The 216,083-nt window shown below is 45.6% G+C and overlaps 1 protein-coding gene and 2 long non-coding RNA genes across 4 annotated transcripts; 2 read left to right on the top strand and 1 right to left on the bottom strand.

The window, feature by feature from the left end:
- Positions 1–22,917: 22,917 nt before the first annotated feature.
- On the top strand, positions 22,918–41,198 carry LOC122455750. Its single transcript, XR_006274202.1, has 4 exons — positions 22,918–23,015; positions 35,532–35,697; positions 38,539–38,787; positions 40,393–41,198. It is a non-coding gene; the product is annotated as an uncharacterized LOC122455750 (long non-coding RNA).
- A 6,042-nt stretch (positions 41,199–47,240) lies between these two features.
- Positions 47,241–181,251, bottom strand: GABRA3 (gamma-aminobutyric acid type A receptor subunit alpha3). 2 transcript variants are annotated; one of them, XM_043492271.1, is made up of 10 exons: positions 181,094–181,251; positions 166,930–167,061; positions 154,176–154,297; positions 95,080–95,147; positions 89,324–89,544; positions 76,821–76,903; positions 67,617–67,760; positions 65,096–65,248; positions 60,215–60,430; positions 47,241–49,948 (listed from the first exon to the last, which is right to left on the bottom strand). In XM_043492271.1, the coding sequence occupies exons 1-10, from the start codon at positions 181,108–181,110 to the stop codon at positions 49,512–49,514; spliced, it is 1,593 nt and encodes a 530-aa protein (XP_043348206.1). In that variant the 5' UTR covers positions 181,111–181,251; the 3' UTR covers positions 47,241–49,511. The 2 variants fall into 2 exon arrangements, with proteins under 2 accessions (XP_043348206.1, XP_038273368.1); XM_038417440.2 differs by having other exon boundaries at positions 60,219–60,430.
- On the top strand, positions 144,346–153,529 carry LOC122455751. The gene is made up of 3 exons (XR_006274203.1): positions 144,346–145,145; positions 152,537–152,542; positions 153,518–153,529. It is a non-coding gene; the product is annotated as an uncharacterized LOC122455751 (long non-coding RNA).
- Positions 181,252–216,083: the final 34,832 nt, after the last annotated feature.

Raw genomic sequence — 216,083 nt, 5'->3', positions numbered from 1 at the left:
GAAACCCAGCTTTTTGCCCTGTGCATCCCAGAGCAGACCAGGCAACTGGGTATCATATCACATCCCTCCTTAAAACTCTCCTTTGCCAGGATGCTAACAAAAACTTGACCACAGTTAGACGGCTGGTGTGCTGAGACCACTCCCTTGCACGCTGACCAATGCTGTCTCATTGTTTCCCTATACACCTCTCTCCCCGGGCTGTTTTTCTGCTTGTGTCTGTGGTCTCTTTTCTTATAATTAAGGTCTGTCTCCACTTTGAGCTGTTTCCCAGTGTGTTAAAACTACAGGCGTAGCCACTGCGGTGCAAGCAGCAGGGGCTAGCTGCTCCGAGTTTGATCCCGTCCAAGACCCAAGGTATGTATTCGGGGTGGTTAGCCTCTCCCACTGCTCACGCCACCATGGCTACGCTTCTATTTTTAACACACTAGCTCAATCAGAGCTAGCACAGGTATGTCTCTTGGAGCTGGGAATTACACCTCCAGTTTGAAGCACAGATGTACCCTTAGATTGTAAACTCTCTGGGGCAGGGATCATCTTTTGTTCTGTGTTTGTCCAGTTTGTCCAGTCTAGCACAGTGGGGTCCTGTCCATTGCAGGGAGTCCTAGGCACTAGAATAATAATAATAAATAATAACTGACTTGTGCACTATTGCCAATGCTGTTCTGTTGCCATACAGGGAGATAGTGCTGCTTCGTGCAGGCATCAGAAGACCTGTGGGCTGATTCCAGCTTTGCCACTGATTCACTGTGAGACCTTGGGCAAGCCATTTCACTCTGTGCTCGGTGGCCCCATCTCTTAAATGGGGATAATACGTGTTCACCTTTCAAAGCGCTTTGAGATCTTTCACTGAGAGACACTGAGAGGATTATTCAAGAGCAGTCATTACATCCTGTCTCTGGGAGTGGTTCGTTCTGCTGAGCCAAAGGTGAAAAGGCCATAACACAGCTTGTATGGGGAAAGGAAAGTTGGTCGTGTGGCTAGGACACCGGTGTAGGCCTCAGGAGTTCTGGGCTTAATTCCTGGCTCTGCCACTGATTCACTGGGTGACCCTCGCCACATCACTTCATTTCTCAGTGAATCACTCCCCCCTGTGTTAAGTGCTGATAACGCTTCCTTTGTTTAGCTTGCAAGGAGGAGAGTCTTACATCTCAGTGCAGCCCCTGGCCCAATGGGGCCCTAATCTCAGATGAGACTTCAGGGTGCTACCATAACACAAACAATAAATAATAGTAACACACCTGGCCAATTTTGCAAGGCTGGTCAGTAGCAAGGCAGCTATCGCTGACTCTTGCCACGATCACCTTATGCTGTGAAGCGTGATATTTGGCTACCCATTATAAACCACAGGAGCGCAGCTGGTCTCACAGGAACTCCAAGATGGAATGTCCTTATATTAAGTGGCTGTGTACATGGTTGTTACATTCACAGCAGCCTGCGACGAGCTAGTGGGGCCTCTTGGAAGGTAATGTCAGAAAGAGTAAATAATGCAGATCAAAGCTGCAAGGAGTCAGGGGTAAAAAGGGCTCTTCACACTCCAGAGAAGGTCTCGGGGCTAAAACATGCTGGGAACATTGTCTCCTTCATTCAGTCTGGCCCCCATTATGAGTCGTACTGAGCCTCCTGCTTGGCCAAAACAGCACTGGAATAATCCCAGCAAGCAGGTGAACAGGAAGGCTTGTTTTCGGTGTATGTAAGAAGCACTGAACCCTGGGGATCCAGCTGACTACAGGAGATGTGGGCTTTAATCGCACAGAGCTTGCTCAGATACAGACCCCCATTGCCTGCCAGGGGAATTTTGCTGGAGTAAGAGTGCAGGATCTGGCCCTGGGGTATTATTCCTGGCTAGGCCCCAGGAACCCCACAGCCTGACTCCCAGCACAGCCCAGAGTCTGAAGGCATGGGCAAGTCTCTACTCCACTTTTCCCCTTCACAGGGCTGTTCACAGGCGCATTCATGAATGTCTGCAAAGTGCTTTGACATCCCTGGCTGGAAGGGACTAGGGAAGGACAAAGCATTATTAGTGTATTGCTCCACCAGGTCTCCTGGGAGAAGTTTCCTAGCCAGCCTCTTGTGTCTTGTATTCTTTATATTAAACCAGAAGGTACCTCTTGCTTCAACTTCCATGCTGCTCAGGTCTCATCCAGGCCAGTAACAGGCAATGTCACTGGGCATGGATACTAGGGCCCTCCAGACAGAACAACGTTACCCAGTGATAGGCTTACAGCCTCCCATCCATGTGCACAGCCATTTTAAATGCATGGTGCTGGTTCTTACACTTGGCTGAGGTGATGGTGCATGATGCCCCCTCTTCCACATTTATAATAGCAGGCTAATGCTGAAGGTGAAGGCTGAGGTTAATACACCTTTGACTCTTATCTGCCTATCGCTCGCACTAAGGGGCGGTGGAGAGCTGGTGCCCTGGTCACTCATGCAGTGGCTTCCTTCTCTAGCTCGTCAGTAAAACTCAGCTGATTATTCTCTTGCCTGCAAAGGGTTTGAATGGAGTCTGAGCTTATGCTAATATTAATCAGAAGTAACTCTGCTAATTCAATGGGGGGGAAACTGGTGTGAGAGAGGGCCTAGGCCTTAGGTGCCTACTCTCCAGGAGAGAGCAGGCCCCTGGCACTGGCAGATTTGTGAGGTGTGGAAGCCCACAGGTGGAATACACGTGGATGTTGCAAGTCATGGTTAAAGTGCACTGGCAGAGCTGTATGGAGGCTGCCAGGCCCAGAAGAGCAGGGTGGGACTCGGATGCACTACAGAGCGGAATGGGGATTCTGGGTCTAGAATGACTGGGGATGTCTGCAGGTCAGGACGGCGGGGCAGCGGCAGAGCAGGGTTGTGTCCCAGAAGTGGAATGGTAGAGGGTGCCGATGCTCTGGATTGAGGTGAATTTGTAGTGTTGCTTGGGGAAAACTGGCACCGGGCCTGCCCACCCTCTCTCTGGTGCTGCTCTGTGTTACCAGTCTGGCAGCACGGCTAGGGGCGCTTAGGGTCTCTGGCTTTGGTTGGCAGCCTAGGAAGTTGAGTGGCCTCTGGCACATTTGGCAAAGAACTGGGGACAGTTCTGGCATCCTGGTGGGAGTTCCCTGTTGGAGCAAACCAGGTTCTAATGGCCTAGGTCCGTATGCTGCAAAGCTGCAGCGGTTCTTAGGGTAACCGCTGCACTTTCAGCCCCCAAGCCTCCTCTTACACCAGTGCAAATTGGGGCCAAGCCCATTCAAGTGACTGGGGTAAAGATGGTGTAAACCAGAGGTGAATCAGGCTCCCAGTGTCTCCTTGTAAAGCCCTCTGGGAGACACTGAGCAGGGTACCCTCCTCAAGCACCAACCTCTTCTCTACAGTGCAAAGTGGCCTGTTTTGTTCACCCCATCAGGACATTTGTTCGCCATCGCAGGGTGTTTGTACCTCTCACACTCACTAGAAAGCCCCTGCATGGTGGCAGATGCTGCATCCTGGCTTACGCATAACCTCTCCAGCTGGGCTCCGGCTTCACAATCATTATGGCTGGCGATGATGTAGGAAGCAAAGAGGACACAGCTTGATTTTCAGGTGCCAGGTTGAGCTTGCTATGCTGACAGGTAGAAAGATTTTGTTTTGATTTGTAAGCTGAACAAACGTGACAGGGGAAAGTCACTGCAGGAGAATAACAGGTTTCAGAGTAGCAGCCATGTTAGTCTGTATTCGCAAAAAAGAAAAGGAGGACTTGTGGCACCTTAGAGACTAACAAATTTATTTGAGCATAAGCTTTCGTGAGCTACAGCTTACTTCATCATTCCACCGAATGCATCCGATGAAGTGAGCTGTAGCTCATGAAAGCTTATGCTCAAATAAATTTGTTAGTCTCTAAGGTGCCACGAGTACTCCTTTTCTTTTTTGCAGGAGAATGAAGAGGGACAGGACAGCAAGGCACCGTTGTTTGCAGATTTGCTTTTCTGGCTCCTCCCCTGCTCAGATTTTAAGGGGTTAAACATCTGATGGGGTCAATGTGTTAAAGGAAGGGACCTGTGATGGACATGAACATATCAGACAGGAGACACTTGAAAGAAAAAACATTGTAGGGCTTATATAGGGATGGGTGAAGTCAGGGCAGTTTGAAGGCCTGAATATCTCCTTGAGATGCTAATTTATTTTGAACTGGGAGTCATTATTATATATACATATAGGATTGCAGATATAATATCTTATCTGGAAAATATTGTAAATATACACACTATAGAAAAACACATGCATCCACACCCACACACGCAATGTGTTTTTCTAACTAAAGGTGTAAGGGACTGCGGAAGACTTTGTTACGGCCTAGCTAGGGAACTTTCGCTTTCTCGAGCCGAGAGGTTACTGTGGGACATAGATAGCTGCTTTGTTATTGTAGGAGATAGTTCTTGAAGGACACAGCTGCTTTGCATGGCCCTTCGCCAGGTAGTAGAAAGCCCCACTTTAAGAAGCACCTAATTCTATATTCATGAGCTGTTTTTGTGTAGTGCTTATTAACGCTGACTGTCCGCCCCTCCGTTGGACTCCGTCCCAGGCAGAGCTCTGGTGTGCTGGGTTCCCCGCCTTCACGACTGTAACGCTTGGAGTCCCCATTGCGGGTGGGTCACTAACCTTCAGTAAAGCCAATAACTCACAGCTGTGTGTAAGCCTCGTTTTTCTCAGAGTACGTCTGCCAGGCCTGTGGTGCTTCGAGCACCTTGGCCCAGAACAAAAGGGAAACCTGTGATTTGTATTAAGGATAGAAGAACCCACCAAAATCTGGACTGACATAAGCGAGGGCCTATATACAGCAGGGCATTTACCTCATCATGGGAACACATCTCATTCCTCTTTGCTCCTTTTGTCCCAGCCTTTTTATTTGTTTTCCTCCATTCCCTCGCTACTCACCTTATTAACCCACCCAGCACAGCCAAAGGCAGCGTAAGCGTCCTCCTCAGGGCCCTGCCAGCGTGTCTCCACCTTGCTCCAGAGGGATCCTTTCTTAGGCTGAGAAGGAAGTGCAGTTTCCATGGCCCATTCAGTCTGGGTCTTCTGCTGAGGCTGCTAACAAGACTGCTGCCAGCTGCATCCAGTTGTGGTAGTGATTTTATGCAGTGGACATTTGCGTACTAGCTGGTCTAAGAATACTAGCTCGTTTCTCTGTCTCTCTCTTATTATATCATACAGGCCATTGAACAGCCATTAGATGCTGAAACTATATTAATAATGCTACAGAACATTCATGTGATAGCTTTAGCCCCTGAAGAATTCCAAAGCACTGCTTTGGATATACAAACTGCAGTGGAGAAAGCGAACCCTTCAGCTGTCATTGAAATGCAGCTCTCTCTGGGGTGAAACACTTCCACTTTGTAGCTGCATACAGCCTATGTCAAACTGAACCTTCAGGGGGAATTGAGGTCAAAAGCTTGTCTCTCTCACCAACAGAAGTTGGTTCAATAAAAGATATTACCTCACCTGCCTTGTCTCAGTTGAAAAACCTGGCATTCGGCTAGGATTTAGGATCACCACGGCACCTCTTATGAGGGTTCTTTAATGACTGTGAAAATTCAGGATTTAGATCTTTCAGACGAAGGCACCTGCAACCAGGAGCACTGGAACAGAGGGTCCCAGGAGCCCATAGCCCCATCACTTTTAAAAGCGGGAGGGCTATGGCATCCCACTTTTTACTGGCTGTAAAGATGAGCGACAGGGATGGGAGGTAAAGGGGGGAGGGAGGAATGAACAGGGGGTGGGGTAATGGGGGGAAGAGGCAGCATGGGAGTGGGGCCTTGGGGAAGAGGTGGTGCGGGGCCACAGTTCTGGGGCTGTTGGCCCCCCCACTTTTAGGGAGCTTCCATTGTCCCTGCCTGCAGCAGAATAATCTCCCTGTCCCCATGTTGGTGCAGTAGTTCAGCATTGACTCAGAGAGCAGAGAGCCACTTACCGATTCACCAACACAAGATTCCTTGCGTGTCTCCTATCTAAGCACTAACCCAGCGAGAGCCTGTTTAGCTTGTGAGATCTAACAGGCTCTGGGCTCCAGGCACTCTATTGCTACTGACCTGGGCAGGATTTGACATAGCGAGCTAGTGAGGCATTGCTTCTCTCTCATTATTAATCCCCAGAGGCATTTCTGTCCTGAGATGTGAGAATTTCAATGACTTTTTCATATACGTGCTCTGTAATGTTTATTCTGTAGTAAGCAACCTTACTGCTCATGTGTGCCTGACTTCAGCTTAGGGCGACCAGAAAGCAAGTGTGAAAAATCAGGTCGGGGCAGGAGGTGGTGTACTAGTTGCCTATATAAGACAAAGCCCCTAATATTGGGACAGCTAGTCACCCTAGGTTAGCTCTTGCTTTCACAATGTGATTACCAGCTACCTGCTCTGGTGTTCCTATCTGGGTACTGAGCACTGCTCTCTGTCCTGGACTGGGTCTTTGGCCGCAGCATATTTGCAAGCCTCAAGAGCTATGGCATTTTAATGTAGCGACCAAAGGTTTAACTCAAGGAGGTCTGTATAAGGAGGAACAAAAAGGTAAGATAGTTCTGCTCACCTTAGTGCAGGCAGGACACGCTTCCTGTTCCAGCTACAGAGGTCTGGAGGAACCTGGGAAATCCAATAGTCCCAAATTCTAATCCTGGCTCTAGCACGGTGAGGCCAAATCACTTTGCCTTTCCATCTCAACTTCCCATCTGTAAAATGGGGATAATATGACATACCCACCTGCTTCACAGGGGTGTTATGTGGGTTAATTAGTTGGGCTTTAGACCTTCAGGCGGTGTCAATCAGTATCATTCCAGCGAGGATAGAAACTCCCTGCTTTCCTAGCCTCCAGAAAGCCTTTTGTTTGGGTTGCCAGTGTACTACTATGACACAAAAGCAGGGGTTGAAAATACAGCTGTGGATCAGAGATCTTGTTTTTCCCAGCTTGAGTCTCTCTCAGTAAAGCTGCTCTGCACAGCCCCCCAAAGTGAGCCACCCCACACCGTGCCACTGTTCAAAACCAAGAGATGCCCCTCTGCACGTGATGAGGGATTGACTCTGATTTTCATTTAACCTTTTGGGCCAAATTCTTCCCAGTATTCCATGAGGCCTTTTCCCCTGGGGTATTATTTATTTGAATATTTGCTATGTCTTTTCTGCACCTCTTCATTTTAGTTTGCTCCCTCTGGAGAGCCCTAAGCTTGCTTTGGTTCAGAGAAGGGAATTTTTCTTCTCTTCAAAGAAGTGACAGAAGTTGGGTGTGGGGGCTTAATTTTTCAACATGATTGGTAGGACTTGTGGTGGCTCTAGGAGCAGTCACGGAGCAGGACCTATTGTGCTAGGTGCTGGACAAACAGAACAAAAAGACAGTCCCCGCCCCCCCAGGGCTTACCTTGGGAGCAGAATCTCTTAGGGTATGCCAGAGCTGTGCCATGAATCTGAATTCCCCCTGCCAAAGTGGGGGCCTGTGAGAACTGGCTCTGAAGCCCCCCCCCCCGCTCCTGCTTTGCGGTGGGGTTTTGCAAAAGCAAGTGACCTAGCTTTGCCCAGCCTTAGGTGGAGATATGCATTCTATCCCCACCCACGGCAACTCAGCCATTAGGGTGCTCAGCACAATGCTTTTGGGCAGGGAGTACAGAGCATCCCACTCAGCTGAACCTGCAAGGGGAGTGAATGAAATAAGCCACACTCAGGGTTTAAATAAGGGGGAGGGAATCACAGCTCCCTCCTCTACTCACAGACCCGGGGAGCAGGGCTCCCACACAGCCCTCCTTGGCTGGTGAGATGAGAGCTCCACTTTACCCATAGCCCAGGCTGGGATTTTGCAGGATGCTTTAAAGATCCCAGGTAGTCTTCCAATACCACGCCTCGCCATAGATTTAGGGGAGGAAACACTGCTTTTCTGCTACAGCTTAGAGGTCTCCCATGAAATACTGACCTAGACTGACCCTGCTTAGAGCATGAGCTCCAGGCCAAGTTAGTCTAGCTGCATGCCACTGTAAGCTGCCATGCTCTGATGTCCCTGTGTTTGTCCCCAGGTGGGTCTCCGGAGCTCTACAGGTTGAGATCATTGCTCCAAACCAGCCCATTTCATGGGTGGCAGGAGTGTATACATCTGTACACAGCAGCCTCTTTCCTACACAGCTGGCCCTTCACTCTCACTTTTCTTTCCCCCCTGCCCACCTTCATCAGCAGTTGCTCAAAGCTGCCAGCCTGCGTTTGAAGGAGCTGATGTTGTAAGCTGCATTTCTTCTACACTCGGTGCCCTCTGGCTTTCACACTCAGAAAATAAGAGGTGCCAAAGTGGCTCTCCCTCTAGCACCCTCCCCTAATGAAACAGACATGGCGTTGCTGGGATCTGGTAATTGCCCTCGCCAGCAAAACGAGATCTTCCCCTAATGCTCACTAATCTCCAATCTTAAGCTTGTTCGTCGCTATTAAGGCTGGGGGAAAATCAGGCTGATACGTTTAAAGGAGGTGAAATGAAAAAGATTCAAGAGGAGGCTGAAGTCTCTTCAGGAAACTGAAGGGGAGTAATTTTCAAAGGCTCCACAAACCAGCCTGCCTGAGCCTGGCAGAACTGAATGAGTAACAAGGAGTGTGGTGGTTTGATCCTCACATTATTTTCCTCTTTCTATCACTGGCAGGGAGCGGGAAGAACATGGAAAGATTTTCAAAGGCACCTAAGGGAATTAGGCACCTGGGGCACCTAAATATGTTGGGTTCTTCTGAAAATCCCAGAGATTGGCACGTTGTTCTAAGGAAAACTGCCACATGGGTGAGCCCAGTGCAGATCCCAAGAATGGTCCCTTGTTCCTGGACTAGCAGAGGCTGAGAGATCTGTGGATACGGTGCTTGATCCCTGGAAAGGAGAAGAAACCCCTCATATCACACTCTGGTGGCTCTGCCCAGGTGACTTGTGCCCAGCCTTTCCTGGCAAGAAGGATGTTTGGACTGAATGAGGGGGTGTAGGTACATGGGGTGGAGAGGGGGAGCCCCTTTGAGGAAGAAAGGAATTCCCAGGCATTGTGGTGTAAGCTTCCAGCAGGGTTGGATTAGACACTGGTTTTGGTGTGGGGGCTTCTGACCCCAGCACACTTCTGACAAGCCATGGGTAAGGGGCTCCCTCCATTCCTCTGGGGGAGGAGACAGAGGAGAATCTAGGGGACCGTGGTGCAGGGGATACAACATGGCATCTCGTCCTCTCTTTGGTGGTGGTGAGTCCCGTCCAGCACAGAGACCCTGCCCCATCCTTGAATGCTGGCGGATTCCATGCAGTTCCCACACCCACGTGCTTGTCCTATGCCCAATAAGGGCCTCATCCCACCCACAATATAGGAGTAAATCCCCCATGACTTCAGCAGGCGTATCCCCAGGCAGGAGAGCAGGCCCTGCAGGGCAAGAGTGACACAGAGAGACACAAGGGACCGGGAGAGATAAAGAACAAATGAGAGATCAGAAGCCTGAAACAGAAAAAGGATATGTGCATGTGTGAGGGAGAACAGGAGCGTTCACCTATCTTGAACAGGAAAGGACACACTGCAAATCAGAGGGGGGGTCTCCTCCCGTTCCCAGCTGCTGTGTCATCCCCAGAAGGGAGTGCTGAAGGACTGCTAGCCAAGCTGGGGCGCTGGTGCAGAGAAAGCACACCGTCCGAAGATCCGTGGAGTTTGTAGCCCCGGAGGATGTCAGATCATCTGCCCTCATGGCTCCATGCCCCAACTGCCCCTCCCCAGTCCTGGCAGCATGGACCACTCAGCTGGACCCTGGCTGCTGCACTCTCATGTCCTTGGTGGAGAAAGGCTGTGGAAGGGGACTTATTCCTTCTCAGGAGTATACAAGTATCACATTGCTGGCTACTCTGCCCTGATAGAATATGCCATGTAGAATGGCTGTTCAATGATGCCTGCCCCTGGCTGGCCAAAGCACGGTGCATGGAGCTGCATTTGTGCACAAAGGAAGAAGGTGGCTGCACCTATTAGCTACCTTTCCCCTCGGCCTTCCCCTCCCCCCATTCCGTCTCCCCTCCCCCCCATGTCCTGCAATGGAGCCCCCTGGCCCAGTGAAAGCACCAATGCAGAGCTGTCGGTATAAACAGACAGACGGATGGGTGGATGCAAGGATCTGGCTCAGGTTTATGCTGGACCCTGCTTTGGATTTAAAGTCAGATTAGCAGAGACATGCAGAGACGTCAAGGTAAAGTTGAGGCCCAGCTCTCCCCTTGCACCTAGTTACCCTTCGCTGATGGCAGCACTAGGACAGCGACACCCATATGGTTAATGGGCTCTGACAATGAGTAGGTTTTGGAGCGCAGCTGAGCGGACCTGCCTGCCGGTATTACACATTTGCTCTGATTGGTCGTGCCATTCTGTGGTGACAGCTGCCACTTGGAGGAAGCCGAGGCTGCTGGGTACCCCCATCCGCCCGCTGGATGCATTGATTCTGACAGAGGCTGTCTGCCCCTGCGGGCGAATGCAAAGTGGGGGAGGCAGCTGACATCAGCAGGTTTGTGCTTCCTCCATGTGGGCTGTCAATCAAGCAACCTGGCCTGGGTACGCACTGCAGGCGCCCCGCATGCACTCCATAGCCACTCTCGACATCTTCCATTCTGCCAACAGGGTACACCCACCCCCACGCCAGGCACAGACCAGTTTCCCCACCACACCACATCTCCTAAGATGTCATGTGGCACTTACACAATGCCCGCATGCCTTCAGGCACCCCGCTAGCCCAAGGGAACACCCCAACCCCAGAGGGCTCAGGAGAGATCAGTAGCAGAATACAGAGGCTTCTGGTTCAAACCTGACCCAGTCTAACAGGGAACCACAGTGATTGTCCTCTGATAGCTGCTAGTAGCCTCTGAGAAATGAGTGGACAGTCTGAGCCCAATTCCTAGTGGTCTAGGGTCTGCACGTCCATTGATGCTCTTTGGCCCTCTTGCCAGCTGTCCCAGGAGAGAAGGCAAGAATGAAGCTGCTTGGGAACTGTTGATGACCGCAACACTTTCCAAGGGAGTGCTGTATGGCTACCACTGAGAGCTTCCTCAAATCCAGGATGGAATTTCTGATCAAAACCAGGAAGCCCCATCCCACAATAGCCTGGGGGGTGGGGCACTCCACTAAGATTCAAGGCTTCTCTGAATCAGGCAGAGCAGAGACCTGACATCCCAGGTACACAGCCTGGACACTGGGCTATTGGCCATGCTGGTGACTCGCTCTTGTTTTTCATGAAAAATGTTTGTCCCAGTGCAGAATGGGAAGGCTATTGTGGTTCAGGAACATCTTCTGCCCAGTTCTAGTCAGGAGGTTTGAATCCCTCTGGAACCCCTAGAGGTGGGGTCGAGACACAGCAGCAGAGAATTGTGGGAACTCTTGTCCTGCCATTGCTGATCTTGTAACAGTTCTGGGGACAGAGGACTTCACTCTCCAGGGCTGTCAGGCCGATGCCATCCAACAGCAGTAAAAGTCACTTAAAAACCCCAAACCAAGCAACTAAGCAAGCCATAATTACACCAATGCAACTCTCCACAGTCCGCAAGGCTCGCCATCCCATGCTCTCAAACACCTATGCAGATAGGGCCGAAAACAAAAAAAGTGCAGATCAAGAGAACTTTGCCTTTCCCCACCAGGCAATGGTGAGGTGCCTTTTCATTAGGGACAAAGAGATGCAAATGTCCTGAATCATCACATGCAACTAGCAAGATAGCACCCACCAGAACAGGGATCTACGTTCCTTTGTGAGCAACCCTACAGAGGGTAGAGGCCTTGCATCAGATAAATCTCACTGAGAGGGTGAAAACCATAATAATCGGGGGGGGGACCCCAATCAATCAACAGATAAGAAAACAAACAAGTATGGTTCACTGATAGTGTTGGATGTGATGGCAGGGAGCCTAGAGACCTGGACTCCAATTTTCACTCAGAACTCAAAATGAACCAGAACAGAATCAGCTCAGAGGTTCAAAAAAGCTCAGATAAACTTTGCAAAGGTTTCCACTGTTCCATCTGGAGCTAAGACTGGAGCAGAAGTGCCACAATCCCTTAAGAAAAGCCTTTCTCCAGGTACAGTCAGGAGGAGCAAGTGCAAGAAATCTCACGAGAAAACTCTTTTTGAGGCCCACCAAAGGTTTGCATTGTTCAGATGGGCACTGAGGGCTCAGTACATCCTTGTGCTAAGTAATTCCCCTTTATGCAGCAAAGCTCTTATGTGCTTGCAATTATGCATGTGCTTGAGTAATCCCATTGAAATAAATGGAACTACTTAAAATGTGCTTAAGTGCTTTGGTGGATTGAGGCCAGAGCAATCCGCAGCATGTGGGATCAAGCCCTTGGGTTCTTCTCCAAGCCAACCCCTAAACTTTCTAAGGTTTTTGCATGCCTAATAATGGATGATTTAAGTCTTCCCTGGTAATTAAAAACATCACAAATGCATTTCATTGGCATGTGGGATCCTTACAGATCTTACCTGTCTCATGGTGTGTTTGTTTGCAAAGTGCTTTGAGAGCCTGGATGGTAGTTCCCATGTAAATCCAAAACATTTAGTATTAGTGTCTATTATCACAGTTTAATCTGGTTCAAATGAAACCATGCACAACCATACCCAGAATGAACATGGAGAGGAGAAAGCCACAGAGGGCACAACAGAGGATTTGGGCTGATGAGGGGCAGGAGAAGGTTGGGGAAGAGATCTTGGGGACAGGTAGTGACTTGGACTTTCAGAGAACAGAATGAGAGAACTGCTGTACTTCCCATAAGCAAAAAGCCAAACACCTATTTTTTTTAATCTAAAAAGTCTTCATTTAAGATTCAGGAAAACTAGCAAAGAAAGAACGAATGTAATGCATCCATGAGAGATCATAGTGTTTGTGATTCGCTCTGCAACATTCCGCATCTGAACTGAAACACAAACTGACTGCTGTTTCCCAGCTTCTCCCTTACAGGAGGCAGGAAAATGCCTCCATATTTAAAGGTGTGGTACATAGACAACAGAGAGCCAACATCACCTTCCCAGAAAGCACACGGACCAATGAGACAGCCAGCAACATGTGATAGATAAAGCAAAAGCTTCCTTGGTTTGCCCCCACCCCAAAAGGAATTCCAAGCATTGGAGAAGGAGGAACTGGGACAAACAAAATGAATGGAACAAGTATGAGGAAGTATGGTGAGAGACAACTTCATACCAAGAAGACGGAGAGACATGGCTGCAAATGGAAGGCAGAGTGTGAGGAAAGTGACTGGAATAATAAGTGACGGATGGATGCCTTTGAAGGGGACTCGAGTATCTTAGGTCTCCAGTCCGACCTACTTAAATCTGTCATAATCTGATGCAGAAACATCCTCCAGATTCTAAATATAAACAAATTTCTTTTTTATTGAAATTGCTTCCCTCTGCCACCATGAAATAAAACTCTAATCAATCGCCAGTGCTAACGTACTGCAGATACCCACTGGGCTTTGGGGCATGGCAAAGGGACCTTCCATCCAGGAGGGGGAATGCCAGCAACCCAGGTCCCCATAATCCCATGAAACAAGCAATGCCCAGAACTGGAAACATTGGGTATATCTACAATGCAAGCAGCAGTGGTGCTGCAGCATCTGGAGACATCCCTGGGCTCGCTTTGATCCAGCTAGCTCCAACAACAAACAGCAAAGCTGGAGTAGCACAAACTGCACAAACCCACCCAGGAACCTGTCTATGTACTCCTCAGGGAGTCCATGCTACCACGGCTTCACTGCGATTGTTACTAGAGCTAGCTAGATCAATGTCACCCCTCTGATTGCAGTGTAGGCACACCCTTAATACAAACTGGGCTAAAGCCCTGTCACAACAGTGTCACGGGTTTGTAATATACTGCACTAGCATCCTCTTTCACAGGTGGATGCTTGGCAGTGCATAGCTACTGAGGGTAGGCGGGAACTACTTTTTGCGCTGCCCAGTGGCCGTGTAGTGTTTACTAGCTTTGCGTTTGTGAGCGAGGCCAGGTGACATTGCCCTGCAGTGACCAGTTCATAGAGAGATTATGGGACCTAGTACTGATTATGAAAAGTTATGAATGGGATGATACGACAGGGCTGCCTGTAACAGCAGGGGATTGGACTAGATGTCTCAGAAGGTCCCTTCCAGTCCTGTGTCCTGTCAGCTAAGGGCTTCTCGCTCTTGTCAATTACAATGGGAGACAGACTACACCTCTCTAGATCAGGCCCTATGTAACCTTCCTCTAGAACAAGGACCCTGCCCTGTGTGATGCCAGCGTCCCCTAATCATGTCATTTATTCTACTGCCTTTTCTCCCTGCTGGCTGCCTACTTCCTTAGGATGCCCCTACAAAAACACCACTCCTATCACCTTTTGCAGTGATAATCAAGGTGGGACAAGAACGTCTGAGGAACAGTGGGGCGGGAGTGGGGGGGATAAACATGGGGAAATAGTTTTACTTTGTGTAATGACCCATCCACACCCAGTCTTTATTCAAGCCTAAATTAATTGTATCCAGTTTGCAAATTAATTCCAATTCAGCAATCTCTCATTGGAGTCTGTTTTTGAAGTTTTTTTGTTGAAGAATTGCAACTTTTAGGTCTGTAATCGAGTGACCAAAGAGATTGAAGTATTCTGCGACTGGTTTTTGAATGTTATAATTCTTGACGTCTGATTTGTGTCCATTTATTCTTTTACGTAGAGACTGTCCAGTTTGACCAATGTACATAGCAGAGGGGCATTGCTGGCACATGATGGTATATATCACATTGGTAGATGTGTAGGTGAATGAGCCTCTGATAGTGTGGCTGATGTGATTAAGCCCTATGATGGTGTCCCCTGAATAGATATGTAGACACAGTTGGCAACGGGCTTTGTTGCAAGGATAGGTTCCCGGGTTAGTGGTTCTGTTGTGTGGTTGCTGGTAAGTATTTGCTTCAGGTTGGGAGGCTGTCTGTAAACAAGGACTGGCCTGTCTCCCAAGATCTGTGAGAGTGATGGGTCGTCCTTCAGGATAGGTTGTAGATCCTTGATGATGCGTTGGAGAGGTTTTAGTTAGGGGCTGAAGGTGATGACTAGTGACGTTCTGTTATTTTCTTTGTGGGGGCTTGTCCTTTAGTAGGTGCCTTCTGGGTACTGTTCTGGCTCCGTCAATCTATTTCTTCACTTCAGCAGGTGGGTATTGTAGTTGTAAGAATGCATGATAGAGATCTTGTAGGTGTTTGTCTCTGTCTGAGGGGTTGGAGCAAATGCGGTTGTATCATAGAGCTTGGCTGTAGACAATGGATCATGTGGTGTGATCTGGATGAAAGCTGGAGGCATGTAGGTAGGAATTGTGGTCAGTAGGTTTCCAGTATAGGGTGGAGTTTATGTGACCATCACTTATTAGCACTGTAGTGTCCAGGAAGTGGATCTCTTGTGCGGACTGGTCCAGGCTGAGGTTGATGGTGGGATGGAAATTGTTGAAATCATGGTGGAATTCCTCAAGGGCTTCTTTTCCATGGGTCCAGATGGTGAAGATGTCATCAATGTAGTGCAAGTAGAGTAGGGGCATTAGGGGATGAGAGCTGAGGAAGCGTTGTTCTAAGTCAGCCATAAAAATGTTGGCATACTGTGGGGCCATGCGGGTACCCATCGCAGTGCTGCTGATTTGAAGGTATACATTGACCCCAAATGTGAAATAGGTATGGTGAGGACAAAGTCAAAGTTCAGCCACCAGGTTTGCCGTGACATTATTGGGGATACTGTTCCTGATGGCTTGTAGTCCATCTTTGTGTGGAATGTTGGTGTAGAGGGCTTCTACATCCATAGTGGCCAGGATAGTGTTGTCAGGAAGATCACCGATGGATTGTAGTTTCCTCAGGAAGTCCGTGGTGTTTTGAAGACAGCTTGGAGTGCTGGTAGCATAGGGCCTGAGGAGGGAGTCTACATAGCCAGACAATCCTGCTGTCAGGGTGCCAATGCCTGAGATGATGGGGCATCCAGGATTTCCAGGTTTATGGATCTTGGGTAACAGATAGAATACCCCAGGTTGGGGTTCCAGAGGTGTCTGTGCGGATTTGTTCTTGTGCTTTTTCAGGGAGTTTCTTGAGCAAATGGTGTAGTTTCTTTTGGTAACCCTCAATGGGATCAGAGGATAATGGCTTGTAGAAAGTGGTGTTGGAGAGCTGCCTAGCAGCCTCTTGTTCATATTCCGACCTATTCATGATGACGACAGCACTAGGGCTTCTTGCAATCCTCCTCCTTTTGCAGCCACTGTGGCACTCACATCTATTCTTTGTGGCCAGTGACTTCGAGGACCTCCAGATCATCCCAGACTACAAAGTAGTAAAGCAATCCATTGGCCCGTTGGAGCTGAATTCTGCACCCATGGGAGTTTTGCCATAGTCTTCAGTGGGAGCTGGATGGGGACTCAAGTTGGCATTCATAAAGGGACACTGTCAGGGTAAATATACTATATAGAAACAAAACAAAACCAAAGGGTCGAGTTTTCAAAAGCAGTTAAGCAATTTAGAAGCGGATCCTTATTTTGGAATTTTTATCCAAGCTTCCTTACCTACATTAGAAATAAAAATATGGCTGATTAGAACAGAAAGAGTTGCAGCTGTGTTAGTCTGTATTCGCAAAAAAGAAAAGGAGTACTTGTGGCACCTTAGAGACTAACAAATTTATTTGAGCATAAGCTTTCGTGAGCTACAGCTCACTTCATTGGATGCAGTGAGCTGTAGCTCACGAAAGCTTATGCTCAAATAAATATGTTAGTCTCTAAGATGCCACAAGTACTCCTTTTGTTTTAGGATGGAAAGAAATGTCAAAATCTAATGGAGTTTTCACTAATTTTATGCACTTTTTACATTTGTCTCAGCTACGACAATGACATTAGATTAATTTGTTTCCCCTTTGTTGATAGTCCACTCCCACTCAGTTTCCTTGGCAGGTTTTCATCCACTGGCACAATGCTGCAACTGTTTGAATTGATAAGCATTTTTAAACTTGTGGAATCTTGGAGAGAAAAAAAAAATCAAAGAAACTTTTCACGGGCTTAAATTTTGGGCCAAATTTAAACTGACAAATTTCCTGCAAGCAAGAGGAAGGGCAGAAATTCTTATCTAGCAGAGAGAAAAAGAAAGACCTGATAGGGAAAAAGTATTTAAGCTTTTAGGAAGGCATTAAGCATAATAACCAAACAAAAAGAAAAACCCTGTCAAAACAAAGGCACTTTAAGGTCTGAGCTTTTCGAAAGTGACTTTGAGTACTTCTAAAAACTGGTACCTCAATAGATTTCGAGCTGAAATCCTATCTTTATTTTTCTATTTTTTTTAAATATATCAACATCCGTCAAATAAATTATCTAGGGACCTCTAGTCAGCCCCAAGTTCTTCATTTTGACTACATCGTTGACAATTTACTATTTGTGATACTATTTGGTTGGTCACCTAAGGCACAGGGTCTTGTTTCTGCTCCCTGATTGGATAACTAAAGCTTTTATTAAAAGTAAGAGGAAAATCAGAGCGATTTGAAGATGGCCAAGTGAACACTTTTGGTGTCAAACTTTGCACAGATACATATTTGTACAACTGTTAATGAGATCTTCGTTTTCAGTGAATGTTCTTGTGAACAACAACAACAACATCATCACATGAACAAAAGAAACAGGGTTCCATATGACCATCAGAATAAATAACGGTGTTTATTTGCACCCATGCTGGTGAATATGTCTGTGCAGCATTCACCCTACTGCAGGGGGAGAGTAAAACGGTTCATTTTGGGGGTCTCATCCACCCTTTGGTCTCTCTGCTGCGACTGCCAGAAAAGGCACCCACCAGTGCTATCTGCAGTGGTTACTGTGCAATATTCACACCTTGTCTGTCATCTAGGAACTTAATTGGGACCCACTCTGACCAGCCATCCACTCCTGACCTAGGCTGGATTTGCACTGCTAGAACGAGAAGGCAGCTACTAATTTCCCTGTGCCTTTCAGTGCCTGCACTGGGAATATCTTTCTATTGATGATGATGAAGAATTAATTATTAGTAATACAATAGTGTCCAGAGCCACGATTAAGATCACAGCACCATTATGCCTCATGCAGGACAAACACATAAAACAGTCCCTGCCCCCAAAGACTTTATAATCTACATAGACAAGACAAGCAACAGGTGGGAGAAACGGAGGATTGTTAGAACACTTAACACACTAAGCTTCCCATGCTCTCCCTAGGCAAGGATTAGCTCTTGCAGGCTCCTGCCTTGCTATCATGGTGGAATGCCTGTTCGTAGGTAATAATGTTTACTCCCCACTGATGCCTTTAGTTAACTGAAACATTCTGAAGCCCCTTGTGCCCTGCTGCCCCTTTAAATGCTACCCCAGCTTGGCAGCAAGCCAGCATCCCATTGTCTTGCAATTTGCAGAGAGGCTGTGTCACACTGAGGTGATCAATTTGTGCCTCAGCAGTGCCAGGTCTCCCATGTACGAGTGCAAGTCATTTCATTAAGGCCCGGTCTGCACGGCCAGCGCTGGCCCTCTCTCATCAATTTCGTTCCGGTAATGGCTCTCTCACCGACCCCTGCTCCTGGCTGAGTAGTGCAAAATCTGCTAATTTGATTGCAGTTCAGCATGTTGCCTCTTCCAACAACAGAATTTTATGGGTTGGGGTAAGGGGATTACTTGAAATTATTCCCTTTAGATCCATAAAGGGATGCTAAGTGCTTTTCATAGTTACTCTCCATTAAAGTTAATATCGCTGAACCTGGAAATCAAAATTTCTTTCTCTACCAATTTTCCCTTTTCATTTGGCAAGTAGTTAGATTTTTCATCCACTCCCTCACCTAACTCCCCCACATCCTTGTGCTTCTTGCAGAGTGTAGGGGTCCTGTTCTCCCCCCACAAAATAGAAGTATCTTCCATTGACTTCAATGGCTTGGTTCTACTATCTTTCCATTCATCCCCTCCCTCTGACCATGGTGTCTCTTTCATCAAAGATGTTAGCCAATATTGGGGACCTTGTCAGGAGCAGAAATAATGATATGGGTGAGATATGTTCTTTGATGCAATCCTGTTTCTTTACAAAGAATGTGCCCAACGTCCTGTTTCGCTGAACACACAGCAGGGAGCTTCCTTACTCACAATTTCCCAACCTGCCTTTCCATAGTCCTGCGCACCAAGTAGTGCTGTCCTTCTGCAATCTCTGAGGGCCACACTCAGCCCTGCGTCTTTCGCCATCTACCTCTCTCACGCACAGCTTGCCAAGCAATCCCCTAGCATGTGCATTTTCCAACCAGTCCCAGAGAAATGCCTCAGGCCATGTAGCTTAGCCCTGCTTCACTGTTGGGTTGACTGCCTTGGGCAGTAGCTTCTACAGTCTTTGGCTATCTTAAGGGCAATTGAAATGCACATCAGCTTCAGTGAGGCCTGTGATTGTCTATAGATCAAAGACTCACAGAATGACAACCATTACCACCTTCCAAAAGAACAATATCTATCTGTCTTAGAGCTAGTGTGAATTTTTCACAGAAAGTTTGTCAAAAAAAGACCTCTTTTCAAAAATGAAACTTTGTAAAAATGGTCAATATCATCAACATTTTCCATATTTCACCAAAATTTTTGCTGAAATCGTTAAATTCATTGCAGAAATTTGTCATTGACTGAAAACTTCATTTTCTTACTGAAAGCTTGGGTTTTGATAAACAAAATATTCAAAAGTGAAAAAAAATCAAAGTTTTTTCTCAGTGAAATTGTTTTCCCATTTTCCAGCCAGCTCTACTGTTATCTAGTCACCTGTTTCAAATGTGAGGCCCTGATATTCATGTGTTTAAACATCTTTCTTTTCACCATTTTACTCTACTCTTCCCATAAATACCTATCCACTACTAATAACAACCATATCTCTTTACTACTCCTGAGTAACACAGTTCTCAATAAAACTTTTGTCCTGCTCCATATCATCCTGTGTATATAGTGTTAGATAGTTTCTAGGAAGATGGTGCTCCGTTCTGAATGAGCTTTGAGAAATCAGGATTAGGTTCTGAGTTCAGATTTGACAGCATCAAACTGTTCATTAGATTTTAGTCCAAAGTAGTTGTGATTATTATACATTATTTGCTAAGCACTGAAGACATGCTCTTGCGCTATACAAGACACAAACAGTCCTTGCCCCGAGTACCTTACAGTCTAACAGACAAGCACAGAGAAGAGATGCTATGAGACATCATGATCTTCTTTCCAGGGCTGCTGGAGCAATTTTTATAGTGGAGGTGCTGAGAGCCATCAAACCAAACTGTAAACCCTGTATATAATGGAAACTGCTTCAAGCACCCCCTGCACCGCTAGTTTCCAGCACCTATGCTTCTTTCTGGTGCTGTTGGTGCTGGAGAAGCAGTAAATTGTGTGGGATGTGGGGCTCTTGGAAGCATGTCTGGGGAAAGGAGAGGTATCCTGAAGCATTCTGAAGTCTCTTGTGCCCTGCTGCCCCTTTAAATGCCACCCCAGCCTGGCAACAAGCTGGTATCCCATTGTCTTGCAATTTGCAGAGTGGCTGGGTCACACTGAGGTGATAAATTTCAGAACCAGAAGTAGAAAACAGGTCCCTTCTGGTGTGGTTTTAGTGTCAGGGATTCAAACATGAGTTCGACTCCCTGGAAATTCAGGCTGCTGTTGCAGGGGTTGATCTGAAGTTCTGGTTCAATCACACCCCTACTGTCAGTTTTTCAGGACAGATTCAGCTCTCTGTTACACCCATCCAAAACTCGAGTTAATGGATTTACTCTGGATTTACTTCAACATAGCTGAGGTCAGATTCTTGCCCTTCATGTGTACGTACTATGGGCCAGATCCCTAGCTTGTGCGAATCATCCTAGTTCTATTGGCCTGAAAGGAGCTATGCCACTTTCCAACAGATAAACAGCTGGCTGTGTCTGTTTATAAATATAAACAAACAGGCAGATCCTCTGTGAGTTAAACTGGCACAGTTCCATGAATTTCATGGAACCATGCCGACTGGCATTAGCGGAGGTGGTAGTCAGCCCAAATATGATATTTCTGCCAGTTACTGGCAGTGAAGGGTGAATGGAACATGAAACAGCTCAACTATACACACAGTGGGCCAGACCCTCTGCTGGTGGAAATCACTGAAGTCAATAGAGCAACACTGATTTGCAACAGCTGATTTGGCCCTTGACTGGATAAAGGGCAGCTACCCACATAACAGGAAAAATGTGTGTGTGTGTGTGTGGGGGGGGTGTTGTAAAATGTCCATTACATTTGAAGCACATGGTAATTTTTTCTTAGGGTTCTAGTTCTCAGGAGTGGTTGCAGAGTAGTTTGTGTATCAACATTCAAAACAACCAGCGACAGGTCAGGGGAAAAATTGAAAAATGTCACACAGTGCCAGATACCTGGAACAATTAGATCAACAAACTGCATGTTTGTATCTTTGCAAGTGAGGCCAATATTCTATTTGGGTATTTCTTTTTCCTCCCCGCCACCCCCAAAACCTCTGAGTGCGTTCAGATCTCAAAATAATGGACTTTCTTTTTTTATCCTCCATTGTAGCTCACAGTTTTACTGGGGAGTGAATTACAATCTCGGCTCCTTCTGCCACAAAGTCTGATTTCAGGGGAATAAAATCTCTCCTCCTAGCCCCAGTCAAGGTATCCAAGGCTGCGCTCTGGGAAGAATATAGGAGAGGGAGCTAGATATGCAGTTCTGCCTCCTACTGTGTCCAATCCAGGCACAGATAAAGGTAATGCAATTACGTCAGTCACTTTTTAGCTCCCTTTGCAGACTCTAGGATTCCTATTATCAGGCAGAGTGGCCATTTTCCTGGAGTTTCCCCCATTTCCTGGAATGCCGGCATCTTTCAGCTGTTTATTTTTCTTAATTATTTCTATAATGCCGATTACTACAGTATGGAAGTACTGAACAAATTAAGCTAGACCTTCCTATTGTTAAGGGAAGCAGTTTGGCAGGCTGAAATCGAGGAGACGTGTTTTTGGGCCCTGACACTGGCCTGCTGGGAGATCTTGGGCAAGTCACTTCCCTTTTCTGTGCCCCAGTTTCTCCATCTGTAAAACAGGTAGTAATGCCAACCTCCATTAAAAAGCGATGTATGGATGGATGAAGAAACACTGCACAATGCTGGCTATTGTTATTGTTCATGGAGAGGTTGCTCTTTGCCTTGGTCAGGTTAGAGATTTTCTTTCTAAATATTGTGTGCAGGGGCTCCCTCTCATAATCAGTTTAAAGGATTCTGGGGATCAAATCCTCCATAATCTATGGGGATCTATTATTGCCTTATTTTCCAGATCCCCTAGCCTCTTGCCACTTTTCCAGTGCCTGATATCACCTGCCAGCCTGAGGGTTGTTTTCCACAAGCTATTGCAGCCTAGGGTTTGCAATGCTCATTAAAAAGAAATGGGCCATCCTGCCTCCAGGAATAGCCAATACTACTGGGCAAGGCAACATACGCACTCACACCCCATAATGAGACTAGCTACTTGTACAGTGATCTCACCTGTGGGTCTCATTCATCAGAGCTAGCACACATATGTTTATTCAAGATGGAAATATCACCTCCAGATCAAGAGTAAGCTTTGCAGTCCGGCTGCTCAGAGCTGGGCTAGGCCAATTCAAATGCCAATCACTGGGTTAATTCTGTAGTAAAGACAAACCCTCAGGCTAAATTTGCTCCTGCCACATGAATATATTTTATAGAGAAAAAAAATAAAACCACATACCACATGAAAGCCTATATTTAACAGAGCACCTCAGATGTCATTCTCAAGCCTCTTTGGTTAGCAACTTGCTCATTAACTATTCTGATTTCAACAACTGTCCATGCTATTTTCAACTCTTTGACAAATTGTTTTGCATATTTGCTGTTCATGAACTATTTGAAAGTCACTATTCATGCAGTGTGATTTAGCTGACCAATCACAAGTTATCCTTTCCATACCCTGCTTGGGTGACAAGTGATTTTAAACAGGTGAATAATGGCTGAGACATTAACTGTAGTAGTAAGTTTCAGACTAACATGTATTTGTGCTTATGTGACAGTTTGAGGAAGGCAATATGCTAATGTCAAGTACAGGGTATCTTTCCTTTTCCCTGTACCTCAGTTTACTATGGTTTAGTCTTCTTGTGACTTTGATATATAGATTACAAAGCCAGAAGGGAACAATGTGATTGTGAAATCTGATCACCTGTCTAGTACATGCCATATCAATGTGTTTGAATGAGAAGCTCTTTCAGAAAAAGAGCCAATCTTGATTTAAAAATTGCCAGTGCTAGAAAATCCATCATAACCCTTGGTAAATCATTCCATTGGTTCATCATCAGTTTTAAAACTTTACTCCTTACTTCCAGTCTGAATTTGTCTAGCTTCAACTTCAAGCTATTGGATCTTGTTATATCTATGTCTGCTAAACTGAAGAGCTCATTATCAAATATTCATTCTCCAAGTAGGTAAATCTCTAGATTGTGATCAAGTCACCCCTTCATCTTATCTGTATTAAGCTAAATAGATTGAGTTCCTAGATTCCATCACAAGACACAGTGTATATATTATACACAATTAAATCTCTAATAGGAGAGTGACACAAATCCCTACAAGGAAAACATCTGTAGGAATATAGCAGTTTACTTATAACCGTTGAAACAACTGTGAATATCATCAATGGACTCTTCGGAAGACATCACTTTCAGGGGTTTTTACTGCTTGTTATCCTCATAGTTCAAATGAGAAATATAATTATGCATGCACAAATACACTTCCCTTGGGCTCTTCTCTGGGAGATTTACCCTTCTGAAAAAAGAAAAGGAGTACTTGTGGCACCTTAGAGACTAACAAATTTATTAGAGCATTATGCATAATTAATGCATAATGCTCTAATAAATTTGTTAGTCTCTAAGGTGCCACAAGTACTCCTTTTCTTTTTGCGAATACAGACTAACACGGCTGCTACTCTGTTACCCTTCTGAGTCACTGTGGAATGGTGTCCAATCCATCTGTAGGGCACAGCAACTCCTCAAAGTCTGGGAAACAAGTGATAGTCCCACAGCCTCATTCCAACTCCCGATGAGTCTCTGCAATGGCAGCCTGCAGCTTGCATAGCCTGTAGCAATTCTAGCAATCTTTTTCTCCGGTGAGGTGAGGGATCCTGCAGTCTAAATGTAATACGCTGGCAAGGTCCCTAGAACACAATCTTTACAGCAAATCCTCCTGGTTCCCATGCTGCTTCACTACTCAACCCTGAATCCTCCTTCTCTATTCTGTCCCCCACTCCTCTTCTTTATAAACACCTTCCCTTGAATTCCCATTGGTTCCTTCCTTAGTGGGTAACTCTGGGTACGTCCTGCCAGACTGCCTGCCCACAATGGAAATCATCTGAGTAGCAGCAAGCAGCTAATGTGCATGCTTCGTGGCCACCATATCCAGTTTCTGGGTGACTCTAGCCCACCATTTCACAAATGCAGCCACAGTAGTTTCCTGGGCAGTGCAGGGGAGAGGGGGTTGCATCAGTCCCTCCCTTTTGTCCCTGTTGCTACTGCATGTGCTGCCTCTCTGGAGACACAGGTGGGACAAACAATGTGTAAGGAGCAAGATGAGGTGGTGCGGAAGGGGTGAGAAGGAGAGCGGCAAGACGAGCAGCAGGCGGGGGGCCTGGTGGGGGAGTGTGGAGGGTGAAAGTAAGCCAGTATGCCATGTCGGACTGGACCAGCTTCCCCAAGCTGGCGATTTAAAGGACCCGGGGTTCCCTGTAGTGGGCACGTGGGTGAGGAAGCAAGTGGTGAGGTGAGCGGCGGGTGGGAGGTGAGCGGTGGTCACATGGACAGTGGATGGAGCCCCTCTTTGGGGAGGCTAGGCCCTGACTCCACCTGTTCTGCCCAGGCTCCCCCTCACCCCCAGCAGCTGGAGCACCGAGACCCCCCTGCACCTGGAGCCACAAGCCCCTGCCTGGAGAAGCCCTGTGGCCGGAGGAACCCCAGGCTGGCCAAAGCCCCGAGACCCACGCCCCAGCACCTGCCGGGAGGAGGCCTGGGCTGGCTGCAGCCGTGTGTCTCTTCCTCTCCCCTCCCCTCCCCAGACCCAAGCCACCCAGGTATGTTTTTCATTATTATTTGGACTTCTATTATGTCAAAGCATTTTTAAATATACTTCAGAATCATTATACAGACAACCATTTTTACCAAAAAAGTAAAAGAAACAATAATAAAAAAGACAAGAACATGCAAAGCACCTTAGTTGTGTTTCTATTCTGTTAGGTCCAGTAAAGAATATAAATAACTGGGTATGATTTTTATTATTGAGTCCGCAAAAAAAAAAACCCCAAAAAAACCACCTCAAACCTTACATAAATAAATTACAATGATTTGGATGTATATATGTGCATATTACTTTATTGACTTTACGAAAAATAAATAATTTTAGGAAAAAGTGTCTGTGAGGCCACCAGCACTTGTTGACAACCCCTGCTCTAGACCATCCAGCAGAGTCCTCCTGCTTGGCTCTGGCAAGGTTGCAAGTACTTCGAGCCACCTAAAATAATAACAAGAATTGCATATCCTTCCCTGGTTCCTTCCCATATTTACACCCCAGAATGCTGTGTATTACACTGAGATTTGAGTGCTTTTATTTGTAAAATATTCATGAGTTTGAGTTTTTGCTTTTTAACCTTTTGACCAGCTATTGCATTTACAAGGAAAACCAAAAATAGACAATATGAGCCAGGTGCCATGGAGATAAGTTAACAGTGGGGGGTGAAGGAGGGTGTCAACATATACTGACATTTAAAGTCCTTGATTTCACAATCCGCACCTTGCATTAGACAGATTGTTGGGGAGTTCTTTGTCATTCTGCTGTGTGCAAAAATGTGCTTTGTATCCATGGAGCAATGTGTAGCTTTAACAGTGTGCTTGAGGCACAGCAAGAGCCTCTACACTCATGTCTTGTCCCTGAAGGTTTGTCTTGATCACTAGTAAAAACACGCTCAGAGCTCTGGAGAAACACTTACCTCCATCAGGTTTCAGAGTAGCAGCCGTGTTAGTCTGTATTCGCAAAAAGAAAAGGAGTACTTGTGGCACCTTAGAGACTAACAAATTTATTAGAGCATAAGCTTTCGTGAGCTACAGCTCACTTCATCGGATGCATTTGGTGGAAAAAAAACGAAAGCTTATGCTCTAATAAATTTGTTAGTCTCTAAGGTGCCACAAGTACTCCTTTTCTTTTTACCTCCATCAGTAAAACTACCACTTTGTTTGGCATGACTGGCAGTCTCTGGTCAGAAGAATACCAGGAGTGGCACAGTAAGAGCTTCAAGTCAAGATGGAGGTGAGGTGAGGTGAGGTTAGGTTAGGTTCGGTTCGGTTCGGTTTGGTTCAGTTCTCCCCGCCCCCTTCCAAAACAGTGCAGGGGGAGCTAGGATCAGGATAGCTGAGGTGTTGCTGATGTGGATGTGGGTTCATTTTCTGAACTGGAGGCAGGTTCATTAGCAGCCAGTACCAGAATAGCAGGGAGGCTGTGGGTCAGGACTGAGGTTCATTTTCAGAGCTACACAGAGGAATCTTGCACACCACCTGTCTTTTCCTGCCTCTAGTCCTCACCACTGGACTCTCATTTACATAACCTTGAAAATTTACCTGAGAAAATTGTAAAATAAAAGGGAAATAGAGCAGCAACCTGGCGGTGTTAGCACAAAGAGCTGCAGCAGAACCCCTGACTTGCGAGAAAGGCTCTCCTCCCTCCTTTCCACGGCTTTAGGTGCACTACTCCCACTGAAAGTCACTGCAATTTGCACTCCTAAATCCCATGGGTGTTTCTGAAGATATCCCTCTGGGTAAAAGCAGAGGCTAATGCTTTTCAAACCTTGGTGCCTAAAACTAGACTCCTAAACCCACGTGTCAAGTGGGATTTTCCAAAATGCCCAGTGTTGACCTAACTCTGCTCCCACTTAAATGGCTGCTGCCACTGCCTTCCATGAAAGCCATGCCATGACAGTTAGGCCAAGGCCAAGCAGTTTGGCAAGTGCCACCTGAAGCCATCTTACCAAGGGGCCCGGTTATCAAAGGCGCTGAGTACCCAGCAACTCCCTTTGACTTCGGGGGGTGGCTGTATGCTGAGCAGTTTTGAAGATCAAACAGTTGATATAAAGAAAAGGAGTACTTGTGGCACCTTAGAGACTAACAAATTTATTAGAGCATAAGCTTTCGTGAGCTACAGCTCTTATGCTCTAATAAATTTGTTAGTCTCTAAGGTGCCACAAGTACTCCTTTTCTTTTTGCGAATACAGACTAACACGGCTACTACTCTGAAACCTGTGATTAAACAGTTGATATAGACACCTAACTATGGACAGAAGAATTAAACTTTAGGCACCCAGTTGGGATAAATCTTGGCCAAAAGCTTCAGAACATAAGAATGGCCATACTGGGTCAGACCAATGGTCCATCTACCCTAGTATCCTGTCTTCCCACAGTTCCCAATGCCAGGTGCCCCAGAGGGAACAAACAGAACAGGGCAATTTATTGAGTAATCCATCCCCTCTTGTCCAGTCTCAGCTTCTGGCAGCTGGGAGTTTAGGGACATCCAGAGCAGGGGTTGCGTCCCTGACCATCTTGGCTGATAGCCATTGTTGGCCCTATCCTCCATGAACTTCTCTAATTCTGGATTGAACACAGTTATACTTTTGGCCTTCACAACATCCCCTGGCAAGGAGTTCCACAGGTTGACTGTGGGTTGTGTGAAGAAATGCTTCCTTAGGTTTATTTTAAACCTGCAGACTGTTAGTTTCATTGGGTGACCTCTGGTTCTTGTGTTATGTGAAGGGAAAAATAACACTTCCTTAATCACTCTTTCCACACCAGTCATGATTTTATAGAGCTGTATCATATCCCACCTTAGTTGTCTCTTTTCTAAGCTTCTATTTAGATGCTAAATAGAACTGATAGAATAGTGTACAACTGGAATTCCATCTCTCTCTGTCCTGCTTCAAACACGAGGCGAGCAGGCTGCATTGCCATTCATTCCCCATGTCTTTCTCTTCCCTGTCCCATGGCTATGTTTCCTCAGGCGCCGCACTAATTGCTCTCTGCTGGGTGCCCCAGTGTCCCAGTGCTGTCTGATTATAGGGTTCAACAAATCACCACCTGGTCGGTTTATTTTTACTGTCTCAGCTGGGTTTCCCTTTGTTATTCCCCACCCCACCCCAATGACAGTTGCAGCTGAGCTGAAATAGGCTTCCTTTTATAAGTGCCTTTAAGAAAATAAAGTTTCCTTTATATGAGAAAGTGTTAGGCGCCTCTTTGACTGTGACTGTGAGGAGTCCTTGTGGCACCTTAGAGACTAACAAATTTATTTGGGCATAAACTTTTGTGGGCTATGCCTAAATAAAAGTGCTAGTCTCTAAGGCACCACAAGGACTCCTTGTTGTTAATCTGTATCAGAAAAAACATGGCTACCACTCTGAAATCTTTTACTATGGTAAGAGCTTCCAGAAACTAGTCTCCCAACTGAGGCTAAAGGAAAAGCCAGGATATTTTGGGAAGGCATCATCCCAAAAGGTTGAGCGCAAGGCTCTTGTTCCTACAAAGACTTAAATGTATGCTTAACTTTATGCACAGTGAATAATATCATACCTAGCTCTTTTATAGCACTTTATATCCATAGATCAACCTGTGGAACTCTTTGCCAGAGGATGTTGTGAAGGCCAAGACTATAACAGGGTTAAAAAAAGAACTAGATAAGTTCATGGAGAATAGGTCCATCCATGACTACTACTTCTGTTTTCTAGAAGCTGGGAATGGGCGACAGGGGACTGATCACTTGATGATTGCCTGTTCTGTTCATTCTCTCTGAGGCACCTGGCATTGGCCACTGTCGGAAGACAGGATACTGGGCTAGATGGACCTTTGGTCTGACCCAGTAGGGCCGTTCTTATGTTATGTTCTTAGATCTCAAAGCACTTTACAAAGGAGTTCAGTATCATCATCCTCATTTTACAGATGGCCAAACCGAGACACAGAAAACTGAAATCACTTGCCCAAGGTCACCCGCCTCTGCATTCCAGTCTAGTTCTCTATCCACAAGGCAACTCTGCCTCACACTGACTTAATTAATCCCATTGACTAAAGTCTTTGCAGCATCTGGTTCTTGGGATTGTGTGGAAATCTGCATTTCATTCTGCAGGAGTTTGTGGGAACTTTCTCTTGGGGCTGGGTCTGAATTTCATTTTGGGGTCTGGATTCAAACTGAAATGTAGTTGAAACTGGAGCATTTCATCTGGTTTTTGCATCCAAACTGGGAATCTCAATTCTGCACCTCAGCAATTTTTCATTTTAGAGTGGGGAATGCTCACTTGTGAATCCATAAGGCATGGACCTATCCTTATGATTCCAAGTCAGACTGCAATCCAGAAGGTCTGTATATTCCTCATTCTGGACCAGATGACACAAATTTGGATTTACGTGCCTAACTTTAAAAGTCCACAGCAATAAGGATGGGCCCAAGGTGCAAAAATGTGGCTCTAGATATGAATTTGTGCACAGTCCGGTGTGTTTTGGAGGCAGCATTTGGATAGAATCACACTACCCTTGATAAGCTGCAGCCAATCAGAAAGATGCACATTCACATGCAAGTAGAGTTCTTAGGCTCTTCAGTTAACTTGCTGAATGTTGACTGGCCTTTTTAAAAATGCCTTTTCTCCTTGCTATTTTATGGTTCATTAATTGATACCTTTGTGGGTGGCGGGAGAGAAGGCTTTTTGGTCAATTTTCTAGCAAGCTGACAGAAATTCTCTTTGGTGTGACAGGGATAATGCTGGTGGAATGACCAATATCTCCAGTCGGGAAACCCGATTCTAATCTAAAAGGCAGTATGTATGTGTTTAATTCAGTTTGCCTTGTAAGTGTTTTAGGATACCTTGACTATGAAAAGCTCTCTCTCCATCCAAATTTCATTCCAGCTCCTTCAGGCAAGAAAGCAATTTAGTGTATGAGGTATTTCCACGGGATATTTGAAATTTGATTTGCTGAAATTGTCCTTAAACTTCCCAGGCATTTGAAACCATGCTGAAATATGTCAAATGAAGGCAATTTCAAAACACTTACCTGTCCTCTTTCTGTGAGCCTCAATACCAAGAAGGTTACCATGACAACAATGCCCACTCTCCAACTGGTCGAATTAATTATTTGTTTTCAAATGATGTCACTATTAGCTGTATTTCAACCAAATTGCGCAAACCATCTCCATAGACAACCGAACTACAAAAAGCCCAATGATGCAGGCCAACAATTATGCTCTAAAATTAGCAAAGTAAAATGTCATGAAACAATGATGGTTAACCTATAAAAATATATATAAAAGGCCATTAAATAAAAAAAACAAACTGTAAACTTCTTCATATGTAAAAAAAGAGAATGGGTCTGACTTTGATAAAATTAGGGCTCGCCTAATTAAGACAATTGTAGACAAAAATTAGTCCACTTACCCAATTTGTGTGCACAATCCGAGTGCAAATTAAGCGTGCAATTGTTCTCACGTTAATGGATCCAAAGTTTGTAAACATGACTCTCAACAAGATCTGGTAGCACTTTTTTTGGCATATCTCAGAATCTCACTCTGCTCTTTGTGGATTCTGTGTTGGATCAAAAAGCATTAGGGCAAATGTTCTGTATTGCATCCCACATCATGACATAGTCTCTGCACAGACAGATCAAACATACAGGATGGTCCAGATCCTCATATAATGAACTCTGGTGTATCTTCAATGAATGGCAGAGCTGGTTGGACACTGGAAAATGCTGATTCATCACATTGAAAATGTTTTGCAGGAATTTGCCAAATTAGGTCTGATGGAAGATGGGCAGATTTTGAAACTTGTCTGCCAGTTCACCCACCCAGCTCCTTCGCAATCTGCCTGGCAGACTGCCTCCTTATCGGGGCTCTAGGGTCTTCCAGGGACCGCAGCTCCAGGACGGCCCAGCCATGCAGACTGCCCCAGCATCAAGAACCCCAGGACTTCCAGGATCCTTGCCATAGAACTGAAAGCCTGGAAGCCCTGGCAGCAACAGCTGAGCCTAAAGCCTTAGAACTTAAGCTCCCTGGTGAAATTTTGTTTCAAACTCTTGGATCTGATCCAAACTATCTGAGGTTTGCACAAGAATAGTGGGAAGCTGTTGTGGAGAGGAGAGCCCTGGGGAACCTTTTGCAAAACCAGGAGCCTATACCAAAAGGATGGTCTTCCCCTTAACCAAAAGGTTACCAGGCTGTTGCCAATTGCAATATGCTTAATGCAGTACCAGCTTTCAGATCAGACCTGTGATAGGAACAGAGGGTTTGTGATACCCATCAAGGCCAATATCTGCCTTTAGCAGTGACTACCTCTGGCAGTGAATTCATAATGCTACATGTGATTAGAGAGATGTACAATGACACTTATAATGATCTATATAGTGCTTCTTTGCTACCTATCCCTAAAACATTAATAAATAAACAGCTTCATCTGGTTGGGAGAATTCTAGTCATGATAAAAGGGGTTTGTTAATGGATCCACTTATTCCTCAGAAATAGGGTTGCCAGGCATCTGGTTTTCGACCAGAACGCCCGATTGAAAAGGGACCCTGACGACTCTGGTCGGCACTACCAACTGGGCCATTAAAAGTCCAGTTGGTTGCGCAGCGACGACCCACAGCTAAGGCAGGCTCCCTGCCTGCCTTAGCTCCGTGCATCTCCTGGAAGTGACCAGCATACCCTGGGGCCTCTAGGCACATGGGCAGTCAGGGAGGTTCTGCACACTGCCCCCATCCTGAGTGCCAGCTCCGCAGCTCCCATTGGCTGGGAACTGCGACCAATGGGAGCTGTGGGGGTGGCACCTGTGGGTGGAGGAAAGTGTGTGGAGCCTATCTGGCCTAGGGGCTGCAGGGACCTGGTGGCTGCTTCCTCAGAGATGTGGTAAGTGCCACCAGGATCCCGCATCCCAAACTCTCTCTCGCACCCAACTCCCTGCCCCACCTGGAGTCTCCTCCCACACCCAAACTCCCTCCAGGAGCATGCAGTCCACACACCCCTTCCAACACTGCAACCCCCTGCCCCAGCCTGGTATCCCGTCCTGCACCCCTAACTCCTCATCCCTGGCCCCACCCCAGAGCCCACACCCCCAGCCGGAGCCCTCACCACCACCTGCCCCAACCTGGAACCCCCTGTGGTAGCCCAAACCCCTCATCCCCAGCTCCACCCCAGGGCCCATACCTCCAGTTGGAGCACTCACCCTGCTCCTACACCCCAACCTTCTGCCCCATCCCAGAGCCCTCTCCTGCACCCTGACCCCCTCATTTCTGGTCCCACCTGGAGCCTGTACCCAGAGCCCATATCCCCCACACCCCACCTCCCTGCCCCAGTCCACTGAAAGTGAGTGAGGGTGGAGGAGAGTGAGTGATGGAGTGAGCGGGGGTGGGGCCTTAGAGAAGGGGCCAGGCAGGGATTAGAAAGTTGGCAAACCTACTCAGAAGAAGGAGTTCTTCATTTTCCCATGAAACATCAGGTATTGACAATGCTGGAAGCCACATTGGATGGAGGAGTGATTTTTGTCATGCCCAGCAAATCCTGTGCTTGTATATTTGCCTATGAGAAAATTGTCTCTCTTTCTTTCTTTCATGCTGGCTAGACCTCCCTGAGGATGTCAGTGCTCCATCCACCAAACAGGTGCGGCAAATTGAGGACAATTTCCAACACTGCCCCATCAGTCTGACTCCTGATCTGCAGCAAGCAGTTAAGGCTGAGAGGAGAGTTCAGACTCTAAACCTATTCAATCCTCTGTGTGGAAACTGCTAGGAAAGGGACTGAGACAGCCGCTTGGGCCATCACACACTATCAGATGAGAAAAGAATTCTGGGCATGACCAAAACAGACCTGGATTGACCGGGTCCACGCTGGGAGGAGAGTGGTCTATGCTTACTTTAGTCTGTACTAAACTGGGCAGACACTGAGGCTGAGTCTTGCTTACTCCATTCCTACTCTTGTGGTAGAGACCAGGGCGTGTGTAGAGAAAATAAAGGTGGCTTTAAGTCTTTGCATTCCCTATATCGTAGGACCATGTAGTGGTCTAACCAGGCTCCAGTGTAAGTTTCCTATGAGCCCTGGAAAGCAGAGAATAGCCATAGTGCAGTGCAATCCAACCACATCTTTGGCATACCTGTGATCCACTCCCTATCCTGGAGCCTGAGAGTAGGTCCTTCTGCCTATTCTACACTTAGCAGGTAGGTTCTCCGCACAGGATTATTTCTTAGGAAACCATTTCTGCCTACAGTCAGGCCATATCACACTGCCTAAGTGGTGTCAACAGGACTAATCATAGCTGGGAATCCAGCCTACTGTCTCACATTGCTAAATTCCCGGAGCCCCTATGTTGTACCACTTGTCTCTCCCCGCCCCCCACATCCTGCCATGGAGAATGGAGAGGAGAACATGTTTCTCTACATGGAGGTGTAAAGCACTGAGAGCCAGGGGCAGTCTAGAGAAACTAAGTTTTGTAGGAGGAGAATCTGCCCTGCTTCCTATTCTTCTCAGGATTTACAAAGGGGGGTGGGGATTTACCACCTTAATTTTAGCTAAGTGTGAAAATGGGGGAGGGGAGGGGTCATAAGTTTTTTCTGACACATCCAGTTTAAATGAACAATATTTGTTTCTTGTTGAAAAGCATGAAATTCCCCACTGGGTTTCAATAAAGACCACAATGTGCCATCCATGAAATTATGAAGAATTAATAAAAAATAAGTCCCATAACAATTAATTTAAGTGGGCTTCATGAGACACACTAGCAAATTAAAATAACAACAAAAAAAAATCCAGCTGCCACGTTCCCTTAAAAGCAATCTCTCTCTCTTTGTCTCTCAAAGCAGACATGGAAACGGAGAGGTTGACTTATCTGCAGCCAGTGACACACAGTGGGTCACTTTTGCAAAACGGCTATCGGTCACAGCAGGCTCAGTAATGCTGATTATAATCAAGGTCTTATTTCTGAACACAACTGACAATTCACAGAGTCTGTGATTTGAAATGCTGGTCCCGATGGGAGCATTGAGAATGCAGCACTGATCAGTCCAGATGCAATCTTCTTTTACATTCTAGCAAACAACATCCCAGAGCCCAGTGCATTCTTGTGGCTACTGTTTGTGATGAGCTGTGTGCATTTTTTGGTACTCATGAAAGCGAAGGGGCTGATACTGATTGGAATCAAGCATATTGCAGGCAATGCTCTATACCTCCTGAGAGTTGCTCAGCACCTTCCAAAATGTGCCAAGCTAGCTTTTCCGCTTAGCTCTGCCAACACAACTTAGTCTCAAATCGCCAATACTTCAGGATCGTCTCATAAAATTCATTACACCCAGTTCCTTTTCTGCTACTCCCTCTGCCATTCCAATCAATAAATCAGGCCAACATAAGTAAGATTTAAATTGCAACATACCCACCACTCCAATTTAATGTTCTTCCCACATCTCCCTCTGTGTTCCTTTCTCCTACCCTTTGTCTGGCTTGTCTAGTTGGACTGTAAATTCTTTGGGGCTAAGTCAGCTCACTACACAATGGGGTCTTGTCATAGTCTGTAGCCCTTCAGCTGGCTTCTCTCAGCAGGCTCCTTTAAATTGCCCTCACCTGGTTCCACTCAGACTGACAGCAAAGTCGTGTGAAACAAACAGAACACCAAACAAAACCTTCATAACAAAAGTCCTTCCCTGCCGCCCGCCCGCCCGCCCAGGGCATAGTCTTCCAGCCTTCCTCCACCACTTGATGGTCAAGTCAAGCCATCTCAGTCCTTTCTCCCCTGGGCAAGGGGAAGTCAGCAAGCAATCAGTCCTTCTGCTAATGGCTCCCTCCTATAAGGGAAGAGGCAGATTTATAGACTGCCCTCTTTCCCAGAGCTTGTCCTGGTTTGCTGGGAGAGATGGGAGCCATGTTCCACTCTTCACTATATGGGTCCTCTGCCTGAACCCTTAAAGAAACAGTAGTCTGGGGTTTATCCTCAGACACTAACTATTACCCTGGAACCACCTCCAGCATCTGTCCCTGCAATTCAGTAGGTCCTCATCTGCGCCAGAATTCCTGATTTGCCTCTCTGGCCTTAAAGGATCAATGTATCCTATTACATGCCTCCATCTTGACTGGAGTCTCTTGGCATTCCTATAATACAAATAAGTAATAACGTTATCTGTTGTTTCTAATAAGCCTGTATCTTATTATCTGCTCTACCAGTGCAATAAACACTCTCTTCTGCTATGCCTCTCCTACTGAATTCTCCTGGCTCTATGTATTTCCATTAGTACTTCACTTCTTTGGACAATATCATCTGTCCCTCTCTATTCCGTCTTCCCCAAATTCAGATAAATAAGCAGCACTATAGTGAATCTCTTTTCATCACTGTATTTTTGCCTTCAGAATCAGAAAGATCTTTCCATACTAAGCCCAACCCTGTGGAGTTTTGACTATGTAAAAGCTGAGTAACAAATGAATAAGGACTTCAAGTTCCAGCAGCCTAATCTTGTTCTTTCTTTCTTTCTTTCTTTCTTTCTTTCTTTCTTTCTTTCTTTCTTTCTTTCTTTCTTTCTTCAGGAATAAACATATGAGCCCCCAAATCCAAAGCCCACGGTCACCATCCATCTGCCACAGCAGCTGTGAGCCTGACCATCCCTTATACTCCTATGTCATCTGAATTTTGGAGCAAGAGGGTGGATTGAGCTGAATACTGCAAATTCTAATGCATCACTTTTTGTTCAAGGTTGCTATATGTTTGGAGACATTGTCCCGCCAGCAAGACCCCAGTGCAGCATCCAGATAGCATGCAGGGAAATCCAGGGAGGGAGAACGATGTTTCACTCCTCTCTCTACAGAGCCTCTACAGTAGAGCTGGTTAAAATGATTTTGCACACTAATTTTTTTCCTAAAAAATATTGGCTCCTCCCCCACCCTAAAACAAAACTTTTTGAGAACAATTGCCAGCATTATTGTCATTTCCATGCTGTATTTTATTACTGAAAACAGTATTTTCTTAGTGAAAACCCCTGTGCCATTTATCACTAGCTGCATGCTGAGGGAAAAGTATCCGTCGTGAGGGCCAGACTCTCTGGGGTGGGTGATTTCATCTTACCTAATCTAGCTAGCTGAAGACTTTTAAATATTTTAACCATAATAATTTTATTCATGCCCTAAGGAATTTAGTCGGATAGAAATAATGCTTTGTTATTAAAGATTTATAGGTTGCCACACTTTAAAAAATGTGTTTTATGCAGACTAAAGATATCATCACATTTAGCTTGTAAAGCAGTTAATAGCATGTTCCCAGCTATCGTGCCAGTTAATATTCTCCAGTGTAGTCAACCTTCTATGCAGTGCTGGGTTTGGTGCAATACAATTCGGTCCCTTCTTTCTTCTGTTCTGGCACTGCCTAGCAAGAAATAGGTTGGATTTTATACATTTTTGAGGCAGAAAGGACCATTATGAATATCTAGTCTGACCTTTGCATAGCATGGCCCATTGAATTTCACCTGGAGATTTCTGTATTGAGTATGTAGCTTGTAATTGAATGAAGGCTTTTACTGTAGTCATACCTGTGATTTTTACATCATAACACTACAGTGCCTGTTAAAAAAATCCTGCAGTGGTTTCAAGATATTTTATTTTCCATGGAATGTTTCTTTTTAAATGGGTAATATATTTAATACGCTCTGTCAATGGGACTACTTCTTGCATGCAGCAGATGCATCATCCAGGCTCCAAGAACCACCTCCCTGCTCACCATTCCCTAACACATCAACTCCCCTTTGGAATTCAGCACATTCTGCTTGAAGAAAATAAGTGCTCAGAATTTGTTAAAATATGAATTTTTATTTATTTTTTTCAGTTGGAGTTTGAGAAAGTATGGAGAGCAGATGACGGGATGATGTAATTCAGTGAAGAGACTGTACAGTCCCGTCTGGTGTAATATAGCAGGAGATTAATTCTTGGGTTGGAAGAATCTTCCTCATCCACTCAGATCATTGGTCTCCGTCATCCAGTTTCTGTTTCAAATCTCTCCTCAGAAGTTTGTAGTGTTTTATTTATTTGCTTAACATTTTCCCTTGCTTTAACTTATCAAAAAAGCTAAAAGCTGCAAAAAATCACAGGACTCTGAGCCCCACCTATTAAAACCAGGCGCATTAGGTTTCCAGCAAAGGTTGAAAATTACACTTCAGAAATACAAACAGCATTAAACATTGCACCAAAAAGCATTCGAAACACACATCTCAGAGACCGAGAGACAGAGAGATCACAGTTTCCATAAGAAATCCTTTAAGAAGTTTGCTAATAGCCAGTCAAGAAAGAAAATAAAGTCAACAATTTTTTTTAAAAAAAAATCTCTATTTCTCAAGTCGTTAATTATTTACAGCTGCGCTCTTAGGAGTAATAAGAGGATTGTCATGCATTAAACTGCTGCTCACTAAGTTCTTTCCCATAGTGGAGTAAAGACAGTCTTTCAAGATGGGACACAAAACAGAAGAGGCAACACGGGAGCAGATTCAACCTGAGGCAGCAGAACGAAGCTGTCTCTGGTGTTTTGTTGCAGGGTGTTTTTCATTGTGATGGACTGCCTTGGCATTTTGCTCATGAAACGTTACCAACATCTGTGATCAGACACCAACACTGCGGCTAAAGAAATGGCTGGTGCTGCCATCTTGAAGTCAGATATTGTCCTATAGAGCTCAAAAGGCCAATGGGCAGTGAGAGTCTAAATGATTTGTTGTCACATGACAGGACAATAGTGTGATTACAAAATACTACCTCATCTGTTTAATTAAAGGGACACCTTCAACTTGAAATCTAGTCCATTAAAAGAAATGTGATGAAAATTATCCCCGTTCCACGATCCTACTCCCAAGTTTTGGGTTGTTACAATCAAATTGTTATTATTTGTAATGTCCTCCCCCTTCCTTGTTGCTGCATGAAAAGCAACGGGGAAAACTGGCTGACTATAGAAGGGAATGCAGAAAGTTGCAGATCCTACAGTATTTAGGCACCTAACTCCTATTGAAATCAAAGGGAGTTTGGTGCCTAAATACCTTGGAGGATTTGGACCAAAGGGCCAAATATACAAAATAAGCCAATATTCAGACAGAAATGGGGTTGTCAAGTTGATGGTCCCTTTAAACAGCATTGAGTAAAGGCTGTAGCCAATACCCTTTGAAGTCAATGGGAGTCTTTCTGGTGATGTCAATACATATTGGATCGAGCGCTGTGCTCGCTCACTCTACTCGGTAGAAGGGATCCTTAGATCCAGGTACAAAAGTTTCTCTGCATCGGTAGGTAACAAGTGCTAAGTGGTACTTAAAAAGTTGTTTGACAGAGAACATCTCTTCCCTTAGGTTTGTGTGAAATTCCCACTTCACCAATATTGGCTTTCATGGTATTTCTGGTGATGAAATATCAGCACCAGTGCAGGATCCAGCCCTTATTCATGAAGGCTTTAGACTTTCTATATCAGGACATGCACCATTACTATTGACTTCAAGGGACGTTGCACATGTGTTTGAAGACAGAACTAAACCTGATTTGTTTGTGATTGGTGGTATTCTTGGCTTTCTAGATATATCATACAGTGACTCCCCACAATAACTAGTTGTAGTATAAAATGTCCTGCTGTCCTGTGATGGAATGTGAGAAGCCATGGCAGCTGATGATGCAACTGAAGCGTGGTGTGTAATCATTCTTGGTGCCCAACAGAGAAGCCAGAGAAAAGAAGGTAAGGGAGTTAAACCAGGCCACCACTGCAAGAGGATCCACTGTTGTTAATGCACACTGGAACAGCTACGTGTTGTCCATCTTATACGTTCAGGTGGGTATCAACAGGTGGGTATTCTCTTTGGCTTATACTGTATGATAGTCTTGCTCCACAAGACCCCAAGTGCCTAACCTGCAATGGCCCCAGTTATAATTAGTATGCAGGTTCAGTTTGGAGAACCAGACAAATAAGCATCAGCCCACTTGGCCAGAAGCTGTCTGGTGAAAGGACCAGTGTGCTTTCACCTCCGGCTACAGGGTGGTGGCTGTACTGAACTTTTGCATAGCAGCACCCCATTTTGGCCACAGCCAGGAACTGCTCCCACCCCAGCTCTTTGATGGTGCCGGAAGCTTGATTTGCTCCTTGCACTGTCTGCTGCAGCAGCTTGGGGTGCTCTGTCCCACCCCACTGCAGAAGCATCTTCTCCTCAGGCCTCCAGGCCCTCTCCCATGCTTCCCTCAGCAGTCAGGTTGCAAGACCAGTTTGTCTCCAGGGATACAGAGAAGCCTGGGTGACTGAATGTGAGGCTGGGTGACTGGCCTACTGGGTATGTGGCTGGCTGGGTGGAGATGACTGGGTGTGGGTGAGGAAGAGAATGAATGAATGAGTGGGAAGATAGGAGCAGAGGGACTGAATGGAGTTGGAGAGCAAGAGAAGGAACAAGTAGGAAATGAGGAAAAGAAGAAGCCAAGAAGATGGAGAATAGGAAGCTTGAGAGGCAGAAAGGGATCGGAAATAAGGTAAACATGAAGCAGGGCAGATTTCAAAAACAATAATAGAACTGAAAGCAGCTGAGCCTGCAGACTGGGGTTGACTCCTACAGTAAAGAGGCCACATGCTGGGTTTGGTGGTCTGTCCTATCTAGTGGCACCGAGACCACTTAAAGAGAGAGATAAAATTAGTCTGTTCTACAGCCTTAGCTAACAGCCAGTTGGCTTTTTAGCTCATGCGGTAGAGGTTCATGCACTAAGCTTCAGAGATCCCAGGTTTGATCCTGCCTGCCAATGACTGGGGTCTGTCGGCATTACAAGTGGGGGCTCGTCCGGGATTCCAACTGGGAAATCTCTGAAGCTCAGGATGTGCTTCCTCAGCTAGCACTAGGGGAAGTATGTAACCCACACACCTCCTGGGTGTGGTGTTCTGTCCCATCTAGTGGCACCGAGACCACTTAGAAAGAGAGATAAAATGAGTCTGCTCAATAGTCAGTTGGCTTTTAGCTCATGCTCTAGAGGCTCATGCACTAAGCTCCAGAGGTCCCAGGTTCGATCCTGCCCATCTACAACTGGGGTCTGTCAGCATTACACATGCACACTCATGGTCTCTAGAGAGAATACCTGGTGGTATGGGCGGCTTTGCCTGTCTCGCTCATCGCTCTTGAGTCATGCTGGTCAGCCCGAAAAAACCTTTACACCACTGACACCATACTGTGCTATCATGTTACCCTAATCTCTGTGTGCATGTGGCTATAGAGCAAGGCATATATATGTGTCTATTTCTGGTCACATGCAATATTTCTGAGGCCTGCTCTAACTATCGCTTCACATATTGCTCCTATCTATCTGGCTGTACTAGGTGTTTGTATGTCCCCTGCCACTGCAGAGTCTGAAAAACTCCCAAGTATTTAGCAATCACTCTCTCTCTCTCTTTCTTCCTTCCTAGCCTCCAGAAGAAAGCTTGATTAGTTCATGGAGATAACTTTGTTTTTGCTTGTGTTGTTTGTGCCCACCTGGCATGGACGCTGTGCAAAGCCACGGGAAGAAGAACATAAATGACTTCCTGTGCCCAGCTGCAACAGACCCTGCCGTCAGGCCCCAGGAAGAGAAGAAACACAAGTGAATCTCTGTGTCTCGCTGGAACAGGGCCTGGGGACAATCCCCCCGCTGCAGAAGAGAAGAATCGGAACAGGATTGCTGTAGTTAGCTGGAACGGACTCTGGTTACAGCCCACATGAAGAGAAGCAATTAAGCCAAGATTTCTGTTCTCCCCTGGGCATAGATGCCAACAGGAGAAGGGTTTGTGGCTTTGTGTGGCCACCCAAGCATTTTCTGAACTGCTAGCTGGCATTACTGGATAGTTCAGCTCTGCATACCATTTGGCTAACTGCATTTTTGAGGGAATAACTGCATTCAGTGAGCTGGGCATTTGAAAGTCATGCTGCCTTCCTGACAACATCCTACTGTCCCTGTCAGTAATGAATGGGCAGAGTCAGTAAAAGTTGTGCCCTGCGTCGGTACATTTTCTTGACAGGTGCTTGGAGCCCTTCCGGCAGTGTCCTTGGTACCAGGCAACAATCCATTACCGCGCCCCGAATACAGATAGGATTCGTTCTCTCTCATCCCCACGCTTCCTGCTGCCCTCGGGCAATTTGGGGAGGATCTGAGAGGGACTCGGATCTCTCTTAGCCCTGTTTTTATGCAGATGTAGCAGAGAAAGAAAGAATTTAATAAAAATGGACATTTCCCTTGCTCTAGAGAGGAAGTGTTTTTACTTTTAAATACACCGAGCTTGTGAGCCACAACTCTTCCCCCGCCCCCCCAAGCACTTGGCTGACTGAATAATAACAAGGCCAAATACTAAATATTTCTGCCTTGAAGCCATCAGTATCATACAGAGCCATGGCCTCTTTGCAAACCGCCTTCAGGAGCAGTTTAGCTTGACACAAGGAGAAGATTGTTTTTACTTTGGCATTAATAAAGTGTTTAAGTTTTCATGAATGCTCAGCCCTCCCCCACTTGCTGGAAACCACAAAAGACCCTGAAAACTGTAGATTGAGAGAGAGAGAGATGGGAGGGCATTTGATCTAGGGGCAGGTGACACCTCGCAGTCACATGAGAGATGGGACCAAAGTGGGGAGGACCCCATCCAGGTACTTCTGGCTTGTGGCTGTACCATCCATTGATCTGCTCCGGGATAGCATGAGAAATTCTTGACTTGTCAAGTACCCAAATTCAGAACAGCATAAGCCGATTCAACAGCTCATGCCAACACATGAAGTAATGGACTACTTTAAGATGCCGCTTCCTTAAACAGTGCTAACTGTGCTAGCCCTTAGATAGGCATATGCCTTTAAGAAACATTTTCCTTTAACAGCTCTTTCTCTTTAACAGCATTACCTCTTAAGAACACCTGTCCCCTTAACACTGTTGTCTCTTAAGCAGGTTTATCCTTTTAAAGTGTCTCTGCATTTAACAGCATGAATATTAAACCACTCTGTCCTTTTAACAATCTTATCCCATAAGCACGTCTCTCTCTGTAAAAAGACAATTTCTAGAGCAGCTTCATGCTTTTCACAGCTCTGTCCCTTGAATAGGTTTATCCCTTTGGCAGGTCTATCCCCAGTAAAGCCATTTGCTCAGTAATGTCCCTTTAACAGGACCCCTCTCTCTTTAGGCCTTGCTCCCTCTGTGAGATAATGCCATGAGTGTTAGATTAAGGTGTCAGCTCCACTTGGTTTCAGAGTAGCAGCCGTGTTAGTCTGTATTTGCAAAGAGAAAAGGAGTACTAGTGGCACCTTGGAGACTAACAAATTTATTTGAGCATAAGCTTTCGTGAGCTACAGCTCATTTCATTGGATGCATGCAAGTGAGCTGTAGCTCACGAAAGCTTATGCTCAAATAAATTTGTTAGTCTCTAAGGTGCCACAAGTACTCCTTTTCTTTTTGTGAATACAGACTAACACGGTTGCTACTCTGAAACCTCTGCACTGTGACATCATTCCCTGATTCCTATTCATTCCTTTAGAAGAGGAGCATTATCAAGGATCCATTACTATTGTCTCTCCTATCCTCAGCTGTGTGGTCTGGGAAACTGCAGGGGGGAGCCGGCCAAAGACTGATTCCTGCACAACAGCTGCAGAAGCAGCCAAAGCAGGAACTGCTGGACACATGATAATTCGTACAGTTTGACTGGGCTTTCCCTGCCCTTGTTTGCTTCAGTCCCCTCCCACCCCACCACACAATCTTTTCACTGCAGACTCACTCCACCTCAGACCTTCTTCCCTGCCCTCTTTTCACTAGCTCTGTCCCCCTCCTGCTTCTCCCTTCCCTTGTCTTTCTGTTGGCTAATCCCTCCCTAACTAAACTCCCACCCTCCAAAAAATCATAGCACTGGCATAGTGTCTGCCACCATCACATTGATCACTCTGCTTGCATGTTATATTTCGAGATGGTCAGAAACACTTTGACAGAACCGTTTTCCATCAGAGGGTGCAGTTCTGTCGAAAGTGAAGCACTTCATGAAATTGTCAACTTTGCCAAAATTTCATTTAGCAGAAAATGAGGGGGAAAATGTTCTAACAATGTTCTGTTTTGACATTTTCCAAATAAAATATTTAGATTTTTCCTTTCATTTTGATTTTTTAAAATTGTGGCTTATATATATTATATAATATAAACTAAAAGAGGCCAAAGTCAACACAAAACATTGAGATGTACCTGAAACAAGATGGTGGGTTTTAAAATTTCTTTCACGGAGAATTTTGAAATGTTGGGGTTTCATTTCTAAACAGAACAAAATCAAATGACCGAATATTAAATTGCTCCATGAGAAAAAATTTCCCTTTTCTGCCCAGGTCTAGTAGTTCCTGTATCTGCCTTGTTGATTTAGAGTGTAAGCTCTTCAAAGCAAGTCTCTACTCCTCTGTGCTTGCTCAGTGCCTAGCACAATGGTGACCCAAACTTGGTTGTTCCTTAAGCACTACCATAATAAACATGACTGCTAATAATCTATAAGCTAGTGTTAAGCACAGGCCTTCTCTGGGGTTCCTTTAGCAAGGTAAATTGATGAACAATCTAGTGTTAACTGGAAGGACAAGTCCTAATCTCAGCCTCCAATAGAAAAGAACATTCTCTGTTCCCTGATATCAGCTGGCAGGGAGTGTTAAACCATTTATTTGTAACTATTTATTTATTTGTTTATTTATAACTATCTTTCCAAAACGCTTCCTCGCTTGGAAGCAAAACTACAAATCCTATTTGTTTTGTTGTTTTTTTAACCAAAGGATGCCAGTCTCTCTGCCTCCAGCTGGCATTCTGCAGCGCACATCAGTGCCAAGTTTTGGTGGGAACATACTTGGCTTTTGCTCAGTGTTAACACACACTTGGGAAGTGAGCAATTTATCAGGCAGACACCTAAAATCTAAAAGTAACATGGTGGGGTGACCCAATATCACCTCACCATCACTAGCCGCCTTTGTAGGAATAACCGTCCTGGATTCAGAAAACAAGGGGTTGAAAGGCTTCGTGCTAGATATGGGCATGAAACGCACTCTGAAGGCTGAGGGTGAGACAGATAACATCCATGTTGAATGAGAGTTTCCAAAAGTCACCTTAAGAAAACATGCCCTGACACTCACTCAGAGAGACATCAACCAAGGCCTTGTGGATAGAAGAGTTCCGGGGAATAGTCAGACGGTGGCCCTGATAACTCAGTAGGTAGCACACTTCCTTGTGTGTCAGTTCAGAATCAGTGTCCCAGTTAGGGGTAGGGGAGGCGAGGGCTCAATCTACTGCTGGCCGTGGCATTTTTCAGATGCCATGTAGTGGCTAATGAGAGCTGCTGGCAGTTTTCAGTTGGTTTAATCTAGATGTTTGCTTTGTAAATAATTTAGCGAGAGTTATAATAAACAGACATCAAAGAACATTTCCAGGAAGCAGGACTGTCAGCAGCAAGAACGTGCCTAGTGAGACATTGGACAAAGGGATCTGTGCTTCCCATGGCAGAACGGCTGAAGGGGATGAACACGCATATCCAGCTGGAACATGTTGCTTATCACTGCCGAGGTAATTGTGACATTGCAGGGCCCATGTTTAAGTTTGCATTCAATAGAATACCTTTTGTAAACACTTGATATTCTTTAGTTACCATTTTATTGTATTTGCTTTCATAGGGTTTCTATTTCACTCACTTAGGCTTGACTATGATAGCAACTCGTCTGTTTTATGACATTCCCTTTGTCTTGGCTAGTTAAGAAAATGACCTGGAAATACTTTCCAAAACACCCAACCGACCCTTGGCAAAAGGCTGCCCCCTGGTGGCCATGAAAGAGCCCGTTAGCAGTTAGCCCCTGTGGTGTTAGTCCTGGAGTTTGTGGCAGGGATAATGTTAGCTCCAGGGGTGTTAAAATAGCAGTGCTTGGAATACTTAACGGTGTTAGTGCCTGGAGGGTTAGAGTAGCCCGTTTGCCGCCTGGCTGGCTTTAGTGGGATATGGTAATTTAGAGAAAAGATGTTTGTGACAGCAATGGTGTTAGAACCCAGTGGTGTCAGAGTAGAGGAGAAAAGGAATACTTGTGGCACCTTAGAGACTATCAAATTTATTAGAGCATAAGCTTTTGTGAGCTACAGCTCACTTCATCGGATGCATTTGGTGGAAAAAACAGAGGGGAGATTGATATACACACACAGAGAACATGAAACAATGGGTTTATCATACACACTGTAAGGAGAGTGATCACTTAAGATAAGCCATCACCAGCGGGGGGGGGGGGGGGGAGGAAAACCTTTCATGGTGACAAGCAAGGTAGGCTATTTCCAGCAGTTAACAAGAATATCTGAGGAACAGTGGGGGGTGGGGTGGGGGGGAGAAATAACATGGGGAAATACTTTTACTTTGTGTAATGACTCATCCATTCCCAGTCTCTATTCAAGCCTAAGTTAATTGTATCCAGTTTGCAAATTAATTCCAATTAAGCAGTCTCTCCTTGGAGTCTGTTTTTGAAGCTTTTTTGTTGAAGGATAGCCACTCTCACGTCTGTAATCGAGTGACCCGAGAGATCGAAGTGTTCTCCAACTGGTTTTTGAATGTTATAATTCTTGACATCTGATTTGTGTCCATTCATTCTTTTATGTAGAGACTGTCCAGTTTGACCAATGTACATGGCAGAGGGGCATTGCTGGCACATGATGGCATATATCACATTGGTAGATGCGCAGGTGAACGAGCCTCTGATAGTGTGGCTGATGTGATTAGGCCCTTTGATGGTGTCCCCTGAATAGATATGTGGACAGAGTTGGCAACGGGCTTTATTGCAAGGATAGGTTCCTGGGTTAGTGGTTCTGTTGTGTGGTGTGTGGTTGCTGGTGAGTATTTGCTTCAGATTGGGGGGCTGTCTGTAAGCAAGGACTGGCCTGTCTCCCAAGATCTGTGAGAGTGATGGGTCGTCCTTCAGGATAGGTTGTAGATCCTTGATGATGCGTTGGAGAAGTTTTAGTTGGGGGCTGAAGGTGATGGCTAGTGGCGTTCTGTTATTTTCTTTGTTGGGCCTGTCCTGTAGTAGGTGACTTCTGGGTACTCTTCTGGCTCTGTCAATCTGTTTCTTCACTTCAGCAGGTGGGTATTGTAGTTGTAGGACACTACAGTGCTAATAAGCAATGGTCACATAAACACCACCCTATATCGGAAACCCACTGACCGCTATTCCTACCTACATGCCTCTAGCTTTCATCGAGATCATACCACACGATCCATTGTCTACAGCCAAGCTCTACGATATAACCGCATTTGCTCCAACCCCTCAGACAGAGACAAACACCTACAAGATCTCTATCATGCATTCCTACAACTACAATACCCACCTGCTGAAGTGAAGAAACAGATTGACAGAGCCAGAAGAGTACCCGAAGTCACCTACTACAGGACAGGCCCAACAAAGAGAATAACAGAATGCCACTAGCCATCACCTTCAGCCCCCAACTAAAACCTCTCCAACGCATCATTAAGGATCTACAACCTAGCCTGATGGACGACCCATCACATCATAGGGCCTAATCACATCAGCCACACTATCAGAGGCTCGTTCACCTGCGCATCTACCAATGCGATATATGCCATCATGTGCCAGCAATGCCCCTCTGCCATGTACATTGGTCAAACTGGACAGTCTCTACGTAAAAGAATGAATGGACACAAATCAGATGTCAAGAATTATAACATTCAAAAACCAGTTGGAGAACACTTCAATCTCTCTGGTCACTCGATTACAGACGTGAGAGTGGCTATCCTTCAACAAAAAAGCTTCAAAAACAGACTCCAACGAGAGACTGCTGAATTGGAATTAATTTGCAAACTGGATACAATTAACTTAGGCTTGAATAGAGACTGGGAATGGATGAGTCATTACACAAAGTAAAACTATTTCCCCATGTTATTTCTCCCCCCCACCCCACCCCCCACTGTTCCTCTGATATTCTTGTTAACTGCTGGAATTAGCCTACCTTTCTTGTCACCATGAAAGGTTTTCCTCCTTTCCCACCCCCTGCTGCTGGTGATGGCTTATCTTAAGTGATCACTCTCCTTACAGTGTGTATGATAAACCCATTGTTTCATGTTCTCTGGGTGTGTATATCAATCTCCCCACTGTATTTTCCACCAAATGCATCCGATGAAGTGAGCTGTAGCTCACGAAAGCTTATGCTCTAATAAATTTGTTAGTCTCTAAGGTGCCACAAGTACTCCTTTTCTTTTTGCGAATACAGACTAACACGGTTGCTACTCTGAAAAGAGTAGAGGAGGTGGCAAAAACTGTGGGGTTAACTCCTAAATCCTGGCAAATTCTCACACTTGAAGGTCCTCTGCAGCCTCCTTGATGTACCCTATTTGTCATCACCTTTTCGTTGTCTTTCACTGATATAAACTGACACAGCTGCCGTACCCCACCCCAGCGTCACTTCCTGCAGTGGCAGGTGAGGCAAGCCCTTGCTGGAAGCTGAGTCAGCTCTCTGGCATGACAGGCACTGAGGAAATGTCTGATGCATTCGGGGTCTGTATGCTCCTCACTTGCCCTTGAGCAGAGGGGAGTGCAAGCCTTTGGATGTCAGATTATCCCACATCTGCCTATTGTGGGGTTCTCGCACCTTTCTCCAGGGCTGGGAACAGTCAGAGAGAGGATAGTACACCAGATGGAGCATGGGTTTGATGTAGTCTGGCCATTCCTAGGCTCCTGTCGCAGTGGCTGTGAGAGGACAGCCAGCTCAGTAGCATGTGTCCTTCCCTTCCCCCTGTTGTAGCAATGCTGCCATTGAGACAGTGGAGGGACAAGAAGCTGTGGAAGCATGTCTATGTAATAAAAGCTCATCCACATGAGCAACGGTTGCACAGACTATCCCTAAATTCCCCGTGCTTCCCTGCTCTGGTCCTGTAGTCACCATGAATATTGCAGGAGGGCATGTACTGTTCTTAATAATCAATTAAGCCGTTGCCCACCAAGCTTCCTCGCAGAGGCCACATGACTGCCTGGGGGCAGATGAAGGTGACACTGAAGAATCAGCACTGGCTGGGGGCAGGAGGGTGTACCAGATGCAGCATGTAATTCCTGATGGTTGGGCAATGTGTCCGTATGTCCAGATTAGTGGGGAAGGGGACGGGAGGAGGAAAGGACAGTTGGGATCCCAGCGTATCGGCACAGCTGTTGGGGAAGGTATGGATGCCCCCGGCTGGTGGGAGGGGGTAAGAGCCTCTCTCAAAGGGAGCAGCCTGGGGATTCAGGTCTGGTTCTGATCTCGCTGGCCAGACTCCATTGGCTTCAATAGAGTCACTCCTGATTTACATGGGTCACAACTCCTTGTCACCCCTGCCCCCAAGTCAGGACCTCCTTTCCCCCCTGTCAGGAGAGAGTCTTATTCTTTCATAGCCAAGGGCCAACATTGCCACAGCACTAGGGCTCCACCCTATCGGAGCAAAGATGCTTCCTGGGCTGGGCTCCAGTGGGACTGCATATCTCAGTGCCATGCTGCTGCTAACAGTGAGGTCTGTAAAAGCTTGTAGCTGGTGGCAGGAGAAAGGATGATTTTGGAGGAATGGGAGTGGGGAGGCAAAAAGTTAAGAGGAGGAGGAGATGGAGGTAAGGGGATTGGAACAACAGGAAAATATAAAGCCACCCATCAGCCCACACATTCCCTTCCAGCTTATAACTTTCTAAGGCTTTGGAAACCTCTCCTCTGCTTCTGGTGCTCCTCAGGGAGGTCAATCATTGATTCACCCTGAGAACACTTACGTATCTCTCTGTCTAATGGAAAGCACCATATGAGGTGCCCACTGAGGCACAAATAACCAACATCCTGCTTGTTTTCACTCCATTAGGAGAGTGTGGTAGAACTGCAATGGAAGAGGATACTCTGACAGGGGTGCTCGGTTCTGCCCGGAGAGAGGGAAGGAGGATGGAAGACAGATGGTTGGGTGAAGATGGAGAATTGGCAGCCCTGAAGATGTCTACATGACTCTACAGCCAGTTACACCACAGCTACGGCCTCACCCATTGCGTTCAAATATGAACGCTACATGGTTGTCCCCTAATGGCAGCTAACTATGCTAATGCAGAGGTTGCCTTGCAGTGGAGGCTATGCAGCTCCCTGAACAGCTCACAAACCAGTCGCTGCTCTAAGAATAAAGCTACTGCAAAGAATAACACAGTAAGTCAGCCCAACTGGCAGGATGTCCACAGAGATCATTGCATCCTTGAAGTCCCTGTGTTGCCAGGAGTCTCTAAGCAATAGGGATCCACAAAACCAGAGCAGTTTATCACAGGATGGGAGTGAGGTTGAAAAACATACCAGCTTAGCATGGAATGAAAACAGCATGCAAGCAGCTTTCATTTCACAGGGAGTGGAGAGGGAGAGACATGGGCGGGGGAGACATCAGACCCATGATGTTAGAGGCACACTTTTTTTCGGATCCTTTTTTATCATCAACAGCAAAAATAAACTAAAATAAACCGAAAAGGGGTTAAATAAATATCACAGTTTTGTTTACATGAAAAAAGTTCTAATAATAATCAAAATAAGTCAAATTAATATTATTAATAATAATAAAAAATCAAACAAAGAAGAAGATGAAAGCCCCAGAGAATTCCTGCCTGCATGGCATTCATAGATGGAAGGTTTGTGTGGCTGGGTTATTGTTTGGGGATCATGCCCTTGATGGCTGACTCCCGGTTTACATACGTGGCCCAGTAGACCAGGTTGAAAATGGCAAAGAGGACAGGAAAGACAATGCGCGACATCTTGTCCACCTTGCTGACGCTGTTGTAGGTCTTCTTGCTTTCTGGGGGCTTCTCCTCTACGCGGGGGCCCTTGGGGGACATGGTGGCAGTGGCAGTGGCGGCAGCGCTCTTGGAGATGGTGGGCAGGCTGGGGTCCTTGGCGATGTTGAGGGCGTACGTTGTGCCCACGATGTTGTAGGTGTTGTTGGCTTTCTTGGCCAGCACCACCGGCTCTTTTTTCTAGGGGAGGGGGAAAAATCTGTATCAGACCATGTAAACGTGTAAGGAAAATGTTCCCCCTCTCAGTTGGCAGCTGTGTGGGTGGCAGCCGTACTGCGACCCAAAGGAAAAGACGGTGGGGGGAGAAGACTAGTGTTCAGAAGCCTTGTCATCCCTGCTGTACTTGGATTGCTGGACATGGGGAAGATAGCAAGGTGGATTCTCCTCTTGCTTACACCAGTTGGAAATGGGAATCATTCCCTGGAAGTACAGCACACAGTGCCTAGCACAGCGGGATCATGGGACTCTTACATGCTACCACTATACAAATAACCACCAAAGGTCAGGTGCTCAGCCCATTGGTATCCCCTTCGCATTGCTCCAGTGGCACAATGGACACATAGCCAGCATGCTGGCTCTGCTCCAATCCCTCCCTCTTCCACGTAGGTAAAACCTGATGATACAGGGAGGCACTTTTGTCTCCATCTCATCTGGGCTGAATCTTGCTCTGGCACATGTGAGGAGTCAGACAGTAACCGTGGTGTATATGGGAGGAGATTCAGACCCAATGAGCTCAGAGTCCTGGGAAAGAGCTCAAACAAACTATCTAGCCCTGCTTCCTGGCTCATGTTGTGGTGAGGAGCATTACTGATACGGATTAGGGCTTGCCACATGTTTGTATTTGTCCAGTGGGACAAAGTGAATTACCTTGAGATACCGGGTTATATCATCGCGACCTTTGTGTCTTGATGTCAGGATACTTGTAACCATGCATGATGACACTGGATTGTGGTGCCACGATGCAACACCATGCGCTGCCTCCATGCCTCAAGGGCAGGTCAGCCACCCTTTGCACTGCTGCGCTGCATAATATGATGTCATGAGGATCCAAATATGTCCAAGGGACCTTTTAAAGTGCCTCATGAGCTAGGTTGGCAGGATGAAGGACAGACCCTGGCAATCAGGCCTGCCCATGGATTTTGGGATGGTGAGCACGGCAGTCCCAGCACTGAGAGAAGTTTCCATCTAACCCTCCCGTCTAGGGAGTGCTGCTATTAGGTGAAACAAATCTAGGGAGATATATGCACCTTCCCCACACATATCCCCTTTTACCAGTCATTGGGCTTATATGACAACCAAACTGCTAGCAGAGTGAGCTGATGGGAAGGGAACTTTCTGCAGCATGTGAAGAAGCTAAATTGGCTGTGGGTTGGTCACGCTGCATAAAGCAGAGATGCAAAATGCACAACGTTGATGGCAGATGGATGACAGGCTCAAGTTTACCAATGGTGGAAATGAAGCATGTGTGTGTGTGGGATTTGGGCTAGGAAAGGGGATAGAAGAGGAGATTGGATCAAGGCTGTCCTGAGGATAAGACCAGACCCAGTGAAGGAAATCTGGTATGTATTACACAAGCTGACCTCATTCATGTAATGAAAAGCTCAGGGAGACTCCGACAGATTGCCCATACATCCCACTCTACGCTCATGGCAGTTGCCATAGAGCAGATCCAGGTGCCGGAGGTGCAAGATGTGGCATCCTACGAATTTATTCTGACAATGACACATAAGTGCAATGAGTGTTTGCAGCCTCAATGTCAACAACAGTTGCTAGAAGCAACTGCTTTACAAGGGGGAAAGCACTTCACAGATGTACCCACTATACCATATAGACAGCACTGCTGAACGTTCTCTGGCTATGGCTGGAACAGACCAGCTGGAACTGCTGGGACAAGAGCCACAAGAGAGGCACTAACCCACTGCGTAATCCCAGATCAAACCACTCTAGTTGTTTGTGACTCGGTCACACCCGGCATGAAAGTCTATAAAAGCAGAAACGTCATTGCAATCCCTATGCTGCACCAGTGCTGAGTAAACAGCCTGCCCAGTGCAAAGTCAGCCTTTGTGCCCAGTGGGAAGCCTGTAGGATTCTATTCAGCTCCAGCCTCCAGCCTGGTGAATTCGTATCAATCACTATCTTTAGGTAACACAGGGAGCTATTAGGTGATGGGAGCCCAATTCATCACCTGCATCCTCCATTGACTTCACTAGAGTTCCACCAGGGACACAGCTGGCTCTCTTACTGTATATTCCTGTCAAACGCAGACATAATCACTAGAGTGCTGACTGAATAATGTGATGCCATCAGAGCTCTGAACATCACATTGCATCACCCACCTTTTCCAAGCGCCTGGACTTGGAAGTGCCTGTCAGCAGAGCTGGCCCACCTGTTCATTGTGAATAGCACTAGTACAAACTTTTTCCTTTTTCAGTTCACAAATTATTCACTGAGCCAATCCAGCTTATCGCCTGGATGTTTTTCTATTTCCTTTGACTGCTCACCATCCATTGTCCATGATTTGTTAGCTAAATCACATGGCATTGTTCCTGCTCATAGGCTGGATGACTGCAAGTTTTTAAACTGAAGGAGTCTCAACAAACCCACTGCACTTTCTGCTATGAATGTTCAAGACACATATTAACCTTTTGCTAAAGTGTGTGAAACCTTCAGGATGCATGAATACTTCCAGGAAGATACTGCCACCTTCAAAATACATGTCAACAACAAATATTAAGACCCCAAGCGTCAGGGCGAACCTGACTCAGTGATTATATTTGCAAAGGTTTTTTTTTTCCCAATTGCTTGTGCTTCAAAGGCTGCACAGTCCAGCCAATCAAGCCCCCTTCACTCCCATTCGTACCTGGCTATGGCCATTAACCATGTGTCTCCCTCTCCTGCTGAGGGAAGATTCAGCAGTGTTCTTGCAATCTTCCATACTAAAATGTGCCATTAATTATGTAGGGTGAAATAAAGCCCCAGTGGCTGGGTTTTGTGAAGGTCACTTAGCAGAGGCTGGGACAGGCCACCATGCAACAGCAACACAGTCCCTCTCTAGCCGCTCTTCAACCTATAGACTGCAATGGCGGCAGCTGCTCTTGTGCAACACCTAGACAGGGGGATAGGGCGAGGTCCATATCCCATCCTCTGCATGCAAATTCCTCTGCATGCAAACTTAGTTGCAGGCACCCTCCTGCAGTACCTTGGGCATAGAGACTCCCCCACCTGTCTACTCTCTCTGCAGCCTCACAGTGCTGCTGACGCACATCACAGGTTAATTTCACCTCATGTCAGTTACATCAGGAAAATTTGACAGTCCACAATGCATGTTCAGTGGGATGCTACAGGCAGCAGCTGATCATTCTTTAAACCCATATCCAAACAACACATTAAGTGATCGCAGTTCCAGTAATAACTCCTGCAATTACACAAATAAAACTGCAAGTGGCAAAGTGCAAAGACTGATTAGACTAATGATCAGGCCATGATTGTAGTATTTTATTGAGAAGGTGGTAAGGATTGCTATTGTCTTCAGTGGTTAACTGAGCAACTGATTAATGATCAATTAATTTGATCAGAGGAGCCACAGTTAATTGTACATCCTCAAAGAAGGTGAGTTGTGTGAGCATGTTGCTAGCCATCAAATGATACATAAAGGTTTGAAAATGTTTTACCATTTAAACACTACATATACAATGATTATTTCTTATCCTAGCTTCAGGTTGTGGTAAGATTATTAATATGTAATAATAGATTGAAAGAATGATCAATTACTGCTTGCAGAATTATACTGAAGGTGCACGGTGGTTTATTTTATTGTTAAACAGCTATGTTACTGACTGGAGATGAATGAGAGACTGCAACTGACATGACATTTCTCAGCCTGGACAGTGTTTCCCTCCAAGAGGTGACCTTGCCAGCCTGGTGTAAGCATGTGAAAAACTTCTTGGCAGCTTTTACTACTGGCACTTGCTATAACAAAGACATTGTATCTTGTGAACTCACTGAAGTGAGTGCCTTCCCATTGGTTTCAATGGGCTTTGGGTCAGGCCCTTCAGCCCTAAGGAAGGCAGGAAGTGCAGGAATGCTTAAAGCCTAATAGCCTTTGACTTTCAACTGCTTGGGAGTGTGGTGTGTGATGACGCTTAGAGCGGTAAGGCTGCGCACACATTGTAAAGAGTTTCCGAGGGTACCCTGGTAACAGAGGCTCAGAAGCTCAAGAAATCAGACACTTGAGTGATTGGCACACGTGGTCTGTCCTTACGTTCCCTGGGTTGTGTTTTATATAGTTGATGACTCACGAAAGATTTTAACAAGGAAAAACATGTTTATTACAATCAGATACAAACCAGTCCTCTGACCTCCCGGCGTGTTTATTTGGGATTCCCTTTGCTAGCGAAACAGAAAGGAAAACTGGAAAATCAAAAAGAGCAGAAAAACAACCCAGGTCCTTTAAAACCAGAACAGGTCTCACCATTGGGAGAGAATGTGCGGTCACCCTCCTTCATTCATCACAAAGCTGATTTTACACACTGCATTCCTAATGGAGGAAATGCTGGGAAAGCTAGTGTGACAAGACATACATTTCTAGTGCATTATAGATCTCTCATCACATCATGTTCCTGAGACAAGCTTTCCACTTCCCCCTGCCGTACACACACACACACACTGGTTGGCAATGAGATTTTTGCTGAATCTGATTCTGTCTATATATAGCTGAGCCTTCTCCTTTGAAAGACTAAAGCCACAACCCAGAAGAGGTGGGTTCCATCCCCCACTCTGCAATTGACTTTCACTTACCTTCTCTGTGTTCCAGTTTCCCAGTCAGATAGTGATATCTACCTACCTCATAGAGGGCTGGGAGGATTAGTTCATTGCCATTTGTAAAGCATGTTTGGATCTTGGGCTGTGCTAAAGAAATGCAAAGGATCTGTCCTTTGCCATTAGTTATAGATAGGGTATTTGTGTGTCGTAGAATGTGGTTTGATTGCTCCCTGAAACATTTTCAGTTCAGGAAATGTTCAATCTTAGGTTTTGAAGGGCACAGTGGACTCTACTGCTTCAGCTATGCAGTGGGAAGAGGGTTGGAGGAGGGACTACAGAGTTGGCAGGACGAGTGGAGCAGAAGGGAAAGTGATTTCTGGAACAGTGGCTGGTGTGTTTCAAATGATAGGGCTCGCACACATTGGAGACTGGATCCTACACAATGTGGGTGCTGCATGTAGCACAGCCAGGGGGCCAGGTAGCAAGCGCTGAACAGAACAGGGAGAACAGAGAAATGCAACCTTGCATTAATGAGAATGACGCATGGCCACCAAGGGACTCCTGCCTATTAACAATAATGAGGCCAAAGAGGGAGCATGTAGCTAAGCACCTCATTAGTATGATGAGGATCATATTTATGACCATGTGGCCTCTGACATGCTTATTCTTCATCGTCATCCATCCCACTCTTTCTTCACCCTGCATACCTGCAGGGGAGCAGATAGACCAGGGGCCTCCAGCTTGCTTTTGCTCAAGGCAGAAGGCTTAACCTCACTTGTGCCCATGTGTAGCCTCTCCTTTTGTTTGTGCTGGATGGAGCGCAAAACCTTTGTGGGATCAAGGCCCGAAAGCAGCAGGGCTGAGAGAAGGATGCAGCTAACCATACAGATGGAGAAGGGAGAGGGAGGAGGCATGGCCAAGGAACGGCAAGTGGGCTATATCAATGGGCCTTTGAAGTGATGCCAATTTTAGGGCTAAAAGGAGCCAATGGGCAACAATGACTCCCAAGGTACAAGATAATGGAGACTTGGGCATGCGGACAGCAAGTAGGTAAGGGTGAGAGAACTCAGCAAGCTCTTGTTTGCTCTCGTGGGGGATGGGGGAAAGCAACTAGTAGAGATGGGCCCGAGCCATTAAGTTTGGATCTGGAGCATAACTTTCCCAAGGTTTGGCAGTGATCCGATTGGGGATTTGGTACCAGTCCATCTCCTCTGGTGAGGGTGAGAACAAAACAGATGCACTGTGTACAGTAACAAAGGGGAAAGAGGAAGCCATTCCAATATAAACAGGTTTCAATATCTGAGTTTGCAGGCTTGCTTTATGTAATGTTCACTGGTGAGCAGATGAGGTACACAAATCCCGCGTCGTTCACTCACTCACTCACTCACTCACTCACTCACTCACTCACTGTCCATACCATTGGTCTCACAAAGACAAGGGAGGGAACCAAGATCAGAGACCGAGTGAAAGAGTTTTGCTTATTTTTTGGGACTGTTCTTTGGTGCCATTCACCCAGAGAAGACAAGAAGGAGAAGAAGCTGCCTGAGCTCAAGCTCACAAGTGATTGGAACCATGGCCTGAGGTCCAGACGAGAAAGGAGCGATATCTTTCGCCGCCTGACATGGGGACTTTACAAAGCTGTGTTTCCAGGTGTCCGGTTGCAGCTACTCCAGTTGGGAGCTGTTTTGCTCCCAGACGTTCAGGTGAGTGCAGAGCAGGCAAGGAGACAGAACTCAGCGGTGATGCTTGTACAGACAATGATGCCACTACAGGGAAGTAGCAGGTAGGCAGGCCCAGAGGAGGGACATTGTTTCTGGGTGGGACAATCATTGGCAATTTTCATTCTCACAGGTTTGGCGGCCTTTCCAGAGTCCGGTGACAAAGACCCGTTAGAAGTGATCTCTCTGGATGCCAGTTGCAAAGATCACCATAAAGGTGGCCTGCATAGATTCCAGTGGTGACAATCCCACTGCAGTTGGTCCCTTGGGATTACAGTGTGGTCAGAATCCTCTCTAAGGCAGCCAATCTACCCATGAGTGGTGTGGAATCCGCTCAGACTTGGCACCTCCCTTCAGAGGGTGCATCATCAGAGTCCAGTAGCAAGACTCCCCTTAGAGGAAGCCATCTCCTTTCCAGCAATGAGGCTCTATTGCCATAGAGGCAGTCCCTCCAGGTTCCATTCGGGGGGATCTCCTTAGTGGGACCACTCTGGGGATTCCTGTGGTAAGGTGGATTGTCATGAAACCATTCATCTTTCATGGGCACCTCAGCCTTTTCTCCTCTCTGATTTATTGCTGGTTCCAACATACCACTGGAGATTGCTCTTCAGAACTGATCCCCTGCCCTCAAACAAAATAATTTCACTGGGCACCAGAGACCATTCTCCAATTTGATCTATAGCCCCAGGTCTGCGGCAGCAGCTTTAACCTTGTGAAATAGAACTACTGCAAGAAATTCTTTGATCTAACAGGGCACAGCACACACCCCTCTCTCTTAGAGAGCAACTAGCGACAGCGAGACACAAAAGGCTTATAGGAGCTTCGGTTCCAAGAAGCATTAGTCGAACCATATCAGAATGTGGGCTGGGGCTGGGTGACTTTCTCATGAGATCTGTGGTGCTTCCTGATTTTGCTTGGATGAGAATTGCAAATAATGCAGCATTTCTTGTGGTATTTCGGCATTTCCCAGCTAAGGCCCAACACAGATACAGCCCTGTAGCTGGGCTGTAAATTACTGGACAGATGAAGGGTGAGAGAAAGGGGAAATAACACACCAGCGGAATGTACCACAATGTGCCTGGTCCTCTAGGCCTCTGGTGACTGTAGTGATAGGGCAGATGTCTAGGTGGGGGAGGTCAGCAAGTTAGCAGATTCTACTGAAGTCCTGAAAAAGCAGGATAACTCCACAAAGTCAAGACACCCAGTCACCCTAATTGATGGGTTGTGTGGGAGAAGTTGCTGCTGTCCATAGATAAAGAGAGGATTTTAACCTCAAGGGCTATTAATCTCGTCCCTTTCACCAGTGCTAACAATTAAATCTTCTTCTTCTTCTTCTTCTTCTTCTTCCCCCTCATCATGGGCTGGGGCATTGGGCAAGCATCCATTGTCTTCACTGGGCCGAAGCAGCTCTAGGGTTCACTTGCTTATCATCTTCTTTGACACAATCCACCCACTACTTCCTCAGCTTTCCTTAGGGTCTCTTTCCTACCCCCACTCCTGCCATGCTGCCTGCACCAGGTTCTCTTCATTCATCTTCTGTATGAGACCAAACTAGCAAAGTCAGGCTTCCTGGATTTTGTCAGCTACTTCAAGGACTCTGACTTCCACCCTAAAGCTTTCGTTTCACAGCCTGTCTCTTCATGTAACTCCTTTTATTGTGCAAAGGCATCTCAGGGTAAACACCTATAGGCGTTGAACCTGCTGCCTCTTTACTGCCCAGGCTTCTGCATCATACAGCACTGTGGATGCACCACTGAGCTATACAACTGGGCTTTTAAGACTACAAATTAAGTGTGGTAGTAATAGTCACAAGGGTGAATAACAAGCCCTCTGGCTTCAGGGACAGCTTTCCAAAGACCAGAGCTCAATTTGGGCATATCACTGTTAGCTTTACTGCTGGTACAAATATTCCTAACATTGCCAACATCCAGTCTGAAGCCAGTGGGGTGTTTTTGTTTTTTGTGGGTATTTTTTTCCAGATTCAACCACCTAACTTGTCATTTGTTTCAAGATCAGTTCACGGAAAGCTGAAACTGAGCCATCGAGGAATCATCACAACACTCTGACTAGAAACATATCAGCAGGATAGAAAAGCAGAACAGACATGGGGATGTAGCTAATTCCCAAGCCCCATGAGCCCACCACTCTTCCTGGAGTGCTCCTTTAATAGTTGGTGTTAGACATGGTGAGAAAAAGAATAGAAAATACATCCAAAATGGAAGGAATCTGGTCAGCTTTCCTGATCTGTAACATGACCAGAAGTGGGTGAAGCTCATAAGATGGATAAGCACCAGGTAGATAAGCACCCACAAACTTGAATGTTTATCTGATTGTCTTGAGTCTTAGGCTGCAAATCTCACAGAAAAAGCTCCCCTTGTAAGATTTTGGGTACTTCACGTATCTGCATTACGTTACTGCAAGGACAAGATTTCTCATGATATCTTCGTGCTATTTTAGTACCTCTGATTCAAAGAGAGCAACTCAGAAATAAAGGCATTTTAAAAAAAGTGAACTGAAGGTTTTTTGTTTTTAACTTCTGGAGTCATTTGTGCTGGGTTTGGTTTAAGTGATGGGTGAAGGGCCACATCCATCCTTATTTTATCCACTCTGTTCTGCCCATTCCTGATCCAACAGCCACTGATGTCGATTGGAGTCATTCCATTGACTTCACTGGGTCTTTAATCTCTATGGGCCAAATTCAGCCCTATGATGTGAGGTTGATATCAATGGCATTGCACCTGCTTCCATCAGGTCTCAACTGGCCTTACAGAACCACTCTGCTAGGCCATCTCTTTTGAAGTGCAGACCAATCTGTAGCATCACACTGGTGTAAAGAAGATCCAAGGACGCAGAAGAGGCAGGGAATCAACATTAGAGGTAAGAGGGCTGGGCTTGCTATGGCAGGGCTGATATTGGCTCTAGTTTTTTAATCTGCCCCCCAATCGCACGTTGCCCCCCTCTTTGACCTTGTTTGCAATGCTGTGGCTCAGTCAAAATCGAAGGACTGAATTACTGAATTCCCTCTCCCCAGATCTTCTTTCAGTGATGCAAGATATTTGCACACGGTCCCTCAACAGTTCCGAGCAGCACATTATCATGCAAAAAAAAAAAAGTGCTCCAGAACCAAGAACAAGGACAAAGCTGATTTTGAAATTGATTCAATAAATATAAACAAGGGAGCAGCGTGCCACAACAAGCGATTTCTCTGAGCAGCACCAATTAGATCAGCGTGGAGGGAGGAGGATGTCAATGAAGGCCAGCAATGGCTGTACAAAGGAAGCTGTCAAAGATGCTGATCCAAAGCCAGAAGAGAAAACCTGGGTGATATCCACTTATTTTCTGCCAGTTGCCGCTTCAGTTTGCTCTCTACCTCCCAGTGTAGCCATCTGCCAATAGCTGAGGGTAACCCCTGTTAAAATCACCCTCCCTCTGATATGCTTGCTCTGCACTGCGGGGAAAGCATGGGGCATCCACCGTGACAGGTGGTGAGGGAGCAAGGTGCGTGAGGCTGGCGGCTTCTCTTCTTCAATGGGGCCAGCATCACACCAAGCACCTGGCTTTGGGGCTTTATGCTGGTGCATCAGGGCAGCATCATGGTGCAAAATGTAGCAGGCAGTGAACAAAGGAAGAGAGAAATTGAACCACACAGAGACGTGCACAGATGCAACCAGAGAGAGACAGACACACATACACTCACGCACACGCACACAGAGGGAGGGACAGATGGAGACATGTGTGTTGTAGGAGTTTTTTCCCAGCTAATAATAAAGACAATACATTACACCAGCCCTTTCTCCTTCCACCCCGAAGAACCACTCCAGTCAAGACCTGAATTGATGACCCCAGTGAATAGCATCCAGCCTACTGGAATGTGTCGGGCTGCATGTTACCCACTCCTGGTCCCAATGCAGCTCTCTCGTGGGGCGTTTCTTTGCCCTCCCATGCTCCCTGGCCTTGCCTACAGGACTCACCTTCATCTCCTGGGCCTCCAGCACCTTCTTGCCATCCCAGGCCCAGCTCCGCTTGGTGAAGTAGTTGACAGTGGCAAACTCGATCAGCGCAGAAAACACAAAGGCGTAACAGACGGCTATGAACCAATCCATGGCCGTCGCGTACGCCACTTTCGGTAAGGAGTTTCTGGCGCTGATGCTCAGTGTGGTCATGGTGAGAACGGTGGTGACACCTGCGGGAACAAAGCAGGAGAGAACGGTGCTGTCAAAGCATGCAACCATGTTTGTGTGCCTGGTCAAGGACTATCTCTTCCCACTCTCTCTTTGTCCTCCCAGATAGAGATGCCATCAGACCCATGGACCAAATGCACCAAAGGTGCAGATAGAGCCAGCCCCATTGATTTAGGCCCACTTATCTCAGCAATGAGTTTGGCCAGATGCGGCATTCAGGAAGCCTGAGCTCCATTCCTGGCTCTGCTACTGGCCTTCTGGGTGACCTTGGGCATGTCACTTCACCTCTCTGTGCTTCAGTTTCCCCTTACACCTCTTGTCTACTTAGGATGGCAAACTTTACGAGTCAGGGCTGATCTCACTATGTGTTTGTACAGAGTCTAGTACACTGGTGCTTCTGGTTGCTACCGTATAAAATAGCAAACAGTGGTAGCAGTGGTAAGGTGCAGCCAGCCAGGCAGATCTAACTGGACATTTGTGAAGGAGATGCTATTAGGACATTTAAAATTGTGTTTTGTGGAGTATTTCCTACATATCTGTCTGTGCTCCCCTCCTTACTTCCTCCCACAAGAAAATAACTAACACTTAAGACTTATACAATCTTTTCCATCTGTTGACCTCAAAGAACCTTACAAAGGTGGGTGAACACAATTAACCCCATTTTACAGATAGGGAAACGAGGCACAGAGAGAGAAAGTGGCTTGCCCAAGATCACACAAAAAGTCTCTGGCAGAGCTGGGAATAGAGTCCAGGTATCTGGACTTACAGGCTGGAGCTCTCACCACTGGACCACGCTATCAAGAATTTTTGCAATTATTCATTGCAAAATGGCCTTTTAAACTATGATATTCTTCATGAAAAATTGTCAAAGCTTTTCAATTCATGTAACAACTTGTGTCTTTTTCAAGTTTAATACAGCATCCTGTATTTCTTTTGTAGACACAGAATATCTCAGAAGTATCCCTAGCATACCATACCTCTTCAACACTACAAATAAATACGTATTTATCTGGTAAGGTGGGGTGGAGTTTAGTGACATGCCTGGAGAGTGGGCTCCTTTCTGCAGCATGCAAGTTAAACATGGTTGGTAATTTGTAATGAAACTTTTTTTTTCCCATCAGAAAACACCGATTCATTGAAACCGACACTGTTCCTGAGAAAGGCTGTGTTCCAACAAACTTTTTGACTCAAAAATTTGTTTTAAAAAAGTTTTGAAATTGTCAGAAGATTTCATTTTGATGTTTTTGAAATGAAAAGCTCTGGTTTTCTGGTTCAAAACAAGATTTCATTTTGAAATGTAAGCCATTTATAGTTTTAAAAAAATGGCAAAATTGAAATGAAATGTTTCAAAATTATTGAAACATGAACCGCAAGGGTTTTGCATTTTCAGTTTTCAAAAATTTTCTAGATTTTGACTTTGTCCTGATTCAGGATGGGGTTTTTTAATTTTTATTTTTCGATCTTGAAACTTTTTATGGGACAGGAAAAACCATTTCCCATTCAGCTCTAATACAAGGCTCCCTCATAGCTCCCTGCCAATCTGCCTCAAGCATGATCTGCAAAGAGGAACCTCTGAAAGAATGAGTCTCCATGGTCTGTTCAATTTTGGCCTCCCTGCTTAGACTGCAAATATGGGTGCCAGTTCTGGCAGTAATGGGACACCTGTCTCTGGGCAACTGGACTGAGATCAACCAATTCATTTCACACAAGCCAGCACACATGGAGATCTGAACCAGCAACTTGAAAGTGAAAGCCTCCAGCTTCCCATACACGTGCAATGCCAGGAAATTAAGCAGGTTTTTTTATTTCACTTTTCTGATATCACCCATCTGGGCAGGAAATTTCTAAATTTCAAAGTCTTCTTTACTTTGGACTCTTATAAATGGACCCACTTTTCTTTTTTTTCTTTTAATTGCCAGCCGTTCACTATTTGATGTTTTTATCAAGAACGTTATTGAAATCCTTCATCTATTAGAAACCTGGTGGGAAGCAAACGAACAAGGTCAAAACCTTGGTTGAAAGGGTTTCTGCTATCACTGATTGTGACAATAGTTTCTGTCTTCCCCACACCTTGCACAATCTAAGGTCACTATCACCTGCCATCATAGGTGGAAGATTAAAATATCATTGGGGAGGCAGGGGGGCTGGACCCAGCTCTATCACAGCCCAGTGCACCGGGGAGATCTGAGGGTGGGAAGTGGGATGCTGGAGAGCGGGCCTGCCCTGAACTCACCCCAGCAGAGATGGGACCACTCCTGTCCCATGGGGCTGGACCCAGCGGATGGAGAGTGAGCCCTCCTACCCTGCATTCACCCCGGCTCCATCCTGTCCCACGGTCTGGGATCCGGGATTGGAGAACGAGCCTGGGCAGCAGCACCTCCGTTCTGACCTTTGGTGCTGGCCTAGGCCAGGCTCCAGCCAGTTGGCTCTCCCCACAAGGGGAAGGCTCAAGGCACCCCCTGCAGCATCACATGGCATGCATCGGCACTGTGACTGCAGAGATGAGCATGTGCATGGGGGCAGCCAGGCAGCTGGTGAAATGGTGAGGTAGATAAGATTTTGGGGGGCTGATCCCCCTCTAGCTCTAGCAGACTGCCACCTACACCTGCCATGCTTAAATGGAGCCCTCTCTGATACTAGCAACTGTTGTAGAGGGAATGAGGAGACCCTGTTCTCAGGCCTTGGCAAGTAACTGAAGGAGGAATTCATTTTAAAATAGTTTGTTAATATATTTGGAACTCTGGCCTTATCTTCCGCCTCTGATAGCGAAGTGAAAAGATAATGTGTAAAGAAATAAAAATAATTACAATCAGTTTAAGGCACAGTCCTATTGACTCAGCCCAGGGATCAGCACATGCACAGATCAGACCAGGAGTGTAATCAGCAAATACAAGCTGTGTATGCAGACCCGTCGCCCTCTTTCCCATATACACCTGTTACATCCCACAGCCACCATGTCAATAGAACCTCGAACAAAGCAGGTGCAGCCAGTTCTGTGTAACTGGCTTATCAATATCTAGATTCTTGTTATTATTCAGGAGAGCTGATCAGGAATTTGTCAACAAACAGGTTTTTGCTGAAGAATACTGATTCTTTGAAACCCAAACTGTTTCCGTGAAACAGGGTCAGTTTCGATGAATGCATTGACTTGAAAATTTTTGGGGAAAAAGTGTCAATATTGACTAAATGGAAAATTTAAGTTTTTTGTGTTGAATTTTTTTTCATTTTTAAAAGAGGGAAATAAAACATCTTGAAATTATCAAAACAAAACATTCTGACTGACCCAAATTGATTTTTTAAAACATTTTTGGTTCATGAAAGTTGTCAGTATTCTGAGTTTTCATCCCCACTGGGACAGGAAAACTTTTTGACATCTTGAAAATCTTCATGGGAGGAGAAAACAGTTTGCTGCCCCGCGCTATGACTCAGCACTGATTTGGCATCACTTGTGGTTTTCTCACTGATTCCAATGGCTGCACAATGGGCTATTCTGAAGAACACTAATTTAGGGTGCTGTGGGAAACACAGGGGAAGGCATGGAGCTCACGATCAGTCATATTTCCAGTAAAAAACACTCCCCACCATGTACAGTAAAATCTATTAAATAGCAGAGACAACAGAATGTTCCATTTACATGAGGGGCCACTGGACAATCAAATTATATTAATTTCTGCTGGGTTCTGCAAACAGGTCAACAACATCCATGATCAGTCAGAGAGCTAACAGTGCTATACAGGGCACCTGAGCTTGGCCCACTGCCCAGAGAAAACCAGCAGCAATGGTGTCTCCACGTTGCACTTAGGCCTCAATCCTGACTAGAGGAAACACAAGGCTGAAGGTAGATTCTGCTAGGATTGTGAACCTTCTCAATGACCTTGCCCATGGAGGGCAGAGTTTAACCCAAGTGCTATCTCCTAGACTCACGGATTTCAGGTAATGACTGGCTTGCTACAGAAGAAAGGCTCTGACACCTGCTCCTTACTCATCCTGACTTCCTTCTTGCCTCTCAGCCATCCTCATCCTGTTCTGAGTTGCCTCCCTCCTTGCCTCTCCTGTTCTCAAGGTGCCTCTTTCCCCCTTGTATTCCATGTGGTGCATAGACATAAGCGGTTAGGCTGATTAGAATCCAGGCTGGCAGCGCTCCGGAGATCATGATTCTGGTTACTTCAACCTTGCTGCTTGCCAACCAGATAGGCATTAATAAGAGGTCTGAGGAAGGATAAAACCCGCCATCATGAACATTACTCTTTAGAAGTTAAAATGAGAGGTGGCAACAGACACCGCATATGCCTGCCTACGCTCCTGGGGCTGGCATGCTTCAGCAGAGCGCAACGGTTCATGTAAATCCAAGGCACCTATCATTAGGTGAGAGAGAATAGATTTCACCGATCCCTAGCACGACTCAGCAGCCCCGCCCAAGAAACTGATCCCCAAGCAGAGGGCTAAGGATACTTCGGAGATAGGTTGTATCCACAAAAGAAATACAAGGTTCACAAATGAGACCTTCAGGTAGCACAGGGAAGAGCACCAGACAGATTAGAAGACACTGGCAGACAGACAAACAGGTGTGGTGCCATTCCCTTCAGTGCTATGGTTACCTAAGCAGCCATGGTTGCTCTTCCACTGAAATCCCTCACCCACCAGCATACTGCATGTCAGAAACTCACCGAATACAGTCCGAGCGGGAACAGACTCCCTGTTAAGCCAGAAGGAAACCTGTGATAGGATGACTGTCATAATGCAGGGCAGGTACGTCTGGATCACAAAGTACCCAATCTTCCGCTTGAGGTGAAAGTGCGTGGTCATGACGACATATTCCCCTGGAGGGATAGCAGGTTAGAGCAGAAAGCAGCAGAACAATTGTTACTTGCCAGGTCTGAACCAATAAAACCTCAGTCCAGATCTCACAGTAGCATTTTTATCCCCAGAGGGCATGATTTGTATGAACGTCCTGGTCCTGTAGGGCTATATCACCTGATATTGCAGCATGTGACTAAGTTACCATCTGACGTATTATGATACCTCATGATAAAGTGGATCATACAATAATGGCATGAAACTGGTATAAGTTTGTTGCAATGCAAAATTGGGGGTCTACGTCACTCTTGTATACAAACATAGAGATTGCTTTGTACAAACAGAGATTGCTTTGCATGTGGGTAGGTGGACGTTGGTGAGAACTGTCACCAGCCAGAGAAGTGATATGAAGCTCCAAGCATTAGAGCCCCTTTCCTCAGGACTTAACAAAATGAAAGCAAACCAACTGAAAACCATTGAGCAACAATCTCCAGTGGTTTTCCCTGCTTCACTAAGCTGGGAGGGGAGAAGACACACCCCTCCCTTTCTTCCTTCCTCCCTCCCACCTGCTTCTCTTCTGAACCAGCTTCTACTCCCTTTTATACTCCCCCCTCCCCTTCCCATGCAGCCATGTGACAGGAAGGCCCCCATAACCCTTTACAGACTGCATCACCTTTACCTTGTCACAGTAGGAGTCTGGTACTCTCTATGTTTTGACAAAAGATGTTATGATCTGTCAATACCCAACTCCTCCCTGTATCATTCATCTGGAAGGTCGGGACAGGATGCTGGTTGTTCAAGGCCTGGGGTGTGAGCCAGTGAATTATGTCTATTTGCCATCTCTATTTTCCTTCCCCTCCCTTTGCCCCAGTGCTCAGGGTAATGGTTGAAGCCTTCAGTTTGGCTTCATCACTGCTTCAATACGGTGTCCTTTTTTTTCGACTCTAGCTCTGTTAAGCCATTATGCATTGGTGTCTTTTGCAGATTTCATATCATTTCAGCCTATTACTTTGTTATTATTTTTACTACAACTTGAGGGCAGAGCTAGATCAAATATTATGACATTTAGTTCTCTGGACTCCCCACATATCCTCAAGGGAGGCGATATGAGCTGTTAAAGACGGATTCAATTAACATCAAGTGCAACAGAGAGGAAATATCCTAGAACTACTGGCGCACACACACAGAAGGAGAAAGTTAGAAGAGACACACATAGGGTAACTGCAGCTCTCTGTACCTGAATTCACAGGGGAAAGGGAGGAGTGGCAGATGGGGAGAGAGAGAGATGATTAGTATTGGTCATTAAACAGAAAACATTTGTTTGGGACACTCTTCTACAACTGATGTAATATTTGCCAAAGAAAATTCAGTAAAAATCAGAGTGAGCAACACCCGCATGGTGGCCTCTCTTCACCCGTGACATTCTTCTGGGACACTGAAAGTTCAGCCCATTCAACTGCACCCCCAGGTGATGAGAAGCAACTGGGCAAGCAGGAGAGTTCCAAAGGCACACGTGGCTGTTAGCTGTCTGAATCCCATTAGTTTTCAATGGGAGTGGGCAGAAAGACACGTGTCTGCCACTTGGGTGCCTAACTGCCATTTGTGCCTATGAAAACCTCCCTGACACTTCCTCTCTTGCTCCATCGCCCAACAGAATATGAGAAGGTGGCTCTGCTGCTGCAGATGCCGTGTGGTACCTCATAGCATGGATATGCTCCATCTATAAACACCCCAGCATAGGGAGATAAGTTCTGCAATGCTGGGGTAGGGTCCTGAAAAACCTGGATATATTCTATTCTCCAGTCTTCCTAGCTAGGCATTTTTATGGCACTCAGCACCATGGTACCTGAGCACCAGCACTGTGTTATGGAGCTCTCCTTCATAGCACGGACATGCCGTGTCCACTTGAACAGCTGAGTGTCACATCAGGTGACCCTGTGCAGCTGGAGATTCCGTCCATCATAACCTAGGAAAGTTCCCTCTCCCACCAGGCCAGCTTGTTCTTAGGGGGTGCCGTGCTCCTTATCCTTCAAAACCTCCCTCTACTCCGTCCAAAAACAAGAACACAGCGTGGTGTTAAGGAATGTTGTGATGCCCATACATAGTGTGGACTGCTAGAATGGCTCCATCTCCCATCACCCCAGCTTGGATCTCAGGCTACTGTGATGCTGGTCATGCTATCCTTGGATATGATCCACTGCCTGCAAGTGTCACTGGGTATCACTAGAAGTTCTGGCTGTTGATTGAGATACCTCCCATGGCTCCCATTTACTTTGCAGACATATTGGATCCAACCATGACAACAATATACATTCAAATCACATGGGAACACCCCACCTGCCAGTGCACACAGCTTTTATGTCCACTTCCAGCCCCACCTCACTTCAGTACCTGTACTGGATCGGACCATCTCTGTTCCGACCACATGGCCCAGGAGGTCATACTGATTCAGGCGAGATCCACCTTTGGCCACTTCCACTGATTTATCCTTCCCCAGCGTCCAGGTGTAGATCACCTCCGTCTTCGTATAGGCATCTGCAGAGGAGGAAGGAGGAAGTCATGCTTCTGACCAGCCTAAAATATACCAAAGATTTGGGGCCACATTCAGTCCTGGTGCGTCTTCAGAGGAGCCACAGCGACTAATATGGCCAGTTATGTCTAACCACCAAGATGACTTTAGAAACAGTTAATTATATAACCAAAGTCAGGGCTGCCTGCCCTATGTTTAGAGTTTAGGGAGGGGTCGAAGGACACCTTAAGGGGCAGCACACTCCCCTTTAACGTTCTGGCCTACCTGGCAGTGACTTGTCATTTCTGAACCCATTAGAACATGGAGAGCTTGCAGCTTCTCTCTGCTCTAGCATCTGCCTCAGATATCGGTTGGGCTGCATCAGAAACAGAATCTGGATCTGGCAGGCAAGGGATTCCTAAACCAAAGAGTGCTAATCACAGCTATTTTGCACACAAAAGCTCCTTTGCTCCTAACTCCCTCCATGCTTTTGAAAATCTGCCCCCTTCATTAAATTGGGCCCATGCCATACAAATAGCATGGACTTTTTCCTTAAAGAGCTTCTGAGATTCCACCCTCTCCTCAGTCCTCCACCTTCCCTCCCCAGGCAGGCAGCTGAGCAATCAACTGAGCTCTACTCTGTCCTCTGCAGTGCTCAGCCTCCATGACACTGCTCCATCGGGGCCCTCTCTAACCCACAGTCACCAGCATGTGGGGCAGGGATAATTAGTCTAATAAGCTGGGGATCTGAAGGGTGCCGGGCTCCAGCCATTGGAGGGGTGTGTTCACTTTCTGCTGAATGTTGGCCGTTTCTTACCAGGGTGAGAAGAAAAAGGCAGAGATCTCCTCACACTCACCAGCCTGCAGCTCTTGACAGCTGCCATTAAGCCCCCCCAGGTGTATGTGAAAAATTGGTTCTGGAGAAAGTTTTCCTTCCCCCATTCTGCCCCCCCTCCCGTTCTCTTCATCTGCATGATCACAGGCTCCCCCACCAGCTTGCCAGTCATCCACCCTAGGAGTCAGCTGCAGGGGCTGGAAACTGGAAGTGACTGCCTGCACGTTGCAGAAGAGGCAGCCAGCAGGAGACTGCTAAATTACCAAGAGAGGTGGCACTGTGCTCAGAACAAAGCGGTGCTCCAGCTACCTGGTTACTGTCTCCATGCAGCCCTTCTCTCCGCCAGGGTCCCCATGTGCTCACAAACACCTTCAACCCTCCCACCCCATTCACAAACATACTCACTTTTACACCATCCCCACCCACTTGCACTCCCCCCTCATACTTGTATGCACAAACACCCCCACTCACACTTATACATACTTACATCTTGCTTTCTCTCTATTACCAAGCCCGCAGCATTCCAAAATCATGAGTTAGGCTCCAAAGAACCATGAATTGTCTTAAAAATCATGAGATTATACACAAAACAATACATTTGGGATACTTTGCATTTGCCCGCTGGGGCAGGAGTATTTAGAGAGTCATATTTTCAAGATTTTTACTGCAATCAGGTGGACTAGAAATGGTCTTATTGTAAAAAAATTATAGCTGAAGTTTTTGCAAAATCACAGGACTCCAGGAACTGGCACTTGAAGAATAACACCAAATATCATGAGATGTGCAATATGCTGGTAACTCCGCTCTCTTTTAACCTGCCACCTCCTTTCCCCCTCCAGTAGGCCAGCGAGTACCTCTGGCTCAGCAGGAGAGCTGCTAGCTATTTCATTGGAGGTTAAAGAGAAGTATGTGCTTCACTGCCACCTGCTCCTCTCCCCCCACTAGAGAAAGAACTTGCAGCTCAAGTCTATCTCAAATCCCTGTCCCCTCAAAAACCCCAACAGCTAATGGGCCTGAGTTCTCCTGGAAGTAGAGCAGGGGTGGGGGTGGGAGGTTGCAGACAATGAGGCACATACCTGCAGACAGCTCCATGGCACAGTCTGTGATGCAAGTTCCCTGACATGGGTGTTCAGAACCGAGGACCTTCTCAGCCAGTCAGAGGCCATTAGCTGTACCATAAGGGCCAGATGGCAAGATTCCTGCTTTAATTCACCCGAATGCAGCTCCCTGCAGTGATCACGTCTACTGCAGAAGCCTGCTCAACAGATCCTGGGAGAGGACACCGACAAGAGATTTTTAACTCTTCCCCTTTCCCTAGGTTTCCCCTACAAGACCCAAAGTGAGACCAGGATATTTTTCTGCAGGATTGACGATGGGTCAAATTCCAGCCTGTGAAGCTTTGTGGGACATTGTAGGTTGAAACTTCACTGATTTGTCTAATTAAAAAAGAAAAGGCCATGATTGCATTTTCGCTTTTGGCAAACCTGTTAAGTGTTGAGGAATAAAAGGTGATTTTGATGAATGGGTGACGTTTCTCTGTGCACAATGGTGCTGTGTAAGCACTTCCAATGCAGCTCGGCTAATGCATCTTCAACCTGACTGGCAGTGCTCTACTTTTCCAAGCCTGCCCTTCTCCCACCTCTGCCAGTGCACTGGCATCCTGGTCTGTAACACCCCCTTTTTATTCCAGTCCTGGATCCCCACAGTCAATGCACCTTAACATTAGACTAGAAACATTAAATTCTGTTATTTCAGTGCTAGACATCCACCCCCATGCCTCCGTGTTATCCTGCATGCAAATGAGGTTGTCAACTCTATACCAGTTGTCCTCTGGGACAAAGGCATTCCTTGTGTCATGTAGCAGTGGCACTGATATTTTGGGTCCGTTTAAAGCCCTGAAGATATTTCTGGGCTGTTTAATGTCGTTTGCACAATGCGGGGCAGCCCAGTCCAAATCAGGATCGTAAGTAGCACAACTCCTGTGGCATCCTCTACTGCCCTAGTCTTGGGCATCCCCGGCATAGATGTCCTACTTTGAGCCAGACTGCATGGTAGTTTTCTGGTGTGTGTGATGCTGGCAGACCAGGTGCCAGCTCATGCCATGTCTCATTGGATCACTGACAAATACATGGCTAAAATTGGCTTGGCTCACCTGTGTGCTAAAGTTGTTAAAATAGGTGTTAGAGTTATAAGAATGTGTTTAGTGTTTAGATTTTATTGAATGCTTGTAAGTTGCTGCACGCATTAATCTCATCTATAACATATGTATCCCCATATTGTAGGGCAATATTTGAGGGGTTGTGTTGTAAGCCTCTCTGACTGTGTAAATCATCAGGCAGGAGAGAGACATTAACCAGTGTGAAGTGCTGATCTCCAACAGAAGGTGTTAAGTCCTGCTCAACAGGGAAGGTCCAGACAGACTATTGTGGAACATTACAGAGGACCAAAGATGTTTGTTTTGCCCTCCCCGCCCCATGAAGATGAGTCATTCAAGTGGATTCCTCCTGTCAACTGCATTTGTCACTAAGAGCACAAATGAGGAGAGGGATAAAAACCTCTAACAAGAAGGAACAGGATCTCTCTGCTACTTGGACTCTTGGGGACAAGGTTTATTAGGCATAAGCTAGAGATACCTAACATTTAGCATGAGTTAGCCCTAAAGGTCACAAAGAGCTTCCTTATTATAGAAGCGTCTATTACATTTTGAAATTTAAGATTGCAACTCATTTGTGTTTATATATTTACCTGCTTTAACCTTGTAAATAACTCTCTTGTTGCCTTTTCCTATTTAATAAATCTTCATATATTGAGAGACAAGGTGGGTGAGGTAATACCTTTCATTGGACAAACTTCTGTTGGGGAGAGTGATAAGCTTTCGAGCTTACACAGAGCTTACACAGCTCTTCTTTAGGTCTGGGAAACATACTCAGAGTGTAGTAGAGCAGGGGTAGGCAAACTTTTTGGCCAGGGCTTTACCTGGGTATGGAAATAGTATGGCAGGCCATGAATGCCCAGTGCGGCAGGGAGACTCTATGGGGTGTAGCGGGGGGGCTCTATAAGGGATGTTACCGAGGTGGAGGGAGGGGACTCACGGGGTGTTGCACGGTGGTGGTGGGGAGCTCAACAGGGGTGTTACCGGGGCCTCTTAGAGGCCCTGCCAGCAGTGACACTAAGACAGCTGCACCAGGCACTGCCACGGGTGGAGGCACCGTAGCTAGGATGTGTGCGGCCCCTGACTGGTTTCGAGGCTCTCAAGGGTGGGGCTGTAGAAGATTGGGAGGGGATTGGGCGTGCTGCCATGTGTGGGAGGCTGCCATGTAGGGGCGGGCTTCCAGTCCTGGAAACAGTGCAGTGAAGTCGTGCCTGCGCAGTGTGGCTCTGCACGCTGGAAGTTGGTTCTCATCAAGGGAATTGTGAGTCGGGGGCTGGGGAACGCCAGGTGGGTGGAGCAGGGCCAGTTCCCAACCCCACTCCCTGGCGGGAGCTCAAAGGCCAGATAAAAACATCTGATGGGCCAGAAGCAGTCCGTAGGCCGTAGTAGTGTGTCCTGTAAGTAAGTTTCTCAGACTTGAAGAAGAGCTTTGAGTAAACTCAAAAGCTTGTTGCTCTCCCCAACAGAAGTTGGTCCAATGAAAGATATCACCTCACCCACCTTGTTTCTACAACAACACTGCATACAACAAATCTTTATACAGTTTATTATAGGATTGGCTATGAGACAGGTTAAGATTTTGTCATGGTTATTTTTAGTAAAAGTCAGGGACAAGTCACAGGCAATAAACAAAAATTCATGGAAGCCCATGACTTGTCCCTGACTTTACTAAAAATAACTGTGACAAAATGGGGCTGACAGGGGGGATAAGAGTTTGAGCCGTGCTGTGGGAGGGGTGGAGGGAGTCCGGCACCTGCCACCACTGCAGCTGACAGCTTCAGGGTCCCCCCGACTGCAGCTGAGAGCTGTAGAACTCACAACCAGTTTGAGGTTTGTGCCCTGGTTCCTAACAGTCTGCCCTGAGCTTGGCACTCATGCTCTCGAGTCACTGCAGGGTGGCGTGACAATGTGCACATACATCTCCTAGGGAGCACAGAGAGACCTTCAAACTCATTTCACTTCTAGTCCCTGGAACAATGTTAACACACAGGTTGGTTGGTTGGTTGGTGGAAAGTGAAAGCTGCTGTGCAAAGCTTGGCTCCCTGCTTTCAAGGGAGTGCTCTGCCCTGCAGCATTGGGAAGGCTGCCACAGCTAAGAAGTGGCATGGGGACAGGAAGTCAGCAATGATCGATCCAGCTTGTCAGGATCCTCAGAAACCTGAGCTGAGTTCTGCTGAGTCTTTAAAGAATATGCCTGGTGAGTTAAAGGGACCCTGCAGAAGCCCTTTAAGCCTCAGATCTGACCAAGCCTAAACTCCTTACAACTATGCGGTGACCAGCTTCCTAGTCTGTGGGGGGATTTGCTGAGGCTGCACTCCTCATGTGGGTATAGATGGGATTTTGATGCCATTCTATTGAACATATGAGCCGTGTGCTCAGACACTGTGCTGATGGGTGCCATATGGATACTGATCATAATCATGGCTAGTTTTACAAACTCTCAGCTTCTTGTTTCAACACTCCCATCGTTCAGATGCTGAAATAATAAAAAAAAAACAAAAATGACACTCTGCCACCACAGGGGCCTGACGAAAACGTGTGCAAGAGTCTCCTTCCTCCGCCCTCTCTCTCCAGGCTGCGATGGGATCTGAGATGGAGAGCGGATTCCAGGCATTGCTAGTGTAGGAGCAGATGCAGGGTTAGATACTCTTGCCCCAGAGTGAGCTGCTCTTCCTCTGAGTCTCTTTTCTCCTGGAATGTCCAACCCCAAATGTCTTACCAAAGAGAGTTATGGTGCCTCCTATCGGCAGCCACTGACATTGCATTATAACTGCTTAAGAAAATAGGTAAATAACACCATTGCCAGTCTCCAAACAAAAACTTTGTGTATGCAATTATAAGAACGAACTTTTTCCCAAATAACTTAACAAGCAGCGGGCTAAGAACAAATCACCGTTCTCAGCCCTGGCATTACTAACGATGCTGGTTTCCACCCAGGAGAGAGAAGGTCAGGTTGACTACTTCTGTATTAGAACCATAGTGCCTGACCCTACAAGAGGCTGAGTGGATCCTGAGACCATGCTGCACACTCTCATCTTAGTGGATCAGAGCAAGAGAGGGGAAATAACAGAAGGGGAAAAATACATTTTCAAGCATCTAGTGGGGTGAGACGCTGCTGTGGTCTGGGAGTACCACAAGATCCTGGCTGCTCCGGATCTGCCGATACACAAAGAGCTCAATTCACTGCCACTCTCCGGACTCAAATCCAGGAAATCTTTCTGGACCCACACATCAACACTATAGGCCAACAGAAAGGATGCCAGCACTTGCTGGCTTGAATCATGGGCAACTTGTGGTGCACCCCCAAAAATACCTTAATGAAGAGCCAAAGAAAGAAGTCCTAGGATTCTGCCTTCCCTGTTGTCAATGATACTGGAGCAGTGCACGGAAGGTGTGGATATCTCCTCCACAAATGGAAAGTCAAAGAATCACCAAACTGTGACTGTGGTGAGGTACAACCATGTGACACATGATGGACAACTGTCCGATTCATGCTTACACTGGTGGTACACAGGGGATCCACCTTGCTACCCCAGACGCATTAGAATGGCTTTCAAATCTCAAGATTCAGTTACAATCCCAGCCTGCTGCTTTACAAATGCCACACGAAAGAAGAAGTGAGGTCAATGAACTGAAATGAAGGCCTCATCAAATCCAGTGGTAGTGGAGGGCCCAGAGAGGACACCAGCCAGCAAATGGCTGTGTACTCCACTAGAGAATCAGACTAATTGTCCCTCTCCCTGCTAGACTGACAGCTCCCTCACACTACCAGGATGTGTTGGAAATATTCCTTGAGTGCTACAAGTACTCCTTTTCTTTTTGCGAATACAGAATAACACGGCTGCTACTCTGAAAACTACCAGGATGTTCCTCCGTCCTCTGTCCCCAGGAAACTTGGCTTCCAGCGAGAATGTGAGCTCACTGATGTCAAGGAGAAGAAGGGAATTCAGCACATGAGGGGAAACAAGCATGTGAGGGAAAGGGCATGGCCAGCCAGTGCTCACCTACCTCGTTCCCAACAACAAATGCAGCCCTTCACCCACTGCCTCAGCAGCCAGCCTCGGATGGAACCAACCGCTAGCAGTCAGAGTGTGAAGTGGAGAGAGTGGGCACAGATAGGACTGGACTTACTGTCAGAATAAGGACAAACTTAGGGTACAATTACTTGCCCCAGGATCAAGGCAGGTCAAATGCAGGCCTACACCTTTGCCAAGTACACCCTGGTGGGCTGAAGAAGATAGGTGGACAGTCAAGGGGACAATGATACAAACTAAAGTGGCAACTCCTTCCTGATCTGAAGGCAGCCACAGGACACCCATCCCACCGCGTGCCTCCACGGCAGTGTTTCCTGGATGTGACGTGTTGAGTCACATGAACACACTTTTCCTATCTGATTAGACCCAGGCTGTCTAGGATCCCAGGATCTCATTAATCAAAGGCTGTCCTGCGAGCGCGTTGTGCTGTCACCTATAGCTGTATTTGATAGCACCATTATTACACAGGAGTTGCCATAGCTGATCACACCCACCATCCATCTAGTCCAGTATTACTCCTCTGACAGTGGCCAGTGCCAGATGCTTCAGATGAAGGTTCAAGAAACCCTTCAGTTGGGCAGAGGTGGGTAATCTGCCCACCCCCCATCTCATCATAATCCCCAATAATTAGAGGTTGGTCTAAAACCTGAAGTATAAGGTTTCATGTCCCTTCCAATACTCTCTTTGTCATCTTGAACTGTTAAAACTATGGATATTCTTGATATCCATATATATATGTCCAAACCCTCTTTGCATCTTGCCCAGTCCTTGGCCTCAGCAGCTTCCTGTGGCAGTGAGTTCCACAGTCTAAATACACATTGTGTGAAAAAGTGTTTCTTTCCTATCAGTTTTATATTTGGCCTTTCTATTTCAGTGGCTGTCCCCTAGTTTCTTGTGTTATGAGACAGAGAGAGCAGAAGCTTCCAATTATAGAAAGGTAATCACAGAATATCAGGGTTGGAAGGGACCTCAGGAGGTCATCTAGTCCAACCCCCTTCTCAAAGCAGGACCAATCCCCAATTTTTGCCCCAGATCCCTAAATGGCCCTCTCAAGATTGAACTCACAACCCTGGGTTTAGCAGGCCAATGCTCAACCTACTGAGCTATCCCTCCTACCCTACTACTCCTACTACTATCATGCTATAACCACATTCCCTTCTGGTAGTTGATTAGATTTATCCAGACTTTGCCCTTGAGTTTTATTACAGGCTGCCACAGGTTCATTGGTTGGACATTTACTGATGGGGGAGGCAGGCTTTAGTAAGCTGGGTGCTTTATTTGATTGTCTTAGAGCACAGGCTGTCGGGGAGGGGGCTCAAACTCTTTTGTTTAGTTGGGAATAGGTAACCCTAAGGGGTTAAAATAGATTGAACCAGAAGGGCAGCTCTCTGCTCACTAGGCAAGGAGGTGGTGGCTCTGTGAAGAGCTGTGCCGAGGAAGGTGATTCTGTTTCATGGAGGATTTAGATATTTCAGAATTTGGTTTTGTTCTGATTGGGAATGAAAACCACCAATTTCAGAATTCTCTGCAAGAGGGAACAGAGCCCCAGCTCCAGGACAACCCAGCTGGTGGGTTCTCTGGAGCTGGGGACCCTGCCCAAGAGCTGCGAGTCTGACAGTTTGGGAGTTCAATAGTTCAATAAATCCTATGGACAAAGGTTTCATCGGAGAAATGCCACCAGCTCCAGTTCTGTGGGACAGAGAGCTGTGGGGGGGACATTGCTTACCCAAGCCAGAGAGAGGTGAGTGAAGCTGTTTGTCCCTGTACTAGCTTGGTAACCTTACAGTAAGACCCAGGGTCACTTACCCATCCCTGGAGTCCAAATTACCTGCAGATGCACACACAGAGCTCCTATGGACCACAGTGGGAACTGTATGCACAGCACAGTTTGATTTTATTATATGGAGCACCTAGCAAATGTGTGGACACTGTATGATTAATAATAATGCTATCTAAAATACCTGACAGAAGGGTTCCATTAAATAAATAAGCTACCAGCATATAGGCACACAAAACTAGACTGTGTGCCCTCCCCCCATTTAAGAAGGTTGAACTAGGCACTTACAGCTCCCAAATTTCAGCGGGCAGGCATGCACGTCCATTGGAAAATCCTCCAGGTGCATGGGGCACTCAGCGTGAATGGTTAACCTACAAGACAAACATAGGCCGTCATTGTAAACGCACATCTGCTAAAGATCCAGCATAGAGCTGCTGCTGCAGCATCTTGTCCCATATCCACCAAAGTCTACATAGTTTCAAAATGCTGACTCCTAGCAGATCTCTTGGCAGCAGGGCCCTGGGTATGGAGAGAACAGGTTGCATTCAATTCTTGCCACCTTCCCCATTTTGCAAACTTAGTCTGACCGACCAAGTTCATCTTTATCCACTAATTGCCATCTAGAAAATCTAGCAAAATCCTATACATTTGTTTGCCTGTGCGTTATGTGCAGAGAGATCATTAACATCTAGTTCTAGCAATGCTAGGGTTTGCATCGTGGACCTTATTGCAAAGCTGATGGATTATACATTCATAGTCTCCACATGCTATATGGCTACTAGGGTTAGACAAAGCATCAAAGCACTTCAGAGAGTTAAAAACCTGGGAAGAATGGGGCACAGCTCTTCATTATCTTCTTGAGCTCCCTGGAATCCAGGGCAATCTGCCTTTTACTGCAGCAGGGTACAACGTACGCCCCTAAGCATGCTGGACAGACGGACTGGCTGATGAAGTAGGGGTATCTTTAGGCCACAGTTCCACTTCTTCCTACTCCCTTATGGCTCCCTTAGAGGGTGCAGAGATACAGACCCTACCCTTTGGGAAGGGCAGGGACTGTGATTGTGTCTTGCTGCTGTGCAGAGGAGGGGATTGTGTGTCAGGGACTCCTTGAGTGCACCCCCCAACACACACACATCCTCGTGAACCCATGGAGCAGCAGGACATAATGTGGTCCTATCATCATGTCACCTCGACATTAACATGCAGCTGATTCAAGGGTGTGGCACAGCAACCTTTATAACAGCACCAGTGACACTAAAGTCCTTGGGGCACACACGGAGGGGACTGATAATAAAAGGTTTCAAGAAAGTATTTTCATTCAGTCTAGAAGCTTATGCTCATTGATGAACTATTGAAATTGTCAGTGAAAGTCTGCAGCTGTTTAATATACACGGAAGGGAGCCAAAACAGAAGGGGCTTTAGAGACACCAAATAACTCTGTTGAGAATTCACATGATCAAGAAACGTTCCTATTGCTTCGCTAGAAGGAGTGGCTGATGGATACTCCAGGTAATAGAGCTAGACCAAGGCTGAAGTTGTCTTAACAAGAACCTAGATCACAAAGACTAGCTGAAAATTTTCCATTGCAATATTTTTTGATGAAGAATGGCTTTCAACAAACTGGAATTTTTCATCAAAACAAATTGTACTTGTTCATTGAAAATGTTCAGGTTTTTGTAAAAAAACAAAACAAAACAAAAACAAACAAAAAACAAAGAACCCTGAAAAGCTTTTGTTCTTCCGATATCAAAAGGCAAAAAAATTAGTTTGGGAGTTTTTGACAAAACCCCAAAAAATTCAAAGAAAATTTCTGATGAAAATAATAAAAAAAAAAGATGTTGTTGAAATTTTTTGGAGGAGAAAAATACACTTCTCTCAAGCAGGTCATTGCTGTGAAGCAAACCAGAAACAATGCACTTGAGAACCACTAGATCCAGTTATCTGGATCTACTAAGGTGGACACAATTGATGAAGTTCTGGTATGACATTCCCTTGGCATCCCCACTAAAATCACTGGGATAGGGTGACCAGATGTCCCGATTTTATAGGGACAATCCCAAAATTCAGGCTTTGTCTTATATAGGCACCAATCACCCCCCCATCCTGATTTTTCACACTTGCTATCTGGTCACCCTACACTGAGATTGCATGGAGTGTATGTTTGTGCAACATCATTGTGAGTCAGTAGATGGAGCTGCTACAGATAGCACTCTTGAGTTCTGTTCAACTGAATATAAAAGCGGATAGCTCTTGCAGAAATGCTTATTGTCAGCTAGCTGTTCATTGAACAAATTTTGTTATAAAATTGCTCTGATGCAACGTGTTGTCATGTTTGTCCTGCTGGGTTGGCAAATAAATCTTGTAGTGTTGGAACTGGATATCACTTCCAGTTAGAGGGGTCTGGTGACTTTATAGTTCTCACAAGTCCTCACACTCCCATCAGCTAGAAACATACACTATAAGAACAATGCATTCTCTAAACGCTTCAGGTCCCTACTTCTGCAATTCTTCTGATTGCCTTTCTTTAGGTTCTTGCAAGGCCCAAGAGGCAAGAGAATTGTAAGCCTGGCACTTTTAACAACATGCCTTTTTGTTTTTATGCCTTTCACAATGCCATGTCTGAATGAAATACAGATTTATATTTTCCTTTTAATTATATCCATAGGACCTAACGGGCCATGCAGAGCTGCCATTCCCAGTTCCTGCTCTACCTCCCATCCCCCATGGTGTAGAGAAAGGGGCAAGAACACAGAGTGGCAGGGAAGGGCTATGGCTCGAGGCCAGGGCACAGTGGGCATACAATCCCCGTAGGACTGCTGCCAGCTGGGCCAGGACTGGTGCAGAGAACCCACTCTTCTGGGCAGGGTAGATCTCAGTGCAGGAGAAAATATGGGCCTTTAACTTGTTACGCAAATGACTGAAGTATAGCGAAGAGTAATTTCCTTCTGTGACAGTTAATGGGAAAGGCAAACAGGACCGCTTGTACCCTACATTGGCCTGCTAGCTTCCCAAAGTCTCTCATCTCCACCCCCGTGTTCCAGTACTACGCCCCTTTCTCTTTGCGTAACAGGAATATGTTTTCACTTGTATGTTTCTTTAGCAGCTACAGATACTGGGGCACTTCTGCCTGTTTCCATGATCCTATTTACATTGTTGATATTAATTTTATATGGAGCGTGGGAGACTTGTTTTTGTGCCCAACACACAGATGGAGCAGGGCTATAAAACACCAGTTCTCTCAATAGGGACAGGTCCTGCATATTTACTGTGCACCAGCCCGAACCCTGTATTCCCAGTAGGGATCAGTTAAATGGAAGTCCATGGCACTAGTCATGTAACAACTTCCCTTTGGGAGTGAGGGGCTCCCAATCCAGGCCACAACTGGTGAGGTGCTTCCTACTCCTGAGCGAGTGTGATCTGCTGCTCAGGCTCCTGCTTTTTGGCCTGATACAGAAACACTGAGTGATTTGAAGTAACATCCCTAAGCAACAAAACCACATGTGCTGCCCCCAGTTTGCTGATGTCCTCTTCACTCCTCCTCATGTGCGGACTGGACAACAGGGCATGTAGGCAGAGGTACCTTTCAGTGCTTGATCCCAAACTCACTGATATCAATGGAAATACATGGGCTTTGCATCAGGTCTGACGTTAGCAGTCCATTTCCTTCGTTGGGTTCACATATCAACACTGCATGCACTGCTCATTCCAGCTTCAATTCCTATGTCTTAATTCTAGATTTCTGATCCCAAATACAAAAGGCAGACAGGCTCCCAAAATGATTGGGGATGAACACTCAGCAAATCAGGTACACTTGCTACTTCTCTTTGGTTTCTTAAGTGAAGCTACAAATTTGTTTGGGGAACTTAGCATTCATTTAGTTAGCTCTTCTGTCAAGTCTGCATAGGTCTTATCGCTCCGTCCTTGAGGGAGACATACATCTTTCTGGGCTGTAAATGTTTCTTCTCCAGCTAGACTGGATTTTTTCTTGTAACACCCTTCAATGTTATTGGCATAAAAATACTGTTGGGACCTTGGTGCATGAACTTCAACTTCCTCACTGTTTTTATCCATGTGGAAATCGCCCATTTTACCACCCATGGCCTGTTTTACCCTTTCTTTTACCCTTCTTCTTCGGTCCAGATCCTTCTTGCTTCACTGATGACCTTATCATTTCATAAGCACCCCAGCGAATTGATTCCAGTCATCCTGCCCAAAGGACACACCCTCGTGGGCTTTTCTAATAAGCCAAATCTGTCTTTTTAATTAACTATACTGCGCTAGATGCTCAGCTGCCATCAGTGTCCCCTGGGAGTGGCTGAGTCACGGAGGGTACAAAGATGCTGGTTACAGACCCCAGACTTTGGGGTGCCTGCCACGAAGGTCCTAGTGTACTTTAGAGCAGCACCAAGGGTGTCTCTCCATAGCTGCACCTTATCATTAGCAATGACAGTATCCGCTTGGCAATCAGCCTCGTACTCCTCAATCTGGCTGCCCATAGATCAGAGCAATCAGTCTTTTTGACTTGGGTCTGAAGGATCCAGCACAAAGTGTTCCACATCTGTAAGTGGAATCAGTATTGTAGGTCTCTGGACACTTCCGATCTGCTTGACCTTGTTTGCATCTGTCTATGTGTATCACAGATGTTTGCATGCCTCTGGGCATTGCTGTAGCCCTGCACAAGCCAGAATGGCCGGAGACGGCTGCCCTTGCCACTTCATGTGAAATTGCAAATGTATGGAAAGGATGGAATTTCAAGCTCAAAGAGAATTTTACTAGCTGATACCAAATCAAAAGAAGCCCACCCCCCCTCCCCTCAAAACAACAGCTTTTCCCCATCCCATAAACTGGGGGAATATGGGGGCCCCTGAAATTATACAGAAAACTAAACGTTGAGGTCTCGAAAAACCACAGAGAATGAAATGGCTAAAATGTTCAGGCAAAATCTCACCTGAAACTTTTCAGCTATTTCAACCATCCAAAAAGTTAGCGCCTCAGATAACATGACCAATGGTAGCATTTTCTCACTGTAGGGAAAAGGGGAACAGGCCTTAGACCTCTCTCTCTCATATGCAAGGGCACACAGGGGCAGGCACATGCTCTCTCTCGCACACACATGCACTCTCACACGTTCTCACACACACATTCTCACATGCAACTGTACATGCTTTCACATACTTTCTCTCACACACGTGCACTTTCATATGCACTCTCTTAAACACACATACACTGTGCTCCTCCACGTACACACAATCCATTCACACGTGATCTCTCTCACGCACACTTCCTCTGTCTTGCACACATGTGAGCAAACTCTCACACATGTGATCTCTAGCTCTCTCATACCACAGCGTGCTCGCTCTCTCATCCTTCTGTGCACCAATTAGCTAAAATATTTAGGTGGACTTTGAAATCAATCACAGCTCAGGAGAGTAGACATCCCTCCCTTTCCCCTCTCCCCCCAGACGGCCTCTCCTGCTGAGCCCTGTTTCTGGCCCAAGGACTCTGCAGGACCATATGCTTTGCCTAATGAAATGTCAAAATGTCAGACTAAGAGGAATATGTCTCATTTCTCAGGCAATTACCACAGCCTCTGCAGCACTTGTTCAAAAAGACTTGTTGCAGAGCTATACATATTTACTGCAACACTACAGCTAGCAGAGAAGACAGTCCTATCTTAGAGGTGCAGTGTCATCTTAGGGCTCAGATAGTTTAGCTGTGAACTATCACTATGAATCCTAGACAGCACATGATGATTGGCTGAGGAACCTCTGACCTGGCTCTGGGCAAATAACTGATTTTTCAGTTCAGTGGCAGAAATGAAAACCCTGGGAAAACATTCATTTTGGGTCAACCTGAAATGAATATTTTTCAATTTTTTTCACCACAATGAAAAAACAGAATTTTTTTTTGTTTAGGGTCAAATAATATGTTTAATTTCACTCAAAACAGGATATTTCATTTCCTTTTTTTAAAATCCTTTGTTTCATTTTAAATAAAATAAACTAGATTTCACAACAAAACCTCATTTCACAACAAAGAGTTGAAACGTTCTGTTTTGAAAAGGTTGCACTGAAACGTTTTGACGTAAAGAAAAAAAATCATCTTTTTTTTCTTGGCTGAAACTATTCACTGAATCCGACCCAAATTCGCAACAGTTTCAATTAACTCAAACCTGCAGTTTTCAGCAAATAAATTATTGGTCCAAAACATTTCACCCAGCTCTAGTTGATCTCATAATCCTACCATTCTACCCTCTAATCAGTAATCTTCTCTGTCCCACCCACCTGCAACACACATTTTGTTTATTGTGGTCTTGAAATCACCCTGCAAGCTCTAAGTTTTCTTCTCTCCTGCTCCACCCCCAGCAGGAACAACCTGACAAAAATTAGACACACGGGAAGAAATTATGTTTTCCTTCATACAATCAGTTAAGTTCCTTTAAACAGCTAAATCCAATGGCAAGAAGTGTGTATCAGGCTAAATACACCTCTCCGGGGCTGTTGGTACTACAAACCACTTCAGCTTCGTTCTCATGGTTACCATGAGATTATCAAAACCTTTGATGTGTCATTATCGCTCATGCAGATACGTATGTAGTGCTAGTGGCTCATTCCAATTTCTTGGAGTTAAATGTGATAATCCTTTGGTCTATATATGGCACAAAAGCAATATAGCAGCCTGTGCAGCACCAGAGACTTTGTTTATGCCAGTTATACCATTTTGGCTTTGTCCTTTCCAAAACTCACTTTGCTGCCCCAGGCTATTCCTTAATAATGACAAAAAGAAAAGGAGTACTTGTGGCACCTTAGAGACTAACAAATTTATTAGAGCATAAGCTTTCGTGAGCTACAGCTCACTTCATCGGATGCATTTGGTGGAAAAAACAGAGGAGAGATTTATATACACACACACAAAGAACATGAAACAATGGGTTTATCATACACCCATTGTTTCATGTTCTCTGTGTTTGTGTATATAAATCTCTCCTCTGTTTTTTCCACCAAATGCATCCGATGAAGTGAGCTGTAGCTCACGAAAGCTTATGCACTAATAAATTTGTTAGTCTCTAAGGTGCCACAAGTACTCCTTTTCTTTTTGCGAATACAGACTAACACGGCTGCTACTCTGAAACCTGTTAATAATGACAGGTAGGCTGAACAGGTGGGATTCAGCTCTGGGTTGGGTTTAGGCTCCAGTCTGGGGTTTGGGTTCGAGGCTGAGTCACTTCTAGGATTCAGACTTTGGATCTGACAGCACCGAAAATTTCATGATTTGTTTTCAGGAAATTTCAGCCCCAAATGGCAGAATTTCAACACAAGATGGGGATCAGCTGGTCTTATAAGATTTCTGCCATCTAAGACTGGTCCTTGCAACAGTTCAGCTGCACAGAAACTGAGCAGGAAAATGGGCCTCTTCTGCTTTTGGATCCAACATGGAAGCTAAATTGTAGAGACAAATTTGGCTCTTGGGACTCAGATCTCAGGCTTAATGTTCCAGCTTTTGGTCCCTCTCTGTTAATAACAACTATGGAATCTGTGACACCTTTACCAAGGGCAGAACTCAGGCTATGTCTATGCTGAGCTTTCTCTGTAACTTCCTCACTGTTCCACCACCATTGGTAGTCACAATAGTTTACTAGTTCTAAGTCAACGTACAAATGCAGTCCTTTTGAAGACAAGGGAACGGCACATATATCACTATGGAGATAATTTGGTCCACAGAACCTTTATTGCTTGAAGATGGTGCCTGGAAACAAAAAAGCCCATCTTGCCTTTCAGGTACTCAGTTGAGTTTGCAGGGCTAGCAATCAAAGAAAACATCTTTTACCCTGTTTATCTGAGCACATATAATTTGGAAATCATAGAAACAATATGTGTGTAAACCCTACAGTGCCTTTTTTGAGTTGCTCTGCAGAGCAGAAGGGCTCTTTAAGGGATAGATTCTCAAAGTGTTGCATGCTCTATGCACAGAATTAGGCATGTGACATTTTCATATATTTTAAGGCCAGGAGGAGGAATCATTATGATCATCTAGGCTGACCTGAATAAAACAGCCCACAGATTTCACCCGGACGTTTCTGTAACAAGCCCATTGCTTCTGGTTGAGCTATTTTCACACCAGATCCACATACACTTGTTAGTCAATCTGGGCTCCAGAGCTACATTTGGACTGTGGGATGCTGAATGTCGCTTTTGTGAACTACATACACCTGAGACTTGCTTCTACAAACTGCGGCTGGCCTCAGACAAGACTGCAGAGGGAGCACTGCGTAACAGGACTAAAGCCCCTGTGTTCTACTGCTGATCCTCCAAGCCGGTGGGAAAGTAGGGAACAGAAACACTGTTCACTATAACTCAGCAGCCAGGAGGAGGGGAACAGAGAGAGGAGATATTTGTGAAGCCCATAAAACAATCCAGGTGCGAGGCCCTGATACCGTGTTCTGATGTCTGCTTTGAGACGCTGCATGAGGAGGTTGCGTTGTGATGCTATGATATCTCTGGATACTGAGCTGCAATTGGTTTGCGCAGTTCAGTGATGAAGAGGCCTCGCTCCAGGAGCTATGAATACTGCCACACAATGCTGGATGCATGTGTCAGAATTGCTGTTCCTGCAGAGCAGCTACAGATGAATGCAAACTCTCGGAGAAGAGAAGTTTGGTTTCCTAACAGCATAAATAGCAGTGGAAATGCCTCTAATTGCTTATTGTAGCATTTGATGCCTCTAGGGGGCTGGACTAGGAGGGACCCACTGAAAGCTTAGGAAGAAGGCAGTATCTCTTGTGTCCAATTGCATACTGCCATACAGAGCTAGACTGAACACGCTGAGTAGAGGGAGTGCAGAGCGACACCTTCCCAAGGGAGCTCAGAGAGGTACAATCACTGCATAAGTCTGGAGATGTGTGCATGCACCACCATGCTATCAGGACTGTGCAGCCCCATCCTCTCTAGTGTGCCTGGGCAGGGCCAATTCTGAAGGGGGGAGGGGATCAGGGCATGGATCTGCCCCCTCACTGCTCCTTTTAGAGACAAAGCTCCATACACCTTAGGGTCATGGAAAGAGCCATCTCTGCACCCCTAAGAGGCAGGATGCATGAGGTGAGGGGAGGCTCCTTACACTGACCCTGCTTCTGAGCACCCCTACAAATCCAGTCTGGTCCACAGAAGGTATTTCCTTTGGGGCCATGGGGAAGAAGCCATGTTAGATACATATGGGACAAAAAGCCATGCTGCATTTCTGGAAAGGGGGCAAACCCCGAGGGGGTAGGCTTGAAATGGGCACTTTCGTACACAGAGCACTGGCCATTTCTTTGTTACTAGAGCTGTGCGGGAAACAGATTTGCTATTTCACAGGAAATTCTGCGATATCGGCCTTTTCGTGTATTATGAAATGGAATCCAAAATATTCTCAAAATGCCCTTGGAAACAAAATTCCATTTCTTCATTTGCTGGGGGTTGATTGCAATGCCTCGTTTTGACAAAATCAAAACATTTCAATCCAATTTTAACTGTGATTAATCATGTTATATTATACAAATTGGAAACAATATGTCATTTTGAAATGAAAAATCAAATCGTTTTGTTCCAGAAGGGACACTGCCCCTAAGAAGTGCAGAGGCTGCTCTTTCACCCTTATCAGGGTGCTTTGTTCTGATTCGTTTTTACAAACGAAATTTAATCAAAACTGACATTTCGATTTCGATGAAATGGCATTGTCAGTTGGAAAATTTTCAACCTGCTGTCTTTGTTACCCTATTCTTTCTAAATTTTTCGACTACACTGTCCAGCGCCATCTCTTACAAGGCTTCTGACTTCAACATGACCCACTGCAGCCAAAGTTCCAAGCCAGATGTTCAAGTAACGCTGCTTTGATAAAGAGTTGGAATGTCTTTGTGGTGACTAACTCAGCTGCGTGTGGAAAGTTTGGATTGCAGCACAGCTACTGGCACCATTTGATATTTTACAAAACGAAAAGCCCTGATTTTGGCTATGGGCTGCTTTTGATATCCAGTGCCGTGCAGTCTCTTGGGAGTAAATCCTGAGAGATGGTGAATCACTGCAGGGGTTGCAAGGATTCAGTATCTCTCAGGATGTGGTGTCCTTGCTTCGGGCCAGATCTGTGGGATCATTCATTGTGGTGACTTGTCGCTCTCTTCTCTTATATCCTTGTAATAGACTATTTGAGGCCAACTATTTTTCAATCTATGGGCTCTGGTGTAACACGGATGACCCTTGGGCTTCATTCTTATGGCGTCTCATTCCACTTTGTCCTCACCCATAACTATTTCACATTTGGGGACAATGTATACCTTCAAATCAGCGGTACTGCGATGGGTACCTGCATGGCCCCGCAGTATGCCAACATTTTTATGGCTGACTTAGAACAACGCTTCCTCAACTCTCGTCCCCTAATGCTCCTACTCTACGTGCGCTACAATAATGACATCTTCATCATCTGGACCCATGGAAAAGAAGCCCTTGAGGAATTCCACCATGATTTCAACAATTTCTATCCCACCAACAACCTCAGCCTGGACCAGTCCACACAAGAGATCTACTTCCTGGACACTACGATGCTAATAAGCGATGGTCACATAAACACCACCCTATACCAGAAACCTACTGACCGCTATTGCGACCTACATGCCTCCAGCTTTCACCCAGATCACACCACATGATCCATTGTCTACAGCCAAGCTCTACGATACAACCGCATTTGCTCCAACTCCTCAGACAGAGACAAACACCTACAAGATCTCTATCAAGCATTCTTACAACTACAATACCCACTTGCTGAAGTGAAGAAACAGATTGACAGAGCCAGAAGAGTACCCAGAAGTCACCTACTACAGGACAGGCCCAACAAAGAAAATAACAGAACGCCACTAGCCATCACCTTCAGCCCGCAACTAAAACCTCTCCAACGCATCATCAAGGATCTACAAACTATCCTGAAGGATGACCCATCACTCTCACAGTTCTTGGGAGACAGGCCAGGGGACACCATCATAGGGCCTAATCACATCAGCCACACTATCAGAGGCTCGTTCACCTGCGCATCTACCAATGTGATATATGCCATCATGTGCCAGCAATGCCCCTCTGCCATGTATTGGTCAAACTGGACAGTCTCTACGTAAAAGAATAAATGGACACAAATCAGACGTCAAGAATTATAACATTCAAAAACCAGTTGGAGAACACTTCAATCTCTTTGGTCACTCGATTACAGACCTAAAAGTTGCAATTCTTCAACAAAAAAACTTCAAAAACAGACTCCAATGAGAGATTGCTGAATTGGAATTAATTTGCAAACTGGATACAATTAACTTAGGCTTGAATAGAGACTGGGAGTGGATGGGTCGTTACACAAAGTAAAATTATTTCCCCATGTTTATTTTCCACCCCCTCCCACTGTTCCTCAGACGTTCTTGTCAACTGCTGGAAATGGCCCACCTTGATGATCACTACAAAAGGACCCCCCCCGCTCTCCTGCTGGTAATAGCTCACCTTAAGTGATCACTCTCCTTACAGTGTGTATGGTAACACCCATAGTTTCATGTTCTCTATGTATATAAATCTCCCCACTGTATTTTCCATTGAATGCATCCGATGAAGTGAGCTGTAGCTCATGAAAGCTTATGCTCAAATAAATTTGTTAGTCTCTAAGGCGCCACAAGTCCTCCTTTTCTTTTTGTGAATACAGACTAACACGGAGGCTACTCTGAAACACTTCCATGTAGATGCTCTACACTCCTTATCAGCATTTTCAGATTCCCTTCATCTCTGTGTTCCATGTCGCCTCATGCCGCCTCAAGCTGGTTGTGAGCTAACCTTTAAGTAATGCAGAAAAAACCCAGATATGATTTTGTGGGGGTCCTATTACTCATTCTCTTAGGTATTGTCTTTGTGGTGATTTATCTTTGGGGTCTGATCACACTACCCTGCCTCCCAGAGACAACAAATGCATTCAAAATAGCTAGGCACTCAGATACTTATGATAATGGAGGCCAGATAAATACCTAAGACAGACAGATATGATCCCTTCTGACCTTCAAGTCTATGAGATTGATACTTCTCTCACTTGCGTTCATTTAAAACCAGTGTAACTCCTCTGACTACAATGGAATCAATTACACCACGATTTGAGGACTTCAATAGCTCAGACATAGGTGAGGTTTTTCGTAGGAGTGGGTGGGTGAGATTCTGTGGCCTGCACTGTGCAGGAGGTCGGACTAGAATGGTCCCCTTCTGACCTTAGTATCTATGAATCTATGAATCACTCCTGGTTTAAATGAGTGAAGTATAGTGTAAATGCTACTTCCATCCTGATGCAGCAACATTTTATACCCACTTTTCACAGGTTTAAATGAGTCCACAGTGGTGTGAGGCAGTGGAGCATCAAGCCCAGCATTTTCACCTTTTCTTTACTCAGGGACACCCTGTCATTTAGCCTCTGTGCCTCAGTTTCCTCATTGGAAACAGGAGCATATTGATTCTGAGAGACCTACATCCCAGGACCACAGTGAGGATTAATGAATGTTTGAAACGTGCTAACGAAATGTTAAGCATTGTTTGTCAGTTGTAGGAGCGATGGCTTGTTGACACTATGCAGATTAATCTGCAGCTCAACTGTCAAGAGATTAAACTCATTTTGGACCTTAAAAAGTGGGAAGCTTGCACAGCCATAGCATGCCATAGGATCACCTCAGCCTAGGGCCTCTTCACAGGGCCTAGGGCTTTCGTAGAACCATGGGCTCAGGTTCTGTCCATGCCCAGGAGAGGCACACCTACCTCATGGTGTACAGAAGGGTGCCATTGTCCACCAGGCGCAGCAGCTTGTTAGGTGTGGTCATGTTGTGGGCCACTGATTTCTTGCCATTGTGAAAGAAGGTGTCAGGAGTCCAGATCTTACTGGCCAGCAGGTTGTTAAGGGGGAGGACCTTCATGGGGCCATCAAACTTAAGCCGCTCGTCTCTCCAGGACTGCCGGAAAAAGACATCAATGGTGTATTCCTAGGGGGAGAGAGGAGAGCACATCAAACCTGATTTTATCTAGTTCTTCATTGCAAGCCACCCTGTAAATTCCAGAGAATGAAAACGGCTCCCTTCGTTGAGTGCAATGGGGTTTTGGGAGCACTGCACTCATGACTGTGGACCGGAGTGGCATTTCCATCACTGGAGTGGGAACAAGAGGTATTTAGCAGGGCAGCATTCTCCAGGATTGATAAGACCCTAAGGCAAGCTGGAATTGCTACCTCTGGTATAATGACTTTGCATGAATATCCTGTAGTATTCATCTACATCTTTCATCTCAAAGTGCCCTATACACTGTACGTATGCCATTGGGATCATACACCAACCAATGAAATGCAGTCACCCCTAGGGTGCCGCTCCTCAGCCATTCTGTATCAGAAACATTGCACAGCAGTTTCAGGATAACAGGAAGCAGAGGATGCAACTGACACCACAGGCAGATCCTAATGATTTCAGTTCATGTGCTTAAATATGGATTCAAATGCCTAACTTTATGCAACCATGTTTGAAACATCAGGACTATACTCTAAGCTACTTTCAGTCCTAAATTGTTGTGCAATGCTGCCAAGCACCATCAAACAGCTACCACTTTTCATGCCAGAGATGGCTGCATTTCAGTGATGTCTATAATGGTTCCCACATATGAAAGGTCAGGACTCGGGGATCCTGCGGGCATGCCATTAGCACCGGATTAATAATATAGAAATCAATTTTATTCACTGGGAGAACAGAAATGAACTTTACCAAGAACGAGGAACCCAGAAATGCAGGAGATATGTTTAAACCTGGATAAAATTAGAATTAGGACAGGACACATGGTGCTAAATTAATTTGAGTGTAACTCTTTTTGAAACCAGTGGGGTTACACTAAGACTGAATTTGGGCCTTTAGAGGCTTGGCTCAGGTCTTCAGCTGAAGTAAATTGATTATAGCTTAGTGAAATTTGTCACACACTTTTTTGGTGAAAAATTCAGATTTGGTGACACCAAAATGTTTCATGAATTCATGTTGGTTTTGCCAAATGTTTCATTTGTGGAAAAATGTTCTGAAAAAAACCAAAATGTTTCATTTTGACATTTTCAAAATGCAACTTTCTAATTTTTTCAGGTTAAATTACTTTTCATCCTTTAATTTTTAAAATAAAGTTCAAAAACATTTTAAAATGGTGGAAGCAAAACATTTCATTCACACAAAAACAATTATTTTTCAACTTTTCACTTCACCTGTAATTTTCAGTCCAACCTGAAATTATTTTTTTTCTGACTTTTTGAAATTGCCAACAAAGTGAAAAATTTATTTGTCCAGCTCTAAAATGGATGTTATTCCATTACAATCAATGGAATGATGCGGATCTACTAGAGGTATAGATCTATGCCTTCATTTTTTTCTTATGCTGAATCAAACAGAATTCTGACACATGACATCTTCATCCAGATGCTGCTGACCACAAGGTATAAATGCCTAGCATCAGATTCTGCCCTGCTGTATGAGGCATGCAATCCTAGCTAAACAAACAGGAACACAAGAGTGTGCCAGGCCAGGGGCATTTGTTCCCATGATTTCTCCTCTCTGAAATCCCCTGTATATTTTAACCTGCAGTTTGTAGTTTCAACCATGGTCCCTTTGGGAGCCTGGAAGCAACCATCTTTAACAGAGAGTGCAGCAATCTCTCTTCAAGGCCCCCTGAATGATTCTTTGACAGCGTGGGGACAAGAGGCTTAGCAACAAGTACAGTGAAACAAAGCCTTCTGCTCCTTTCCGTGTCAGGAGAGAAAGAGTCCTTCTCAGAGGGAGAAGAGAAATCTAGTTCAGGACCTTCACTCTGATGAACAATTCCCAAACTATACCACAGAGAACACAATCGCAGCTCCTCCTTTTCTCCTTCTGTACTAAGAGTCTTGCATAATGACAGGTTTCAGAGTAGCAGCCGTGTTAGTCTGTATTCGCAAAAAGAAAAGGAGTACTAGTCTCTAAGGTGCCACAAGTACTCCTTTTCTTTGTACTAAGAGTCTAATCCTCAGAAGAAGAGAAACCATGGTCAGGGTCTCTTTCCTCTGCCCCCCAGTGCCCTTCCCATGTGAGTGGAGACCCCCAGTTCAGATTCGCCTCCTCGCAGTTCCTGCACCTACACACCATTCCAGGTGAGCCAAAAATTATAGGTCACATTCTTCTCCATCCAAGGTTGTGACTAAAATCCATGCCAGAAACCTGGCTCAGGTTCTTCTCCTCTGCAGGGCCCCTCTCCAGAGTCCATTCCACAGAAACTTTTTCGATTCTCATCTGTGTTCTAGTTAACAAGCTGAGGGACAGCTGGAACACCTAATATCTGACATTAGTGTGGACTTATCAGCCAATGCTTTTCATGTTGAATAGCTCGTGAGGCTGGAGTCCCTCCCACTCCATGTCAGACAGAAGCAGACAACATTCCTCTGTAGTTAGTAATCAGCTGCTCTCCGCTCTCAACAGCAAATATTATTTGCCTCACCACCCAGGCCCCTCATCATCATTATAATCTGTCTGAATCTGGATGCACAAGGCAGACTTTCAATCGCAGCTAATGATGGCTGTGGTACGCACAGGGGCATGATCATCAGACAGATGCCAGTGTGGTAGGAGTGACTTCCTCACTTTTCTATCTAAGATAGGAAAACAATCCTGAGAAAGGTGCAAGTTAATCCTCCTTTCCCTGTGCAGTTCTCTCTTGAGCACCCATTTCAAAGTGTGCTCAGCACCAGAGCTGCACGCAGTAGCACATCTGCTATGCATGGGCAAAATCTATGGAACTAAAGCATGCAAGAGGAGAGAAAATTTATTATTCTTTAACTGTCTTTCTAATTTTAAATTCATTTTGTCAAATCACACAGTGGAGAATAGTTTCCTCTTTTCAATACCTCATATTTCTTCTTCACGGTTCATTATACATGCTCCCTTAATCAAATATGCTCCACCTTGAAAGTAATTATCAGATACTCCCTAAGGGCTGGGATTGCTGAATATATTATTAGTCTTTGCTGTGGTGTGAAAGAGAACAAGATGGATAGAGAGAACTCAGATGAGATTAATACTCTCAGCTAGAGTGACATTAACTTAACTTTTAACCCTGCAGGGAGTGGTCCTTCCAAAGCAAAACAGACTCCTCTGATGAGGGGAGGCATCAGAATGAAATTCAGAGATTTAATTCTCCTCTAATTCCTCTGATCACCAGTGCTAATAGTCTGAGTGAGGGCCCATTGGTAGAGCAGCAGGAGAGGTGTCCGTGGCTGAATGAACATAGAGAATGAAATCTTCTAGGGTCTAGAGGTTTGGAGGAAGGTTGTTTTAGGACACTGATCCTGCCCAAGCCTGCTTGGATTCAATTCTTGTCCCCCTGCTAGGGAGAACCTTCAAGCCAAAAAGGCATCCAGTAGCATGGGGAAATCCTAGATGAAATGACACTCAGAGATGAGGCAACCACCAGGGTGTCAGTCCCCACTAATGATGCCAGCATGTAATTAAAGTAAACACAAACTACCAAATCCTCTTTTTGTGCAATACAAGCTGCAAGAAATGCTTTTGAGAAAGCTCACTAATAATTATGCTCTACAGTTCTGTTTTAATTAGAAGACAAACTGTTGGGGGAATACAAACCTAGATTCAGTCCTCAGGCCTTTTCATTAATAATTTTCCTTAAACATGTCAGAATATGCCAGTCAGTTCACTTGTTTTCTCTCTCTCTCTCTCACCCTGGATATTTGCCTCAGGCATTTAGGGCAGTTTGGTGAAGGAAGGGGGATGGTCCGCCTCACTTACATAGGGTCAGAATCTGACACTCTTACCGCGTAACTTACTCCATGAGTAGTCACAATGAAGAAAACGGGGCTGGTTATGAAGAAAGATGATACTCAAGATGAGTAAGGGAGGCAGAATCATGCTGTAGGAAGCTCTTGCTCTTTTGGTGGTACCCCCCAATTTGCTTCCCGGTGTTTGCACTCACTGAAAAAACCCCAAAAACACCCTAGCTTCATCAGGCAGGAAAAAAAGGATTAAAAGACAAGATTCGTGCTCCTCTAAATCAAAAGAACAAGCAGGCCTCTAAGTCACGCAGCCTCTTTTTGATGGGAAACGGCACAACATGTCCCAGCAATTGGAGATACAATGAGGTGTCATTGGACCACATTAGAAAATGCTTTTGGCTTCCATGGACGTCCTTCTGGTGATTAAACATGTCTCTCCTCCCCTCTCCCTTCCATGCACCTGGACGTCCCAAATGGCTGCGCTGAGCAATGAAACATAGGGAGAGATCCTGCCCCCCCCCCCCGCGATGTCAATGAAAAATACCCATCAAGGTCAACAGGGCCAGGATTTCACCTTTTGGCCCATGTCTACACAGGGATAAAAAACCTGCTGCATGGCCACAGCTGTCCAAGCCAGGACCAGCTGGCAAAGCCTCCAGCCCAAGCCCAAAAGTCTACGTCATTATTTTTAGCCCTGCAACCCGAGCCCCACTAGCCTAAGACAACTGACCTGGGCCAACTGCGGCTGTGCTGAGTTTCTTTTAGCCCTGTATAGAAGTACTCTTAGCGTGCAAAATAGAGCTGTGTGAATAAGTGATTTTTTTTGTTTTGCTAGCAGTTCTGAAAAACAATAATAATAATAAAAAAATAATTTTGGGTCTACACAAAATGAAAAATTTTCAAGTGTTTTTGTTGAACCAAGAAGTTGAAAATAATTCATTTCAGGGCGAATGAAATGTTTAGTTTGACCCAAATCAAAATGTTCTGTTCCAGTTTGAGTATTTTTTAAAATACTTCTAAATTTTGGAAATTTTGAACAAAAAGTTGTTCTGAATTGATACATTGAAATGATTCATTTTCAAAATGTTGAAATCTTTCGACATTTGTAGAATGTTTTTTGTTGGTGCTTTTTTCTCAGCATGAACAATTCAGCAAAACTGACATGAATCTGCAAAACGTTTTGGTGTTAACAAATCTGCATTTGTCACTGAAAAAGAGCTTTGATTGAAAACCTTCACCCAGTTCTAGTCCAAAGGATACTGACAGAAATTCCTTCACAGATTATTGTACCTAGATTTAAAGTAATGCCAGTGATTATGTTTGGTGGATTTCCAAAAACCAAAATGGAATTGAGAAGGAGATGAACTTCTATTGCAACTGCTTTCTGCACTAAGCTCCCACCAAAAGTAACAGAATGGGATTTCTTGATATTTGTTACTGAGGAATGAGACCTCATCTAGTTCTGTGATTTATGCTGTACGAATTTATGCTTCTTGAATTACTGTGACTGTTGCCCTCTTCAAGATATCTCCAGCTCCATATCTGCTGGCTGCCACTATTGCAAATGACAAATAACAATGCACACTACCCAGATTTTATGATTGAGCAGAAATTTCACAGGCAATTTGGATAGATTTCTTGTCACATTGTTTTCATAGTTCATACTTTTGTCCAATTAACCCAGTACAAGAAGAACAATGCACATTCCCAGAGTCAGACCTCTATGATCTACAGCACCTACCATGTCTGTGTCTGAGACAGGGCCAAAACTCGTCACATAAATGTCTGTCTTGACTTCAGTTACGCTGTCTGGGAAAAACAAGAGAGAAAAGTAATTAGAGAAGTATTTTCATTTGCACAGAAAAGATTTTAGCATTTCATTGTGCTTTGTTTTTTCATACCAGATGCCTCCTTGCTGTAGTGCTGAATTGTCATCACCATCATGTTGTGAACAATGGCCAATTTTATAATTCATAATGGGGCAAATTTACCTCTGGGACAGCTCCATTGACTTCCACAGAGTTACACCAAGGATGGATATATCCTAGTACATTCAGACAGTGCATATTTACATAATATACACAGTCACACAATGCACAATTTTCTATGGTTCTATCCATCTTAAGTATAGAGGTAAACCCTGATGTTGTGAAACTCTAATCCAAAATCCCTTTGTATTTGCCAGCCTGATCAGTAGGCCATTGAATTTCCCCCCAGTTTTAAGAAACCCTGGTTTGGTTAAAGTTTTGGGTTTCTCTGAATGTGCAAGAATCAATATTTGGATTGCCTTTTACTCTCATTGCATTTGCTGTTTTCTTACTTGTCTCTTTCATGAAAAATGATAGCTCTCGAAAAGCTAGTATTGACCTGTCTGCTATAATCTCCTAGCTGCCAGACTTTACTACCTGTATTGATGCCAAGTAACATTTCAGGAAAAGCCCTAATCATTGGGAGGTCCCAACTCAGGAAAGCACTTTGGGACGTTCTTATCTTGAAGCACTTGCTTAAATCCCATTGTCTTCAATGGGAGTAAAGAATGTGTTTAAAGTTAAGCATGTGCTAAAGTGCTTCAAGCCAGGTCAGAGTTAAGTACTGCTCAATGTGAATAATAACAATAGTAGCTAGCTCTTATATAGCACTTTCCATCAGTAGATCTCCAAGCGCTTTACAAAGGTGGTCAGTATCATTATTCCTGTTTTATAGATGGGGAAACTGAGGCACAGAATGAAGATGTGACTTGCCCAAGATCACCCAGCATGTCAGTATCACAGCCAGGCCTCTTGGGTCCTAGTTCAGTGCTCTACTCACTAGGTATCTCACAGAAATGCGACCAAATCTGGCCCTTAGAATGGAAAACTTCCATTAACAGATGTTAATCAGTTTAGGACTAGACTATGTGCTCTCACTTCCTTTGAATGAGACTAGAATGGTACCTCCTGATGGAATTGTCCATTTGAAGCCAGTAAGAGAGATTCCTGGCTTCATCTAAATACCTAGCATTGGCCACTGTTATAGATGTGATCCTGGACTAGAAGATGGCCCACTGATCAATTCAGTTATGGAAATTCCTCTGTTCTCAGAGGGATATTTTGTCACGTTTCAATTTATTTTGCAGCATCATGAGCATTCATTCTGCAATTCAAAGTTTTGCAACTGAAGTAAGATAATGCATTCTGGCAGGGTCTTCTCCATATAGTGGCTAAAATATAGTATACATGTGTTTAGTTATTATGATTGGAGAGCTTCCGAGGCAGCCTGTGGCTGATATTGTTGTGCTATATATGTAACCCTTGATCTTGTCTTGATGCCGTAAAAGGTTAAAGAGAAATATATGTGCAGTATACTTTCTGAAGTACACAGTAGTCAATTAGGCATTTTTCTAAGCAAAGCAAATTACTTTTGTAATTCTTAGGGACTCAGGGTATCTCTCCGTGTCCTTCCAAGCAGGACCCAAAATGAGACACATAGCAGAGAAAAAAGTTCTAATGAGGTGAGAACATGCACTACTTTTTCTCCCTCTTCCCTTTCAGCATTCCTGACATCCATAATTTACAGCACTAATCACCACACTGAGATCCAGCTCCAGCCATGGTCCTTCCTTGTGGTCTGCAGAATGGAATATTTTGAGGCTTAGACAGAAAGGGGTTGAGATGTTGCAAGGGATGGTGGGTCAGCGAGAGGATCTGTATTTTACAAAGCAACCTGCAGGATTCAAGTTTTGGAGAACTGGAAAAGGAATTGATGAGCAGATGTTAGCAGGCTTGTGGGAGGAAGAGAGAACTTTGGGACATGCTCTTGAGTGATCCTGGTGGCTTTATTTCTAAGCTCGCGTTAAGCACAATCCCAAGGAAGATGACAGCACACGTGTTTAATTAAAAATAGGTGTATTTTTTGCAGACCCTTCTTAGTAACATTAGTTTCAGCATAGCTGAAACTCCCACTGCCTCCATACCAAGCTTAGCAATGAGGCCTCTGTAACAGAAATAGCTGAAGAAGAGTGGCTGGGCTTAGGAAGTTGTGAGGGAAAAAACAAACAAACAAAACAAACCTGGATGGATCTGATCTGATCCAGGGTCCCAGTGAATGCAGCCTATTGTAAACTGTCCAGTCCCTAGACTCTACGGTCCCTTTGCTCCTGCAGGATATGGCCCAGGATTTTCCACATCTGGACATTGGCATGTACTTATCCGGTGAGACCTGCATACCTAGGGTGACCAGATGTCCTGTTTTTATAGGAACAGTCCCATTTTTCTGGGACTTTTTCTTATATAGGCGCTTATTACCCCCCACCCGCTGTCCCGTTTTTTCACAGTTGCTATCTGGTCACCCTATGCAAACCTAGGATGAAAGTGCACATCCAGTAACAAACTTGCCAGGTTAGTAAGAGGAGGACAGACAGAACAGCTCACCTCCCTACCCTGCGGCTGACTCATTCACACTCTCTGATAGAGAGCACAAGTAAGGACTGTCGCATGACAGGACCTCACTGTGCAGTGCAAAATAAAGCCATGTATATGATGTACTGGGACAGAGGCTGTTGGATCCAAGTGGATGGGACCATTTGGTAATATCAGCTCCCAAGGGCAATGGGTTTTCCCTGGTCTAGTATGTACTTATTCCTTCCCGTCTCCTTGCAGAAATGATACTTCTTAATATAATATATAGACAGCTGCAATCACAGTGTGACAATGTATTGGACAGTCAGTAACTAAATTAGGTCAAAGTGAATAATAATCAGTGAATAATGATCGAGAAAGCCAGTGTCAGCCATCAGGATGTCCAGCCGTCACCATCCATCAAAGAGTCCATTTAATTAAAACAGTTATAGTCATAGGGATGTTCTGGAAACCACAGGTCAAATGGCCTCAAGAAAAGCATTGGGCAATGGCCTCAAGCTGTAGCCAAGGCTTGCTTGGTGCAGTTGAGGAGGGGAGAGGACAAAGGTGGCTGTAAATATTGCCACCTTTATGTCCCCCTGTTCCTGGGACTGAATGGGGACCAGACCAATTACCAAGGCTACCTCTAAACTAGACCCAGTTGCCTGTAGCCCCAAGGGGATGTGGTAGCAACTGGGGTCATCAGGGCAGAGGGACACCATAGCCATTCAACCACTCTCTCAGGAACGCACCCTGCACATCCTGGCCAAATCCTCTTCCAGTCTTTTTGTCTGTTACAGGCCAGCATTGCATTACCTTCAACACAGAGCACGGTGACTGCACCTTCCATTGTCCGTGCTTCCATCTTGGTCCAAAGATCACAATAGGTCACATCTTACCACCCACACAGAGCTCAGGGGCAGCACCTTGCTTCATCCACTGTGCCCCCTGAGTGAGAGAAACCAATTTATCCTGTAGATCCTCTACATCTAGACTAAGTCACCACTCTGTATCTTGGCCATTCACCCTCATGACATGGCCCTGAGAGCCCCGACTCCTCCACCCCTTTCTAGAAAAGCCAGACACACCCCTCTGCTCCAACAGATTTGGGCACAAATTCCACTCTGCTTGATGTAAACGCCACTGAATTCAATGGAGTCACACCACACCAACACTTCTTGCATCTCAGCAAGGGGTTGGACTTGATGACCCTTGCAGTCCCGCAAACAGTGCTCTGTAGGGGAAAAGGGGACTTCAGTCAATGGATCCCAGAGTCATAGAATTGCCAGCCTCACTGTTGCTCCTTCCCTGGGCCATTCATCATCCAAGCCTCCTCTGTGTGACAGCACCCAGAGAGACCCCATGCAGCTGAGCTTACAGGCATGCTGGCTTCCACAAACACTGCCCCCATGAACTCACATGCAGCTGAACTGCTCCAGTTAAACTGTGCCTGGGGGACATTACTGGCCATATAGGAGAGGCAGAATCAGACTCTCCTTTGAATTAGAGGGATTTCCACAAAAAATAGCTGCCGCCTACGTACAAATTCCAGTTGAGCTGTGAAAGTTGGAACTAACAAAAGCACAAGCAGATCACAGCAAACTACAGTCTTTGGGATTAATGTCATTCATGATCCTAGCAATATTATGCAACCCAAAGACTTCTGCAATGCATTGCTTTTAGCACTGTATGAGTTCACTGGCTCTGTGGTAATGATACATTCTCTCCCTAGCAGAATCTTACAGATATTTAGGTTGGAAAAGCAAATATCAGGAACACATTGCACCTGTTTTTATCTGGGCAGAAAGCAAAGAGCAGCCTTTTCTATTACAGTCCAAAATACAATGCAGAACAGCCTTGCTAATTCTCCCCTTCCTAATCTGCAAACCTAATCATTTGCCCATGGAAATCTGGCTATCTCGCCACACATTCCAGCAAATATTTAATAGCTGAGTGCTGGATCACGGACACTTCAGCACTTTCACCAAATCTGCTGCAGAACATTAAATAACACTTGGTCCTTCTCTAACATCTTCCCGCCGAGCCTCTCAAAGCTGGTTGTACACATTCATGAATGAAGCCTTGCAGTCCTCTTGGAGGCAGGTTAGTGTTATGATCCCTATTTTACAGACAGGGAAACAGAGAAAAAGAGACTTGTACAAGGTCATTTAGGAAGCTGGCAGTTGACCGGAGAATAGAACTCATGAGAGCCAAGTCCTTAGCCCACCTTTCTCCAGTGTATGACGTACGGTGCACTGTGATGCATTGCCAGAAATAATCAAAACTAAACACCACTTGCTGTTGTCTCTTGTCTTCTGTGTAGTTTGTAAGCCTCTTGGGGCAAGGACCATCTTGTGTATGTATACACCTATCACAAGGGCTCCTGGGCCTTGACTTCAGGGCTACAGGGCTACAAATAATAAATAATAATAAAACGAACACGGTGCATGTTGTGATGTCACATCCCTGATTTCCCTATTGTGTTTGCAAGTGGCTATTGTATTTGTTAAATGTTAACATTCTCTAATCCACCAGTGGGCTACTTTCCCAACTGCCAGTGCAATTTATTAATTATCACTAGTATTGATACTGCAGTAGCACCTAGAGGCTCCAATCAGGGATCTGGGCTTTGTAGTGCTAGGCGCTGTACAGACACAAAATAAAGACACAGTCCCTTTCCTAAAGAAGCTCAGGACTAGATGTAACAGATAGCGTGTAATAAACAAATGAGGCAGGATGGCAGAAAGGGGAGGATGAGGCAATTACAATAAGCATCTGAGAAAAACACACTTTGCATGCTGGGCCTATGCTGATTCCAGGTCTGTGTATCTAGGACAGTCATTAACCTGCACGGGGAGGCAGTGTTCTCAAGCGACTAGGACACTAGCCTGGAGTCTGGTGAGCTGCCTTCTACTCTTGCCTCTGCTGCATAACCTTGAGTAGTTGCTTTCCCTCTGTCTTGTCATGAGCCTTCTGCAGCAGAGAACTTCTGCTATGTTCATACAGCACCTGGCACAATGAAGTACCTGTTCCCAGATTGGCGCCTCTACATGCTACTGTCATACAAATAAGAAATAATAATATTAATCAATACACCCATTTGCATGATAGATTATTGACACTGAATACCAATCGGCACAGCAATCTGTTTTAAGCCCTTTGAGGCAAGGACTGTTATTGACATGTTTGTACAGCACCTAGCACAATGGGACCAAGGCCATAACCAGGTTAGGTACTGCTGTATTATAAACTGTTTAATATACCACTGAAGCTGGGCTCTTGAACAATCCACTGATATTTGTTATCACCCTTTGCACCCTGGTGGAAAGGCAGGGAATTCTGTAGACAAGCTAAGCAGATCCTTCAGGGTTTGGGATTCCAACGGAGGGTGTTCTCATTTGTTCGTGGTGAGTGGGAGGGAAGGAGGGAGCCAGACTCATCCTACACAGCTACTGCAGTGTTAGTTAACCAGCGGCAGGTGGTGCACAGTGGGGCCAGTTGTGATGTCCGAAATGGACATATGTAGGTGCCCTCAGTGGCCATTTGCAGCAGTCAGAAAAGATCATGGTATAGATTAGGTAATGTCCACCCCTACCCCCGAGGACCTGTCACTGAGCGTAAGCCTCTCTTCCCCCACACTTTCCACTTCCCATGGTAGTGAGCACAGATCTTGGACTCACACTGCCCAGGACTCCTGCACTGAATGTCATGAGCACTCAGCACAGCTCAGGGTCTGTGGCAGAACAAAGAATTGAACGCAAGGTCTTCCAAGATTCTGGCTAGTTCCCTAATCACTGCACCATCCTTCTTTGCCAAAGAGCGTATTCCCTGATCTGGGTGTACTTGTGTTTCTAATGCCATCTGGAGAAATCTTGCAGGCAGAAGCAATGCACTGCAGGCTGAGCAGAGTTTCCCCCCACCCCCCACAAACCCTAGCGCAGAAGAGTATTCATTAACTCGCCCCTCCTCGCCAGGCAATGCTGCTTGGCTCGGGTTGCAGAAATCCCCCCCGAGCTGGGGCAGATCGTCAATGAAAATGTAAAACAGAGGCCAGAACATCCCTTCCCCAAGCATTACCCTGGTATTCCCAATACCTGCTCCTCTTCAGAAGCTACCCTCCCTCTCTCCAAGAAATTCTCAAGCCAGATCTACCCTGCTTGCAAAGACAATAAATGATCGTATTCACTCGGCACCAACGACTGGATTCGGCTCCCACTGATTCCAACAAGCTGAACATTTACAGTAGCATTATCCAGGGCACTGCAGGGCTTCCCTGCCACAGCATTTGTGGGACATGCCTCATATACGGAGCCAAAGGCCCATTTTCTCTCCACCTCTGGCTGTTGCTGCTGTGCATCATTTAGACTTTGAATGATCCAGTCCCTGCATCTTTTCCTTGCTGGCTCCCTCCTTTGTGCTGCAGACAGAGCCAGCCTGCCACCCCCTCACCACCCACTCATTCCTGAAATCTCCCGTTTAAGTGCTCACGACTCCCTGGGCAAGCGAGGGGGTGGATATTATTTACAAAATGACTGAGTGCTATTTTTATTTGCTTCTCAAAAGCACTAGCTGCAGCTGAGCTGGGATACAAATTATCCTGTCTCAATTCTTCTCCCTTCTCTGGCTGTCTACTGTGGGACTGCCTCTACAAGTGATTAGGGGAGGGAGGGAAGTAAGAAGGCTGTTATTAAAAATTCAGCTGTAATCACCAACTGTTATTTATTTAAGAATCTCAGCCCTAATATAATCTGCTGGTATGTTTGTGTGTCAGTTCGTGGATGCTGCACTGTGATGTGCCGTAGCAGGAGTAATGCAGTGCTGGGGGATCCCAGAGGCTGGGCTGCATTCTAGCAGAGATGATGCAGTCGTGTCTCAGTGTGGGGTGTTCCCAATGGTGTACTGTAATAAAATGGGGAGTGAGGCAGTCCAGGCTTAGTGCAGGAGCTTTCCGAGTATAGTGCCAATATAATGGAGGTTACACAGTCTTGCTTCTGCGCTGGGGTGTTCCAGATGCTGTGCGGTTATACTACAGTGGTGATGCACAACTGCAAAGTGCTGAGGGAGTCCCAGGTGCCGTGCTCATAGACTCTAAGGCCAGAAGGGACCATCATGATCATCTAGCCTGACCTCCTGCACCTCACAGGCCACAGAACCTCACCTACACCTGAAATAGACCTCTAACCTCTGGCTGAATTACTGAAGTCCTCAAATCATGATTTAAAGACTTCAAGTTACAGAGAATTCACCATTCTCACTAGTTTAAACCTGCAAGGGACCCATGCCCCATGTTGCAGAGGAAGGCGAAAAATCCTCAAGGTTTCTGCCAATCTGACCTGGGAGAAAATTCCTTCCTGAACCCAAATATGGCAATCACCTAGACTCTGAGCATGTGGGCAAGACCCACCAGGCAGACACTTGGGAAAGAATTGTCTGAAGTAACTCAGAGCCCTCCCCAGCTAGTGTCCCATCTCCAGCAGGTGCGGATTTTTGCTTCTAGCAGTCACCAATGGGCCACATGCCACTGTAGGGTGTCCAATCATACCATCCCCTCCATATACTTATCAAGCTCAGTTTTGGTTTTTTTGCCCCCACTGCTCCTTTTGGAAGGCTGAGCTATGTTGGAGGTTAGGCGGTCATGTCTTAATGCTAGAGGTTCCTGGATTCTTTGCTGTATTATGGCAGAGATAAAAGTGTCATATCTAAATGCCAGGAGCTTCTGGGTGGTAGGTGCTGTGCTGCACGCCAGCAATGTCAGAGGAAGGATGGGCTTGAGGTTTAAAGCACCAGCCAGGGACTGAATTCAATTATTGACTCCAGTCTTTGTGCATAATTTTGGACACACAAGTCAATTATGCTCCCTATGCCTCAGTTTTAAAATAAGACGACAATACCACCCTATCTCCAAGGGGTTTTGTGAGGTTAGCTGCACTGATGTTTCTGAGGTGGGCAGGGTTAACAGAGATAGGGGTATACAAGTGCCAACAGAGATGGATGCAGTTTTATCACAGTCCTGGAAGTAGCTATGTGCTGTGAACTGTTAGATGAGAGAGATGCAGTACCGGTGGGTACTGGCTACAGTCATGTCCAGAGCTCAGCAACATATTTTGTCTCTGACAGAAATGTCTCAGTAAAAAGCATTTTCAGGGCTCTGGAATTATTTGTGAATTCAGGTCAAATCTGACAAATAGTGAGTCATAAAAACCTGGGAAAAATGAGTTTCGACATGACATTTTGTTTTCAAATTTGGCCAATTAAAAAAATTAAATAAGGTGAAAAACACCTGAAAACTGCTAAATTTAAACAAAAAACACAAAAAAATTGTTTCATGTTGACACAAAAGATATTTTGGTTCATTCATTTTTAGTTTTTTGATTTGACTATAAGTTTTTTTAAAAAAATGGTTTCAGTTCAAAGTGGATTCTCCCCCTCTCCCCCCCGGATTTTTCTGTTCCGCTGCAGAACCAAAATAATTCATTATTCACTCTGATGTGCTCGTGTCTCAGTGCTGGAGCTCTCAGATGCTGTGCTGTGATATAGCAGAGGGAATGCAATTCTGTCCCAGTGCTGGGGGTTCCTGAGGACTGTATTATGATATAGCAGAGGGAATGCAGTTGAGTCTCAGTATGGTAGGTTCTCAGAGGCTGTGCTGTGATCTAGCAGAGGGGATGTAGTGGGAGGTTAGTGCTAGGAGTTCCTGGGTGCTCTGCCGTGATGATATAGCAAGGGGACACTGTAGTGTCTCACAACAGCAGATTCTCAGATGCTGTGCTGTGATATAGCAGAGGCTTCTTTCTCCCTGAGAGTTGTATCTACTTTGCTCTTCTTTTTGCAATTAATTTAAACACAACATCCCTATGGAGAAGAAACACACTGAGCAGAGTCTCGGCTGAAAACTTTAAATTCCTGTCACCTTCCAAGTCCTTGCCATCTTCAGATGGATGAAACACCTAAGAACTAGAAGGTAATTTCTGCAGCTGCGCACAGAGGCTTTATGGTTCTCTCATTCTTCATTTTCTCAGCTTCTCATTCTGGGGATTTAATTTCTTTCCAATTTTAGCCCTAGGAATAAAAGAGGAATAGAAATGTCTTTTCCTTCTGCAACCTTTGCTGCTGCCCCAGGAGAACTGTCTTCGATTAATGTGCCTGAGGCTTAACAGAGCTGGGACTATGCAACAGAGTACTCGAAACACAGCAGCACTCTCCTGAAGTGGGAGGAGCACTGTAGTCCCCTCATCAAGAAGCTCCACCCTCAGGTTCCTCCCTTCTCATTCCAGAGATTAAATCCCGCTGAACACTGGGCCTTCGGACTCACCCCACCTCCCCCATTTGCTCTCCAACCCCCCTTTATCACAGGGATCATCTGGCTAAGATCCAGTGCAGCACCAGTTTTAGTCTCTGACAGACCTTTCCTCTGGGTAGCAGGGGGTCCCGTCAGTTTCAGCAGGGCAATGGACTTCACCACGCAGACTTGAAATCCCACTACATCTTTAATACCACACAATAGTGACTGAGCCTACCCACTGCAAACAAGAGTATCCACTCTCCAGCCCCCTTTGGTCCTGAGCAGGTTGTTATATGGTGTGGAGCAGGGAACGGAGCTTGAGTCTCTACTCCTGAGGGCATTCTGCTCCAAAACATTAAAAAATTCTGTGCCACAAAAATAAAAATTCTGCGCCACAAAAATAAAAATTCTGCACACAATATTTTAAAATTCTGCAAATTTTATTTGTCAAATAAATGTGGAGGCTCTAGCATGGCATTGGGGAGCACAGGCCAATGGCTGCACAGACGTGGGAGATCACTGTGCAGCTCCCCGTTCAGGACACGGAGTCAGCAGTGAGGCTGCAACCAACCCTGACACAGAGCAAGGACTGGGCCTGCTCCAGAAACACCCCAGGCCCTGGCTCTCTGTGCCAGGTGCACCAGGTGTGGGCAGGCTGGCTCAGCAAGGCAGGATCCAAGTGTGGAGGGACTTAGTGGGGGAGAGGGGATCCTGGTGTGGGTTGAGAGGGTTCTGTGTGGAGCAATCTGGGTGTGGGTGTCTCAGTGGGAGATCCTGGTCGGGGGGTGATCTGGATGCACAGGGGCTTGTTCGGTGGCTCTCTGTGCAACAGGACTCTGCGGGGGGGGGGTCCAGGTGCAGGTAGTTGGGGCTCAGCAGAAGGGGTTCAGGGTGTGGGGGGGATAGAGCTCGGCAGGGGGGTCTGGGTGTGGGGGGCTCAGTGGTGGGGTCCAGATGCTAGGGGAGTGGGGCTTAGTGGTGTGGAGATCCAGGTGCAGCTGGTTGGGGCTTGGTATGCTGGGGATCCAGGTGCGGGTGGCTCACTTGGTTGGTGCAGAGGGAGTGGGGTTCGTCGGGGGATTCTGGGTGTGGGGGAGGAGGTGAGGCTGAGTGGGGGGTCTGGGTATGAGGGGGTCTGGATGCATGGGGGCTGGGTGGATGTGGGAGCAGCTCCATGTACAGTGATCCCTCCCCCTGCAGCTGAGGAGCGATGGGTGCAGGAAGCGCGCAGGAGAGAGTTTGCAGAGCTTTCTACAGCCAGGGAAGAAATCTGGGGGTGAGATGCCATGCAGGGGAAGAGGAAATCCCATCCTTCTCAGCCCAGAGGAGCCATCAGCCGGGTCTTCCCCAGTCCTCCCCCACAGTGATTTACCTCTCTGCCGGCACCCTGGGCACGCGAAACATACTGCTGGGGAGGGTTACTGCTCTTGTGGCTTCCTTTTGCTTCCTCATCAGAAAGTCATTTTTCCTTAGGGAAGCAAAGAAATCTGCGGGGGTCATAAACTCTGAAGATGCGCAGTGGCACAGAATTCCCCCAGGAGTAATTCTCATCATACTAATGAGGGGCTAAGCAGCACTCCCCTAGCTGGAATTACTCCAGGGTTCCCTGGTTCTTCTGCACTTCCGCTCCTGCTTATTCCTTCCTATCTTGAGCACATACATGCCATACTCTGCTCCTGAGCTCAGTGTGAGCAAGCTCTCTGTGCCGCTATCACATCCCTAGTTACTCAACCAACCAAACCCCTTTTGTCAACAAGGAATTCTCTCCCGATACACACTGCCCTGGTCCTCCTCCCCTGGCACCACTACTGGCTCAGCCCCATCTCTGTCATGTACAGAATAAGCCAAATGCTGGGTGTAGGCTGGGAATAATGCCTCACACCCTAAATCCAAAAATAGGACAACACAATCCCTGCAAACTCTGTTGTCTCCAGCCAAATGAACCATGTTGCTGTCCAAGATATACTGGGCCAGATTTATTCCTGGCACAGCTCCCTCAGAGTCCCTGGAGTTAGCGGGGAACTGTTCTTTTCTTTCACTGGAGTTAGAGCTTCATTAACAGCCCAGGTGACCAAAGTGCACAGATCACCCATTGAACAACTACATGTAAACTCTCCCCAACAGCCTGAGCCTCAGCAATGAACAGGAAGGAACCACTCCAGGCCAGAAGGTGCCCACTGGGGTCTCAATAGTGCAGGCTATTTGGGGCCAATTTGCTGGTGCAAACACTTGCCCATAAGGAATGGATGGAGACCAACAGTGGCCCTCACATAAGCCACCAGATGGCCATGACTTTCCGTTCCTGCCAGCCTGACCTGGGTTTCAGAAGGTAACCTAGGAGTGGAATCCCTGGGGTTTCCTGTGGTTCTGGAATCAGGACCACTGGCAAGAATGCTCCCCTCCCAAGTTAGAAGGGTGCAGCTTTTACTAGCAATGAGGGAGGAAAGAAAGGGATGGGTGAGAGAACCCTGTGAATGGAGGAGGATTGGTCTGTGTCACAGTAGAGAAGAGACAAAGGTGACCCAATAATCTAGTGTCACTAAAGAATACACCAAGCCAGAATGACAGAAACAGGAATGCCTCCCCTCCCAGGTCTGCTAGGAACAACAAACCCTTGCTGTTTCCCTGACTACTGCTCTGTACTGCTCTGTGTTGCATACCTCTGAGGCTGTTGCTTTTGCTTGGAAGCAGCAACGCAGAAGAAATCATCTGGCAGAACAAGGCTCCCCAAGACTGGCCTTGCCACACTGGCCTATTAACTCCAGACATCCAAGCCCATGTGCTGTTGCTGGTGAGAAAAAGAGAGACCAGAATAGCCTCCCCAGTATTGCCCTGCCAGCACAGTCCAAGGTGCAGGGGCTGCGGGCAGGTGGGGGTGAAGAGAGGAAAGCTGCTGGTGCCTCCTCCAGCATCAAAACTGTATCTGAGAGAGTGAGAGAGAAAAGGGTGAGGAGCTCAGGCACATCTTAACAGCTCTCAGCAAAGCCACTTTTCTCCTCTCAACTGGTTTTGACTTGGGGATGTTTCTTGTTTTCCTTCATTGCATGTCCGCCTGTGACAGCCCCAATGTGTTTTCATAGTGAGTTGTGGGAGAGAGCACAGTCCCAGGGATGGAGGGGAAGAAGAGAGCTTTTCCTCTCTTCATTTCATTCTTGCCCTGGGAGGAAGAGCTTTGGTTAAGAATTTGCACTGTATGTAAGAGCAGTATGACTGCTCAGAGCTCCGATATGAAACTGCAGAAAAATTGAGAGTCTCTGGATTAAGTTTAGAAGTGTAAGCAACAAGGGTGATGTCATGGTGGGAGTCTGCTATAGACTGGACCAGGGGGATGAGGTGGACGAGGCTTTCTACTGGCAACTAACGGAAGTTACTAGATCGCAGGCCCTGGTTCTCATAGGAGACTTCAATCACCCTGATATCTGCTGGGAGAGCAATACAGCCGTGCACAGACAAAACAGGAAATTTTTGGAGGGGACAATTTCCTGGTGCAAATGCTGGAGGAACCAACTAAGGGCAGAGCTCTTCTTGACCTGATGCTCACAAACCGGGAAGAATTAGTAGGGAAAGCAAAAGTGGATGGGAACCTGGGAGGTAGTGATCATGAGATGGTCGAGTTCAGGATCCTGACATAAGGAAGAAAGGAGAGCAGCAGAATATAGACCCTGGACTTCAGAAAAGCAGACTTTGACAACCTCAGGGAACTGATGGGCAGGATCCCGGGAGAATAACAAGAGGGGGAAAGGAGTCCAGGAGAGCTGGCTGTATTTTAAAGAATCCTTATTGAGGTTACAGGAACAAACCATCCCAATGTGTAGAAAGAATAGTAAATATGGCAGGCGACCAGCTTGGCTTAACAGTGAAATCCTTGCAGCTAGCAAGAGATGTTAAGAGTAACAAGAAGGGTTTCTTCAGGTATGTTAGCAACAAGAAGAAAGTCAAGGAAAGTGTGGGCTCCTTACTGAATGAGGGAGGCAATCTAGTGACAGAGGATGTGGAAAAAGCTAATGAACTCAATGCTTTTTTTGCCTCTGTCTTCATGAACAAGGTCAGCTCCCAGACTACTGCACTGGGCAGCACAGCATGGGGAGGAGGTGACCATCCCTCTGAGGAGAAAAAAGTGGTTTGGGACTATTTAGAAAAGCTGGACGAGCACAAGTCCATGGGACCGGATGTGCTGCATCCGAGAGTGCTAAAGGAGTTGGCGGATGTGATTGCAGAGCCATTGGCCATTATCTTTGAAAACTCATGGCGATCGGGGGAGGTCCCAGACGACTGGAAAAAGGTTAATGTAGTGCCCATCTTTTAAAAAGGGAAGAAGGAGGATCCGGAGAACTACAGCCCAGTCAGCCTTACCTCAATCCCTGGAAAAATCGCGGAGTAGGTCCTCAAGGAATCAATTTTGAAGCACTTAGAGGAGAGGAAAGTGATCAGGAACAGTCAGCATGGATTCACCAAGGGCAAGTCATGCTTGCCTAATCTAATTGCTTTCTATGACGAGATAACTGGCTCTGTGGATGAGGGGAAAGCAGTGGACATGTTATTCCTTGACTTTAGCAAAGCTTTTGATACGGTCTCCCACAGTATTCTTGCCAGCAAGTTAAAGAAGTATGGGTGGGATGAATGGACTATAAGGTGGATAGAAAGCTGGCTAGATCATCGGGCTCAACAGGTAATGATCAATGTCTCCATGTCTAGTTGGCAGCTGGTCGATCCTGGGGCCAGTTTTGTTCAATATCTTCATTAATCATCTGGAGAATGGTGTGGATTGCACCCTAAGCAACTTTGCAGATGACACTCAACTGGGAGGAGTAGTAGATACACTGGAGGGTAGGGATAGGATACAGAGGGAGCTAGACAAATTAGAGGATTGGGCCAAAAGAAATCTGATAAGGTTCAACCAAGACAAGTGCAGAGTCCTGCACTTAGGATAGAAGAATTCCATGCACTGCTACAGACTAGGGATCGAATGGCTAGGCAGCAGTTCTGTAGAAAAGGACCTAGGGGTTACAGAGGCTGAGAAGCTGGATACGAGTCAACAGTGTGCAGTTGTTGCCAAGAAGGCTAACGACATTTTGGGCTGTATAAGTAGGGGCATTGCCAGCAGATCAAGGGACGTGATCATTCCCCTCTATTCAACATTGGTGAGGCCTCATCTGGAGTACTGTGTCCAGTTTTGGGCCCCACACTACAAGAAGGATGTGGAAAAATTGGAAAGCGTCCAACGGAGGGCAACAAAAATGATTAGGGGACTGGAACTCACGACTTATAAGGAGAGGCTGAGGGAACTGGGATTGTTTAGTCTGTGGAAGAGAAGAATGAGGGGGGATTTGATAGCTGCTTTCAACTACCTGAAAGGGGGGTTCCAAAGAGGATGGATCTAGACTGTTCTCAGTGGTACCAGATGGCAGATCAAGGAGTAATCGTCTCAATTTGCAGTGGAGGAGGTTTAGGTTGGATATTAGGAAAAACTTTTTCACTAGGAGGGCGGTGAAGTGCTGGAATGGGTTACCTAGAGAGGTGGTGGAATCTCCTTCCTTAGAGGTTTTTAAGGTCAGGCTTGACAAAGCCCTGGCTGGGATGATTTAGTTGGGGATTGGTCCTGCTTTGAGGTTGGGGTTGGACTAGATGACCCCCTGAGGTCCCTTCCAACCCTGATATTCTATGATTCTATGATCATTTTGGAGATGGGGGCCAGATCCTCAGCTAGAATACACTTGCTTAGCTCCATTGAAACTTCAGCATTCACCAGCTGGCCCTACCCCTTCAACAAACACCGTACAATTAAAGAGTTTCTGAAAACCCATGTAGGGCAGCAGAGGAAAAGGCACATTATTCTAGAAGTGATTCCACATCACAGGACATTTTCTCTCCTTGCAGACAGCATGTCAACAGAAATCATTTCAGACAAGCACTTGTAAAGGTCTTTTGGCCACATACGTATACAGACCCCACCATTGCTGGTTAGCCAGTGACCACATGCATGCAGCTTCAGGAGCAGTACTCACCACCTTTCCTTCCAGAAACATAGGCCTCTGCCACTAAACTAAACTAATTAAAATCAATAAACTAAATAAAATTAATAATTAACTCTTAAATAGCCCGTTTCATCTCAAGATCTCAAAGCACTTTGCAAGAGAGGGCAAATTCATTATTCCCATTTCACAGAGGGGAAACTGCGGCACAGAGCAGGCACAGTCACAATGTTCATACTTGTGTTTCTACAGTAAATGGGTTAAATAAGTGGCCTGGTTTTCAGAAGTCAATGGGCGTTTCAGTGGCTCAACATCAGCAGATTCTGACTTGCTCCACAGGTGGCCTCACTAACCGTAGTGGGCCACTTACAGAATATGGTATATTCAGAATTTGGCCCAAAACAACTGGCCCAGTCTCTCACAGAAAGTCTTCTCTTTGAATGTCAAGTTACTTATTTAAGACCCTAGACTATGGAGGTTAGCCTCAAAGGTCAGACACACAAGTTTGAAAATTTTGGCTTATATTTATTTGCCAAAAGCATACTGTAGTGCGTGAGCACACGAGAGATAATATCTTAAATATAGTTTGAACATTATAAAATGTGGGTATTGTTGTTGGCATCCTACAAGAGACGGTGGGAATTGAAGCCTATGATGTAGATGGTTTGCAATGTCTCATGTGACTGAATAGTCCAATGTGAGATTTGCATGATCTTTGGCAGTTATTGCAAATATATGTATCTTGGTTGGGAGCTGCTTGCTTCCTATGGGCTCTTTTCTCTTCAAGCTGTGGAGCCAGCTCCTGTCATGGTTTTTAAATATACAATATGCCACTTTACAAAAAAGGGACAATCTGATATAATGCTCAACATATTTCATATTATAGCCCATTGTAAATGGATGCACAATAAATATGAATGTATAAATAATATGTGAATAATTCTGCCATGAAATAAATCATGAGAGCACCCTCATCTTGAATACTGTGTTCAGTTCTGGTCGCCCATCCCCGCAAAAATGTTTCAGAAATAGAAGAGGTCCAGAAAGAGACACCAAAATGATTGGGGGCACAGAAAAACTTCAACACAAGGTGAGAGTGAGAGGACTGGGGCTTCTTCATTTGGAGATGATAGCAGAGGTCTATGAAATAATGAACAGTAAGGAGATGGTAGATTGGGGCACTTGTATTTACTTTTTCTCATAATATTTAAGAATAAGGGGACATTCCATACAATTGAAAGGAATACATTTAAAATTAATACAAAGGAAACAAACACAATATATAGTTAACCTGTGAAACTCCATGCCACAAGATAACATGAGGCCAAGAAATGGATGGATGTTTATGTGGACAATGAGAACAATCCACAGTAACATTAGATAGGATCAAAATTAAAGGATAGAAGCCTCCTTGTTTCATGGTATAAGCCAACCACTAACTCACTGCAGTTAGGAAGAAATTTTTTCTATGAGCAGATTATTACACTACAAGATTTCTTGCATATTCCGTTGAAACAGCTGGTGCTGGTCCCTGCCAGAGATGGTATATATGATTAGATGGGCCACTGGTATGATGGGGTATAATGCTTCCTCTGAGCCAAGGCATAATCTCCTGCACTTGATGCTGCTGCAGCACACTGGAGGGAAATGACACTTGTCCCTGTCAAGCTGTATTATCCCCCACTACCCCATCTCCTATCAGGATCCATGATTGGTTCATGACATTGTATAAAACAATACAAATCCATTTAAAGAAGTTAGGTGCCCAACTCCCATTGACTTTCAGGAAGGGGCAAGGACAACTGTAGTGTGATGTACATGGGCTTTATTAGCACAGCCTGTGTGTGTGTGTTCCTGTATTTGCACATAGGAGTGTGTGCATCTAGACTGCCCAAAAGGATAGCCTTCAGACATCAGCTTTTGCTTCTGCAGGTAGTATGAGTACACTTAGCCCAAGCTTTCAGTTGTAACCTCCAGCCATGGACTATCAGCAGGGTTTGATCCCATGACCTTCAGCGCTGTCAACTATGGCTAAAAGTTGTCACCTGGGCTAAAAGAGTAACCCCATTAGCTGGCGGCAATAGTAGACTGTTAACCTCTAAGTGGACTAATCACAAGAGGAGAATGCAATTTAAGAGAGAGGTTGTGGAATCCCCATCATTGGAGGTCTTTAAGAGCAGGTTAGACAATCACCTGTCCAGATAATACTTAGGCCTGTCTTGAGAGCAGGGGACTGGACTAGTTGACCTCTCAAGTCCCTTCCAGTCCTACAATGCTATGAAGAGCAGAAGGATGATTCAATAGTTAGGGTGCTAGCCTGGGGTTTGGAGACACCCAGGTTCAGTTCCTTGCACAGCAAAAAACTTCTTGTGGACCCTTGGGCAAATCACTTAGCCTCTCTGTGCTTCACTTCCTCATTTGTAAACTGGGGACAATAGCACTGCCTAGCCTCACATTAACAATGCATTAAAAATTGTGAAGTGCTCAGACACTGCAGCAAGAGGGGCCATAAAAGTACCTTTGATAGATAGTGTGTTGGGGACTGTAAGTGTGGGGGGTTACAAATGCACTTATTGCACTGGGTTTGGGCAATCTGTCCTCTTAAGTACTCTAGAGTATATTAAAACACACAGTGATAAAGGAAACAATATAATGAATGAAATAAATATCATGCTCTAGCAAAGTCGGGGCTAGTGAAAGCCTTAGGGTATTATCAAGGAGAACCTTGCATCGGATTGCCCTCTAATTGCATTGAAAGTTTTGTCTTTAACCATTTGTCTAATGCAGTATTGTTTTGGCTAGTCAATAGCTTCCTGAAATAGTATCCTTGTCTGTTTTCTAAGGCTGCAGATTTCATTCTCCTCGTTCTGGATCAGGGATCTGACTCCATCCTTGTTATGGTTCCAGTTACTTCCAAAGACTTGTGACCAGAAACCCACATATAAAAGGGTGGCTGTCGGACTCCCCAAAAATCAGATCAGTCCATCCAAACACCAAGAGGCCCAATGTCTCTCACTAGAGGCCAGTTTATCATCTATCAATTGCAGAGAAAATTCCTTCACGCTGCCAGCATTATAACTGTACTGTACTGCCAGTTCCAGCAAGTTGCATGACGGACTGGCTGAGATAATTAATCACTTCCTTTTCCCTGGTGCAATGGCATGTCACTGTCTAGAATCAGGTGTCCTCCAGCCATGCTGGAAGAGAGCCATCAGGACTGTAAACCCAGATATACATGTGGCACCATTTCCTGCCTTGTTCTTTACTCAAACCTGGAAGGCTCAGCGTAAAAGAAGCAGGAGTTAAAAAGACTTCCAGGGAGCATCTTGAGAGACGCCCGACAATGATGTTGGTTACACTGAATGAGAGAGTTCTGCATGTTCTACAATTATGTATCTTTAATTTTTCAGCCCAGATAAAGTAAAGCAATATCTGTCAAATCCCTCCAAGGGACATTCTGCTTCTGTGCTCATTTCACTCAGTGTAGCAAAGGTTATAGAATGGGAAGCCCTTTTCTCACTGTACACAGACCATGAAATTTACATACATTTAATTACAGCTGGTATTCTAGTGCCTTTTGCTAGAACTGATCTCACTGATGAAAAGTGACCGTGTCAGTTTGCAAGCCCAGGGTCAGAGCATGTGTTTGGCTGAACGTTGCAGGAGTATAGATTCCTAATATGTACAATCACCAGGACTGGGATCTCACCAGATATTACATGCTATATAGGGTCAGTGCTTGGATGAGAAACAACTAAAGAAACCCCCAGGTGCTCCATGATGTGCAGATAGGCCCACGTCTCAAGGATCAGATGCTGATTTGAATTTCCCCCAGATTTGGGGCATATTGGATGTAATGTTTTGACTGGGGCTCATCAACTGTATGAAGTAGAATAGACAATGCAGTAGGTTTGATTTAGGTTCTGAATTAATATTGCACCAGTGTACCAGTTTGGTGTTAACAGGTACTATGCTCCTGGACGTGCCGTACTTTGGATGAGAAGTAAAACTGTGGCCATTAGTGGTTCCATAGCACTATTCATAATTACATTCAACCTCGCTAACCATGCTACTCCCTTCCTAGCAGTTTCAATTGCATAGGATAGCCTTGACTTCCTGTCCAAAACCACTGTGTAGTAAAGCGGTGCACAATTACACTGCTCCTTAGTTCCACTTGAGCCAGGGATTATAAATATATAGGGTGAAATGTTGCTCTCATTGATTTAAATGAGGCCAGGATTTCATGCATCAAACCCATGGTGGTATGGTGTGTTCCCATTTTATCTGGATGAGATTGGAATGGGAGGAAGAGCTGGATCTAGCCTATAGAACTCATTCCTGGCAGAGACAATATTGACTGCAGTCCTCACCAGAACAGATGACGCAAAGCTGGGAGATATTGCCAATATGGAGGAGGATCCGAATATCAGACAAAGATGATCTGGATGACCTTGAAAACTGGAATAATAGAAATGGGATGCAAGGTCATGTACTTAGGGACTAAAAAGAAGAATTTTTGCTATAAACTGGGGATTAATCAGTTGGAAAAGACAGAGGAGGAGAAAGACGTGGGTGTATTGGTAGATCACAGGATTATTATGAGCTGCCAATGTGATGCGGCCGGGAAAATGGTTAATGCAGTCCTAGAATGCATCAGGCGAGATATTACCAGCAGAGACAGGGAAGTGTTATTGCTATTTTACAAAGCATTGGTGAGGCCTCTTTTGGAATGCTGTGAGCAGTTCTGGTCTCCCATGGTTAAGAAAGATGAATTCAAACTGAAACAGGTGCAGAGAAGAGCTACTGGAATGATCCAAGGAATGGAAAACCAACCCTTTGAGAGGAGTCTCAAAGAGCTTGGCTTGTTTAGCTTCGCCAAGTGCAGGTTGAGGAGAGATATGATTTCTCTCTATAAATACATCAGAGGGATAAATACCAGGGAGGGAGAGGAGTTATTTAAGTTAAGTGCCAATGTGGACACAAGAACAAATGGATATAAATTGGCCATCAACAAGATTAGGCCTGAAATTAGAGGAAGGTTCTAACCATCAGAGGAGTGCAATTGTGGAACAGCCTTTCCAGGGGAGCAGTGGGGCAAAAAAACCTAACTGGCTTCAAGACTGAGCTTGATAAGTTTATGGAGGAGATAGTATGATGGGACTGCCTACAATGGCATGTAGCTGTCCTGCAACTGCTAGCAGCAAACATCTCCAACAGCCGGTGCTGGGACACTGGAAGGGGAGGCCTCTGAGTTATTACAGAGAATTCTTTCCTAGGTGTCTACCTGGAGGGTCTTGCCTACATGCTCAGGATCTAACTGATTGCCCTATTTTGGGTTGGGAAGGAATTTTTCCCCAGGTAGGATCGGCAGAGACCCTGGGGTTTTTTCGCCTTCCTCTGTAGCATGGGGCATGGGTCACTTGCAGGTTTAAACTAGTGTAAATGGTGGATTCTCTGAAACTTGAAGTCTTTAAATCATGGTTTGAGGATTTCAGTAACTCAGCAAGAGGTTAGGAGTCTGTTGCAGGAGTGGATGAGCACGGTTCTGTGGCCTGCAATGTGCAGGAGGTCAGGCTGGATGATCATGGTGGCCCCTTTTGACCTTAAAGCAGGGGTTCTCAAACTGGGAGTCGGGACCCCTCAGGGGGTTGCAAGGTTATTACATGGGGGGTCGCGAGCTGCTAGCCTCCAACCCAAACCCTGCTTTGCCTCCAGCATTTATAATGGTGTTAAATATATAAAAAAGTGTTTTTAATTTATACGGGGGAGAGGGGTCGCACTCAGAGGCTTGCTATGTGAAAGGGGTCATCAGTACAAAAGTTTGAGAATCACTGCCTTAAAGTCTGAGTCTAACTAAACATTAACCTCAGTTATTTGACTTAGTTTCCCTCCTTGTTACTTACACACACAAACACTTTTATTATTAAACATTTATAATGCAGTAGCATCTAAATGCCACAATCAAGTTGGCCCCATTGCACTAGGTGTTGTACAAAAAAATAATGAATGACAATCCTTGTTCCAAAAGAGCATTCAGTCTAAAAGACAAGATGTAACTGGTGGCTAAGACAAGCAAGTGAGCTGGTGTGGAGTGGGGAGACAGGCTAACAAATAAATATAACAAGATATGCATAGTTCACAACAGACATATCACACGCACCCTCAGTTGGTCAGACCCACAGACAAATACACACCTGCAGACATGAAACAAACTCTACAGACCAGTCAAGTTATTTCTGCTACAGGCTGGAAAGGAAGAAAGAAAAAAGCTACTGCAGTTTCTATTTAGAATGCTTAGGAGACCCTCAGATAGTATAGGGATTAGGGGGACGGGGTGTGTGTGTGTGTGTGTGTGTATTTTTAAAGCTTTTACAGGGATTTGAGATCCTTCAGTAATGGAATGGAAAGTGCTATATAGACCTAGGACATTTATTATAAAGACATCCAGAAAGTGCTTGAGTATAAAATAACATACCGTGGAACCTCAAAGTTACAAACACCAGAGTTACAAACTGACTGGTCAACCACACACCTCATTTGGAACTGGAAGTACGCAATCAGGCAGCAGCAGAGACCAAAAAAACAAAACATAAAAGCAAATACAGCACAGAACTATGTTAAATGTAAACTACTAAAAAAATAAAGGGAAAGTTTTTAAAAAAGATTTGACAAGGTAAGGAAACTGCTTCTGTGCTTGTTTCATTTAAATTAAGGGTTAAAAGCAGCATTTTTCTTCTGCATAGTAAAGTTTCAAAGCTGCATTAAGTCAACGTTCAGTGTAAACTTGTGAGTTATGAACATTTCAGAGTTATGAACAACCTCCATTCCCTCCATTCATCATACTAAATATTAAAGTTCTGCCTCTGATGGTTAATCTGGAGTAAAGGCAGGATGGGGACTGGTTTATGACACCCCTTCCATTGAGGGCAGGTGGCTATTGTCTCAAATAGTGTTATTGCTAAAACATGCCAATTGCAACAAAAAGCTTTAAACCATCTGAGAATTCAGAGGGCTAGATTCTTAGCCAGTGTAAACAGAAGCAGCTCTACTGGTGACAAGGGAGCTACACTGATCTACAGCAGCTGAGAACCTGTCCCAAGGATTCTGCAAGCATTCGGCTGGCTGCAAGAGACAGCTTTCCTTTTACTCATGGTCTGAAGGTGAAATATCAGATACACTTAATACTTTATTACGGGCAGGTTAGGAGGTAACTCATACAGACTGGGTCTGGTTCTGTGACCTCCCGACAATCTGTGATTCTGGTGACACATTTGGAGTAGACATTGATATTGATGTTTATCTGGTGGCATACCCTCATGGAACTATTTACGCATGCCTGAATACCCTGGCTGCTCATCATGTACCTATACAGGAGATACTATGTCAGCACGAATCAGACACTGGACTGCTGACTTCACAGTGTCTCCTCTCCACAATGTGCGCTGGTAGTTCATCTGAGAGAGAACTATTGTACTGTGTCTAAGAAGAACCCCTTACGCACAACAGCAATACACCTAGGGAACAGTCAATTCACCCTTATCACCCTTTCAATAACATGTGGTTCTTTCTTCCACCCAAACTATTGCACTGGTAGCCAAAGGATCAGCTACCTCCCTCAGTAAGGACTGTGGGATTCAGCCCATCACCAGTAACTCCCCACTTAAAGAGCAAACATAGTTATTTATCAGCTAGAAACTCAATCTGTATGGCACCTTCACTAAATAGTTATAGCTTAAAGACTGGCTCTGCTACTCAGCTCTGAGAGAACCAGCGCAACCTGGCAGCTGTCATATTTCAGCGCATATGCAAGTTAGTTCACCAAATTCCTTGCTGACAAACAGGAACATGCACTTGGAGATATAAGTAACTATCCCTATGCCACAGGCAACTGTTTGGTGGTTGTCAATAATACTAGACTAACTACAGTCTAGGATGTTGAGAAAAATGGGTGCAGTTTTCCTTTGCAGCAAAGTTCACAGGGTGAGAAGCAAATATCACCATGCAGAAATGTTGCACTGTTGAAAAGTAATTGAATTTCAAGCGGCATTCCTGAGCTTGGGTTGGGTTGCACTGCTCTAGTATCTCAGTGTCAGAGACAGTAGCCAATTTCCACCTAGCTTTAACACTGGTTTAACAATCAGAAGACAAACTTAACTGTAATATTTTACATTAAGTTGCCCTGGGAAGAGCTGCCAAGGCAGTCTCCTAGAAAGGAACTTTTGACCCTGTCTGGAGGACGAGAGCCCAGCACAAATTATTTACTATTTGAGACTCATTAATACAGAGAAAATGACTGAAAAAGATCGTAAAGCCAAAAAAGCAAATTGGGAAATGCACGTGAATATCAAACACCGAAGCATGCCCTCTTGTTTATTTGATGTTACCAGAGCAGGAGAGGAAGCCAGTAATAATAACAGAGAGGGCAGTGTGGTCTAGGCATAGCACTGTGAGCCTGCAACTCCTGAGTCCCAACCCTAGCACTACTTGCGCCTCAGTTTTCCCATCTACACTTTAGTCCTAACTCACAACAGCCCTGCTACATCACATCATTGGGTCTCTCTTGGTAACTTGCTGCCATTTGTGCTGAATTTTGCCAAACTATGCAGTAGTTCTGTAATGTGCATATAGGAATTGCCATACAAATCTGAGCATTCGGCCATCTAATCCACTATTCCATCTCTGACAGAGGCCAGTACCAGCTACTTCAGAGGAAGGTACAAGAAACCCTGCAGTAGACAGCTATGTGATAACTTGCCACCCAGTTTCTTACTAACCTCTCTTCATTAGTAGTTGGCTAATAGCCTGAAACATGAGGATTTATGTCCCTTCTAAAAGGGTTTTTACATTCCTTCTAATATGGGTTTTATCTGAGCTAATGATACTGTGCATGTTCTCATTGTCCATATGTGGCTTATGCAGGGGGCACTGTAATGCTTTCAGTATTAATTTTCCATCCTACTCCTTATGCATCCTAACATTTTGCTTGCCTTTTTGACTGCTGCTGCTGCACACTGAGCAGAGGTTCTTATTGAACAGTACATAGTGTTGCGCTGGTTGTTTCCCATGAGCGGTCACCGTTAATTTAGAACTCAGCAATGTTTATAAGTAGCACAAATTAGTCTTTCCAACATGCATTTGTCCGCAGTGAGTTTCCTCTGACATCAGATTTCCCATTCATTTACTTTGATTAGGTCCCTCTGAAGTTCCTCATAGCCTTCTCTGGCATTGACTAATTTGAATCATTGTGTATCACCTGCAAATGTTGCCACCTCACAGCTCACCCTGTTTTCTAGATCATTGATCACTGGATATCTGTGGCATTCGACTGTTAACCTTTTGCCATTTGAAAACTGAACCTTTACTCGTACTTTTTGTTTTCTGTCTTGTTTTCACTTGGACTATTCATCAGTAGGTCTCCAGAAGGGCAAGGTGAAAATATTCATGGAGACAGTATTATCTAGTGGATAGAGCATTAAACTGGGACTCAAGAGACCTGGATTCTATTCCTGGCTCGGCCACTGGCCTGATGGGTGACCTCAAACAAGTCATTTCCCTCCCCATCCCTCAGTTTCTCTATCTATAAAATGGGATAATGATACTGACCTTCTCTGTAAAGCACTTTGTGATATACTGATGAAAGGTGCTAAATGAGAGACATTTAATTATTATTTATTGCTAATTATTACTACTAAGCCCTCGCATCACCTACCCACCAATATGGATTTCCATACCCACCTAGACAAGTCCTTGGCTAACAAACACAGCCAGTTCATCTGAACCTGTTAAAGCATAACCAGGTAGTCTAAATTTCAAAACTATTATGAATTATGAAAACACACACACAAGACCAAACCCATTTACAATTGGCTCAGATCAAGCTCAGCATCTTTCATTCTATAGCAATTTCAGGACCATAGTATCTCCTATTCTAAGTATAGGACAGTTCTTTGTTTACTGCAGTTATGTGAGGCGGTAAATGCTCAATTTTCAGTGGTGTCCGCTACATCTGCCAGCAAGAAACATGAGTTACGATAACTCTGCAATCAGCCATAGTCAGAGAGCAGATGCCTGCAAATGTAATTTTTAATTTCCTTTACTAGGGATAGTGTTTTCTTGTTTTAGAGATGTTGCATTCCAGTTGTCATGGCAACTCTCCGGTTCCATTTGGGATGTCATTTTTCACCACATCCCTTCAGAACAAGATCATCTCTTGTCAGAACTTTTAGAGAAAACCTCTCAGATACTGCTTCATTGCCATGTTTCTCTGCTCAGTCACAGCCTGCTAAGGAGAAAGCTGTCTCCAGAAATATGTTGGCTGCCAAGCTGCCTTTTCTCAGTTTCTCTATCAAGCCAGCACTCTTATTTTTAATGCCACATGCATATTAGCCAGCACCTGCTCTTTTTTCTTTCCCCTTCTGTTCCTTCTCCCCCTCTTTCCCACCTTAAAGTAATTGTAGTGTAAGAAGCGATTGTCCAAGTTGGCATGATATCCACACTTGGTTTGTTTCTGATTGGCTCAGACACCATCAAATCTGTGCCTTTTCACAAGGGCAAAATGTGGTTCTAGACCAGAGCCTGTAACAATATCTGATGGGCCCGCCAGAGTCCTAAGTACCCCACTTTTCTTAGGGAGGCTGTGCACCGCTACTCCTTTACACACAGGCCCTCCGGCTGCTGAAGGGAATGCCTGCTGGGGCTGCGTGACCAGATTTCATAGGAACCAAAACACCTTGGGGTCTCTGTTCGCTTATCAGGGGATTTCTTTTTACTTCATCTTATAGAGTCATTTATGGGTTTGACCATGCTTCCGTCATCAAGAATCTGAAATATTGCAAGGAGGACTGCCCTGAGATCCACTTGGCATAGGGGGATGTTAGCGAGTCAGTTACAGCCCTCACTCACAATCTACATCAACTACATCCCCGACCTCAGACCCTTAGGCGGCTCTAGCTTAGGCCAGCTGTCTACAACCCCTTTGAGATCACATGCCACCGGAGAGTCGGAAAGCACAGCTGTGCTCTGCTCTACCTCCCTCCCCACCATCTTGACATTCCCCTGCTGCAGGGGGAGCAGGGGAACAGTTCAAGTAAAAAGCCAGCATAGCTGGATCTTATATACTGAGCACTGACTAGGGGAATTCTAGCCTGGGCAGGAAGGGCCAGGAACCATGAGGGCAATGCAAAGGGACCAGAACAGGGGGAGACAATCAGGCCCAAGGTCTTGAATTCTTTTGGCCCCATAAATGGTGTCACAGTTCAGTGCAACTGCACCTGGGCTCCACTTCTGTGGTCCCTTGAGGGCAACCACCCTAGGCTTCCAGTTCCTCACCCATCACCCCTCTTGGGTAAATACCTGTGTCTCTCTCCCTCCTTACTAGGGTTCTTCCAGGTTGCATAGTTCCCTGCCTAAGCTGTGATATCCCCAGCAAGCCAGACTGCATAAACTGGCCAGCATCTGTGCTTTGCTTTCTCTCCCAAGACTATGAATAGAGTAATGGCCCAAAGTTTATAAATTATCTCTCAGCTCTTTCTAAGCATGCACATTTATGAGGAGAGACAGTAGGCTAGATGAGCTAGTGATCCCTTCTGGCCTTGAACTCTATGATTCTGTAACAGGTGATCAGCAGACAATGGCCCTGTCCTCAGAGCATAGCTTCAAAAGGCTGGGTTTGGCACTATGGAAGATGAGGAATTTGCACTTAACTCTGTCTAGATATTCTCCAGGAAAACTACTTCACAGTCTTTGTTCCAAGAGTCTATTCTTTTCTGGCCCCTTGTTCAATACAGGCCTTTGAACCCCCACATCTCCCCTCTGTCACATCTCCCCCCTCGAGAGGTTACATACAACCCCGGTACACAATAATACATAAACCATTAATTTTATACAATGGACCCCAAAGAAACTTAAACTTAATTCAACAAGGTCTCCCAAGGATATTGCAGGAAATTGCCATACGGCTCACAAAGAGATCCTTGCAGCAGTGAAAACCCCACTCATAGAAACAGAACTACTAGAATCATACCACCAAACTTTTTTGGAATTAGGACCATGTCTGGTTCTATGTCTGCACAGTGTCTAACAACCAGGAGCTGAATAGGACAGGGGCCTCTGAAAGCTATTAAAATATTTATCTTAAAAAGTGACCATGGACCATTCAACATACAAACTGAACATACCGCATCGATTCAGTGACAGTTACATATCCTCCCCATCCCACAGAGAATGTTTCCTTAACCTGGGATCCAGCAAGACACATGAGCTCAGGTTGCGTGGTACCACTGATGCCAGACTTCATGTCATTAGTACCACTCAACCAGCCATTAATCAGACATCATCTATAGGCATTTTTACTGAAAAGTCTCAGCCATTTAGTAAAGTATATGGAGGGCCACGTGCTTCCATAACATAAGATAAATATTTATGGCAACAGCTTTGGAGGGATCGAAACTTGGTCTTTGTCTACCCACAGTAGCGGTATCAGCTTAAACAGAAGGTGTGAGTTTAAACCAGTTTAACTAAACTGGTATAGAAGGCTGTGTGGAGACTTATTTCAATTCAAAAGGGACTTATTTTGGTTTACCTTAAGTCAGTTAGGAATCAGTTTAAGCTAAACTGAAATGAGCCCCTTTTAAACTGAAAATACACCCGTCTTAAACTGAAATCTAGGTGTCCACGTAAGAGTTTGCTGGTTTAGCTAAAATGTTTTTTTTTTAATTATTTCAGTTAAACTGATGCTATTTGTTCATGCCTTAACATACAGCTCAGCTGGCCCTTGCACAAAGAACCTCTTGAATGCATACTGGATGAGACTCACAAGCTCTGTGCTGTGTTGGCCCTGGAAAGTGCCCCGGAGCAATCTTTTGCCATCCAGCCAATAGCACCTTGGCAAGAATGGTGTCTGTTTTGGGAAATGCTCTAGGCTTCCAGGGCCAGCTTCTCAGCTCGTGTAAATTGGTGTAGCTCCATTGACTTCAATAGGGCAATGTTGATTTATAGCAGCTGAGGATCTGGCCACCATTTTTAATATCATAGTGACCTCAGTGTAAGACTGTGGCATGGTTCATATGGCAAAAAAAAAATAAAAATAAAAATCCTCCAATCTTTGCTAATTTCCTTCCTCAGCATTTATTCCAGAGGGTTAGATTCAGGTTTTCAACAAGAAAAGAACATAGTTTAATACATCAGCAAAGAAATCAAAAAAAGCTTACACATTTGGGTACAAACTGGTCCCATGATCACTGGGCATGAAGCCTGACCTTCCCATAGATGTTCTTCCTCTTTTGTCTCCTTCTTGTAGACCTTACCCTTAAGCATCTGGAATGGCAATTGAGAATTTCCCTTGCTTGCCAGCAACCAGCTAATGTGACCACACCTTGTCCCATAGAACAAATATAAAGGATCCTTATTTGCGTTCTCCTTCTGAAGGCAGCAACTAGCAACCAGATGGACAGACATTAAATCTGACACATGGATGAAATTCAGCAGAAAGCCCACATCCAGACATCCCCTATCACTGAGCACTATTACAGCCTCTAACTTCTTCATTGTTTACTGGAGCGGTGAGGAGCTACAGCTTCTAAAGAAGCAATGCAGGGCAACTAAATCAGGGCTAAAACTCCTGTCAAGTTATCCTCATCAATACCCATCCCTTGAAAGAGGCTGCTTTCAAAATCAAGTGCCTCATCATTTTGTCTTTGTCATTAACACAAACTGACTTGTTTTCATCATTAAAGCTTCAGCCTCATTCCCATGCACTTTCTCCCTACAGTGCTCAGATCTCTGGGCAGGATTTGCTCCCCCCTCTTTGCTTTTCAGTGTTTAAATGACATAAAGGTTGTGACTAGCCCTGCAGAGGCACACAAAGGGAGGGGGTGGGGAGAGGCTGCAAACAGTCTTTTCCACCCCTTTTGCCTGGGTGCACGGAGCTAGTCACAATCACATCCCTTGTGCACAAAGCCTGTGTGAAGATAATGCTCTCAGTGGTGCCAGGAACCACTCTGGCAAGTTCTCCCAGGCCAGGAACAATACCTCTAGGTCCACTCCCACAGGGATAATGCTCCTGTATAATGCACGGGCACTGCTCAGCATTTAGAGCCCACTGAAATCACACACAAACAGCTGTTTGGTTCGATCATATTCATCACTAGTAATCTGCAAACTTCCATCTGGGTTTTTGGTGTGTCTCACACACATGCGCACACCCAGCCTGACTCTTCATTTCCTCCTTATATTAAAACAGGAATCCTGGACCTCAATGATTATTCTCCCAATAGACAGCCAGTAAACCTGCCTGTCTGCAAGCAGTGCTAGACATATGATACCGTACTAGATGGTGTCATTCTTTTAGTTTACTCTCTCTTGGATGCAGGTCACACAACTAATGTCATCTCCAAAATCCTGGATGTAAAAACATAAAGCTTAATTGCCTTGAATGGGGTCTTTTCTGTTGGCTTCAACAGAGGGCTGTAAATAGTAATACTCTATAATTAGCCCCTTTAAATTATACATACAAAATTAAACCTCTTCCCGGGAATAAATCAGTCAGGATACCATGTGGGTTTTTTGCATCTATATCAAAATACCAACATAATAACTTGAGTTTTCAAGGAGAAAGATGGAAGGAGGTTAAAATATTATAATATGGTTTGAACGTTCAGGTAGGTTGCACAAGATTAGGCAGATCAGTGTGTAACTGTTATCCTCATTTTCCTTCCTATTGTTCATTAAATGTACCGACTGAATCTTGTCAAAGTAGATTCTAGGTTTTTTGAGGCATGCAGACCTTATACTTTGAGGCATGTCACTTTATACTTTTGTATTGTGCCCAGTAGATAAGGGCCAGCTGACTGTATTGTGCCTGATGCTGACTGCGGCCTCGAGCCATTATTGGAATATAAATAATAAAAATAATGCCCATTAAACAAAATGCCAATTCCTTCATCATCTCTCCTCTATAGCCTGAAATGAGAAGGCCTCATCTGTTCATGCCAAAGCAATGTCTCATGTAGTTAAAAGCCTTCTTGTATGAGAATCACATCCACTTTCCTGACCGGCAAGTTAATTATAAGTAGCTTCCCTTGCCAAAGTAGACTTAATGTTATTAACATTACATGACATAATGGGAACTGATCAGGAAGCCTCTCTCGCAGCGATTCAAAGTAAGTGCAGGGCGTGGGGAGGGGTGGGGGTGGGAGGGGACGGGACGGCACAGAGAATCAGATTTTACACTTTTTTCTTTAACTGTTCCACATGAAGGGAGAGATGATCTTCCAGAAACAGCAGGTGTTCCAGTATTCTCAGCCTCACCTGCCAAAAAGAATTAAGGCCCTAATCCTGCAAACACTTATGCACATAACTTTATGCACATGTGTAGTCTACTCAATCTCTTTGTAGTCAATGGGACTATCACACGCATGAAATGAAGCATATTTGTGCACATTTTTGCAAGATCATGGCTGTGATATTGGAGACTGTGCCTTTATCTTAAGGTCTGAGCTTTCCAGACAGAGCACATAGTGAACTGATTACTGACCACCACAGTGGCCTTAATTTGCAAAAGCGATCTCTGATAGCGTGCAGAAATCTGCATTTGGGTGAGCAAATGGGAATGTATGTGTGAATCCCTGATTTGCATACTAAGTGCTGATAAGTGAGCAAATGTGCGGGCATGGGTAGAACTGTGAATGAACAAGATGCACACGCAGTACTGTGTACACAGTAACTAGATCCACTTCTGAAAATTTGTTCCAAAATGTTCAAGAGAGAAATCCCATCAATCCTATCAATATATCCTTCTCTCCAGCCTCCAGATCCTAACTACTCTGTTCAGCAGTCCAGCTTTTATTGCCTAAATGCTCAGTAATTCTTAGTGAACCTTATCAACTTCCTAAAGCTCAGATGGGTAAATAAGACGGCTTCCTTCTTGCCTTTCAGTAGTTCCTGTAGAGGACACTGGCACCTTTCTCCTTTCTAGAGTGGTGCTCCTTTCTCAGTGTCCTTTCTCAAAATCCTCCTTTCTCAAATCCTCTCAAATCTGTCTCCTGCTGAAGTTTCTCTTATTAGAATTTCAGGCGATCCAGTCTGAAAATATCTGGAATGACTTTTGCATAGCTGGAATACTTTCTCTGAAATTTTCAGACCCAATTTGTTTCACTCAAGTTATGTATCATCTTGCCCACTGATTCAACCTGAACTTTGTTATCAATAGGTTTCAGAGTAGCAGCCGTGTGAGTCTGTATCCGCAAAAAGAACAGGAGTACTTGTGGCACCTTAGAGACTAACAAATTTATTAGAGCATAAGCTTTCATGGGCTACAGCCTACTTCATCAGATGCATAGAATGGAACATATAGTAATATATATATATATACACATACAGATAAGTTGGAAGTTACCATACAAACTGTGAGAGGCTAATTAGTTAAGATGAGCTATTATCAGCAGGAGAAAAAACTTTTGCAGTGATAATCAAGGTGGCCCATTTAGATAGTTGACAAGAAGGTGTGAGGATACTTAAGGAAATAGATTCAATATGTATAATGACCCAGCCACTCCCAGTCTCTATTCAAACCCAAGTTAATGGTATCTAGTTTGCATATTAATTCAAGCTCAGCAGTTTCTCTTTGAAGTCTGTTTCTGAAGCTTTTCTGTTGCAAAATTGCCACCCTAAAATCTTTTACTGAGTGGCCACAGAGGTTGAAGTGTTCTCCAGCTGGTTTTTGAATGTTATGATTCCTGATGTCAGATTTGTGTCCATTTATTCTTTTGCGTAGAGACTGTCTGGTTTGGCCAATGCACATGGCAGAGGGGCATTGCTGGCACATGATGGCATATATCACATTGGCAGATGTGCAGGTGAACGAGCCCCTGATGGCATGGCTAATGTGATTAGGTCCTATGATAGTGTCACTTGAATAAATATGTGGACAGAGTTGGCATCGGGCTTTGTTGCAAGGATAGGTTCCTGGGTTAGTGTTTTTGTTGTGTGGTGTGTGGTTGCTGGTGACAGGTTTCAGAGTAGCAGCCGGGTTTGTCTGTATTCGCAAAAAGAAAAGGAGTACTTGTGGCACCTTAGAGACTAACAAATTTATTTGAGCATAAGCTTTCGTGAGCTACAGCTCACTTCATCGAATGCATGGTGAGTATTTGTTTCAGATTGGGGGGCTGTCTGTAAGCGAGGACTGGCCTGTCTCCCAAGATCTGTGAGAGTGAGGGATCATTTTTCAGGATAGGTTGGGGATAGTCATCTTAACTAATTAGCCTCTCACAGTTTGTATGGTAACTTCCAACTTATCTGTATGTATATATATATATATATATATATATAATTCTTACTATATGTTCCATTCTATGCATCTGATGTAGTGAACTGTAGCTCACGAAAGCTTATGCTCTAATAAATCTGTTAGTCTCTAAGGTGCCACAAGTACTCCTGTTCTTTTTGTTATCAATAGGAATTTCCAGCAGGTTTATAGAACTACATTCGTTTTCCAAGTTTACATGCTCACTATTCTGGTTTAAATTATGTTCTGCTAAAGAATAAAGTGAACAGAATGTCCTTTCCTTAACAAATAAATTACAAACCATCTCTCCTCTCTTGTCCAGACTGGCATGTCCCATTCCCTCCACCCCTCCACTTGCTCCTTTCTCAGTCACCATGGCTAATATCACTGTCCTGCTTGTCAGTCAAGCCTGTAATCTGGGTGTCATCTTTGACTTGGACCTCTCTCTAGGCCCTCACACTTAGGCTATATTTAAATCTTGCAGATTCTAACATATGGCCTTTCCTACCCATCCACACAACTAAAACTCTCATCATCATCTTTATTATGGCAACATTCTTTTCTCTGGTCTTGACAAATGCAGCCAATTCAGAATGCTGCTGCAAAGGTCATTTTCCTAGCCTGTGGCTTTGACCATGTCACCCCTTTCTTTGCATCTCTTCACTGACCACCCCTCCTCAAACAAGCTACCAGTCTTCGCTTTCAAGACCCTTTATGGTCAATCCCCATGCTGCCTATCATCTCTCATGCATTATCAAAAGGTTGGATTCCATCTCCAATCAGCCCATGAGGCCAGCCTCTGTTGCCCACTTGCTACATTTTCAAACAAGCACCTTTGTGCTTTCTCCTGGGCTGCCCCTCACACTTGGGAAGTGCTCCCTGTAAACATCTGTCAAACCACTTCATTGTTCTCCTTAAAGCTCTTTGCCATGATGCCTACAAAAAAACTTGGCAGCAGTTAGGCTGCTGGCATGCTGAGACCAAAGCTTGTCATGCTCACCGATTTTGCCTCAGTGTTTCCTTGTACTCCCCAGTCATATCCATCCATTTTCTTTTGTCTTATACCTTGATTGCAAGCACTCTGGGAAAGGAACAGTCTTTTTGTTCTGTGTTTGTACAGCACCTAGCACAATGGGGTCCAAAACTCCCATTGACATCAATGGGGCCAGGATTTTCCCCATAATTAGATTATTAAGTCAAGAATCCCAGTGTAATATAACTTTAGAGCCTTGTAGGCCTAAGGCCGTGGGATCCTTTTAGAACCTAAGGAAATCCAGGATGCCCAGTTTTTTATGTAATGAAATGTAAATATCCCTTACACTAATGAGACAATGTTCCAGGCCTTAACATGGGTCTGAATCACAAAATGGTCCCAATTATAGTCGCAATTAATGTATCCAAGGAATTTACCCCTTGTCAATCACCACATAAATTATCTGTAGGACCTGACCAGCTCTATAAGTGGCTGATTTATATTTGCCAGAGTAATTACTCACAATTCTGTCTCTCAACTAATAAAATATTTGCAAGGCACAATGTCAAGGCTTAAGGCTAGAGGGGATCACCAGATCTTCTCATCTAACTGCCTGTTTATCACAGGCCACCAGCACCACCCAACCACCTCTACTCAAAGCCCAATAATCAGAGTTGGACCCCAGTATTACAACCCCCAGGAGACTAACCCATTGTGTGCCACTGGCAGAGAATGAGAGACACTGAGGTGCACCAATACCCAAGGCTGCTGCAAATGTTTCATTATTCAATCTGATCTACCTCCAGAAGCTTTCCAGAATGCCAATGAACTAACTACATTTGATTTCAAACTCAATATTTCCTAATACAACAATTGGTGAAGAAGCTTCATTCATATCTTAAGGATACATTATAAAGTCTAAAGAAGACAATTATAATCTTCAAGTGTGTTAAGGGCTCTTATAAAGAGGACAGTGTTCCCTGAGCCCAGACTTTTACATTACAATTCTACAGCCCCGTAGCCCAAGCTCAAGTCAACCGGCATAGACGTACCCAAAGAGACCCCACACTGGCACTGCAAGACTGATTTAAGCCAGGTGGGCCCACTCAACTAATTAGACAGGAAATGGGGGAGCTTTAGGCTGGAGATAGCTAATGAGAGATAAGCTCACCTGTGAGAGACAGGCAAGGCTTCCATAAAAGACAGGAAAATGGAACCAGCTGGGACTGTGTGGAAAGGCTACAATCACTTGAGGGGGGAGGGTTACAGAATTGAAGCTGCCTAAGGTATTCCCTGGGAAGAGGGAGTAAAGAGATTGGCACAAACCCAGGGGAGTGGGGAAGGCCAGGAGGTACGGAAGCAGCTCAGTGAAAGGCAGCAAGGTACAGGAAATGGACCTTGCCTGGTGTGTAAAGGGTCCCTGAGCCAGCTATTGTGGGAGTGGCACTGTGAAGCAGAAGAGTGCCTGAGACTGCTGGAGAGCAGGAACCTTGATGCACTCCCCCCACTCCCCGAAGGTGAAATCACAAGAGAGACCTAGCCAGAGGGCTGTCACGAAGAGGACAGCTGCAGCTCCTGAATGCATCCACCGAATGCATCCGATGAAGTGAGCTGTAGCTCACGAAAGCTTATGCTCTAATAAATTTGTTAGTCTCTAAGGTGCCACAAGTCCTCCTTTTCTTTTTGCGAATTCAGACTAACACGGCTGCTACTCTGAGCTCCTGAGAGTGAGGCTGCAGAGGAGAAACTGATGGGGTGTAACCACTGGAAGAGGCAGTGGCCTGACCAGGCTAATCCCCAAAACTGCCAGGAGGCAGCGCCGTCCAGCAGTGAGTGGAGCAAGCCACCCAGGACAGAGACTTAAAATACAACTATTTGTAACTCACCATGCTGCCTGAATTGCCCACTTCAACCCCTTTGTGCCAGGGCCGTCCTTAGGCACACATGGCTGCGTAGGGCACCTGAAAATTTGGGGCACCATTCCCCTCGCTGGCCGCGGCTGGAATCCTCTCTTCTCTGGCCCTGCCCCTGTGCTGGGCCGGCGGGCTTCTCCCCGCCCCCTCCCTCCCTCGCTCCTCCGGCTCTGTCGCCCTACCCCCAGGGAGTCCAGAGCGGCGCGGCCAGTCACTGGCGGCACAGTGGCCCTGCCACCTGGATCGGAGTCGCTGCCTGGATCCTGTCCGTGCTGCTTGGCCTCTGGTGGGGGCCGGGCCAGGACAGGACAGGGGGAGCGAAACTTCCACATGAGTCGGAGGGGGAGAGAGCTGGGCTGAGCAGGGAAGGGAAGGGGAACTTAAAGTGACAGGTTTCAGAGTAGCAGCCGTGTTAGTCTGTATTCACAAAAAGAACAGGAGTACTTATGGCACCTTGGAGACTAACAAATTTATCTGAGCATAAGCTTTCGTGAGCTACAGCTCATTTCATCGGATGCATTCAGTGGAAAATACAGTGGGGAGATTTATATACACAGAGAACATGAAACAATGGGTGTTACCATACACACTGTAAGGAGAGTGATCACTTAAGATGAGCTATTACCAGCAGGAGAACGGGGGGGGGGGGCAGAAAAACTTTTGTAGTGATAATCGAGGTGGGCCATTTCCAGCAGTTGACAAGAACGTCTGAGGAACAGTGGCGGGTCGGGGGGGGGGGAATAACATGTGGAAATAGTTTTACTTTGTGTAATGACCCATCCACTCCCAGTCTCTATTCAAGCCTAAGTTAACTGTATCCAGTTTGCAAATTAATTCCAGTTCAGCGGTCTCTCCTTGGAGTCTGTTTCAGAAGTTTTTCTGTTGAAGGATAGCCACTCTCATGTCTGTAATCGAGTGACTGGAGAGATTGAAGTGTTCTCCGACTGGTTTTTGAATGTTATAATTCTTGACGTCTGATTTGTGTCCATTTATTCTTTTACGTAGAGACTGTCCAGTTTGACCAATGTACATGGCAGAGGGGCATTGCTGGCACATGATGGCATATATCACATTGGTAGATGCGCAGGTGAATGAGCCTCTGATAGTGTGGCTGATGTGATTAGGCCCTATTATGGTTAGTCTCTAAGGTGCCACAAGTACTCCTTTTCTTTTTAAAGTGACAGTGCACTCACTGTGTCTCACACTTCCCTAACACACACACACACACACACACACACACACAGCATCTCTCACACACAGACTGGCTCTCACATCCACATACACTGCCTCTCACGAGGCACAGTCCCCCAGCACAGATTGTCTCACACACACAGTCTCAAACACACACTCTGTCACACACTCCCCCCTCCACAGGCTCTCGCTGTGGCTCTCTCACACTGCCTCTCTCTCTCTCACACTTACACTTACACACACCCACACCCACTTGTATTACTGTTGTTGTTATTACTGCTTGGTACTTCCTGTCAAAATGCTCATGGTGAGCCAGGAGTGGCGAGGGGCTGCAGGAGGGCCAGGGGCTCTGGCAAGATGCAGCCCCCATGTAACAGCGCAAAGCCTGTCTTAAGCTACTGCCACAGCATCTGCTGCGTATGAAGCTTGGTGTGTGTCAGCAATCAGGAGGGATTCTGGGGGTCCATGGGTGGGGGGGTGGCTGTGCCTCCTCAACACACTGGGGTCAGCAGTGCTGGCTGGCGACTACCTTCAGTGGAGTATAGGGGCACCAGTTTAATAATACTGCGTAGGGCCCCATAAATCCTAAGGATGGCCCTGCTTCGTGCATTACAATCTGACCTGCCAATTGCACTTCATTTGAAGTGACTGCCTCCCACGTATTGCCCCTTCTTTTTCACACTTTGTATTTAGCTCAGGCACACTGCTTCCTTCCCCAGACCTGAAAAAGAGCTCTTTGTAGCCTGAAAGCTTGTACAGCAGTTGGTCCAGTAAAAGACATTACCTCACTTCCCATGTCTCTGGTATACTTTAAGAATATGTTTCCTGAACCCGTCACCCAATGAAGTCCAAGGAAAGCTTGCATGATTTAAATGGGCATTGGATTAGGAATCTGGGATGGACCCCTCTCTAGGTTACATGTACATGTTCGCCCATTCCTGCAGCTCTGGTGGCTGATTAGGTAATTGCCGTGGCAGGTAGTCCCTGTGGAAATCCTAGGGGTACATAACCCAGGCTTAGTTTCCTATTTGAACATGATGTATTTAGGGAACAAACTGCTTTTAGAGTGAAAGCTGTTTGGGGTAGGGACACCGGCATTTGTTTTATTTTCTATTGTGCAGTGCCATGAGCAGCTCTGTTGTAGGAGTGAGAATTGTAAGGTTTATCCAAGGTGTGTATGTTCCCTTGGAAATTGCAGGAGATCTAGCCCAAGCCCTGTTTCACACTGAACGTTATTAGCCTGATTTCACAATGGATTTCTAATACCTTTGGCAAGTGTGTGTTCTCTCTGCAAATTTGATCTACTCTTGTTGCTTTAAGCAAATGTAGAATTTATTTAAGATGGGACTTTTGGCCTTAGGCATAGCCATCAGCTCTGCCTTTCTCACATGCCTTGGGAGCTGTAGACAGACCAGACCTCATCATGCAAAACTGTCACTTTCCATATGACATGGGCTCTAAACAAAAGCACTATGGTGAACAGTGCAAAAGAGGTAGTGGCTAGGTCTGTGTATCTCCATTGGTAATGCTACCTTCAGAGAAAGCTACTCATGGGTAAGCCAGATTTTTTCTACTACTGGTCATAAATTCAAAGGCCAGAAGGGACCACTATCATCCTCTACTCTGATCTCCTGTATAGCACAGGCCAAAGAACCTCAACCAGAGATTCCAGCATCAAGCCCATATCTTTGTGACTGTATTAGAGCATATTTTTTTAGAAAGACACCCACCCCGGATTTAAAGCCCCTGTAGGATAGAGACTCTGTCATGGTCCTTGGTAAGTTGTTCCACTAGTTAAGTACTGTCACTGATATAATAGTGTGCCTTATTTCTAGCCTGGATTGGTCTTCTAGCTCTTGGATCTTGTTATGTCTTTGTCTGCAAACATAAAGGAATAATATACTATCAGAAATCTTCTTCTCATGTAGACACTTATAGACTGTGGTTGCATGACACCAAACTTTGCCAGGAAATAGATCTAGAGTATGGAACTCACAGCCACAAGAAAGATGAAATGAAAGGCCTCACCACATTTAAAATAAATCTTAAAAAACCCTCTTCTCTTAGATTTCCTCTTCACTCAATAAATTCTTCATACACATACAACATGCACGCTCACCTACAAACTCTATAAACTATTAATCCAGCTAGTTCTCCTACAGGCCGGGAAGGTAGAAATTGTTATTGCTGCATCTATTTTTAAATACTTGAGGGCACTGTTCAGATACTGTTTATGATGATGGAGGCCAGACAAGTGAATAGATTCAATAGATTTGGTACATCCTTAATCCACAAATGCAGCCTGTGTTCATAGATTATTTGCCAAACTCCTGAAATGTAAAGCAGGGTCCCTATTGGTCTGAAAGGTAAATACAAGAGAGTGCTGGTAAGACAATTGTCCATCATTAAATTATAATTCCATAAAGGAGTCTCAAGGAGATGGAAATATTTTCTTTTGGAGTCAAACACGATATGCATTTTCTTAAAATAGAGGGTCAAATTGTTCCTGGAGTAACCAATCCCAGGCATCAATTCAGACCACACACTAAAGAAGAGAAGTTAGGATGGAGGGGTAAAGCTATAGAAATAATATGTTCTGTGCTAACAGGTTGTCCTCACACATGGGAACTTGGTGGAAGGGGAGAGAAGGTGGAACACAAACACAAGGTGGAAGGGGAGAGAAATCCCCATGTCCAGCACAGATAGGGGAAGATGGGGATAATGTTACAACACAGACACACACTGAATGCCTCCATGACACTACAGTGAGAAAGCAAGGTTTGTAAGCTTCAGAACTCTGCGCCACCGCTTTTCTAGGCTCATCTGGGTAGCCTAGGCACAAGACTCTAGTGCTGCTATAGAGCGGAATGAACCTTGACTTGCCCCTCAAGTTTCAATCCTAGATCAAGGAGATATGTGATAGGACAACCAAGTGCCAATGATTATGGACACAGGATGCCTTAGTATATCCATGTGCAATGGAATGAAAGTTTGGGAGAGCTTTTGAAGGTGCTTTTCCACTCCAGATGGAACTTAAAGGCCCTCTTTAGATCCAACTTCTGCTGCAGGAACAGCCTGAAGGCAAGATACTGAGCAAACAATTACACAGCAGAAGGTTGGTTTCAGAGTAGCAGCCGTGTTAGTCTGTATTCACAAAAAGAAAAGGAGTACTTGTGGCACCTTAGAGACTAACAAATTTATTTGAGCATAAGCTTTCGTGAGCTACAGCTCACTTCATCGGATGCATTCGGTGGAAAATACAGTGAGCTGTAGCTCACAAAAGCTTATGCTCAAATAAATTTGTTAGTCTCTAAGGTGCCACAAGTACTCCTTTTCTTACAGCAGAAGGCTGAACTCTGGCACTACCTTAGGAAGGGATTTCAAGGGAGGAATTCAAATCCCCTTGTTCTTATAAACTGAAGCATAGGCTGGATCTGTCCCTACAGCCCAGAGATGCCAGATGGTATAGGTTGAAGATGTATATCTAAAAATCAGGGAACTCTCTAGGTCTGCAGCTAGGAAAACAAGCTTTTTAGTAAAGTACTTGCACTCAATTTAACCTTAAAGCTCAGAGCGGTGTTCATCAAAAAAAAACAAACACAGGGTTTCCTAGCTGGAGGTTTCAGATGTACCAAATCCCTCATACTCTGGACTATTAAAATCTAGGCAGAAATCTTATACAGGTTCTAAAGGATCTGAAACTGCAGGTGCATGGACTTTCAAAAGCAATGTCCAGAGGCTGGACTGATAAAATGCAGAAGGTGCTTATGCCACTGTTTTTGCTCAAACTTCTTCTGAAAAGCCTGACTGGAGCAAAGGGAGAAGAAAGGAGGGTGGCAAATGCTGCTGCAGGGATTCAGTCATATACTGAAGGAGAAATAGAGCTTAGGAACAGGTTTGCAGAGTTGGAAAATGAAGAAGGGGCTCAGCAGGTACTTGTTCAAGGTGGAAGAGTAAGGAAGAAGAGAAGAGAGGCTAGTCCTATAGGAAAAGCGGAAGAGTCAAGGGAGACTACACCAAATATGAGCCCCAGGAGGATACAGGATGGGTTGAAGGGGATTATAAGGGAAAATAGGAATGGAAAGAACTTGCAGCCAGAGGGAACAGGGAGAGACTGGAGGATAGCACTGTCACCAGAAAAGGCAGGTCTATGTGATCGGGGACTCTTTATTGAGAAGAATAGACAGGCCTGTAACTAGAGCTGATCCAGAGAATAGAAGGGTGTGCTGTCTTCCGGGTGCTAAGATACGGGATGTAGACCTGAGGTTAAAAAGGATCCTAAAGGGAGCGGGAAAGAATCCCCTAATTATCCTTCATGTGGGAACAAATGATACGGCTAGATTCTCGCTGGAAAGTATTAAGGGAGACTATGCTAGGCTGGGGAAGAAGCTTAAGGAAATTGAGGCTCAGGTGATCTTTAGTGGGATCCTTCCTGTTCCTAGAGAAGGGCAACAAAGGTGTGACAAGATTATGACTGTCAACAGATGGCTTAGGCAGTGGTGCTATAAGGAGGGCTTTGGGATGTATGGCCACTGGGAGGCATTCACGGACAGAGGACAGTTCTCTCGGGATGGACTTCATCTGAGTAGGGAAGGAAATAGACTTCTAGGATCAAGGCTGGCACAACTGATAAAGAGAGCTTTAAACTAGGAATTAGGGGGAGATGGTTGGGAGATGTCCAGGTAATCTCCATGCCAGATTTTAGCATTGAGAGGGAAGAAGACGAAGTAAGAAAGAATACAGCTGTGTGTAGGAGAATGTATATAAGGAGCAAGGGCGGTGTGGATACTAGTCTAACAGATTATACTGGCTGTAGAATGACTGTGCCTAATAGGGTACAAAATGTGAGCGAGGCCAAACAGCAAAAATTAAGATGTTTGTACACCAATGCGAGGAGCCTAGGTAACAAAATGGAGGAACTAGAGCTACTGGTGCAGGAAGTGAAACCAGATATTATAGGGATAACAGAAACATGATGGAATAGTAGTCATGACTGGACTACAGGTATTGAAGGGTATGTGCTGTTTAGGAAAGACAGAAACAAAGGTAAAGGTGGTGGAGTAGCATTGTATATCAATGATGAGGTAGAATGTAAAGAAATAAGAAGCGATGCAATGGATAAGACAGAGTCCGTCTGGGCAAAAATTACATTGGGGAAGATAACTAGTAAAGCCTCTCCTAAGATAGTGCTTGGGGTGTGCTATAGACCTCCGGGATCTAATTTGGATATGGATAGAGCCCTTTTTTTAATAAAGTAAATACTAATGGAAACTGCGTGATCATGGGAGACTTTAACTTCCCAGATATAGACTGGAGGACCAGTGCTAGTAATAATAATAGGGCTCAGATTTTCCTAGATGCGATAGCTGATGGATTCCTTCATCAAGTAGTTGCTGAACCGACTAGAGGGGATGCCATTTTAGATTTAATTTTGGTGAGTAGCGAGGACCTCATAGAAGAAATGGTTGTAGGGGACAATCTTGGCTCAAGTGATCATGAGCTAATTCAGTTCAAACTAAATGGAAGGATTAACAAAAATAAATCTGCAACTAGAGTTTTTGATTTCAAAAGGGCAGACTTTCAAAAATTAAGGAAATTAATTAGGGAAGTGGATTGGACTGAAGAACTTATGGATTTAAAGGTAGAGGAGGCCTGGGATTACTTTAAATCAAAGCTGCAGAAGCTATCGGAAACCTGTATCCCAAGAAAGGGGAAAAAATTCATAGGAAGGAGTTGTAGACCAAGCTGGATGAGCGAGCATCTTAGAGAGGTGATTAAGAAGAAGCAGAAAGCATACAGGGAGTAGAAGATGGGAGGGATCAGCAAGGAAAGCTACCTAATTGAAGTCAGAACATGTAGGGATAAAGTGAGACAGGCTAAAAGTCGAGTAGAGTTGGACCTTGCAAAGGGAATTAAAACCAATAGTAAAAGGTTCTATAGCCATATAAATAAGAAGAAAACTAAGAAAGAAGAAGTGGGGCCGCTAAACACTGAGGATGGAGTGGAGGTTAAGGATAATCTAGGCATGGCCCAATATCTAAACAAATACTTTGCCTCAGTCTTTAATAAGGCTAAAGAGGATCTTAGGGATAATGGTAGCATGTCAAATGGGAATGAGGATATGAAGGTAGATATTACCATATGTGAGGTAGAAGCAAAACTGAAACAGCTTAATGGGACTAAATCAGGGGGCCCAGATAATCTTCATCCAAGAATATTAAAGGAATTTGCACCTGAAATTGCAAGCCCATTAGCAAGAATTTTTAATGAATCTGTAAACTCAGGAGTAGTATCGAATGATTGGAGAATTGCTAATATAGTTCCTATTTTTAAGAAAGGAAAAAAAAGTGATCCGGGTAACTACAGGCCAGTTAGTTTGACATCTGTAGTATGCAAGGTCCTGGAAAAAATTTTGAAGGAGAAATGAGTTAAGGACATTGAAGTCAATGGTAAATGGGACAAAATACAACATGGTTTTACAAAAGGCAGATTATGCCAAACCAACCTAATCTCCTTTTTTGAAAAAGTAACAGATTTTTTAGATAAAGGAAATGCAGTGGATCTAATTTACCTAGATTTCAGTAAGGCATTTGATACCGTGCCACATGGGGAATTATTAGTTAAATTGGAGAAGATGGGGATCAATATGAACATCAAAAGGTGGATAAGGAATTGGTTAAAGGGGAGACTGCAACGGGTCCTACTGAAAGGCGAACTGTCAGGTTAGAGGGAGGTTACCAGTGGAGTTCCTCAGGGATCGGTTTTGGGACCAATCTTATTTAATCTTTTTATTACTGACCTTGGCACAAAAAGTGGGAGTGTGCTAATAAAGTTTGCAGATGATACAAAGCTGGGAGGTATTGCCAATTCAGAGAAGGATCGAGATATTATACAGGAGGATCTGGATGACCTTGTAAACTGGAGTAATAGTAATAGGATGAAATTTAATAGTGAGAAGTGTAAGGTTATGCATTTAGGGATTAATAACAAGAATTTTAGTTACAAGTTGGAGACGCATCCATTAGAAGTAACGGAAGAGGAGAAGGACCTTGGAGTATTGGTTGATCATAGGATGACTATGAGCTGCCAATGTGATATGGCTGTGAAAAAAGCTAATGTGGTTTTGGGATGCATCAGGAGAGGCATTTCCAGTAGGGATAAGGAGGTTTTAGTACCATTATACAAGGCACTGGTGAGACCTCACCTAGAATACTGTGTGCAGTTCTGGTCTCCCATGTTTAAAAAGGATAAATTCAAACTGGAGCAGGTACAGAGAAGGGCTACTAGGATGATCCGAGGAATGGAAAACTTGTCTTATGAAAGGAGACTTAAGGAGCTTGGCTTGTTTAGCCTAACTAAAAGAAGGTTGAGGGGAGATACAATTGCTCTCTATAAATATATCAGAGGGATAAATACAGGAGAGGGAGTGGAATTATTTCAGCTCAGCACCAATGTGGACACAAGAACAAATGGGTATAAACTGGCCACCAGGAAGTTTAGACTTGAAATCAGACGAAGGATTTTAACCATCAGAGGAGTGAAGTTTTGGAATAGCCTTCCAAGGGAAGCAGTGGGGGCAAAAGATCTATCTGGTTTTAAGATTCTACTTGATAAGTTTATGGAGAAGATGGTATGATGGGATAATGGGATTTTGGTAAGTAATTGATTTTTAAATATTCAGGGTAAATAGGACTAATCCCCTGAGATGGGATGGATGGGATCTGAGTTACCCAGGAAAGAATTTTCTGTAGTATGTGGCTGGTGAATCTTGCCCATATGCTCAGGGTTTAGCTGATTGCCATATTTGGGGTCGGGAAGGAATTTTCCTCCAGGGCAGATTGGAGAGGCCGTGGAGGTTTTTCGCCTTCCTCTGTAGCATGGGGCATGGTTGACTTGAGGGAGGCTTCTCTGCTCCTTGAAGTCTTTAAACCATGATTTAAGGACTTCAATAGCTCAGACATAGGTGAGGTTTTTCATAGGAGTGGGTGGGTGAGATTCTGTGGCCTGCGCTGTGCAGGAGGTCGGACTAGATGATCAGAATGGTCCCTTCTGACCTTAGTATCTATGAATCTATGAATCTATATACACCCATGCTTATGTAGTGGTCTAAGGTGGAAAGTCTCGGATTATTCCTCCAAGAGGGGAATGGAGATCCTGCCTTTCCTGGAGAACATGGTGGGAAGATGTATTATGATGATCGGGGTTTATTTTGGGCAAAGCAATTTTGGTAAAACAACTAAAGATTCACAGGGAAAGCAAATAGCCCCATAGACAAAACCACAACAGGACTGGAGGGGAAAACTGGATATTCAGGGAAATTATTGTGCCTCCTTTGAAAGAAATAGTAGTTTTCATTCCACCCTCTTTATATATTGAATTAAACACCTGAAATGTCCTTAGGACATAGGGGCTCAGATCTTTTTGTTTTGTGGGTATCCCTGTCCTGCAGAGTGTGGAGGCTGAAATTGACAAAACTTTCTCTAAGTATCTTGTATATTTCATGGCAGCTATTCTAGTTGTCCTTCATTTACCCAGGTCTTCCTCTACTAATAGCCACCCATTGGTGTGCCCCCTGAACACTTATATGTGCCTGGGAGGGAGATTAAACAATCTTTGATATCTGACTTGCTAGGAAATAGGGAGCGTCTAGGGAAAGCGGGGCACTGGTGGGCATGGCACAGCGGCTGGCTGGCTGTGGTTTTTGCCTTGGCTACTTACTCCTTGGCACAGCCAGCCCAGCAGCACCTGCTGGCTCTCTGCAGGGAGCAGCCTGCAGGGGCTGGTTGCTGGGGTCGCTGCTGGTCAGCGACAGGCTGCAGCTGCATCGTTTGTGATACATTCATACACATACATGCTGTATGTATTGCTGTCCTTTTGCAAGCAAGCGGCCACCCATTGCAGTGGCCAGGCATATTCTCCAGGCGTGCAGCCCGTGGGGAGGGCGCCAGTGCCCTTTTGAGGGGTGGGGGAGACAGGGGAGACAGTGTTTCTGTAGCTAACACCTCAGGAACTTCTGCAAGAGGCAAGGTCTGGCTGGGTACTGTCAGTGTACCTGTGGAAACCCAGCTTTTGGGTTGCTACTTAATGGTGTCCACAGGAAAACTTCCAGCCTCAGCAACTGCTACTCTGTCAGGTTGCAGGAGGGAGCCACCTAGGAGACAGGGGAGGAGACAAAGGTCCAGGGGGCATGCAGCAGCAACAACACAAGCGATAGGGGGTGGCAGGTGGGGGCTGCAGCTCCAAGGGGAACCACTACCCACAGCAAAGCCGCCCCAGTCCCTGGCTCAGTCCTGGCATGTGGAAGGTGTGAATTGGCTAGCCAATGGGGGCAAGAAAGGGGCATCCCTGGGAAGGATTAGATGGAGCAAAGCATCCTTATAGAAACTCCCACGTTGGGCCATACAGCTGATCTCGCTGCTCTCCCTGTTGTCGTGCCATGCCTCGAGATGAATGTGCTGCACGTCTGCCCTTTCCGCCACAATTTCACATATGGCATGGGATTCCACTGAGTATAAGAGGGTCCCACACATGAAATGAATAACAAGTACGCCACATGAGGAGTGGTAAGTACCGTCCATTTCACCTTAATGATGTTGTTCATCGCACTGAATCCTCTTTTGCAGTCAGCGTTGCTTGCAGCAAGGGTGTCCACTGCAAGGATGAGTTTTTTAAATTTACCAAGAATGCTTTTTCCTCCAGAAGCCTTGAATTCAACAAATCCCAAGTATGTTTCTTGTTGATTGATTCTCAGTTGATCAGCCAATGCTCTTATTTCCTTTTCCCCAAAGTGTGGATTCTCTGGCCATTTTTCAAGATTCAAAATTGACAAATTGTTAATTAAGTCCTTATAATTGAAAGCCCTTTCTTCACGTGTGTTTTGATCGGCTTTGTTTGAGGCAGTTGTGAAGAATTTTGTCCTCATGTTGTCAATGACTGCTTGAATGAATTGAAATGAGTTGATTCTGGGGCTTTCTCCAGCGCTGTTTAATTTGCTGTTTTTGAACATCATGGATTGTTCAGTCTTCTGAGCTTCTTCAGAGTGAATTCCTGAGTCTGTTTTTAGGCTTTCAATTCTCTTGATGTATATTTGCATTAGGTTGTCTGCTTTTGGAATGGTCATGTCTCGTTCTTGTAACATCTCGGACAAGTTCTTCAGTTCTGTCAGCACATCCAGCATTAACAAAAGATTTCTGACGAAATTTACAGAACACAGCTTTGAGTGTAGTCCTTGAAATTTAATACGTTCACTTCTGACTCTTGACAGGTCTTGTGAGGCCGTCTCGAAGTGTTTTGCCAAAGCAGGGTATGTTTGCCACACTGCACTGACTGCTCTCCATGTTGACGCCACTCACCTTAAATTGAATATTTTGCTGATTTTTTTAAGTACAATGTGTAATTCATTGGCATGAGCACTCAATTCACGAGAGTTTTTTGGTGATTGACTGTACAAGGAATATAATGCATCCAAAAAGGACTTAAAGTCATTTGTACCTCTGGTGACTTCTAAAGCTTCATCAACAGCAAGTTCCAGTCTATGGTTGAGGCAATGCCATAATATCACATTAGGAAAGTCCATTTGTAGTAGTTTTCCAACACCAGCTTTGACTCCTAACATCACATTTGCACTGTCATTACAAAAGCTGATCATCACTTCCAATAATAGTTCTTTAGTGAACCCACAACGCAGCAAGCATTTCAAAATTTCCCCTTTAATGGCTGCTGCTGTTGCGCTTTTCAGCTCTATCAAGTCCAGAGGAAATGTAAGAAGCCTCATAATTCCATCTATACTGGCTTTCAAAAAATGATGAGTCGAGTTTCCAGTGAGAGTAGTCGATTCATCGACAAGTACTGTAATTTTTACCTTATTGTCGATGATTTTGTTGACAATTCTCTTTTTCATTTCAGTGGCTATATGATTGATTATATCTACACAAACTGTTCTACTATGCAACAAACACCCCATTTCAATTCCGTTGATTTGCTCTAGGTCAATGAGGCTCTCGTGGTCACTGAGGGGTTGATTTGTTTTGGTAATGTAGTAGGCTGTTCGGAATACACGAGCAGTAGTTTCAAATGCTGCTTCTTCACTTTTAGCATTCAGATTAAGAAGAGTTTCTTTTTTAGCCATGGCTTGAATTTTTTCAGCCTCCATGTGAGCTGCAGATTTCTTATGTTCATTTATTTTTTTGCGAAGGGAGGACAGCTCTGTCTCTTTATTCTTTCCATATGGGGATATTTCACAAGAGGCCCACTTTGGAGAGATGTTAACCCCTCTTGCAGAATGGAGCTTCAAATCTGAAACGTCATGACATACTGGGCACCCAAGTTTACCGCCCGAAGCAAAAAGCGAGTCGTTTTTCTTTTTGAATGCCTCAAATTGCATTTTTGACCACACAGCAGAGTATGGTGGTGGAGTATCAGCTTTTTTACAGGGCAATTCAGCCGTTTCATTTGTCTCCTTTCTTTGTGGTGGCTGCAGCTCACCACATGACACTGGTGTAAAAGTGTCAGCATTTTTCCCCTGTGGATGACTAGTTACAGCTTCTTCATTGGTTGCTGTTCTTTGTGACTGACAATCCCCCCTTTCCTCACGTTTACGTTTAAACCCATCTGTTAGGGTCTGTTGAACATGTATCTTCTTAGGTGGTATTTTTCCCCCCACTTACTGTCCTCCTGCCGTTAATAGCGCGCGGCGGACCGGGCCTGACCAATCAGAAGCAAGCCTGCATGATCACCATGTGGCGGTATGGCACTCAAAAGCTAACTTTGGAACATCCACATGAATGTCTTCTTGTGAAAACCAAATCTTCTTGTCTTCCTTGACAGATCTAAATCTACTCTTATTCCAGGTATGTTCTAAATGTATATGTCCAGTATGGATGGATCTCTCAGAAAAGATAGCTCTTCAGTGTAGGAATTGGACCAACAGCCCCCCAGGGGCAAGATGCCATTAGGCAGCACACATTAAGCAGAAGTTCCTGAGATGTTAGCTGCCAGGGTGCAGGAGGCACACCAATATGTGGCATAGGGGAAGACAGGGGTGAATGAAGGACAACTAGAATAGCTGCCATGAAATATACAAGATATTTAGAGAAAGTTTTGTCAATTTCAGCCTCCGCACTCTGCAGGACAGGGACACCCACAAAACAAAAAGAGATCTGAGCCTCTATGTCCTAAGGACATTTCAGGTGTTTAATTCAATATATAAAGAGGGTGGAATGAAAACTACTATTTCTTTCAAAGGAGGCACAATAATTTCCCTGAATATCCAGTTTTCCCCTCCAGTCCCGTTGTGGTTTTGTCTATGGGGCTATTTGCTTTCCCTGTGAATCTTTAGTTGTTTTACCAAAATTGCTTTGCCCAAAATAAACCCTGATCATCATAACACATCTTCCCACCATGTTCTCCGTGTTTTGTTTTTTTTAAACAGTAACATTTCAAAGAGGATCTGCAAGCAGTTTGGACATTACAACCATAATCCCCTGCTGGGGAGGGAATGGGATAGATTTGAACTTGGAAATGGTTCCTGATTTTGATTGTATTTTTTGTGTATTATATTATTGAAGATCACCTCATCCAGGGGGCAGAAAAGAACTGCCCAGGCTTTGGTACCCCCGCCCCAACAACCCCGAGTGAAAATAACAAGAAAGCCAGAAATAGCCCCTCATTCCCCAGTTCAGACCACGGAGTGAACAGCTAAATTTAAACTGTTCTTATGCAGATAGCAGGCATCCTGGGGAGGCTTCTCCCTCAGCCAGTCCCCCTGCTCCCTGCTACAAGCTAGAGGGGAGCCGCTGCAGGCTCTGCTGGGGGAGGGGGGTCGGGTCGGAGGAACAGGGAGCCTAGAGGAGTCGGGCAGCCTGGCTGGAGGTGGAGGGAGGAGAGAAACCAATGTGACATTGAGTTTTCCCCTTCCACTGGCTTTTATTAGCTCTGGATTTAAACTGTGCAGTAAAATACCTATTGTATTCTGCCCCTGCCTTGGTCTCACCTTCCTCCCCCTTCCCCCCCAACAACTGTGAATGAAATTAACAAGGATGCCAGAAATAGCCCTGAAGACCAGTCTGAACCAGGGAGGGAGCAGCAAGTTTAAACTGTTCCTATGCAGATAGCAGGCATCCTGGGGAGGCTTCTCCCTCAGCCAGTCCCCCTGCTCCCTGTTACAAACTTGAGGGGAGCCCCTGCAGCCCCTGCTGAGTGTGGGGGTTGGGGGAACAGGGAGCCTAGCCATGGGCAGCCTGGCTGGAGGAGGAGGAGGGAGGACAAGGAGAAAAATGTGACAATGAGTTTTCAGTAAAGTTTAGTAAATAGTAAAGTTTTATTACAGACAGTACTGGTAGTGGTAATAGTAGCTTTATTTTCTATAGCTAAGTCATGCAATGGGGGGATCCATGAAGTATATAGGAGAGGTGGTTGGCTTGTGTTTGGACTGTACAGGTAAGAAATGTAACTTACTTCCACCCCTGTCCCCGCCCCTTCCACCTGAGGCCCAGCCCTTCCCGGGGGGGAAAGAGTGGGACCCATAACAGTAAGAGCCGTATTTTACTTTCACCCCTGCTCGAGGCACACGGCTCTCTGTGGCTCAGTCCTTGCACAGTGCTTAGATCCTATGGTGACAAATGCTGTACAAAGCTGGATAGACACAGGATGGTTGGTCAATGAGAATTCCATTAACCAGGTGCTGGGGAATAGGGCTTGACTGTCCTTAGGAACATGGCAGGAGGCTCCAAAAGATAATAATTTAAATTGTTTTGTAAGCAATGACGTGACCACAAGGGAGAAAAATAATCAACACCAACCTATCTGCTGAACATGATACAAAGTGCTTTATAATATAAATCAGGAAAACTGCTCATTTAGAGTTTTAACCCATTTTTTAAACAACTGTAAACTGCATAGTTTTCTCTCTTGGGGTACAACTTTTTCCTACTATGATTCCCGAAAGGCAATTTAAATGAAATAATATCCAGGTTGCACCCAGAAGGCCTTTGGACTGTGCACCAGCCATACGCTGCAGCTTCTGCTCAGAGTGCTCCCTGGATACCTTCCTGTTGCACTGTAATACCACTTCAGAACACCCACTGAGTTGTTAGTGCATTGTGCATGCACTGTAGCACAGTGAATTTGGGATGGATGGGGGCCCTTGGAAGGCATGACAGCTTCTGGATGGGGTGGAGGAAAGGGCCTTAAGAGATCCCATAGCTTTTTCTTTTGTGGGGAGGGCTGGGGAAGGAGAGACCTGGGAAGATGCCACAGCTTTTGGTTACAAAGGGGTGGAGGTGGGGCTGATTTTACTATTCAATGAGGTACCTCAGTGAGGTTATTTTCAGTAGGGTCTCATTTCTGTAATCTCTCACAGTTGTCCCCACTCTCTGCTTTTGGCCCGGACACACAAATCCCTTCAACTTCCCCCCACCCCTTATTCCCCTCATTACTCTCACCCTAAACCATGATTGGGGACAGTGGGGGTAATGGATTCTCTTTTTTCTCTTACCTCACCTGCACCAACATGGCACAAAGGAAAAGGCCTGGAAATTGGGTCAGAAGACATACTAGTCGGATCATCCTCAGCTGGCGTAAATCAACATCCTTCTATTGATTTTGGTGTGGCTACATTGATTTACACCGAGGTTCTGGCCCCATAAATCCAGACCATCTGAACCTTTGGAACTTTGAAATCTGGATCTGAGGTTTATGGTTTGGGCCTATCTTTAGGTCTTACTAGACAGTAGCAGATCTCATAGCCACTGTTCTCCTGGAGGATTGTCCTGCAAACTGGAGTCCTCACATGAATTGGGAGCACGCCTCAAGCTGTGTGTTCTGTGGGACACAAAAGCTACCTCAGGAGAGGGCCAAGAAGAGGCCTCCAAAAATCCCAGATCTCCGGGAAGGGGAAGGAAAGGTCTCTGTAGAGCCCGAAGCTCTCCGCTGTTGATGTTCATGAAGCTCCATGACATTTCTCTGTTGTGGAGATTGGAAGAGGTCTCTAGATTGTGAGGAAGAAAAAGCCTAGGAATATCCCACACTTCCGTGTTGTTGTAGGAAGGGACAGTGGCTCAGGAAGTTCCCATAGCTGCAGTCCATGAGCAGAGGGTAACATGGACCATAAAAACGCTATCACTGTGAGGTTTTTTCCTGCATGGTTGGCCATTATGGTAGATGTCTCCATTCCCTTGGGGTACACTCCATTTCTCCTCTGACTTAATAACCAAGGTGCACTGTGTATCCCTGGGGAGACATTTTATCTGCTGAAGTTTTGTCTTTATTTTAAATAATTCTGGTCCCATAAAGTAATCTGTTCATGCACCTATACCTTTGTAAAGCAGTTTGAGCTTGGAGCAGGGCTCAGGTCTGTGCCGGATTTGCCCCATAGCATCAGCCAGCTCCCTCTCTGCACTGACAGGGGATGGGATTGGTGCAGAGAGGGCAAGGCAGGGGATGCTGGGAGGGGGCGGTAGAGGCTAAGTCTTACATCAGTCATTACACACCTCTCATTGCTGATATAAGCAGCAAAAGCATCTCTTGCAGTCCCACCATATTATCCTCAATGGCGATTGCCTTGAAGGATCAGGAGATTTGCCAAGGGGATGGGGGGCTGTTCCCTGGGGGAGCAGGGAAAGGCACAGCCATGGTGGTACATGGTATACAGTCCAAGTTCTGCTCTGTGTGCCAAGGGAGGTTGTTGTAGGAACCGCTCACCCAGCACACACCGTAGGGTATTCATGTCTCCATTTCTTTAAGGGTCACCAAAAATAATAATCACAGCAGGGTGAAGTCCCCCAACCTCTGTTATCTCCTCAGGACGGAGCCCGCTGGCTGGGAAAACTCATTGCTCCCAGAGCTTGGGCAGCCAGGAGAGCTGACGTGACCCTCCAAAGCTTTTGTGAAGGCCAGTGTGTCTGATTTGCTAATCCTGACTCACCAGGGCTGTTTGGACCTGTCTTTAGCAGGGAGGCAGACATGAAGGTGCTCAGAGCTTATCCAGTGCTGCTTCCAAGTCAGCCAGCAGGGGCTGCTAGGCCCTTTCACTCTCTCTCCCTGCACAGGAACAAGAGTTTGGGAAGCACATTGCCACATTACAACATCACTCCTCTCTAAGCCAGCACCTGAGCTTTCCCCCATGTCTTTGCATGTCACACTAAAACCACAACTTAAACTCTGGTCTCCCCTGTGAGAGAACACTAGGCTACTCTCGGCCAAGGTCTGGCATCCTGGCAGTCTGTCTCCCATGGCAACACTGCTTAATCATCTCCCGCCATGCTGCCATTCTCACGGTCTGGCTCAAGAATGCTAGGCCCTTCAGATCAGCCTCAGTTCCATTTTGCTAGAGCAATGCTTCTCTGGGATCCTGGCAAGAGAAACTGCTCTGGCATGGGAGCTGTTGGAGTGGGCCAGTGCAGATGGTAAAAACAGAAGGGATAAGAAAATAAATATAAAAATGGTAGCATGAGGGGAAAAGTTGCCACATCAACATTCTGCTGCTTACATAATCTCTTCCTAAAGCCTGACAAACATTGCTCAGCACCTGGCAGGACATGGGGAAGGCTCTGCAGAACGTGCAAGATGGGCAGCCCCAACTCTCAGAGCAGCATTCAGCAGAGAGCATGTGGCTTGCACCCTCATATGCTGTGCTCAGCGCTTGCTGTCCTGGCTAAGTGTTTTCAGATGGATCTCTAAACGTTTGCCGTGAGGTTGTAAATATTTCACAGGATGTTAAAAGCAGACTGTGCCATCTCTGCCCGCCTCCCACTCTCTCTCATTTTTCTTGTCTCACACTCTCCATCCCTTCTTTTATCCTCCCCTTTTCATTTTCTTCTCTACATTGCTCTTACTTTTGAATTGATCCTTCCATTATTACTTGTTCAGCATCTACACTGTGTTCAGTGCTGTATGAGACCCAAAAAAAGACACAGGCCCCAAAGGGATTACAATATGAGTGTCTCTCAATCAGGAAAGCCATTTAGAATCACTCAACCCTTCCCTTCACCAACAGATTCCTTCCTCCTCCCACTCTCCATAGATTCCAAGGTCAGAAGGGGTCACTGTGGTCATCTAGCAGGACTGCCTGTATAACACAAGCCAGAGAACTGCCCCAAAATAATTCCCAGAGCAGATCTTTTAGAAAAACATCCAAGCTTGATTTAAAAATGATCAGTGATGGAGAAATCACCATGACCCTTGGTGAGTTGTTACAAGGTTAATTACTCACTGTCAAAAATGTACACCTTATTTCCAGTCTGAATTTGTCTAGCTTCAACTTCTAGCTAGTGGATCATGTTAGACCTTTCTCTGAGCATTATTAAAAATTTGTTCCCCTTGTAGATATTTGTACTGTGATTAACTCTCCCCTTAACCTTCTTTGTGTTAAACTAAACAGATTGAGCTCTTTAAGTCTATCTCTATAAGGCAGATTTTCTAATCCTTTAATCATTTCATGACTGTTTTCTGACCCCTCTCCAATTTATCAATTTCCTTCTTGATTGTGGGCACCAGAACTGTACATATTATTGCAACTGTGGTTGCACCATGCCAAATATAGAGGTCAAATCTCTCTACTCCTATTCAAGATTCCCATTGATGCATCCCAGGGTTGCATTTGCTCTTTTGGCCACAGTGTCACACAGAGCTCATTTTCAGCTGATTATGAACCATGATCCCCAAATCTTTTTCAGAATCACTTCGTCCCAGGATTGAGTCCCTAGGAATGTCCTTGCTGTTCTGAAATTGGGCTGTACCAAGTCACCAGTAGGGTCAGCAGCTAAGTCCATTTGGAGCTCTGCTTCCCACCCAAGTTGGCCATTCAAGCTGTACTATGCTTACCCTCTCCTGTCTCTCCTGGGAGTACAAATGGCACCGATGGAGTGACCCCAAGCTTGCATCCATCCTAGTGAATTTGCTTGTATTGTAACTCATGTTCTTTTAATGGAAATTTATGCAATGGCAAAGTCGTCAAGCCGAAATGCCACAGAAGGGTTAAAAGTTCCCCAAGTCCTGCTTCTTCAGCAGCTGGAGTAGCAGCTGGAGAGTTAATTGCCCTAACATCCCAGAGGTTTTGCAGCAGATAGCCTCTCTTACGGTATTGGCTTTCCAGGGAGTAATGGGTTCACATCAGAGCTTTATTTATTATTTCTAAAGATCCATGGGTCCACTCAGCACTCACAGCACGGACATGAACCAGGGAAAGCTCAGGCAGGCCCCGTGTGATCTTCCCTATGCAGCTTTGCCAATGCAACCATGTTTATTTCAGTCCTGGGCTAGCCCTCAGCTTTGCAAATGCCCCTCAGTCACAAGCCAGAGGACCCCTGGCTATTCCAGACATGGCCTGAAATAGTGATTGCAGTGACATTGGAACAATTTATATATTGGAGGTCCTGAGAGCCACTGAACTAAACTGTAAACCTTGTATATGACTGTAAACCTTGTATATGATGGAAACCACTTCAAGCCAGCGGGTGCGGCAGCACCTTGAGCACCCCTAGTTCCAGCCCCCTGGAGTGATTGCCACTTGTACTAAGCTGTTGTGGCATACCCCAGTTTAAAGTGAGATACCAATAAACGCATTCACATGTGGCTCAAGCCAGAAGTTGAACTCAGGTCTACAGCAGCAGAAGGTGAATGAACAATTCTGCTAGGTCTGGGCCCAGCTATATCTTTGTGCCTGGAGTACGGTAATGAGATTTCACCCTTTATTAAGGAGCCTATATTACTTAGAACGTGGCTTTTCAATGGCAGAAATCTGGAGACTTTGCCCCCGGCCCATCTGTCATCATTGCATTATCACTAGAAACATACAATTAATACTTTGTGCTTTTTAATATCTTCCTTTGGGGGATCTCAAAGCCTCTGTGAGACAGGCAGCATTACCTCTGTTTGTAAAATGGGGAAACTGAGGCAGAGAGATTGTGATTTGCCCAAGGTCATACGGATTCAGTGGCAGGGCTAGAAACTGAACCCACGTATCCTGACTCCCAGTCACTTGCTAACCATTAGGCCATGCCCTCTCCTAGTTATCCTTGACCTTTGCAGCCTTGCTGCATATGGTAGCTAGGGACACAATAGGCTCAGCACTGTGTTATGTGTGAGGATAAACCACACACCTCACTCCAAACTGTGCAGAGATGATGAAAGCCTCCTCCAGAATGAGGTATGAGGGAGGGAGAAAGGCAAACAGATGGGGAAGGGGATCCCTAAGAATGTCAGGAGGGTTGGTGCGTGCTTTGTAAATGGCGTGGTCCACACAGACGGTAGACTGATATCCCTGAGGTAAGCCAAAGTGCTTTCCAAAGCAGCGTGCTAGCTACCAGCCGTGCAGTGACTGACTTAAAGAGAAGCAGAACCCCCACACAATCTTGGTCATTAGACCCAATTTGTACCGAATGGTGCCCCAAGACACCCAGGTTACCCTCTACCCTCCACACAGTGTAATCATTAATGTCCACCTCTCCAGCCACAAGAGGCTGGCAGACAGGACTCCTGTGTATCACCTCCTCCAAACAGCCACTGGCAGCAGCCCCCAGAGACCCACGCTGCAGTGTCAGCAATGAGCCTGAATCCACAGCCTAGCTCAGAGGTGAGAGGGCAGGCTATCAAGACACACACACTGGGAAACTCAGCCCTAGCTAAGAACCTTATTTCTTACCTTTCCCAGCCCTTCCCCTCTGGTGCAGCTATTAACGAATCCTGCGTGAGGGAAAAGCAGAGGTGAGGGTGGCTTTGTGCAGGGCATGCCAGTCCTGGCTCAGGCAAAGGCAATTCATTATGTTAACTGTTTTGCGGAAGGACCTAAGCAATATTCCAGAGATGTTCCTAGAAAGGTTTTAACTTCTCCAGAAGGGGCTCATGGGAGTCGTCTTGTTAATAGTTTGCGCTGGGGATTGGTTTGCTATTGAGCTCAGAACGAGCCACAGATGTCCCCTAAGTCCCCTTTCAGACGCAGTTCATTGGAATCGATCCACCCATCAGAGAGGTTTGAGGAAGCAAAGCTATCAGTGGGATTGCGGTTAATTCTGGGGAAGAGAGATGAGCAGTAAAAGCGATAAAACTGATGGATGGCCTATGCAGATATTTTAACCCTTTCCCTCCTGGGCAAAAGAGCCATGCAGCAAGGCAAGTTTTTGAAGGCAGAAGAGTTTGCTGGCATGCACCTGGATTTTGGCTGATCTCTGCCTGAGGTGTAGGCATGCAGTAGCAGTGGCGGGGGGAGAGGGAAGGAGGGAGTGACAGTTTAGGACTCTGTTAGAAAAGTCTTAAATGAAGAGCAGGGCAGACAGAAGCAAAGAAGGGGGGAGATTGAATACTGGGTGTTACAGATTAGAAAGCCTCTCCCAGCAGGGAATGGAGCAAGAGCCTCCCACCGGGGAAGATCACAGCTGCTCTAATCCCAGGCTTTCCCAGCAGAAGTTTCCATAGGAGCAATAGAGTATGGGGAACTCAGGGACTTCAGTCTCCACCTCCCCAGCAGGAGGTGCTGTTGGGAGTAGTAAAGTACAGTACTGTGGCTTGCAGGGGAGCCCACAATTACTTCAGTCTTAGACTCTCTCAGGAGTCACTTTAAGAAGCTGCCGAAGCACTAGCTGTGCGGGAGATCGATGCCATTCCAACTCCAGAAGAAGCAGCTGGAAAACGTAGTGCAAGACCGCTCTGTGGGAGGGCTCAGTCACAGCTCTCTAGTGCCAGCTTCTCCACGCTGTACTGAATGGGATGGGGGAAGTGGCTGTGAGGTGGGGAAACTCTCAGCTGTTCCCAACAGACACAGTGCAATTCAACCTAAATCCATTGCTCTAATTTCACGAACAGTGACCAGCAACATTCTGGCAATGGCAACCCACACTTGAGAGGAGCCACCTCCCTTGCATCAGTTCCTCTGAAAAAATTTGGATGCAAAGCCTACATGAAGCAAAGGGGAGGAAAGGTAATGAAACCCCCCTGCTCCTACCAAAACACCCATCATGTGTCCATGCCTCACTGAATAACCCCATCACCTTACTAGTGTAACTCTTGTCCCCCTACCCACCATCCCATCTGTGGTCCTTCCTCATCATGGTCATGCCATAGTCATACTGTCAGTTCTTGGGGGAAGGAATCCTGTCTTATAAAGCATTAAACAGAGTTCTGGGTGCTTGAAAAACAACAATAACAATCATTCTTGATGATGGTGATGTTCAGGTCATCCTTGAGTCCCAGTGAGAGAGGCCTAGCTGAGTAAGACCCAGTACAAGAAGAATCTCCTAATTAAGTAATTTCTAAATGGGACGTAGATACAGAAGAAATTATTTTGATACTGAATGCATTTCTCTGACAAAACCCTCTGAAGTCAATTGGAAAGAAGGACATCAGCCTGATGTGCAGGTCCCTGGGGCTTACTGGGGTTCTGCTCTATGAAAGCAGATCACAATAATGCCTGGGACGGGTTTGGCTTGGGTTTGTTTCTAGGGTTTATTTTGGCAGAGCCTTGAGGTAGGAGCCCAGGACTGAATGAACTTGAAAACCAAATTCCATTCTCTCCACAGGAGAAGGAGGTCTTCTCTAGGAGGAGGTTGGGGTCCATTAGTGTAGGAAGAGAAGCCCACACTGGTCAATCTACAGGTCTATTGATGCAGCTATCATAGAAGCTCAGGACATAGGTCAGAGAGAGACCATCTTCCTATCTCACCTCAGGAGAGCAAGGTGGGTTTCTCTCCCACCAGAAGATTGTTGTGGTTATAAAGAACCAGGGAAAGAACAACTGTAGGACTGAATTCCCCCCTTACTCCATGAATAATGGTTGATATTACTCTGGGAATAAACTTTATAACTCATTTATGAAACTATGTAGTGAAGGAAAATAAAATCCTCACAATGCAGACTGACCTCCGAGTCCAGGTCTCAGCCGATTGTCATACCCATCCAACAGCCGGTCCAGAATGCGTGTGAAGATGGTGATATTGTCCTTGCTGTCATCAACAATATCTGGACCGTGCTTCTGAGAAAGCCTGGGGAAAGAAGAAAGAGATAAAAAGAGAAATCGGACTAGAAATTCGGTCTTGATATGCCCTGAGCTCTTGTTGTAAACAAAGATGTTCATTCAGACATGGCCTGCCTCTGCAGCCTTGCGCTGCAGTATGTTTTATGTTTGTCCATAGTATAACGTGTGTAGGAGGCTGATTGCAAGAGACATCACACCTACTCCAGTCCCAGCCTCCTTTCCTTGTAGCCACTGCAGAGGCTGACTGCAGAGATCTCACCGCGATCTTACCCATTTAAAGTTGCTGTATGGGGGTGCTGGCAACTAAAGTGCTAGAATCAACCAGTCAGGTGGGGAATGGGTTAGGAGTCCTGGTTGGGAGAATCCTCTTCCCCTGTTCCAGCATCTCCCACTCAACATCCGAATGGAGAAAGGTTTAGCAGGAACTCAGGAGACATAACTGTTACTCCAAACCCAGTTTCTCCCAGCAGGAGACGTTTAGCAAAAGACGCAGAGGAACTCATGGATAGAGGAGTTTACAGGCTCTCCACTTCAGGAGGGGCTATTGCAAAGAATTGGAGATAAGCAAACTACTTTGGATATGAGGCACTGAACTGTCACTTAAAATAGGAAGTGAATTGTTTCTGAAGTTGGTTGAAATTTTCTCCACTTTGAACTGAATTTCATTCTTGCCTCCCTACATTTCCCGGCTCTGTTCAGAGCACAAATGCTGAAATATCATTTGTATGAAAAGTCTTTTTTCACCGTATTTTCTGGCCCAGGAGCAACCAGGAAAGTATCAATACAAATGAACAAGCTTCACCTCACAAGATTTCCAGTGCAATTTTGCAAACCTCAGGAGAGATTCAGATAAGCATCCAAATGTTGCAGTCTGAAAATCATGCCCGTGGTTTGAATAGAGGTCCTGAGCACCCCAGTTTTCATTGGAATAAATTAACTTCTGAAATTCAAGTCACAAACCACTAGATGCCCACTAGTGTAAGGGACAGTGTAATGTTATAATGCTGTCTATAAGGGCATTCCCAGTCATTCAAATCCCAGAAGGAGACATCAGTAGGAACTGTAAGTGGACAGATAACAAACTAAGTGAAGAAGAAAGCAAATGGAAAAAGCTAGAGAAATGCAGAGATTGCAGGAAAGATGAAGTTCAGCTACAAGAAGTTGCAAGGAGACAGAAGGAAAGATTAAGAAGCCTGGGCATGCAGCATGATAGATAAAAGGAGTACTTGTGGTACCTTAGAAACTAACAAATTTATTTGAGCATAAGCTTTCATGAGCTACAGCTCACTTCATCTGCTGCATTTCAGCTGTAGCTCACGAAAGCTTATGCTCAAATAAATTTGTTAGTCTCTAAGGTGCCACAAGTACTCCTTTTCTTTTTGTGAATACAGACTAACATGGCTGCTACTCTGAAACCTGTCATGATAGATAAAGAAACACAGGAAGGTACAGAGATGAATGGGTGGTTTAGCGGATGAATTGCTAGAAGTGGTGCAGGAGTCTCCTCTGGTGGGGGTTGCAGTCCAGCGCTGACAAATCGATGCATTACTGCTAAACAGAGAAATAAATGACTTGGGTGCAGCAGCTTGATTAAGATGAATGAACATGCCAAATGGGAAAGACACCAATGCTGGTTGTGGGGGATTGTAAATTATACAGGTGCATTTGCAGAGCAGCACTCCTGGATCCACTGGAATGGGGGGCCCATATTAGGGGGCTAGTGGAGCAGCTTTGGTAATATTCCTACCCATGACTCTGCACATTTAGTTTGTTTTCTCCCTTTCCTTCCCTCTCTTTCTGACTTTTTTCTCTTTTACTCTGAATGTTTCTCGAAAGCTTATGCTCTAATAAATTTGTAAGTCTCTAAGGTGCCACGGGTACTCCTTTTATTTTTCTTCATCCACTTAAGTGTTGTTTCTTGGGCGCTGCTGCATTAGGGTGATTTGTAGGATGGGCAGCTTCCCTTTGTGGTGCAGAAAACAAGAGGGAACGCACATTCCCAAACTGCAGACTTCGATTTCGCTTCCTTCTTCCCCAACATATTTCTTTTAGGAAAGTGCTAGTGGTGCTGCAGTGGCTAGGAGCTTCTGGCATGCCTGTGCTGGACTCCATTCTAGCTTGTCAGATGGGTCGTGCATTCATCTCTCTGACAGTTTTGCTAAGCGTGCTGGATGAAGCCACCACCAGCGTGGTGTAAGGATTACTAGCCTAGCTAATCTCCTACCACCACAGCTAGTTAGTGACAGAACAACCTCACAAGGTTCAGAGGAGCACCCCCAGAGGTCCATAGGCCTATATGAACCTCAGCCAAACTAGCCAGAGATCTTGGCTTAGAAAGCGACAAAGAGGGGTCTGAAAGCTCATGAAAACAAGCTTTCATGAGAGACCTGTCTTTTGCTGGAAATACAAGTTTCAGAGTAGCAGCCGTGTTAGTCTGTATTCGCAAAAAGAAAAGGAGTACTTGTGGCACCTTAGAGACTAACAAATTTATTTGAGCATAAGTTTTCGTGAGCTACAACTCACTTCATCGGATGCATTTGGTGGAAAAAACAGAGGGGAGATTGATATACACACACAGAGAACATGAAACAATGGGTTTATCATACACACTGTAAGGAGAGTGGTCACTTAAGATGAGCCATCACCAGCAGCAGGGGGAGAGAAAGGAGGAAAACCTTTCATGGTGACAAGCAAGGTAGGCTAATTCCAGCAGTTAACAAGAATATCAGAGGAACAGTGGGGGGTGGGGTGGGGGGGAGAAATAACAAGGGGAAATAGTTTTACTTTGTGTAATGACAGGTTTCAGAGTAGCAGCCCTGTTAGTCTGTATTCGCAAAAAGAAAAGGAGTACTTGTGGCACCTTAGAGACTAACAAATTTATTAGAGCTTAAGCTTTCGTGAGCTACAGCTCACTTCATCGGATGCATCCGATGAAGTGAGCTGTAGCTCACGAAAGCTTATGCTCTAATAAATTTGTTAGTCTCTAAGGTGCCACAAGTACTCCTTTTCTTTTTGTGTAATGACTCATCCATTCCCAGTCTCTATTCAAGCCTAAGTTAATTGTATCCAGTTTGCAAATTAATTCCAATTCAGCAGTCTCTCCTTGGAGTCTGTTTCAGAAGTTTTTTTATTGAAGGATAGCCACTCTTAGGTGTGTAATCGAGTGACCAGAGAGATTGAAGTGTTCTCCAACTGGTTTTTGAATGTTATAATTCTTGATGTCTGATTTGTGTCCATTTATTCTTTTACGTAGAGACTGTCCAGTTTGACCAATGTACATACCACACAGATTATGCTGACAGCTTGTGCCACACACTCTCAAAGAAACTGCGGAACCATCTGATCAACATCCTCTACAGCAAAAAAGGAAAGATTAAGAATGAGCTCTCAAAACTGGATACTCTCATAAAGAACCAACCTTCCACACAAACTTCCTCGTGGCTGAACTTTACAAAAACTAGACAAGCCATTTACAACACACACTTTGCTTCTCTACAAAAGAAAAAGGACACTAAGCTATCTAAACTACTACATGCCACAAGGGGCCACAACAGTGGTTCTCGTAACCCACCCAGCAATATTGTTAATCTATCCAACTATACTCTTAACCCAGCAGAAGAATCTGTCCTATTTCGGGGCCTCTCCTTTTGCCCCTCCACCCCCAAGAACATGATAAAGTTCTGTGGTGACCAGGAATCCTATTTTCGACGTCGCCAACTCAAGGAATATTTCCAACACACCTCTGACCAACATATTAACCCACAGAGACCTTCCTACCAAAACTACAAAAAGAAGGATTCTGGGTGGATTCCTCCTGAAGGTCGAAACAGCAGACTGGACTTCTACATAGAGTGCTTCCACCGACGTGCACGGGCTGAAATTGTGGAAAAGCAGCATCACTTGCCCCATAACCTCAGCCGTGCAGAACACAATGCCATCCACAGCCTCAGAAACAACTCTGACATCATAATCAAAAAGGCTGACAAAGGAGGTGCTGTTGTGATTATGAATAGGTCGGAGTATGAACAAGAGGCTACTAGGCAGCTCTCCAACACCACTTTCTACAAGCCATTACCCTCTGATCCCACTGAGAGTTACCAAAAGAAACTACAGCATTTGCTCAAGAAACTCCCTGAAAAAGCACAAGAACAAATCCGCACAGACATACCCCTAGAACCCCGACCTGGGGTATTCTATCTGCTACCCAAGATCCATAAACCTGGAAATCCTGCATGCCCCATCATCTCAGGCATTGGCACCCTGACAGCAGGATTGTCTGGCTATGTAGACTCCCTCCTTAGGCCCTACGTTACAGCACTCGCAGCTATCTTGGAGACACCACTGACTTCCTGAGGAAACTACAATCCATTGGTGATCTTCCTAAAAACACCATCCTAGCCACTATGGATGTAGAAGCCCTCTACACCAACATTCCACACTAAGATGGACTACAAGCCATCAGGAACAGTATCCCCGATAATGTCACGGCTAACCTGGTGGCTGAACTTTGTGACTTTGTCCTCACCCATAACTATTTCACATTTGGGGACAATGTATACCTTCAAATCAGCGGCACTGCAATGGGTACCCACATGGCCCCACAGTATGCCAACATTTTTATGGCTGACTTAGAACAACGCTTCCTCAGCTCTCGTCTCCTAATGCCCCTACTTTACTTGCGCTACATTGATGACATCTTCATCATCTGGACCCATGGAAAAGAAGCCCTTGAGGAATTCCACCATGATTTCAACAATTTCCATCCCACCATCAACCTCAGCCTGGACCAGTCCACATAAGAGATCCACTTCCTGGACACTACGGTGCTAATACGCGATGGTCACATAAACACCACCCTATATCAGAAACCTACTGACTGCTATTCCTACCTACATGCCTCTAGCTTTCATCGAGATCATACCACACGATCCATTGTCTACAGCCAAGCTCTACGATATAACCGCATTTGCTCCAACCCCTCAGACAGAGACAAACACCTACATGATCTCTATCATGCATTCTTACAACTACAATACCCACCTGCTGAAGTGAAGAAACAGATTGACAGAGCCAGAAGAGTACCCAGAAGTCACCTACTACAGGACAGGCCCAACAAAGAAAATAACAGAACGCCATTAGCCATCACCTTCAGCCCCCAACTAAAACCTCTCCAACGCATCATCAAGGATCTACAACCTATTCTGAAGGACGACCCATCACTCTCACAGATCTTGGGAGACAGGCCAGTCCTTGCTTACAGACAGCCCCCCAATCTGAAGCAAATACTCACCAGCAACCACACACCACACAAAAGAACCACTAACCCAGGAACCTATCCTTGCAACAAAGCCTGTTGCCAACTCTGTCCACATATCTATTCAGGGGACACTATCAGAGGGCCTAATCACATCAGCCACACTATTAGAGGCTCATCACCTGCGCATCTACCAATGTGATATATGCCATCATGTGCCAGCAATGCCCCTCTTCCATGTACATTGGTCAAACTGGACAGTCTCTACGTAAAAGAATAAATGGACACAAATCAGACATCAAGAATTATAACATTCAAAAACCAATCGGAGAACACTTCAATCTCTCCAGTCACTACATTACAGACCTGAGGGTGGCTATCCTTCAACAAAAAAACTTCAAAAACAGACTCCAAGGAGAGACTGCTGAATTGGAATTAATTTGCAAACTGGATACAATTAACTTAGGCTTGAATAGAGACTGGGAATGGATGAGTCATTACACAAAGTAAAACTATTTCCCCTTGTTATTTCTCCCCCCCCCACTCCACCCCCCCTGTTCCTCAGATGTTCTTGTTAACTGCTGGAAATAGCCTACCTTGCTTGTCACCATGAAAGGTTTTCCTCCTTCCCCCCCCCCCGCTGCTGGTGATGGCTCATCTTAAGTGATCACTCTCCTTACAGTGTGTATGATAAAACCCATTGTTTCATGTTTTCTGTGTGTGTATATAAATCTCCCCTCTGTATTTTCCACCAAATGCGTCCGATGAAGTGAGCTGTAGCTCACGAAAGCTTATGCTCGAATAAATTTGTTAATCTCTAAAGTGCCACAAGTACTCCTTTTCTTTTTGGAAATACAAGAACAGCATCTTCTCAATGTATTTTAGTACTTCTAGTCTGACTCAGGAAATGCAGAGCCCAGGCAAAATGGAAGAATAGTGAGGGGAGGAATGGAGGCTAGCATTTTCAAGACCAATTGTATAGCATGGGGTTTGGTTAGAGGGTCACACTTTATATTACAGTTACACTTATAAATAGCTTATAAAGGACCAATAAATGACAAACAACAGAGCTCGTCAGGAATTTTCCATCTAAATGCAGTTATTTTGTTTATTTTTGTGCAAGTGGGATTGACAGAAAATTCAGTTTCTGCAAAATCTAAATTGTCCTGTGAAAAATTTTGATTTGGCCAACATTTCTTGATTTTGTGTTGGGAAAAATCAAAATGCAATATTTTGTGGAGGATCAGGTTGACCTGAATCGACACACTTCAGTTTGTTGACCCTAACTGAAATGTTTCATTTCAGGTCTGTTTGACATCAGTCTTTGTTTGCTTGTGCTGCTGTGTACCTTGTGGAGTATTTGAGTGCTCCAGTTCTCCTCTTTGAGACAGACTCCCTGGCTAGACTACATCTCCCATGATGCACCACAGTCTCTAGTCTTGTTGAGCTGACATGATGCATCATGGCAGTCACATGACCATGGTATATCAGACATTTAGTCCTGCCCATAGAGGAGAATGGGACCTGAGGCACTTGAACTACAACTCCTATAAGGCACTGTGGCAGCTGAAAGAGATATAGAGTAAGTCCATCCAAGCCAAAATGAAATGTTTTTGTTCCGGAAAGTCAAAAGGTTTTGTTTTTAATCAGAAATGTCAAAAAAAAACATTTCATATAAGTTTTTTTGGCACTTTCCATTCTGTAAAAAAATTAATATATATTGACTTTTTGTACAGATTTGGTACAAAAACAAATTTTAAAATATCCATGGGACAGAAATCTGATTTTCAACTACGTCTAATAAAAAGCCATTTTTAATAAGTGGGACTGTAATAGTGCAATTGGAATAATGTCCCACAGGTTGCTTTACAATGGTTTTAACTATCTGTCCCACTTTCTGCTGATGTGCTCATAACCATCTAGAACTCATGAAATGTATATCTGTATCATGCTAACAACAGCTATTAAGAATTTAATATTGCTTTAAAAGCTATTTAAAATGCAGCCTTAATATAAAGCGTGACAGGATAGCGTTTTAAGAGCAGTGCCTGGCAGAGGTTCCCGAGCGATTGGCAAACTCATCTTGTTGAATTTTGAACCTGTTTTGCTTTGTTTGAGGTTTGAAATTTTGACTCAGACTGGAGGACTGTGGGGTTCACATCTCGCTTAGAAGACTGTGAAAAAGCAGCAGAGCTGGGGAGATAAAAATTTCAAAGGAAAGAATCAGGAGCATCTCTATGTGGAACCATATTTGGGGCATCTGCTTGGTCCAGCATACCTTTTGAGAGGGGCTCATCTATCCTTAATATAAAGCAAAGGCTGCCCTTTGGCTAGGGAAAAACAATGGGACAAATTGATCCTTCTCCCGCCCTGACCAAGTCGGACTAGAGGGTGCAAAAATAATGAATGAAAGGAGAACTGACAGCAGATGAACAAGACCAACACGTGGCCAACAGAATGTGAGATGATGACGTGCATGTGAGGGACAGAGGTGGAGTTAGGAGCTGAGAATATGCAACGAAGGGGCAATGAAGAAATCTGAAGGGATGCAGGCCAGTTCAGACAGTGCTACCAAGCCTGCAGCCAGAAGGGCTGCAAGGTCAGGCAGGAATGCTGGCAAGGTGTTTATGGCTCATGGCCTAGCAGTGAGTGGCGTGAAATACAAGCTGCTTCATGCTGACTGACAGCTTAGTGGGACTCCACGTTTCCCCCTTTATTGTGGTCCTAGCAGAGGCAAATCACAGGCTTCCCATCATCTTGAAAAAGGAACCTCCAGGTGCTATTCCCTGGGCACTAACTACCTGCTCACACACACACACACACACACACACACACCAGTTCTGGACCCCATTTCCTGTTCCACCCACACTGGTTCTAAGGGGCTGAATTTTCTTCTGCTAGTTAGCATGGCTCAGGTGTTTGGGATGGGGATGAAGATTGTTCACTGGATATTTAGCTTTACAGCCCTGGAGGACAAGTGTAGATTTCTTTGAATTGGTCTTGTTGGGCGCAAGAGGTCTGAAAAGAGGGGAGGGCAAGAAGTATAAGAGTGTGGCGTAATGGCAGGTAGATCAGAGGGACAACCAGGTACGTAAGAAGAAGTGACAGACCGCAGGAGAATGCCAGGTCAAAGTGAGATGGAGGAAAATTTGGATCTATGATGTGGAACAAAAGAGCATGGGATAACATCATGTCTTTGTGGGTTGGAGGGAAATTGGGATCTGTAACAAGGCCCAAGACAAGGGGAGAGAGAGGACCAGAATGCAGAAAGGCTGCCTATAGATAGCAAGGTTAACAAGCAGGGCCCCTCGCAGTCACAGCGCAGGCCGGCTTCCAGTGTGGCTCCACAACTATATACTATCTAAGTAACTATTTTCAGCACAACATAGAAGGATTTCATGACAAATGAATGCCCAGATTTCCAGGTTAGAGACAACAGAAGAATAAGCGGTTCATTTCCACCACCTTAATTTAAATTGCAGTGGCTCTTGCTATCAACCTTGTCACCAGGGGCCTGTCCGTGTTTTCTTTACAATAAAAACCCAGCACAAAGGGAAGGGTTTATCTTGGGCAGGGAATGGAAATGGAATGAAAGTTCACATTGGCAGTTTACTGCTCCCTCTGCACTAGTGACAGCTGTGATGAAAGCACTGAGGAGGTGTAGCTGGAGGAACAGCAATTCAGCAAGTGTTCTGGCTATTGCTCCGAAGCCCATTTACTGTATCAAAGAACAAAATGAAGCCTTTCTCCACAGCTTAGAGACAAGGGGGTTTATTGCCTCTCAGGAAGAGTCCAGCAGTTTTTAGAGGGAGGTTTTCATGTGCAGTAAGGGAGAAGGAACCATTTTAGCTCACTGGTTTAACTGCAGTGAGAGTGTACATGTGTGTGCACAAGGGCATGTATGCACATGTAGGCATGCAAGCACCTCTGTCTGTTTACACAAGTGTGTGCACATGTAGGTATGCACTTGTAAGAATGGGGCATAGATGTATAAGCATGCATGGGGGTGTGCTTGAGTATGTGCAAAACAAAAATGTATCAATGCATGCATACAAATGAGAACGTGTGAGGAGACTGAGTGTGCAGAAGAGAAGGCACGTGGCAGGTGTGCACAAGTGTGTATGTAGGATAAGTGTGAATGAATGTGTTTGCATGATTCTGTACACATAAAAAATTAAATCTCGGGTGACCATATTTCCCTATGCTGAATACAGGACACCTGGTAAAATTATTCGTATTAAAGCGAGTTCAGTGGCAATCAATCAGAACTATTCAGTACAAATGTTTAAATTAACATCAAGTTGACTGAGCCCCTGTTAAAAAGAAATACTGAGTAGTTGGATTCTTTTTATTTACCTTCTTATCTTTAACGCTTTAGGGTAGTGGTTCTCAAAGCCGGTCCACCACTTGTTCAGGGAAAGCCCCTGGCGGGCCGGACTGGTTTGTTTACCTGCCGCGTCCGCAGGTTCAGCCGATCGCGGCTCCCACTAGCCACAGTTCACCGCTCCAGGCCAATGGGGGCTGCGGGAGGTGGTGCGGGCCGAGGGATGTGCTGGCCGCCACTTCCTGCAGCCCCCATTGGCCGGGACCGGTGAATGGTGGCCAGTGGGAGCCTCAATCGGCCGAACCTGCGGACACGGCAGGTAAACAAACCGGTCCGGCCTGGCAGGGGCTTTCCCTGAACAAGCGGCGGACCGGATTTGAGAACCACTGCTTTAGGGTTCACACAGGCAGAGGTGACACACACGCTCCTGCCTCCCCCCCCAACACAAACACATGGGGAGAGGTGACACACACACACTCCTGTACACCTCTCTCACACAGGTTAGTGACCGACCAACCCACCCTCCCTGCCCAGCACTTTCTGCCCTCCATGCCTGGCTGGGTCCCCAGAACGGACCTGCTTCTCCTGGTACCTGGTGCCGCGTCTTCCTGAGGCAACATGTGGATGGGGGGAATGCAGGATCACATGCCCCCCAGATTTCTGCCATGGTTCACACCAGAATGTGGCCAGCAGCAGCCTTTCGGCACTGTGCAGGAGGGAAGGGTCAGGAGCTGCTTCCAGCTGCAAGGGAGGAAGGGATGACCTAGCCAGTGTCTTTGCAGAGCTTATTCCCCTCCCCACAACTGGAAGCAGCTTGTCCCTTCCTACTTACACAGTGTTGAAAGGCAGTTAACACCTCCAGACTGCTGTTAACCACCAACATAACCCAGCAGCCTCCTGTCCCCCAGCTACAATGCAGGCAGGAGGGGGTTAAGCTCTAAGGATGCATTGTGCACCAGGGCCCAGGGAACCTGACTGCAGGGGCTTCAGCGAACCTTGCCAGAGAGATGGCTCAGCAGGGGAGGATGCTTGGGGATTGAGCAGCCACATGCTACCCTCCCTAGGGGCAGGACTCAGGGCAAGGGGGTGATGGATGAAGAGGGTGCTAAGCCTCTGCCTCAGGGGCTGCTGTGGAGCCTGCAGGTTTGGGGCATGAACAGGCTAAAAATCGCTCCCCATCCCACTGCCACTCCAGAGCTTAGCTGAGGGGCAGAAAGGCTTCCCCATGCCAGTGCTACACGGGGCTTCAACACATGTAGGGCGTGGCTCCTCCTGGGCAGCGAACTGGGCAGGAGGGTCTTGGGCTTTCCCAGGGCGCCAGCCAAACCCAAGGCAGTGGGGGAAGGAAGGAACCTGCCAGCCAGGCTCTTGCTGAGGTCAGTGCTCTGACCAGGGACTGGCTCTTCGCACAGTGCTGGGAGCGGGATGCCCCCCACCGGGGTGGATATGGAGGAGCAGCAAGGCTGCGGGGGGAAAATGGGCGAAAGGGAAAAGCAAGGACAGGACAGTGAGGGGGGAGCACATAAAGGGCTGATGGGTGAGCAGCAGAGGGGATACAAAACTGGCCACTGCCTGGCGCCTGCCTGCACTCACCAGCCACCACAGCTTGCAGCCACTGCCAGCCAGAAGCGGGATGGGGGGCAGGGCCCTGCTGGCCAAGAGCCAGCATGCAGCAGGAGCTACACTGAGAGACCATCAGGGGGAGCGGCTGGCCCTGCGCATTGCAACTTTGCCTTGCCACCAGCCTTGCAAACCCACCCTCATCGTCGACCACTGGACCCCCCACTCACTGCTGGTGGGTGGGTAGCTTGCGAGCAGGAATGCGGCCAGCAGCAGAATCCACCAGTAGTCATGGCGGTTGGAGGGGGAGAGACAGAATATAAGGGACTAGTTGCCTGTTTTTAAGGAAAAGATGGGACACCTACAGGAGGGCTTTAAAAATGGGACATCTGGTCACCCTAATTAAACCAAATATTGCTGCCAAAGATGGATGCAGTGTGTGTATGTGTGTGTGTGTGTATATATGTATATATATATATATATCTCCAAAGGGATTTTTACTTGGGGATCTCCTTATTCCTCACCACTACCCACGTAGACTGTTCTGTGCTGGGCCTTTCTCTGTTTAAAAGGAGATCATCTCTCCTGACTTTCTGACTGTCAGCCACAAGGGGTCACTTGGGAGGCACAGCGGAGTGTTATGCTGCCATTGGACTATATAATGATGTGATTACAGGTGGCCAATTATGGACAAATGGACTCTCATTTTCTCTGTTCAGAACAGTTTTATGAATGCAAGAAAGCAAGTAAAGTCAGGCAGTAGCATCCCAGATCTTGGGCTACTGGGCAAGTCCAAGAACCACTAACCAAGGCCAAGAACTCCATCCAAGATCAGCATTTTTTTCATTGTCATTTACACTTGTAACAGTCAAACAGCTGAATCAATTTCATTTTTCAAATTTTGTGAAAGAAATATATTTAAAAAAAAAAGCCTGGAAGCAATCTGCCAAGTTTTAGCCCAGAGTGAATTGCTCATGGGCCAAGTTAGAAAATTGGTTTTTGTCATAAAAGTGCTGACATAACCTTAGCTATAGCGGCTTGAACAATGCTAATGTAATCTCAGTCACTCTCAGCTACAAGGGAGTGAACATTCCAAGGGGGTGGGGTGGCTTGTTTTATGTTATGCTAGATTATTGCATGCAGCCAAGGAAAACAGATACTTGTGCAGCAGCAAAATACTGCATATGAGATGGAAAATAGTGCAATCAGCATCCTGGAAAATATTGCAGAAGACCAAACTGATCAGGTGCTAGAGAGGGGGACACGCGAACCCTATAGCAAGGTTTTGGCATGGGTGCAGGGAGGAAAGTGGACACTCTTCTGGGTTTATACTGGAACGGTTTAAAGAAAAGCCAGGGGTAGCCTTTTTCTAGGTTATATTGGAATACTCCACATGATGAAAAGTGGGAGTTGGGGACCTTACACTCGCATATCACAAGCAGAGCGCACGGCGTCCTCAGTCACCAGTGTTATTAAAACCCCCAGGTTCTTGTCATCTTACCCAGCTTCAGCAGGGAGAGCATACGCCATGAGTAGAATTCCAAGACTAATGGTACAGAGAGGAACAGTTCCTGGGATGCTCAGCGCCATGTCCTCAAGACGCAGCAATGGAGAGTAGGAGAGTCTCTGAGACCTGCCAGGGTAGGCGGCGGGAGAGTGGAGCAGGGGACAAAAAGAAAGAAAAGAGATTTTACTCACTAGCATGAAAGCTTGTCACCGATTTCCCCAGAAGCTCACAGGTTTATCCACAGTCCCTTCACAGCCATTCAGGGCTGGGCTTGGGGGTACAGTATAAATGTAGTTACAAGTCCCTTGAGTTTTGAGAAGACCTCAAATCAGTTCACAGCTATGATGGACAGTGTCACCCTAGCTACCACTGACAGCACTAGCATTACTGACAACTCCTGCCTCCCAGCTGCCTATAACTAAGCCAGCTCCTATGCAGAGCTACCGGTGAGAGCTTTGGCCACAAGAAGGTGCAGTTGAATAGCATGAAAGGCAGTGGGGTCTAATAGCTTACAAAAATGCCAGAGCAGGGGACAAAAATCTCAGCTCCCTTTGTGGCCTGGGGCAAGTCACAGATGGGCATTTCCAAACTTTGGTGCCTAAAATTTGTTACCCAAGTCCAGAGGTGCTAAGTCCCTGCAGTGCCCATTGAGGTCAGCACCTCTGGCAATCAAGCCACTTTGATGTTAATGCTTCAATATTGATTTAGGTGACTAACTTAAACCCAAGCTTGAAAATTTGGCCCTTAACCTCTCAGTGCCTCAGTTTCTTCATCTGTGGAATACAGAGAACAATGCTGACCTAGTTCACAGGGCAGCTGTGACTATCAGGGCAGCCAGTGTTTGCAAATACTCAGAGATAAATGTTAAACTCACCAGAATGCACTTCAGAGCATGTTTTTGCACCCCTGCCAAATAGCCATTGAGGGACCTACCCTCCATGAATTTATCTAGTTTTTTTTTTTGAATTCTGTTATAGTTTTGGCCTTCACAACATCCTCTGGCATGGAGTTCCATAGGTTGACTGAGAGTTGTGAGACGAAATACTTCCATTTGTTTGTTTTAAACCTGCTGTCCATTAATTTCATTTGGTGACCCACAGTTCTTGTGTTATGCGAACGAGAAAATAACAACACTTCCTTATTTACTTTCTCCACAGCAGTCATGATTTTATAGACCTCTGTCCTACCCCCATTAGTCATCTCTTTTCCAAGCTGAAAAGTCCCAATCTAATTAATCTCTCCTCATATGGAAGCCGTTCCATATCCCTAATAATTTTTGTTGCCCTTTTCTGTACCTTTTCCAATTCCAATATATCTTTTTTGAGATAAGGTGACCACATCTGCATGCAGTATTCAAGATGTGGGCATACCATAGATTTATACAGCGGCAATATATTTTCTATCTTTTTATTTACCCCTTTCCTAATGATTCCTAACATTCTGTTTGCTTTTTTGACTGCCACTGCACATTGAGTAGATGTTTTCAGAGAACTATCCACAATGATTCCAAGATCTCTCTCTTGAGTGGTAGCAGCTAATTTAGACCCCATCATTTGATATGTATAGTGGGGATTATGTTTTCCAACTTGCATTACTCTGCATTCATCAACACTGAATTTCATCTGCCATTTTGTTGCCCGGTCACCCAGTTTTGTGAGATCCCTTTTAACTCTTCATAGTCTGGTTCCACAGACAAGGCTCTGCACAAGCAACAATTGCTACAGTCTGCTGCCAATGGTGCTGGCTGATGAAATAGCTCTCAAAAGATCTCAGCAGCTCCAAAGAGTCTTCGGAAGCACCAAAGTGACTTAAAGATTCTTCCCCTTCCATTCAAGTCCCTTCCCACCTCTCCCCCCACCCTCACCCTTGTCACTTCAGGCTTGGGCACTCCCAGTTATTGGGGTCATGACGTGCATTTGTCCACATCTGCAAGACAGCGCATGCCAGAAGTCCAATGAAATGCTTGTCCCCCAGTGCTCCATTACTCTAAAGCACACTCAGCCTGAGCACATCCAGACAGCAGAAGCTTTCAGCATTTTTCCATTTATCTCTGAAGACTCATTTTTTCCAAATGGCCCCTTTTAGGTGGCTAAGCTTAGTTTCACCCTGGTAATGACACTGCCAGAAACGGATGAAGTTTGGGCATCAGGTGGTTTCAATGGCCACTTGGCTGTCCTGCCTCTCTAGTATGTTCAGATTTTACATTAATGCTCAGCTGTATTTTTATTGTAATGTTACTGCATAGTTAACTGTCTTTCCCCTTTTAGGTCTCTCAGTATGCTGAGGCACCTTGGAGTGGCAGTACCAAATCAGAAGCTGCATACATACAGTTTGTTAGGGTGCCTCCATATCACACCGCCTCATATTTGATTATTCAGAGGAGGCCCAGTACTGCCACAGCAGGTAGAGTTGGCCTTTGAGAACCCAAAAAGTCTTCAGCTGTTGGCACCCCGATTTGGAAGACCAAGAAATGGTTCAGCTTTCAGATTGTGAAGGCTCAGTTTAATGCCAGTCTGCTGGGGTTTACAGCAACCGGGACAACACGCTGGTTTCTGCCAAATCAACTAGGACATGAGGCTAGGCCCCATGCACAGAGACATTCCTGGTTTCAGGTATGCAATATTGCCTTAGCTAGCTCCAAACTGAGATGATAGTTATCCATATTAATGTGGAATTGAGCGTGAGCATGAGGTACAAGAGTCAAATACCAGTTCTGTGGAGAGTAGGACTGGATCTGGTAAGGAATTTTTCAAGAAGACCCTGTTGGTGCTAACTGAAGGTTACCTAGTGTGCTTTAACATAGTACTGGTTAAAACAATAATACATTAATGCACACCAACAGGGTCTACATGGACCAATCAATGTGCAGCATGTTAGTATGCTTTAGAAATCCCACCCCCATAGAGCATATTACCCCATATAGACAAGCCCTGAGATGCATTGAGAGCTGTATAAAGATCCATGACTGGAGCAGCTAGGAGCACATCTCATCAGGAATGAGGTACATTAGCTGAACTGTGTGGAGACCCTGCTCTGTAATAGCAAGGTCAATGCAGATCATAATTGAGGTGCATCAGCAGAGCAGTTTAGGGGCCCAGAACTCAAAAAGCCAGGAGTGTTTTAGATCAGAAGTGATGTAGAAGGGCAGAGTTCCTTGAAGGCTCAGTACAGGACCTAAGAGATATACCCACAAAAGTAATCCAAGATTTTACAGCGGTGATCCCAAATGCTGCAGTAACAGCTTTGCAATCTGAAGTGTTTTGGACCTGGAGATTTTTGCCTAAGAGTGAGCACAGAACAAAGTACATCCTTTCCAGACCAGCTTTGCAAAGAGCTGGTGAGATGGCAGAGTGGAGGGATGCAGGGAAACTGATACAGAGGAGGAGGAAGCCTCACACGAAGGCTATACTTTGAACTGGGGACGCCATTCTGACTGAGCTAGTGTGTTAAAAATAGAGTAACTGGTGGGGCAAGCAGCAGGAATGGCTAAGCACCCAGAGCACATGGCTAGCATGTTAGATGGGTATGTACTGGGGCCATTAACTTCTCCTGCCACTTGCACCACTGCAGACACACTACTTGTAGTGAGCTAGCTGGATTAGAGCTAGCATAGGTATGTCTCCTGGAGCTAGGAATCACAACTCCAGCTCAAAGCGTCAATGGACACATACAAAATGGGAAATGACTGCCTGGGAAGGAGAATTGCAGAAAGGGATCTGGGGGTTATAGTGGCTCACAAACTAAATAGGAGTCAATAGTGTCATGCTGTTGCAAAAAAAGGCAAACATTATTCTGAGATGAATTAGCAGGAATGTTGTAAGTAAGACACAAAAAGTAATTCTTTCACTCTACTCCACACTGATTAGGCCTCAGCTGGAATATTGTGTCCTGTTCTGGGAGTCACATTTCAGGAAAGATGTGAACAAATTGGAGAAAGTCCAGAGAAGAGCAACAAAAATGATGAAAGTTCTAGAAAACATAACCTATGAGGGAAGATTTAAAAAATTGGATTTGTTTAGAAAAATGGTTCTCGTTAATCTCTGAGGATAGGACAAGAAGCAATGGCTTTAAATTGCAGCAAGGGAGATTTAGGTTGGACATTCGGAAAAACTTCCTTACTGTCAGGTTGGTTAAGCACTGGTACAAATTGCCTAGGAAGGTTGTGGAATCTCCATCATTGGAGATTTTTAAGAGCAGGTTAGAGAAACATCTGCCAGGGATGGTCTAGATAATACTTAGTCCTGCCATGAGTGCAGGGGGCTGGACGAGATGACCTCTCGAGGTCCCTTCCAGTCCTATGATTCTATACACCCTAGGACTGGAAAAGTTGTGGGAAGGAGCATAAAGGAGGAGGATGCCAGATATGTGGAGGAACCAGGGATGTAGCAAACAAAATCTGTGGTAATGCAGGCTGGTTGAAGACCATGGTCAGTGAAAGCAAGAGCTGAACTGGATACTAGGATGGTATTAATGTTGACCACAGTTACACACCAGTCTACACCAGGAAACTGACTATGGCTCTATCAACTCCTACGCATGCATCCTGTAAAGGGCCCTCATTCAGCAGGGTACCTAGGCATATGGTTAACTTTACAGTCACAACAGTCCCATTGAAGCCAATGGGACTGCTCTCTTCCTTAAAGATAGGCACATACTTAAGGACCCTTCTAGCTCATGGCCATGGTGCTGAAAATAATTTGGGTCCATCTGCACTAGGGCAGAACTGTCTTCATTACCAATTCAGGTGGATGCTTTGCCAGCAATAGCTCAATTTCCTAGTGCAGACAGTGCCGCTGAGACTACAGGAGATAGCCTGGCACACCACTCAACCTCTCCTTCCTTTCGTTTGTGCTTGATTTTTATTGGGAAAGTTGAGGTGGGAGTGATGGAGTGTGAGTTACAATTAGAGCAGTCTGTGGTCCTCAATCTAGTCAGGCTTTTTCTTGAAGGGAATGGAGAGAGAAACAGGGCCAGATCCTGAGAGTTGACACTTCTGCATACATTTGCTCAGATGCATTGCTTCAACTCTTGTAAATAAAAGCAGGGGTCATGGGCTGGATTGTGCCTAGTGGACACTGGCTGGCATTGAAGCTGCATTAGCCCCAGGGCAATGGTGGGCCAGATCACCCATGTTCTTATATCAAGGCCCATAAGCATCTGATCACCTCCTATGAGTAAAAATAATGTACAACTCAGCATTCTTTCTTCCTTCCTTGCTGGCACAAGGCAGGCTTAGGGGCTCTTTTAAATCTCCCCATTGTTCCCAAGCCAGATCCATGGGCCATTTGGGATGGTTTGAGTGCACAGGAGTACCCCCGCTGCTCCCCTGTGCAAAGGGACACTGGCTGGACCCCTCTGAGCACAGGGACTTTGACTGCACCTGTCCTTTTCACCAACAAAAGGACCAAGCAAAATCTAGCTCTGTGTGAGGCATCCTCTATAAATCCAACAGTGATTGTCTGAATAGACTGTTTAATTAAAAGGGCTGTGGGGAGGTGATTGGTTAAAGCACCTCTGTTTTTAACTGACTAGTGATGGGGTCGCCAAGGTGCTAGCACCGAAGAGCCTCTTTCTGAATGGCTCTGTCTCTCAGGCTGTTTTCATGCCGTGTCTGCAAAGAGAAGGTTGTTTATAGTAGACTTTGATCCAGCCTGAAATAAGAAATCCATTCCTGTACAGCAGAAAGCCCTCTAGTAAGAATGAGCAGCCTGAGCGCTGCTGGAATTCATCCCCACGACATTGTAATGCTAGTAATTCTTGCAGTCTGAATTAACCCTGCATGGCACTGTCCCCACAGGAGGTGCCTAAAAAAATTGTCTATTTACCTCAAGCCTTTCATAGAGGAAGGTCCCAGAGAACCTGACAAACTGATCTGCTTGTTTTTATTATTACATGCAAGGATCACTTTCCCCACCATGGTAAGAGAAAGAACATAAGAGCTTCCTTTTCCTCTCACCAGCAGAAGAATCTTTGAACTCACAAGCACCTGTGAGATGCACCCAGAACAACCCCAATGACTCAAAACACACACAGAGAGAAAACCTGTGGGAATCCCACACAGACCTAAGAGGCACAAAGCTTATATATTTATCATCAGGCCTTGCAAAGAATCTGCCACTCAGACCAAGTGTTAGAGACACATGGAAGCTCCCAAGTGTGGTTTCCGCACTACAATACCAATACAAAATACTCACAAAGGCGGAGGCACGTGAGGGGAAAAATAAAGGGAAAGGGCGATATGGAAACAAGGATGCTCATTGGATTGAGAGTTGAGCCCCAGACTGGGTTTGTTTATCCACACTCCCCAGTATGCTGGTGACTGTGATAATTATGAGCAGGGTCCAAACCACCACTGGGTTTAATTTAGCAAAACCAAAAGCTGCTCAACAATGTTTCCCATAAACCAAAATTAATCCCAGTTTCCCCCCCGTAATTTGCCTGAAAGTGATTCCAGGTAGAGACTAGTTCATAACCACCACAGCTACAGGCAGGCGCACAGACTCAGCCACAAGTGTAACAACTTAATACTAGTCCAACCAAACAGCAATTAGAGGCAGACACAGATTCACAACCATTGCAACTGCAGAAAGACTGACTCACAATCACAGCAACTGCCAACTCAGACTAGCAACCACAACAGCACACACAGAATTGGAAATCTGATGCTGCAGACTATACACATGACTGACAATGCTATTATTGTGTAGGAAGAGAGTCTGAGACATAAGCCTTTGTATTAGAGGCCTAAGGTAAAGTAATAGTCAAAACTTTGCTGATCTAAAGCATAGTTAAGTTGTGAGTAAGAGGCAGGACCTGCTCACAGAATTTGGCAAGAACAGGGCTGATATTGCAGAAATACACATTCCTAAGTAGTGCTAGGCACAAGAGTATATACGTAAACATATTTCAGAAGGGTAGTACCAGAACACCTCGATACCAACACATTCCCTAAAGATAACAGGAACATGCTGACCCGTCCTAAAGATAAGGTCAGGATGACAGTGTAATGAATAGAGATGTACACAGTGGTGGGTGGTAATCAGCTATGTCAGAGGGTGTCAACTAACAATGTCAGAGAGGCAGTACGTAACTTGTTTGTATTGATGTATAAAATGGAGCCTCAAAGCAAGTGTCTCTGGCTAGCCTTGGGAGGAACAGAAAGTCCCACCATTCACTGAGCTGGGCCATTGTTACAAGCATACAAGTATCAGTGGTCCGGTAGAGTCTGTGGGATACTAGTACCGTGCTTTGTCAACAATAAACCTGGCTGGGTGCCTTCGTACCTTAACAGATCTTGTGGTCATTGGGTGGTTCGCTCGAGGTCTGCTATGTCAGCTGTCTGCACAAAGCTGGGACAGCACACACAGCCAAACATCTGACCACATTGGTGACCCCCCGACTACTGATCTGGGAAGTAAGCAAGCTGTCCTCTGTAATAATTGCATCCCACAAACCAAAAACACCAAAAAATATCACACCACAAAAACACCAAAAGATCTCAGTATACAGTGAAGAAACCCCCAAGCATCAAAAAAAGAAAAATGGAGTGCATTATAAATAAAAAACTGGCCAAATACACCTCAATCTACCATATATGAACAATTATGTTGGCAATCGCATAGATACCACCATCAGTTAAATTAAAGCAACTGTATTATTGCTTTATTACTGTATTATTGCTGTACATCATTTACAACGTGCATAACATTGCTAAACTGTTTAACCAACACACAGGTAAAAATCAACAAATGAATGGCAGCAAACAACACGAAGGCAAGAAAAAAAAACAAATTGGTAAAAAAATTAAGTTACACAGTAACTACAAATTGGATAAACAAATTCCCTGGTAGTACCAGTCACAATTTGGGATCAATAAGGAAGACACATGTTATTCAAAACAATCTTGTTCGGTGTCTGGGTACCAATACTAAATCCTAACACAACAATATTTAATAAATTGATGACTTTCCATTCAGTAGGTTATCTGAAAAACAGCATCCATAAAAAACAACTGAATCTATGTCAGTTACTAGTGTATCACTAAGTAATGTAACCAATAAAACAAAAAAGCTACCTGTTCCTGTTTCCTACCCAGTAAAGCTTACCAGAGGGTAACAACCAGCAGGAAGGGTATAAAATGGATGGACAGTACTTTGTAGTAACTAATTACAGAACATTTATATATAAAGGCCTTATTTGTAATGTCACTGCTCCAAATGTCTGTTTTACTTCTCATATATATAGCACTGTGGAACACACTGTAATAATGCCTATCCCAGTATTTGAAAACACTCAGCCTACTACTAATGATAATACAGGTTGTAACTGTAATTGCCCTAATAAAAGTGTATTGCCATCTGTAGTACCACAAGGATGAAACTACTACCCCAAATTAAAAAAAAATGTTATGCTTCAATATAAGGTGGTATCATATGTACACATACATACTATACATATATACCCATATACACTACAAATGTATGCACCACATCCATGTTACTCATATATATTAATTATTTAAATGTGCCACCAAGGCTCAATCATAAAACTACATTCCTCAAAGTCCCAGGCCTAACATTCCCAGGTCCACCATAAGGAACTAAAAACAATTGAAAAATAAAACCTGTCCACCAATCGTACAAAAAAATGTGCAAATTACGGAACAAATGAGGCATAAAAGTATAAATGGTAAAGTAAGGTAACCACATAACAGTGTTTAGCCCAATGAGTCATCTTCAGCCCGTGCATTATGCTTTTTTGAAATCATGGGTAAACATCCTCCCCATAAAAAGACAAAAAGTGGGGAAATGTAGTAGGAAGAGAGCTTGAGACATAAGCCTTTGTATCAGAGGCCTAGTATGAGGCCTGAGCTAAAGTAGTAGTCAAAACTTTGCTGGGCTAAAGCAAAGTTAAGTTGTGAGCAAGAGGCAAGACTTGCTCACAGAATTTGACAACAACAGGGCTGATATTGCAGAAATACACATTCCTAAGTAGTGCTAGGCACAAGAATATATAGGTAACATATTGCAGAAGGGTGGTACCAGAACACCTCGATACCAACACATTCCCTAAAGATAACAGGAACATGCTGACCCATCCTAAAGATAAGATTAGGACGACAGTGTAATGAATAGAGATGTACACGGTGGTGGGTGGTAATCAGCTATGTCAGAGGGTGTCAACTAACAACGTCAGAGGGGCAGTACGTAACTTGTTTGTATTGATGTATAAAATGGAGCCTCAAATGGAGTGTCTCTGTCTAGCCTAGTGAGGAATGGAAAGTCCCGCCATTCACTGAGATGGTCCATATCTTAATGGTCCGGTAGAGTCTGTGGGATATTAATATCGTGCTTCATCAACAATAAACCTGGCTGGATGTCTTCGTACCTTAACGGATCTTGTGGTCATTTGGTGGTTCGCTCGAGGTATACTGTGCCAACTGTCTGCGCAAATCTGGGACAGCACACAGGGAGAACACACACACGCAGCCAAACATCTGACCACAATTATCTATACATAAATGTACGTGTGAAACTAACTCGCACCTTTGGCATGCCATGCATCACTAACTGAAACCTTGACAATCTTTTGTTGTGATCCTTGCACCTCCCTTCACCTTCCTCATTCCTGTTGCCTTCACTGACGTTATTGAGACAATAAATAGGTGCTTATTCTTTACCAAAAGAGCTATATCCTCTATTTTCAAAATTTTATACATGCACGGCACTAAACAGATTAATAAAACTATCTGTACATGTAACCCACAGACCTCCTGGGTGTGGTGCTCTGTCCCCTCTAGTGGCACCAAGACCACTTACAGATTAATGAGTCTGCTACAGCCTTCGCTAAGAGCCATGTGGCTTTTAGCTCATGCAATAGAGGCTCATGCATTTAGCTCCAGAGGTCCTGGGTTTGATCCCGTCAATGATAGATAGAGATAGTGGTACAGTGTAATCCATACACAGACATTCTATGTTCACATACAATGTAAAAAGCCATGCCAGCCATAGATACATACATACTGAGATACTATATGCCAGTTGTGGGCAATCTATGGCCCATCAGGGTAATCCGCTGGAGGGCCACCAGACCGTTTGTTTACATTTGCATGGCCGGCTGCAGCTCCCAGTAGCCATGGTTTGCCATTCCTGGCCAATGGTACTGGCTGCTGCTTTCTGCAGCTCCCATTGGCCGGGAACGGTGAACCGTGGCCACTGGGAGCTGTGGGCGGCCGTGCAAATGTAAATAAACTGTCTGGCAGCCCACCAGCGGATTACCCTGACGGGCCGCAAGTTGCCCACCACTGCTATATGCATATATACTGAATACTCAGACTGGGTACATCTGAAATGTACATATGTGCAAAATGAATATACATTTAGCTCAGAGACATGGGAGCAGGAGAAAGTGATGGCAGTAGTAGGGACTGGAGGAGTATTTGAAAGGCAGGATTATTTACAATGCTATCTGTCTGGCTGTGTAATAATGACAGGATTCGGTCTGTACATTGTGCTACTTTTTGTAAACATTTAGCAGGAATACACCCACAGATAAGGGGCTGGGCTTTTTTCTTCAGAGCTGAGCTGGAGCAAAACTGAGGAAGAGGAGGACTTGAAAGGAACGAATGAGAGAGAGAAAAAATGAGTGAACACTGAAATAGGAAGAGAGGAAAGGAAAGGGGGGATGCTGAGAAGCAGAATGAAAGTAAGTCTACAAAATGGAGAAGGATGGGGAAAGAAGGAGGGAGTAAAAGAGAAATGTATAGAAAGAAGGGGATTGAGAAAGAATTAAGGTGGGAAGGAGGGAAGTTTCATGACATATTTGTCGCAAAAGACACAGAATCAAAGAAAAAACAGAGCTCCCTAGATGCTGACCTATCTGCACAGTGGTGCGCAGAATGTACCTGTGCATATACACATACTGCGCTTTTTACCATACAGGAAAAAGCAAGAGGAAATTCCAGGAGAGGTGGTGGAATCTGCAATCAGAAGTATGTGCCAGAGGGTACAATGTACAGCCCAAGCACCAGCAACTTCTCAGATCTCCATTTGTTAAGGGAATTGGACACTATTGTGCTCACTTGCCTCTATTGGCTTTGTGTATCAGGAGGGAGGGGGAAAGCAGACACTGGGTATAGTCTGGATAGGCAATCAGGCACTGGGTACGCTCTGAAGGACAGGTAGCTAGAAACTCTGCAGGAACAGTGGCATCGTTTTCAAAACCATTGGAGATCCTTTAGGTTGAAGGCTCCTCGTTTAGGGCAAAGAGGTGGTTAAAAAGCTACACTGAAAGGCCAGGACTGCATACATAGCACCAGCATCTTCATCCATCTGTAGAGGCACCTCACCCTGACTAATCCCATTGTCTGGAGTGGCAATGTGCTTGTCTCCTGCCTAACTTCTCTCCTCACATTTTAGGACCCTGTTAGTTCTCTCTTTCACCCTCATCCTTGAAAAAGATGAGGTGGCTGGGTGGTGGATTAAAACAATTGCCCTCTATGTCACTGGATCAAGACCAGCCTCGGTGAATTGTGCCCAGAAATCATTACTCACTGGAGGGTCTCAGCCCATTTTTCCTGTCTGAAGACACCACCACACGAGCGGACAGCTGGCAGACTCACCAGCGAGGTCAAGGATCTAACTGGCCATGAGATTAACTGCTCATTCACCCCTCGGGGTGGTTCCTCCCAGCCAGGTGTACAGAGGCAGTGTGGGGGAAGCTCGCACTGCTGCTGCTGCTCAGACTGTGACTGCTCTGTGGGTAACAGATTTCAGTGTGTAGGCTTGTCAGTCCAATGCTTAACAACACTATTCCTTTTAACAGATCCACGCCTCAGAGCCCAGCATCTCAGGGTGCCCAGGCCCGGAACCCCATATCCTCACCTCTGCCAACCCCCCCAACTTCAGAGTCCATCAGGTCTGGCTGGTGGTTGCGTTGGTTTCACTCTCTCCTCTTTCCTTCATGCACCATCTCACTCTAGAAACCTGGCTACAAGATTATCCCAGTCCAGAAAGTTTGTATATCCCATTCTTGACCTCACGTCCTACCAATGCAGTACCCAAGCCCCGAGGAGCCTTCTCTTTCCTCTACCAGTCATGAGATGGTGTATATAGTAGAACCCTGCAGTGGGTCTGAGATCCCGCAGAACCTGTTGCCATAATAGCAGGAGCTGGTAAAATGTACTTTTTTGCAGGTGGGATTGGGTGGGCAAAAACCGGACTGTGGTAATTTGCCAGAAAACACTAACTCTCTCATCAGTTTGCCACATAAAAATTGTGTCTAATTCTGTTTATATATATAATATATTGACCAACCAATTTTGTTTTGTTTTTTTAGTAGCATGGGAGAATCGGTCTCTCCTGCGGGATCTAAGGTTTTTGCAGATAGCATCAGGATAAAAACAAACACAAAACAATGCAGGAGTTGGAATTGCATGGTGGGACAGGAGCGAGATTTAAAAAATAGTCCCACTCAGGGATCTAGTATATAGGGCTGCATAATAGTTAATTCCCAGGAACTCTACGTATTTTATGTGGATTCCACCAAGCATAAGTCTCCCAGAATGTCCTGTAGCACCTGTATTATTCCAGATCAACCAGAAGCACTATAGTGGAGATGCCTCAGCCTTCCAGGGTTAATCATCTTTGCAATACAGTGCTTGCAATAGGTAGGAATCACTGAGTCCTTACTACTCGGTGCTGTGTTTTGCTCTCTCCCCAGTCTCTTTGCTTGGGCACCTGCACAGATGATGTGCCCCCACCACTTAATCAATACACCCTTTCAAGCATCTCCATTGGGGCTGCAGCAGTCAGCATCCTCCTCCTGAAGCAACAAGCTAAGCGGCTGCTCCCAGAGAGCAGTCGAAGGAACTGTCATTTAGGCACACTGACTTTTCATGCAGCTCCCTCAATAGCCCCTTCTTTTAAAAAAAAATAAGGTGGGGGGGAAGAAACTCCTTCGCCAGAGAATCCCTCCAGAACAAGCAGGTTGGAACCAAAACTAAACTGCATCCCTTGCTCATGCTGAGCAGATTCCAGCTTGCTTCAATGCCGCCAGCATGCTTTAACCAGCTCTTTAATACTGCAGACCTGATGCAAGTACCATCAATGCAAGGGAAGTCACTGGAGAAGGCAGTGTAGAAAGGGTCCGTTCTAGTCCACAGCTAATTCTCCTCTCAACCCTCACCCCCCTTTGCTGATCTCCAGCACAAGCCTATCATCTCTCATTCCCCTCTCCCTCCCTCTATAACTGAGCAGATACCCACAGTGCTGCTCAGCATTTCAGAAAAACGCCACAAAAGGATGAGGGTCTATCAAACAGCTCTTTAGCCTCGCAGATGTTTGTGTCCACCCATCCAATGAACAAACCATCTTTACCCACATCAGCAGCGTATTGAAGAAAAGAATAAAACATCTGTTTGTTTACCCTCTTCTATTGTTGTTCATAGAACAAGCAGCAGCTTGGATTTAAAAAAAAAAAAACCCTCTAAGCAACAAGGAACAAATGAGGTTTGCACAGGTCAAGAGAAAGGGCTGGCCTTTGTACTTTCCATCAGAAATACCCCCTAGATTCTCAATGTATCTTTCCATTCTACTCTCATCACCCATCCACAGACATACTCATTTGTGTCCCTGGACAAAATTGTTATTTACAACTTTGCTGTACACACCCTGCTTCCAAGCAGCAGTAGCAAGGGGGAATGCAGTAAAAGAGTTTATGTTTCTTTCTATTTCCCTTCTGATTTGGGCAGTGGCATAGAAAGGGTTAAACAAACACTAGCCATTAGTCATTTCCTTTCTGTCCCCCTCAGGCATGTTGCTGGTTATGGAGAGCAAGAGAGATGTATGTGCGCACACGGATAGCGAGATAGTCATTGGCAATAGAGAGGTCGACCTGCCTCTAAGTTAATAAAAAGGAGAATGGTTATAAATAATGAATAGAAATTAATAATAATTGTTCCCATCTCCAGCAATCAACATTTAATCCATATTTAAAAAAAAGAAAAAGAAAAAAGCCAGAGACACACAGAGCTTGCCATCGCGCCTGCAGATCATAAAGAGGGGGAAAATAACCCCAAATCCATCGAATTAGAACCCCCTACTACAAATAAATTCACTGGGACAAAGAAAAAAAATAGAGAAGCATTTGTATTCCTTACCACGCCACTCGATCCATTCCCCAGAGCTGCCGGGAGAAGAAAAATGAATGAGCTGGAGCGAGTTATGGGATTGTTGACGTTGGGTTTCCTGCTTTCTTTCTTTCCTTCTGTCTTTTGCTCTCCCTTTTCTGTAGGCTTGGGTTTTCAGTTCGTGGCTGTCTGAGCTTGAATGCTCTGCTGTTCCAGCAGTATCTGAATACAGTGGTTGAGCTGAAAGCATTTAAACCTCTGTTGCTTCAACTGAGGCTAAAGTATGGTATTCTTGTATCTGTTATGGGGGAAAGAAGCTCAGAGAGACAGCAGACAGGGGTATTATTGTAGGGACGGCTGCCTGAGATTTTCCTTTAGTCGTTCTGAGATTGGAGATGAAAGGAAAAAGTCTCCTCCCCACCTGCCTCATTCCCTCCCTTCCCCAGTCTCTGGAGGAGGGTTTAACAGCCCTGTCCGTGCAGATCCCTTCTTCCTGGAGAGCAATGAAACAGAAAATACAAAGCAAAGGCACATCAGCCGCACACAGGAAAGAGCACAGTGTGGAAGGGACACCCACTCTCCCCCCTGCTTCGAAACCCTCCAGGTGGAAAAGCCAGTGTCACAAGGCATGGCCCAGTGCCCTCTAAGCGTGGGGCACTGGCCTGGCCTGCAGGTGGGCAGAAGGACCTGCCCGAGCAGAGTCCTTCTCAGGAAGGGAGGGAAGCAGCAGAGGGGGATGGCCAAGAACTTGGTGCTGATACTTCCTGGTCAAAACAGCTACCTGTTGAGTTGGTAACTCCCAAACACTATAACCAACATTTAACAGATGGTGCTAAACCAGGCACTCACTTGCACCCAGGACAAAGCTCCCCACCCCTCCCATCTTTTAAGCACGTTCACTGGGCAGGGGTGCTTTCACTATGCTGAATCCACTCAGGCACCATGGGTGTGAAGTTTTTGCCTTGAACTTGAACACTGCTTGGGTTCCTATTCCTGTCAGAGACTGGAAAGAAAAGAATCCAGGCAGAAAACAAATGCAGAGAGAAAATCAGGTTTAAAATGGAGCAGGGAGTGGGCAGAGTGAAAACAAATACAGAGACACAAGCCGGGGTGAAGAGACGTTGGATAGACCAAATACAACTTTGCACTGGCTGAACTCTGGGGGATGGTTCTGTCCTTAATGCATAGCACAAGCTCTTAGCTAACTAGAAAGAGGAAGGTTACTTATTGGTAACTGGAGTTATCCAATTATATTGCCTCTGAAGATATACGCTCTTGAGACACATGCACCTCCTTACAAGCAGCAGCAGGGACTTCAAGTTGCACACACACACACACACACACAAACTCACTGAGCATTTGGTATGAGATTATAAATCCAACCACCTCTGCAGATTCCCCACTCCTAGGAGAGCAACTAGGAGTAAAAGCCCCTGTATGAGGGCTGGAAAGCTCCTAATTGGAGAAAGAGGGCTGCCTTTGCATAAAAATCTTTAGACTTAACGCTGAGAGTCAAGAAGCTAATGGGGAATGGAGAGCTACATTTCAGTTTTCAGAGACGAAGACAATTCTCAATCATTCCACAGAAACTGCCTTAGCATCTAGTAAAATGTTCCTCCTTGGGGTCTGTCACTGACACGCCCACTTGGTCGTAAACAGTATTGAGTAGAGAGTCTGTTCCACCTAGATAATCTCTTGGAGCTTGACTGTTCACTTGAACATCTCCCTAAACACCACCCCGCAAAATATCTGAAGGCCAGAGAAAGGTTTTGTCCTATCCAACTAATGGACCTATGCTCTTTTGACATCTGATTTATGTGCTCTGAGCTTCTCCTGGTTAGACACATGGTTCTGGAAAAGAGACCAATGGACTATTTGAGATGGCATCCAGAGAGGACTTCAGGGAGAAATTTAGGGTGCAGATTCATCACCACCCTATCCTTACAGAACATTGTGAAAAGGATTGGCTATAGGCACTTGTATCTCACTCACCTCCAGGCTGACATAATGGTTGCTACGAATGCAGCCTGGGGAACAGGTCACAATGGAAGCACTGGCCCATGAGCTCCAAGAGAGGTGCTTGAATCTTGCCAGTACTGAATTCAAGCTTCAAGGTGGTGCAGGGCTCCTAGATATGAATCAGACCCTTGAGGAATCTTGTCATGGTCAGTTGAAAACAATGAATGATCTCTGGAGTGGAGGGTAATAAGCTGCTAAACTTGCCATATAGAACTTGAGTAGCCAAAGCAAGTGCTGTTTTTAAACAAGGAATTGAGGAAGACCCATGAGAGTGTTGGTGCTGGATTTACCTGTGCTGGACCAACCCACGGTCAGAGAGAGGTCTGCATGTTCCTCTCACTCGCACCAGCTTTGCACAAGTATAACTGCACCGAGTTCCACAAAGTTACTCCTGAGTTACAGCATGAGCAGAATCAGGCCTTTAAGGCTACATTTCTGCTACTTGTCTATATTGTAAAGGATCGCCATTTAGTACATGTCTAGAAACCAAATTCTTAGATTCCAAAGGAACTTGGGGTTGTGCCTCAACTGAGCATTCAAGAGCTACAGCTGCCAGGATACGAAGACCTATGCTGTTAGAAGGAGTGTGTCTGGGCCTGGATAAAGAACCTGCTGCTTCTAAGACATCCTTCTAAGAGGGTCAGAGGATACTGAAAAGAAGCACAGTGGTTCTGGTGTCATCAGGGAGCAGAGGGATTGGAGAGACAACACGAGGGTCCTGACTCTGACTCATTGTCAGATCTGACAATCTGACAATCTGACACAAAGTCTGAGGGTCAGACTTTGACTCCCTCAGGGAACAGATGGCCAGGATCCCCTGGGGGACTAACATGAAAGGGAAGGGAGTCCAGGAGAGCTGGCTGTATTTCAAGGAATCCCTGTTGAGGTTACAGGGACAAACCATCCCGATGAGTCGAAAGAATAGTAAATATGGCAGGCGACCAGCTTGGCTTAATGGTGAAATCCTAGCGGATCTTAAACATAAAAAAGAAGCTTACAAGAAGTGGAAGGTTGGACATATGACCAGGGAAGAGTATAAAAATATTGCTCGGGCATGTAGGAAAGATATCAGGAGGGCCAAATCGCACCTGGAGCTGCAGCTAGCAAGAGATGTCAAGAGTAACAAGAAGGGTTTCTTCAGGTATGTTGGCAACAAGAAGAAAGCCAAGGAAAGTGTGGGCCCCTTACTGAATGAGGGAGGCAAGCTAGTGACAGAGGATGTGGAAAAAGCTAATGTACTCAATGCTTTTTTTGCCTCTGTTTTCACTAACAAGGTCAGCTCCCAGACTGCTGTGCTGGGCAACACAAAATGGGGAAGAGATGGCCAGCCCTCTGTAGAGATAGAGGTGGTTAGGGACTATTTAGAAAAGCTGGACGTGCACAAGTCCATGGGGCCGGACGAATTGCATCCGAGAGTGCTGAGGGAATTGGCGGCTGTGATTGCAGAGCCCTTGGCCATTATCTTTGAAAACTCGTGGCGAACGGGGGAAGTCCCGGATGACTGGAAAAAGGCTAATGTAGTGCCCATCTTTAAAAAAGGGAAGAAGGAGGATCCTGGGAACTACAGGCCGGTCAGCCTCACCTCAGTCCCTGGAAAAATCATGGAGCAGGTCCTCAAAGAATCAATCCTGAAGCACTTAGAGGAGAGGAAAGTGATCAGGAACAGTCAGCATGGATTCACCAAGGGAAGGTCATGCCTGACTAATCTAATCGCCTTTTATGATGAGATTACTGGTTCTGTGGATGAAGGGAAAGCAGTGGATGTATTGTTTCTTGACTTTAGCAAAGCTTTTGACACGGTCTCCCACAGCATTCTTGTCAGCAAGTTAAGGAAGTATGGGCTGGATGAATGCACTATAAGGTGGGTAGAAAGCTGGCTAGATTGTCGGGCTCAACGGGTAGTGATCAATGGCTCCATGTCTAGTTGGCAGCCGGTGTCAAGTGGAGTGCCCCAGGGGTCGGTCCTGGGGCCCGTTTTGTTCAATATCTTCATAAATGATCTGGAGGATGGTGTGGATTGCACTCTCAGCAAATTTGCGGATGATACTAAACTGGGAGGAGTGGTAGATACGCTGGAGGGGAGGGATAGGATACAGAAGGACCTAGACAAATTGGAAGATTGGGCCAAAAGAAATCTAATGAGGTTCAATAAGGATAAGTGCAGGGTCCTGCACTTAGGATGGAAGAATCCAATGCACCGCTACAGACTAGGGACCGAATGGCTCGGCAGCAGTTCTGCGGAAAAGGACCTAGGGGTGACAGTGGACGAGAAGCTGGATATGAGTCAGCAGTGTGCCCTTGTTGCCAAGAAGGCCAATGGCATTTTGGGATGTATAAGTAGGGGCATAGCGAGCAGATCGAGGGACGTGATCGTTCCCCTCTATTCGACACTGGTGAGGCCTCATCTGGAGTACTGTGTCCAGTTTTGGGCCCCACACTACAAGAAGGATGTGGATAAATTGGAAAGAGTACAGCGAAGGGCAACAAAAATGATTAGGGGTCTAGAGCACATGACTTATGAGGAGAGGCTGAGGGAGCTGGGATTGTTTAGTCTGCAGAAGAGAAGAATGAGGGGGGATTTGATAGCTGCTTTCAACTACCTGAAAGGGGGTTTCAAAGAGGATGGCTCTAGACTGTTCTCAATGGTAGCAGATGACAGAACGAGGAGTAATGGTCTCAAGTTGCAATGGGGGAGGTTTAGATTGGATATTAGGAAAAACTTTTTCACTAAGAGGGTGGTGAAACACTGGAATGCGTTACCTAGGGAGGTGGTAGAATCTCCTTCCTTAGAGGTTTTTAAGGTCAGGCTTGACAAAGCCCTGGCTAGGATGATTTAACTGGGACTTGGTCCTGCTTTGAGCAGGGGGTTGGACTAGATGACCTTCTGGGGTCCCTTCCAACCCTGATATTCTATGATTCTATGATTCTATGATTCTATGACTCCAGTTCACGAGGAGCGAGTCTGGATCCCTGCCTGCTTTTGAGTACTGGGAGAGAATTTGGTGCTGCCTTCCAAGGCACACAGCTCCACTGCTCATAGACCGACAATGGTCTTTTCTAATGAAGTGACCAGGGGCCACTCTTGTTGGCTGTGTTCAGACCATCTAGGAGAGATCTGCTTTTCCCAGACAGAGAACCAAGGTGAGGCCCTGCGAAGTGGGCATGAGTCCAGAGGTCTCATGACATGGAGGCTGGGGGAAATCAAACACTTCCTTCAGGGCTGAGATAATCAATGGCTATGGTTTTGTTTGTCAAGATCTGTACTGACAAGCCCTTGGACAGGAGGAAGGAAAGTTTTTAACACTAGCCATAGCACTAGAAGCTCTATTCTGGATTCCTTAGACTGCTCTCAGTTACTGAGATGGGCTTCCCAACTCTTGTTTGAGACATCCATACCCGGTCCCTGCAAATGGAAGTGGAACGCCCCAAAGGACACTTCCTGAGCAATCATGCCTCCAGACTGTCCACTCCTCATCTGTAAATAACAGGCTGAACTGAAGAGGCCTTATCACTGGTTCATGGACACTCATAGACTAGAAGCCATGAGACTCAGAAAGGTGTGATTGTGCCAGGAGGTTGCATCCTTAGGGAAGGGGTGGTCTTTCAAGTGCCTGCAAGCAGCTCTTGTAGGCAATGGCAGTCTGCACTATGGAACAAAGAGCTGCTTCCATGAAAGTTAGCCTCTGCCCTCAGTTCAGTCTGGGGCCCATCTCCAGAGGAAAGAAGAAGGTATGTTCTGACAGGAAGAAATTCCTTGAATATCATCCAGGTAGGGGTAGAACTGAACCCCTTAGGAGAGGCAGAAAAGAGGCAGTGTGATCAGGAGACCTGGATTCTATTCCTGGCTCTGTGTCTGACTGGCAGGGTAACCTTGGGGTAGTCACTTCCACTTTCTGTGCCCATTTCCCCTCTCACAGCCTTTTGTCTGTCCTTTCTATTTAGATTTTAAGCTCTTTCGGTCAGGGACTCTCTTTTCGCCATGTGTTTGTATTGCACTGACCGCAACGGTGCCCCAAACTCAGTAAGGTTCTCTAGGCTGTACCATAATACAAATAACCTCCTGGATGGGCGACCAGTCATTTAGGTAAGCACTCAGGGGGCCTTGGCAAACCAAAGGGGGAATGTATGAGGTTCCTCCTGTGAGCAGCTCTCATTGGGATACTGAAATAAGTAGAAAGAAAAGTAGTACTTGTGGCACCTTAGAGACTAACAAATTTATTAGAGCATAAGCTTTTGTGAGCTACAGCCTATGCTCTAATAAATTTGTTAGTCTCTAAGGTGCCACAAGTACTCCTTTTCTTTTTGCGAATACAGACTAACACGGCTGCTACTTTGAAACCTGAAATAAGTAGACATCTCTCAGAGCCTTGGCACAGAGGAGAGGGTGATGGTTAACAGCATCACCATATGAAGCGAGAATGACTGATTGAATTTGTTCAGCTTTCTGAAGACCACAATGAAGCAAAGTCCTCCTGTTCTCTTTGGGATTAGAAAGTACAGAGAATAAGAGGTCCTGTCCCCAAGGTGTGCTGTAAGGATGTTTATCCTTCTGAGAAACATCTTTGTCTCTGGACCATCCATTTCTTGTTGGGGGGATCCCCCAAAAGAGATGGGGTGGGGGGAGACAGGTGGTGGGGAGGCAACATAGCATGGTGCTGGACTGGTTATTAATTATTTGTATTGCAGAAATGCCTAGAAACCCCAGTCATGAACCACAATCCCACTACAGCAGGCACTGTACAAAACCACAGCTCCTTCCCCAAAAAGCTTACCCTCTAAGCATCGCGTGATTACCCTTATTTTACTCTTGCAGCTGGTCTGAGGTACTTCCCCTCCATGGCATAATGGAAAACAGAAGTCACTCTCCAAAAGCCAACTCTCTCACTCTTTGCTCTCAGAGCTTTCCCAGGACAGGCTCCAGAGAACTCCTGCTACTTAGCTCTGCCCGCCTTACCACTCAGCCACAATCTTTCAACCAGCACTTTGAAAGCACCGAAGAATGCATTGTTGTGACACAAACGACAGAGGACCCGGGGCTTTGAGAGGTCATCTTCTCACAGGTTGCAGCAAACTTTCAGCACCCAGTGGCTGCATCAGGTTTGGAAATGTAGGGAAAGGCCAGCTGAATGATGGAAACTGGAAACCCTGGTTCCCAGTAAGCTTTTGTTTGCTCCCAAGCCTCCTCAGAGAAATACCCCTCTGCTTCTCCAAGTCTTCCCTGTCCTTTAACACAAGGCTATTAGAAAGGTTAGGGTGGAGTTAAGGAGGAGATGGGAGAAAGGAGAGAGACTGTAGATCCTGTCGTTCACTCACAAACTGCCATCCATCAATCCATCACACTCCTTTTGAGAATGGCACCGAGGGGTTCGGGAACAAGGCCCTGTCCTGTGCAGATGGCAACACTCAGGCCATAAGAACAGCCAGTGAGACTCAGTGCTCAGGTACACCAGGCCCCAGACAGTACTACAGCAGGCTCAGCATGGAGGAGGCCCTAGCTGCGTGTGCTCTTTCAGTTCCAAGCAGACTCACCTGAACCATAGAGAGCGTGAACGCTGTGGTGAAGTGGGGTCAGAGACAAGTCTATTCAGAAACAGAAGTGACTTGCGATTTTAAGGGATCATATTCTAAAACATTGCTATTTTTTACTTGCTTTAGTGCTGATGAGAAGTGCGTATGTTCCAGCCTTTGAGATCAAAGTCTTCTCAAATCACAGGGCAGGTCCATCGCACGTAATAACATAAGCTTTCCCAGTGGCCTCCCCCACAGCTTGCCTCTGTCCTGGGTTGCTGACACCACCTCTAAAGTGAAAGAGGAGCTCATCTCCATGGCCCATTCGATCCTCAGGATTTCTTGAGATTGCCAGCAAACAGGGCGAGTGGAGATGCTGGCTTCAGGATGTGGACTGAGATCCACCAGCTTGTCCCATGGGGGCTACTAAACAGCTGCCAGGTACTAACAGCCACTCCCAGATTCAGCCTAGCAACAGCACGGAAAAGTTCCATTTCCCTTAACCCATCTTCAGACACTTTCCGTTCTGAGGTTGCGCACTTTAAAAGTTCCTCATAGACAATCGTTCTTTGTCTCCTGCAAATGGGACCAAGGGCTGGTTCCCCATGTACAGCTAAAGTCAATGGACCATATTTGGGGAGTTACACTGGGGTAGGGAGGGACAGAACAATAGTGTATGGGGACGTGTGTAGCCGCTACATGCTCACAACTGCAGCTGCTGGGCGATAAGAACAACCCCTGCAGCCCCCCACCACTGGGGATTGGGCCAGTGGACCTGCATATTTTATAGACATGTTGGCCCTATCCATGCCCAACCCCTACCGAGTCCCCCTGTCATTCCCCCCAGGCCTTGGGGGTACACTGAGTCCACTGCATATTGGGTTATATGAGCCCTTAGCAGGGTGGGTACCTTTGGTCCAGAGCAAAGCCAGGTCCCAGGTGGTCAATCTCTAGGCATCTCTCTCTGTGTTCTGGCTAAATGCCAACTCTCTCACTCTTTGCTCTCAGAGCTTTCCCAGGACAGGCTCCAGAGAACTCCTGCTACTTAGCTCTGCTCGCCTTACCACTCAGCCACAATCTTTCAACCAGCACTTTGAAAGCACCGAGGAAGGCACTGTTGTGACACAAACGACAGAGGATCCGGGGCTTTGAGAAGTCATTCTTCATCCAAGCAAGCAGAGAAAACCAGCCAACCGACAAAGGAGCCAAATGCTCTTGACATCTGGGTGTTTTATGGTGACACATTTAATAAAGACACAAGGGTTGCCCAGAGGTAGCACAGCCTGGCTTGGAGATCAATGGGGAGGATGGTATCAGTGAAAGGCTCTGTCTGTGGAAGGAGGAATGTTATCAAGACCCTGACGTTAACTAGTTGGGAATGTCCGGATCTGGGGCTTCTTTAGAAGGAGGGACACTACTGATCTCTATGTTGCCTGGCTGGGGGTGTCATGACCTCAGCCCCCTTGGCAAGAGAACATGGAGCCTCCGCAGAGCTCAGTGCAACCCTTGGGACTTCCATCAAGCTAAGAGGCATGAAAGCACCTTGTGAAACATGCAAGCAAATATCTTTTAATCCTTCCATCAAATGGTTTCTTTTCTTTTTGTATGTAAATCTTCCCTTCCCCCCATCTTTCTCCTTTACATCTAAGGCAGCTCAGTACGAACAGAAACTAAAATCTGGGACAATGGAAGCTGGGAGAACGTTTGAGATGGAACCTTTTTGTTATGTTCTGGATTATTTCCTAATAGTGATTACAAGATAACTAAGAAAGGTCTCTCTGACTTTAAGCCACGCAGAACAGAAATACATTACAAATAAAAGTAGCCAAGGCCCTGATCTAGCACAGCACTCAACACATGCTTAAGATTAAGTATGCGAGGTAGTGCCATTGAACTACTATTCACACCTGTAAGTGCTTTGCTGGGTCAAAGAGTAAGAGTCCCCTCTGATGGTGCAGCCAGAGGGGGAAAGGTGCAGGGTATATGAGATAGCACTATTCCAGTACAGCCATGCCTGCACTAGCCCAGTTTATACTACTAGCAGGGGATCTGATGGTGGTAGGGCCCAGGCCTTTGTGCAACTGTGCTGCCTAGACTAGCTCTAGATGAGAAATTGTAAGACACCTTGTGCTCCATGTCCACTAGCACTGGGGCAGCTGGACTCTGTCCAGCACTGATCATGCCTGTTGCCCAAATATGCAGATCCTGGCTTTCTATGGAATTGTGTCTAAATCATCAGACTGCTACAGAAACAGCCCTGATGTCTGGTACTCAGGGAAGGAGGGGGAAGAGTGAGGGTTGACGGGTGCAGGTGGGGAGCAGATGTATGATCTCTCCCTGCCAAGGGCCACCCGGCCCGGTGAAACGTGGCTCCCCAGGGGATCCACACATTGTGGTCCTGTTCCAAGGAGGCAGGACTGCTGGGCCAAAGGCTCTCAGAGCAGAGGCATGTATACTTTGGCACAGAGGGTGCACTGGAGAGACAGCACTGAGTGAGGTGCTGCTGCCATTACCACAGCTGCCAGCTTACTATGCAAAGAGAGGGGAGCAGAGAGGTACAGAAACCTACCACACATCTCTACTCCAAGCCACGGCACTAATGAATGTGGTGCCATCCCCTGGGGATGGGAGTGCTTTGTGGATCTAGAGACAGGGCCTAGTTCAGTTACACTAAGGCCCCCTCACACCACTCTGCCAGCATAGCAGGACCTGAAAGAGGGTATCATTTGTGCCTGCTTTAGGGGCCCTGGACGCGGCCAGAACAGTGCACAGGGGCCTGGGTGTGAGAATCAGGCCCATACCACTGTGGTTATTTCAAAGAAGGGGGGAATCAATGTTGGTGTGAACCGAAAGACATGATCCCAGGTATAAAGCGCTCTCCCTCCATCCGAGTGTGCTCCTTTCAGACTCGCCGTCCTGTCTCCTTCCCCCTCTCATGCGGATCTCGTCCCCTTTCCCACCTCCCTTTGCCCTGGCAGTGCCATTAAGGCAGGGGTCCCATTGTCTCCAGTGGGGTCTGCCCCTATGATCACTTGGAAGAGGAGAACTCCCCCGAGTTGCCCAGCACCACCTCAAAGCCACACAGGACCCATCTTTCACTCTGCTTATTCTGTCTCCCTACCACACACACTGATGCTACTGCTCTCCCCTCCCCCCACACCTTTACTCCTTGTTTCCATATCAGGGGCTGCACTGTCAAAGCCCGCTGCTGCTGAGTGCTTTATTAGCCAGTCTCCATGGCAACGTGTCTACAGCTTAACTCCGAGACCCCTCTCTCTTCACAGCCATAAATCAGCCACCTGACTTTGTGTCCTCCTTCATCACGACACACGCCAGGGTCACTCTGTATTCTCTGTGCCTCTCCGCAGCCAGATTAGCAAATCCTGCTGGAACCGTCCTAACCATTCTGGCTCTGATCGGTCCCCCACAAAGCCGGAGTGGGAGCCAGGCAGACAATAGGCTGCATGCATGTCAGAGCTCTTTGTTTGCCTTATACAGCACCATGTTCAGGCAGTAATAACAGGAAACATCATGGGATGGGCCCCACCGGCACAGTGCTGGGCTCTCCTTCATCCTTTCAGACACACCATGACCCAGCCCTGGCCTCTGGGCTGGGATTGCCTGAGCACCAAGTCTAAATCCCACCTTGACATCATCTGGTTGGCCAAGGAAAGAGCTCAGGCAAGCTGTGATGTTCTAGTTTCCAGGCAACCTGAAGCCACTGGCTGTAGATTATTTGGTGGTTTTTGCAGGGGCCTATTGTCTCCCACGGAATAGAGGGCCCAAAATGGAGCTCTGAGCCAGGATTGTGCAATGGACAAGCCCCAGGAAAGGGAGGAAACCAGCCCTTCCCAAACTCAGGTGTGTAGGCAGGATGCATCAGCTGCTGGAGGGGGCCACAAGAATGTTTGCCCTGCTCCTGGTGCAGGATACAGAGACCGGATGTAGGTGTAAGGCAGAGACACCTTCTCTCTCTTGCACAGGGCACAGAGTCAACACAGCCCCTAACCAGGCAGAAAGACTGCATCACCTCCGTCCGAGGGGACACAGGGTTACCCCCATTCTTTCTCCCCCAAACATAGAGCAATAAAATTAGCTCAATTCTGTGTTCCCATCTAGAGCCAGAGTCCTCTTGCTGCAGCCAACAGACAGCAAGTCCTCTCCCTCCTGGTCCTATTGGGATCCAGGAAGTGAGCGGACGAAGCCCACCCACTGCTAAAGGACCCCTCCTCAGCCTAAGGGGAGGATCCACAGGACCTGGAAACCAAATGATTCCGGGGGACAACTCATGAAATAACAGGAACAGGAGTGCAGTCAAAGGTCAAATGAAGGGAACCTGACAGGGACACTGAGCAGAGAACCCCGGAAAGTGCCCACTGCTCCTCGAAGGCGTCAAGGGAGTCAGTGGACGCTGCCCAGAGGAACTCTGCCTGGATGCGTGAACGGAAGGAGGATTGGAAATAGGCCCCACAGTCACGGCCAACCTCTTCTCCCTGGTTTTATAGATGGCCATTTTAGCCAAGGCTAGGAGGAGGTTGACCAGGGGGTCCCGTGAATTGTGGGGCCCCGGATAGGGAGTGCGTAGATATGGAGGTGAAGGGAAAAGTGCAACCAGAAACGTAACAGGATATCTGAGAGGAACCGGAATAGGGGCTGCAACCTGGCGCACTCCAGGTAAACGTGCGCCAGGGTCTCCCTCACGCCGCAGAAGGGGCAGGTGTCCGGGCCGGGGGTAAACCGCACCAAGTACACGCCCGTGCTCATGGCCCCATGAAGGAGCTGCCAACTGATATCCCCAGCGGGCCTCGGGACCAGGGTAGAGTATAGGTGCAGGGCAGACAAGCCCAGCCCCGTCAGTGTGGGGCATAGCTGGGTGACACAGAGACAGCCCCTTATCTTTTCCCTTGGTACCGGCCAAAGAGACGGTTCCCTTCCTGTGTGTTCTGAGAGACACTGGGACACTGAGAGACTGTCCTTCTGAACAGCAGACTTTATGAGGAACCCTTTGATTAACACTCCGTCACCTGCGTTTGCTGGGGAGAATGAACCAGAGCCCACAACGGCCAGCCTTTCACACAGCACCTTCACCACCACACAGACGGGGAGGAATTCCAGGACGAGTAGTCCCAGTACAATTTATTCTGGCCACTGAAATTTCCTGATCCCTAAAATGAATACAATACTCTACTTCACTTCCTATATTGAGGCTGTACACCCTCATGACTAACATGTTACTTGCAATCCTTGAGACAGACTGAAAGGCCTCAGCCGAGGTCAAGCTTACATAGTACAGGGAGTGTACGGACAAACAGAGATAGACAACCCTTGCGCCCCAAGCATTCATACTCTAAACAGACCAAGTTAACAAAGGGTGTGAGATAGGAAGTGTTAACCCCATTTTAGAGAAGGAGTACTGAGGCAGAGAGACAGCTTCTGGGGCATAGCATGTGAGTAGGCATAATGGCCAGAAAATACAGTCCCAGGGAGCTGTGGGATGGCAGTGGAGGACTATCAAAACCTTGGCTTCAGCTGCATCCCTACGGCAAAGCAGGTGGGTTTGAGCCTGCCTTACAGCAGTGTTCTGGCGCTAGCCTATGCCCCCAACTGGCCAAACCAGCTCAAACATAAAGGGTTTGTGTACAGATGGTGGGGGGTTGGGTTAAAACCCAGGTAAGAGCTTGGAGGAAGCCTGAAGTGAAGATATACCCCCAAGTGTCTTGCCCAATGTCGCACAACAAGCCTGTGGCAGGGCAAGAACAGAAATTGGATCTGGCAAGTGCTGGACCAGTGCCTTAGCCACACTGCTCTCTTTCCTTTTCAGCCACATTCCCAGAGATGCCTGCATTCGAGAGGAGGATGAAGCAATCCTGACCTAAATGTACAACCCCAAGAGAAAACACTTGAGGCTTAGTTGATATATACATCCACAAACATTAAAAGCTAATACATCCTCATGCAGCATGTCATGAACCTTTGGAACTGTGGCCCACCATGTCCCCATGGCAAAATGGATAGCAGGAATCATACATTATATGGTGCAGCATGAGTAATCCGCAGCAATGCTAGCCAGGGAGTCAAGTCAAAATGCTACACGAAGTATCAAAGATCATCACGAACAGGACAAGTTGAAATGGTTCGAATTTCCAAACTTCAAGCAGTGAGTGAAGCAACAACATACAACACAGCACAGGGGACAGACGGACATTGCATTAATCCTGAAGCCATATACTGGTTACAAGAAAAAAAACTGGGGGTAGGAGGGGAGGATGTGTCAATGTGCCCTCTTCTGATAGTAATAATAATACCTAGCTCTTATACAGCACACTTCCACCAGCGGATCTCAAAACACTTTACGAAAGGAGGTCATTATCTTCAATTTACAGATGGGGAAACTGAGGCACCAAGAGGGGAAGTGACTTGCCTAAGGTCACACAGCAAGCCAGTGGCAGAGCCAGGAATAGAACCTAGGTCTCTCAAGTCTCAGTTCAGTGCTCTACCCACTAGGACACACTACCTCTGCTCTTCCTACAGCTGCATCTTTGACTCCAACATTGGTTCAAAACTCATGAGGGCCTCCTTGCACAAAAATCATGACATTTTAGAACTGAAGCATTTGGAGTCAGATTTGCAAAATAATTTAGGTACCTAGAGATGCAGATAGGTGCCTAATGGGATTTTCAAAAGCCGCTGGGCAGATTAGTTACCTAACTCCGATTGGGATCAATACCTTTGTATGCCTGGTCCTTGGAGTCATATTTATTTGTCTTCTGGCTTTTGAACCTTCAGGGTTCACATCTGCAAGTTATTCTCTGCAACTATGAAGGCTAGAAAGTTATTTGTGTTTTTAAGTGAAAGCAGAGATTCTGGTGTGTTCATCTGAGGCAAGAATCAGGGCCTTAAAGAAAGGCATAAAATATATGAGACTTAGGATAAAACCACAAGAGTTGACAGCACTGACACAGGAGAGCATCTGCTGTTCCTGTAAACTGAAGGCATTGTTCCCAGTCCTCCCCAGTCCAACTGTGCTCTCTTCAGCCCACTTGCTCCCCCTGCAGGAGAAGGCTGGACTCAGTACTTCACCACCACAAGCTCAGCTCTGGACTCCTCCATGGTTGGACAACGAGCGATAACCAGCAGCCAGTCCTCCGGAAGCCACCAATTTGAGAGCCTGGAGCCCCACCAGACCTAAGAACAACTAATCTGAGACACTGACAAAAGGCCCTGCTATAGCCAGGCATCTCCTGTGATCTCTGTGAGGGGACCCCATGAATAGGTGTGGGGTGGGGCTACTGGGCACACTGCCTGGGACGTGGCATAGTAGACATAGGCCTGGGGTGGCAGCTCCATCCCCAAACCTGTCCACAGGAAGCAACCCAGCCACGTTGTGTGGCTGTAACGAGAGCTGTTAGTGGCACAGGAACTGAATTGCGCTTCCTAAAGACAACAGTTCACTCAGGACCGATACCTGCTATTCTAACAAGGGCTCTACCTAGCCAGGGTGAAGTAGGGGCTGAGGTGTGATGTCACCATGATGCCCCTGTTTTGGTCCCTGGAAGATTAATATCTTGCCATGTTTGGTAAACTTTACAGGAATAATAGGAAACAGGGGGGGATGCTGCCTAACACTCAGAGTGAATCTCATTAGCTCTAATTAGCTGAAAGGAACCAGCAGAGACCCTGGTAATAAGAGCTCCTGATGATATTAAGGTGAACTACAGCAGCAGGAGATGCAATTCAGAGCCCCTGGCTCCTGGAGGACTCGGCGCAGGATGGTGTCAGGCAGGGGCAAGTCACACGCTCATGAAAACGCAACATGATACAGAGCACAGCAATTTAAAGGAAGAAACAAATCAGTACGCACTTGGCGTGCCAGTGCTGACACCTCTTCTGCTCCTGATGAGGCACCAGGGCCTGCGGGGAAGTTCTCTGCACACCAGATGGCTGTGCTTTGGTCTGTAAGGCCTTCAGAAGGTTTGTAGGTTCTATTCAAGCAAGTGCCTAGAAGCTTGGATGCTTCTTCCAGTCTTTTGGGACTGCAGGTTTGGAAACCGCAACATTTCTCAGGATCTCTCCTTCCCGCCCCTGCTGAAAACAAGCAGCTCAGATTTCAGAGGTGTAGCTAACACAAACATTCAGACCATTTGGCCCATTCGAACCCAGACTCCCACCTCTAGTACAGTACCCCACTCATGCTCTTCCATTTCATTAAAAATAAACATGGATCCTAACTGTAGCTGGGTGACTAGTAGAGTTTTGGGTTCACAGGAAATTCTGAATTTTTTTCTTTAAATAATCCATTTTGGATTGAATGAAACGTTTGGTTTGACCCAAAATGAAGCAGCATTTCATTTAGATTCTGAGCCATTTTTTGTGTTTTTTAAAAAATTAATATAAAATTAAAGGAAATTTCAAAACAAAGTCATTTAGCATAGGCAAAAAAATCTAAAATGTTTATCCCAAAATGTCAAAACTAACTGTTTCAATTTGGGGGGGAAGCAGAGGGACTTTTAATTTTTTTTCGACCAAAATTCAGTGACATCAACATGCAGTCACAAAATGTTTCAGTTGTTCTGACTCTGCATTTTTGCTGAAACAAAGCTTCAATCAAAGATTTTTGCCCAGCTCTACATTTGTTTCATCCAAACCCATTCACCCAGCCCTTGCACTGTACCCACATTTTGCTGTTCCATTTGATTAAAAAGTAGAGAGGGGTCCTAAACTGCATCCTGCATCTAAAACTGCTGTCTGAACTGAGTTCCAAATTCAAACACCCTCGAATTTATCAACTGAAGCCCTCTCACTAATGGTACATAAATATTGCAATACAGACCCTCGGCAGCAATTCTTAGAGCCTGGGTCAACAGACTTGGGTGCATACTACCCATGCTAAAAATAGCAGTATAGATGTTCCCACTCGGGCTGTAGCTTAATTTCTGAAACCCATTGATGCGGGTGAGTCTCAGAGTCTGAGCGCAAACGTCTATGCTATTTTGAGTGCCATAGCACAAACCCTGAGTCTGTAGACCTGAGTTCTGAGATTTGCTAGAGTGGGGTTTTTGGTTTTGGGGTTTTTAGTTTGTTTGTTTGTTTGTGTTTTTTGGGCAGTGTAGACATACCCAAGAAGGCTAGGATCATTCCACTATAACTTCTCGTGGGGGAAGGGAAAGAGAAGCAACAATTAGCATGATCTCTTCCATGCTTTCCCTCCTAGCCATCTCCATAGTTACAAAGGAATTTATGGAAGCTGCTGCATTGTGGCACACAGCACTTTCTGTATTTATAATTAGTGGATTAAGAAGGTTCAGTCAATCAGGAGATCCAACTGACTAAACAACATCTGCAAGTACTTTCTAAATTCAAGCCAGGCGGCTTCATTCAACTGCTAATAGGCGTACACCAATTATCCAAAAAGGGCCATTTTTTTGGAGTCTAATGTACCCACCCTACATGCACCCATACAATATATCAGGGATCGGCAACCTTTGGCATGTGGCCTGCCAGGGAAGCCCCCTGGCGGGCTGGGCCGGTTTGTTTACCTGCCGTGTCCACAGGTTCGCCTGATTGCAGCTCCCACTGGCCGCAGTTCGCTGCTCCAGGCCAACGGGGGCTGCGGGAAGCGGTGGTCAGCGCATCCCTAGGCCCGAGCTGCATTGTTAGCAAAAAACACACAAGACAGACAAGAAACTAAAATAGAAACATTTGAGAGAGCAACCAATCTAAGGGAGGCCGCACTTTAAAGAGGAGATGGTGACATGTTGCACAGAATATCTGTAGAAGACTTGGTTGCTAAAGATACAGTTTATCACTCAAGAGGCCTTTCATTCTACTTGAGTAAAACAAATCAAAGCAAAACTACTCAATTACAACTGCAAAAATACAGTCAGCTTATGACATTGTATTTTATGAGCTGAGGTGATAGACAGTGATTTTATATACAAAAAGGTTCTTCTGTCCAAGCTGTCACAAAGATATAAAGTCCTACTTCCCTCAGATGTAGAAACTGCAAGCTATTCCAGTAACAAATTACAGGCAAGATTAGAAAAAACATTATGGTTCTGCAATTTCATTCCATGCACAGCATGGACAAGGCAAGTCTACCATTGTTCTATGCAGTGCAATGTCATTAGCTGATGCTATCCAAGCTGCTAGCAATCTGAAGCAGGAACTTAAGTCATCCAAATGTTTTGTGAATGTTTTTCTGGAGAGTGAGCCTGATGAACCACTTTCAAATGAACAAATGGTTTTGTAGAATACTGCTGCAATCCTTCGGTCTGAAGTAGTCCCAATGAAAGCGTCAGTAATTATCCAAAGCCAGGTAATTGTAGTTTACAGAGGTCAACTACTTGTGTCAGCACCACACCTTTGCGGATTCTGCATCAGTTAGGATGAACGGAGGCAGTTCATTACTAGTGCTGCCAAAATTGAAGTATAAAGACTCCAGGGAGGTGTGTTCTTTCCAAATGGAATTGTACCACTTCATATTGGTGGAAATCTCATCCATGAAGGTGATAATACAGACATCAATGCAGAGACCAAATACCTCCCATTCAGTGGCTAGAGTGTATTTCAGGAACAGTCTGCAAGTATTTCTTGTGATGCTGGACTATCATGGAAGTATGGAAAAGAAAAGTCATTTACTCTCTCCAGGCAATCAGAGTCTCTTATGCAGTGTGCAGCATTTGAAAAATCTAGAACCAACCCTGAAAAGGTTCTTGATAAAATAAACTCATCATCTACAAATGAACAGTGTCTTAAGACTGCTATTGGGACATTCTACCAAATGACACTTGATATTGTTCACGTTCAGATCATCCCATTTTGCACTGGTTACAACCACAAACTTGCAATAAAGAGCTTGTCTTCACAATCAGGGAGATTGACACTGCTGCAATCGATCTGTGAAGATCCACTAAATCGATGGCAGAGCACTCTCCGGTTGATCCTGGTACTCCAGCTTCCCGAGAAGAGTAAGTTAAGTTGAATGGAGAGCATCTCCCATCAATGCAGCACAGTGAACATACCGCAGGAAGTCGACATAAGCTACATCAGCTCCAGCTATGTTATTCATGTAGCTGGAGTAGCGTAACTTAGGTTGATTTACTCCAGTAATGAAGACAAGCCCAAAGAAAAACATCTACACTGCAGTTGCCTATGCACCTATAGTGAATGCCAAACCAGCTGACATTGCCACAGTCTATGCTACTGAAATGTAAGGAAATGTTAGCAGGTCTAGGACAGCAGCATGCTGTTCAGATGACTGATCAGCAGCTGTATGCTGTTGTTCAGCAAGTGAAATGGACTATCCCAAATTAACTTGCTACAATATAATTTGCCAGGGTGGTTTTCACACTCCAGTCTGTTGGGAAATTTGTGAGAGATGCAGTATTGTTAGACCTTCTTGTTGAGTTGGATGTGTACGTAGCATGTACTGCAGATCAATATGAGATGCTCACTGGTAAGCATTTCAACCATGCTGTGTGTGGCTTGACTCTAGCATATGAGACCGTGAGTGCTCTGAAACTTTATTCATTTGTTCAGTGGGGCAAGCAGGGAAGAGGTATGCCTGTAGTTCCTGCATTTGTCTGGTAAATGTTGTCTGACACTCAAAAGGTATTTAAGTCTGAAGACACTGAGACCTTGCAACATGTCAATAAAGAGCCTGATGATACTGTAACTCAGAATATGCCACCTGCCACTGCTGGAGGAATTTCAGACATGGAGGTATGTGCAGTCTCCTACATTCAAGTTCCTGGATCGTTTTCTCCAGATTATGCAGAGCCTATTTCTAAAGGTCTGTACAGAGCAAGGGGGTGATTGGAAATATACAGCAGGCCATGCTTCCATACTTCTTACTGCAAACAGGCCCAGCTATGCCAGATGGATGCCAGTCTACATTCCTGTTACATGAAATCTCCCTGAAGAAGTACACAGTGGCTTTGGATCTGTGCACATCAGAATCCTGGTTCTCTCAATGGATTTTGGAGTGACAGGGTAACAGAGAAAACTGTCAAAGACTCAGAAGGCAACAGAGGGGTTATTGGACTGACAAGAAAGCAGCTATCCCTTGTCAGATTTGTTTTACCCTTTGGATTATTGTTCAGATGCTTTAAGGTCACAAAGAAACTCAATGTTATGTCTTGAAATAATACACAGTCATTAAACTAACAGAAATGAATGAAAATATTTCTAAGGAGTCATTTTAGCATGTTGATGGTGTCACTGTTTATCCATTTCCATGGAAACAGTACCACTTGACAGTGTCACATCATATCTCATCTTAAAGCAGACATAATAAGCTTTCAAATGATGTATGATGAGCATGTGTGTAGAGAGGGCACATTAAGTCGACCAAACCAGTGGTGTCTGCCACTCACTTATGGGTTGCAGTGTGAAGCCAAGAGCTCTCTCCATTGAAGGCCCATGTGTGTAGGAACACTGCTCTAACCACTTGTCTTCAGAGCAATGCCATTGCCATTCGCCAGCCAGCCTTTCACCTGAAGAAACCTTCTAGTTTCAAGCATAAATTTAAATTGGTCTCACTCTTCTCTCCCTAGTGTGAATTTGTCTGCCTCACATAACCCTGCTCCCACCAGAAAAAACCCAGACCTTAACCAGGGCAGCCTCATTTGTTGCCTCTGCTCAAGAAAGGCCCATAGCAGAGGGCAGTACAAGTCACAGAATAGGTGTAGTGGCAGAGCTAGGTAGCAGTTCTAGATCTGAACCAGCAGGGGGTGCTAGAGACCACAAAATATTTGCATTGGAACTGCTGGGTGGGGGCATAGAATGGAATAGCAAGGGATGCTGCAGTTCAAGGTATTGGTGCATTGGCATAGTTCAGTGAAGGTCTAGGATTGGAATAGCTGTGAATCAAGACAGAAGCTATCACAGTGGCTGTCATGCTGAGTTCCAGCCAGTGCTATTAGCCTGCCACTTTTATGAGCACTAAAATGAATCCATACCAAAATATAAACCACATAAATAATCCTTTGCCTCTTTTAAATTCATATGCATGGGGGATTCCATCAAGGTAATTTATGGTGTGTAACTGCTGATACGCCAATAAAAGGAAACCCAGCGTAGCAAATGCATTAAGAGAGACTTCACTGATCTTTATCTCCACAAACAGTGGCTTAATTCCCTCAATCCCAGCTAATCAGGCTGCTTCGTTTCATCTCTCACACAAAGGAGGATGCGTTCAGTGGCATGCACTAGGAATTAGTCATGCAATCCCCAGCTAATTTCCCTCATACCATGCCCGGGATGCTTTATTGGTGGGGAAGAGCATAGTTGGTGGTACAGTGGGTCAAATACACCCTCTAGAGCTGGTTGACAAATCTCCATCAAAAGGTTTTTTTCAATTGAAAAATTTTTTTTTCAACAAACTGGAAATTTCCAGCCCAAAAAATTCAAGTTTTTGATGAAAACTTCCAACTAAAATTAACATGTTTTCATCAAACTTTTTTTTTTCAGGAAAAAATGTTTCTTGACCAGCTCTAAACCCCTTCATATCTGGAGATCTGTATTCAAAACCAGGCAAAACTCACCAGTGACATGAGTTTGCATGCCTCTGTAGACCTGAGTTGCATGTGACTTCTTCACAGCATCTAGCAAGTGCCTGCTCTACAAATCCACATATGATTGATTGTGGTTGTGATTTCAGCCACAAGAGAAACTATCCTGGATTCACTTCCTCCCTGTCAGTAAGATGATGAGATGGAATGGAATACGCAGTCACAAGCTACTGGAATTCAGTGGAAGAAGCAATGGGATCACATGGTTCAGCAACAGCTAGGTATTAGACTTCAGGATGGCAAATTTTGGGGACTCAAGTCATCCAATGAGCTAGCTTTAGTTCTCTAAGATAGTTGGTGTCTATATGGCACAATGTGTCTATGTGGCACATTGTCTATTTGGGTTGTAATCAGGCGCCGGTTTTATGGAATGTTTGTAAAGCAATCAACATTTTTGTACTATATAAATACAATCATTAGAAATAAAATAAATGTATTAGTCTCTAAGATGCCACAAGTACACCTTTTCTTTTTAGAAATAAAATGGGAATCCTAAAAAAACCCTGAGGTGCCACAAAACTCTTGATACATAATGGCAAAGGACTACTCAGCAAATCTTAATATACACAAAGTATCCAGTCTGTATGGCAAGGTCTTCCCTGGGATATTAAAGGAATTTGACATCACACATAGGGATTGCTCATGCTCCCTTTAAAGTTAATGGGAAATTCTCATTAAAATCATTAGGTTTAGGGAATATGGCTGGGATTTGGAAAATCAGGGGCAAGTGCTAGGATAGGAAAAATACAGTACCAGTTTTTAAATGGGGAAAGAAGAGTGAACATGGCAGTTTATATCCCATTCGCCCTTTTCCCCAGTAATGAAACAGACATTGAGAGAAAAATCATTAAAGCATGTAGAGTGGCAAGTACAGAGGTGATGCATAAGGTGGAAAGGTGTAAATTTCATGTTGTGAATGGATGCAATTGTATGTAAATAAATATATTTAAGCTAAATCCAGAAGGAGTTCACACTGGTGTAACTTGCACAGTAGAGGGCTGGAAATAGATGTAAATTATGTACATTTAAATTCCCTCTAGACTTTTTTTAACTCACCTCTGAATTTGGCTTGCAAAGCATGACAGAACCATGAGTGAGAATCAGCATGGGTTTGTACAAAATACACTTTGCTGCAAAATTAGTGTATGAAGAGAATAAAGCAGATGGAATGTTTTGGAGTTCAGTCAAGTGTTTGATACTGTGCCTGATAAAAATCTTATTTGAAAAATCCATTCAAGTTGACTTGGGTAGGGACAGTGTCATATGGACTGAAAGGCTGCAAAGCAATCGTTAACGTAAACATTGTATGATGATGTAAATTGCAAACAGCAGTGTGTTGGCTGGCAGGAGGTGTATAGTGGAGGGGTGAGGGATAATGCATAGATCAGGGCTAGATCTGGTCTTATTTAACGTCTTAATTACCAATCTGGAAGAGAGAGTGAGTAGCATATTAATTGAATTTGGAGAGGATCCTAAACTATAAGGAGTTGCCAATACTATAGAGGGCAGAGAAATCCTATAAAAGGTGCGAGTGAGATTAGACACAGGAGCAGGAAATAGAGCAATGCATTACAGAAGAAAAAAGCCCCAGGGGAAGGGGCATAGATAGAGCCCTTGAGAGATTAACCCAGCAGAGTCCCTCATTATAACAACCTTCTTCCCTGAAGCAATTTACAGTGCTGCAACTTTCTTGCTCAGGGGTGTGAAAAAACACTCCCCTGAGCACAGCAAGTTTCAATGCTGTAAAGCCCTAGTGTAGACAGTGCAACAGCACTAGGAGCCACGCCCCTCGTGGAGGTGGTTTTTTCAGAGCGCTGGGAGAGCTCTCTGAAAAAAACCCGCGACCACACAAGCCATGTTAAAGTGCTGCCATGGCAGCGCTTCAGCATTGCCAGTGTAGACTAGCCCTAATAGATGCCCAATGGAGAAAGGATTGCAGAAAGCACACTACACTGCTGGTCCCTGTCCATGGTCCCTGCCCACAGCAGTACAGAAGTAGGGATTCGAGCACGCCTTGCCTTCGGGGAAGGATCCCCTAGAGAGACGTGCCCGCAATATTCTATGTTCCCTTCAGAATCAAGGGCACGGGGAAAACCAGCAGCACCTGCTTACTGCTGGGAAACCCCACTGAAGAAGCATCTGATTTATAGCCTCACACAGCACCAGGAATGCAGTACTGCAGCCTCTTGTGCAGACGAATGGGCCATAGCACATTGAAGGGTTTTTGTTCCGTTGCCATGCCGTGCCTCTGAAAGGCTTAACCCATTCACATAATGTAATCCCATGAAACAAACAACATAATGAAGGAAAAAGATGCCGGTAAACATGGAAGGAGCTGATTGGTTGAAGCCAGAGGAAGGTGGAGCCAGACATCTCTAAAAGCGCTCTCTGGGAAGTAGGCATGGTCAGGGCAGTTTGAGTCAACACTCCATGGAGGCCAGAGAACTTACCTGGAAACCGAGCTGCTTTTAAAAGGCAATTATTGTAGGAGATGATCCAGTCCAGCTTGTTTTAGGGAGCTGTATGTACAGACCCACCATTCTGGTATCAGTTGTGTGACTTCGAGCAAGTCACTTCGCCACTCTGTGCAGCTTCCATTTATCCATTTGTTCCATGGGGATAACAGTACTTCCCCAACTTCACAACACGCTTTGAGACTGATGTACAGAAGCTGCTATCTACACGCAAAGTGTTAGCTTCATTTAAAAGCTGGCTACAGCATTGAATCCCGAATGTAATTGTACCGACATGGCGAGACAAAAGGTTCTGCTGACCTGTCCCATGGTTGCTGTTAGCATGCTTTCACATCCACTTAATCTATATTCTGCTCTGGGCACTTTCCAGATCCCTTGGTTCCAGCTTAAGGCACAATGATTACTCACCTGCAGCAGCATCCTTTTCTTCTGACACACACCTTTCCTGCATCCTTTGTTGAGACATGTGCTTTGTGTGTGCATTGCCAAGCCAACCCATGATGTCCTTTCCAAAGGGAACCAAGGAAAGGTTATTCCTTAACATGCATTGCAGTCCAGATCTTAGTCTTATTCATTAGCATCATTAATATCATAACCAGCACGGAGTTAGCAGAAATGAGGCCAGGGAGGAATGAAGGCTGGGATTTCCCAGAGTGCTCAGGGAAGTTAAAATTCAATGGGAGTCAGACTTAACACCCAGCTGAAGTTTTGTCAAGAAACAGAAGAGTAATCTTCAAATATTAGGAAAGTTATAAGGGTGAAATCAGACAGAAAAGCAAGTATTGGGAGGGGGGATTACTAGTTGGATGCTTTATCATGGTGGGTCTGGTAGCACTGATTGACCATTGTCAAACACCACTTTCAATTGCTTAAAACTTTGCCAAACTTTAATGGTTTGGGCTGAAATTTTCCATGCCAATTGTCTGCCTTAGGCTAATAATTTCTGTACATTTCAATCACACCAGTTCAGCTACTTTCGAGAAGGTGACTAAGGGAGATGATGTCATTTTGTCCATGCTAAAAAATTCTGGTGACTTAAAAATAAAAATAAAAAAGCTCTAGTGCCTCTATGCTTTGGCGCAGGGACTTGAAATTGGCTGGGGGGAGCCATTTGCCATCCCTATGGAAAATCAGCCCAAAGTCAGCCACATTATAAGCCTTCAAAAAATTGCAGTTCACACGTACTTGGTCTTAGAGACTTCACAGCTTTTAGGAGCTAAATTATCCAAATTTCATCCATCGGGGGCATATTTCAGCCTGGCATTGAGCAAGACTTGCTCTGCATTTGCAGCTCTGGACTGTTGCAGACAGGGCCCAGGTTCAGGCATCTACACTTAGAGCCTGACTGTTATAAAAAGCCAGTCAGCTGCGAACCAGCTGAGCAGCGAACAGCAGAGAGGCTAACAGAGGGAGTTTGCCTGGGATCTGTCTGAGAGGAGGTACGCTAAGGGCTGCAGTAGAGAGGCTGTGTTGGTGAGTATCTGAGTGTCTGTTGTGGGGACAGTTTGACAGTTTGACTGTGGGCTTGATTGGCTGTTTGAAAAGTGTGAACTGGGAGTGCTTTGTTCCAGGTGAGCCTTGAGTGGGCTTGACTGTTATAAAAAGTCAGTCAGCTGCAAACCAGCTGAGCCACGAACAGCAGAGAGGCTAACAGAGGGAGTTTGCCTGGGGAGAGCCCACTGAGGCTTACATTTTGCCTGCTTCTCTGAGTAGTTACTACAACTCCTGAGGAAGCTCGTAGAAGGAAGGTAATATGGATGGGGAGTGTTCAGCTGTTGTGACCTGCACTTGATGTGCCATGTTTGTCTTTCTTCCACAGGACAGAAGCGACTTTGTCTGTACAAAGTGCAAGCTGGTCTCCATATTGGAAGGTTCAAGGTCTGGAGAAACAAGGATCGACCCTGCGTTGCATAAGAGAAACTGAAGATTTCCAGGACGGACATCAGGATATGCTTCTATGGACACAATATTCTGAAGATTCAGAGCAGGCTGCGCAGCGGGGACAGAAGGACGGTGAAGAAATTTGGCAGCATGTGACCTCCAGAAGAAGAAAGGGGAGCATCCATGTACCAGCAACACAGATACAGGTAAGCAACTGTTTTCATGTTCTCTCCACAGGTGCTAATGCGGAGAGTGGACTAGATGATACATCTGAGGGAAGGGAACAGAAGGAGACTCTGCCAATTGGAAGGCATGAGATGCACTGTCCTAGGGAAGGGAGTTCCACGACCACTGCTCCCAAAAGAAGGAGGCGGGTGGTGGTGATCGGGGACTCTCCCCTCAGGGAGACTGAGTCATCTATCCGCCACCACAACTGGGAAAACCGAGAAGTCTGCTGCTTGCCAGGAGCTAGGATTCATGATGTGACGGAGAGATGCCAAGACTCATAAAGCCCTCGGATCGCTACCCCTTCCTGCTTCTCCATGTGGGCACCAATGATACTGCTAAGACTGACCTTGAGCAGATCACTGCAGACTATGTGGCTCTGGGAAGAAGGAAAAAGGAGTTTGAGGTGCAAGTGTTGTTCTCGTCCATCCTCCCCATGGAAGGAAAAGGCCTGTGTAAAGACCGTCGAATCGTGGAAGTCAACGAATGGCTACGCAGATGGTGTCGGAGAGAAGGCTTTGGAATCTTTGACCATGGGATGGTGTTCCAAGAAGGAGGAATGCTAGGCAGAGACGGGCCTAACCAACAGAGGGAAGAGCATCTTTGCAAGCAGGCTGGCTAACCTAGTGAGGAGGGCTTTAAACTAGGTTCACCGGGGAAGGAGACCAAAGCCCTGAGGTAAGTGGGGAAGTGGGATACCGGGAGGAAGCACAAGCAAGAGAGCACGAGAGGGGAGGGCTCCTGCCTCATACTAAGAAAGCAAGACAAACAGCAAGTTATCTCAAGTGCCTATACACAAATGCAAGAAGCCTGGGAAACAAGCAGGGAGAACTGGAAGTCCTTGCACAGTCAAGGAACTATGATGTGATTGGAATAACAGAGACTTGGTGGGATAACTCACATGACTGGAGTACTGTCATGGATGGATATAAACTGTTCAGGAAGGACAGGCAGGGCAGAAAAGGTGGGGGATTTGCACTGTATGTAAGAGAGCAGTATGACTGCTCAGAGCTCCGGTATGAAACTGCAGAAAAACTGAGAGTCTCTGGATTAAGTTTAGAAGTGTGAGCAACAAGGGTGATGTCATGGTGGGAGTCTGCTATAGACCGGACCAAGGGGATGAGGTGGACGAGCTTTCTTCTGGCAACTAACGGAAGTTACTAGATTGCAGGCCCTGGTTCTCATGGGAGACTTCAATCACCCTGATATCTGCAGGAAGAGCAATACAGTGGTGCACAGACAATCCAAAAGTTTTTGGAAAGTATAGGGGACAATTTCCTGGTGCAAATGCTGGAGGAACCAACTAAGGACAGAGCTCTTCTTTACCTGCTGCTCACAAACTGGGAAGAATTAGTAGGGGAAGCAAAAGTGGATTGGAACCTGGGAGGCAGTGACCATGAGATGGTTGAGTTCAGGATCCTGACACAAGGAAGAAAGGAGAGCAGTAGAATATGGACCCTGGACTTCAGAAAAGCAGACTTTGACAACCTCAGGGAACTGATGGGCAGGATCCCCTGGGAGAATAACAACAGGGGGAAAGGAGTCCAGGAAAGCTGGCTGTATTTTAAAGAATCCTTATTCTTACAGGAGGTTACAAGAACAAACCATCCCAATGTGTAGAAAGAATAGTAAATATGGCGGGCGACCAGCTTGGCTTAACAGTGAAATCCTTGCTGACCTTAAACACACAAAAGAAGCTTACAAGAAGAAGATTGGACAAATGACCAGGGAAGAGTATAAACATATTGCTTGGGCATGCAGGAGTGAAATCAGGAACGCCAAATCACACCTGGAGTTGCAGCTAGCAAGAGATGTTAAGAGTAACAAGAAAGGTTTCTTCAGGTATGTTAGCAACAAGAAGAAAGTCAAGGAAAGTGTGTGACCCTTACTGAACAACGAGGCAACCTAGTGACAGAAGATGTGGAAACAGCTAATGTACTCAATGCTTTCTTTGTCTCTCTCTTCACAAACAAGGTCAGCTCCCAGACTACTGCACTGGGCAGCACAGCATGGAGAGGAGGCAGATCAGCCCTCTGTGGAGAAAGAAGCGGTTTGGGACTATTTAGAAAAGCTGGACAAACACAAGTCCATGGGGCCGGATGTGCTGCATCCGAGAGTGCTAAAGGAGTTGGCGGATGTGATTGCAGAGCCATTGGCCATTATCTTTGAAAACTCATGGCGATCGGGGGATGGAAAAAGGCTAATGTAGTGCCCATCTTTAAAAAAGGGAAGAAGGAGGATCCGGGGAACTACAGCCCAGTCAGCCTCACTTCAGTCCCTGGAAAAATCATGGAGTAGGTCCTTAAGGAATCAATTCTGAAGCCCTTAGAGGAGAGGAAAGTGATCAGGAACAGTCAGCAAGGATTCAAGGGCAAGTCATGCCTGCCTAATCTAATTGCCTTCTATGACGAGATAACTGGCTCTGTGGATGAGGGGAAAGCAGTGGACATGTTGTTCCTTGACTTTAGCAAAGCTTTTGGCATAGTCTCCTACAGTATTCTTGCCAGCAAGTTAAGTAAGTATGGGCTGGATGAATGGACTATAAGGTGGATAGAAAGCTGGTTAGATTGTCAGGCTCAACAGGTAGTGATCAATGGCTCCATGTCTAGTTGGCAGCTGGTATCAAGTGGAGTGCCCCAAGGGTTGGTCCTGGGGCTGGTTTTGTTCAATATCTTCATTAATCATCTGGAGGATGGTGTGGATTGCACCGTAAGCAAGTTTGCAGATGACACTAAACTAGGAGGAGAGGTAGATACGCTGGAGGGTAGGGATAGGATACAGAAGGACCTAGACAAATTAGAGGATTAGGCCAAAAGAAATCTGATGAGGTTCAACAAGGACAAGTGCAGAGTCCTGCACTTAGGACGGAAGAATCCCATGCACCGCTACAGACTAGGGACCGAATGGCTAGGCAGCAGTTCTGCAGAAAAGGACCTAGGGGTTACAGTGGACAAGAAGCTGGATATGAGTCAACAGTGTGCCGTTGTTGCTAAGAAGGCCAATGGCATTTTGGGATGTATAAGTAAGGGCATCGCCAGCAGATTGAGGAACGTGATCATTCCCCTCTATTCGACATAGGTGAGGCCTCATCTGGAGTACTGGGTCCAGTTTTGGGCCCCACACTACAAGGAGGATGTGGAAAAATTGGAAAACATCCAGTGGAGGGCAACAAAAATGATTAGGAGACTGGAACACATGATTTATGAGGAGAGGCTGAGGGAACTGGGATTGTTTAGTCTGTGGAAGAGAAGAATGAGAGGGGATGTGATAGCTGCTTTCAACTACCTGAAAGGGGCTTCCAGAGAGGATGGATCTAGACTGTTCTCAGTGGTACCAGGTGACAGAACGAGGAGTAATGGTCTCAAGTTGCAGTGTTTAGTTGGAGGTTTAGGTTGGATATTAGGAAAAATTTTTTCACTGGGAGGGTGGTGAAGCACTGGAATGCGTTACCTAGGGAGGTGGTGGAATCTCCTTCCTTAGAGGTTTTTAAGGTCAGGCTTGACAAAGCCCTGGCTGCGATGATTTAGTTGGGGATTGGTCCTGCGTTGAGCAGGGGGTTGGACTAGATGACCCTCCCAACCCTGATATTCTATGGTTCTATGACTGTCTATCCTGTGTTCTGAATGACACTCCCCCAGGCCCAGGCAGCATGGAGGAGGAAGCTGCCTGATTCAAATACAGAAGGGACAAGAGACAGACCAGTGGGGGGTGAAGGGCAGGAGGAGTAGACTGGGACAAGGAGCCTGGGAACAGAGAGACTGGGCCTGATGGCTGGTGGATGTGGGGAGAAGGAAACCTGGGAGCTAGGGTAGGGCCTGGGGCAGAGATGAGGAAGTTTGGGAACCAGTAGGTTGGGGGAGACTGAGGTCAGATGAAGAGCCAGGAGGAGACTGGGACTGGCTGAGAAAGGAGAGTGGGACTAGGGAGAAAGAGGTGATGGAGAAGGATAGACAGATCTGACAAGGAACTGGGAGGCAGCAGTAAGAGACAGATAGATAAGGAGCCCAGGGAGAGACATTGGGACTGGGAGACAGTGGGAATAGGCAATATGGTGATCAGTGGGTGGGGCAATTTGAGGCCATGGAGGAGAAGAGAGATATCAGATGAGGAGCAGAGGCAGGGACTGGGGGTAAGGAGATTGGGCTTGGGATGGATGGAGAGATGAAGTGGGACAGGAATGTGGAGGGGTAAGACTAATACTTGCTGAACATTAAGGGACTGTGATGTAAAGCCTGAGGAATAGGTCTGGGACCAGCTACATGGAGAGAATGGGAACCTTCTGCAAAGAGGCACCAGAGGTGGGTAAGTGACATGACTGGGACAAGGACAGGTTGTTGAGGATGGGGCAGAAGGAGCCAAGCTTGGGGGGAATGGGAGAAAGAGTCTGTTATCACCAGGGAATGGAATCCAAGATTCCTGAGCCTCACCAGTCCTCTGCTCCCAACAAATATCTGTGAAACCCACTGGCAAAGTGTCCCATCCCTCCTCTAGCACTGGTCCATGTACAGGATGACAACCTTCTACAGCTATTAGTTACTCAGTGGCAGTGTAGCAAATATAAAGGTTCCAACCCTGATAAGGATCCTTGTGGATGTCAGTATGATGCCACACAATGGAATTTCTATTATTTCTGTTTGTTTTTTTTAAAGTAGGAAATTACAAACTACATTAAAAGAACATTAAGGTTGCATAGTCAAGCTCTCAGAAGTTAGGAAATGCCAGAATTAAATTTTCCTGTGAAAATTCAAGACAAATATAGGGGGAAAAGAGTTGAAATAAAGCAAAGTTAGTCTTTCAGTTAATTAAGATGGTGGAGTTAGGCAAACAGGGCCAGATTTTCAAGAGAGCTCAGCATCCAATGGGCAAAAACTCTTCTGAAAATCTAACCACTTATTTAGATGCCTAAAGGGGAATGGAAATCTCTTGAAAATCTGGCCCTAATTGTGGGTTCTTGTCCCTTGTGAAAATTCTAGCCATGTAACAGGAGATAAATAGAAAGATAAGGAAGAAAAGAGAGGGAGCAATGAGAAAGAGCATCCGAAGCCCTGGGGAGCTCAGCAGTAAGATTTCAGTGCTTGTAAAGAGAAAATTAATAGCACTGAGGCTCTATAAAAAACCCAAATGATCTTTTCCTGGATCAATCAATTTCTTATCCTTGATACTTGAACTTGAAGGGTCCAATCAGTGCAGTGAGACCCTGCAAAAGTGCACACAGATGAGATGTGCCAAAACAAACTCAAAGGCTGAGCAACACACTTTACAGCTGATTGAGAAATTAGGTGTGTAGACAGCAATGGATGGTATCCAAGGTATCTCACCGTGATTATCAAGGAAGGAGGAATGTGGCACAAATTTGTGTCACTAGCTCATGGTGGCAACAACGGAAGCATGAGGAGAAGGATCTTGGTAAGCAAACCCAATTGGGAGATGGCCATTAGGGCTGGCAACAGGTACTGCAGAAGGTTCAGGCAGTCTTGCATTCAGTGGGGAGGTACGTGCAATGTAATCATAGAATCGTAGGACTGGAAGGGACTTTGACAGGTCATCTAGTCCAGTCCCCTGCACTCATGGCAGGACTAAGTATTATCTAGACCAGGGGTGGGCCAACTTTTTGGCCCGAGGGCCACATCTGAGAATAGAAATTGTATGGCAGGCTTCAAAACTGAGGTTGGGGTGCGGGAGGGGGTGAGGGCTCTGGCTGGGGGGTGCGGGCCCGGGGGTGGGGCTGGGGATGAGATGTTTGGGGTGCAGGAGGGTGCTCCCGGCTGGGATCAAGGAGTTTAGGGGTTTGGAGCAGGATCAGGGCTTGGGTGGGGATTGGGGCATGGGAGAGGCTCAAGAGTGCAGGCTCCCAGTGGCACTTACCTCGAGCAGCTCCTGGAAGCAGTGGCATATCCCTTTTTGGCTCCTACACGGAAGCACAGCCAGGTGGCTCTGCATGCTGTCCTGTCTGCAGGCACCACCCCTGCAGCTCCCATTGGAGTGCTGGAGGGGGCCATTGGAGTGTGTAGGAGCTGGAGCGGCCATGTGGCAGCTTCCAGGAGCTCCGTGGTGTGGCCTCCGGCCCTGCTCCCTGGCTGGAGTGCAGCAAGCCCTGGATCCCACTCCCCAGTGGGAACTCGTGGGCTGGCTTAAAACAGCGCACGAGCCACATCCGGCGGCCTGCGCACCGTAGTTTGCCCACCCCTTATCTAGACTATCCCTGACAAGTGTTTGTCTAACCTGCTCTTAAAAAGCTCCAGTGATGGAGATTCCACAACCTCCCTAGGCAATTTATTCCAGTGCTTAACCACCCTGACAGTTGGAAAGTTTTTCCTACTATCCAAGATAAACCTCCTTTGCTGCAATTTAAGCCCATTGCTTCTTGTCCTATCCTCAGAGGTTAACAAGAACAATTTTTCTCCCTCTTCCTTGTAACAACCTTTTATGTTCTTGAAAACTGTTAGCATGCTATCTTTTCCTGGATCTATCAGTTTCTTATCCCTGATGCTTGAAGATCCCAGTCTTCTCTTCTCCAGACTAAAGAAACCCAATTTTTTCAATCTTCCCTTTTAGGTCATGTTTTCTAGACCTCTCATCACTCTTGTTGCTCTTTTCTGTACTTTCTTCACTTTGTCCATATCTTTCCTGAAATGAGTCACCCAGAATCGGACGCAATACTCCAGCTGAGGCCTAATCAGCATGGAGTAGAGTGGAAGAATTAATTCTTGCGTCTTGCTTACATCACTCCTGCTAATACATCCCGGAATTATCTTTCTTTCTTTCTTTCTTTCTTTCTTTCTTTCTTTCTTTCTTTCTTTCTTTCTTTCTTTCTTTCTTTTTGCAAGTGTTACACTGTTGACTCATAGTTAGCTTCTGGTTCACTATGACTCCCAGATCTCTTTCTGCAGTACTCCTTCCGAGGCAGTCATTTCCCATTTTGTATCTGTGCAACTGATTGTTCCTTCCAAAGTGGAGTACTTTGCATTTATCCTTATCGAGTTGCATCCTACTTACTTCAGACCATTTCTCAAGTTTCTCCAGATCATTTTGAATTTTAATCCCATCCTCCAAAGCACTTGCAACCCCTCCCAGCTTGATATCGTCCACAAATTTAAGTGTATTCTCTATGCCATTATCTAAATCGTTGATGAAGATATTGAACAGAACCAGACCCAGAACTAATCCCTGAGGAACCCCACTCATTATGCCTTTCCAGTTTGACTGTGAACCACTGATAACTAATTAGCCTCTTATGTATGGCACTTCCAACTTCTCTGTATGTGTGTGTGTGTGTATATATATATCTATATCTATATATATCTATATATATCTATATATATATATAGATAGATAGATATCTTTTTACTATATGTTCCATTCTATGCATCCGATGAAGTGGACTGTAGCCCAGGAAAGCTTATGCTCTAATAAATTTGTTAGTCTCTAAGGTGCCACAAATACTCCTTTTCTTTTTTCTCTGGGAATGGTTTTCCAACCAGTTATGCTCCCACCTTATAGTAGTTCCTTCTAGACTGTATTTCCCCAGTGCCTGGATGTGCATGGATGCAGAGTGAGGGCCATCAGCTAGAATGCATCTCAGAAATCTGCAAAGAGGACAGTAAAGGCTTAATCACCCATCTGAGAATAACTTGCACAGGTGTAACTTGATGGTGTGATCACTGCCAGCCCTCACTACTATTGCAATAGTGCATTTGGTGATACTATGCACACTATAGAGCAGTTAGCACCAGCAGCCACCTGCTGAGGTCTCCACCTTTTGAGTTGTTTTCTGCCATGGTGCAAATCTTGCATACCCATGGCCATGGTTATATTAATCCAGGGCCCATGTACATAGTCTGTGACATAGGGATTGGAATCATTATTGGAGAGTGAGATGGGAGGCTATGCCAACCTAGCAGATCTGTTTCTCTTCTATCTTCTGGATGACATGTTTTTATTGGAAGTGTGTTTAAGGCAGCAATGGACCTGATTGGGCTTTATAGTCACACACGCAGGCATCTGGCTATGCTGTGCTTCTTGTACTGAGTATGTCTGCTTTTCTGTGATGGCTCAGTATCTTGCATGTGGTTTAGAGCAGGCCAAACAATTTGCAGCAACCGGTTGCTCTGATTAATTTAGCCTCTTTACTGTCAGTGAATTTTCTGCAAATCAGTTGACTTTTACTCATGGGCGGTTCTTTGAGATTGTTTGATGAATAATGTCTTATGCAAACAAATCTGAAAGCTGTCCAGGGTCTGTCTTGGCATCCCATTATCAAATAATCTGCCATTGTTTGGGAACCTGTCTCCTTTGCTATTATACTCCCCATTCACCCAGGACCACTGATTATGGCCTCCTTCCTGCTTCCCATTTTGATTATGATGCTTACAGTATGGCAGCACAGATATGTTGGAGCTGCCTAAGGCCAGACCATGGACCATGCTCCTAATTGCTACGGCCACACCATGCTGGCTATTAGCACTGTGAGAGTCAAGTTTGCACTAAAGTGTGTTTGTCCTTGTGTGTAAGGGGATAGAATGCACTGGCTATTTTTGATGTACTGCATAGTCTTGAGTTTCAGGTAGGCTGGAGCTGTGGGCGACTCTTTGGGTTGGCACTTTTCTTCTCCAAACCTGTCCATCTAGCCCTTGCTATCATCGGAGTCTCCAAAGCACATTCACAAGGCAATTCACAGCCACTTGAGAGCTTTGGGAGATCAGGATTCTAGCTGCTAGGCTAGCTGTGTTCTTGGGGGCCACAGATGGCAGTGGCAGGGAATGTCCCTAAATGTCTGTGGGGAGGAGAGAGGGAGAAAACAGGGCAAAGGATGGGGAGAATGTGAGAAAAGACAACTGGTGGTGAAGAGGAGACAGCAGATGATGATGGGGGAGAGGGCAACTGGTAAGGGATGGCAAGACAACTGTTAAGAACCCCACAGACCTCACTGCCGTCCACTACAAGTGCCTGGTGTGCTTCCAATTTGCCATTGCTAATAGAGACATAGCAGAGTACACAGGATTTATCCAAGTCTCCTGCTTTTAAAGCTGGTCAGCTTCCCATTCCCACTTTAAAAAACAGCAACAACTTTCTCCTCCATTCCCCCCAACCCACCGGAAAATGAGGAGGGGAGGAGTGGGAAGGAGAAAAGGTAAAAATGTTAGACAAATTGAGGGGGGGGAAAGCTCTCATTTGTTTACTTTTTCTCCCTTAATAGAAAAAGTTAAAAAAAAAAAAAGAAGTTTAAACTAATGAGAGAAAATGTGTGTGGGGGGGATGTTAAGTGACAGGAAAACCCCCTGAAACTTTGAAAAAAATAGCATTTCTTTGGTGCCAGTGTTTTTCTATTTTAAAAAACAAATT

This window comes from Dermochelys coriacea, chromosome 9 (genome assembly GCF_009764565.3).
Source record: "Dermochelys coriacea isolate rDerCor1 chromosome 9, rDerCor1.pri.v4, whole genome shotgun sequence".
NCBI classification, from domain to species: domain Eukaryota; kingdom Metazoa; phylum Chordata; order Testudines; family Dermochelyidae; genus Dermochelys; species Dermochelys coriacea.
This window is presented reverse-complemented; position numbering and strand designations above follow the sequence as displayed.

Excerpts from the sequence above, each read along its gene's own strand:
- GABRA3 (XM_043492271.1), bottom strand. Across the intron at positions 76,904-89,323 it reads ACCCTTCTGTACACCATGAG|GTTAACCATTCACGCTGAGT; the intron begins GTAGGTGTGCCT and ends TTTGTCTTGTAG. Across the intron at positions 67,761-76,820 it reads CCCGCTGAAATTTGGGAGCT|ATGCCTATACGAAGACGGAG; the intron begins GTAAGTGCCTAG and ends CCTCCTCTGCAG.